The 243,793-nt window shown below is 39.0% G+C and overlaps 2 protein-coding genes across 3 annotated transcripts; both read left to right on the top strand.

Annotated features, from left to right (window-relative positions):
• The first annotated feature begins 67,009 nt into the window (after window positions 1-67,009).
• On the top strand, window positions 67,010-95,893 carry ATP12A (ATPase H+/K+ transporting non-gastric alpha2 subunit). The gene is made up of 23 exons (XM_042985700.1): window positions 67,010-67,043; window positions 67,711-67,869; window positions 71,441-71,500; window positions 73,932-74,135; window positions 74,896-75,009; window positions 75,976-76,110; window positions 76,241-76,358; window positions 76,613-76,881; window positions 77,542-77,740; window positions 77,889-77,998; window positions 79,556-79,690; window positions 83,218-83,410; window positions 85,606-85,781; window positions 86,692-86,828; window positions 88,980-89,130; window positions 90,415-90,583; window positions 90,670-90,824; window positions 92,833-92,956; window positions 93,146-93,291; window positions 93,772-93,905; window positions 94,045-94,146; window positions 94,772-94,863; window positions 94,948-95,893. Exons 1-23 carry the CDS (start codon window positions 67,035-67,037, stop codon window positions 94,974-94,976), a joined length of 3,120 nt encoding a protein of 1,039 aa, XP_042841634.1. The 5' UTR covers window positions 67,010-67,034; the 3' UTR covers window positions 94,977-95,893.
• Window positions 95,894-130,010: 34,117 nt separating this feature from the next.
• RNF17 (ring finger protein 17) lies at window positions 130,011-242,666 on the top strand. Of its 2 annotated transcripts, XM_007087862.2 has the most exons (37): window positions 130,011-130,157; window positions 132,292-132,386; window positions 140,309-140,400; window positions 150,761-150,872; window positions 151,784-151,867; window positions 153,060-153,160; window positions 158,022-158,193; window positions 159,675-159,751; window positions 160,479-160,553; window positions 165,164-165,471; window positions 166,472-166,561; window positions 167,788-167,946; window positions 170,596-170,782; window positions 171,652-171,820; window positions 173,916-174,106; window positions 175,029-175,170; window positions 186,484-186,637; window positions 186,851-186,966; window positions 187,925-188,045; window positions 191,105-191,225; window positions 193,270-193,497; window positions 194,155-194,305; window positions 194,460-194,578; window positions 200,227-200,317; window positions 201,481-201,596; window positions 203,457-203,743; window positions 205,058-205,221; window positions 220,289-220,408; window positions 221,573-221,653; window positions 223,855-223,980; window positions 225,455-225,511; window positions 229,030-229,146; window positions 230,386-230,554; window positions 233,110-233,245; window positions 237,865-238,054; window positions 241,952-242,051; window positions 242,515-242,666. In XM_007087862.2, the coding sequence occupies exons 1-36, from the start codon at window positions 130,028-130,030 to the stop codon at window positions 242,048-242,050; spliced, it is 4,947 nt and encodes a 1,648-aa protein (XP_007087924.2). In that variant the 5' UTR covers window positions 130,011-130,027; the 3' UTR covers window position 242,051; window positions 242,515-242,666. The 2 variants fall into 2 exon arrangements, with proteins under 2 accessions (XP_007087924.2, XP_042843088.1); XM_042987154.1 differs by lacking the exon at window positions 166,472-166,561.
• The last annotated feature ends 1,127 nt before the right edge of the window (window positions 242,667-243,793 follow it).

Genomic DNA, 243,793 nt, shown 5'->3' on the forward strand with positions numbered 1-243,793 from the left:
CTGAGGCAAGGGAAACAAAAGCAAAAATAAACTATTGGGACTATACCAAAATTTAAAAAATCCTGTACAACAAAAGGAACAACCAATAAAACAAAAAGACAACCTACTAAATTGGAGAGGATAGCAAATGACATATCTGATAAGGGGCAAGTATCCAAAATACATAAAGAATTTATAGACCAAAAGTAACAGAGACTAGAAAGGATCAGAGAACATCACCAGAAACACTAACTTGACAGGTAGCACAATGACACTAAATTCATATCTTTCAATAATTACTCCAAATGTAAATGTATTAAATGCTTCAATCAAAAGACATCAGGTATCAGAATGGATTAAAAAACAAGACCATCTATATGCTGCCTACAAGAGACTTATTTTAGACCTAAAGACACCTGCAGATTGAAAGTTAGGGAATGGAGAACCATCTATCATGCTAATGGAAGTCAAAAGAAAGCCAGAGTAGCCATACTTACATCAGACAAACTAGATTTTAAAACAAAGAGTATAACAAGAGAGGAAGCAGGGCACTATATCAAAATTAAGGGGTCTATCCATCAAAAAGTTCTAACAATTGTAAATATTTATGCTTCCAATGTGGAAGAACTCAAATATATAAATCAATTAATAACAAATATAAAGAAACAATAATACACAAAATAATAAAATAATAGTAAGGGACTTTAACACCCACTTACAACAATGGACATATCATCTAAGCAAAAAGTCAACAATGAAACAAAGGCTTTGAATGACACAACGGACCAGATGGACTTAACAGATATATTCAGAACATTTCCTCTTCAAGCAGCAGGATACATTCTTTTCAAGTACACATGGAACATTCTCCAGAATAGATCACAAACTGGGTCACAAATTAGCCCTCATCAAGAACAGAAAGATTGAGATCATAACATGCATATTTTCAGATCACAACACTATGAAACTTGAAATCAACCACAAGAAAAAATTTGGAAAGCCCTCAAATACATGTAAATTAAAGAACATCCAACTAAAGAATGAACATCTTAACCAGGAAATTAAATAACAAATAAAAAAACATGAAAGTAAATGAAAATGAAAACACGACAGTCCAAAACCTTTGGGATGCAGCAAAGGCATTTCAAAGAGAGAAGCATATTGCAATTCAGACTTATCTCAAGAAGCAAGAAAGATCCCAAAATATACAACCTAACTATACACCTAAAAGAGCTAGAAAAGGAACGAAAAAAAAAAAAAGCCTAAAGCCTGCAGAAGAAGGGAAATAATAAAGATAAGAGCAGAATAGAAACAAACAAAAATATTAGAACAGATCAACAAAACTAAGAGCTGGTGCTTTGAAATAATTAACAAAATTAATAAACCCTTAGCCAGATTTATTAAAAAGAAAAGAGAAAGGACCCAAATAGATAAAATCACAAATGAAAGAGGAGAGATCACAACGAACACCACAGATATACAAACAATTATAAAAGAATACTAGAAAAAATCATATGCCAGCAAACTGGGCAATCTGGAAGAAATGAACAAATACCTAGTAACTCACAAACTACCAAAATTTAAACAGGAAGAAATAGATAATTTGAACAGACCCATAACCAGCAAAGAAATTAAATCAGTAATCAAAAATCTCCAAACAAACAAAAGTCCTGGGTCACATGGCTTCCCAGGAGAATTCTACCAGACATTTAAAGAGTTAATACCTATTCTTCTCAAACTGTTCTAAAAAACAGAAGTGGAAGTAAAACTTCCAAACTTATTCTACAAAGCCAGTGTTACCTTGATTCCAAAACAGGACAAAAACCCCACTAAAAAGGAGAATTGCAGGCCAATATCCCTGATGAGCATGGATACAAAAATTCTCAACAAGATATTAGCAAATCGAATTCAGGAGTACATTAAAAGAATTATTCACCAGGATAAAATGGAATTGATTCCTGGGTGGCAGAGCTGGTTCAATATTCACAAATCAATCAACATGATACTCCACATTGATAAAAGAAGGGATAAAGACCACATGATCCTCTCAATAGATGCAGAAAAGGCAAGGCATTTGACAAAATACAACATCTGTTCTTGATAAAACCCTTAACAAAGTAGGGATAGATGGAACATACCTCAACATCATAAAGGCCATCTATGAAAGACCCACAGGTGATATTATCCTCAAGGAAGACAAACCGAGAGCCTTTCCCCTACAGTCAGGAATAAGACAAGGATGACCACTCTCACCATTACTATTTAACATAGTACTGAAAGTTTTGCCTCAGTAATCAGACAACAAAAAATAAATAAAAATAATCCAAAACTTCACTATTTGCAGATGACATAATACTCTATATAGAAAACCTGAAAGACTCCACCAAAAAATTACTAGGACTAATACATGAATTCAGCAAAGTCGCAGGATATAAAATCAACACACAGAAATCTGTTGTATTTCTATACACCAATAATGGAGCCGCAGAAATAGAAATCAAGGAATCAATCCCATCTGCAAGTGCACCAAAAACAATAAGATAACTAGGAATAAACCTAACTAAAGAGGTAAAAGATCTATACTCTGAAAATTATAGAACACTTGTGAAAGAAATGGAAGAGGACATAAGTAAATGGAAAAACATTCTATGCTCATGGATCGAAAGAACACACATTGTTAAAATGTATTACCTAAAGTAATCTACACATTTAATGCAATCACTGTCAAAATACCACCAGCATTTTTCACAGAACTAGACTAAACAATCCTAAAATTTGCATGGAACCACAAAAGACCCTGAATAGGCAAAGCAATCCTGAAAAAGAAAAACAAAACTGGAGGCATCACAATTCCAGATTTCAGGCTATATTACAAAGTTGTAGTCATCAAGACAGTATGGTACTGGCACAAAAACAGACACATAGATCAATGGAACAGAATAGAAAACCCAGGAATGAACCCACAACTGTATGGTCAACTCATCTTTGTCAAAACTGGAAAGAATATCCAATGGAAAAAAGACAGTTTCTTCAACAAGTGGTGTTGGGGAGACTGGATGGCAACATACAGAAGAATTAAACTGGACGACTTTCTTACAACATACACAAAAATAAATTCAAAATGGATGAAAGACCTAAATGTGAGACAGGAAACCATCAAAATCCTAGAGAACACAGATAGAAACCTCTTTGACCTTGGCCAGAACAACTTCTTATTAGACACATCACTGAAGGCAAGGGAAACAAATGTATACATGAACTATTGGGACTTCATCAATATAAAAAACTTCTGCATGGGGGCACCTGGGTGGCTCAGTCAGTTAAGTGTCTTACTTTGTCTCAGGCCATGATCTCATGGTCTGTGAGTTCAAGCCCCACATCAGACTCTGTGATGACAGTTCAGAGCCTGGAGCCTGCTCTGGATTTTGTGTTTCCCTCTCTCTCTCCCCCTCCCCCACTCATGCTCTGTCTCTTTGTCTCAAAAATAAATAAACATTAAAAATTTTTTAAAAAATCTTCTGCATGGCGAAGGAAACAACAAAACTAAAAGGCAGCCTATGGAATGAGAGAAGATATTTGTAAATGACATATCTGATAAAGGGTTAGTATTCAAAATCTATAAAGAACTTATCAAACTCAATACACAAAAAAAATAATCCAGTGAGGAAATGGACAGAAGACAAGAATAGACACTTTTCCAAAGAAGACATCCAGATGACTAACAGACACATGTAAAGAAGATGCTCAACATCAGTCATCGTCAGAGAAATACAAATAAAAACCACAATGAGATACCACCTCACGCCTGTCAGAATGGTTTAAATTAACAACACAAGAAACATCAGGTATTGGCGAGAATGTGGAGAAAAAGGAACCCTCTTACACTGTTGGTGGGAATGCGAACTGGGTGCAGCCACTCTGGAAAACAGTATGGAAGTTCCTAAAAAAGTTAAAAATAGACCTACCCTATAACCCAGCAATTACACTAGTAGGTATTTACCCAAATGATACAAAAATACAAATTTGAAGTGTACATGGACCCTGATGTTTATAGCAGCCTTACCGACAATAGCCAAAGTATGGAGAGAGCCCAAATATCCATCAACTGATGAATGGATAAAGAAGGTGTGGTATATATAGACAACCAAATATTACTCAGCCATCAAAAAGGATGAAATCTTGCCATTTGCAATGATGTGAATGGAGCTAGAATGTATTATGCTAAGTGAAATAAATCAGAGAAAAACAAATACCATATGATTTCACACATATGGAATTAAAAAAACAAAACAAATGACCATATGAGAAGGAAGGGGGAAAGAGAAGAGAGAGGAAACAAACTGCAAGAGATTCTTAATGATAGAGAACAAACTGTGGGTGGATGGAGGGAGGTGGTTGGGAGATGGACTAGATGGGTGATGAACATTAAGGAGGCCACTTGTTGTGATAAGCATTGGGTGTTGTACGTAAGTGATGAATCATCGAATTCTACTCCTGAAACCAATGTTGCACAGTATGTTAACTAAAATTTAAATTAAATTTAAATTAAAAAAAATATATCTATATATCTAGATCTAGGTCTAGATATATACATATATATCGAGAGAGAGAGAATTTATACAACTTAACCCCCAAAAACCAAATAATCCAATTAACAAACTGGCAGATGTGAACAAACATTTCTCCAAAGAAGACATCCAGGTAGTCAACATACACATAAAAAAATGCTCAAAATCACTAATCATCAGAGAAATCCAAAATCTCACCTCACACCTAGAAGAATGGCTAAAATCAACAATACAAGAAACAGCAAGTAATGGTGAGGATGTGGAGAAAAAGGAACCCTATTGCACTGTTGATGGGAATGCAAACTGGTGTAGCCACTCTGGAAAACAGTATGGATGTTCCTTAAAAAATTATAGAATTACTATACAATGCAGTAATTCTACTAATGGGCATTTACCCAAAGAATCCGAAAACACTAATTCAAAAAGATACATGCACCGCTGTGGTCATTGCAGCATTATTTACAGTAGCCAAGACATGGAAGCAACCTAAGTGTCCACCAACTGACAAATGGATAAGGAAAATGTGGTATATACACAATAGAATATTACACAGTCTTGAAAAGGATGAGATCCTACCATTTGCAACAACATGGATGGATCTAGAGGGTATAATGCTAAGTGAAATAAGTCAGTCAGAGAAAGGCATACCATATGATTTAACTCATATGTGTAATTTAAGAAACAAAACAAACCAAAGAAAAAAAAGAAACAAACAAAAATATAGATTCAAATATAGAGAATACCTCATACTGGTCAAAGTGGCTAAAATTAACAAATCAGGAAACTACAGATGCTGGCAAAGATGCGGAGAAATGGGAACCCACTTGCACTGTTGGTGGGAATGCAAACTGGTGCAGCTGCTCTGGAAAACAGTGTGGAGGTTCCTCAAAAAATTAAAAATAGATCTTCCCTATGACCCAGCAATAGCACTGTTAGGAATCTACCCAAGGGTAGTGCTGACTCATAAGGGCACATGTACCCCAATGTTTATAGCAGCACTTTCCACAATAGCCAAATTATGGAAAGACTAAATGTGCATCAACTGATGAATGGATAAAGAAGATGTGGTTTATATATACAATGGAATACTACTTGGCAATGAGAAAGAATGAAATCATGCCATTTGCAGTAACATGGATAGAACTGGAAGGTATTATGCTGAGTGAAATAAGTCAGTCAGAGAAAGATATCATATGTTTTCACTCATATGTGGATCTTGAGAAACTTAACAGAAGACCATGGGGAAAGGGAAGGGGAAAAAAATAGTTACAAACAGAGAGGAAGGGAGACAAGCCGTAAGAGACTCTTAAATGCAGAGAACAAACTGAGGGTTGATGGGGGGTTGGGGGAGAGGGGAAAATGGGTGATGGGCATTGAGGAGGGCACTTATTGGGATGAGCACTAGGTTTTGCATGTAAGCGATGGGGAATCTACCCCTAAAACCAAGAGCACACTGTACGCACTGTATGTTAGCCAATTTGACAATAAATTATATTTTAAAAAAATAATAAAAATATATATAGAGAGAGAATAAACTAATGGTTACCATATGGGAGGTGGGTAGAATAGGTAACGGGGATTAAGAGTACACTTATCATAATGAGCACTGAGAAATGTATAGAATTGTGAATCACTATATTGTACACCTGAAACTAATATATTGTATGTTAATTATACTGCAATTTTAAGAAGAAATAAAAAGAAATTTAAAAAAAGAAAATTCCCAGACAGCAGTGGTCAAACTTCAGAGATAGAGATCAAAAATTCTCAATAGATATCTTGTTTTTAACATCAAAACTATTTTAGAAGACAGAGCATAAGGGCTCTGTTGAGGGATGAGACCTTGGAGACAGGAAAGAAGACAAAGGTCTGCCCCAGGTGTCCCAGGCTTCCTGGCTATGGAACAGACACACTGGGTCATGTCCCAGGCACAGCAGACCACACTGGAGCCACTCAGAGAAAGGGACAAGCAGTCCTGGAAACAGACTTCCCTACCAGCAGCATCCCAACTACAGGGGGCAAAGCACCAGTGTTTGAATTTTAGGAATTTTTCTTTTGTATTTGGAGGAATTAACACTCACCAGAAAGAAAATTTTGATCACCCTGGAGGTGCCCAGGAGGGTAGATGAGTGAAGGGATAAATAATCCTTCCAGGGCCACACAAGGGCAGTGCTGCCCCAACATGCAGTTGGCTCCTGACTTTCAAGATGCTCTCCTGGCTTTGTGCTTCTCCTGCTCTGGTCCTTTAAAAAATTAAGGCAAGGAAGGGAGCCCCTGGTTGCCATCAAAGGCAAGAAGATGTGTGGGGGAGTAACAGAAGAAAGTAGGAGCTTTCTCTTCCCTTGCTTTCATACTGATAGCTCAAGAGAGCTCTATTTCCAGAGTCATTCTGGGCCAAGGACCAGGCTGAGCACCAGCTTCCCACAGATTTCTGCCCATCTCTGGCCAAAAGCAAGACAAGCAAAGGCAGAAGTTGACTTTGCCCCAATTCAGCTTCCATCTGGAGCCAAGGTTTCTTTCTTGTAGAAGGAAATGAACATACAACTCTTAGAATCCAGGGACTTGGCCCTGACTTACAAGGAAAGTAGTTCAAAGCAAGCTCTACCCCTTACTAGCTAGGTAACTCCAGACAAGTTACTTATCCTCCTTGACTTTAGTTTTCTCATCTGTAAGATGTGGACAGTGACAGGACCCACCGCACAGTTTGGTGGTGAGGACTGTGTAGATGAACAAAGCTTTCAGAACAGCACTTGGCATATGGGAAATGTTAACAAATGTTGACTACTACTATTTTATTTCCATATAGGAATTCAATTAGATAAGCATTTTTATTACAGTAAATGACAAACCTGATGTTTATTGAGAATCTAAATACACTGGGCCTGCCTTGTATAGACTATGAGACTGACATGAATGTAGTAAGTAGAACACTCAGCAGATTATAATGAATGTTATATATATTTTTAAGTACAGGAAAGAGCTATGGAAACACAATGGAGGAAAAGTCCAGGAGGAATCTGGAAAACCGTTGTGGACAACTTGACACGTAAGCTGGGCCTCAAAGTTGGGATTCTGCAGTAAGAAATACTGGAAGCAGATGGAATTTTCCAGACAGTACATACCAGAGCCTGGAGGATGGGGAGGGAGTGTGTTCAAGGAAGCATGCTTTAGTGCAGGGTACAAGCCCTGAGCAGATTCAGTGGGACACATGGAGGTGTACTGAACAAGGCAGGACCTGCATCCAAGGGAGCTGGTTTGAGAATCGGTTTTGCTACTTGCCTTAGGTGAATTATTTAACACCTGATCTTCTGACTCCTCAAATGTAAAATGAATGATATAACACTCTCATTTTACCAAGTGATTGAGAAAACCAAATGCTAAGCTGTGTTTAATAGGAAGCACTGAATAGGGGTGCCTGGGTGGCTCAGTTGGTTAAGTGTCTGACTTCAGTTCAGGTCATGATCTCACAGTTCATGAGTTTGAGCCCCATGTCAGGCTCTGTACTGACAGCTCAGAGCCTGGAATCTGCTTTGGATTCTGTGTCTCCCTCTCTCTCTCTGCCCCTCCCCTGCATATGCTGTCTCTTTCTCTCTCTCTCTCTCTCTCTCTCTCTCTCTCTCTCTCTCTCTCTCTCTCTCTCCCTCTCCCTCTCTCTCTCTCTCAAAAATTAATAAACATTAAAAAAAATTTTTTTAAAGAAACACTGTAGAAACTGTAGAGCATTATACAATCATTTGTAATCTCTCTGTTGTGGGCCCTCCCAGGAGTCTGAGGAAGGCAGGGCCAGGTGGCCTTCTGAGAGTCCATTGCAACACTGAGGAGAGGAGAGAAACCACCTGGGCCGACTCAGGCTGTGAGCATTTCCAGCTGCTGCTGGGACGCTCCCATTCACTGTCATCACTCCAAACTCTGGTGCTAGCGCATGAGGCAGGGCTATGAGCAGACTATGTTATAACCTGAATTTCCACATTGGCTTAGAGTCCTCAGTAGGTAGGACACATATGGAAGTGTGCACACATATGGAAGACAGCAAAATGCTGGAAGAAATTCAGGTCAAGTGCTTTGTTTACAAATGGATTTTAAGTTTGTTTCCTCTTTTCCTTGGAACATATTTTTTAATAGAACTTTTTTTTAAGTTTATTTATTTTGAGAGAGGGAGAGAGAGAGACAGAATGGGGTAGGGGCAGAAAGAGGGAGAAGACAAACCCAAGCAGGCTTCCCACTCAGTGTGGAACCTGACAGAGGGCTCAATCCCACAAACTATAAGATCATGACCTGAGCCAAAATCAAGAGTCTGACACTTAACTGACTGAGCCAACCAAGATGCCCCTAGAACAAATTTATGTCTTAATGCTTCTAGCAAAAGATATTACTTCAGAAGAGCAAAAGTCTTTTTTTTTTTACAACTCTTCTGCATATTTAATTTGATTTGCACCAGTGGGGGTTGGGACAAGGGAAGACTGACACTCCAGAAGATTCGTGGCTTCAGTGAAGTCAATTACAGATTCAGAATTGAAACCTGGGTCTATCAAATAACTTTCTTTCCCAGTCCTTTAGCCCCTACTTGCAAGGTTTCCAGTATTGAAATATCAGTGATCTTTCTAGAAAATCAAGTAAATTGAATAATAGAAAAAAGCATAGGATTTGAAGCCAGAAGAATTGAAATCAGAGCCCTGGTTCTCCCACTCACTGGTCTGTAATTTTGATCTCCCAATTGCTAAGAAGCCCTAGTTTTCTCCTTTAAAAATGGGGATGAAAATACCTAAGGCACTGAGCTGTTGAAAATTTAATTGAGGTAACATACATGAACACACAATTGATAAAATGCCTGGTCAATGATGGATACTAAGAAAACTTCAACAGCAGCAGATTTTAATTTTAAATAAGTAACCATCAAGTCTATATCCATTGCTCTCAGGGGACGCAAAGGAGAAGTAACCTGTCCCCAGCTCTGGCTGAAATGGATTCTTGGCATTCCATCAGAAAAGTCACCAACAAGGGAAAGAATTAGCCATCATTAGCCCCTCCTGATTCTTTTAGTCAGGAAACTTCTGCTCTAAGCCTGCAGTTACTTGTCTATAGGCAGATGGCATTAGCCCCTGAATAGGATGCTGCATGATTACATTCAGATTTTCTGAAGTCAGAAAGTAGCAAAGTATAGTTTAAAACGCAAATTTGGAAAATACAACAACAGAACACTGAGCAGTGAGAAGCAGGAGCCACCTCTATCAGTCTTGTTCTTTATGCTTAAGGAACATATAACCTAACAAAGGACACATAAACAGCCACAAAACAGTGAGAGGGAAATGTGTTCAACTGCAAGATTACTGCTAACCAAGCAGAAGTTTAAATCAGTTAAAGTCTCTACCGATTAGAAGGCTTCATACTGTGAGTGGAGCTTGGATGGGCCTTCAAGAATATTGAGAACAGAGGCAAAGCAAGATAGTGAATAAACACCTCACAATGGGCAGGATTTATTCCCCTGTTAAGGAACAAAGGGACATGTGAGATAAGCTTAGACAAGGGAGTAGGGGCCATATTACAATGAGTCTAATAGAAAGGCAAAGGAGTATATCCTTGGTACAGCAGCAGGGAATCCTCTCAAGTTCTTGGCAAGGCAGTGACTGATGAAAACTACATCTTGGGAAAACAGTGCAAGGCCTGAACCAATATCCTTTAGGCTTCCAGCCTGGTTTGGAAGAGGGGAGTGTAGATTTATTGATCTCCTTTCAGCCTATACTTTCAAACTTGTATATGAAAGATCCCTGTAGCGCAGATTTTCCACTCAAGAGCAGAAGGAAAGCGGTAGGGGTGTGTGTGTATGGGTATGTCGGAGGTGAGAAAGGATGGACGACAATGGTGAGATGAGGGAAAAGGTACACAGGGAATGGGGAAGGGGTTAGGGTGGGAGGGAAGGGAACATCCTCACGGCCTACATTATCAGCCCTCTGGGGACACAATGACAGCTAGAGGCAGTCACCAAAGAGCCATGCTCCCCTTCAGAATGAAGAGCTATTGTCCAGCCAGGAACTTCATTTCCCAGTCCCCTTGAAGCTAGCTGGAAGCATGTGAGGGAGTCTGGGCCACCAAGAGTAGGCTGACATGAGTAGCTCATGGCACCCTCCTAAGAAATTTTCCTGGTATCTCTTCCTCCTTCCCCCATTTGGTTGTTGACACACAGGGTGAGGCCACAAGGCAGAGCCTCCCTCACCCTGGTTCCAGAACAACTGTGAGGAAATCCCCTCCCTCCCACCCTACCTCTTGCCTCCCACCTTGGACCTCACATGGGAAATCAACTTCAAGAGTGCTAAGCCATGGGAGCTTGGGGATTTAGCAAACACAGAAGCAAGGTTTTGATAAATCTGCTGAATTTAAATGTGAATTTAATCAAATTCTTTGTGTCTGGGAGTTTTATGTTATTAGGTGTAGCATCAAGCCTCCTGAGAGCTCCTCAGCCTGTGCATTACAATAAAATGTGAACTTGGAGGGCTCCAGGGTCCCAAGCACCACTGTGGGGATTGCCCAGAGTAGGCTTCCTTAAAAAAAAATTTTATAATTTTCTTAAAGTCTTGTCTCTAAGACTTTTTACAAGACGGTAATCAGAGAAATTACGTGGGGCAAGATTCTGAATTGCCAACCATACTTTAACGCATTTACAGGCAAGGGAAGTCTCCTTGGATCCCTCTCTATCCAGCATTCTTCCAGAGAGAACAAATCATCCATGAATTCAAACCCTAAATTAAGTATTAAAGGTGATTATTGAGCAAGACACTCCCACATAGCAAAAAGTTTTCTGGGAAGTGATATGAAGAAGCAGAAAAGATCTTTTTTACCCCTTTCCACAAAAATGAATCAAGGGTTCAGATTAGTGAGAAGTCAGAAAACCATCTCCAGTCCTTTATAAAGTCATTCATGTTCATTCTCTTGTGCCAACCTTCCTACCCAGCCTTTTTCTCTCTAGCTCTTTACCAAAAATCAACATAGTAGGACATTCTTGTGGGGTGCCATCCAAAGCAAATTATTTTTGCTTGAGTTCTCTGGCAGGGAAGGAACAGGAAGAAAGCATTCTAGACATAGAGGAGTAGAATGACAGTAAATCATAGAAATGATGGAGTGTTTATAAATACTAGAAATTAATCTAAAGGAAATTAGTGTCAGTCCTAATAAGTATCAAGAATTTTGGTTAACAGCAGCCAGCACAACACTGGTGCAAAATCAGTGTTAGTCCTATGCATCACCTTCCTATCTTGCTTGGTTTTATGAGACTTTCAGGTGAGGGCTTATGAGGTGAAGAGACACAGGTGATGGTCTGTCAGAAATCTGTTCTCCTAAAACTTGGGTCAGGAGGATCATAGAAGCTGGACCTGGAAGATACCCTAGAGTGACTTCCCTGAGTTCATACATTTTATTAGAGGAGGAAGAGAGCCTGGACCACAGGTCTCTTGATTGGGCTTTCCAAGATGGCAAGGAACAGGACACAGTGAAAGGGGAGAAGCCACATGAGACAATGGATAAAGACGTCTTTGGAACCAAGTACTCCTATATGCTGTGTCTCCTGCTCCTTAAACACAGTCCTTAGTTTCTCTTTCGGCTTCCCATCTGTAAAAATGGGCATGCTAATACATATGGTGTGGAAAGGCTGAGAGGATGGGTGGGAACACAGAGAACCTGGCACACCTTGTGTATGGTGGCTGCTACCAGGAAGGGGAGGAAACATTGAGGAGGTGGCAGACAGATGCAGAGACTGCAAAGCTGGGGACCCTGAGCAGCCGATTTGATGTTCCAAACTAATTTCAGAGCTCCAAATCGATGTCCAGGTGAGTTTGTCCTGGTTTTATGTAAAAGGTTCCATCTACCATTCAAGTGAAACTCTTGAGCCATCAGAGAAGGAAGAATTGCTTTATCCTTCACACTTCTCCCATATTTCCCCCTCCTATTGAAATGAAAACGGCAGGTTCAAGATTCTTATGCAAAGTAGGAAGAGAATCAAGTCAGGCTCCACACCCTCTGCCAGCTTCTCAGGCAGAAGCAGAGTCCTGACCTTCCCCATTATCAGCCCAAAGTGACTCAACTTTCCTCAGTTCCTCTCCACCCACTGCAGGGCAGGCCTTGAGTCAGGGTTTCAGCACAGCTGCCAATGTGCCTTATAAAGGACCTGTTATGGGCACCACAGAAAGATGGAAAAGATGGAGACAATGTTCCCATTCCCAGATACACACACACACCAAAACTGCTACCACTAAAATGTAAATAAACACTTGGGCCCTGACTTCCTGTGGCCACACAAGGAGTCACTTCCGGCAGGCCCTGCCACTGTTTCCGACCCTGCTATATCGGTGTCTCATTTCTCCCTCTTGGTTTCATCCATTCGGTTCAGTGCAGCCTTCCCTGACCAGGTGTTGCGGTGAGCCCCAGAATGACGGAAGGAATGCATGGGCCCTGCCTGAAGAGGGCTCACAGTCTTTGTAGAAAGCTTCATAGCCCCTGCGTACCACTCTGTGTGGGCATTTCCACATTCGTCCTGCACAACCACCCCTAAGTAAGTTGTCCATATCCCCACTTTACAGCAAAGGAAAATGAATCTTGGAGAGGCTGTCACATATCCGTGGCCAGCAAGCAGCAGAGCCACATTTAGACCTAAGGTTCTGAACCTGAAGCCTGTGGCCTCCTCATTCTTCAATACTTACTCACCTCAGATGACTCAGAAGACAGATAAAAAAGGGGAGAGTCAGAAAGTTGGACTCTAAAATTGAGGTGTTGGTCAACTTAGAAACAGCTTTATCACTGTTGTCCATCTCAAGGGTGAACAGGGGATAATATACTTACCGTGTATTGGTGGCAGTTACTATGTGCCAGGCACTGTATCTTCTAAGTGCTCTCTATATGGTATCTCAGTTAATCCTTGCATGATCAGGTAAGGCAGGTATTATTGTCCCAATTTTACTTCTGGGAAGACTAAAGTTCAGAAAACAATCAGCCTATGATCTCACAGCAAATTAGTGACAGAGGGGACTGAAACCCACATGTAGAGAATGCCGAAGCTAGTGGCCAGAACTGCTGCAGTGCATTGCTCCCTCTATGGGCTTGGCGGAAGCCGAGGGGAGGGCACCACACTTCCAGAAAGTGTGCTTATGCATTGACACCTACACCTGACTGTATGGATGCAGATAAGCAGTATACATAGCATATGACGCTGCAAAACATAATTTTAAAACAGCAGCAGCCAGACCTGCCAATCCAGTCACCACTGATAAGCAGAAACAATCATACATACTGATAGTTTATCTGAATTTATTGGGGATGTTTCCTATTGCTGGCAATATGGCTGATTTAAATTGCCTAAACTCCTTAAGATTACTAAAACAGAATAACTTTTTAATGCAAGGCTGATCTTTAAACAGAAAGAAGCAGGGGACAGTGTAGGAAAGGGTAATTTCCAGGTGCCATACATTAACAGGGAACTGGGGGCACCTGGGTGGGCCCAGCCGGTTAAACATCCGACTCTTTGTTTCGGCCCAGGTCATGATCTCACAGCTCATGAGTTCGAGCCCTGCATTGGGCTCCCCACTGACAGTGTGGAGCCTGCTTGGGATCTCTCCCTCTGTCTCTGCCCCTCCCCCACTCGCTCTCTCTGTCTCTCTCAAAATAAATAAATAAACTTAAATTAAAAAAAAAAAACTAAGAGGGAACTGAAAACTGGCACAGTAAGTGCCTCAGCTGATGCTGTGGTTGCCCTCAGAGAAGGTCGTCCCAGGCCCCTCGGAGCTTGAACAGAAGACAAGACTGAATCCTCACAAGGAGAATAATAGGATGAGAACACAGCATAAACATAATATCTAGTTCCAAAATCCCTCCTCACATCAGGGGCGCGTTAGGAGAAACTCACCCACAGGCACAGGCTATTGAAAGGAAGCTTCTATATTCTAGGCACTGGATGAAAAGAAGTTTCCCTGAGAATTCACAACTCCAGCCTTCTCTTCGAGTAGAGGTGGAGCTTGAACTTGTATTACCCCAGTAGCCCCAAGCCACAATATTATAATAAAATTCGTTGCAAAACTGGTCTGGAAGGACTTTTACAATGAAGCCAGAAGAGATTCTCATGGAGGAAATGAGCCCCACTATTAAACAGAAGCTCATAAGCAAAACTAGCAAAACACACAAGGAAACAAAGTCAGCAAACAGAAAGAACAGCAAAAGTAGCACTGTAAGTACTTGAGATGATAGAATGGCAATATGAAAGAGAACATAAAAAGTATGTTGAACTATTTAAAAATGTAAAAGAATGAGTCAAATTTCTGAAAAAGAAGAAGATCCTATTTAAAAATTAATGTGGGAGTGGGGGCAGCAGATATGAAAAAGTACCAAATAGGGGCGCCTGGGTGGCGCAGTCGGTTAAGCGTCCGACTTCAGCCAGGTCACGATCTCGCGGTCTGTGAGTTCGAGCCCCGCGTCAGGCTCTGGGCTGATGGCTCGGAGCCTGGAGCCTGTTTCCGATTCTGTGTCTCCCTCTCTCTCTGCCCCTCCCCCGTTCATGCTCTGTCTCTCTCTGTCCCAAAAATAAATAAAAAACGTTGAAAAAAAATTTAAAAAAAAAAAAAAAAAAAAGAAAAAGTACCAAATAGAACTCTCAGAAATAAAAAACAAATAGAATTTATTTATTTATTTATTTATTTATTTATTTATTTATTTGGAGAAAGAGTGAGAGTGTGAGTGGGGGAGGGGACAAGAGGAGAGAGAGAATCCTGAGTAGGATCATTGAGTAGGGATCAATGCTAAAATCCTGGGATCATGACCTGAGCCAAAATCAAAACTTGGACACTCAACTGACTGAGTCACCCAGGCACCCCAAAAAACATATAGTATTTTAATTAGAAGTTTAATGAACAGGTTAAATAAAAGAACAGACACAGCTAAAGAGAGATTTAGTAGAATTGAAAAACATCTGAGGAAACTACATAGAATGCTACAACAGAGAGAAAAAGATCAAAAACTTGCCAATAAAGTTAGAGATATAGAAACTAAAACGAGAAAGTCCATTACATTAACAAGCATTGCAGAAGGAGAAAATAGGCAAAGGACCATATTCAAAGACATACTGGCAGAGAAATTCAAGTAGTTCAAGTCTCAAGGAGTACAAATAGTTATAAATACACACACACACACACACACACACACACACACACACACACACACTGGAAAATTATGCGACAACACAGATGGACCTAGAAGGCATTATGCTAAGTGAAGTAAGTCAGACTGAGAAAAACAAATACCATACAATTTCACTTATATATGGAATCTAAAAAAAAAAAAACAACAACAAATGAATAGCCAAACAAAAAGTGGAATCAGACCTATAAATACAGAGAAGACAGAGGGCTGGCAGAGGGGAGGGGTGGGGGGTAGAAGAAGGGGATTAAGGGGAGTGAGAGAAACAGGGTTCCAGTTCTGGAATGAATAAGCCACAGGGATGGAAGGTGCAGCACAGGAAGTGTGTCAATGGCATCAAAATAGCGTTGTGTGGTGACAGATGGCAGCTGCACTTGTGGTGAACACAGCATAACATACAGAATTGTCTAATCACTGTGTTATACACCTAAAGTTAATATAACATTGTGTGTCAACTATACTTCAACTTAAAAAAAAAAAACTTTTAAAAACAGAATAAATCGGAGCACCTGGGTGGTTCAGTTGGTTAAGTGTCTGACTTTGGGTCAGGTCACATCCTCAAGGTTCTTGAGTTCAAGCCCGGCATTGGGCTCTGTGTTGACAGCTCAGAGCCTGGAGCCTGCTTCATGTTCTGTATCTTCCTTTCTCTGCCCCTCCCCCAGTCACTCTCTGTCTGTCTCTCTCTCAAAAATAACTAACATTAATAAATAAATAAATAAATAAATAAATAAATAAATAAATAAATAAAACCAGTATAAATCAATAGAAATCCAAAGGTTTTTAATGGACTATAAAGTGAAGAAAAGAGAAAGCACATTTTAAACTGTACTGGGCAGGGGCACCTGGGTGGCTCAGTTGGTTAAGCATCCAACTTCAGCTTGGGTCCTAATCTCACAGTTCATGGGTTTGAGCCCCATGTCAGGTTCTATGCTGACAGCTAAGAGCCTGGTGCCTGCTAAGGATTCTGGGTCTCCCTCTCTGCCCCTCCCCTCCTCATGCACTGTCTCTCTCTATCTCAAAAATAAGTAAACGCTAAAATTTTTTTTTAATTGCAATGAGCACTCTTCAAAATTGCAATCAATTGCTTTACTGATCAAATATATATTTGTTACCACACAATAAAGATGAATTTCCTTTTTTGTTATCAACAGGTCATACTTTAAGTGGAGTAAAACTGGCAAGGAGTAAGGAACTTGAGTAGAGTGAAGCTCTATAAAGAAAGACAGGGATGGTGAAAAGAAGGTAGAAAAGGACGGTGGGGGAAGGTGAGGTCTCTGAGGGGCAAGTATTAGAAGAAGGAAGTCTAAGGCATTTCTGAGCAGAGGGAGGGGCTTTCTGTGAAGGTCTTTCTGGATGTAAGGTGAGAATAAAGCAATGTGTAGGGCGAGGGAACAGAGCATGGTTTAACAAAAATAAATTACACATTTTCATTAGCATTTACCAAATCTTTATTACCGGGAAAGCGGCTTTCCTCCTTGCCAAACTTACTGTGTTCCCATTCTGATTATTAATGGTCTTTATTGCTACATGTCCATAGGGAGGGACTGGAGATATGGCTGCTGACAGTTTCTAAGACAATTGCTCCACCATCATCTTGCACCCCCATTTCACACTGCAGAGAGTATACCTGTTTTCACTCAAGCTTTGTTATCAGCAAAATGAACCACTGTAGTTTCCCATAGAAAGGGCATGTGGGCACAACTATTTTTCATCATAATGTCATTTCCCCTGTTTGGTCCATGAACACACAAGGGCCATGAACACACTCACATTCAAAACTATCCACACATTCCTTCCCCCCAAGTTTTTTTCACCTTTTTTCCCCCAAAAATGTTTTCCAATTTTAAAACAACTACTTGGTTAAAAAGTGCTTTGCACTGAAAATTAATATAGTATTTCTGGAATAAGCTGTTTAAAAATTATACTCTAACTCACTCTCACTATTACCTCATAGGAACATAGGCATAGATGACATTTTGGAGTTGTTACACAATCACCCGACCAGTGCAGAGATCCTGGTTTTACCCTTTTCCAAAATCCCTAGGCAGGTCATCTATTAGAATGGCTTTAATAGCCTTTTTTGACATTTTCAAATATCAAAAATGCCCACATTTTATGACAATGGAAATACTGTACTTAAAATCAGGAGTTCAATAAAATGAATCAAAGAAATTTTCTCATTACTCAGGCTTTGATTTTATATGTTCTATTCTAATATTGACTTTTGCTCACTTAACAAAAATAATAAGCATATATTTCAAAGCATCTAGCATTTGTCCTATCATAAAAACAAGACTATAAATGTAATCATCCTTGTCCCCAAAATGGCCTCTATAGGGTTATTTAATCATGTTTAAATGACTACACATAAATGTATTCCTAATATATCACAAGGATTTCAGTAAAAGAAAGCATTTCCTTCTGAAAGCAATTCACAAGTTGATAACTCCTGTCATTTTTTTTTAACGTTTATTTATTTTTGGGACAGAGAGAGACAGAGCATGAATGGGGGAGGGTCAGAGAGAGAGGGAGACACAGAATCGGAAGCAGGCTCCAGGCTCTGAGCCATCAGCCCAGAGCCCGACGCGGGGCTCGAACTCACGAACCGCGAGATCGTGACCTGAGCTGAAGTCGGATGCTCAACCGACTGAGCCACCCAGGCGCCCCTAACTCCTGTCATTTTGACACACAAGTCTTTTGAGACTACACGTTACCAATCATGCCTCTTTTGCATCATATATTAAGGGATGTTTAGTAGAGGCTTCTATTCTAATAGCTACACTGACAAGTGCTTCCAACTTCCCAGCCCCTGTGCTGATGTATCCCTTGGAGGTAGGAATGTTGGCCCCATTCTACAGGTGAGGAAATTAAGGTTGTGAAAGGGTCCCCTCTGCAGGCGACTCTGAGGCCCCATTGAATACCACCTCTTCATAAAGCATGGCAAATACAGTTCCAATTTCTGTATGTCAATCTTCTAGGGGTAGAAAGAATTTATGTACAGCAAAACACAAAGAATCCAGAGAAGTACTTGAGGCTCTTTCCCGTCTCACTGCACACTAGAGTATTTAACTGAGATGTGTATCTTTGCATAACATATCTCACTATTTCTGTGTAATAAGTAGAGTCCCAGTGCACAGCCCAAGTGACTCTTGGGCATTTCCCTCATACACCTGAGTTCCGCATTAGTCTAGAGGATTGAACTGAGAGCGGTGATGTGGTACCCAGCAGAACTGTCTGCATCAGAGCCTGCAGGAAGAAAATACTGAAAACAGGGGGTCGCTATTGCTTAAGTGAAGCCTATGACAGGTGAGCCAGGAAGTGCTGCAGCCCCTATAGGAAAACCCACTGGTTCCCTTCTGTCCACTCAACAAAGGATTATAACACACCTCTTAAACTGTCTTCAACTGCAGCCCAGGACATTATTTCTACGATATCCTCCCCTGCAGGAGCATTGCATAGCAATCTGGATCAACTCAGATATCAGGATAGGCTGAACCACAAATTAGTTTTCTATTCACTGGCCGTTCCTTGGGTTTGAAGCTATTTTCGTAAAAGTTGAGATTAGAGCAATGCACAGAAGATGAGTCTCTGTTGTGGATTTAAGAGGGTAAGAATTGGAAAGGAAAGCCACTGTTGGTACATAATAAACATTATGCAAATGTTTTATCTTCCGAGCCCTCAAGAGGGGTGGAACAGGGAAGCAAAGTGTGAATGTCATCTAGAGGTGAGGTGCTGCAAGAAGCCTGACAGCAGGAAGAGGAAGGAGGGACACCTGATAAATGCCTCTGTGGTTTATGCTTACGTGTGCACCCGGGGGTGGCTGCGGGCGTGCCCAAGAGTAGGTTCCAGAAGTCATATCTCTGTGAGTTGTTTGTTGATGTGGACTCTCCCTATGCCTAAACCAGTGAGTTCTTAACTCTTAGGGTCACCACTTAACAGTTTGGAACTACACAGATAGTTAGAGCACACTACAGTCAGTCTGTTTACAAACACTCGCCTTTGGCCACCAGAAGGCTAGGGAGGGGTGAGCAGAAGGCAGAATCCCCCAGGGCTGTCACTCTGTGGCACTTACTCCTGGCATGGCACATTGGTCCTGCCCCATGTGGTTGGTTGACAACCCTTCTGTTCTGCTACATGGCTTGTTTGGTTTTTTTAATGTTTATTTATTTATTTATTTTGAGAAAGAGAAAACGTGAGCAGAAGAGGAAAGAGAGAGACACAGAGAATCTGAAGCAGGCTCCTGTCTCTGAGCTGTCAGCCCAGAGCCCGATGTGGGGCTCAAACCCACGAACTGCAAGATCATGACCTGAGCCGAAGTCAGACGCTTAACTGACCGAGCCACCCAGGTGCCCCTACAAGGTTTTAATTCTAACTCTGACCCACTGTCCCTACAGAGGGGAAGGTGGGTCCACACCAGCGCTATTCCTCTGATGTTCAGGGAGTGTCGTGAGGCTCTGCTGTCTCTCTGACTCTTGGCGGTGCATCCCCACCTGTCCTGCTCAACCCCTCCATCCTGCATCTTATTCCTGAGAACCTTCTGCCTCCACCATATTGACGATTATTGTTCCTCCCAGGAAATCCATCCTGCCTTTGACAGCAAGTCCTGGACTCTCCTCAGCCTGACCTGATGCACTTATGTTCCTTGCACTTCAGGTGGACAAGCAGAGCTGACTGCCTTCTAAACACTTATGGCAGCCACAAACAATCATAAGAGTTTCAGATCCACTGAGGCTATCATTATGCACATTTTGCTATCTCTTCCTGCTAGCGTATAATGGGACACTACATCTAGGTATGCTCCAGATTCTCAAACTCAATCAGGGAGAGCCAAAGGCTTATTCTGATTTAACTTTCCACCAATTCTTGCTCTTTTCCTTATTAACCTGTTTTGTATGTTCTCAAAACAGAATTTAAGGGTAGCTATTTACTGGGGCACCTGGGTGGCTCAGTCGTTAAGCTACCGACGCTTGGTTTTAGCTTGGGTCATGATCTCGCACGTCATGAGCTCCAGCCCCACATTGGGCTCTGCGCTGACAGCACGGATCCTGCTTGGAATTTCTCTCTCCCTCTCTCTGCCCCTCCCCAGCTCCCCAGCTCACTAGCGTGCTCTCTCTCTCTCTCTCTCAAGAGATAAATTAAAAAAAAAAAAACATTTTAAAAAATTAAAAAGGATAGCTCTTTACTAACGTGTCCTAGACTTTTTCAGAGAATGAGCATCTCCCAGAATCTAGCCTTTCCTCCCTTCTAAACTTGGACATTTGCTCCTCTTTCCCCTCTCCCGTGGAATCTTCTTCCCGCATGAAAGGCCCACTGCCCTCTCTGAGGCGGCAGCTTGCTCCAGGCTCAAGGGAGACCCTCTGTGCCTTCCATGTCAGAATAGCAGCCTATGCCCTCTGACTAACCCAGCCTCAAACTGTCCACTATCAAAACACAGTACCATGCCTATTCATTCTGAAAAAATTGCATCGCACAAATACAGGGTTTAAGATGCTCTGCTAAGAACTGAGGAGGATATAAAAAATCCTGACCCTCAAATAACTGATAGACTAGTTTCTTGGGCCTTGAAGGTGACAGGTTAACTATTTCTGACACACTTGGGACTAAAGACTGAATATGTTACCCTCCCAGAGACATTTGCTTTTTAAAAGACTTATTATGACATAGTTGACAAATGGCTTAACATTTTTTCCAGTGAGCATACTGAATTGTAGGTAATGCTAGTAAGGTAAACAGAAGCCAACAAAAGGAAAATGGTTAAGCTGACAATTTATTTCAAGTGCAAGCTTTCTATGAGTTGCATTATGAAATAAAAACAATGAGCCCCATGTTGACTGTAGAATTTACTTAAAAAAGAAAGAAAGGGGGTTACCTGGTTAGCTCAGTTGGCAGAGCTCATGACTCTTGATCTCGGGGTTGTGAGTTTCAAGCTGCACATAGATCTTACCTAAGAAAAATAATAATAATTTAAAAATAAATAAATACAAATAACCTTGAAAAAAACCCACAAGGATGATTCTAATGAGGGTAGCCAAGAAGTCAATAACGAAAAATGTGAATCATCTAAGAAAACCTTTTCAAATCTGGCTTTATATATACTGCACTTAATGATGAACTGCACACTATGTGTTGCCTTGATATATTAGCTAATAAATACATGAAGCTATCATTACTGATATTATTTAAAATTAAAAGTTACTTTATATTTATCTGTAATTTTAATTCATGTGTTTACAGCATACTTCATGTATTAACACTATAGTACCTGCACGTCATTAATTAATATACATACATTGCAGTCTGTGCACAAAACTTTTTTTATTTATAATGGTGTGAGGTCACAAGATATTAAGAGAACACAAGTTTAGACCATGGGGAGTCTATTTGGTTCATAAACTCTTGAAGATGACAACTGTCCCTTCACCCTGACATTGCCCTATACCTACACTTAGGAGGCCTTCAAAATTTGTACCAGAATGCTTCTGCCAGCATCAAAATAATTAAAATAGCTTCTGAAGGATCAAAGTCCAGTTCTAAACAGTGGAAAGCAAACTGTGTGCTCACCTCTCTTCTTTTTAACTTACATTTAAATAACCTGTTTATTCTAATGTCTACAATTTGGAATCTAAAGCATGTGAATATTAACAACTAGGATAATAGGATTTCAAACACTTAGCTTATCAAAAGTTTAAGAGAAGTTAAGAAACTTTTACTTTTATACCCAACCTTAGTAGTCAAAGAAACTTCCCTCCCATCATTTCATAATTTTTCCTACTATTGCATAATGAACTATAATAGAAACAGCACTGGAGTTCACAGAACACATTCTGATAAATGCTGATCCATACCAAATTCCTAACTGCTTTTACCTGAACCGTCTAACCTGATTATGTTTTCCTTTTGTTTTGACTTCCAGATTCTTAAAGCTCTTTGTTTTAAACTTCTCAAGAAGTCATTTATTTGAGGCGACTAATACATATGTCTCTTTATTCTTTCTGATGTTTTAAAGATTTTTTCTGTTTGTGAAATTAATGCATGTATATTGTAGAAAAGATGGTTTAAAAATACAAAAAACAAAATATAAATCTTCTACAATTTTAGCACTAACAGAAAATCACTTAAAATTCTGTTATATTTGTTTCCAATCTTGTTTTTATCATATACATATAGTTTTTGTTTTAAAAATTAGAAATAAATTTTACGTAAACTTACAGGCAGCTTTTTCCACTGACCATTAATATTGAATATTTCCCTCATGACAACTAAATATATCTTCAAAACATGATCTCCACTAGCTACGTAATAGTCTACAATATAAATATACTTTCACTGATTTAATTTTTAGATGCTTCATTTTTTATTTCTGACTATTATAAATTTTAATATAATAGGCATAAAATTTTTAAAAGTCATTGCCAAATCACTTTCCAAAAATGTTTGCCAATCTACACCTTTACCAGCAATGGATGAGAATACCTATTTCAGCACACCCTCACCCACATTGAATAATACAGGTTTGTTTGTTTGTTTGTTTGTTTGTTTGTTTGTTTTAACTTCACCAATTTAGTAGGTAAAAAATAGCATCTTATTTTAATTTACATACGTTTGATTGCTAATTAAATAATACATTTCTTCGTTTGTTAATATCCAATTTGTATTACTGCTGTCCTCATTATCTTTTTCCTATATTGAATGCTTATGTTCATTTCATTGATTTTAAAAGAATTATTTAGATATTTGGGTGCCTGGGTGTCTCAGTCGGTTGAGCGTCCGACTTCCACTCAGGTCATGATCTCACAGTTCGCGAGTTCGAGCCCTGCATCAGGCTCTGTGCTGACAGCTCAGAGCCTGGAGCCTGCTTCAGATTCTGTGTCTCCCTCTCTCTCTGCTCCTCCCCTGCTCACACACTGTCTCTCTATCAAAAATAAATAAAGATTTTTAAAAAAATTTTAAGAATTATTTAGATATGAATAATTTTAATATTTCTCTTTAAATATTGTACATATATTTTCATTTGTTGGCATTGGAAGTTTGTAAAGTTTTATAGACAAATATATTGATGTTTCCTTTCGGGGTTTCTTCCATTGTTTAGACCATCCTTCCCTGTCCCAGATTAGCTATATTTCCTGGGTTTTTGTTCCTTTGTTTGTATATGGTATGAGTTAGGAATCAAATTTAATTTTCTACATATAATATCAATTCTCCACTAAATTATAATACCTCTGCTACCTTACATGTATTTGTTTTCTATTCCATTGATTTATTTTTTATCTCTTCTATTTTTATTTGTCTTTTTTGATTCAGTATGACCCTATAATGAGTACTATAGGTTTATGACAATTTCTTACACCCAACAGGCCAAGTCGTTTTTCTTAAATTTTTTTTTCAGAAATATTTTAGCTATTCTTGCATCTTTTACTCTTTCATATGAATTTTAACAACAATTTGTGACATTCTACCAAAGATTCTCTTAGAATTTTTATTTGAATTGCATTATATCTAGAGAGAAGTTTGTGTAGAATTTATATTGTTTTGGTATTGACCTCTATATTTATAAAACTTGGTCTATTTCTCTATTTTTTTTGGATTTTCCTCCTTTTTCAAGATTTATAATTGATTCCATAAAGTTCTTGCACATTTTTGTTCATTTTAATTTGAAGTAGCTTGTAGTTTGTTGCTATTGTCTTTTTATACTGCATTTTCTAGTTGGTTGTTGCATAAAAACGTTATTCATTTTTTTAAAACCTATTTCAGCTGAGCTCACCGCGTCCTGCCGATCACTTAGATTCCACCCACACCTGCCTAAATAACCCAGAAAATCGCCAGAAGACTAGCAGAACGGATTCTCTGGAGGCAAGCGGAGACGAGAGGTCCACGGAAGAGGGTAGGAAGGGTGGAGAGGCAGTGCACGCTACACGGACTGATGGGAGGGAGCAGGGGCGGAGGGGCAGCCCGCTGGTAAAACCCATTTCATTAAAATATAACTTACATAAAATAACACGTACACATTTTAAGTATACATTTAGATGAGTTTTCAGAAACATATACAGTCATGCAGCCAATACCTCAGTCATGATACAAAATGTTTCCATTACTCCATATGGTTCCCATTCTCTACCCACCACCTCAAGAACCACAGATAAACTGATCAGCTTTGTAGCACTATGGATCACATTTTTATTTCCTAGAATTTGTACAAATGGAATGATACAACATATACTCTTTTGTGTCTGGCTCCCTTTGTTTAACATAATGTTTTAAAAAGCCTTTCAGATTGTGTGTATCAGTAGTTAATTTCTTTACATTGCTTCCACTGTATAGATATACCATAAATTGTATATCCATTCACCTCTTGACATTTGGATTGTTTTCAGTTAGGAGATATTTTAAATAAAGCTGCCATGAACATTCACGTACAAGTCTGTGAACATGCATTTTCTTTCATTTCTCTTGACTGAATAATAAGTGTATGCTTAACTTTCACAAAAAGCTGCCAAACTGTTTTCCAAAACAGTAATGCTATGTTACATCTCCATCTGTAATGTATTCAGTTGCCCCACATCACTGCTAACAGTTGGTGATTTGAATCTTAGTGATTTAGTAATTTGGATCTTTCAGCAAATTCATCTGTTGCATTTAAGTTTTCAAAATTATTGAGTTTTAATATGTATTATCTTTTAATGTCTCTAGGATCATACCAATATCCTTTCTTTTATTTTTTTTCCTTGACCAAGCTAGCTAGATTTATTTGCTTTCCTGATTAAAAAAAAAAAAAAAAGTTTCCTGTTTTATTTTTTATAGTGCTTATTTCATTGATTTCTATTCCTGTCTTGATTACTTCATCCCTACTTTGTGTTTAACTTATTTTTTTAGCACTTTACATTGGCAGCTTAGTTGGTTTTAGAACTTTTTTTTCCTAATACAAACATTAAAAGCTACAGATTTGTCTCTCAGTACTACTTTTATGCTGCATCCCACAAATGATGTTATGTTTTTAAATTTTTATTCGGTTCAAAATATTTTCTAATCTCTTTTGTGACTTCTTTTACCCATAGGCTATTTAGAAATATTGTTTCTAGCAGTGCCTGGCTGGCTCAGTCGGTGGAGCATCTGACTCTTGATCCCAGGATTGTGAGTCCAAGCCCCATGTTGGGCATGGGGACTACTGTAAAAAAAAAAAAAAAAAAAAAAAAAAAAAAGGAAGGAACTATTGTTGCTTAATTTCAAAATATTTGAGGATTTTCCAAATATCGTTCTGTTGCTGAATTTATAAATGATTTTATCCAATAAGTTGTTCAACTTACTTATCAGTGGTTTATAGCTCACAATCAAATTTGTTTTAGGTTTTCCCTATTAGGCAATTATTTCTTATGACAGTACAAATTTTACACTGGCTAGCACATTCAGTGTAATATCAAATTGTAGAGGTGGTAACAGGAACATCACATGTCTTATTTTAGTGAGACCCTTCTAGCATTTCACCCTTCAGTATGATATTTGCTATAGATTTTGAGGCAGCACACTTTAACAGATGAAAGAGTATTTATGTGAGCAAAACTTGGACATTGGAGTACATTTTCTACATCTACTGATATAACAATAGCATGATTTTTTTCCTCTTTTAATTTGTCAAAGTGATGAATTACATTGAAGATTTTTATTGCATCATCTTTGCAATCCTGGAATAAATCTTATTGCTCATTTTTTAAAAATACAATTTCAGATTCATTGGTTGCTTTGTTGTTGTTGTATTTGTTAGTGATTTTATTATTTTTTTAAATATATGAAATTTATTGTCAAATTGGTTTCCATACAACACCCAGTGCTCATCCCAAAAGGTGCCCTCCTCAATACCCATCACCCACCCTCCCCTCCCTCCCACCCCCCATCAACCCTCAGTTTGTTCTCAGTTTTTAACAGTCTCTTATGCTTTGGCTCTCTCCCACTCTAACCTCTTTTTTTTTTTTTTCCTTCCCCTCCCCCATGGTCTTCTGTTAAGTTTCTCAGGATCCACATAAGAGTGAAACCATATGGTATCTGTATTTCTCTGTATGGCTTATTTCACTTAGCATCACACTCTCCAGTTCCATCCACATTGCTACAAAAGGCCATATTTCATTTTTTCTCATTGCCACGTAGTATTCCATTGTGTATATAAACCACAATTTCTTTATCCATTCATCAGTTGATGGACATTTAGGCTCTTTCCATAATTTGGCTATTGTTGAGAGTGCTGCTATAAACATTGGGGTACAAGTGCCCCTATGCATCAGTACTCCTGTATCCCTTGGATAAATTCCTAGCAGTGCTATTGCTGGGTCATAGGGTAGGTCTATTTTTAATTTTCTGAGGAACCTCCACACTGCTTTCCAGAGCGGCTGCACCAATTTGCATTCCCACCAACAGTGCAAGAGGGTTCCCGTTTCTCCACATCCTCTCCAGCATCTATAGTCTCCTGATTTGTTCATTTTGGCCACTCTGACTGGCGTGAGATGATATCTGAGTGTGGTTTTGATTTGTATTTCCATGATAAGGAGCGACGTTGAACATCTTTTCATGTGCCTGTTGGCCATCCGGATGTCTTCTTTAGAGAAGTGTCTATTCATGTTTTTTGCCCATTTCTTCACTGGGTTATTTGTTTTTCAGGTGTGGAGTTTGGTGAGTTCTTTATAGATTTTGGATACTAGCCTTTGTCCGATATGTCATTTGCAAATATCTTTTCCCATTCCGTTGGTTGCCTTTTAGTTTTGTTGGTTGTTTCCTTTGCTGCGCAGAAGCTTTTTATCTTCATAAGGTCCCAGTAATTCACTTTTACTTTTAATTCCCTTGCCTTTGGGGATGCGTCGAGTAAGAGATTGCTATGGCTGAGGTCAGAGAGGTCTTTTCCTGCTTTCTCCTCTAAGGTTTTGATGGTTTCCTGTCTCACATTCAGGTCCTTTATCCATTTTGAGTTTATTTTTGTGAATGGTGTGAGAAAGTGGTCTAGTTTCAACCTTCTGCATGTTTCTGTCCAGTTCTCCCAGCACCATTTGTTAAAGAGACTGTCTTTTTTCCATTGGATGTTCTTTCCTGCTTTGTCAAAGATGAGTTGGCCATACGTTTGTGGGTCTATTTCTGGGGTTTCTATTCTATTCCATTGGTCTATGTGTCTGTTTTTGTGCCAATACCATGCTGTCTTGATGATGACAGCTTTGTAGTAGAGGCTAAAGTCTGGGATTGTGATGCCTCCTGCTTTGGTCTTCTTCTTCAAAATTACTTTGGCTATTCGGGGCCTTTTGTGGTTCCATATGAATTTTAGGATTGCTTGTTCTAGTTTCGAGAAGAATGCTGGTGCAATTTTGATTGGGATTGCATTGAATGTGTAGATAGCTTTGGGTAGTATTGACATTTTGACAATATTTATTCTTCCAATCCATGAGCAGGGAATGTCTTTCCATTTCTTTAAATCTTTTTCAATTACCTTCATACGCTTTCTATAGTTTTCAGCATACAGATCTTTTACATCTTTGGTTAGATTTATTCCTAGGTATTTTATGCTTCTTGCTGCAATTGTGAATGGGATCAGTTTCTTTATTTGTCTTTCTGTTGCTTCATTGTTAGTGTATAAGAATGCAACTGATTTCTCCACGTTGATTTTGTATCCTGCAACTTTGCTGAATTCATGTATCAGTTCTAGCAGACTTTTGGTGGAGTCTATCGGATTTTCCATGTATAATATCATGTCATCTGCAAAAAGCGAAAGCTTGACTTCATCTTTGCCAATTTTGATGCCTTTGATTTCCTTTTGTTGTCTGATTGCTGATGCTAGCACTTCCAGCACTGTGTTAAACAACAGCGGTGAGAGTGGACATCCCTGTCGTGTTCCTGATCTCAGGGAAAAAGCTCTCAGTTTTTCCCCGTTGAGGATGATGTTAGCTGTGGGCTTTTCATAAATGGCTTTTATGATCTTTAAGTATGTTCCTTCTATCCAGACTTTCTCAAGGGTTTTTATTAAGAAAGGGTGCTAGATTTTGTCAAAGGCCTTTTCTGCATCGATTGACAGGATCATATGGTTCTTCTCTTTTTTTTTTTTTTTGTTAATGTGATGTATCACGTTGATTGATTTGCGAATGTTGAACCAGCCCTGCATCCCAGGAATGAATCCCACTTGATCATGGTGAATAATTCTTTTTATATGCCGTTGAATTCGATTTGCTAGTATCTTATTGAGAATTTTTGCATCCATATTCATCAGGGATATTGGCCTGTAGTTCTCTTTTTTTACTGGGTCTCTGTCTGGTTTAGGAATCAAAGTAATACTGGCTTCATAGAATGAGTCTGGAAGTTTTCCTTCCCTTTCTATTTCTTGGAATAGCTTGAAAAGGATAGGTATTATCTCTGCTTTAAACGTTTGGTAGAACTCCCCTGGGAAGCCATCTGGTCCTGGACTCTTATTTGTTGGGAGATTTTTTGATAACCGATTCAATTTCTTCGCTGGTTATGGGTCTGTTCAAGCTTTCTATTTCTTCCTGATTGAGTTTTGGAAAAGTGTGGGTGTTTAGGAATTTGTCCATTTCTTCTAGGTTGTCCAATTTGTTGGCATATAATTTTTCATAGTATTCCCTGATAATTGTTTGTATCTCTGAGGGATTGGTTGTAATAATTCCATTTTCATTCATGATTTTATCTATTTGGGTCATCTCCCTTTTCTTTTTGAGAAGGCTGGCTAGAGGTTTGTCAATTTTGTTTATTTTTTCAAAAAACCAACTCTTGGTTTCGTTGATCTGCTCTACCGTTTTTTTAGATTCTATATTGTTTATTTCTCTTTATTCTCTTCATTATTTCTCTTCTTCTGCTGGGTTTAGGCTGCCTTTGCTGTTCTGCTTCTATTTCCTTTAGGTGTGCTGTTAGATTTTGTATTTGGGATTTTTCTTGTTTCTTGAGATAGGCCTGAATTGCAATGTATTTTCCTCTCAGGACTGCCTTCACTGCGTCCCAAAGCGTTTGGATTGTTGTATTTTCATTTTCGTTTGTTTCCATATATTTTTAAATTTCTTCTCTAATTGCCTGGTTGACCCATTCATTCGTTAGTAGGGTGTTCTTTAACCTCCATGCTTTTGGAGGTTTTCCAGACTTTTTCCTGTGGTTGATTTCAAGCTTCATAGCATTGTGGTCTGAAAGTATGCATGGTATAATTTCAATTCTTGTAAACTTATGAAGGGCTGTTTTGTGACCCAGTATATGATCTATCTTGGAGAATGTTCCATGTGCACTCGAGAAGAAAGTATATTCTGTTGCTTTGGGATGCAGAGTTCTAAATACATCTGTCAAGTCCATCTGATCCAATGTATCATTCAGGGCCCTTGTTTCTTTATTGACCGTGTGTCTAGATGATCTATCCATTTCTGTAAGTGGGGTGTTAAAGTCCCCTGCAATGACCACATTCTTATCCATAAGGTTGCTTATGTTTATGAGTAATTGTTTTATATATTTGGGGGCTCCGGTATTCGGCGCATAGACATTTATAATTGTTAGCTCTTCCTGATGGATAGACCCTGTGATTATTATATAATGCCCTTCTTCATCTCTTGTTACAGCCTCTAATTTAAAGTCTAGTTTGTCTGATATAAGTATGGCTACTCCAGCTTTCTTTTGGCTTCCAGGAGCATGATAAATAGTTCTCCATCCCCTCACTCTCAATCTAAAGGTGTCCTCAGATCTAAAATGAGTCTCAAGTAGACAGCAAATAGATGGGTCTTGTTTTTTTATCCATTCTGATACCCTATGTCTTTTGGTTGGCGCATTTAATCCATTTACATTCAGTGTTATTATAGAAAGATACGGGTTTAGAGTCATTGTGATATCTGTATGTTTTATGCTTGTAGTGATGTCTCTGGTACTTTGTCTCACAGGATCCCCCTTAGGATCTCTCTTGTAGGGCTGGTTTAGTGGTGACAAATTCCTTCAGTTTTTGTTTGTTTGGGAAGACCTTTATCTCTCCTTCTATTCTAAATGACAGACTTGCTGGATAAAGGATTCTCGGCTGCATATTTTTTCTGTTTAGCACACTGAAGATATCGTGCCAAGCCTTTCTGGCCTGCCAAGTTTCAAAAGAGAGATCAGTCACAAGTCTTATAGGTCTCCCTTTATATGTGAGGGCACGTTTATCCCTTGCTGCTTTCAGAATTTTCTCTTTATCCTTGTATTTTGCCAGTTTCACTATGATATGTCGTGCAGAAGATCGATTCAAGTTACGTCTGAAGGGAGTTCTCTGTGCCTCTTGGATTTCAATGCCTTTTTCCTTCCCCAGTTCAGGGAAGTTCTCAGCTATAATTTCTTCAAGTACCCCTTCAGCACCTTTCCCTCTCTCTTCCTCCTCTGGGATACCAATTATGCGTATATTATTTCTTTTTAGTGTATCACTTAGTTCTCTAATTTTCCCCTCATACTCCTGGATTTTTTTATCTCTCTCTCAGCTTCCTCTTTTTCCATAACTTTATCTTCTAGTTCACCTATTCTCTCCTCTGCCTCTTCAATCCGAGCTGTCGTTGTTTCCATTTTGTTTTGCATTTCGTTTAAAGCGCTTTTCAGCTCCTCGTGACTGTTCCTTAGTCCCTTGATCTCTGTAGCAAGAGATTCTCTGCTGTCCTCTATACTGTTTTCAAGCCCAGCAATTAATTTTATGACTATTATTCTAAATTCACTTTCTGTTATATTATTTAAATCCTTTTTGATCAGTTCATTAGCTGTTGTTATTTCCTGGAGATTCTTCTGAGGGGAAGTCTTCCGTTTGGTCATTTTGGATAGTCCCTGGAGTGGTGAGGACCTGCCGGGCACTTCCCCTGTGCTGTGGTGTATAACTGGAGTTGGTGGGCGGGACCGCAGTCAGACCTGATGTCTGCCCCCAGCCCACCGCTGGGGCCACAGTCAGACTGGTGTGTGCCTTCTCTTCCCCTCTCCTAGGGGCGGGATTCACTGTGGGGTGGCATGGCCCGTCTGGGCTACTTGCACACTGCCAGGCTTGTGGTGCTGGGGATCTGGCGTATTAGCTGGGGTGGGTAGGCAAGGTGCACGGGGGCAGGAGGGGCAGGCTTAGCTCGCTTCTCCTTAGGTGATCCACTTCAGGAGGGGCCCTGTGGCAGCGAGGGAGTCAGATCCGCTGCCGGAGGTTTGGCTCCGCAGGAGCACAGAGTTGGGTGTTTGCGCAGAGCGAGCAAGTTCCCTGGCAGGAACTGGTTCCCTTTGGGATTTTGGCTGGGGGATGGGCGGGGGAGATGGCGCTGGCGAGCGCCTTTGTTCCCCACCAAACTGAGCTCTGTCGTCAGGGGGCTCAGCAGCTCTCCCTCCCTTTGTCCTCCAGCCTTCCTGCTTTCCGAGCAGAGCTGTTAACTTCTGACCTCCCAGACGCTAAGTCGCGCTTGCTGTCGGAACACAGTCCGTCCGGCCCCTCCGCTTTTGCAGCCAGACTCGGGGGCTCCGCTTGGCCGGCGAGCCGCCCCTCCGCCCCGGCTCCCTCCCGCCAGTCCGTGGAGCGCGCACCGCCTCGCCGCCCTTCCTACCCTCTTCCGTGGGCCTCTCGTCTGCGCTTGGCTCCGGAGACTCCGTTCTGCTAATCCTCTGGTGGTTTTCTGGGTTATTTAGGCAGGTGTAGGTGGAATCTAAGTGATCAGCAGGACGCGCAGTGAGCCCAGCGTCCTCCTACGCTGCCATCTTCCCTCTCTCTCTATTCTGTTGGTGATTTTAATGTACCTGAAATTTATTTGGGGACATGATATGAGGTAAGAACAAAAATATAGTTTATTCTGTAGGCAACTTTTCCTTTATCATTTGTTTGAATGATTTATATATTTCCTGTTAGTGTATAAGCTAAATAATTTTTGGCATTTCTTTTTAAATATTTCAATTGTTCTGTGGTTTTTATTAATGTATTTTAATGCCATTGGCCATTTCAGATTTTTCTTGAAAGTAATCAGGGTATAAGCAATTGTTTTGCTCTATTTTCTTTTGTTTTACTCCAATGAAGTATTTTCTCATATAAGAAAACTTAAAAATATCACTCTCAAAAGGGTGTCTATGTCTTGGCCAGAAATATTTTTAATCAGTGAAAAATAATTTTAGGTAAAAGAATGCTCTGCTTATCTTTGCAAGGGGATTTACTGCCTTCTATTACCATAAATGCATTTCAATTGATGAGAAAGCAAGCAAACCCAGTCTGGTCCATGTAGATGTTAACCAAAGTTGGAACCCAGTGTGAGCTAGGCCTGAGGAAAGAATCAGGCTCAGGTGACAGAAATAATCTGGTTAAGCTCCATTCTCTTCAAAAGCCTTGTCCAAGGCCTTGGAGAGCTCCAGTCCCAGACCCTTTCCCCAGATAGCCAATGTTGTTAGTTTGTGTGTATCCTTTCTTTCTAGGATGCATTCAAATACATCCGTGTGTGTTTATACACATGTACATTCAGGAATGTGGAGTTCACAGATATGGAGGTGTGCTGCTTTACACAAGTGCTATTACTTATCCTTGATGTTTTTACTTAACAATGTCTTGGAGATCTTTCCATGTTAAGTAACTGATGAATGGTGTGCCATAGACTGACAGCATCATAACTTATTTAACTCTTCTCTCATTGATGGGCTTCGAGGTGGTTGGCAAATTTTCACCATTTTTCACCAAAATTCACCAAATTTTCACCATTACATTGTAACAGCAGTCTTTCAAGATAAAGTTTAAAGGTATTCAATGGCATTTGAGGTTCTCTACAATGTGTCCTCCGTCTCTGAAGTCTCACCTCCTACTTATGTACCCTCCCCAAATAGTATGCTCCAGTCAAACTAGACTAACAGGATTTTCTGGGCTCAAAACCTTTATGCACATCAGTCCTTCCACCCAAATGGCCCTCTCCTCCCATCTTTCTAAATTTGGCTTTGTGTTAGAAGGCCATCTCATATCCCCATTCTTCTGTGAAGACTTTCCTCTTCCCTGATCTTCCAGTCTATCATAATCTCTTTTTCCAATAATTTATTTTATTCTGCACCACTCATTCAATATTTGTATACTCTTTTGTATTCTATTTCATGAGATTACTAATCCTGATGTCTCCAGCCAGAAGCTAAGTACTCAAAGTCAGAGAAATTCTCTTGCCTTTTAACTGAACTTCTGGCTCTATTTTCTTTCTTCTTGAGGAATCCTTTCCTCCACATTCAAACTTGTCCATGTCGTTCCTCTTTTCACAAACAGAGGGTGATGGTGATGTCATCCTTAACAGCTCCCTCATGAGTGACACCAACAGTTTCCTCATTAAGTAGTCACAACAAGGGGTGTCTTATAAGGTGATTCCTGACTGAGGCCTACAAACCCCTCCCTTCTCCATTCCTCCACTCCCCATCCCCCCCACCCCCCACCGCCCGTCCCCATTGCCTGTGGGCCCATATTAGTATTAGTATTATTCTCAACACACCACATTTGGCCGTGGGTCAGAGTAGTATCCTTGGTTCCTCCTTTAGCACTTCTGCCATCCCATCACCTTCACATGAAACCACTCAGGTGAAAGAAAGAGTGTATGCTGATGCTGAAGACACACTGGCCTACTCAGAAGTGCTCCACATCTCTTCCACTCATAGCCCAGTAGACACTATTTGTCACAGGGCCCAACACAACTGAAAAAGAGACTACAAAGTGTAGAGGACCCACAAAGAATATTTGGAGAGTACAACTGTCTTTGTTGTGAAACTTAGGACTTTAAGAAATGGAGACGGGCGCCTGGGTGGCTCAGTCGGTTCAGCGTCCGTCTTCGGCTCAGGTCATGATCTCACGGTCTGTGGGTTTGAGCCCCACGTCGGGCTCTGTGCTGACAGCTCAGAGCCTGGAGCCTGGTTCAGATTCTGTGTCTCCCTCTTTCTCTGACCCTCCCCTGTTCATGCTCTCTCTGTCTCAAAAATAAATAAATGTTAAAAAAAAAAAAAAAGAAAAGAAAAGAAATGGAGACAGCAAGACGCCATAAAAGGCAAAAAGAGCCTTGAGAAACTGTTCAGGAGAAAAGCCTCCACATAAGCCTGAATGGAGTCTCTTTCCAAAAATATCCACCAAAATATTTGAGAATCTTGACTAAGTTACTCTGCCTATAATTCTACCAATGATAGAGGCATTTGGCTGAACCACTTTTCTTCTTGAAAACTGCAGATACTCTGAGAAATCTTAGTGGTTGTGTTTTCTCTCTTTCTCTCTCTCTCTGAATTAATTCAAATAAGGTTTCCCCACATCCCCTAAGTGGGGCCAGTGAGAGAAGAGGCACTTTATTAGGGGAAAATAAAGAGGTAATTTTGAAGCAGGGATTACTTTAGATAGTGGGCATGCCTGGGCAAGGTGCCAGCTACCATGAGGAGTTTAGGGTAACAGGAGAGAGGAAGAACAGCAAAATGGAGGGTAGAGGAAGCCCCTATCTCCAATTTTTACTTCAACCACCTCTGGAAAGGGGGCAGATACTCATCCTATTTGTCTTTCTTACCACTTCCCCTGTCCTACCTTATCCTCCTTCTTCTAGAGTGCAGATCTCAGGCCGGCTTCATAGTGAGGCGTAAATCTCTTTGAGAAGCATAGCAGGGTTAATAATTTTCAACTACTTTGTTGGTTATATAGGATTTTATAATCTCACCTAGGGATCTGAACAGCCATTTTAACTGTTTATATAGAAAAAAAATTATAATGTTCTAAGTTCCAAACACCTGGATTACATTTTTAAAAATAAGATGTACTGTTTTTTTCTGATTATAAAAATAACACATGTAATAACAAACTTTGAAAAATATAGGAGGCAAATATAAAGAAGCTAATTTAAATCATCCATAGTTTCACATTAGAAACACAACCCATTTTTTTGACTGGGGCAGGACACAGTGCCACCACTAGCCAAAATATATGTTTTTGCCTCCCTGGGTACATTTCCTCTATTGCTGTTAGATGTGGCCGTGTGACCAAATCCTAGCCAATGAATGTAAATAGAAGGTACGCTTCTGGGCCTAGCCCATAATAAGATCCCACACCTGAAGTTCAGGTCTCCTTTCCTTTCCAGCTGGCTAGAATAAAAATGGTCTCCAAGGCAACCTTGGAAACCATGCATTCAAGATAGAAGTATTCCTATCAGTCTCTTGGGTTGTGTGGGTGGCTTAGTCCGTTAAGCCTCTGACTTTGGCTCAGATCATGATCTCACAGTTTATGGGTTCGAGCCCTGTGTTGGGCTCTGTGTTGACAGCTCAGAGCCTGAAGTCTCCTTCAGAATCTGTGTCTCCCTCTCTCCCTGCCCCTCCCCTGCTCATACTCTGTCTCACACTCTCTCAAAAATAAACATAAAAAAAAGAGAGAAGTATTCCTGTCAGCCTCTGTCCTACAATAGTTTTACAGAGGAGGGACCTATACCAATCTGTACATCTACCCAGTAGTGCTAAGTGAGAAAAAGCAAACTTCTCCTGTATGAGACTTTTGCGTCTTCCACACACACACACACTGCACCTTCCCACAGTTAACCTGCCCTACTAATATAGCTAAGGATTGCCTAGATTTTCCTAGTAACCTGTAAACTATCTACCATGGGCCTGGCACATGGAATAGGCCCTCAGGAAATATTTCTTGTTTGTTTATTGATCAGTTGGTTGACTGAACACATATATTCTCAGTGAAATGATTCCTACAGGATCCCTTCCTTTCTACAGCTGCAATCCTTGCTATCCAAGAGTGAATGCCTTTCGTGTGTTATGGAATTTCCCACTTTCTCATTTCCTCCACTGGGAAACAAGGTCATAAATCCCTCAAAACACAGTGATGTCTAACAAAGAAAGAATTTAATATCTATTTTACAAATCCAGAGTGTGCAAGGGTAGACTTTTTTTTTTTTTTTTTTTTGCTCCACACCCAGCATGGAGCACAACATGGGGCTTGAACTCACAACCCCGAGATCATGACCTGAGCTGAGATCAAGAGTTGGGTGTTTAACTGACTGGGCCACCCAGGCACCCTCAGAGTGTGCAGGGGAATGTCCTATCACCACATCGAAATTCTAACTGTTATCTTTTGACAGGAGTTTCAGCACAATAAGTGTGCATTAATAGATCAATCTAAATACAATTTTCCCTCCCTAAAGCACATGTTGGTTCCAAGCATGTACACAGGTGACTTTTAGAACATCCACAATAAGCAAATGTCCCCCACAAATAAAGAAAAAGAACAAGGGGTAAGTGAAATTAGAGGATTGAAAATGAAGAGGAAGAAAATAAAGAACATCCTTAAACTAAAAAGATTTGAAACGGAAAAATGTATATGAAAGAAAAATGAAAACATGAGACAAAAAATGGCAAAAAGAAAGCTGGAGATCCAGGTAAGAGTCCTGAGATTTTTCTCCGGACTTCTCCGTTGCCACTGGTTTGGTGAGCTGAACAGAGTCTGATTCAGATTAGCAGTGGGCCAGCCTTCCCTAAGTTGCTGGATTTAATGGGTGTCCCCAAGACCTTTCACCCAGTTTCCCCTCAATGAACACACCTCAGTGTGGAATTATGCTAACTATTCTGGAATTGCCTCTTCAAACCAGTTTAACAGCTTGCTTGTGCCAGAGTGATGCAGGGCCAAGATTAATGGAAACCAGAAGTGGTGCCAGGATCATCCCTCCTGTGTGTTATACCTCTACAACTGAACAGACATAAAGGATATCTTCTGAGGGTTCTTGTTGCCCACAACCCACCCCTCCACCCTGCAAGTCAGATCCTGACACAGGCCACTGTTGGGCCAGGTGGGACACTAATGACCGTGTCAATGAAAAGGTGTGAGCTGGTTGTATTGAGCTGGTCTTATCAGTCACCATCGGACACCATCTTCTTGAAACACTAAAAGGACATATGACATTATCTCAATATGTATCTAAGTAATATGCATCTAAGTAAACAGTCCTTCCAGATAGAAATCTTGAGAAAGAACAAAGCTGAACATATCATAATCCCAGATTTCAAGATATACTACAAAGCTATACTAAACCAAACAATAAGGTATTGGCACAAAAAAAGACACATAGATCAATGGAACAAGACAGAGAGCTCAAAACTAACCCTACACCTATAATCAATTAATCTATGACAAAAGAGGAAAGAATATACAATAGTAGGGCATCTGGGTGGGTCAGTCACTTAAGCATCTGACTTCAGCTCAGGTCATGATCTTGCAGTCCATGAGTTCAAGCCCCATGTCAGGCTCTGTGCTGACAGCTCACAGCCTGGAGTCTGCTTCAGATTCTGTGTCTCCCTCTCTCTCTGCCCCTCCCCTAACTCTCTCTTTCTCTCTCTCTCTCTGTCAAAAATAAATAAACATTTTTTTTAAAAGAATATACAATAGCAAAAAGACAGTCTTTTCAATAAATGGTGCTGGGAAACCTGGACAGCTACTTGCAAAAGAATGAAATTAGACCACTTTATTACACTAACACAAAAACAAACTCAAAATGGATTAAAGACCTAAATGTGAGACCTGAAACCATAAAACCCCCTAGAAGAAGACATAATCAGTGATATCTTGGTCATTGCCATTAGCATCATATTTATAGACATGTCCTCTCACACAAGGGAAACAAAGCAAAAATAAACTATTAGGACTACATCAAAATTAAAAGCTTTTGCACAGCAAAGGAAACCATCACTAAAACATAAAGGCAACATAGTGAATGGGAGAAGACATTTGCAAATGACATATCCAATAAGGGGTTAATCTCCAAAATATATAAAGAACATATACAGCTCAACACAAAGAAAACAAACAATCCAATTAAAAAATTGGCAGACAATATGAATAGACATTTTTCCAAAGAAGACTTACAGATAATCAACAGACATATGAAAAAATGCTAAACATCTCTCACCATCAGGAAAATGCAAATCAAAACCACAATGAGATAACACCTCACACCAGTCAGAATGGCTACTATCAAAAAGATAAGACAAGATAACAAGTGTTGGGGAGGATGCAGAGAGAAGCAAACCCTCATACCCTGTTGATGAGAATGTAAATTGGTATAACCACTATGGAAAACAGTATGGAGATTCCTCAAAAGTAAAAATATGACCGAGTAATTCTACTACTAGATATGATTCAATAATTCCACTACTGGGTATTTACCCAAAGAAAATAAAAACACTAGATATATATTACAAAAGAGTCTCAGGGGACCTGAGTGGCTCAGTCAGTTAAGTGTCTGACTTCAGCTCAGGTCATGATCTCACGGTTTGTGGGTTTGAGCCCCGCATTGGGCTCTGTGCTGACAGCTCAGAGCCTGGAGCCTGCTTTGGATCCTGCGTCTCATTCTCTCTCTGGCCCTCCCCCACTTGTGCTCTGTCTCTGTCTCTCAAAAATAAATAAAGGTTAAAAATTTTTTTCAAAAAGATATATTCACCACTCTGTTTATTATAGCATAATTTACAATAGTAAAGATATGGAAGTAACCCAAAGTGCCCATACATAATAAATGGATAAGGAAGATGTAGTCTATATATAATGGAATATTACTCAGCCTAAAAAAGAATGATATCTTGCCATTTGCAACAATATAGATGAACCTAGAAGGTATTATTCTAAGTGAAATAAGTCAGTCAGAGAAAGACAAATACCATATGATTTCACTTATATGTGGAATCTAAAAATCAAATGAGAAAACAAAAAACAGACTCTTAAATACAGAGAACAGACCAGCGGTTGCCAGAGGGAAGGTGGATGGGGGGATGGGTGAAATAGATAAAAGGTAATATTGAGAGATTCAAATTTTCAGTTATAAAATAAAAAAGTCACAGGGTGTCTGGGTGGCTCATTTCATGACCAACTCTTGATTTCGGCTCAGGTCACGATCTCACAGTTGTGAAATCGAGCCCTGCATCAGGTTTTGCACTGGGCACGGAGTCTGCTTGGGATTCTCTCTCTCCCTCTTTCTCTGCCCCTCCCCTGCTCATGCTCTGTCTCTCAGAATAAATAAAAAAAATTTTTAATAAAAATAAAATAAAATAAATAAGTTACGGAAATAAAAAGTGTAGTATAGGAAATATACTAATAATATTGTAGTAACACTGTATGGTGACAGATAGTGACTACACTTATCATGGTGAGCAGTGAGTAATGTATAGTAACGTATTACTGAATCAATATGTTGTATACCTGAAACTAATATACACTGTATGTTAATTATACTTCAATTTTTTTAAAAGGCAAAAAACCCTGACACTCCATAAACCATGATGTCTAATTATAATATCTTAAAATTAGAAATCAATAATAAATATGGTTTTTAAAAACACATATATATATGTTTAAAAGCACACTTCTAAATATCATTGGCCCAACAGAAAGACATAATGAAAGCTTTGAAATATTTCTAACTTGACAGAAAGAACTGCATTTTAAAAACTTGTGGAAAACCCTCAACACAGGATGTAAAGGAAATTTATACATTATATGCATTTATGTAAAAACATAAAAGATTCAAAATAAACACAATAAACTAGGAAAAGGACAAGAGATCAAATGGCAAAGACAGTAGTAGGAAAAAAGTAATATAGATAAGAATAAAAAGTAATGAAATAAAGGATGTAAAATTGATATACAATCAATCCAAGAAAAGTTGGTTCTTCACAAGGACCTATTAAAATAGACAAACTCCTTGCACGATTGATCAAAGAAAAAGAAAAAAGAAGTTACAAATAAGCAAATTTAGAATGAAAAGTGTGACGTACCTACATATTCAGTAGAGTTTTAAAAATCGTAAGAGAACACTATAATTGTTATATCAATAAATCTGGAAACTTCAGTGAAATAGAATACTATTGACTATTGACTATATACTAGTCAAGTATAACTTACCAAAATTGACCAAAGAATAAATAGAAAGAATAGAAGAAAAATGGAAAAAAAATTGATTCAGTACTTAAAAATATCACACTTAAAAATGGTATCAGGGAATAAATGAATAAATGGGGAAAATAGATAAATCTTCCATACAGAAGACTTCCAAACAATTTATGTAGCTACTTCATCCTCAGGAAAATGAAGCATAACTCCTCACTCCTTAAGAGGGGTCTGAATATAGTGATTTTCTTTCAAAGAATACAGAATGGCTTGCAAGAATGGGAGTGGCGAGAGTAGACTTACAGTGGAGAAATCTAACAAGCACTACTGCAGCCAGGTGACAAAGGTCAATATCATTAGTGATAAGTCATACTTAAAGTATGTATCTTTGATTTGATATGATGAGAAGGGCAATTCACCTTTATGGTCTTCTTCCCCAGAACCCAAATATAATAAGAAAAACATCAAAGGGAACCTTCAGGCACTGTTGGTGGTAATGTAGACTGGTGCAGCCACTGTGGAAAACAGTATGGAGGTACCTCAAAAAATTAAAAATAGAACTACCATATGATCCAGAAATTCCATTCATGGATATTTATTCAAAATAGATGAAAACACTAACTTGAAAAGGTACCTGCACCCCTATTCATAGCAGCATTATTTATAATAGCCATGATCTGGAAACAACCGAAGTGTCCATCAATGGATGAATGAATAAAGAAAATGTAATATGCATGTGTGTATACATACGCATACACACATATATAATGGAAAATTGTTTAACCACAAAAAAGAATAAAATCCCATTTATGACAACATTGGATGGACCTTGGGGTCACTATGCTAAGTGAAATAAGTGAGAGAAAGACACTTATACGTGGAATCATAAATTGAGTGATAAAGGTCAAAAGGTACAAACTTTCAGTTAAAAAATAAGTAAGTCCTGGGAATACACGGTACAGAATGGTGAGTATAATAATTAATATGGTATTATATGTTTGAAAGCCTCTCTCTGTGAGAGTAGATCTTAAATTGCTTGTCACAAGAAAAATATTTTTTGTAACTCTGTGTGGTGATGAAAGTTAACTACATATTGTGATGATCGTTTCACAATATATACACATAAAAACCACTGCTGTACACCTAAAATTAATATAAGGCTAAATGTCAATTATATCTCAATTTTTAAAATAAATAAGTAAATAAATAAGTAGATTTTTTTTAAAGAAAAATACCAGATAAATCCCAACTGAAGGACATTTTACAAAATACCTAACCAGTATGCTTTGAAACTGCCAAGGTCATTAAAAACAAGAAAAGTCTGAGCAACTGTCACAGCCAAAAGGAGACAAAAGATACCTGATAATTCAATGTAGTGTGGATTCCTGGGAAGGGACCCTGGAACAGTAAAAGAACATTAGGGAAAAACTAAGGAAATTCAAATAAAGTATGGACTTTAGTAAATAATAATGTATTAATATTGGTTCATTAAATCTAACAAACTTACCGTACTAATATAAGACATTAATAATAATGCAAAGCATATGTGTGGGGTGGTGGGTTATATGGGAACTCTCTGTACTACATTATATGCTAAATTTCCCTGTAAATCTAAAGTATCTAAAAAAAATTGTCTACTAACAAAGCCACACGATTGCATCATATAGATGCAGAAAAATAGGTAAAATTCAGTAATTGTTCATTATTTGTTACTTTCTGTTCATTGAATTATTGAATGAATGAATGAATAAATAAAATAAATAAACAATTTTAACAGCTTGTGGCAAATGTGGAATGAATAAGAATTTCCTTAATTTGATAAAGGGCATCTACTAAAAACATCAAACTTCATTGTGAAACATAAAAGTAGTCCATTTAAAGCCAGAGGCAAAAATCTCACCAACCAATTCAACATTATACTGGAGGCTAACTCAATATAGTAAGAAAAGAAGAAAAAGATATTAGGATTGGAAGTGAGTGGGGAAAAATAATTATTTGTAAATAATAAGTTTTATCAAATAAATGGAAGTGAATCTACAGAGCAGCTCTTAGAGCCTCACACCATCACCTGCCTCTGAGAGGTGCCTCTCTGACAAAGGACCTCAAAGGAAATGGAAGCTGTTGTTCAGGTTCTTCTGTCCACTTTATGCATTTCTCAAACCGTCTCCTTCTACTGTTCTCCTCAACAGGATCTTCTGTGCATTTGTCCACTGTGAGATGAGAAGAGAATTTAACAGATCCGTTCCACAGCTCCCCTGAAGCTGGCGTGGGCAAGTTGGAGGCAAGTCAAATGTCACGGTGCACAGCACTAGGTAAGCAAGTAGTTCCACCTTGTACTTCTGAGACACCTCCCCACCAAGCCCCTAACACTTACCACTTCAGAGTTAGGGGTGCCTGTCTTCTGTATCAAACCAACAGCAGTTTTGTCTCTCTAGGACGACAGAAAACTCCAGTAACAGAAGGGTCTCTCCCCAAACACCTTGAATTACACAAGCCCTTCTGTATCACACAGACCCAACACTAAGGACAGTTGAAGTGACCCTTTTATAACAATACTGACTTTCTCCCACCCAGCAAATGGATTTTGAAGTAGAAATTAATCTTAGTTATAGAAAAATAAAGTTCTATTTTTCACACTCCCAAGTTTGTGATCTGAGTCTCAGTCCCACTACATGTACATCATCGATGCTCAAAAAATTTTAGGGGTCATGACTCTTAACCTAAGTCACGTACACCACAGCTTGGGTGATCTCCATAAATGACAGAAAATATCTTCCCCAGAAAGCTGTTAAGGTAATGATTTCTGAGAACGAGAATGGAAGAAAGGAAGCACAGAGGCCTTTATGTTTACTTTATACAATGATACATCATTTTGTAATTAAAAAAAGAGCTTCTTATCAATTATATCTCAACTTTGAGAAAAGAAAAAATAAAATAATGTTTATAGTACACCTAGCACATAGTAAGTTCTCAATAAATGAAGCTCCCAATGAGAAGATCAATGCAAAACGATTCTTGGAAAACAACTGCTCCTAAGCCATGAAATGATGTCCTTCCACATGAGGATTTATCCTTATTACTGTTGCTTATTCTGCCCAATCTTTAAATAGAATATTTTGACTCACAGATCAAGCATTTAACCAAATAAATTACTGTAAATATTTTAAAAATTCTAAACAACAGAACATAGTACACAAATTCAAATAAAATTTGATTCTTAAATGGGTGTTTCCAAAGATTACACATGTATGTCTTATTTTGTGAAAAATTAATTTTTCATACTGTGATTTCTAAAATTACTCCCTTACTAATTTCCAACTGTTTTCTATTATAAAGGGAGAGGGTATGTGAAATAATATGCCCTGAAAATTTTTGTCTGGGGGCGCCTGGGTGGCTCAGTCGGTTAAGCGTCCAACTTCTGCTCAGGTCATGATCTCACAGTTCGTGAGTTCGAGCCCCGCGTCGGGCTTTGTGCTGACAGCTCAGAGCCTGGAGCCTGCTTCACATTCTGTGTCTCCCTCTCTCTCTGCCCCTTCCCTGCTCATTCTCTGTCTCTCTCTGTCTCAAAAATAAATAAACATTAAAAAAAATTTTTTTTAATTTTTTGTCTGAAATTTTTTGTCTAAGGCTATTAGAATGCTGATAGTCATTGAAATCAAACAACTGAACACTACCTGATGATGCTAGTCACCTTTTAGTTCACATTTCCTGTGCAGCAGCAACTGAGCCTCTTTGTCTTCTATTGGTTTCCTGCTTCCTTCTGAACCACAGAATTGCCCGTAATCCCCAGCTTTATACCCACTGCTTCTATTGTCATGGCTCTGCCTTCCTTTGTTGCCTTGTAAGGCTGGACAATACTTCCACTTCTCACAGTCTGACACATGGCACTTTAGTTTTAAGGATGGAGGGTATGTAAATTAATTATTTCCCTATTTTACTAGGCCTAGCATTTTGTATGTTATGTTTACTATAAAAAGGATTACTCATACTATATATAACATCCGAAGACGTTGTATAAAGACCTTTCTTGGATTTCAAATCTTTCCGTATACAGTCAGTCTCATCATAAGATGTATTTGTGAAGTGTGGATGGGAGAACATTTCTTATATCTAGTCAGTACTGTTCTCAATCTCTGCCAGGCTTTAAAAAAAACTGCGTTAAACACACACACATACACACACGAATCAATATTCCTCATTAGCAAATAGTTATTTGTTCAGCACTACCAAAATGACTAGGTACGAGCCAGGGATTTTTTTTCAGCTTTTACATTTTAGCAAATGCATCAGATAACTTAAAAGGTTATCCCACTAATTACCTGAGTCCCCAAAAGTTGAAAAAAAAAATAATAGTGCAGATTCAATCACCTTCATATATTTGGCAAAATACCGAAAACTAAATTCATCATAAAACTAAATTCTTTTTTTTAAGGGAGGATGATAATGTTAATCACCAAGTTATAAAGGTAACTAAAGAATTTTGAAATTCTAAATAAGTCCTCCAAGACCATTTGGAAAAGGAACACTACTTAAACTGTGGCTTAGTTGTGTTTCACTTTAAAAGTTATACCACAGGCTCCATATATATTGGCTTGCACAAGGTTCCTTTCTATTCTCAATAACACAGAATCTTCTGCTGCTGCTGCTGCTGCTGCTGTAACTGGCACTTCAAAAATAAAGAAAAGAATGTCTGCCCTTCCATCCTTCCTGGTTCCTTGCTCCCCAAATGAGAGGATTCTTGAGGAATCCTTTGCCGAATCACACATCTGGCCTTGAAGATGGAATTTCCAACCTACATTATGATCTGTATTTGCACAGACTTTATGAGAACAGGGATGAGAATTCTATTTTGAGATACAATGGTCTCATAAGGAAAGTACAAAGTTTATTCCAAGTAAATATATTTGGGGAGTGTTCCGGCTATGCTTAAGCACAGGAGACTTATTAGTTTGGGAGGAGCTATTCTCCTCTGACCTGAGGATGAATTTTGTACCTCATTCCATACAAATTCACTTCTCCTGGAAGGAATTTTTAGACTTCCCCTTGTATCTCCCTGTCTCCCAAGTAAATGAATGTTCCAGATTTCCAAGAAAAAAAATGCTACATATTTCCCAAGAGGCAGTGTTCTTACACTCCTCCTTCCCCTTGTCCTTGCATCTGCTGGCTGCTGTCTTCAATCCATCAAGTATTTAGACTGTGGGCACCGAAATTCCTGTGTGCCCATGAGACGGGAAGTGCAATTGTCAGGTCACCTTGGAATCCCTTTTTGCCACCTCTTCTTGGAACACTGCCTGTCAAATCCCCATGACCCCTCAGTGAGCCTCAGTGAGGCTACCTGCCTGCCTCCAGCTCACAGGTACCACCACTTTGAAGGTGAGCAGCAGGAAAATGGATCCATCTCCCAGGAAGTTCTGGAGAAGCCTGTGCCATTCTTGGGCTGTGAAGAAGGGAAAGGGTTGGGCAAATAGTTTCTCAAATTTCAAAGGAAGACTTCCTGTTTAAAAAAAAAAGAAAAGAAAAAAGAAAGTTTATTTATTTATTTTGAGAGAGAGAGAAAAAGTGCAAGCAGGGGTGGGGCGGGGGGGGGGGGTGGGCAGAGAGAGAGAGAAAGAGAAAATCCCAAGCAGGCTCCATGCTATCAGCACAGAACCTGATGAGGAGCTTGATCTTATGAACCATGAAAAATACCCAAGCCGAAATCGAGAGTTAGATGCCCAACTGACTGAGCTATCCAGGCACCCCAGGCTACCTGCTCCCATAAGTTCTCATAAAATTTTCCATGGCACTTTACAGAGAATGTTCAATAAATTCCCCCTTCCCTTTTGCCCAGAGTCAGAAAAATGAAGAGGCTACATAGCAGAAATAACTCCAGGTTGCAGGCCTACATCTGGTCCTCTGCAGTATTGTGAAAGCTACTTATCCCCACTGAATTTCCACCTTCTCACCTTGTAGCAACTCTATCAGTCTGAGTTCAACCAAAGAAACAAAACCAGTAGGAGATAGATAGTGAAAGACTGATTACAGAGAATTGGCTTACAGAATTCTGGGGACTGGTGAGGTAGGTCTGAAGGCCCTCAGGAAGTGGGGATGGACCTCTGAACATGAGCTGAGCCTTCTGGAATTTCATCTTCAGGGAAGCTTCAGCTCTGCTCTTCAGGCCTTCACCTTTTTGATTGTGTCCATCCAGATTCCAGTACAATCTCCCTTGCCTAAAGTCATCCAATTATAGACTCGAGTCGCATTTTCAACGTTTTTTATTTTTTTATTTTTTTATTTTTTTTTATTTTTTTTTATTTTTGGGACAGAGAGAGACAGAGCATGAACGGGGGAGGGGCAGAGAGAGAGGGAGACACAGAATCGGAAACAGGCTCCAGGCTCCGAGCCATCAGCCCAGAGCCTGACGCGGGGCTCGAACTCACGGACCGCGAGATCGTGACCTGGCTGAAGTCGGACGCCCAACCGACTGCGCCACCCAGGCGCCCCTCGAGTCGCATTTTCAAAATACTGCACAGTATCTAGGTGAGTGTTTGATCGACTAACTGGGGACTGTAGCCTCACCAAGTGGACACATCAAACTGACCTTCACATGAACGTTTGTCCTTGCCAACCCCCAGCACCAGGGTTAGTAGAAAGAAAAAATGGAATATGAAAGCAGCAAATTAAATTGTTAACAAGTAAAACCACCTTGGCTGCTGAAGTATTGTCCCAGGCTTTAATATATTCGGATGATCATCCAGTAGGGTCTGTTGCCCCATGTGCTAGATTGAGGATCCCTGCTGAAGCACCCAATACCATAAAGGTACAGAAGTTGTGGGAACCAGCCATTTCCCTGACTCTCACTGTAGATCAACATGATATCCAGCTCAGAACACCAAACCCCATCACACCTGAAAAAGGAATTATCTTCAGGAATTTGCAGTGGGACCTCCTGCTGGGATAGATGAGTTACTTTGTATCCCTTGGTGAGGGGTATCCCATTATCCTGCTCCAAGCTGGACCTGCTAAAAGGTACTATACCTGGAATTAAACATGCACCATCAAAACAGGAGAGGATAGGGGTCCTGCTCCAGAATGTCCCACCCCTAGTCCATCTCTTTATGCCTAAAAGTGTTGCCTCTCCTTGCCAACACACATGGTATATACAACCAGGTCAAGTTTCCAAAGTTGCCAACCTCTCTCTCCTCAAGACCAGGTGGGCACATTTTTCCCCACTGGTTTGATCATTTGGCCGCTATCTTTGTTCCCTCCATTGGCCTTGAGGGTGTTATAGAACACATAGAAGTCATTACTAAATTCACCCAGCAAGACTTAAATGATAGCCAACAAAGTCTATCTTTACCGAACACAGAAATGTCTTTGATAAGAAAAGCTGTCCTCCAAAATAGGATGGCCTTACACATTATTACTGCCTTACAAGGAGGCACCTGTGCCATTATCCAAACAGAATGTTGTGTGTTCATAGTTTAATGAATCTACTAATGTATCATGTTTGTTAAATCATATGAAGACACAGTGAACTCCCTGAGTGATCTGACCCCCAGCTTAGGGGACTCGAGAAATCGATGGTTTGGATCACAGGCTTTTATGGGAAAAAGTTATCACTGATTTTGGAATTCTTGTCTTAATCTGTATTTTCTCGTACATGTGCCCATGTTGCTGTGGCATCTGCCTCCAGTGCAGCCAGATAGCCACCAAAGGAGGCACCTCCATGTTAGTGAAACCCCTTGCTGACTTCTCAGGGCCCATTGTGGAAGAGGGGTGTGTGTGAGATTGTAAAGAGCCAGTCACAAGAAATGGAATGTTGGGGGAGATCAGTGAAAAGACATAACTACCGGTTGACCTATGAGCTGAACCTGGGCACTCAGAGGTTCTTCACCACTGTTCTCCTTGGAATGTAGGTTGCATTTCCTTTCCTACTCCCAGAGGCCGCTCCAAGGACCTCCCTTGAGATCATGATGTGATATTGAGAGCATCTGCATGGTATATACATTGGCTAAACTTAATTAGGTCCACTTTATAACCTTTTAAGATTTGACAGGCAGAAGTGGGGACCCACTCATCTGGCTGCCATCCAAGACAAGCCTCATATGTAAGTTCCCTTTGTTTGTTAAAACCGCCACCTACCAACCTGGAGTAGTCTCCTCTTTATTTGGTCTCTCCCTGCTCTCTACATACAAGGGGCCAGTTTCAGATTTTACCTGGGAAACTGCTTAAAAGGGTGGCAGGTTTTTGTTTTCCGTTTGTTTTTTGTTTGTTTGTTTGTTTGTTTGTTTTCCTTTCCAGAGCTACTTCAATGAACAAATCAAAGCACACCTGGTGGAGGGTTCAAAACATCACTATGAGTAGGGAGATAAAGTAACCAAAGTCACAACAACAGAGAGAAAGTAGCATTCCAAAAAACCCCTCTTGAAGGGCCAGGCCCTGGACAGTGTATGACCCCTCTTTAATATAGTATAGTGCATGCCGGTGCAGAGCACATAACAAGCTTCTAAAACACTATGGGACAGAAAACTAGCTAAAATGATGAAATGGGAGAATTCTCCTCGAAAGAAATTCCAGGAAGAAATGACAGCTAAAGAAATGCTCAAAATAGATATAAACAATATAACTGAACAAGATTCAGAATAATAGTCATAAGATTAATTGCTGGGCTTGAACAAAGCATAGAAGACAGCAGAGAATCTATTGCTGCAGAGATCAAGGAACTAAAAAATAGTCAAGATGAATTTTAAAATGCTGTAAATGAGGTGCAAAATAAACTAGAGTCAGTGACAGTGAGAATTGAAGAGACAGAGGGTAGAATAGGTGAAATAGAAGATAAAATTATGGAGAAAAAGGAAGCTGAGAAAAAGAAAGATAAAAACAATTCTGGACCATAAGCAGAGAATTAGAGAACTAAGTGATTCAATGAAACAGAAAAATATCTATATCATAGGAGTTCCAGAAGAAGCAGAGAGAGAGAGAGAAAAGGGCTGAAGGTGTGCTTGAACAAATCATAGCTTCGCCAATCTGGGGAAGGAAACAGACATTGAAATCCAGGAGGCACAGAGAACTCCCTTCAGATGTACCTTGAATCAATCTTCTATACAACATGTCATAGTGAAACTGGCAAAATACAAAGATAAAGAGAGAATTCTGAAAGCAACCAGGGATACACGGGCCTTAACCTACAAGGGTAGACACATAAGGGTAGTAGCAGACCTATCTACTGAAATTTGGCAGGCCAGAAAGGAGTGGCGGGAAATTTTCAATGTGATGAATAGGAAAAATATGCAGCCAAGAAGCCTTTATCCAGCAAGTCTGTCATTCAGAATAGAAGGAGAGATAAAGGTTTTCCCAAACAAACAAAAACTGAAGGAATTCATCACCACTAAATCAGCCCTACAGGAGATCCTAAGGAGGACTCTGAGTGTTGCAAAGACCACAAAGTACCAGAGACATCACTACAAGCATGAAACCTACAGACATCACAATGACTCTAAACCCATATCTTTCCATAATAACACTGAATGTAAAACGGACTAAATACTCCAACCAAAAGACATAGGGTGTCAGAATGGGTTAAAAAACAAGACCCATCTATTTGCTGTCGACAAGGGACCCATTTTAGACCTGAGGACACATTCAGATTGAAAGTGAGGGGATGGAGAACCATCTATCATGCTACTAGAAGTTAGAAGAAAGCTAGAGTAGCCATACTTATATCAGACAAACTAGATTTTAAACTAAAGGCCATAACAAGAGATGAAGAAGGGCATTATATAATAATTACAGGGTCTATCCATCAAGAAGAGCTAACAATTATAAACGTTTATGCACCGAATTCAGAAGCACCCAAATATAGAAAACAACTAATCACAAACATAAGCAATCTATTGGTAAGAATGTAGTAATTGCAGGGGACTTTAATACTCCACTTACAACAATGGACAGATCATCAAGACAGAAAATCAATAAAGAAATAATGGCCCCGAATGATATACTGGACCAGATGGACTTGACAGATATATTTAAAACTTTTCACCCTAAAGCAGCAGAATATACATTCTTCTCGAGTGCATATGGAACATTCTCCAAGATAGATCATACTGGGTCACAAAACAGCCCTCAATAAGTACAAAAGAAATGAGATCATACCATGCACACTTTTAAGATCACAATGCTATGAAACTTGAAATCAACTATAGGAAATAAATGGACGTTAAAGAACACCCTACTAAAGAACAAATGGGTCAACCAGGCGATTAAACAAGAAATTTAAAAAATATATGGAAAAAAATGAAAAGGAAAACACAACAACCCAAACCCTTTGAGATGCAGCAAAGGTAGTTCTAAAAGGAAAATACACTGCAATCCAGGCCCATCTCAATAAACAAGAATAATCCCAAATACAAAATCTAACAGTACACCTAAAGGAACTAGAACCAGAAAAACAAAGCAATCCCAAGCCCAGCAGAAGAAGAGAAATAATAAAGAACAGAGCAGAAATAAACAATATAAAATAAAAAAAAAAACAGTAGAACAGATCAATGAAACTAAGAGTTGGTTTTGTGAAAAAATAAACAAAATTGTTAAACCCCTAGCCACACTTCTCAAAAAGAAAAGAGAGGGAACCCAAATAGATAACATCATGAGTGAAAAAGGATTTATCACAACCAATCCCTCAGAAATACAAGCAACTATCAGAGAATACTATGAAAAATTATATGCCAACAAATTTGACAGCCTGGAAGGAATGGACAAATTCCTAGACACCCACATACTACCAAAACTCAAACAGGAAGAAATAGAAAATTTTAACAGACCCATAACTAGTGAAGAAATTAAGTCAGTTATCAAAAATCTCCCAACAAATAAGAGTCCTGGACCAGATGGCTTCCCTGGGGAATTCTACCAGACATTTAAAGCAGAGTTAATACCTATCCTTCTCAAGCTGTTCCAAAAAATAGAAATGGAAGGAACACTTCCAGACTCATCTTACAAAGCCAGCATAACCTTGATTCCTAAGCCAGACAGAGACCCTACAGAAAAAGAGAACTACAGGCCAATATCCCTGATGAACATGGATGCAAAAATTCTCAACAAGCAAACCAAATTCAACAGCATATAAAAAGAATTATTCATCATGATCAAGTGGGATTCATTCCTGGGCTGCAGGGCTGGTGCAATATTTGCAAATTAATCAATGTGATACATCACATTAATAAAAGAAAGGATAAGAACCATATGATCCTGTCAATCGATGCAGAAAAAGCATTTGACAAAATACAACATCCTTTCTTAATAAAAAATCTCAAGAAAGTCGGGATAGAAGGAACATACTAAAACATCATAAAAGCCATATATGAAAAGCCCACAGCTAATTATCATCCTCAATGGGGAAAAACTGAGAGCTTTCCCCCTGAGACAGGAACACGACAGGGATGTCCACTCTCACCGCTGTTGTTTAACATAGTGTTGGAAGTCCTAGCATCAGCAATCAGACAACAAAATGAAATAAAACCATCAAAAATTGGCAAAAAAGTCTAACTTTTCACAGACAATATGATACTCTACATGGAAAACCTGAAAGGCTTCACCAAAAGACTCCTAGAACTGACACATGAATTCAATGATGTCACAGGGTATAAAATCAATGTACAGAAATAGGTTGGAATTTTATACACCAATAGTGAAGCAACAGAAAGAGAAATAAAGAAACTGATCCCATTTACAGTTGCAGTAAGAATCATAAAATACCTGGGAGTAAACCTAACCAAAGATGCAAAAGACCTGTATGCTGAAAACCATAGAAAGCTTATGAAGGAAATTGAAGAAGGCACAAAGAAATGGAAAAATATTCCATGCTCATGGTTGGAAGGATAAATATTATCAAAATGTCAATACTATCCAAAGCAATCTACACATGCAATGCAATCCCAATCAAAATTGCACCACCATTCTTCTCAAAGCTAGAACAAACAATCCTAAAATTTGTATGAAACCACAAAAGACCCCATATAGCCAAAGTAATATTGAAAACCAAAGCAGGAGGCACCACAGTCCCAGACTTTAGTCTCTACTACAAAGCTGTAGTCATCAAGACAGTATGGTGTTAGCACAAAAAAACAGACACACAGACCGATGGAATAGAAAAAAGAACCCAGAGCTGGACTCACAAATGCATGACCAACTAATCTTTGACAAAGCAGGAAAGAGCATCCAATAGAAAAAAGACAGTCTCTTTAGCAAATGATGCTGGGAGAACTGGACAGCAACATGTGTAAGAATGAAACTAGACCACTTTCTTACACCATACACAAAAATAAATTCAATATGGATGAAGACCTAAATGTGAGACAGGAAACCATCAAAACCCTAGAGGAGAAAGCAGGCAACAACCTCTTTGACCTCAGCCACAGAAATTTCTTACTCAACATATCTCCAAAGTCAAGGGAATTAAAAGCAAAAAATGAACTATTGGGACCTCATCAAGATAAAAAGCTTCTGCACTACAAATGAAACAATCAACAAAACTAAAAGGCAACTGATGGAATGGGAAAAGATATTTGCAAATGACATATCGGATAAAGGGCTAGTATCCAAAATCTATAAAGAACTTACCCAACTCAACACCCGAAAAACAAATAATCTAGTGAGGCAATGGGCAAAAGACATGAATAGACACTTTTCCAAAGAAGACATCCAGATGGCCAACAGAAACATTAAAAGATGTTCATTGTCACTCCTCATCAGGGAAATACAAATCAAAGCCACACTGAGATACCACCTCACACCAGTCAGAGTGGCTAAAATTAACAAATCAGTAAACAACAGATGCTGGCGAGGATATGGAGAAACGGGAACCCTCTTGCACTGTTGGTGGGAATGCAAACTGGTGCAGCCACTCTGGAAAACAGTGTGGAGGTTCCTCAAAAAATTAAAAATAGAACTACCCTATGACCCAGCAATAGGACTGGTAGGAATCTACCCAAGGGATACAGGAGTGCTGATGCATAGGGGCACATGTACCCCAATGTTTATAACAGCGCTATCAACAATAGCCAAATTATGGAAAGAACCTAAATGTCCATCAACTGATGAATGGCTACAGAAGATGTGGTTTGTGTATACAATGGAATACTACTTGGCAATGAGAAAGAATGAAATCATGCCATTTGCAGCAACGTGGATGGAACCTGAAGATATTATGCTGAGTGAAATAAGCCAGTCAGAGAAAGACAAATATATGTTTTCACTCATATGTGGATCTTGAGAAACTTAACAGAAGACCATGGGGGAAGTATAGGGGGAAAAATAGTTACAAACAGAGAGGGAGGGAGGCAAACTGTAAGAGATTCTTAAATACAGAGAACAAACTGAGGGTGGATGGGGGGAGTGGGGGAGAGGGGAAAAATGGGTGATGGGCATTGAGGAGGGCATTTGTTGGGATGAGCACTGGGTGTTATTTGCAAGCCAATCTGACAATAAATTATATTCTTAAAAAAAATTTTTAAATAAACGTCCCCCCCCCAAAAAAAAAATTCCCATGGTTAAAAATCTGATGAGAAGTGGGGCATCTGAGTGGCTCAGTCAGTTAAGTGTCCAACTCTTGATTTCGGCTCAGGTCACGTTCTCATGATTCATGAGTTGGAGCTCCACATAGGGCTCTGCACTGACAGTGTGTAGCTTGCTTAGGATTCTCACTCTTCTCTGCCCCTCCCTTGCTCTTGCTCTCCTCTCTCAAATAAACTTAAAAAAAAAATCTGATGAGAAGTTATTATGACAGTTGACAAAGGAACTACATCAGCAGTCTATATTTAAAAAGCCTTCCTCCTTGCAGTTTTCTTCAGTGTCCCTGGGCAATGTTTTGGTTATCTCCTGGAGCATTTACATTTCAAAGACACGATGATAAGATTTACAACATCAAGAAACAGAGAAGGAATGCAAGTTTTCTCCTAGGAGTTTTGGGGTAACTGCCATTTAAATTTTTCTTCTTAATAGGGGCCAGAAGACCTGGGGTATTTTATCTGTTTTCTCATCAAGTACCATAACATCCTCCTCTTCATTTTTATCACTTTCTCAGAGATTCCATCTCTTAGCGTCCTAACCAGGCTTTGTCGCATGTACCCAGATCTTCATCTGAGGAATCCTAGGCCCTCCTAGCTTTGTAGAACACATGCCCATGCCTCTAACTTCTTATCCTGCTCTCCCACCTGTCTGTAGCCCTGAAGTTCTAAGAGTATTGGACACTCACGCATCCTTCTCTAATCTCATCTGTTCTAATTTTCTATTTTGAGCTCCAGCCTCTAGTTGGGCATCAATGGCCACCAAACTGTCCATAGTAGAGACCAGCCCACAGCAGCAACTATGAGCTGCCTTTCTCTTCTGCATTTTCCAGGTGTCCCCATACTCACACAGCGGTCCACAAGCATCTGACATCCGGCCACCCCTCCCTGCACAGAGACCCATGTTCAACTTGGGATTTCCCCACAGATGCCTCATTCCTAAGGCTCATTTCTTCAGGCTCTGGCTGGTTGACCAATTGTTGGGTTGCAACATTTCAGAGTTTCCTGAGTATAATCTGAAACTGGTCCCTATATGCAGAGGACAAGGAGAGACCAAAGAAAGAGGAAGCCACTCCAGGTTGATAAGTGGCAGTTTTAATAAGTAAAGGGAACTTGTATGTGAGGTTTATCTTGGGTGGAAGCAAGATGAGTGGATCCCCACCCCCACCTGCCAAATCCTAAAAGTTTATAAAGAGGCCTAACTGGGTTCAGTCACGTATTACAGTTCAGGTCTTTTTGGCAATACATCACATCTCAATGCTATGTCCTTGGAACAGCCTCTGGGATCAGGAAAGACAAGTGGAACCCACATTCCAAGGACAGGGGTGGGGTGGGTTAGGAGCCTCTGAGTGTCCAGATTCAGCTCACAGGTGAACCAGCAGTCATGTCTTTTGGATGACCTACCCCACCACCCTCTGAGAGAGGTTAATGGGGTCCTAGGACCTTCCAGATGCTAATAGCGTGGCAACTCTCCAACAATGAAAAGATCAGAGTATAAAGTTTTTTTGAATGTATTTGTCCTTATGACCATGTTGCAGAACTAAGTCTCCATGGCACACATTTGGGAACAACTAATAAGATAAATAGAATCCTCAAGAAATCACCTTTCTGTGTTTCCCCTTCTCATGCATTACTAATCATAGCTGAATAATCTAATTCTATGTAGCTAAGACAAAAGAAGCCAAGAAAACAAGGGTATTTGGGCGGCTATTTGGATCTTTTCAGTTCCAAATCTAGGTTATCCTGTGAACTGCACACTTGATGTCTAATGCTGTTCAAACCCACCAATAAGTTGCTTGGATGCTCCATTTCTTTTTATTTTGTAGAAACAGTTTATATGCTGCATTTGAAAACAGAACTTATAACCAATATGAGATTTAGCAGAAATAGCTTGACTTCTCTGAGTTCTTAGGAAAACTAAGAATTCAGATCACTTCATTGCAGCCTCTCAAATATTTCACAGCCAGAGCCTCTGCTCCATGCTTCTCTCATATTGTTCATTGTCTGCCTCCCCACTGCTAACCAGACACCCCAAGGTTAATAAAATGTCTTCAGGGGCGCCTGGGTGGCTCAGTCGGTTGAGCGTCCGACTTCGGCTCAGGTCATGATCTCACAGTCCGTGGGTTCGAGCCCCGCATCGGGCTCTGTGCTGACCGCTCAGAGCCTGGAGCCTGTTTCGGATTCTGTGTCTCCCTCTCTCTCTGCCCCTCCCCCACTTGCACTCTGTCTCTCTCTGTCTCAAAAATAAATAAACATTTAAAAAAAAAATGTCTTCAGAACTAATCACAAGGAAATCTGGTTCTAAAATAGTGCTTATGAAAATGGAGCATTTGATGCTAATATCCAGTTATGAGAATATCAATAGATTTTTTTAAATATAAACCACATCCTAAAAGGTGGTCAATCATATAGGTCTCCTTTAGGTTGCTGACGAATGACAGAAAACTGCCTTTGGCATCTGATTTCCTTTTTAGATGTTAGAAGCTCTCTGTATGGTTTGCTGGGCTGATGAGCTTAGAGAGCTTGCATTAGTTTCTATTAGCTCAGGATTCTCCAGAGACACAGAACCCATAGAATATTTAAATATAGAGAGATTTATTTTTCAAGAATTAGCTCACAAAGTTGTTGGGGCTGGCAAGGCCAAGGTCTACAAAGCAGGCCAGCAGGCTGGAGTCCCAGGGAAGACTTGATACTGCAGCTTGAGTCGAAAGAGGTCTAGAGACAGAATTCCCTCTTCCTTGGGGGACCTCAGTCTGTTTTCTCTTAAGTCCTTCAACTGATGGGATGAGGCTCACCCACATTATGGAAGGTAATCTACTTTATTCAAAGTCTACTGATTTAACTGTTAATCATGTTGAAAAACAATGCTTTCACAGCAACATCTAGACTAGCATTTGACCAAAAACTGGATGGTACGGCCTAGCCAAGTTGACACAGAAAGTTAACCATCATAGACCTTTAGTCAAAATTTTCTTTTTTAAAGTTTACTTATTTATTTCGAGAGAGAGAAGAGTGTGCATGAGCAGAGGAGGGTCAGAGAGAGAGGGAGAGAGAGAATCCCAAGCAGGATCCACACTGCCAGTGCAGAGCCCGACATGGGGCTTGAACTCACTCATGTGAGATCATGACCTAAGTTGAAGTCAAGAGCCAGATGCTTAACTGACTGAGCCACCCACCAGCCTTACTCAGAATTCTCTAAGAGCTGAAAGGTTGCATCAGAAGCAAGATGAAATTATTGAACTGAGACCAGCTTTTTTTTGCTTCTGTGTGGCATGTCTTTCATTGATTGCTGAAGTGGAGTTGAGGAGGGGTGCCCCTGGCAAAAGATCGGGTTCACAACCAGTGTCAGCCCAGACCCTTGGGAAGGTGGAGGGTCCAGGACAGCCCAAGGCCTGGCTTCTCCAGTCTAAAGCCAACTCAGCTCATATTTCCTGGCCATGTAGGGAGGGAAAGAAGTAAAAGAAAGGTGTCGTTAAGTTGCCACACAGGTGCTGATAAGCTTCCATAGGCATTCCGAGAAGAGGTGGTTAGTATATGAGATTCAAACAGCCTGTAATCACCTAGACTAGTAGGATTTCCATTCACTTGCTCACCATGGGAACAATATGATTCTTACTGCAGATGAACCATCTCTCACACACTCGTGATGGCATCAAAACCAAATGACCCATCACACAGGAGTGGAGAACAACCGACAAAGCCTAGCATTTGCTGAACTGAACTGGAAAATCTCCCAAGGAGATCACAGTTGTTCGTGTCCTAGACTGTGTCTCTGGGAATTAGAAATTGGCATTATGAGGGGCACCCGGGTGGCTCAGTTGGTTGAGCATACAACTTTGGCTCAGGTCATGATCTCACAGTTCACGGGTTTGAGCCCTGCATTGGGCTCTGTGCTGACAGCTCAGAGCCTGGAGCCTATTTCAGATTCTGTATATCCCTCTCTCTCTGCCTGTCTCTGTCTCTATCTCTCTCTCTCTCTCTCTCTTTCTCACTCTATCAAAAGCAAACATTAAAAAAATTAAAATAAAAAAAGAAATTGGCATTATTCTGTAAACGGTGTTCTGTCAGCCTTCAATCCTCTCTGCTGATTCAGAACCCCAGCATCTACAAAGGTTCTCCAGCAACCCTGGCATGCCGGGAGAGGTCTCCATTCCTTCCTCCCTCTGCTCCAGCCCTGTCACACTCCACTGCTAACTCCCTGTCCACCAGACACCAAGGATCATCACCACTTCCTGCAAATTCCTGCTGAACCTCAGTTTTCATGAGGCATGGCCACTGTCAATGCACAGAACTTATAGGTGCCAAACCCAAGCTTTGGAGGTGTGGGGGACAGACTTCTGAGCTTTTATTCTCAGTCCTCTCTCTTCCTTGAGCCAGAGGTACATCCATAAACTGGGCCAAAGACAAACTGGAATGACAACACATTGCACGGCTCTTCCAATGACTAGCGTTTTTGTACTGGACCAACCTATGCATACCTCATTCTTTCTTCCCTGCAAGGAGATGTCTCCACCCAACCTCCTTACTTTTGGTCTGCCCCACAAGTTAACCAGACATGCCCAGGCAGGTCCTACTGTTGGACACAATTTAGGCTCAAGCTGGATTGCGATGTGTTCTCTTCCCCTTGTGTAAACACATGCACATATCAGTTACCTATAAAAATATAGAAATAATTAGAAATGTTGTTGCTTTGAGGTCATGACATTCAATAAGTTGTTTGTAGAATGAATCTAAAACCTTTTCATGAAAAGCTGTATTTGGATGTCAATATTTACAGGTTACTTGAAGCCAGCACATGGCTGAGACACTCAACTTGCTGTTGGTGAATGTGTACTTCAGGCTGTCTGCTTTGGAGTATAACTGGCCTGTGCTTACTCACACACACTCCCACATCCCCTTCTTCCTGGGAACAAGAGCGGCCTTTTTCCAGGGAGTTGCTACGAGACATTTGCCCTTTAGTCTACAGATCTGAGCCACAAGAGCAAAGCACCCATTTAATTACATGCAATAAAACTACCACATAAGTATGTACAAAGGCAAGATAAAGGTTCTTAGACCATAAAGTGTTAGAGTCAGAAGGGATCTTAAAGAGCATCTAGTCCAGGGCCCTTGACCTTGGCTACACATTAGAACCACCTGGGGATGCAGCTCACACCAGGCAACTAGAGTCACTCTCTGCAGGTCCAGGCACAGGTATGCACAGGCTGAGGGCCAATGACCTGGTCCAATGGTTCTCAAGCCCACTCATTCATAAGAATTACCTGGGGAGCCTTATAAAAATAAACTTCTGGGACCTATCCCATACTTATTTCGGTGTGGGGTTTTTAAAGCTTCCAAGAGATTCTGTGATCAGTCAGGTTTGGGAACCATTGATCTACCCAGCTCTAACACTGTCCTGAGGCCACAGATATGTTAAGTGTCTTGCCGTAGCAAATATGGTCAGCAGATAAGAAAGCCAGGACTAGAATACCGTTGTACAGGTTCTCAATTCAGCATCATTTATGAAGTAATTATTGAGTCTTTCTGTCTCTCAAGCTGGAAAGAAATATCTACTTTTACATTTTAGGTTTCACAAAAAAATTTGAACAATGTTTTGTCTTTTTCTATTTCATCAAAAGCTCCTCACATCTAGAAAATCCAACTGCAAAATGAGTTTTTTTCAGTAGTTTATAAGATACTTTCCTAATTGCAAAAGTCAATCATTAAAATCAAAGGTTATGAAGGGAGATTGTGAAATCTCCTTTTAAAATGATATTTTAAAAATATTCTTTCATTTCTCCAAGAGAATTTAGATGTGGAGGCAACTAGTACATGCCAATCACCATGGCTGTGTCCCTGAGAGACTTAAGCAGCAAAGAGCATAGTCCTTTGATGGGGAGACAAGCAAATGAAAAGAAGCAATCAGGGACTATGAATGCATTAGTCCTCTGGAGCAGGTAGAGTGTGAGGTGAGCTGTTACTCAGAGAATGACTCACGGAAGAAGCAAATCTTGAGAAGTAAAACATGATGTTTCCAAATCCAATCCAGCCCTAGGAGTCGGGAAACATTCACCATTTGTTTTTTCTCATAATCTCGTGGTTTGTTGTTTCTTTGTGCTAATTACCATTGGAGTTTTTTTGTTGTTGCTTCTTTTCTTTCACTGGCAGGTTTTGTTTTGTTTTGGTTTGGTTTGGTTTGGTTTTCTGGTTTGTTTGGGATTTGTCTTTTGTCTTTTACTAAAGTCGTCCTTTGCTCAGTCAGAAATGAACTGGCACACAACTGCAAAGCCTGCGGGTGTTCTATAAATTCTTGGTGCCTGAGTGATGCCAGGTGGCCTTGATAGAGATGGTCTCACACAGGTATCAGGAGCCCAGTGTGTCTTTTTGGAATGTGCTCCCCCTGCTGGTCACCACCAAAAGTGAAAATTGGTTTTGAGAAGGTGCTGAATTCCTACAGGGTCCTTTCAGACCCAAGAATGGGACCTCTGCAGAGTGGTAAGAATTTTCTGGCTGAAAAGATATCTGATTAAAGAAAAAAACCATCTTACCTCCACACTCATGCAGGTTGACTGTCTTAAAGCGAATCTGGTTCATCTAGGCACTTGGGAGGGACTGGCAAAAAGAGAAAATCTGAATCTGTTTTTATTTTCACGTTTGCCCTAGCAATAAGACAAGTAGAACTTAGGCCAATGTCCCCAAATGTGCCCACTGACAAGCAATAAAGGATTGACCCCCAATCCATCTAGAGGGTATAGTGTTGCCAGCAAATAGCAAATAACGATATCCAGGAATAGGGTTGCCAGAAAATAACAAATAACAATATCAAGTTAAATTTTCATTTCAGCTAAATAACGTGTGTGTGTGTGTGTGTGTGTGTGTGTGTGTGTGTGTATAATATTTAGTGGGTGTGTCCTATGCAACATTTAAGACATACGAAAACATTATTCATTGTTTATCTGAAATGCAACACTAATGGCAGCCTTGTGCTTTATCTGGCAACTCTAAGCAGGAAGAAAAAGTAAGAGGAGAAACATCAGTCTGTTAGATAATACTGCCCAGATGTAGTAGTGACTGGAAGCTGGGGACTGTTGAGCCATTAGACAGGACATGATAACCAGCCCCACCAAGACCCATCTAACTTAATTTTCTCTCCCTATAGCTGGAGACAGTTAGACCCTGCACTATTGTAACTGTCAATTAACTAAATGTAGTTTGTCCTGTTTTTCTGACTCTGCCTGTTTCCTAGAGTGTAATCATGCTGGTCTCGTGTTAATTAACACATATTGCATTTCGGCAGCCAGTGGCTTTATTTCCTAAGGGGACACTTTGACAGCCACAATAAGATTGCCTATAAATGTACTAAGTGTTTTCTTTTGCCTTTCCTACCTCTGGCCTCCCCCAGCATCCAGATGCACTTTACAGAGCAGGTCTGACCCTTTGCTGTCTCCCCTGTGTGATGGCAGATAGAATTTCAGAATCTCCACTGCCAACTTACCTCTTAAGGGGACTTCCTGGCAGAATTTGCAGGCAAGCATCTGCCAGTTTTCTCCTGATTGTCCCTTGAAAGCAGTTTCTCATTTCCTCTACTCATTTTTTTATTTCCTTGGATGTCTATGCAGAATGCCTAAAGTATCTAGGCATGCTTTGAACTCTTCACTGGGTTGTGGCATTGGCCACTCTTGTGCACCTTTCTGGATCAGCAAGAGCTAAGTTGGTCCTGCTGTGAATGAGACCAGGAATTCAGGCCGTGTTCCTTTTCTTTTCTTCTCCATTTGCTTCTTCAGTGAATTTTTGTTATTTTGAAGTGCTGAATCCCAGAACAGATTTGTTCTGAGAGTTAGACATGCTGACTTAAGATGCTGGCTTATCATAGACAATTTATATAAAGTATATGAGAGAGAAAGAGAGAGACAACCAAGTAAGGAAGTGTTTGTAATCTGTGCCCGGTTTACATCAAACACTGACCCCATAAGGACAAGGTCATCTCATGCACCCAAACACCAAAACTGGCATCTGACAAGGGACAGATCAAACATGGAAGTTGGAGGAGATCAACACAGTTGTATTAACTTTATGGAAAAAAGGTCAAACTCTACATTTTACTTTTTTTTATGAACGTAGATCTTCATAAATAATGGAGCACCTCATCACTATTAGTAAATTAAAACTGATCTTTGTGGATGAGACAGACTGTGTCTCCTATGATGCCCCTTAATCCCATAGATCCCCTTTTCCAGCCCTTAGAACAGCTCAGTTAACCATGGAAGCACAGGATAAATATAAATTTGTTGAGGCATGGAAAGGGGAGAGTCCCATAAGCTTCCCTAACTGGGATTGCGTAACTACCATTTGCTCTCTCCCTGGTTTCATTCCAAAGACTCTCGACAGAACAAATAAATTTTGCCTAAAATAACAGTTGCTTGGAGACTTGACATGCTCAGGGCATCTGAGTGCTAAAGCACATTTGACAAAAGCCGCAAGACACCTTGTTTAGGACCTGTTCACTGATAGGAAACTCGAATAAAGAGAACTGGGTTCAAGACTCATGTTGGGACAGTTGCAAGCCCAGTAACTTCAGAGTTAGGAGGGCTCTCCGTGTTTGTTCTAGAACCACTCATCTTTCTCAAAATGTGGTTTCCATTAGGCTACTCTCATCCTCGAGCATTCCCTAAGGCATAATGATAAAGCCCAGCCCCTGCACAGTCCCATCTTAACAGCCAGACCTCCTGCTACTCCCTGAGAGAACCTGTCTGCTCTGGCTACCATTCTCTCACTGGAATGCTACCATTTTCATTCCCACCCCTTCGGTCATTGCAGGAGTGATTACCTTCCTCTTTCTTCCTCTCCCACAGCACTCATCACCCTCCTCCCTAGTTGTCTCAGATTACACGGCCTTCAAAATCCACTTGCCCCCCCCCTTCAAGAGCACCCATCATTCCACTGCCTAGAGCTCACTGCTTCCTTGGTTCCCCTCTGGAATTCTGCTGTCTGCCCACTGACTCAGTACTGGACCACTGCTGCCTTTGACATGTCTTTATATTAATATTCTAACCTGGAGTGATGTATCTTACCTCCTCAACCAGGTCAAAATCTCTTTCAAAAGAAGGACCTGTCATGGCACTACACACACATGACTGGCCTCCAGTAAATATTTCAGGAATAAACAATTATTGGAGTATCTGCTTTTGGCTCCCTAACTCTGAAGAGTATGGAAGCTGGTAACAAAGAGAGTATCACCCCAGTCACAGAAGAGGCGAATTCCTGCAAAATTAACCAAGCGCCTTTCTATGAATAATATCCTTCACGTCATATGTGCTATGTGTCTTATATGTTACACACATATATATGGTTAAATTCCATGAGAAAGGTGAAGATGATTCAAATGGGAAAAATGTTTCACCCTAAGATTCAAAAACAAATTTAAGAACTTCAGAAGGCAGTCAATTTTTTTCAATCACCTATTAAAAGGAAAATGGTGATTTTTTTGAAAAAGGATCTTAGTACCCAAAATAAGTCACAGACAATAAACCCAAGTAACCTAATATTTTAGGGAGCTATATTCACAAGGGGGAAAAAACATGCCCTGTGGCATGCCCCCATGGCCCCACCTAAGGCCCCTGCAAGCCTTTTACCTACTTCTAAAATCACCCCATCCACTCCAGTCATGGTCTTTAATAGCCTCAGGCAGGGCCATTATCATGGTATTGGTGCTTATTTCCGAAAGCAGGTTTCCTTTCTGCAGGTTGTTCAGATGCCAACCTCAGAGTTTCTTATACATGAAGAAATGAGGAAGCAGTGTAGCGGTGTGCTTGCCTCCGGTTTTGTTTTGGTTTTGGTTTTTCATTTTGACTCTAATCCAGACACCCTCATCCGTGCAGAAATGCAGCCTAGTCATAGCCTGGCACGATGAGTGGACACAGGTGTGTGGGGACTGCCTGTGTGCGTGGGACTGGAATCCAGGGAGAGGAAGAAAACAGTGGGCAGCAGTGGCACTGGCTGGTCCTGATGTGAGGCAGGAAGTGAACCTTCCTCTTCCCATTAGCACCTGGATCCCCTTTTCTTCTGTTGAATCTTCACACTCACACTGCCTGGAGCCAGCTGGCAGATGTCCCTTTACCCAGGATTCTGCAGCAGGAGGGGGGGCCTTCAGGGTAACAAACGTGATCCAGTAACACAAGGTCCAAACTCTGCCACTCTTTCAGCCTCCCTCCTACCTTTCACAGAGAGTGAAAAGGGACAGAAAAAAAAAAACTGAATAATTAATTCTAAGAAATAAAAATCTTGGGGTACCTGGGTGGCTCAGTTGGTTAAGTGTCCGACTCCAGCTCAGGTCATGATCTTACAGTTTGTGGATTCGAGCCCCGCATCGGGCTCTGTGCTGACAGCTCAGAGCCTGAAGCCTGCTTGGGATTCTGTGTCTCCCTCACTCTCTCTCTCTGTCCCTCTCCCACTCAGGTTCTCTCTCTCTCTCTCTCTCTCTCAAAATAAATAAACATTGAAAATTTTTAATTAAAAAAATTTAAAAATCTTGCCATCTCCTTCATCTTACCTTTAAGCTCTTAAAGTGCTTAGAATCAATGCAATTCACTGCTAAATTATTTTCTGCTTGGGTCTTTTACTATTGTCTGTTCATTAATTTTGCCTCTCCAACTCAAGTGTAACTTTCCTGAGGGCAGAGAATGACACATTTTAGTACCATTTCTCACCACTCCCCCCCACCGCATGTCTGTTATAGTTTCACATAAATTAAGTGCATTAATTGATTAAAATGAGCTAGGAGTAACTGCATATATTATGACAGCCTATCCCAAATATGTAATATTTATCAATGAGGACAGTCCTAAAAGAGCTTCTTGGCATGGATAGGCTTCCTTTGACAGACAGGAAAACCCAGCCTCAAGCAGAAGTTGCGACCGTAATATTTAGGCTGAGAAGGTGTCTTAAGTTGAACCCTGGCCTTTAGGGCCAACTCAAGAGAGGTCATTAGAATTGGGTGGAGTTCAGGGTACGTTGCCCAGAATAGGATGCGTGATAGTCCCCGGGGCCAGAAAGAGGGGAGTCTGTGTTTCTGAGGGGAAATCCAGACTACGGTTCTATCAGGTGAGGACTACTCCAGGTGCCTGCCTCCCAGACGGACATTCTCCTCAAGAAATAATGGGATGTGTGGACTCTGGGGAGCAGCAGAGCAGCAACAAGGCAGGGTGTGTGTGTGGAGTAGCCCTATTTGTCCTTTTTGGTAGAAGTCACACTCTAGGATACCTGATGGCATCAGAGTGTCACATGGGTCACAGCAGCAGTGGCTGAGACTGGCAGAAGCCAGGAACTCTGCAGGACCAGAGAGGTGCCAGAGAATCTGACAACGTTCTTTTTTGTCCAGTTTAGTAGTAACTAACACTCTCCCAAAATTGACACCAACAAGAGTAAACAGCAACCTTCTCTAGGAGGAATTGTCACAATTTGCTGATTTCTAAATCGATGCCATCACCTCTCTCTTAGCCTATTCCTCTCCTTACATCCCTCTCTCTATCCCCCTAATCAAGTCAGAGTGAATCTGCATTTGCTTTGGAAGCTTGGATCACACTTGAGTTCAGGGGCATTTCTCCAGGCATCCTGCTTCTCTATTCTGTATCTGTCCAAGAAGGTAGAGCAGGGGCTGGAAGAGGTGACGGTGAGCCAGCAGCCACTTGGCCCGCAAAGTCCCTTTTCTTGCATTCCCAGCAAACAGTGGGAATGTCAGCTGCACGAAAATTTTGCTTCGCCTTAGCCCTGTCTTCTAATTTTTCCTTTGAAGAACATTCTCCATGAGAGAAGGAAAGAGGGACACCGTACAGACCTACTGCAGGGGGCCACTGTTGCTTGAGTTTGGACTAGAATTTAATATCCCCTCCAACTTGAAAGAACCCGAAATGTGTATGTGCGAACCAGGTGTCACCCGGGATTTTCCTGTCCCTTACCATTTAGTTAAGGAGTGACTCATTGGTGTTGCCCAGCTCCACAGGGGTGTGTTGGGGGAGGGCGTCGGACTTCAAAGTCTGCCATTTTGGAAAGAAAATAAGAAAGGAAGGGGGGTGGGGAGGAAGGCAGGCAGCAAGGAAGGGACTTGCGTGTGTAGCTTTGGCGGCAGGGGGAGACGTCTGTGCCAGTAAGGGGGTGGGGGTGTCTGTCCGGCCTCAGCCCGCAGCTTCAGTTCTGCCCACGGGGCACAGCCAAGTCCCGGAGTCTCCCGGCTGCGCGGCTTCCTCCCATCTGTCCTCTCCACTTCCTGCCTCCACATTGTTTCAGAACTCCAACTTCTTCCCCGGATCCCCGAAGTCATTCAGCTACGCCTCACAGCTCTCTCGGTTATTCCCAAATTCACCCTGACAGCCACATTCGCCTGTGGAAATCCATTCTCCGGTAATAAGTCGCCTCGTGTGGCCAGACCTTCGAGAGCAGTTGCCGCCAGGAACTGCAATTCCCCCGTCTGCTTACATACTTTTACCAATTCCTTTGTTGGCAAGCAAATTTTAGAAGCAGAGCGGGCGAGGGTTTCCACCCCAGCTTGGACGAGGCCTCGTGAGCGTCCGGAGCTCGCTCGGCGGCGGGCCGACGGCGCTGCCCTTCAGGACCCCGCGCACCGGGCCGGGGCCCGCACCGCGCCCGGCTCCCGGGATAGAGGTCCCGTCGTGGTTTTCCGCGCCGGGGCCCGCGCCTGCGGCTTTCCCGCCTCCCGGGGCGTCCCGGGGCTGGCGCGTGGGCGGGGCGGGCGGCATTTAAGGCGGGCACCGCCTCCCGGCGGCAGCGGCTGGCGCTCGGCCGCGGGAGGTGCGCCTCGGGACCGCGCCGCCGCCGCCAGAGCCCGACGGGACCCCCGCCCTGCGCGCGCCGCCCGACGGGACCCCCCGCGCTGCGCGCGCCGCCGCCGCCGCCAGAGCCCAGACCCCGCGCCCGCCCGCAGGCGGCGCCACTAGCGGCGCCATGGTCAAGGTGCGTGCGGCCCCCGGCGTCCGCCCGAGACCAGTGCGGACGGGTGGAAGGCGAGGAGAAAGAGGGAGGGCGGGTCGTCTTTATTCTGCCTTCCTTCTGGCCTCTGCGCGGCCCCTCTCCCCTCCTGCGGCTAGCCGGGGTGAAGACCCAAATCCAAACCTCGGGGGAAGGGGCCCCAGGGGCCCCCGGGCCGGCTCCGATTCGGAAGGTGGAGCGGGGCGGGGGGTTAAGACCGCCCTGCCCGCGACTGAGGTTCACGAGCTCAGTGGGCACGCCGCACCCGAGAAGCGGGACTGACGGCCGGTGTGTCCTGTGGGGAGCAAGATACTAGGGCGCCCCTGGGGCTTCTTGGAGGGGTCATGTCTCCAGCTGGGGGAAGTAACTTCCCACCTTCCCCACCCCCAAGAGGGGTACCCTGAGGAGATGCTGGCAGGGCTGTGTGGCCTAGCCTTCCCTCTACACTGGAGGAGAGGAAAAGAAGGGGGTCCAGGAGTTGCTATTTGAAGGTGGGGGAGAGAGAACCTCTCCACAGTCTCGCCAGAGGAGAGAGTGAAAGGTGCGAGGGAGGCTCCCTTCCCTGCCGGTCCCTGACCCACAGGGAGAAGAGCTTGACGCCTCTTCAGAAAACCCATCTCGGACCAATATGGCACCTCTGCTTTCCTTTCAGAAAACACTAGAAATTTACTCTGTGGAGCTCAGTGGAACGAAAGACATTGACCAAACAGACAAAGGGGATGATGGCAAGGAGAAGTACAGAGGCCTGAAGAACTGCTTTGAACCCAAAAAGAATCACCAGAAAGAGGAGCTTAAGAAAGAACTGGATCTGGTCAGTTGATTTGGTCCTTAAGCCAAATGGGTCCACTGAGTACTGCCCTTCCCCCAGAGAACTTGCCCCTATAACCTGCCTCTTACAAAAGAAAGATCAGTCTCGACGATTTGAAAATCTCCCTCCCCGCTCCGCCATGAGATTTGTTTCCTTGTTTAAAATAAATGGCGTGATAATATCTACCCAGGGGTAGGTCCTGTGCAGGATTCCTGTATTCTGGTTGTAGGCACTCTGAGGGAAGAGCCTCTGATTCCAGTCCCCACAGGCACAGCCCAGACCTCTTTCCTTCCCGGCTGTTTCATTGAGACATAGGTGACCGATTGCCAGTTTTCAGCTGGTAAGGTAAAACTGTTGGAGCTGGAACCATGCAGGAGAAAAACCAAAACCACGAAACCTTGCTAGGTTTCTGGCTGTGTATGCCCCATGAGAAAGAATAATTTCACTGGTAAGAATATTGGGCTTGGATTCAGAGAACCTTAGGCTCAATTTAGTTCCACTTCACTGATTGATAACTGGGAGCAAACCACCTAGCTTCAGTGAAGCTCCATTTTCTTTGTGGAAAGTGGGAAATAAGCAGTTTGCAGGGGTGAGGGGGAAAAGTGAGAAAAAAGTAAGAATATTGTGTAACTGATGCAATTTGTAGTTTAAAGTGTAATTTATAATTAGCCATTTTGTGATTTATGGAAGCCTGGTATTCCTGTTAAGGAGGAACTTTGGAATTATCAAAGCTGGCCACCATGGGAAAGACCTGCCTCAGAACTGAAATGTGACAGGTTACATCTTAGGAACGTCAAGGCGGAAACTTCCACACCAAGCCCGAAGTTTGCTAGATTGCCCCTGCAGTTCACTGCAGACTTTAAAATTCTGTTATTGTTGGAGCAGATAGTAGTGGTGCAAGTTCATGTGGGCTAGCGAGCCAATTGTTAAATATTCAGGAATTTGGCAAGTCGGTTGACATTGGGTTAGCAGCTTGAAATTTGGCTATGGTGAGAAATCAGGGAATGCTACAAATCAGAGCTTTCAGTTTATTTTTCCTGGCAGGCTCTTAAACATTTAGCAGCACACCACTAGGTATTTACCCATGTATGTTCTGACAGTTAAGAACACAGCCCTGAAACTGGACTGACCCAAATTCAGATCCCAGTTTGATTGACATTCATTTCCTATTTTGAAAAACAGGAATTAAAAATGGTGCCTACCTGTTGAAGTCATTAAGAGGGTTAAATGAAGTAAAGGGGGAGAAAGGCTTAGCACAGCACCAGACGATAGATAGCCATTCTTATTTCCTATGTATCTCTAGGATTTGGGATTGAAGGCAAATCTAGTCTTCCTTGAAATTGCTACTTACAACATGAACGTATGTCCATTATGCCTGTTTACTATGAAGATAATCTCCCTTTTTTTGAGCATTTTGTGAAGATGTATAATATAGGAAAATAATTTTTATGGTGTTAGCCGGTGTTCCCCTGCTTCCCTGCTGAGAGAGGAACATCTTTCTTTCCCAACATTCTCACAAGAATCCTATAATTTCATTTGTGACAGCACACTTGGATGCCCTCTGGCACATTGGTACTTTGACAAGAACTAAAGTATCCCTGGCTTCTGAATAAACAGGCTGATTAATGACCCAAGCCTGAGCCACAGGATGATGCCCTGAGCTATTCTAGTGCCGGCCAGCAGGGTGCACCAGAGGCACCCACCCCTCCTCCTCCTCCTCCCCCGTGCTCTCATCCACAAAGTCAGGGGTAAAGGAAGAGGAAAGGTATTCTGCCTCACACTATATATAGGCTCCTTAAAGTCTGAGTTCCATCCATGTGAACAATGGCTGTAATCACCTGTTACCTCTGTCTGCCCAGAACTTAGCACACTGTGCACAGAACTGTGTCTTAATCCTTTGAATCCCCAGCAATATCTTTCAATTATTAATATGAGTACAACGACTGAATGAGTAAAGCAGAATCTGGCTGAGGAAAGGGCAAAAAAATGTTGTAATTGGAAAATCTAATCTCTTACACAACATGTCACTTTTTTGCATGTACTTAAGAAAAGAGATGGTTCTTTTACCCATCACAGTATAAATCTTTGTTTCAGATGATCAGAGCTTAAAGAATCCTGAGTGCTGCTGCTAAGAATTTACCCAAGGGATACAGGAGTGCTGATGCATAGGGGCACATGTACTCCAATGTTTATAGCAGCACTTTCATCAATAGCCAAATTATGGAAAGAGCCTAAATGTCCATCAACTGACGAATAGATAAAGAACTTGTGGCTTATACATACAATGGAATATTACTTGGCAATGAGAAAGAATGAAATCTGGGCTTTTGTAGCAACGTAGATGGAACTGGGCACTGTTATGCTAAGTGAAATAAGTCAGTCAGAGAAAGAAAGATACCATATGTTTTCACTCATATGCGGATCATGAGAAACTCAACAGAAGACCAGGTTGGGGGAGAAGGGGGAAAGAAAAGTTACAGAGAGGGAAGGAGGCAAACTATAAGAGACTCTTAAATACTGAGAATGAAGTGGATAATGGGCATTGACGAGGGCACCTATTGGGATGAGCACTGGGTGTTGTATGGAAACCAATTTGACAATAAATTTCATATTAAAAAAAAAAAGAATCCTGAGTGCTAGATTTTGTAGGTAGGGTGCAGGAGAGTTACTTAACCCTGGGTTTTCCAAGACAGGAAGAGGCTTCTAATCCTGTAGCCCAGTGGGTCTCAAGGGAAGGGAGAGGAGGAATTTGCTCCCCAGGGGACATTTAGTAAGGTCTGGAGACATTTTTGGTAATCACAACTCCACGGAGGTTGCTAATAGGTGGCATATAGCAGGTGGAAGCCCCCCCACCCCCCCGCAACAAAGAGTTATTGGCCCAAATGTCTGTAACGCCAAGGTTGAGAAACTCTGCTTTAGTCTGATGATTCTATAACAAAATTAGCAAGTGTGGACCATACTGATATTTATTTGCCAGATTGTAAGTCTCAGGACTTCTCTAACAAGTGAACTCCGTGAGTCTCAAGTATTTGATTAAGGAAAGTCTTGCCTCTTCCTACCAGAGACTACCTGCCCAAAGAGGGCTGCACGGGTAATAAGTTGTGAGAATATATCAGATGGGTCAGGTTAGGTATAGCTCATCACCCTCAACTAATCCCAGAACTCAGGTCTGAACTAAGTATCCAGATCACTAGTATCTGGACAACAGAGAGGTATGCTAGAATTTGCATGTGCTGGAGAACAGATTGAGGTGAAATGCATTGCTTTGTTCATAAAAACTAAAGACAGTTATTATGTGGTAAATGGCAAATTAAGCCTGAACTCGAGGGATGGCCAGAAAATCCCCTGGCCAGTGAATCAGAAGAGCAAACCTTTCTTGCAGCGAGACTCTCTTCCCTCACTGCAATAACCACCTGGCACAGAGGGTTTTTTCCTTTTCTCCCTCACTCCTGCCCCCCCCCCCTTCTATCCTCAGTACTACTCTCAGTTTTCAGGGGCTGGTCTAAACTTAGTTTAGCATTTGTGTCTTTTGGAATTATCTAATGCACTCTCTTCTTCTTTTCACGGACTTCAGGATGACCACAAACTCAGCATTAAGGAGTTGGAAAAGAAATATGGTACAAACATCATTACAGTAAGTCATCAGGGGACTGGGGATCAGGAAGACTGGGACGGAACTATACAAAGGACTGTACAAAGCTGTGTGCTTAGGGTGTGTGGAAAAGTGGATGGCATCTTTAGGATGAAGCAGCAACTTTGAGAATGCCATTCACCTACATACCCAGCATGTGAGAGGGGGCTGGTTAACCTGAAGAGCTGGCGGGGCTGAACCACGCCCCAAGTCAAGCCCCTCAGCTGAGCTGGATGCCTGGCTGTAAACAATCTTTTGATTATAACTGCAGGAAAGCTGTGGTATCCCCAGGAAGACTCAGACACGTCTTTATGGTCGTGGTCAGAGGCAGAGATTACTTTTAACCTCCGTGTCCAGGAAGTATAATGGTCTTATCAAAGAGTGGGGAAAACCAGTGTTAAAAAGCAAGCATCCAGAGTGACAGTCTTAGAGCCCTGCTTGTCTGCCTCTTCCTCTGACAAGAGCACACACTGGTGTGCTCCAAGGCATCTAGCAAATTCCCCCATCACAGAAGGACTGCTTCAAATTCAAATTAAATTTCAAAAGTTTTGGTGTCTTGACATCAGGAGATTTGGAAACATCTGTTGAAGGCAACAAAAAGAGCTATGTGCACCGCACAGGACAAGCAGTGAGAGGGGCAGAGGGACAGGTGATCCCTGGTCTCAAGGAGTTAGCAGTCCAGCAAGGGATGCAGATATATAGGGGAGTATCATAACATCCAGTCTGTTCCACTTAGATGGCAAAGATAGGTTTAAACAGTGTGCTGAGTGACCCATTATGACCAGAGGAACCAGGCTCCCGGGATGGAGCAGTGCGTGAATCAGGATATAGGAGGATTCAGGTTTAAGTTAGCAGAGTACCCAGGAGGCTGGAGAGGACAGGGTATGTTTGGAAATCAGTCTGGGGTTTCTGGGAGCTAATGTGTGTGGAAAGGGGAGAAGAGGGATAAAAAATAAGGCTGGGGAGTGGTAATTTGGGTGAAACTATCAAACACTTCCATATTAAACTAAGGAATAAGGACTATATTAGTTGTACTTACACACAATTTCTAAACAGGGAAGTGATTTGAATAAGATTGGTTTTCAAAAAGCAATTCTGGTAGTAGATAGTAAGTGGAAGATATATATAGATATAGATAGGTAGATTCTGGTAGAAGAGAGAGAGAAACAGACAAGCAATTCTGGTGGGAGATATATATAGGTATCGGTAGGTAGGTAGATAGATATTTTTTTTAAGTGGAAGATGGAAAGGTCTAGTAGAATGAGACAATCACTCAGGAATACAAAATGAGGAACCAAAACAGGGCGGTAGCAGTAAGATGGGAAAGGAAGGGGGCAGATTCAAGAGACATTTCAAAGAAATAACTGGTAGAACTTTGCTTTGCTGGAGTTTTTGAACAGATCCCTGATCCCAGTTACCAAGGTAGAGAAGCAGGAGGAGGAGGAGATTTGGTCAAGTGGTGGACAGGGCCATGGCACGGAGCTGGGGGCCGAGAGATTAGAGAAGGCCATAAGAAGGAGAAGGTGGTAAATTTTATTTGAATTATACTACAAGTTGGTGGCTCCAAATCTAGTTATTCAGCAAATACATGAGCCTCTATTACAGAAGAAGCAGTACACCCTATAAAAGACACAAAATGAATAAGGGTAGTCTTTATCCTTTAGGTAGCTTACAACGTATTAGGGAGAAAAAGTAATGACAAGACTTTCTCCACAAAGGATAGTTTGTGGGGGGGAAAAAAAGCCTTATGAATCACAATACACAATTTCAAGGTGGTGGAGGGGCCTGTGTGCACCTGTGGATGGCACGCTTACCAGGAAAGGCTTCTGGCAAGAAGTGACTGCCGATGTGGGCCTCAGGGGTTGGTAGGATTTATAACACTTAAGATGAGCAAGAACTTAGAACTTGGGGTGGATATATAGAAAAGCAGAAAGACACCAGACTTAAGGATGAAAAATTAGCCCAATAGAGAACATTTTCTGGATAATTACTACATTGCCCTTAACCCTGGTGATTAGCTTTTATATTTCAAATCCTCCTTAGCCAAGTTACTCCTATCTAGAGTGTAGTATAATGGCTCTGAAGCCAGGTTGCCTGGTTCAATCTGGTAGTACCATGTACTAGCTGGATGATTTAACCTCCATATGCCTCAAATTCTACATCTGTAAAATGAGGATAATAATGGTACCTTCTTCAGAGGGTTATTTGGAAGAGTATATGAGCAAATATATGGAGTACATCGCCTGGCTGATAGCACTAATATTAAATATTCTTTTTAAAAAGGTGAGGGTTGGGGGAGAGGAGGCATCATCTACTTTTCCCGGGTCCTCCTTGCGCATGGTTAACTCCTACCTACAACTTGCAGAAAAAATGATGTCCAACCTCAGAGAAGAGAAATGTCTAATTCCTATTTGTTTTTGCTTGGCTTTCTCAGGGTCTTTCTAGCACCCAAGCCACTGAGCTCCTGGCTCAGAATGGTCCCAATGCCCTCACTCCTCCCAAGGAAACACCGGAGATCATCAAGTTTCTCAAGCAGATGGTGGGAGGGTTCTCCATCCTTCTGTGGATAGGAGCCATCCTGTGCTGGATTGCATATGGGATCCAGTACTCCATGAATAAGTCCTCATCCCTAGACAACGTAAGGGGGCCTCTTTCTAGGGTTTGCTAAACTAGTAATGGGAAAACAATCATAAAGTAAGGCCTTTGGTGGGCAGAGCTGGAATCAGGAGTCTACACTGATCACTCACTGTGTGGGTTTGGGAAAATCAAGAATTTTACCAGCTATAAAACAGAAATTGTAGCTAACTTTCTGATGTCTCAGGGGCAGCATGAGGCGTGAATTTTAAAGAGAGAAAGAGGGGCACTCTAAGTTCCTAAGGGAAAAAATATCTGTATCCATATGAAATATTTTGGGGTTCTCTCACCTCAGAGCTAATTGTCTCCCTTTAACATGGGGAGCATCTATGCCTGCTGATAACTGAGTACCAAAGCCAAAAAACTGAATTGGCCAACATGATGCTAAGAGAAAGAAGCCAGATGCAAAAGGCCACACACTGTATGATTCTGTTGATATGAAATGTCTAGAATGGGTGCATCCTAGAGACAGAAAGCAGATCAGTGGTTGCCAGGGTCGGGGGGTGGGAGTGGGAACTGGGTACTAGGGATCTTATTGGGGCGATGAAAATGTTCTAAAACTGTATTGTGGTGATTGTTGCAAAACTGTAAATTCATTAACAATCGCTGAATTATGCACATTAAATGGATAAATTTTGTGGCCTATAAATGACACCAGAATACCACTGCCATGTCTCTTGCCTTCCCATGGAGAGCTCTATCCCTAGGACCTGACTCACTCCTGATGCCTGTTCTTCTGATCGATGCTTCTCCTCCTTACCCAGGCATACTTGGGCTGCGTGCTTGCCTTGGTTGTTATTTTAACGGGGATCTTCGCTTACTACCAAGAAGCAAAAAGCACCAACATCATGGCCACCTTCAATAAGATGATCCCACAGGTGGGTAGCAGCCATCCCTCTCTGGTCTCCACATGACTTCAGATGAGGAAGCACCAGATGAGGAGGAGAGTGGGGCCTCTGAGGCAGAGAGTCTGTGCTCCACCATTTGCTGTCTAAGTCTTAGGCAGTCCCTCTGAAGCCCCACTTCTGCACAGAGTTTTGAGATGATCAGGGAAGTAGGACACAGGAAAATGCTTAGTCGAGAACAAAGCACAGAAACATCAATCATCACACAACATCTTCTATTACTGCTCATGAGCTTTGGTGGACTGTTCAAACAAAAGTAATTCAGGGGCTTCCAAGAGTGAGCTGTAGAAGTTCAGGAGTATTCCCTGGTAGCCAAGGAGGTCAACCTGCAATTCTTCATCTGTGACCATTTTTGCACCCATTTTGGAGCCTCTCTGCACATTGTCCCAAACTGCTCTTGGTGAGGGAGGCCTGCTGCTGCTGTCTTCCCACAGGGTCCCGTGTTAGGTGTCCTCTAGGGAGACCACACACCACTGGCAGCACAGTAGGAAAACCGTGCTGCCCCTGGCCCACGGAGCTGCCAGCTGGAGAGGGTTCTGGATGGGATCGTCTGTGCTAAGAAGTGGGAGATCTGCTTCCCACTCCATTAAAGTTTTCCTGATCTGAGCAAGATTACTAAACCCTTTGGCTCAGGCTTCAGGGCTCTCCCTGCACATCCCATCTAAGATCACTCAACGTTAATTGTCCCTCTTACTGTCATACCCAGGGCTGTCAGTTTGTTATATCTGCCCACAACAGCATATTCTGGTTCCAAGAACTCTCTAAGAGTTCCTCCTCAAGAAACAAGAGATCTTAGTACGTTCAGTCCCTAGGTACAAGTCTTTGGCTCCCGAGAGCTGTGGCTTCCATGGCCTGCATTCCCGAGACGTGGGAAGGTGCAGATGGAGCAGCACTGGCATCATTCCAGGATGAGTTGCCTGCCACTGTTTTCCTTTGCAGCAAGCTCTTGTCATTCGAGATTCCGAGAAGAAGACCATCCCTGCAGAGCAACTAGTGGTGGGAGACATAGTGGAGATTAAAGGAGGAGACCGGATCCCTGCAGACATCAGGTTGTTGTCTGTTCAGGGCTGTAAGGTAAGCACCACAGGGCACCCCAAAGATCACGCTCGTAACTAGTTGCCGTTATGTTGTCTTTCCAGGTCTCAGTGTGACTGTGACAGGAACGAGATGCCTAGTCTTCAACTTTTTTCAAAATTTCTTCTAGGTAGATAACTCATCTCTCACTGGGGAATCGGAGCCCCAAGCCCGCTCCTCTGAGTGTACCCACGACAATGCCCTGGAAACAAAGAACATCGGCTTCTATTCTACAACTTGTCTGGAAGGTAAGTCCAGCTGTCTCTCAGGACCACATGCCCCACCCATCCCCCTTCTCCCCCTTAGGTTTTATGTTCTTATCTCTTTACCACCTCTTGCTACAAAGCCTTTCCAAGAGAACACCTGGAACTGAAAAGCCTAGAGAACTTTGTAGTGTCATGTGCTGATTGATCGTGTAAGCCAGCAAAGAGAGGACTGTAAACGGGCTGTGGTCCCCTTGTAGCTGAGGACTCCTGGAATAAAATGTCTACTTCACCTGTAGGCACAGCGACTGGCATGGTCATCAACACAGGCGACCGCACCATCATTGGTCAGATTGCCTCTCTGGCTTCAGGAGTTGGAAATGAGAAGACACCCATTGCCATTGAGATTGAGCACTTTGTTCATATTGTGGGAGGAGTGGCCATCTCCATCGGCATCCTTTTCTTCATCATCGCAGTGTCCCTGAAGTATCATGTCCTGGACTCCATCATCTTCCTCATTGGCATCATTGTGGCCAATGTGCCTGAGGGTCTCCTGGCCACTGTCACTGTGAGTCCATGCTGCTAGGTGGCCTGTACCCTGACCCTGGTAACCCTTAGCATTCTGCTGTGCTGGGTGAGCACGCACCATACACTGTGAGTCTCCTCCATCTTCAGAGCCACGCTCCCTCCCTGTCAGGGATACCGTGGGACATTCTGAATAGACTGTTTCGTAGACAAAAGGAACTGTGATATTGTTAATATTCAAACGCACTGTCCTAGAAAACGTTATGTTTTCATTTTCAGGAGATCTTTCTGCAAATTGCATATATTATCTTCCTCCTTAAGATCTAGATAAGACAAACTCAAACTACCACCTACAGATTTTCAGGAAGCCTGATGCCTTCTCTACGTTTTCACATTTCTTAAAAAGAAAAAAAAATATCCTTGGCAATTTCTGCAACTGAGGAACTCAGGCATATTATTTACCTCCTAAGTTTAATAAAAAGATTGTGGCATATAGGTCTTTATGTGGTTTATCAGGCACTGGGTCAGCTTTGCTGCATCTGTAACTGTACCTCTGTTCTGCAATCAGTTCAGCTCCAGCTGCTTCTACGTTCTGGAGCCCAAGTTCAAAATGATAATTTTTCTCAAAGCTTCTCTCTCTCTTTCTCTCTGTCTCTTTCTATCGGTCTCTCTCCCTCTGTCTCTCTCTCTCTCCCCGGTCTAGGTGACTCTGTCGCTGACAGCTAAACGGATGGCCAAGAAGAACTGCCTGGTGAAGAACCTGGAGGCAGTGGAGACCCTTGGCTCCACCTCCATCATTTGCTCAGACAAGACTGGGACTCTGACCCAGAACAGGATGACCGTGGCCCATCTGTGGTTCGACAATCAGATCTTCATAGCTGACACCAGTGAAGACCATTCAAGTAAGTCTTCGGGAACATTCAGTGGGGCCTGAAGTTGTGGACTTGAGCAGAGGAGGCCGAGCGGAATGTGGTTGCAGTCTCAGAGAATTGTTTGAATAGTGTGGGTATTAGGCCTACCACCCCCAGGATCCACGGTTCTGTTTTCCAGACCAAGTCTTTGATCAAAGCTCTGGAACTTGGGCCTCCTTATCAAAGATAATGACATTGTGCAACAGAGCTGAGTTCAGACCGGGACAGGAAAGTGTCCCCATCATGAAGGTAAAGTTTCAGCATCACTCAGTCTTAAATCACAGCCAGTTTGAAGTCACTTTCTCCATTCTGATTTGGTGCTTGATTTAAATCTCTCCAACTATGTAAAGTTTGTACCAGTAAGAACAAGTCTGACTCACAAGATCCACAGAAAATTTTCTTCACTCTAAGTAGCTTTCAGAAATCACAGAGATGTCTAAAAGTCCTCAGAACATTGATTTGGTCTTTTGAAAATTCTGTCTCATTCCTGAAAATGGATGTGCCTTTAAGGTACTTTCCTTAAAGTAGATATAATTAAAGTTTCTTTATTACATAAATGCCATCCACTTTATTACTTAAATCCATTCGCTGAAGTTTAAAATATAATTGGATGAAAATAGAAGGATTGACCTTAGAACGTATTCCTCTTGGCAGAAGATGGGGTTCCAAGGGGCCCTGGAATGTTGGAATATACAAAAACAAACTTCTCCCTCCCCCTCCTTCCTTCCCTTCCTCCTCTCTCCTCTCCCCTTCTGCTTCTCCCTCTCAGTGAGTTCTCCTGGCTTTTCTGTTCGCCATCTGTTTCCTTCATTGACTCTTGCTCTTTCTTATACGTTTTATTTGATTGGCTTTCTTTCTCTATCAGACAGCTCATCAATTCTCTTCTGGGCCAATCATTTCTCTGCCCATATCTTTCAAATCCTCATCTCCAATTCTGATTTCTCACCCAAACTCCATGGATCTTCAGTTAGTTTTGTGTTTCCACTCAGAAGTTTTGCCATGTTAGACTCTCAACAAATTATACTTGTCACCTTCCACGTGTGCCCAACCTGGCTCTAAATCACTCTCTTGTCCAAAATTTCCTACTTTTTCTATGACATAACCATTTTACTTGTCATTCAAGACAAACCTTTTGGAAGTCGTCTTTAATTTTCTTCATTCCTAATATCTAGTGAATCACCAAGTCCTATTATTCTTGCTTCAAAAATATCTATAATTTTATATTTATATTATCATTAGTACCTTATATCTAATTAATTATACCAACCTCTTAATTAGCTTCCATGATTCCAGTTTGTCCCTTCCCCAAGTCTTTCTTCCGTGCCACTAATTTTCCTTAAAGACTTCATTAGATGAACTGCTTCACCTAACTTTGCTCAAAAACTTTCTGTGCATCTCTGTTTTTGGCTTCTCAAGTTTTAGACCTTGCCTGCCATATCCACCTGTATGTCCAGAATATATACCGAACTCTTCCATTTCATGCCTTCTTTCATGACATTCTGGTTTCCAGAAGGCTTTCTTTTGCACCTTTATCTCTTGGTAATCCATCCGTCTTTCAAAACTAGTTCATATCTGCTTTTTTCATGAGACCCTCCAGCTCTCTCAGAGCTCTGTTTTGAACTTCCCTAATGCCAGTAGGCAGCACCATTCAGTTTAACACTTTTACCATGCTTCAGTCATTGGCTAATTGTGGTGTAATCATTTGTTAGATGGTAAGCTTAACTAGGCTCTATGCTGGCTCATTAAATATGATCACAAAAGAACCAGATTATGTGCTGCAAATATTTGTTATCTCTTGATTCTCAGAGAGTTGTCGTCGGAGATGCCTCAGAAACTGCTCTTTTGAAGTTCTCAGAGGTCATTTTGGGTGATGTGATGGAAATTAGAAAAAGAAACCACAAAGTAGCTGAAATCCCTTTTAATTCAACCAATAAATTTCAGGTGAGTTTTTCCTCACAACCGAATCTTTGCCATCACTAGACAGCATTTCTAGCTGTAAGTATCCTTTGGTTAGTGTATATTTTGAATGATATTTGACTTCAGAAATAGTCCTCAGGGATGCAGGGCCTGGGCATCTAATAAGCCCAGAATAGGTTTCCCTTGCTGGCCTCTTTCCTTTGCTGGAAGTAGATAGAGAAGAAAGAAAAGTGGAGATCTTATCAGGTGCCGGCTGTTCCTGTGAATGATCTATGTTACACACACACACACACACACACACACACACAACCACTTCACTCCCACCCCTACCCCCACCCCCTCCGGGTAACATTTGCACAAGTGAGGGGCAAAAGCCATATCCCAAAGGATAAATGAAAGGTGAGGGAGTGGGGAGAAGTAAAATTTACTGTGCCCCTCATTTATGTCCAGCACTTTACATACATTCTCTCAGTTAATCCTCACAATAAACCTGAGGTAGGGCTAATTAATCTCAATTTCTAGGTGAGGAAACAGGCCCTTAGAAAATATTGATGAAGGAAAGAAAGAAAGAAAGAAAGAAAGAAAGAAAGAAAGAAAGAAAGAAAGAAAGAAAGAGAAATGGAAAAGGAAAGAAAAGAAAAAAGAAAAAAAAATGTCAATCCTAGCAGAGTTACCCAAACATTTGAGTGGCACAACCACTTTTCACACATCTCTTCAACTCCCAAGGCCATGTTTTTTCTACCACAACACAAAGGCAGAACAGTTTAGTTCAGGCCATGTGAATAAGCCTTGCCTTTGTGAAAACCAATGAACAGTCTTCTCAGATGACTATTACCAGCCACGTTGCTTTCTAGTTCTGCCCCATATGCAGTTGACAGGGATCTCCTTTCTACCCATTGCTCAGGAAGAAAATGGCCATCCTTTGCTAGCTGTCTTCCCTCATTCCAGGCTAGCTAAGAACCCACTAGCTCTATCCTTCTCATGGGGGGACAAATGGCAATTTGTAACCCAGTTACTGCTGCAAGTGGGACTTCCCATAGACTCCAAAGCTGAGAGCAGGGCGTCATGACTTGGTCTTTGCATAACAGGAAAGTATATAAATAAGATAACCATGTCTGTGTAAACGTTTCTGGTATTTACCCACACATTTTGTTTGGATGGCATTTAGGATTGGGAAATAACTGTGTTGCAAACGTCTTTGTGAATAACAAGCCAATGAAGAATTGTAGTTAGCCAAATAGACAACTAAAAACTGTATGAAGTAAAATACTAAGGCCAGGAAGTTAGATCTCTTATTCAAAACATAAGTGAAAATAGAATGAGTAACAATCCTAAAATAACAATAGTAATGATAGGTATTATATGCTAATTTCTACATACATTGAATCACACACTCTATAAGGTAGGGAATGAGGAAACTGAGGTACAGAGCATTATCACACAGCTAGTAAGGGCCAGAGTCAGGATTCAAACAGACCCAGGGAGTTCATGCTCTTAAGGCGTAGATTGAATACCTTCTAATCAGGAACAAGACTCAGAATCTGACTGGGGTTCCATCTACTCCAGTAAAGCCTTTCCTAATGATGTGAGAAATGAGAAAAAGTAGGTTCTGTGAAGCCTCATGTACTAAATGTTGAGGAAGAAAGTGGGCTACCCAGAGTTGGAAGTAGAAAGGAGGTCCTATGTGGGCTCCTGCAGAAGAGGTCAAAGAACCTCTTTGGGTGCTGTTAGTGCTACGTTATATCTACACATGAGCAACACTCAACCCTAATCAAAGAGTCTTAGATGTCATCACCTTGGTCTCTGGGGTATCATTCAACCAAAGGAAATAAAGTGGAAGGTCTATGTCTTATTGATTTAAAAAAGCAATTACCCAAACTGAGACTGGTCCATAAAAATATTTCCAATGGTTTGTGGCAAACTGGTGAAAATGATGACAATATTTTATAAAGTTTTATATAAAGATGAATGTATTTCATTTAAAATATTATCCTTTATATGCTGCCTGATTAAGGCAGGGACTCTAGTAGCCTGAATTCAAATCCCAGCTCAGCCACCTATTAGGGTATGACCTTGCACATGCCAGTTAATCTCTCCGCACCTCAGTTTCCTCCCTTGTAAAAGGTGGTAATTATAGTACCCACAGCCTTAGGGTGGTTTTGAGAATTAAATGAGTCAATTTGTGAAGCACTTAGAACAGTACACACTACAAAATTGTTTATTATTCCTACTTTTTTTTTCAAAGTTTATTGATTTTGAGAGAGCATGTGTGAGTGGGGATGGGGGAGGGAAAGAGAGAGAGAGAGAGAGAGAATGAGAATCCCAAGCAGGTTCCACGCTGTCAGCACAGAGCCTACTCAGGGCTTCATCTCACAAACCATGAGATCATGACCTGAGCTGAAATCAAGAGTCAGTGCTTAACCGGATGAGCCACTCTTGTACCCCTATTATTCCTACTTTTTAAATGTTAAAATACCATATCTTTGAGAAAATGATAGTGGTAATAGATGTGAGGTTTTAGTTTGGCTTTGTGTTTGGTTTTGGTTAGTTGCTTTTTTTAATATGTTTACTTGCCCATTTAAAAAATACCATATTTGCCCTCTACTTTTTTTTTTTTATTGTGCTCCTCTCTGATATGCAGAAGGCTAAGAACTACTGGTTTAGAATTAATGGATAGACCCAAAATGGCAGATTTTTTTTTTTTTTTTTTTTTTTTTTTTAGTAACTTACTCATTCTCTAGCAAACACTCCAGCTTCCGGGATTTACTTTCAGAGGCTTAGAAGAGTACCTGCTTTACAATAACAGCTTATATAAGACTTCACCATTTTATGATCATTTATAAGTTTTTTCAGATTTTTTCTGATTATCTTATTAGGATGAATCTGGAAGTAGAATTAGTAGGTGAGAGGATGTTGATGTTAAAATTGTGGAACCTACTTAACTCTTCTCCTGAAAGCCTGTGAGAATGCCCACTTCTTCCACCCCTACCATTTTCCTTCATGTCCAGGCTGTGAAACTGGATTGATTTGGAGACGAAGAGGCACAGGAATTCCTGCTGCCCTCACCCCTGCCTGAGCTCAGAATAGCGTTGGTCTGAAAGGCTGCTGCTCACAATAGGGAGGTAGCAACAGGAGGTGAGATAAGGTGGCCAAGGTCCTCTGACCCCCACAGGCTTCCCAGGAGATCTGGTTCAAGACAGAGACTTCATGGGCTAACAGCCACATCTGGTCTCCCTAAAGCAACCAGTTTCTTTTTGAAAGACCAGCTCCACTTAGTGTGGATTCAAACTCAGGGTAGCCCTCTGAGTTGGGACCAAGTCTAGATCTCTGTGTATTATTTGACCACAAAATTAAAAAAGGATAGAACATGCCTATAGCGAACACCCTTTTTCACGTCAAGGATGAGTAGCCCAGTGAGAGAGAGGATATCTTTAATCTTCTTGTCATGTTGCTAATTAAGAGATCTGTCCAGTTCAGGCCGTTATTAGTAAAGATAGTGTCATTATTCAATGGCAGGCTGTACCTAACGTGCTCAGTTCCTTCCCTCCCAGCTCTCCATACACAAGACGGATGACCCCAATGACAAGCGCTTCCTCCTGGTGATGAAAGGAGCCCCCGAGCGGATCTTAGAGAAGTGCAGCACCATTATGGTCAATGGCCAGGAGCAGCCTCTGGACAAGAGCACAGCTGAGGCCTTCCACACCGCGTACATGGAGCTGGGAGGCCTGGGGGAGCGTGTACTGGGTGAGCTCTTTGTAGCAGTACCCTTATCCATCACCTGTTCAGTGTGAGGCTCTATGCCAGGTCAGGGCACAAGAGGAGACAGGCTTATTATCTAGCAGAGTAGCTGTGGCACCCACATGAATCACAGAAAGCATGGCAAACAAACATGTATGAGAATACTGTATGATAGTACTGAGGAGGGTGGGGTTGCTTCCAGATGAGGAAAATCTGGGAAGATTTTATGGAAGGAGTTACATTTTTTTTTTTTTTAATTTTTTTTTTCAACGTTTTTTATTTATTTTTGGGACAGAGAGAGACAGAGCATGAACGGGGGAGGGGCAGAGAGAGAGGGAGACACAGAATCGGAAACAGGCTCCAGGCTCCGAGCCATCAGCCCAGAGCCTGACGCGGGGCTCGAACTCACGGACCGCGAGATCGTGACCTGGCTGAAGTCGGACGCTTAACCGACTGCGCCACCCAGGCGCCCCAAGAAGGAGTTACATTTTAAACTCAGCCTTGCATGACCATATTTGAAGGGAGGTGGAAAAAAAGTATTCACAGTAGAAGGAACAACATAAGCCAAAGCACAGAATTAAAAATGGACGGGGTCTGTGCACACATTGTGAGTGAGCCAGTCTGTGTTTAGCATTGCAGGAGAATGAGACGACATAGTCCTAGGAAATGAGCTGGAAAGATAGACTGCAGGGCATGATATGGAGTGCTTTATGTGGGTGAAGAACTGGGCTTTCATTCCACAGTCAGGAGAGCCACTAAACGCTTTGCAGCAAGTGGACTGATCAGAATGACAGTGTTTTCTAAAGAATAGTTCTTGGCAGCAGCAGGGAGAGGAGAGGCATGGCTCTCAGGAGGAGGTTGCTCCCTCATTCAGGTGAAAGAGGGTGGGAATTTGATCCAAGGCAATAGGAATGTGAAAGAGGGGTCAGACACAAGAGACTTCATGGAGGCAGAACTGGTAAGTCTGAGCAACTAGTTAGAGGAGAAAATTAAGTTTAGAATAATGTTGAAGTTGCTCACTTGCTTATTAGGGAGAAAATAGTGCCAGTTGCAGAGACTAGGGATGTTAGAGGTGGAAGGAACCATGGAAATCCAGCCACTGTGGCAGAAGCCTAACTGTGGTAACTTAAGTGATATCAAAGGGTATGTTCTTAATGAGAATCCTGGGTTGACAGAATGGAACCTGTAAACTACCGAATATGAATTTAAGGTAACAGAAGTTCACGGTTGATGATAAGGCTCATTAAACATCGTAAAAGTTCTTGCCAGTCGAGATGGAATCTGTGGAATGTGTGTTTCTAAAAGATATTTGAGCTTGTTAAGCAAATGAAATAATTAAATGAGATAATAATGCTTTAAGCATGCCTTAAATAACCCACAGCACCAGGTTATGTTTTCAGTGCAGGTTTGATACCTATCTGACCAGAATCACTCTAGGAACCTTGTGTTTGACCTCTCAAACTCTGTGCTTTACTAAAACGTGTAAAGCAGTGGGGCATGCTGAAAACAAATTTGATGTGAAAGCTGATGAGAAAGTTATACGACCTGGGAAGTCCCACCAGACACAGGAATCTTTTCTGCTTCAACCCATGAGAGGCAGATGCCTTCTGAGTAATGAAAGGGTCTCCATTCCTAATGGCCTTTCTCTCACACTCACCTTGATTAAACATGGAGCTTCATACCATTCTCCTGACGCCTCAGATTCTTTCCCCAGTTTGTGCACTGGCACGTTCCGTTTTCTCTGCCTAAAATGGCCTTCTCATCCCACATCTCCCTTCTCTCCCTGGAAAATGTCTAACTCCTCTTTCAAGAATCATCTCACTTGTGACCTCCTTGGGGAAGTCTTTCCTGATTCCCCGGGTGACTCTACTCTGTAACACTCACTGTACTTTTTTATGCTTTATCTCTTATGTCTCTGTCTCCACACTAGACTAAGATATCTCCAGAAGCAAAGGCTGACCCCTCTTGGTTTCTATATCCTTAGAACATAACAGAGAATCCAGTGGGCACCCAGTAAATTACTTTTGAATGAAATACGTCCTTCCTAATTACAGCATGCATTATAGAATTGAAATAATGAAACAATTCTGGTATCCACTCAAGTATTAGTAAAATAGTAAAAGTGTATGAAAATGTTCCTCCTTTTCTTTTGTTATTTCTTATCCTAATTTCATTGACTCCCCAATTCATGCACATTCCAGGTTTCTGTCATCTCTACCTGCCAGCAGACGAGTTTCCAGAATCTTATTCATTTGATGTAGACACCATGAACTTTCCCACGTCTAACCTGTGTTTTGTGGGGCTCTTATCAATGATTGATCCCCCCCGGTCCACTGTACCTGATGCGGTCACCAAATGCCGGAGTGCAGGGATCAAGGTGGGAGTTATTGTCCTGACTTAAGAAGTCCTCCATTTATGTTGTACACTTCTCTAAGAATGGTTGTCATAGGAGGTAGTCAGTGTTCAAGTCTCAGGTAAATATCATAATCCCCCACCCCCTTTTTATCTCTACTTTCACTATACTAAGATTCTAGTAACCGTCCAATAAAGGCAAAATGATTGTGTCTGGGTGGAACAAACCACAATAGTAACTGCAGTGAGAATGCCATGAATTGACTCTATCTTTCTTGCCCTAAACTATGATAGAGAATAAAAGGTTCTATTGCTGGGGCGCCTGGGTGGCTCAGTCGGTTGAGCGCTGACTTCGGCTCAGGTCACGATCTCGCGGTCCGTGAGTTCGAGCCCTGCATCGGGCCCCTGTGCTGACAGCTCGGAGCCCAGAGCCTGTTTCAGATTCTGTGTCTCCCTCTCTCTGACCCTCCCCCATTCATGCTCTGTCTCTCTCTGTCTCAAAAATAAACGTTAAAAAAAAAAAAAAAAAGGTTCTATTGCTTAATCTTGAGGTTCAGCCTCAAAATCCATTTGCCTTCATGATATCAGAACCAAAATATTAATTCCATTACCATGTTAATAACAAGACTGTTGAAGCAACATGAGGCTCTCTCAGGTAGATATCCACCAGCCCTTTCACAAATAAAGTAACATGCAAGGGAAAGGTCTTCCTCTAATGTCAGAGGAGGAAATGTAAGAAGCTTGGAAGCAAGGATAGATCCAAGGAGATCAGTGTGTCCTTCAGAGACAGTTTTGTCTTTGATCTAAAGATCAAAACCTAGCCATAAGGGCAAACCACAATAATCACTCATCACATTCTGGGCTGATATTGAACTATCCCTACTCTGGCCATCTGAGATTCTCATTGTTCACATGCCTCTCTCATTGTGTTCTAGGTTATTATGGTTACAGGTGATCATCCAATCACAGCCAAAGCTATTGCCAAAAGTGTGGGTATTATTTCAGCCAACAGTGAGACAGTGGAAGACATTGCAAAACGCCTCCACATTGCTGTGGAGCAAGTTAACAAACGGTAAGCACAGAACCAATGTAGCAGAAACATTCTTATCCAAGTTCGTATCCTTGTTGGCTCTAAAGAGCTGTGCTATTTGGAGCAAATCCCTTTTTTTGCCAGACATTATCTCAGGGTAATGCTAGGCTGTATTGGTACCATGAAAATTACCCATTATGTACTCCTTGTATGAAATTTTAAAAACCTAGTGGAGTAGACCGGAAAACTTCAGTGCCATATTTAGAGTGAGAAAAACTGAAACAAAATTTATATGAAATTACTTGCTGTCGATCCAGTTGTATAATCAGGAATATTAAGAACCCTCTGTGTTTGGTGCACTCCCCTAGGGCTCATTTTGAGTATTTATTCAGTTGCTTCCTGAGGAAAGATTCGGTTTTCCATAGTGTCTACTAATTCTTGTAATCATGTCTATCCTTTAGTCCACTCATCCATCCATTCAGTCATGTATTAGCTTTCAACAGTTAATTGTTGAGTGCCAACAAGGTACCCGGCACGGTGCTAGACACTGGAACTATAGCAGCAAAGACACCAGACACTATCCCTGCCCTTGGGAAGCTTTCCATCTAGGTTGAGGGACAGAAAAATAAAAACTATTTGTGATGTCATAAGTACAGTGAAGGAGACACACAGGGGACAAGGGTTCTAGCAGTGGGAGGAGAGTCACCTTGACTGTTGATAATTCAGATGACCAAAGACTCCAAAGTCTTAGTGTAAAAATAAATATTGGCTTTATTATAACTTCACACATGTTGGGGGGAAAGGGAGAGACCAATGAACCCCCTCTAGTTAACCCAAGCATTTATGCCTTTTAGAATACCAAGCTGTCAGGTAATAAATTATTACCCGAGCAACAAATTACCACTTAAGACAACCCAACAGAATTATAGCCTCTGGGCACAGCAACAATATCTGAAGTCCGAGTATTCCAATGCTCCTTTGTATAAACAACATTCATCTACAAAAGCTTTTTGGAGCTTTTGTTTATTTTCTTTGTTTTTAAAAATAATAGGATTACGCATTTTCATGCAACTCACCACACTGAATAGGGGTTGGGATGGATACTTTGGTGAATGTTTTCAGTTATTCACTGTGTCAACTGTAGCTTCATGATCATGTAATACTTGTACTTTTGCAGCTGTGGGGAGAAAGGACACACCCTTTTCTTATCTTACTTTCATATATATATATATTTTTATTTTTTTTACCAGAACATAGAAATACCTGTATTTTGAGTCAAGTGCTAGAATTCTAGAATTTAGCACCAACAGGAAAACACAGACCTAAAAATGTTCAAAACAAACAAGTGTAAAGAAAAAGGCATGCAGTGTTTTGTACGTAGAGTGTAGAAGCTGAGATTTGAAGGCTAAAATGTGGAGTGTTAGTCAAGGGAAGAGGAGGTGAGAGAAGCCCATTCCTGGCAAAGGCAGAAAGACCTGTGAAGGCCTGAGGGCAGTGGAGGGTATGGAGGTATGGAGGGCTCGGAGCTGGGAGGTCCAGTGGGCTGCAGGAGAGAGCCAGCCAAAGGGGAAGTGACGCTCAACAGCACAGGCTGCACCCGGCCTTGCAGACCAGGTTAGGGACTCAGGGGTCTGCTCTAAGTGCAGTGGAAAGCCTCTGAAATGTTTTAGCATGGAACAATACAATCAGATCTGTGTAATTGATTACACTTTCTAGAACCTTACTTTTATCGGCAGCAGATAATAGTTTTCCTCAAAGAGGACCTCAATAAATTGTTCTCCCTACACAGCTCATTACACAGTAGACACTATAAGTCTGAAATAAACAACAAAGAATTGTTACCTGCGTGTTTTGGCAAAAACTGAATTCTAGGACCCAAAACATATGAACAGGAAGTTACATTGCCCCAGGAATGTTCCCACCCGTTCCTACAAAGCAAAAGATTTATTCCTATTGTTGTATGATACCAGGAAATGGCTTTATTTTTTTAACCTCAGTTTACTGTCTTGAAATGGAGACCAGCGTGTCCCCAGAACTCATAACCCCTATCATCCCACTAGATAGAGTATTAGGGTCAAGGACATTGGATTCCAGGTAAAATTCAAAGAGACTTCGGCCCATTTCCTGCCCAGAACAGCATTTTAGTATAAGATCCAACCTTTGGCCTCACTCAGTTCCTTCTGGCCCTTCTAGGGACGCTAAAGCTGCAGTGGTGACTGGCACAGAGCTGAAGGACATGAGCCCAGAACAGCTGGATGAGCTCTTAACCAACTACTCAGAGATTGTCTTTGCTCGAACATCCCCCCAGCAGAAGCTGATCATTGTAGAGGGCTGTCAAAGGCAGGTGGGTGGACAGCAGTTCCCAAAGAACCTTCCAGGTCTGTCACTGTCCTGTGGGGAAATTTGGGGCTGAGATCTGGATCCCAGATCAGGGCTATGGCACTTTTTAAACCCCTCAAGAAACAATTCTTTGCCCGTTTTCATCACCGTACATTTCTACCCTCTCAGGGGGCTGACCCTCCACCCTTCTTTGAGACCCTCCTGCATGCACAGCTTTCTGACAGTGAAGCATTTGGTGCTGTGGTAGGTGTGATTATAGAGAGATTTTATTTTTTTTTTTTTTTAATTTTTTTTTTCAACGTTTTTTATTTATTTTTGGGACAGAGAGAGAGCATGAACGGGGGAGGGGCAGAGAGAGAGGGAGACACAGAATCAGAAACAGGCTCCAGGCTCCGAGCCATCAGCCCAGAGCCCGACGCGGGGCTCGAACTCACGGACCGTGAGATCGTGACCTGGCTGAAGTCAGACGCTTAACCGACTGCGCCACCCAGGCGCCCCGAGAGATTTTAAAGTGTAAGATATACACATGCACCCCAATGTTTCTAGCAGCACTATCAACAACAGCCAAAGTATGGAAAGAGCCCAAATGTCCATCGCTGGATGAATGGATAAAGAAGATGTGGTATTTATATACAATGGAGTATTACTCAGCAATCAAAAAGAATGGAATTTTGCCATTTGCAACTACGTGGCTGGAACTAGAGGGTATTATGCTAAGTGAAATTAGTCAGAGAAAGACAAATATCATAGACTTCACTCATATGAGGACTTTAAGACACAGAACAGATGAACACAAGGGAAGGGAAGCAAAAATAATATAAAAACAGGGAGGGGGACAAAACATAAGAGACTCTTAAATATGGAGAACAAACAGAAGGTTACTGGAGGGTTTGTGGGAGGGGGATGGGCTAAATGGGTGAGGGGCATTAAGGAATCTACTCCTGAAATCATTGTTGCACTATATGCTAACTAAGTTGGATGTAAATTTAAAAAATAAAATTAAAATTAAAAAAAAATAAATAAAATAAAAGTGTAAGATATAGAGCAAAAACTGTAAAGACACAAGATATGAAATATCCACTTTAGCCTGCCACACACATGGTTTTAATTATCGAGCATGTTGTTCTTGCTCCAGGATTTCCCGGCTTTATCTTTTCCCAAAAACAAGCCCTTCATTTCAGCTCTAGTCATGCTTACATCCTCCAGAGGAAGGGGAGACTGTGTTGATCTTGTCCTACCCGTGACCCCTTAGGCCTGCTGTCTCCTGTTTTCTCATGTGTCCCCACAGAATGCGGTTGTTGCTGTGACAGGGGATGGAGTTAATGACTCTCCGGCTCTAAAGAAGGCAGATATTGGGATTGCCATGGGGATAGCAGGTTCCGATGCGGCCAAAAATGCAGCTGACATGGTCTTGTTGGATGACAACTTTGCATCCATAGTCACAGGAGTGGAGGAAGGTGAGTGAGGTCTCAGGTGATCTTACTGAGACAGGGGTCACCTGGGGGTCCAAGAGCAAATCCTATAGAAGAACATCTTTGCCTAGGTCGCCTGATCTTCGACAACCTAAAGAAGACTATCGCCTATACCCTGACCAAGAACATTGCTGAGCTGTGCCCCTTTCTGATCTACATCATTGTTGGGCTCCCTCTGCCCATTGGCACCATTACGATCTTGTTCATCGACTTGGGCACAGACATAGTAAGTAGCACTAAAGGGAACAGGATCTGATAACTAATGTAAACTTCAGGGTCATTACCTTCAAGGGCAAGGAGATGGACGAAATCAGTTCTCCTCAAACTTCGATGTAACAGGGCCTGAATTTCTGCATTTCTAGTATTTCTTAAGTGATACCGATTCTGCTGGTCCACCAGCCACATCTTAAAGCAAAGTACTAGAGGGGCACCTGGGTGGCTCAGTCGGTTAAGCGTCCGACTTCAGCTCAGTTCACAATCTCGCAGTCCGTGAGTTCGAGCCCCACGTCGGGCTCTGGGCTGATGGCTCAGAGCCTGGAGCCTGCTTCCGATTCTGTGTCTCCCTCTCTCTCTGCCCCTCCCCCATTCATGCTCTGTCTCTCTCTGTCTCAAAAATAAATAAGCGTTAAAAAAAAATTAAAAAAAAAAAAAGCAAAGTACTAGAGAGATCTGTCAAATGTTTGGAAGTTAAAACCACTTCACCTCGTGTAAGAGCTTTTCAAGACATGAGTTCTTCACCCTCCCCCCAAGATATGCGATTCATTGGTTTCAGCTCATGTGCCTCCCTCCCCTTTGGAGAAGAAAGCACTATCACTAAATAGCCCCTGTAACACTGCGGGCCCAATGGCCACCGTGATAACCCACACCTGCCCCTTGTTAAGTAAAAGAATCTGTGGTCTGGAAGCCCCGCACCTAAACACAGTAAGAACTCGCAGTTATTAACGCTTTATCAGGCCTCATATTGACCTACAATAACATCACCTAAACCCTCCCTTCTAGTATGTATCCATTTAAGAAAGCATCATGACAGTTATCCACATGGCTCCAGTTTACACAGGCAAAGGGAGGAAAAGGCAATAGGGAGCGAACAGAATTCGCAGTGAGAATGGCCCTGCAAATGGCCGGCTTCTACCCTCTTGTTTTATGTAATACCCAGGCAATCTCCACATTGCAGAGACACTAAAGCCATCTTTACCTTAGAGGGGAATTGGGGTCCTTCATGGTTTACACTCAGATCACTTTGCAGGCTCTTTCAGTTTGCTTCGTTTTCTCCACTGCAGTGCCTCTTGCAGTGTGGTCAGGGCATCACCTGGGAACTTGTTAGAAATGCAGATTCTCTGGCCTTGGGAAAGTCTGGGGGTGGGGGGTGGGGCCCAGCGATCTGTCCTTAAAAGTCCTTCCAGGTGGGAGGGCCTGTGAGAGAACCAGTGTGACCTAGTGGCATGCCAAAGGGGGAGAGGATGGCAGGAAAAATCTGCCCCAGAGGGGAAAAGTGTTTTATAATTAGCATCTTTAGAACTGCCAGCACATGTTGATAATAAAAAGTAGATTGATTTTTAAAGCCAACTATTTTTTTAATGTTTATTTATTTTTGAGAGAGAGTGAGAGAGCCAAAGTATGAGCTGGGGAGGGGCAGAGAAAGAGGGAGACACAGAATCCGAAGCAGGCTCCAGGCTCCGAGCTGTCAGCACAGAGCCCAACATGGGGCTCAAACCCACAAACAGTGAGATCATGACTTGAGTTGAAGTCAGAAGCTTAACTGACTGAGCCACCCAGGCGCCCCCCCTTAACTCTTTTCAATTTCTTCTTCTTTTTTTTTAATGTTTATTTATTTCTGAGAGAGAGGGACAGAGCGTGAGCAGGGGAGGGGCAGAGAGAGAGGGAGACACAGAATCTGAAGCAGGCTCCAGGCTCCGAGCTGTCATCACAGAGCCCGACGCGGGGCTTGAACTCATGAACCACGAGATCATGACCTGAGCCAAAGTTGGACACTTAACCGACTGAGCCACTTAGGTGCCCCTAAAGCCAACTGTTTTTAAATTCTCTAGAGACAATCCACCCCCATTGTCTACACCCTGGATAGACCAGTTCCATAACCCCGTAACCCCACCACCATTATCATCCACCACCCCACCATCTACCCTGAGGCCCCTGGCTATGCCACTGCCACTATCACTCTGTTGGTACAGCACAGTGTTTCAGGGCTAGGCCTCACAGACTCTCTCCCCGTCTAGATTCCCTCCATTGCCTTGGCTTATGAGAAAGCTGAAAGTGACATTATGAACAGGAAGCCTCGCCATAAGAAGAAGGACAGACTGGTGAACCAGCAACTTGCCGTATACTCTTACCTGCACATTGGTACGATGAGAGCACCTCTCACCTGTCATACGAGGGACCTCCCAGAGAATGCATTCCAGTCACAGGCAGAAACTGTTTTTCCTTCTGGGGTGGGGTTGGGATGAGAGGAGAAACCAAGAGGAGAATGAGTGCACACGCAATTCTGAAGTCATTCTAGAACCTCTACCCTTACCTCTTTTGTGCTTTTAGGCCTCATGCAAGCTGTGGGAGCTTTTGTTGTGTATTTTACCGTGTATGCGCAGGAGGGCTTTAAACCCAGCATTCTCGCTGACCTCCGGGTAGAATGGGAAAACGGCAATGTGAATGACTTAGAAGACACCTACGGACAGCAATGGGTAAGGGAAGGAGACTCTCCCTTCAACGTCCTCCTGTTTCCCCCCTCCTCTCACGGCCTTGTCCAGACTCATGCAGAACTTTCAATTCCCTGGACAGCCTTAATGAGACAGAGAAAGTAAAAGTTTTCTCAGTTAATAGGGCTTGTGGGCCCCTTGGTTACATTGGTTTGGCCTTTGCCAGGACTCAGCCTTCTCTTTTGAATCACATGCCTTGAGGTCACTTTTCTTACTTTGGCTTTGCAATTGTTTTGGAGGAGTAACTAGTCCAACAACACCCACAGTTGGGCCATATCAATTAAGTTAGCATCTTTCCCTACTCAACTGGTTAAAGAAAATAAAGTTTCTTCCCAAGCACAAGGAGATGATCCTCTGTCAATCGTGGTGAGGTGGGGAGAAAGTAAAGCTTTATAGAACTGCATGGAAATCTCCTTCCAAGTTTTCCATCTGGGGTCTCACGGTCTCCTCTTTGTCTATTGACAGACATGGTACCAGAGGAAATACTTAGAATGGACGGGCTACACAGCTTTCTTTGTTGGCATCATGGTCCAGCAGATAGCGGATGTGCTCATCAGGAAAACCAGAAGGAACTCCATCTTCCAGCAGGGCCTCTTTAGGTACTGCCCACATCCAGCCTCATAGTTCAGCCCTGGGCCTTCGACACAGGAATGATGAGGGTCATGCCTGTGACTCCACCGGTGTGTGGCCCTGTGGCCACGCGAATTCAGAATCTGTTTGCTTTTATGTTTCTTGTAGAAATAAAGTCATCTGGCTGGGGATTGCCTCACAGATTATCATTGCTTTAATCCTCTCCTACGGGCTTGGAAGTGTCACAGCCCTGAATTTCACGATGCTCCGGTGAGTTCCTCTTCAACAGTGGGCAGGAAAGAGCCAGCCCTGTTATTATTTTTTTTAATGTTTATGTATTTTTGAAAGAGAGAAAGAGTGAGTGTGGAGGGGCAGAGAGAGAGGGAGAAGGGGATCTGAAGCGGGCTCCTGCTGATGGCAGAAAGCCCAATGTGGGGCTTGAACTCACGAACCGTGAGATCATGACCTGAGCCGAAATCGGACGCTTAACTGACTGAGCCAGCCAGGCGCTCCAGAGATAGCCATATTCTGAGCTGTCACAGCCTAAGTGAACATTAGGATTCCAGGGAACTCTTTCCTCTCCAGCCTTTCAAAAGAGATAAGACTGAATCTGTGCTATATTAGAGACTTAGACCTGCTAGTTTTCCCAGAAGAGGAAATGGGTTTCACCATCCCAGCTCTACCCTCATCTAATAGGACACTTCATAGGCAGATGTTGCTTCTACCAGTCACAGTCTGGTAAAATAAGAAGCTTCCCAGTTTTACACTATATGACCCAATATTGTTATGTCCAGTAAGGCAGAGAAAATGAACAAGAGGCCCTCTGCCCATGGGCAGGAAGCTGGGCCTTTTCTTTGGATGCACTCAGACTGACTTTCCTCCCTCCTGCTTCCAGGCCTCAGTACTGGTTTGTGGCTGTGCCATATGCCATTCTGATTTGGGTGTATGATGAGGTCCGAAAACTTTTCATCAGACTCTACCCTGGAAGTAAGTAGTAACATAATTTTTGAGACTCTGTTTATCCACTTCAACAGACTCCCCATTTCTCATTAACTTTTTCTACCTCCACAGGCTGGTGGGACAAGAACATGTATTACTAAGACCACCTCACTTCCCCAGATTCCCAGTTGCACATTGATCAAGCCTGTTCTTTATCTTCTGGCTGCTGTCTGGGAGACCACTGCAATAAGGACTTATCCAAATGCAGAAAGAGAAGGCAGAAAGCAGTATGAAAGATACTCACTGAGGTTTTGTACTTTCAAGCAGAAATTCAACTGTTTATATACGATTTGCATCTCTATTTCCGTCTCCTTGTTTAGAAATATGTGAATTTCAAGGGAATGGAGTAGGGAAGAATGACATGTAAGTGTATATAAAGTCCACTCATGTTAAATTGCCTTAGGTGATGCAGCCAGCTGCTCAGATTTCCCTGCTAGATAGGATTGGTCAAACCTCCATTCCATACCCTATTAAAAGCCCAATGACCTTCCTAGATTTCTCTGAATTCCCAGAGAGCTTATAATTTCATGGTCACCCTGCTCAAAAGTTAATTCAGCTGAAGAGTTGCAAAAGGTGGAAGTAATGGCAGGTTTACATCACAGTAACATGGACAACCTCAGTTTTGACCCTGAGACCTCTTTCTTAACAGTCCACCACCCATCTGCAGCCCTCATCATCTGGCCAGTCCTGTCGGTGCCCTTCCTCCCTCGCTCCCTCGTTGCCTTCCACTCCCGAGACTGAGCCACCAACTCCTCCCAAACTGAGCTCCGTGTCCGTTTTGCATATCCCAGTCCAAGTGCTCTCTCGACTCAAAGGAGTTTTCAGTTATCAGGATTCAACCTCAGTAGAGAACTGGGGTTTAAAACAGTAATATTTATTTCTCATAAAATGGTTGCAAAGCACTCTCTGGCACTAATTTTATGTTATGATTTAACTTCGCTTTATTCGTGTGTAACACATACATCCATGTTGACAGCCCCTAAGAGGCTTCATTTTAAGTAAAAGATGTTTTATAAAACCCGGTCTCATTGTGGTATTTTAATTAATTTGGGTTTTTCTAGAATGCAGAGCATAGGACACCAAAAAATGAGATGTGAGGGGCATCTGGGTGGCTCAGTCGGTTGAGTGTCCGACTTCAGCTCAGGTCATGATCTCGTGGTCTGTGACTTCGAGCCCCACATCGGGCTCTGTGCTGACAGCTCGGAGCCTGGAGCCTGCTTCGGATTCTGTGTCTCCCTCTCTCTCTGCCCCTCCCCTGCTCATGCTCTATCTCTCTCTTTCTGTCATAAATAAATAAAAACATTTTAAAAAATGAGATGTAATTTCAATTTTTTTTTCTTCTTTCAGTCATTTTACTTTTCTATGGCAGGTCTAAAATATAGGGTTTACCTTCTGAACTCCCCTCTCCAATATCCCCGTTCTATATCCCAAGTCAGGATTTCTGGGGGAGGATACACCTTTCATCACTGGCCCTAGGGAAAGCAATTTTCGTAGCACTGACTTGACAGAACCTGAAAATTGCATGTGGTTAAACTTTCCCATTCCCAGCCTACCCCATCACCTCTCCTCCATTGCTCATTTAAACAAGGATATTCTGCTGCTGATGGCTCTAGGCTGGTGTCTCTGGAACAGGAAGAGGGGGACACAGAGCCATAGTACTCTGTCATTTTCTCAGGGGTCACATTGAGAAGCATAAAAGAGGTCAGGGGCCATCATTGTAGCTTTATGTAAATAGCTTATAATATACAATGTATATTATGTGTGTATATGTAAGTGAAAATCGTATTGCTGTCCTCAAGATCTTTCATCTGTATTTTTAGCCCCAATTATCACCGGGTTAATCTCACATCAGTAGTAGCAGTGAACTGGAAACCCTTCCAGGCAGCGACATCATGACCTTCTCATTCCAGTCTTGACAAGGCAGCTAATGCTTTCTAAACTTCAACTAAGAATAATTTGTCCTCACTCTGTTTCCTGCCAGGCTGTCTGAGTGCTCCTGGCTGTGACGGTTGGTAGCTCTTGGTCCCGCCAGAGCCAGCCAGGGAAGCTATAAATACAACACAACGCTCTAAGGGGCTTCACTTGACTTTGAAGTAAGTTTGAAAGGAGTAACATATGAAGTAGATGTCTCTTCACAGCGGGAGTCGTATCTAGAATTACTTTCATATTGTACGTACACTACTCTTGCAAAAAGTTGACACTCAAATATTTGTAAAATGAACACATAACTAATTTAAGGAATTCCAGAAATGAGAGTCATAGATCAAGTAGTTTTCTTGAGTGGTAGACAGAATAAGGCAATAAAATCCCATATCAGAGGTTATTTTTGTTTGTTTGTTGGAGGAACTATTTCATTGACCCACTAAGGTAGGCCTAGATACGTTTCAGAAAAAACAGCAGAGTTAACTTTAATTGGTGTGGCACATTCACAGCAACTCAGACAGATAAAAATGAGGCCAGATTTATTGAGTCTTTATTTTTTTAATCTATGTTTTATTCGGATTATAAAATTGCAGCTCATTTTAGAAAACTCTAATATCCAAGAGTAAAAAGAAAATTAAAATCATCCTGAATCTAACTGCCTAGTAACATATAACATAGTAGTTATTTCTTTAGGGTTTTTCTATACATATATATTTTCAGGCAAAATTGAAATACAAAGTTTTCCATTCTGCCTTTTTACTCACCATTGAAGATGTGGGGGTTTTTTGGTCTTTTTTTTTTTTATGTTTACTTTTGAGGGAAAGAGAGACAGAGAGGAGGGGCCGAGAGAGGGGGCGGACAGAGGATCTGAAGTGGGCTTTGTACCTACAGCAGACAGCCTGATGTGGGGCAAGAACTCATGAACCACGAGATCATGATCTGAGCTGAAGTTGGACACTTAACCAACTGAGTCACCCAGGCGCCCCTGAAGACATGTTTTTTAATAGTGTGCAATATTCCATACTGAGAGTACTTTAATCACATCCCCATTGTTGGTTGATTTATTTCAAACTATTCATCTTTAACAACAACAAAAAAAGGCTGTATCTTGTCATTAAATCTTGTACTACATCTCTGATTATTTTATATTTTTAATTTTTTTTAATGTTTATTTATTTTTGAAAGAGAGAGACCCAGAGCACAAGCAGGGGTGGGGCAGGGAGAGAGGGAGACACAGAATCTGAAGCAGGCTCCAGGCTCTGAGCCGTCAGCACAGAGCCCGACGCAGGGCTTGAACCCACTAGCCATGAGATCATGACCTGAACCAAAGTCAGACACTTAACTGACTGAGCCAGCCAAGCGCCCCTCTCTGATTATTTTATAATTGATTTCTATGGAGTGGAGTGGAGACAAAATGGAGCATTTTAAAGGCCCTTGATACACATTACCAAGTTTCTTTTCAGATAAGCTGTCTCAATTTACATTCCTGCCAGCAATAATAAAGTGAATATTTATTTCGCCTGTCATTAGACATGAAAGATTTATCAACTCTAAGAGATTTTGATTCATTCACCAAAGATGTAGATTGCCCACTGTGCAGTCTGAGCATACAGCAGGGAACAAGACAGAATCATGGAGCTGGTACTCCAATGGAGTGGCAGAAAAAATATAATTGCAAAAGGGTTTGAAAAGACGTAATGAGGCTTAGATAGTAAACTATAGGATGGGGAGGTGTGGTAAGCCTACTTTAAATGGGGTGGTCAAGAAAGTCCTTTTTTTTTAAATTTTTTAAATGTTTTATTTTTGAGAGAGAGACAGAGTGCAAGCTGGGGAGGGGCAGAGAGAGAGGAGGACACAGAATCCGAAGCAGGCTCCAGGCTCCGAGCCGTCAGCACAGAGCCCGACGCGGGGCTCGAACCCACAAACCGTGAGATTATGACCTGAGCTGAAGTCGGACACTCAACCTACTGAGCCACCCAGGTGCCCCAGGAAAGTCCTTTTTGAGGAGGTAAGGGACAAGGAGCAGCCACTGTCAAGAACAGAGAGAAGAGAATTCCAGAAGAGGGGACACAGTGAGGTGTGGACAGCAGGGACATGAACAGCGGGTGGCAGGAATATGGACAGCAACAGGAATTAACAGGATTAACAGCCTGGTTAATCAGGCAGTTGGAGAAATAGGCAAGAATCTTCACATAGGGTCTCATAGTCCCTACGAAGGAGGTTGGGTTTCATTACAAATACAATGTCACACTATTAAAGTTTATTAATAAAGGCAGTGATTTGCTCCAGTTTACATGTTACAATCACATGGGCTTCTGCATAGAGGACAGGAGGGGGGCCAGGAAAGAATGGATGTAAGGAGGTGAGTTAGGCAAGTAAAGCTATGATTTAGACTATGCAGGTGGTAACAGGTATGAGAACAGTGTGTGAAATGCACTTGGCTCTTGTGTGTGTGTGTGCCTTTAACTATATAAACACTTCCATGGAAGAATTTTGTAAGGGAAGTTACCTGTAGATGATCCAAATCAGGCCACTAGAAAAGTCACCAACTTCCCTGACTCCATGATCATCAAGATGAGAGAAAGAAAAAATATTGAGGCAAGAATCTTCCTCCTAGGAGACTTCTTAAATAGATAGAACTAGATATACATCTAAATGTACATATGCTAGTTGCTCCTGACTCTACATTTATAAAGAGCATAAGGTCTCCACATTCATTCATTCTGCCATCATCACTCCACCTGTGGAGTTTAATGTCTCCCAAACAGAACAGTAAAAATAGCTAATATTTATTAAATACCCTATTACATCCTGGGCACTGTGACACCTTCCTAAAAGCATTGTCTCATTAATGCTTACAACAACTGGACCAGTTAGTAGTGTCAACCTCGCATTACAAATAAGGAAATGGAGACTCAGGTGAAGTAACTTGCCCAGCGCTGTGGATTTCTTCTGCTCCACTAAGCACTCAATTTTAGAATCTGAAATGATGTAGGGAGAATTTGTGCTTCCATGGAAAACTACCTGCTTGTCTAGATCACACCCTTCAGGTGTTATTTAAAGTTATCAAGAACTGACAGCAATTCAAAATATTCCTTGTCTATAGATATGCAAAAGACTCCCATCTCCTGAGGGACAATCCTCCTTCCTCTGGAAAAGCCAGGTTCATTCCATTTGCACAATCTTCTGACATTCCTTGACTACAAAGAAACACATGCTTTCTGTCCTTTCAACCGGTTCTAACAACTGGTTCCTACATCTAAATAATAAGCCAATAAAATCTTTAAGACTTGTTCATTCCATTGCTTCTAGAGCCATGATTTTATCTTTTCTTTGAAAAATATCCTTTCACAATGAAAAGAGAGGAAGAAAACTGCCATTCACTCCTTTCAGGGGCTCCTAGCCTTGGTGCAGTTGGATATCTACCAACTCCAGGGGGGCTAATCTTCCCCAGCCAGCTGCCCAAACAAGCCCCAGGGCCTGCCTTCCATTTTCCACTTTTGCTTCATTGATGCTGTTTTTTCCACCTCAGACCAGCTCTCTGGCCAGACTCCTTCCTCCCCAGACCCCATTCTTTGTTCTCGACCCTCTCCTCTTACATACCAGAACACAGCTCACCAGATTTTATCTTCTCCGTCCAGAGGCTCTAAGATAAAATGTAATGGAAATTTAAGACAAAAACCTGCTTTACTTTAAAGAGACAGAAGCTCCCCTCTACAGAGTTATTGTAAAGATAAACAGATGTTGTGGAGAAAAGCACTTTGTAAGCCTGAAAGTACAAGAATTTATTAGTTTTGTTTTCTTTTTGCATTTTATAGTCATAACATGGAATTTCTCCCTCTTGCTTTCATTTTTCAACAAAATCAAGCACGTGCTAGGTATACAGCACCAGGCTAAAAGATGTGAGGAAACTAGGATTGATTAGTGTGGTCCTAGCCTCGTAGGAGAAAATGATACAACAGGAAAGGCACATTTGTAAATGAGCTGTGGATCGAGGTCAGGGTTTGACACGGGCAGCAGAGGCAGTGTTGTAGGTATTCAGACCACCCTCTGCAGGTCTACTCAGCCATTAGGAGGTGGGATTTCAATGGCAGAGATGAGCCAGAGCATCACAGCTAGGGAAAGGAGCAGGCAGGGGCCACAGGTGTGTTCCAGTAGGTCACAGTGTGTCCCAGAAGCCAGTGCCCTTCAAGGTAGGTTTCAAGATACCCGGGTGAAGTAACTGGAGGACAGAGAGACATATCTTCTGACCCCTGTGTGCCTGGGTCCAGTATTCTTCCTGGTTGCCCCTTGGGGGCTGCAGTATCTGTGAACAAACCCCCAAGAGACAGAAATAAAGTTGCCTGTGGGAGTAAAAATCAAATGAACTCATCCAGGGCCAAAGCAGAGATGGCAGAGTTATCTTAAATAAGACCCATGCTAAAGACTGTCAGTCAGAAAGCAGCTGTTCACAACAGAGACAAAGAAAAGGAACGCTGAGGCCTGGTTGATAAACCCACTCATGCCTGTCAAAAGGAAGGAGCCTGGTCTCACCGACCCATGTGATGGCTCCCCTGGTAGGTCTAGACCTAAGGTGAGGACAGGTATTGGCAGGCCCACATCAGGTCACAAACCACATCTGCTCTCCCTAATTCCAAATTCATGTATCTACTTTCTGACTTCTGACGCAACCAGGGGAGGAAAGCCTGGCTGGGGAACGTAAAGACCTCATGCCCATGGCAGTTATTTCATAATGTTAATTTATTACACAAGCATCTCGTTGACATACTTGAGCTTCTATGACATCAGTCATGGTGGAATAATTTGACCCTCTGAAGCCATAAATTCCCTGGAGAAGACTAAGGGGCCACTGCCCCTGACAGGTCTGTGATCATTCCTTTTAATGTCTAGGGTGGGAAACCATGGGCTGGTCCTAGGGGACAATGGGAGGTAAGCCAGGATAGCAGACAGTGGAGCCCTTGAATGACTGGCTCAGGAGTCAGGACTTTGTTCAACAGGCAAACAAGCCCATAGGTGTAAAACACCTAGAAGAGTTCCTAACACCTAGTAGCAGCTCAATAGGTGTTTGCTATCCTTATTAGAACTTCACAAGTCCTTATTGGCCTGCAAGGCCCTGTGCAATGTGCCTTTGACCTCTATTCTGTGATCTGTTCACACAGGCCTTGACCTGGCTCCTTCAGGATACCAAGTGGTCACCCAGCTTGGGACCTTTGTGCAGGCTGCTCGCTCTACTAGAAATGCTTTCTCCCAAATCCCTCCAGGCTTCTTTCCATCCCACCCTTCCCAGATCTGTCTGATGACTACCAACACCCCAACACTACCTTCCCCTTTCCATGCTTCATTTTTCTCCTTAGCAATTCTCAGTACCTGACATGCTCCGTGTTTTACATGATGATCTGTTTGGTTGCCTATCTCCCCATGGACAAGCCCTGAGATGTAAGCTCCTAGAGGCCAAGAACTTTGGTCTCGTTGGTTCATTGATAAGGCCTAGAAAAGTACCTGGCACATAGTACATGCTCAATAATTATATGATGAATGGATGATTGGAGGAGCTTGGAACAGACTGTCAACAAGGGGATGAGTTAAGAAAACAGACCTAGAAACAGAAGCATGAAAAGACCTATATTCAGAAGACAGAAGGAAAGGAGAGGGATTCAGAAATGAAGGAGAAAGGATTATTCGTAGTGGAAAAGCATCTGGGCCTTGGAGTCAGATAGATAGAGCTAGGTTAAATACTGCTTTCCATTTATTACATTACTATGGCATTCTCTCAGTATTCATCTGTCGTCTCTAGAATAGGGATAATGATACCTGCCCCACGGGGCAGCTGAGGGCATGAACTTATGAGGCCCTCATGTCTTTCAGTTGCTGCTCCTTCTTTTTTCACTTTATAGTCAAAAAAATAGTAGATCACTTTATAGTCAAAAAAATAGTAGATCTATTTTTTCATTAACACTGACATACATATGTAATTTTAATTAATGGGGTCCTATTATACTATGCATATTATACTTTATTTTTTTTTAATTTTTTTTAACGTTTATTCATCTTTGAGGGGCAGAGAGAGACAGAGCATGAGCAGGGTTGGGGCAGAGAGAGGGAGACACAGAATCCGAAGCAGGCTCCAGGCTCCAAGCTGTCAGCACAGAGCCCGACGCGGGGCTTTCAATTCACAGACAGAGAGATCATGACCTGAGTCGAAGTTGGATGCTCAACTGACCGAGCCACCCAGGCGCCCCTACTTTAAAATTTTTTTTTAATGTTCATTTATTTTGACAGAGAGAAGGGGAGGGCATGCACAGGGGGAGGGACAGAGAGAGAGGGAGAGAGAGAATTCCAAGCAGACTCTGCTCTGTCAGCACGTAGCCTGACTTGGGGCTCAATCTCACAAACCATGAGGTGGTGACCTGAGCTGAAATCAAGAGTCAGATGCTCAACCAACTGAGCCACCCATACACCCATATATTATACTTTTTATATGCAATCTTTTTTCTTTTTTTTACCTTAACCATTTTTTTTTTAAGTACAGCTGTCACACGGTGTTGCATTAGTTTCAGGTATATGACTTAGTGATCTGACAAGTTCACACAAATAGCTACCGTCTGCCCCCATTATATGATTATTACAATATCATTGATTGTATTCCTTATGCTCAGCTTTTTATTCCTGTGACTTACTTATTCCATAAGTATTCCAGTTATTCCATAACTGAAGGGCGGTATCTTCCTCTTCCCTTCACTCATTTTGCCCTACCATCCCCCTGATCTCAGCAATCATCTGTCTGTTCTCTGTATTTATAGGCCTGATTCTGCTTTTGGTTTGTTTATTCATTTTTTTTTAGGTTCCACTTATGAGTGGTATTTGTCTTTCTCAGTCTGACTTATTTCACTTAGCATCATACCCTCTAGGTCCATCCATGTTGTTGCAAATGGCAAGATCTCATACTTTTTAAGCCTGTGTAGTAATATTCCATTGTGTATATACTACATTTTCCTTATCCATTTGTCTGTTGATAGGCACTTACGTTGCTTCTATGTCTTGGCTATTGTAAATAATGCTGCAATAAACATAGGAGTGCATTTATCTTTCTGAATTAGTGTTTTCATTTTCCCTTGTTACCCAGTAGTAGAATACCCCTTAGTAGAATTATTGGATCATTATTTTAATGTTTTCAGTACCTCCACACTGTTTTCCAGAATGTCTGTGCCAATTCCTATTCCCACCAAGAGTGCATAAAGGTTTGTTTTTCTCTACATCCTTGCCAACACTTGTGTCATGTTTTTTATTTCAGCCATTCTAACAAGCATGAGGTGATATCTCATTGTGATTTTTGATTTGCATTTCTCTGATAATTAATGATGTTAAACATCCTTTCATGTGTCTATTGGCCAACTGTATGTCTTCTTTGGAAAAACATCTACTTGTGTCCTCTGCCCATTTTTTAATCAGATTGTTTGGCTTTTTTGTTGAGTTGTATCCGTTCTTTACATATTTTAGATATTAACCCCTTATCAGATATATCATTTGTAAATATATTCTCGCGTTCAGATTTTCTTTTTGTTTTGTTGATAACTCTAAACAACATATCCTTTATTGCATAAAAGCCTTTTATTTTTATGTCAACAAGTTTATTTTTGCTTTATTTCCCTTGCCTTAGGAGACATGTCTAGGAAAATGTTGGTGCAGCTCATAGAGAAATTACTGCTTGTGCTCTCTTTTAGGATTTTTATGGCTTTAGGTTTCACATTTAGGTCTTTAATCCATTTTGAGTCTATTTTTGTATATGGTGTGCAAGATTTTTCTTTTTTGCTTCCTTCTCCCTGCCACCCACTCCAGAGAATCTGTGTTACCAAGTTGGTATGCAATCTTCCTCATTTTTCTCCATGCTCATATAACAATAAAGAAATAAAAGGTAGTAATAATACAGCATTAACTTGAAATCACTAAGAATGGAGTAAAAGTTAACTTTGCAAATATGTAGAAAGTAGCAAATATATATGCTAAGCAAAATAAGTCATTCAGAGAAAGGCAAATATCATATGATTTCACTCCTATGTGGAATTTAAAAAACAAAGCAAATGAAGATAGGAGAAGGGGAGGAAAAATAAAATAAAACAAAAACAGAGAGGGAGGCAAGCCATAGGAGACTCTTAAATATAGAGACTAACAGACGGTTGCTGGAAGGGAGGTGGGTGGGGGGGATGGGCTAAATGGGTGATGGGCATTAAGGAGGGCACTTATTGGGATGAGCACTGAGTGTTATATGTAAGTGATGAATCACTAATTTCTACTCCTGAAATCAATACTATGCTATATTAACATATAGTGAACTATATGTTAAATTCAGTTCACTAAATTTAAATTTAGAACTTAAATTTTATTTTTTTATTTTTTATCTTTGTTTTTTTTAATATGAAATTTATTGTCAAATTGGTTTCCATACAACACCCAGTGCTCATCCCAACAGGTGCCCTCCTCAATACCCATCTCCCACCCTCCCCTCCCTCCTACGCCCCATCAACCCTCGGATTGTTCTCAGTTTGTAAGAGTCTCTTATGGTTTGGCTCCCTCCCTCTCTAACGTTTTTTCCCCCACCACTCCCCCATAGTCTTCTGTTAAGTTTCTCAGGATCCACATAAGAGTGAAAACATATGGTATCTGTCTTTCTCTGTAGGACTTTGTTCACTTAGCATAACACTCTCCAGTTCCATACACGTTGCTACAAAAGGCCATATTTCATTCCTTCTCATTGCCAAGCAGTATTCCATTGTATATATAAACCTAACTTCTTTATCCATTCATCGGATGATGGACATTTAGGCTCTTTCCAGAATTTGGCTATTGTTGAAAGTGCTGCTATAAACATTGGGGTACAAGTGCCCCTATGCATCAGCACTCCTGTATCCCTAGGGAAAATTCCTAGCAGTGCTATTGCTGGGTCATATGGTAAATCTATTTTTAATCTTTTGAGGAACCTCCACACTGTTTTCCAGAGCGGCTGCACCAGTTTGCATTCCCACCAACAGTGCAAGAGGGTTCCCTTTTCTCCACATCCTCGCCAGCATCTGTAGTCTCCTGATTTGTTCATTTTAGCCACTCTGACTGGCGTGAGGTGGTATCTCAGTGTGGTTTTGATTTGTATTTCCCTGATGAGGAGTGACGTTGAGCATCTTTTCATGTGCCTGTTGGCCATCTGGATGTCTTCTTTAGAGAAGTGGCTATTCATGTTTTCTGCCCATTTCTTCACTGGATTATTTGTTTTTCGGGTGTGGAGTTTGGTGAGCTCTTCATAGATTTTAGATACTAGCCCTTTGTCCGATATGTCATTTGCAAATGTCTTTTCCCATTCCGTTGGTTGCCTTTTAGTTTTGTTGATTGTTTCCTTTGCAGTGCAGAAGCTTTTTATCTTTGTGAGGTCCCAATAGTTCATTTTTGCTTTTAATTCCCTTGCCTTTGGAGATGTGTCAAGTAAGAAATTGCTGCGGCTACAGTCAGAGAGGTTTGTTCCCGCTTTCTCCTCTAGGGTTCTGATGGTTTCCTGTCTCACATTCAGGTCCCTTTATGCATTTTGAGTTTATTTTTGTGAATGGTGTAAGAAAGTGGTCTAGTTTCATTCTTCTGCGTGTTGCTGTCCAGTTCTCCCAGCACCATTTGTTAAAAAGACACTCTTTTTTCCATCGGATATTCTTTCCTGCTTTGTCAAAGATAACTTGGCCATACTTTTGTAGGTCCAATTCTGGAGTCTCTATTCTATCCCATTGGTCTATGTGTCTGTTTTTGTGCCAATATGATGCTGTCTCGATGATTACAACTTTGTAGTAGAGACTACAGTCTGGGATTGTGATGCCTCCCGCTTTGGTCTTCTTCCTCAATATTACTTTGGCTATTCGGGGTCTTTTGTGGTTCCATACAAATGTTAGGATTGCTTGTTCTAGCTTCGAGAAGAATGCTGGTGCAATTTTGATTGGGATTGCATTGAATGTGTAGATAGCTTTGGGTAGTATTGACATTTTAACAATATTTATTCTTCCAATCTGTGAACACGGAACGTTTTTCCATTTCTTTATACCTTCTTCAATTTCCTGCATAAACTTTCTATAGTTTTCAGCATACAGATCTTTCACATCTTTGGTTAGGTTTATTCCTAGGTATTTTATGCTTCTTGGTGCAATCGTGAATGGGATCAGTTTCTTTATTTGTCTTTCTGTTGCTTCATTATTAGTGTATAAGAATGCAACTGATTTCTGTACATTGATTTTGTATCCTGCGACTTTGCTGAATTCACGTATCCGTTCTAGCAGATTTTGGGTGGAGTCTATCGGGTTTTCCATGTTTAATATCATGTCATCTGCAAAAAGTGAAAGTTCGACTTCATCTTTGCCAATTTTGATGCCTTTGATTTCCTTTTGTGTTCTGATTGCTGATGCTAGGACTTCCAACACTATGTTAAACAACAGTGGTGAGAGTGGACATCCCTGTCGTGTTCCTTATCTCAGGAGGAAACCTCTCAGTTTTTCCCCATTGAGGATGATGTCAGCTGTGGGCTTTTCATAAATGGCTTTTATGATGTTTACGTATGTTCCTTCTATCCCGACTTTCTCAAGGGGTTTTATTAAGAAAGGAATCTGAATTTTGTCAGATGCTTTTTCTGCACCGATTGGCAGGATCATATGATTCTTTTCTTTTCTTTTATTAATGTGATGTATCACATTGATTGATTTGCAAATGTTGAACCAGCCCTGCAGCCCACGAATGAGTCCCACTTGATCATGGTGAATAATTCTTTTTATATGCTGTTGAATTCGAGTTGCTAGTATCTTGTTGAGAATGTTTGCATCCATATTCATCAGGGGTATTGGCCTGTAGTTCTCTTTTTTTGCTGGGTCTCTGTCTGGTTTAGGAATCAAAGTAATGCTGGCTTCATAGAAGGAGTCTGGAAGTTTTCCTTCCCTGTCTATGTTTTGGAACAGTTTGAGAAGGATAGGTATTATTTCTGCTTTAAATGTCTGGTAGAATGCCCCAGGGAAGCCATCTGGTCCTGGACTCTTATTTGTTGGTAGGTTTTTGATAACTGATTCAATTTCTTCACTGGCTATGGGTCTGTTCAAGTTTTCTGTTTCTTCCTGTTTGAGTTTTGGAAGTGGGTGGGTGCTTAGGAATTTGTCCACTTCTTCCAGGTTGTCCAGTTTGTTGGCATGTAATTTTTCATAGTGTTCCCTGATAATTGCTTGTATCTCTGAGGGATTGGTTGTAATAATTCCCTTTTCATTCATGATTTTATCTGTTTGGGTCATCTCCCTTTTCTTTTTGAGAAGCCTGGCTAGAGGTCTATCAATTTTGTTTATTGTTTCAAAAAACCAACTCTTGGTTTCATTGATCTGCTCTATAGTTTTGTTTATTTCTGCTCTGATCTTTATTATTGCTCTTATTCTGCTGGATTTGGGGTGTCTTTGCTGTTCTGCTTCTAGTTCCTTTAGGTGTGCTGTTAGATTTTGTACTTGGGATTTTGCTTGTGTCTTGAGATAGGCCTGGATTGCAATGTATTTTCCTCTCAGGACTGCCTTTGCTGCATCCCAAAGCGTATGGATTGTTGTATTTTCATTTTCATTTGTTTCCATATATTTTTAAATTTCTTCTCTGATTGCCTGGTTGACCCATTCATTCTTTAGCAGGGTGTTCTTTAACCTCCATGCTTTTGGAGGTTTTCCAGACTTTTTCCTGTAATTGATTTCAAGCTTCATAGCATTGTGGTCTGAAAGTGTTCCTGGTGTGATCTCAATTCTTTTATACTTATGAAGGGCTGTTTTGTGACCCAGTATGTGATCTGTCCTGGAGAATGTTCCATGTGCACTCGAGAAGAAAGTATATTCTGTTGCTTTGGGATGCAGAGTTCTAAATATATCTGTCAAGTCCATCTGATCCAATGTATCATTCAGGGCCCTTGTTTCTTTACTGATCCTGTGTCTAGATGATCTATCCATTGTTGTAAGTGGGATGTTAAAGTCCCCTGCAATTACCACATTCTTATCCATAAGGTTGCTTATGTTTGTGAGTAGTTGTTTTATATATTTGGGGGCTTCCGTATTCGCCACATAGACATTTATAATTGTTAGCTCTTCCTGATGGATACTCCCTGTAATTATTTTATAGTGCCCTTCTTCATCTCTTGTTACAGCCTTTAATTTAAAGTCTAGTTTGTCTGATACAAGTATGGCTACTCCAGCCATACTACTCTTTTGACCTCCAGTAGCATGACAGATGGTTCTCCCTCCCCTCACTTTCAATCTGAAGGCGTCCTCAGATCTAAAACGAGTCTCTTGTAGACAGCAAATAGATGGGTCTTGTTTTTTAATCCATTCTGATACCCTATGTCTTTTGGTTGGAGCATTTAGTCCATTTACATTCAGTGTTATTAGTCAAAGATGTGGTTCAGAGTCGTTGTGATGTCTGTAGGTTTCATGCTTGTAGTGATGTCTCTGGCACTTTGTGGTCCTTGCAACATTTCACTCACAGAATCCCCCTTAGGATCTCTTGTAGGACTGGCTTAGTGGTGATGAATTCCTTCAGCTTTTGTTTGTTTGGGAAGACCTTTATCTCTCCTTCTATTCTGAATGACAGACTTGCTGGAGAAAGGATTCTCGGCTGCATATTTTCTCTGTTCATCACATTGAAGATTTCCTGCCATTCCTTTCTGGCCTGCCAAGTTTCAGTAGATAGGGCTGCTACTATTCTTATGAGTCTACCTTTGTAACTTAGAGCCTGTGTATCCCTAGCTGCTTTCTGAATTTTCCCTTTATCCTTGTATTTCACCAGTTTCACTATGATGTGTTGTAGAGAAGACCGATTCAAGTGTACGTCTGAAGGGGGTTCTCTGTGCCTCTTGGATTTCAGTGCCTTTTTCCCTTCTCAGATCAGGGAAGTCCTCAGCTATGATGTTCAAGTAAGCCCTTAGCCCCTTTCTCTCTCTTCTTCTTCCTCTTCTGGATTCCTTTGATACGGATATTGTTCTGTTTGATTGCATCACTTAGTTCTCTAAATCTCCCCTCATACTCCTGGATTTTTTTTATCTCTCTTTTTCTCAGCTTTCTGCTTTCCCATAATTTTATCTTCTAATTCACCTATTCCCTCCTCTGCCTCCTCAATCCGTGCTATGGCTGCCTCCATTTTATTTTGCACCTCATTTATAGCGTTTTTTAGCTCCTCACGACTATTTCTCAGTCCCTTGATCTCTGTAGCAATAGATTCTCTGCTGTCCTCTATGCTTTTTTCAAGTCCAGCGATTAATTTTATGACTATTATTCTAAATTCTTGTTCTATTATGCTGCTTGAGTCGGTTTTGATCAATTTGTTAGCTGTTGCTACTTCCTGGAGTTTCTTTTGAGGAGAATTCTTCCGTTTCATCATTTTGCATGGTCCCTGGGGTAGCTCCAAACTGCAGGGCACTTCCCCTGTGCTGTCCAGAGTAACTTGTGTTGGTGGATGGGCCACAGTCAGACCCGATGTCTGCCCCCAGCCCACCACTGGGGCCACAGTCAGACTGGTGTGTACCTTATCTTCCCCTGTCCCAGGGGCAGGACTCACTGTGGAGTGGTGTGGCCCCTGTCAGTGCTACTTGTACACTGCCGGGCTTGTGGTGCTGCTTTGGTAGGATCTGGCCAGGGGTATATTAGCCAGGGTGGATCTGCAAGGTGCACTGGGGCAGGAGGGGCAGGCTTAGCTCACTTTGCCATGGTGGTCCCCTGCGGGAGGTAGCACCAGAAGGGAGGCAGACCCGTCAGAGGGATGGATCCACAGAAGTACAGTGTTGGGCATTTGCATGGTGCAAGCAAGTCTTGACATTTTTTCCTAGACTCTCTGAAAGTATCAGGTTGTCATTAAAATAATTTATTATACAACATTCACAGAGCCTCATACATAGTATATACTCAGTAGAAATGTAGTAAATGCTCACATGGCATCAGAACACCAGATGGCAGTAAGGAGATCTCACAAACATACCACTTACCAGCTTGACATAGCCGCAAAATGCACTAGATGGCACCCAGCCCATAACAAACAGCATTTGCAATTTGATTCCTACTTTATGCTCTGGAGGTAGTTTTCAGGTCTTCTGCCATGTTACTTCTGCCTTTTCTATCCTAAAGCATTACTATCAGAGGTGTGCAGTGAAAAGGTATACATTGTCTTCTATGTGCGTCTGGAGGTGGCAGAATACCCACCTCTTCCAGAAAGTGACTCTAGATTTTTTTCTTAGAAATTTCAGGGTAGTGGAGCAGGAAGGACCTTTAAAGATTCCTACATACCCTTCCTCATTTGGGATGAGGAGGCCATGGCTCAGAACCACTCTGACTTCCTTGGGTAGAGTTAGAGTTCTGGTGTTCTGGTGTCTGGACCGTGCTCCTATATTTTACTACACCAATTTTGATGCCCACTTCCAGAAGACTTTACTCTGGGGACTTGTAACAGAGATGAACTGGATCAATATGAAATTTTAGATGAAAGGAGAGATGACAGTTGCTGCTCCAGGCTAGGTTTGGGGACCTTTTGTAGGGATCAGCAAATTTCAACCTGGCTATGACGAGTTAGTAGACAAGATGGGACTACGGTGTCCTTTCTTGAGAAATAGCTCCAAGAAGAGCTCTGGAGTCCTAGAAATTGGGAGAAACCTGCAGGGCCTGTGGAAATGTACACCTGTGAGCCTTCTTATAGGGCAGCAGGGTGCAAGCATCTGCCACTGTTCCTCCTATGCTCTGTTCAGGACTCCACTCATTAATTGGGAGAATTCTCCATATGCATTTGTCAGAGCAAGTGACTGCTTTCCTGACAGTTGGGTGAGGTTACATACCTCTAGCCTGAACTTAGCCAGCAGAAGTTAACTAGTGATTCCCAGACTTTGGTGTATTAAGAATCCCTTGGAGAGGTTATGGGAATGCAGAGGCCCAAGCTCTAGAGGTTCCGATTTAAGAGGTTGAGGTGAAGCTCACTGAGAGACAGATTGCCTTATATAGCTGAAGTTTCTTCTGACTACTCGGTGGTTTATGTACATTTCCCTAGTTCCATCCATTCTAAGACCTACATTCCCTGCTATCTACATCTTTTTTAATTCTTTTAGAAACATAAAGGTATAGACACTGAGGGAGAAGCAACACCCATGTTTAGAGTGACTTTATTTGTTTATATTTGAGGCAAGTTGTTATTTTTAAGTACGCTGCACGCCCAGCAAGGAGCCCAATGTGGGGCTTGAACTCAGGACTTTGAGACCAAGACCTGAGCTGAGATCAAGAGTCAGGTGCTTAACCAACTGAGCCACCGAGGCACCCTGAGGCAAGTTGTTATGATTAGAAAATCTCCAAGGGACAGTGAGCCCAAGCTTGGCTTTGCATCTACTCTGTGGTGAGGCAGATGAAGGGGACTGCATTTGCAGGTAACTTTCAATAGAAAAATACATGACCTGTTGTGACCGACTGTAATAGTCACTGACTGTGTATGCTATGCTGTTACCTGAAAGGCGGTCCTGCCCCTGGAGCCTTTCCTCAGAAGCCCTGGCCAGAGCGGTGGGTAGGCACACACTTGCAGCTTCCGTTCTCTACCTTTCCAAACCCTCACCTGCCCATTTCTTATGGACAGTAGGCTCCCTGTCCCTCCTCTCAGATGTTATAAAAGAATGAAAACGTTTCATGCAAAGCTTGAGAAGCAGTCACTTCTCCAGTCTCGTGTTGTCTTGCTGGGTATTATATGGCTGCCATTTCCTGTTGTCAATGCCATCCTCACTCTCCATACTTGAGTCAGATATGTCTTTAATGCAGTTCACAACACTGGGTATGATTCTAACACATGGTATCAGTTTTGACAGTAGCTTCAGGGAGGAAAGGAAGACACAAATGAAGGGGTATTTAAGCTCGTTGTGGTAAAGGAGGATTTGAGAACTATGGAAAAATTGCAGTGGGGGGTGTGGTGATGTAGCTTGAGTCACAATAGGGTCATGCTTACCACCCTTTTCTCACCAGGATATTTAATTCTCAGCCTCTTGTTTCCTCTCTGTGTTCCTCCTCTTATCTCCTCTAACCCCCTCACTTTTCATCTTAAAGGCAAATAAAACTCACATCAGAATTGACAGAAGTTCTTGGAAACCAATAACTCATTCCTATGTTCACTGGCCTATGTCATTTTAGGACAAACAGTATATTAAATGTCGTAATTCATCCTTGTGTTTTTACATAAAACTGCTCTCAGATCCCCAACGCCTCCTTCAAATGGTCCCCACCGGGGCTGAACACAGGTGGTGGATTCCCACCAGCATTAAGATCTCTGTGGTTTGTGTGTACCATCCATTTTAGCTGTCAATTATGCTCTCTTTCATTTTATTTGCTGTTATTTTAATTCCAGTATAGCTGACACAGTGTTATATTAGTTCCAAGTGTATAATATAGTGATTCAGTATTTCCGTACATCTCCTGGTGTTCATCATAAGTGCACTCCTTAACTCCCATCACCTATTTCACCCATCCCCCCACCCACCTTCCCTCTGGTAACCATCCGTTTGTTCTCTACAATTAAGAGTCTGTCTCTTGCCTTGTCTCTGTCTGTTTTTCTTTTGCTCGTTTGTTTTGTTTCTTAAATTCTACATGTGAGTGAAATTATTTGGTTTTTGTCTTTCCCTGACTTATTTTGCTTAGCATTATCTCTCTAGCTCCATCCATGTTGTTGCAAATGACAAGATTTCATTCTTTTTATGGCTGAGTAATATTCCATTATATATACATATCACATCTTCTTTATTCATTCATCAGTCTATGGACACTTGGGCTGCTTCCATAATTTGGCTATTGTAAATAATGCCACTATAAACATCGGGCTGCATGTGTCTCTTTGAATTTGTACTTTTGTATCCTTTGGGTAGTGCAATTACTGGATTGCAGGATAGTTCTATTTTTAACTTTTTGAGGAACCTCCATACTCTTTTCCACAGTGACTGCACCAGTTTGCATTCCCACCAACAGTGCAAGATGGTTCTCCTTTCTCTGCATCCTTGCCAACCCTTTTTGTTTCTTGTGTTGTTGATTTTAGCCTTTCTGACACGTGTGAGGTGATATTTCATTGTAGTTTTGATTTTCATTTCCTTGATGATCAGTGATGTTGAGGTCTGTTGGCCATCTGAATGTCTTTGGAGAAATGTCTGTTTATGTTCTCTTTTCTTATTAGTCTTTAATTGTTTCACGTGGATTAATTGTTTCACGAGGCAGATTGCATTTTCCTAAAGATGGCTCCCATATTATCCCCTGCAGGGTGCTGTTGACACCCTTCCTGTTAGTGGTGGTGGGTGAGAAAGATGGTACAAAATGAAGCTGGAGAGGTGGACAAAGGCAGATTATACGGAGCATTGTAGGCTATGCTAAAACTTTGGATTTTATTAAGCAGGGGAAGGATATGATTCAAGTGTTTTCTCTCTCTTTTAGGTTGTGGGGAGCAGTTGGTAGCGATAGGTAGAAGAGCTTCAGTTGTCGTTTTTAGCTCCAGAATAAGGAGCTGTTCTCCTCATAGGCTGGAGATTCTCCTACCCAGGATGTTGCTTACCAAGGAAATGAAGAAGGAAATGGGCCTGTACACCACCGAAGCAGAGCAGTATAGTAGGAAGGCTTAGGTTGGCCAAAGGTCTCTAAGAACACTTATTACTTATGGACCTCAGCCCTCATCTGCAAAATGGGCATGATAATAGTCACTGCCTTGTAGAGCTGCTTACAGGGTTCACTGAGATAATGCTTGCAGAGGGCTCCCACAGTGTCTGACACACAGTGAGCGCATGAACTAGAATGGACTCTTGTTGACTCCCAACCTGCTCAGGGTTTCTGCTTAGTCCCTTCTATCTTTCAAGAATTTTGAATGAAGAATTCACTGGGGCCATGAAAAATACTCCATACCAGGAGACAGATAAATTCAGTTTTGTCATTGATTATCTGTGTGACATTAGGCAAGTGAATCTCTTTGAGATTCATTCTTCTTACCTGTAAAATACCCAGATCATTCCTCAGATTTATTATGAGAATTAAGTATGAAATGGCTTTGAAACAGTCCACTGTTAACAAGTGTCAGGTATTAATGCTGTTCTTAAATAACACTTGTCCTCCCATGTTCCTGGAGATGTTAATGAGTGGAAAGAATTTGGGGCTGTGGCCAGGGGCAGCATACACTTGAAAAAGATGAATGTGTGGTGGAAACTACAGCAGCCTTCTCATTACACTTTGTGCCCTAAAATCCGGTGGCCAGACTGCTTTAGCATTCATATCGCATGAGTGAGACATGAGACATGGCAAGCGAGCTCTCCATCGGCAGGTTTTCCAGGTCTACTCTTTGGATGAACCTGAAATTACCTTTCAGAGGTTGGCCCAGGTGAAGCATGAGGGGTCCTGAAGAGGTCTGGCTACAGTGGTCTGTAGTCCAAACCTAACTTCTTAGAGCTGTGGTTTTTCTTCCCATAAAATATAAATAGTAGTAAACCTACTTCCGCCTTTTAATTCCCACAATACTACAAAACTAAATGGAATTTTAAAAATTGTGTAAGACTATTCACATATTTTTCAGGTTTTCTTTTTTATGTTAATATATAAAAATCACTATGGAAAGTATTCTTGGAGAGTGCATTCTCTTCAAGTAGAAGAAACTGAAATAACTTTGGGTTTCACAGGCATTGACTGATCCCTCTTTTATGAGAGACAGTATCACACAGTGGCTAAGAGCACAGACTGGAGTCAGACTGGTTAGGTCTGATTCCTGACTCTGCTGCTTAAAGCTAATCATGTGTACCTGGACAATGTACTCACTCTCTCTGTGCCCCAGTTTTCCCATTTGCAAAATGGGATAACTATATACCTGCCTCTCAAGGTTGTTGGGAGGATTAACTGAGTTAACATATATAAAAGTGCTTAGAACAGTGTCTGGCAAATGATAAGCACTAAATAAAACCCTGTCTGTAGTCAGTGCCTGGCACAGTTTTTAGCACCATGTAGGGCTTCTAGAACTGTGTTGTTTGCGATGTTGTTTGTTTTCTTTTTGAAAGTAGTTTTAGGTTTGTAATAAAATTAAGAGAAATATAGAAAGATTCCCCATGTACCACCTCGTCCCACACACCCATAGCTTCCTCCATTATCAACATCATTCACCAGAATGGTGCATTTGTAATCACGAACAGACCTACACTGACACATTATAATCTCCCAAAGTCATAGTTAAACATAGAGTTTGCTCTTGGTGTTATATATTCAATGGATTTAGACAAATCATTATATCATAAAATATTTTCAATGTCCTGAAAAATCCTTTGCCTATTCATCTCTTCCCCCTCCCCAACCACTAGCAACCATTGATCTTTTTGCTGTATCTATAGTTTTGCCTCTTCCAGAATGTCATATAGTTGGAATCATATGGTATGTAATCTCAGATTAGCTTCTTTCACTTAGTAATATACAGTTAAGTTTCTTCTACATCTTTTCATGGCTTGATAGCTCATTTCTTGCTAGCACTGAATAATATTCAATTGTCTGGAGGTACCACAGTTTATTTATTCATTCATCCACTGAAGAACATCTTGGTTGCTTCCAAGTTTTGGGAATTATGGATAAAGCTCCTATAAACAGCTATGTGCAGGTTTTTGTGTGGACTTAAGTTTTCAACTCCTTTGGGTGAATACCAAAGAGCATGATCACTGAGTCATATAGTAAGAGTATGTTTAATTTTTGAGAAACTGCCAGACTGTCCTCCAAAGTGGCTATGCCATTTTGCATTCCCATCAGCAGCGGATGAGTTACTGTTGCTCATATCCTCACCAGCAATTGGTGTTGTCAGTGTTTTGGATTTTAGCCATTCTAATAGGTGTGTAGTGGTATCTTCTCATTGTTCTAATTTGCATTTCCCTGATGACATGTTATATGGAGCATCTTTTCATGTGTTTATTTGCTATCTGTGTATCTTCTTTGGTGAAGTGTCTGTTAAGGTCTTTGGCCCATATTTTAATTGGATTGTTTCTTACTTGCTGTGTTTTAAGAGTTCTTTCTTTATGTGGATAAGAGTCCTTGATCAGATGTGTCCCTGTTTTTTCTTTATGCTTGCCTTCCTTGTCCCACTGAGCTAACTTGACTCAGACATACCCCCTGTATTAAGGAGTCAGACTCCTTCTTTTTGATGTTTGCTGACAGCTTTTAAACTCATCTTTTCTTTCGGTCCCACATCTGGAAAAGATAATAAAAGCCTGGGTATTTTCTCTTTTGGAACCCTCAACTCATCCGCACCCCTACTTTCCTTTTTCTGTTCTCACAAGCCATTTTTGGACCTACTTGGAAGCAGAAAGTCTCATTATGTGAGTAATAAATCTTTCCATACCCTCTTGGTGTATGGTTTTGACATCACCAAATTTTGGGTGGGGTCCATTCTGTTTAATCAGAGTGGCTACAACACCCTCTCTCCAATAACGCACTATGTGAAATGGCTAATTACTGTTTATGAAAGAGCTAGCTGAATAATATATAAATAGAATGGCTGCTACTTTCTGGAGAATTCAGATGAATCAGAAGGCCAAGACAGTACAAATTTGCCATGTTGTCCCTAATCTGTCACTTTTAGGTGGTAAACAACTACTGCATTTTGGATACAAACAGGACACATATTGAGGAGCTAACCATTTTGGAGATAGTCTAAGTATTTGGTTTTAGTCTCTGAAGATTGGACCATCTTTCTGGAATGGCCCCATGGAAGCTGATTGAACAGTTGGTGGTTAAAGGAGGTATCTTTCTCCTGAGAAAGCCCCACATTCTGTTGTTATTTGGCCCCAACTGCTAAGTAGGGCAAGGTTGCTGGTTTTGAGCATAAGTCCTTATTTCAGTAATTTATTAAGAGTCCAGATTCTCAGATCCCCTATGGAAAATGTTGAATAACATTAGGAATATGTTGCCACACACTTGATAAAATGTGGTTTAAACAAGTACTAACATCTCTTTCCTCATGTCTTCCTCCTGAGATGGATAGAGGCCATCATTATTGTTCTCTTACATTTGAGGGGATCACAGTGTAGAGTGGCTAAATGAGTGGTCCATGAATATGTTTGGATGGAGAGTCCTGGCCCACAGACCTGTGCTTTTTCTTCCAGGTCTCACCAAATGCACAGGGTGACCATGCATCCTGGTTAGCCAAGGACACCCTTGTTTGGGCCTCTTATCTCAACACAATTATTAATAGGGCCTCATTTTATTTTCATAAGTGTCCCAGTTTGAGTGATAAATTATATGGTTGCCCTCCTAGTACAGAAGATCCTAGGGTATTTTTAGGTGACTAACAGTCTGCAGTGATTTGTATTTGTGCTTATTATTATTCTTATTGGACTCAGATCATATTAATTTGGGGAAACGGGTACTTTGCAAAGATCGTTGGAGGATTTCATAGCCAAGAAAGGCCTCCCTGGCCTTCTTCCCCTTGTTTCAGCTGCACTTTGAGTGTAATGTAACTCTCATCACGGTTGTTGAAGGACTTTCTTATTTAGCATATCTAAACCAACACTGCCTTTTTAACAGCTTCTTGAGAGAACAGAATTGGAAAAATCCTGCCTCTGGAAATGTGTGTGTGTGTGTGTGTGTACATAAGCGATCATGCCAGCTTGGAAGCATTTTACTTCAGAGAAGTCATCTCTAAGCTAATGGAAAGCTGTGATAATGATCATCATGAGAATGACATTGATAATAGGAGCTACCAATTATTGAGTGCTTACTATGTGTGACACACAATACTTACCATTTTATGTGTATTAAGTCTTCTGATCTTTACAACAGTTATATTAGGTGAGATAATATTACTATCACTATCTTACAAATGAGCAAACTGAAGTACAGAGAGAGAAAGTTATTTGTACAAGGCTTTACCAGCTAAATAAATTCAAATTGTGTAGGTAAGGAAACAGCCCTGGAAGCTGACAGGTCACAGTATTCCCAACTGAGCATGAATAATTTTCAAAGACTCTAAACATGACTCAGATACATCCACTCTGTGGCCAAGGTGGAAAGGGGGTGGAAATACAACTACTTGGTTCATGTCTGAACCTAGAAAGAGATTAGAAATAAATATTGCTCTTCTCCAGCTAATGTGAGTTTCTTTATACATGACAGCTTTCACCCCCTTTAATCCCCCCACCTCCTGGATAAAAATTACCAAGATACCCAACCACCAATTTGCCCTGGTTTCTTGATGGCATGCAATCAAAACTAACTCTTGCTCTCCTGGAGCTTCCTTAGACTCTCCCAGGACAAACCAGGTCCTATAGCAAGACTCTTCAAGTTCTACTGCACTGAGAGCCCCATGATTTTCTTGGTGTCCTCTTTCCTTTGAAGCAGCAAGTGAACTCAACCTCACTTTGTTTGACTGCAGGTGTGTTTCTGGTGCTCTTCGGTTGCTGGGCTTTGACGATGCCCAAGTAGGCTGATTCCAGGGCCCGTATCTATTAGCATCGTTACAGACTGCCTTTCTTTATGCTTTTCTGACTCCCAATCATATGTCACTGTTTTTCAGTGATATCACCACATGTCAGCTTTCTGCCCCGCTCAGGGTAGGCACAGAGCTAGGGAAGTTTTAGAAAAAGGAATTTCTAGAATATGATATGCTGCAGGAGGCTCAGCACAGTGAGGACTGAGAAGGGGCTCACCAGACTTGGTGAGAGCTGCCCCAGTGGAGAAAAAAGTCAGACTTCAAGGAAATTAGGGCAGGGGAAGCAGAAACAGTAAGAAATTTTTTTAAAAAAATCACTGTTGATTTCTTTTATTCTTGAGTATTTCCCTCTTTTTAGAAAACCTAAATATGTAAATAAATAAAAATAAATAAATAAATAAATAAATAAATAAATAAAAACAATATACAGAATCAAACAACCTAAACAAGAGATGCTATTTTCTGCTACACTTTATAGATCCATTGGCAAAACAAGATAAAACATACAGATGCCCATTTTCCAGTAGTAGAAGCATAATGAAATGCAAGGGAGCCCACTTTTTTTTTTTTTAATTTTTTTTTCAACGTTTTTTATTTATTTTTGGGACAGAGAGAGACAGAGCATGAAGTGGGGAGGGGCAGAGAGAGAGGGAGACACAGAATCGGAAACAGGCTCCAGGCTCCGAGCCATCAGCCCAGAGCCTGACGCGGGGCTCGAACTCACGGACCGCGAGATCGTGACCGGGCTGAAGTCGGACGCTTAACCGACTGCGCCACCCAGGCGCCCCAAGGGAGCCCACTTTTAACAAATGCAAGGGAACCCACTGAAACAGAGTGAAAATCTAAGCAGATCATATGCAAATAATTAAAATGCATAGGTATTCCATGAAGATGGATCCCAGACTGCCTCCTCTCTCTTTTATTGGAATCTCTGAAACCATTTCATTGGAAGAGAAAGTGGATTTTAGCAGAGTAGGAAAAATACCAAACATTCATAGTAACTTAGAATTTTTCTACTTTCTTTACATGTTCAATGGAAACCTTCATAAAATTATAAATGAAAGGACACATTATGAACATTTTCTTTGAAGAGAAAAAAAGCGGTCTTAACTGGAAGGAAAATTTTGGAGTCTACATCCTTCTAAGAGAGACTACTTTTTATGTGAAGTTTGGGAATGAAGAGGAGAGAGATTATTTCTCTGTGTGCTCAAATTACAAATTATAGTGGCCGTTAATGACTACTTGCTACTCTATCAATCAGTTAGCACACCCCTACCCTGTGCTTAGTCTGATTTGTTCACTATTTTGTGAGTATTGAGAGCCTGTTATTTGCCTAAAAGTATACTAAGCTCCATGAAGAATATAAAAGAACTAGAAGACAATACACCTGAAACTGACACAGCACTGTATGTTAATTGCCCTGGAATTAAAATACTACCCTTCCCCAAGAACCAGAGGACACTATCACTACCGGTTCAGTAGTTGAATAAATCTGTTTTCTGTTCTCTTAAAGGAAGGCATGGGCAGAATGCCACCCCTGGGATAGCCTATAGGAGGATTTTCTTGAGGGCCAAGAAGTTGAGTAAATGCAGAAATTAGAGCATTACCTGTACCTTTTTTTAAAATTTAAATTTGGGACTGGGTGCCTGGGTGGCTCAGTTGGTTGAGCATCCAACTTTGGCTCAGATCATGATCTCACGGGTCTGTGAGTTCGAGCCCCATGTCGGACTCTGTGCTGACAGCTCAGAGCCTGGAGCCTGCTTTGGATTCTGTGTCTCCCTCTCTCTCTGCTCCTCCCCCACTAATGCCCTGTCTCTCTCTGTCAAACATAAATAAACATTAAAAATAAATTTTTTTAGGGGCGCCTGGGTGGCTCAGTCAGTTAAGTGTCTGACTTCGGCTCAGGTCATGATCTCGCAGTTCGTGAATTCAAGCCCTCAAGCCCCGCATTGGGCTCTGTGCTGACAGCTCAGAGCCTGGAGCCTGTTTCAGATTATGTCTCCCTCTCTCTCTGACCCTCCCCCGTTCATGCTCTGTCTCTCTCTGTCTCAAAAATAAATAAACATTAAAAAAAATTAAAAAAAATTTTTTTTAATTTAAATTTGGGAGGAGGGAAGATGGTGGCGTAGGAGGACTCTGGGCTCACCGCATCCTGCTGATCACTTAGATTCCACCACATCTGCCTAAATAACCCAGAAAAATGCCAGAAGACTAACAGAACAGACTCTCCGGAGCCAAGCATAGACGAGAGGCCCAATGGAAGAGGGTAGGAAGGGTGGAGAAGTGGTGCGTGCTACACAGACTGGTGGGAGGGAGCCGGTGCAGTGTAGGGGCAGCCCGCCGGGGAAGGCAGAACCCCCAAAATCTGGCTTGCAAAAGTGGAGGGGCTGGACTCTGTGAGTTCTGACAGCCAGCAGGACTTAACATCTGGAATGGTAAAAGTGAACAGCTCTGCTGTTAGTGGGGAGGGTGAGAGGACACCAGGAGAGAGAGTTGTTGAGCCCTGGAAGACAGAGCTCAGCTTGGCATAGGGGGAACAAAGGTGCTGGCAATCGCCATCTCCCTCTCCAATCCCCCAACCGAAATTCCAAAGGGAACCAGTTCCCATCACCGAACTTACTTGCACCATGGAAATGCCCAATGCTATGCTTCTATGGATCCATCCCTCCAACGGGTCTGCCTCCCTTCTGGTGCTGCAGGGCCCCTCCCTCAGGGGACCACTGTCAGCAAAGCGAGCTAAGCCTGCCCCTCCCGCCCCTGTGCACCTTGTGGTTCCACCCCCGGCTAATATGCCCGATCCCATCAAAGCAGGACCATAAGCCTGGCAGTGTGCAAGTAGCCCAGACAGGGGCCACACCACTCCACAGTGAGTCCTGCCCCTGAGACAGGGGAAGATAAGGTACACACCAGTCTGACTGTGGCCCCAGTGGTGGGCTGGGGGCAGACATCAGATCTGACTGCGGCCCTGCCCACCAACACAAGTTACTCTGGACAGCACAGGGGAAGTGCCCTGCAGTTTGGAGCTACCCCAGGGACCATGCAAAATGATGAAACGGAAGAATTCTCCTCAAAAGAAACTCCAGGAAGTAGCAACAGCTAACAAATTGATCAAAACCGACTCAAGCAGCATAATAGAACAAGAATTTAGAATAATAGTCATAAAATTAATCGCTGGACTTGAAAAAAGCATAGAGGACAGCAGAGAATCTATTGCTACAGAGATCAAGGGACTGAGAAATAGTCGTGAGGAGCTAAAAAACGCTATAAATGAGGTGCAAAATAAAATGGAGGCAGCCATAGCACGGATTGAGGAGGCAGAGGAGGGAATAGGTGAATTAGAAGATAAAATTATGGGAAAGCAGAAAGCTGAGAAAAAGAGAGATAAAAAAAATCCAGGAGTATGAGGGGAGATTTAGAGAACTAAGTGATGCAATCAAACAGAACAATATCCGTATCAAAGGAATCCAGAAGAGGAAGAAGAAGAGAGAGAAAGGGGCTAAGGGCTTACTTGAACATCATAGCTGAGGACTTCCCTGATCTGAGAAGGGAAAAAGGCACTGAAATCCAAGAGGCACAGAGAACCCCCTTCAGACGTACACTTGAATCGGTCTTCTCTACAACACATCATAGTGAAACTGGTGAAATACAAGGATAAAGGGAAAATTCAGAAAGCAGCTAGGGATACACAGGCTCTAAGTTACAAAGGTAGACTCATAAGAATAGTAGCAGCCCTATCTACTGAAACTTGGCAGGCCAGAAAGGAATGGCAGGAAATCTTCAATGTGATGAACAGAGAAAATATGCAGCCGAGAATCCTTTCTCCAGCAAGTCTGTCATTCAGAATAGAAGGAGAGATAAAGGTCTTCCCAAACAAACAAAAGCTGAAGGAATTCATCACCACTAAGCCAGTCCTACAAGAGATCCTAAGGGGGATTCTGTGAGTGAAATGTTGCAAGGACCACAAAGTGCCAGAGACATCACTACAAGCATGAAACCTACAGACATCACAACGACTCTGAACCACATCTTTGACTAATAACACTGAATGTAAATGGACTAAATGCTCCAACCAAAAGACATAGGGTATCAGAATGGATTAAAAAACAAGACCCATCTATTTGCTGTCTACAAGAGACTCGTTTTAGATCTGAGGACGCCTTCAGATTGAAAGTGAGGGGAGGGAGAACCATCTGTCATGCTACTGGAGGTCAAAAGAGTAGTATGGCTGGAGTAGCCATACTTGTATCAGACAAACTAGACTTTAAATTAAAGGCTGTAACAAGAGATGAAGAAGGGCACTATAAAATAATTACAGGGAGTATCCATCAGGAAGAGCTAACAATTATAAATGTCTATGTGGCGAATACGGAAGCCCCCAAATATATAAAACAACTACTCACAAACATAAGCAACCTTATGGATAAGAATGTGGTAATTGCAGGGGACTTTAACATCCCACTTACAACAATGGATAGATCATCTAGACACAGGATCAGTAAAGAAACAAGGGCCCTGAATGATACATTGGATCAGATGGACTTGACAGATATATTTAGAACTCTGCATCCCAAAGCAACAGAATATACTTTCTTCTCGAGTGCACATGGAACATTCTCCAGGACAGATCACATACTGGGTCACAAAACAGCCCTTCATAAGTATAAAAGAATTGAGATCACACCAGGAACACTTTCAGACCACAATGCTATGAAGCTTGAAATCAATTACAGGAAAAAGTCTGGAAAACCTCCAAAAGCATGGAGGTTAAAGAACACCCTGCTAAAGAATGAATGGGTCAACCAGGCAATCAGAGAAGAAATTTAAAAATATATGGAAACAAATGAAAATGAAAATACAACAATCCATACGCTTTGGGATGCAGCAAAGGCAGTCCTGAGAGGAAAATACATTGCAATCCAGGCCTATCTCAAGACACAAGCAAAATCCCAAGTACAAAATCTAACAGCACACCTAAAGGAACTAGAAGCAGAACAGCAAAGACACCCCAAATCCAGCAGAATAAGAGCAATAATAAAGATCAGAGCAGAAATAAACAAAACTATAGAGCAGATCAATGAAACCAAGAGTTGGTTTTTTGAAACAATAAACAAAATTGATAGACCTCTAGCCAGGCTTCTCAAAAAGAAAAGGGAGATGACCCAAACAGATAAAATCATGAATGAAAAGGGAATTATTACAACCAATCCCTCAGAGATACAAGCAATTATCAGGGAACACTATGAAAAATTACATGCCAACAAACTGGACAACCTGGAAGAAGTGGACAAATTCCTAAGCACCCACCCACTTCCAAAACTCAAACAGGAAGAAACAGAAAACTTGAACAGACCCATAGCCAGTGAAGAAATTGAATCAGTTATCAAAAACCTACCAACAAATAAGAGTCCAGGACCAGATGGCTTCCCTGGGGCATTCTACCAGACATTTAAAGCAGAAATAATACCTATCCTTCTCAAACTGTTCCAAAACATAGACAGGGAAGGAAAACTTCCAGACTCCTTCTATGAAGCCAGCATTACTTTGATTCCTAAACCAGACAGAGACCCAGCAAAAAAAGAGAACTACAGGCCAATACCCCTGATGAATATGGATGCAAACATTCTCAACAAGATACTAGCAACTCGAATTCAACAGCATATAAAAAGAATTATTCACCATGATCAAGTGGGACTCATTCGTGGGCTGCAGGGCTGGTTCAACATTTGCAAATCAATCAATGTGATACATCACATTAATAAAAGAAAAGAAAAGAATCATATGATCCTGCCAATCGGTGCAGAAAAAGCATCTGACAAAATTCAGATTCCTTTCTTAATAAAACCCCTTGAGAAAGTCGGGATAGAAGGAACATACGTAAACATCATAAAAGCCATTTATGAAAAGCCCACAGCTGACATCATCCTCAATGGGGAAAAACTGAGAGGTTTCCTCCTGAGATAAGGAACACGACAGGGATGTCCACTCTCACCACTGTTGTTTAACATAGTGTTGGAAGTCCTAGCATCAGCAATCAGAACACAAAAGGAAATCAAAGGCATCAAAATTGGCAAAGATGAAGTCGAACTTTCACTTTTTGCAGATGACATGATATTAAACATGGAAAACCCGATAGACTCCACCCAAAATCTGCTAGAACGGATACGTGAATTCAGCAAAGTCGCAGGATACAAAATCAATGTACAGAAATCAGTTGCATTCTTATACACTAATAATGAAGCAACAGAAAGACAAATAAAGAAACTGATCCCATTCACGATTGCACCAAGAAGCATAAAATACCTAGGAATAAACCTAACCAAAGATGTGAAAGATCTGTATGCTGAAAACTATAGAAAGTTTATGCAGGAAATTGAAGAAGGTATAAAGAAATGGAAAAACGTTCCGTGTTCACAGATTGGAAGAATAAATATTGTTAAAATGTCAATACTACCCAAAGCTATCTACACATTCAATGCAATCCCAATCAAAATTGCACCAGCATTCTTCTCGAAGCTAGAACAAGCAATCCTAACATTTGTATGGAACCACAAAAGACCCCGAATAGCCAAAGTAATATTGAGGAAGAAGACCAAAGCGGGAGGCATCACAATCCCAGACTGTAGTCTCTACTACAAAGTTGTAATCATCGAGACAGCATCATATTGGCACAAAAACAGACACATAGACCAATGGGATAGAATAGAGACTCCAGAATTGGACCTACAAAAGTATGGCCAAGTTATCTTTGACAAAGCAGGAAAGAATATCCGATGGAAAAAAGAGTGTCTTTTTAACAAATGGTGCTGGGAGAACTGGACAGCAACACGCAGAAGAATGAAACTAGACCACTTTCTTACACCATTCACAAAAATAAACTCAAAATGCATAAAGGGACCTGAATGTGAGACAGGAAACCATCAGAACCCTAGAGGAGAAAGCGGGAACAAACCTCTCTGACTGTAGCCGCAGCAATTTCTTACTTGACACATCTCCAAAGGCAAGGGAATTAAAAGCAAAAATGAACTATTGGGACCTCACAAAGATAAAAAGCTTCTGCACTGCAAAGGAAACAATCAACAAAACTAAAAGGCAACCAACGGAATGGGAAAAGACATTTGCAAATGACATATCGGACAAAGGGCTAGTATCTAAAATCTATGAAGAGCTCACCAAACTCCACACCCGAAAAACAAATAATCCAGTGAAGAAATGGGCAGAAAACATGAATAGCCACTTCTCTAAAGAAGACATCCAGATGGCCAACAGGCACATGAAAAGATGCTCAACGTCACTCCTCATCAGGGAAATACAAATCAAAACCACACTGAGATACCACCTCACGCCAGTCAGAGTGGCTAAAATGAACAAATCAGGAGACTACAGATGCTGGCGAGGATGTGGAGAAAAGGGAACCCTCTTGCACTGTTGGTGGGAATGCAAACTGGTGCAGCCGCTCTGGAAAACAGTGTGGAGGTTCCTCAAAAGATTAAAAATAGATTTACCATATGACCCAGCAATAGCACTGCTAGGAATTTTCCCTAGGGATACAGGAGTGCTGATGCATAGGGGCACTTGTACCCCAATGTTTATAGCAGCACTTTCAACAATAGCCAAATTCTGGAAAGAGCCTAAATGTCCATCATCCGATGAATGGATAAAGAAGTTAGGTTTATATATACAATGGAATACTGCTTGGCAATGAGAAGGAATGAAATATGGCCTTTTGTAGCAACGTGTATGGAACTGGAGAGTGTTATGCTAAGTGAACAAAGTCCTACAGAGAAAGACAGATACCATATGTTTTCACTCTTATGTGGATCCTGAGAAACTTAACAGAAGACCATGGGGGAGGGGAGGGGAAAAAAATTTAGAGAGGGAGGGAGCCAAACCATAAGAGACTCTTACAAACTGAGAATAAACTGAGTGTTGATGGGGGTTAGGAGGGAGGGGAAAGTGGGTGATGGGCATTGAGGAGGGCACCTGTTGGGATGAGCACTGGATGTTGTATGGAAACCAATTTTACAATAAATATCATTCTAAAAATAATAATAAAATTTTTATAAATGTTAAATCCACTGTTTTATTGAAACGAAAGTAGAACCAAGGTTAAAATATACTTGATACTTTTAAAAGTCATAATAAAATGTGGAATATCTATCTCTGTATCTGTGTTCTGAGATGGCACTACACCAATGGTGTATACATAGAGACACATATGTAATGAGTAAATCAAGGTTCAAGACCCTGCCCAACCAAATTACTGGGTTCTGATATTTCCTTTGCACCTCACTTTCTCCCACTCCTATGCAAATACCAATGACAACAAAGCTGAATTTTAAAATAGAAGAGAAGGTAATAAAGCTTCTAGAAGATAATAAATACAATGAATATTTAGCTTGGGGAAAGATATTAAAACAATATTCACAAATTGCAAATCTTAAAGAAAATTCCATAGTAAAATACAACACTTTTGGACAATAAGAGATATCATAAAGTAAAACACACACACACACACCCCAAAACAAATCATAGCCTAGGAAAGGATATTTGCAATGGAATCTAGAATAAAGAATTGCTATAAATCAGTCAAGAGACAAACAACCCAAAAGGCAAAAAAAGAATATGAAAGTCTAAATGAATAATAAACATGAAAACTCATTAGTCATTAGAGAAAGGTAAGTAAGGCCACAAGGAGATATCGTGGCACAGGCATTGAATTGGCAAAAAATAAATAAATAAAACAGCTGCTAATCCAAGCTGTTGCATGGTAGGTTAGGTTCACACACTGATGGCAGGAGTGAACAGGTAGGCTAAAAGGTAAAGAATTCTGTTTATCTTGTATACCTTTAGGTGGGGAAAATATCTCCCCCGTTACCTAGAATATATATATATGCTTTCAGGTAGGCTTGGGATTTGAAATATGCTATCAGGGTAGCCTATCAAAACACAAGCCAAGACATTAAATTAAAGTGCTCCTAGATTCATCATGCATTGAGGTGCCTAAAGGAAGCAAAAATGAAATCTGGGGAAATGTATCCTTAATACAGGCCTTACAAGATTCCCACAGATAAACATTTTCAAACCTGAGCTTAAAATCCAAAATTACAAAACATATGAGGAAACAAATCACCACGAATGAGGATTGGTAAAAATAAGAAATTGCATATTTATACCTCTGAAGAATATCAGAAAAAGGAATGTTGGGGTTATATAACAAAATAAGTGTGCTTAAAATATTAAAGTAATAAAAGATGGAATAAAAAACATGAGAAAGGAACATAATTCTCTCCAAAAAAGATCAGGCAAAATTTGAAATTAAAAAAAAAAGAGAATATCCAGAATTGAATAAAATAGTCACTGAAAATTTAAAACTCAGTGGTCATGTTAAATAGCAGATTATGTACGGCTGAAGACAGAATTGATTAACAGGGATAGATATCTGAAAAAAATTCCCAGAATGCAGCGCAGAGAGATAAAGAAATGGAAAATATGAAAGCGAAGTTAAGAAAGGTATAGAATGAAAAGGCCCTATTTACTGTCTAACAGGAGCGCCAGAAAAAATAACAAGGGAGAAATAATATTCAAAGAGATAAATGTCTGAACATAATATTTGTTTCTATTTTTTTAATAGAGGAGAAAAAAAGGAATATATGCAGGCAGTTATTCTTACCCTCTGAAGGCACTCTGCCATCTCTAGATGTTTCCTCCACAATATACCTGGCCCATTGCTACCAAATTACTTTAGCCCTTGCTCTTACAACTTCACTAGCACTCTACCGCTTGAAAGGTAAAGTCCAAACTCCTTAGTCCAATATTGAAGACTCCCCAAAATTCTACCCCGATATACCTTCCCCAAAAAGCTCACTTTAAGGAAATTAATGCTCTGACTTAATGGCCTACAAATTAAATTCCAGAGAGGCCACTGCATCTCCCACTTTCCTTTGCTTAAGCCATTCTTTGTCTCTGGAATGCCTGATGTCCTGTTTACTCCTTAAAGTCACACCCAGGTTTTAAGGTCTAATGTAAACCCCTATATCCTCTAGGAAGGCTAGACATCATCTCTTCAGAATGCGGTAATTCTTATTGTCTCTAATCTCCTCTGGCACTTAACACAAGCCACCCCAGCAGAAGTTACCGTTTTAGAGGTAGAGGGCTACATACCTCCCAAGCAGGAACCTGTTAGTTTACAAATGCTTAGCATCCCCAACTGCTCCCAGCAGTGCCTTGTATACCATTAACAACTATTAACGATGACCAGACTTTAGTTTGAAATTGTTAACGGAATCTCCCCACCGGTAGATACTGATAGGTTCTCCACTAAGGCTACTATTAGTCAAGCCCCCACATTTCCAGCACACAGGTTTAGGGCCTCTAGCCCTAATATATTGAGGGAAGAAGGATGACTTCAATACAAAAGATTGTTTTCTACCTGCAAAGTCGACAACAATGTAAGTAATAATACGCGAAATCTGAATTTGAATGCAGTAACAGTGCTACGGGAGCGTGCTTTAGGTAAAAAGCTGAAAGTAAGTGGTCCTTCCCTGACCGACGGTGGCCTCCTTCCTCAGACTGGACCTGCCCAAGTCCAAGCCGAAAACAGCCACCCCCGCACCTGGAATTCCGGACGCCCCAGCGTGGCAAGCTGAGAAGGCGGGCTAAACTCTTTGATTGGCTATCAGGAGCCGCCTGCCCTGAGGATTGGTCGCTGCCGCAAGGGACGCCGGGACTGGCACGTGGTACCCGTCCTGGGATCCCGAAGGAGGCCGCCATGGCGGCAGTACCTTCGACGGCTTGTTTCAGCCTGTCTGCCTATCGGCAGATGGGGAGGAAGAGTCGGCCGTGGGGCGCTGCCGAGATTCAGTGCACTCAGTGTGGAAGAAGGGAGTCCCGAGTTTCTGGTGAGGAGACGCCCATGGGGCCCAGCCCCGCCGTGGCCATCTGTCCTCCATAGGCTCTGTGCCAGTCAGGCTGCTGGGCCTGGAGACGGAGAGCAAGGCCTGTCCCGAGGGCTGGGAGCCGAGTGGGCTGGCAGCGTGGGGCGCTGCTCAGTTACAGCAAGGTGGACCTGGAGAACTGTGGCACAGGCCTCCCTGCGTGTCTGCAGCCCACCCTCGGGGCAGCAGAGACGTCCCCTGTGGTCAGGGTGGCTCCGTACCTCTCCGAAGCTTTCTCCACTTGGCACCTGCTTCTCTCCCTTTTTCACTGATTCTATTAGGGAATGGTGTGTGAGCTCTCTTGAGCGTTAGTTCAAAAACTCCCCCGGGTTCACAGATTCATGAAAGGGTAGATGTAAAAATTTAGCCCATTGTCTTGTGATCAAGAAGTAACCAAATTTGATTTGCTTGTGTAGATTTTGTTGCAGGAGGAGTAACGAGTAGACCACTTTAAAATGTTCCAGGATTAGAAAACAGATATTTGTCATTGGGAGGGAAGCGTTATCGCTCAGTTTGGCTTAAGGCATTGTTTGGGAAACAGTTCACTCTTTTGGTGCATCTTGTGTTTTTCCTTTGTTCATCAAGGGGGGAAATCCACTGCACTCCTATGGATTTAGAATCTGCTCCAGTGAAAACACTTTCAGGTTACTTTAATGTAATTTAAAATGCCTCAGAGTGCTGTCTCTGGCAGGAGTTGTTGAATTTCAAACTGCAGTTGCTGAAAAGTCTTATTACCACTCCAGTGACTCCTTAACATTTATACTTTCATAGTGAAAATCGTTCATTTTCTCAGTCCCTCCGAGATGGACTCCATTTGAGAGATGTGAGTGAACCTTTGTAGAAAAAGTTGGTTAGTTGTGTTTTAAGGTGGGGAGCCAAGTTTCTCCTACTCTTTTTATCACAGCTGTCGCATAGAAAATCTCCATTGTTTGAATCAAATAAGCATCACCAGATGAAGTTTACGAACATGACCTTTTAAAATCACTCATGCTTCCATATGTTTGTATTACAATGCTCAGAAATACTAGGTGGTATTTAGGCATATAAAATTGTGGAAGTGCTTTGTAAGCTATGATGTATCACAGATTAGACTGGTACAATATCAGAAATTGTATAAGGATAGAACAGTTAAACAGTTTTGATTTATTTGGCAATATTATCTCTGAAATTTAAATAGAGCTGTAAAATTTAGCTTGGTCATAAACAAGTTTCAGATATTTCACTTGGCTTGCAAACTAAAGCTTTTTTATCAAAAGGATGTAATTCTTATAAATCAGCAAGAACACTGTCTTTTGGCAATAAAATATAACTGATTTTATCTAGTGCTTTTCCTTTTTTTCTTACAAAGTGTTTTAAAATGACAACTTTTTGAAGTTACATAGCTAAAACAAATATGTTTACTATGATAAGCTTTAAATTCTATTGACAGCATTAAAATCTTGATATTAGGCTTTCACTCAGGATTATGGTATTTCCCCTCATAAATGCTAGGTTTGTGAAATTATGTGGATCATGTATGTGTGACAGTAGTAGCATCTGGCTTCTGTCAAGTATCTTAGGTCATTGTAAGAGAGAGGTCTTGCCAATGTCTCATATCTGCCCTCCCTGTTCCCTTCACATGATTGGAAATATAAATTAGAGGCAATGGGAACAAATAGAGTATTGGACTTGGATACAGAACTAGGCTGGAGTCTGGATTATACCATTTAGCCACATCACCAAAAGGTTTATCCATTTCTAAGTTGAATGTAACCTTCCTAAGCCTACTTGGCTGTGATATGTACAAGGATCAAATGAAGTATGTCAGAACATTTTGTATGATTATATACGGCAAATTCGAAGTAGTATCGGTACCAGAAACTAAATTAATGCAAACAATATTACATAGCCCTGCTTGGCTTTCAATTTGACTTTTTCCCTCCTTCAGACTTAATAGCTTCTACTGAATTTTGTTTAACAGGTCCTGCATTTCTAATGAAACTTGATATCTCTTCCCATGTAAGAGTCCCTCTTTTAACTTTTCCCTCTGATTAATGCTGCACATTCAATGCTAACAAACTATAGACAGTTTAATTCACAGCAGAATTTCATTTCATAGGTCACCACCATGAACTTCAATGTGGACATGCTTTTTGTGAACTGTGCTTGTTAATAACTGAAGAATACAACACAATTATATGTCCTGATTGTGAGGTAAGTTTTATCATCTTTCATAGTCAGTATATTATAACCTACTGTTGAAGGTAAAAACGTTAGAGAAAACATACTTCTAGTTGGAACCTGAAATTTTGAATTTTTGCTGCTGAGTCTTAAAGCAGCTTAACAAAAGATAAAGCTTTTTTGATTCGTTTTATAATTGCTAAGAACATTCAAGAAAATACAAAGTTAAAGTTCTATATTCATCAGCCTATATATTTTGACTCTTTTTAAAAATAAGTTTTTAAATTTTAGAGAGAGCAAGTGTGCAAGCAGGGGAGAGGGACAGAGGGAGGGAGAGGGAGAGAGAGAGAATATCTTAAGTAGACTTCACACACAGCATGGAGCCCAATACAGGCTCAGTCCCATGATCCTGGGATCATGACCTGACCTGAAATCAAGGGTCAGATGCTTAACTGACTGAGCTACCCAGGCACCCCTTTGGAGACTTCTGTGGAAAATTGCCTCTTTTTAATTATTTTCATTTATTTTTTTACATTATTTTTAATGTCTATTCATTTTTGAGACAGAGAGAGAGAGCATGATTGGAGGAGGGGCAGAGAGAGAGGGAGACACAGAATCCAAAGCAGGCTCCAGGCTCCGAGCTCAGAGATATTAGCACAGAGCTCAATGTGGGGGCTTGAACCCACGAACTGTGAGATCATGACCTGAGCCGAAGTTGGACGCTTAACCGACTAAGCCACTCAGGCACCTGTATTTTTATTTATTTTTTACGTTTATCCTAATTTTTACTGTTTCCAATTATCATTTTTGTTTATTTTTTCAAATTTTTATTTAACTTTTAGTTAACATACAGTTAATATTGGTTTCAGGAGTAGAATCCAGTGATTCATCAATTACATACAACACCCAGTGCTCATAACAAGTGCCCTCCCTAATACCCACCCCTCATCTGGCCCTTCCCCCACCCACCTCCCTCCATCAACCATCAGTTCTCTAAGAGTCTCTCATGGTTTGTTTCTCTCTCTCTTTTCCCCCATCCCATATGTTCACCTGTTCTGTTTCTTAAGTTCCACATATGAGTGAAATCATGTGGTATTTATCTTCTCTGATTAACTTATTTCACTTAGCATCATGCATGTAGCTCAGTCTGTGTCATTGCATATGGCAAGATTTCATTCTTTTTGATGACTGAGTGATATTCCATAAGAATATCTTTTAACACACACCACATCATCTTTATCCATTCATCAGTTAACGGACATTTGGGCTCTCTCCATAGCTTGGCTATTGTTAATCATGATGCTGTAAACATAGGGGTGCGTGTCCCCCTTCAAATCTGTATTTTTGTGTCCTTTGGGTAAATACCTAGTACTACAATTTTTGGATCTTAGGGTAGTTCTCTTTTTAACTTTTTGAGGAACCTCTATACTGTTCTCCAGAGCGACTGTACCCGTTTGCAGTCACACCAACAGTCCAAGAGTGTTCCCCTTTCTCTGCATCCTCGCCAACACCTGTTGTTTCTTGTGTTGTTAATTTTACCCATTCTGACAGGTGTGTGGTGGTATCTCATTATGGTTTTGATATATTTCCCTGATGATGAGTGATGTTGAGCATCTCTCCATGTGTCTGTTAGCCATCTGGATGTCTTTTTTGGAAATGTCTATTCATGTCTTCTGCCCATTTCTTAGCTGGATTGTTTGTTTTTTGGATGTTGAATTTGGTAAGTTCTTTACCAATTTTGGATACTAACCCTTTATCAGATATGTCATTTGCAAATATCTTCTCCTATTCTGTAGGCTGCCTTTTAGTTTTGTAGATTGTTGCCTTCACTGTGCAAAAGCTTTTTATTTTGATGAAGTCCCAATAGTTTATTTTTGCTTTTGTTTCCCTCGCCTCTGGCGATGTATCTGGTAAAAAGTTGCTGTGGCCAAGGTCAAAGAGGTTACTGCCTGTGTTGTCCTCTAGGATTTTGATGGTTTCCTGTCTCACATTTAGGTCTTTCATCCATCTTGAATTTATTTTTGTATATGGTCTTTTTACTTATTTTTAGTGACATATATTCCTTTCAAGTCTCCACCTTTCTTTACCACGCCAATAGCATGCAAGGAAATTTTGAACTCTCCCTGACCCTGAAACTTTGTGTGTCATCGAATTTATATTTGTAGAGATGCCATAGTTTAAAAAGAGAAACAAAACAGTAGCCTGAAGTTAACTTCACAGGCACTAAAAAAGTACAGTTGCACTAGGATTAAAATCTATAGACCCATAATAAAGTAAAATTTAATGAACATCCTTTGCATTTGCTACAAATACAAATGTAGTTCAATTTATATAGTATGTCCCTGGAAAATTGTCTTTTAATCTGTAAATTCTTTTTCTTTTTTTTAGGTTTACTTATTTTGAGAAGGAAAGCATGGGAGTGGGGTGCAGAGAGAGAGAGGGAGAGAGAGAATCTCAAGCAGGTTCTACAAGGTCAGAGTGGTCATGATGCAGGGCTTGAACTCATGAATCTTGAAATCATGACCTGAGCCAAAGTCAGACACTTAATCAACTGAGCCACCCAGGCACCCTTTAATCTCTAAATTCTTAATGTTCCACTTGAGATATCAGATGATGAGGATTTGTAGCCATTGTTTTCTGTCAGTGAGACAAACAAGATAGAAGCTGAAGATCTGGAATGCAGTCATAGTTCTGTCACACAAAGCCTGAGTTTCCTCATTCATGAGATGGAAATAATACCTACTTTTCTTATAGGATTGTAAGTGAAATTTGAGTTATGTAAAAGTTCTCTACAAGCTTGAAGACCATTGAAATAAGTGTTATAATCAACCCATGATCATTTAGGTGTGGATTAATTGGTTTGTAGGTTAAACATGGTAAAAAAAAAAAACAACATACATATATGTAAATTTGTGAAGGTTTGAATTATAATGGAAACATTTACATATTAAAAGATGTCTATTTTGGAATTACATACTTTACAAATTATGGCCTTTATTGTGGGAAATTCCTTTCTCCTGTCCTTTTTTTGACGTTGGGTTCCTCAGATGTGGCTCCACTACATAGTTAAAGGGGAGCCTAGTTCCTGTGGTTGTAATGGAAGATCCCTGACAGATTCAGTCTTGTGGTGGGAAAGGGAATAAACAGGCAACTGGAACTGTCTCTGCTTATATCCATCCTGTTATAATACTCAAAAAAACAGAGACATTTATTAGAACAGTAACCTTTCCCTTTTTTGGCAAATGATTTCATGCTTAGTGTCTTAAATCATTATACTTGTATTATTTTGAATAACATTTACATGAATGTTTATGGTACATTTACAAATGCTAGTTTTGATTTTATGGTTATGATAAATCTATTTTGTATCATTTTAACTAGTTCTGACTCTTACTTCAGGAGATCTGTTTCATCCTTCCCCTTTCTCCTCTTGTGCTTTTAGCCCAGGGAATTGACAAGGGACTATAATCAGATTCTTCACATGCGCTAAAGCTGATCCTTATTTAAGGGAGTCCCTTCAAGAAACCTTCCTGAAATTGTTACCACTCTTTTTTAATTTTTGAGAGAGAGAGAGAAAAAATGAGCAGAGGAGGGTAGAAAGAGAGGGAGACACAGAATCCAAAGCAGGCTCCAGGCTCCAAGCTGTCAGCACAGAGCTGGACACAGGGCTCAAACTCACAAACTGTGAGATCATGACCTGAGCCAAAGTCGGACGCTTAACTGACTGAGCCATCCAGGTGCCCTGTTACCACTCTTTTATTAGTTTTTAAAATTTAGATTTTTGCTTATATCTAATATTTATTTTGAATAGGAGAATGAACTAGTTTAAATTAGTAAAAAGACTGAATTTATAGACTGTTTGAGTAGTCTATAATGTAGTTTATTATTTTTATATTACATGCTCTTTTCTAAAAAGTAAGATTTAAATACTTATGTTCACATTAAGTTTATATTTATGATTTATCTTTAATGTTGAAGGCCTAGGTGTTTAGGCCTAAAATGATTCTATTCCGGATTAATAGATATACTTGTGTTCTTATTTCTGAGTTTGGGTAAACATGAATTTATCTACTGGTATTTTTTTTTTTAAGAGAGAGAGAAGGAGTGGGGGAGAGGGGCAGAGGGAGAAAGAATCTTAAGCAAACTCCACACTCAGCCCCAATGTGGGGCTCAGTCCCATGACCCTGGGATCATGACCTGAGCCAAAATCAAGAGTTGGACACTCAGCTGACTGAGCCACCCAGGCACCCCTATCTACCAGTCTTTATCTTTCATAGTTGTATGGTTTTTGATAACATTGGTTCTTTGCTTTTGATTGATATTAATGGTTACTTCATAAGCATTCTACATTTTGCACAGCAAGAAGGCAGATTTTGTTCATAAGATCATACTTAGGTATCATTCCAGAAATACTGACATTGTATTGATCTATTGGACCGGAGTCTAAAAATATACCGTGTGAGAAGGGAAGGATAAGTTTTCTAATCAATAGATAATTACTATCTATTACCAGTCCCATGTGGATTAGAAATGTTAACATGCAAATTAAACATTTAAACTAAAAGAAAGTACAGATAATTGCATAATCTTGGATTGGGAAGCCTTGTTAAAACCTATCACTGAAAGCAGAAACCATAAAAGAAATACTGGCTAAATTTGACTGCATTGTTTCATTTACAGGCAGCAAAAACAAGCAAAAAACTCACCACAAATAGCAAACTGAGGGTTGCTGGAGGGGAGGTGGGTAGGGGGATGGTTTAAATGGGTGATGGGTACTGAGTATAATATGTAAGTGATAAATCACTAAATTCTACACCTGAGGCCAATATTAACACTGTTTTAACTAACTGGAATCTAAAAACTTGAAACTAAAAAAAAAAACCAGTGATAATTACATAATTTTTATTTTATTTTATTTTTTTTAACGTTTATTTATTTTTGACACAGAGAGAGACAGAGCATGAACGGGGGAGGGTCAGAGACAGAGAGGGAGACACAGAATCTGAAACAGGCTCCAGGTTCTGAGCTGTCAGCAGAGAGCCTGATGCGGGGCTTGAACTCACGAACCGGGAGATCATGACCTGAGCCGAAGTCGGACGCTTAACCCACTGAGCCACCCAGGCGCCCCTCTAATTACATAATTTTTTTAAAAATGACAAGCTGTGAGGGTCGGGGAGAGAACCTGTTTTATATAACGAGTTAAGAATCTGTATACAATTTTAAAATCTTTTAGGTCAGTTGTATTTAATATTTTCTTAAATTTTCTGGAAGAGGTGTCCTCTCAAATCTGTTGATAGTAACATTAATCTCTTAACTGTGAAATGCTAAACCAAAGGGGGATAAGTGAATAGGCATATAGAAATTAAGGTTTTAGCTGCCAGTTTGGGGGTGGGATATTCTCAAAAAATAACTTTCAGTCCAATGTGTTGTGTTAATAGTAACACTTTTTCAGGATGCCTGGGTGGCTCAGTTGGTTCAGTGTTCAATTCTTGATTTTGGCTTAGGTCATGATTTCACGGTTCATGAGATGGAGCCCCAAGCTGATAGCAAAGAGCCTGCTTAGAATATTTCTCTCTCTTTCTCTCTCTTTCTCTCTCTTTCTCTCTCTTTCTCTCTCTTTCTCTCTCTTTCTCTCGAGCTGACGTTCGAGCCCCGCGTCAGGCTTTGTGCTGACAGCTCAGAGCCTGGAATTGCTTCAGATTCTGTGTCTCCCTCTCTCTCTGCCCCTCCCCTGCTCATGCTCTGTCTCTCTCTGTCTCAAAAATAAACAAAACATTAAAAAAAAAATTGAGTTCCCCTTTAATAGCAAACAGTTGGGGCCGCCTGGGTGGCTCAGTCGTTTTAAGTGTCTGACTTAGGCTGAGGTCTGATCTCACAGCTCCTGAGTTCAAGCCCTGTGTAGGGCTCTGTGCTGACAGCCCAGAGCCTGGAACCTGCTTAGGATTCTGTGTCTCCCTCTCTCTCTGCCCCTCACTTGCTTGCTCAGTCACTCTTTCTCTCTCTCAAAAATAAATAAAACATTAAAAAAATTTTAATAGCAAACAATGAGTATAGCTAATTTATAGACCTTAGCTGGCTTTTGAACATTGGCCGATATCCTGCAATTACTTTTAATGGCTATGTAACAAACCATTGTACATAAGTTCTGTAATTATTTACTAATACCTTTATTATAAACATTTAAGTGGTTTTGAAAAATTTTCACTATACCTCTAAAATTTTTTTAATATTTATTTGTTTTTGAGAGAGAGACAGAGTGTGAGCAGGGGGAGGGGGCAGAGAGAGAGACAGAGAATCTGAAGCAGGCTCCAGGCTCTGAACTGTCAGTGCAGAGCCCCACGCAGGGCTTGAACCCATGAACTGCGAGATCATGACCTGAGCTGAAGTCAGATGCTTAACCAACTGAGTTACCCAGGCACCCCAATTTTTCACTATATCTGTATATAATTCTTCAAAACCACCCCTCCCCAAAAAATTCTGAGCCAGTTCTGTTAATTTCTAACTCCAAAACAAATTAATGTTTGAATTTGTCATATTTACTTTAATGTTTGGCATTTTGATGGGCGAGAAGTAGTTATTTTCTTACTTTAAACTGTAATTCCCTGACTACTAGTGAAATAGAGCACCCTCATATGTTGACTTCAAGCTTCCCTTTTGGGAGAATCTTTAATAGATCCTGAAATATACTTTGGATATTTCCCTTTTGAATTGTTTTTTTTCCCTAACTTGTAAGAAGAGTTCATGTGATAGGGATATTAATATCTTATTCTGTATATCTTAACTATTTTCTACCAGTCTTTCACTTTTTATTACATTTAGCCTTTCAGAAATGTTTCTTTTACTTGTTTTCCTCCTCTTTAATGGTCTGGGTTTTAATTAGACCTTTCTATTTCAGAGTTATATATGTATTATGTATGCTCATTTAATTTTATGATACATATCTAAATATTTTATAATAGGTGATGTTAGGTGGGTGTATAACATCATTCTTCAAAATGATTAACTGACTTTCTCACACTACTTGTTGAATAATCCTTCCTCTTTTTATTTATTTTTTAGTTTTTAATGTTTATTTTTGAGACAGAGACAGAGCATGAATGGGGGAGGGTCAGAGAGAGGGAGACACAGAATCTGAAGCAAGCTCTAGGTTCCGAGCTGTCAGCACAGAGCCTGATGTGGGCTTGAACTCACAGACTGAGATCATGACCTGAGCCGAAGTTGGATGCTCAACCGACTGAGCCACTCAGGCACCCCTCCTTCCTCTTTTTAATTGAAATGCCCCTTGTATTCTGTATTAAGTTTCCATATATATATGGATCTGTTTCAAGGCTCTGTTCTACTCATTTATTGTGCCAGTACCTTAGCATTTTAATTACATTAGCTTTATTATCTGGTGGGATAAATAAATCTCTGCTGAATGATATGTTGAAATGTTTGTAATTCTCACATAATATATTTTCCATATGAACTGTAGAATTGTATTAATTTTATATTAGATGTATTTAAGGTTATTAAATCTTTGTCTCCAGGAGCTGGACATTATTCATTTATTCTGTTCTTGTTTTACGATCCCCAATAAATTCATTTTCTTTTCTTAGAACTTACTTTTTTCTTACTAAATTTATTCTTAAATATAATTGTAGAGTTTGAACATAACTTGAGATGTCATTGTGAATATTTTAGAGTAGATTTTAAAAGTATCATTACAGCTATTTCCTTTAGAATTGTGGTAGAATTAAGCATTTTAATTAATGTTCTGTTTAATTAATAGTTGCCAAAATTAGATTTCTTCAAATATTAAAATAGGGTAAAAGCATCATACATGAACAGTTTTTTTCTTTGATTTAAAGAGAATCTTTAAGATTATCAACTTTATCTATGAATGGCACACTAGTTGTTTGAATTCCAGATAAACAGAATTTGTTGAATGACTTTGTTTTTATTCTTGTCCTAAGGTTGCTACAACTATAAATATGAGACAAGGATACTACCCAGCAGATGGATGTATTAAAGAAGATTCTTTTATAGAAAAACTGAAGCCTAAAAAGTATGTTCTATATGCACTTATTTTAGTATTTAAATTTCATGTATTTCTGAAAGGATAATTTTAGCATCATTTGTAAAATGTCATTCTTACATCAGTGTTTCTACCCCATTGTTTATAGAGTGTTCTTTATCTGTTTTACATTTTTTTGAGTATAGTTGACATACAACATTACATCATTTTCAAAACAGTGATTCAACTTCTCTATATGTTATGCTATGCTCACCACACGTGTAGCTACCATCTGTCAGCATACAGCACTATTACAGTATCATTGATTATATTCCCTGTGCTGTTCCTTTATTCCAGTGACTTACTAATTCCATAACTGGAAGCCTGTATCTCCCGTGTAGAGTGCTGTTTTATAATTTGTCTTAGCTGTTAATGGAATGGACAAACTCCTACAGAAGCAACATTAATTTGTCCTTATTTAAAGTGGCGGGGAAAAAGAATGCAAGATAAAGCTGAGAGTATCATTCTAGCAAAAGTTATTGTGGTACTGGCTGATAGTAAGATGTGGTTAAATAACCTATTTCTGTATTGATTCTTAAGTATCACGAGTATGATAGAGTGGAGGACTTTGGAAAGAGATGGTTTGAGAGGTGATTGATAAAATGAAAAGTGATAACTTGGAGATTCTTTTATTTTTCCTTTCTTCCATAAGACTGTGTGTGTGTGTGTGTGTGTGTGTGTGTGTGTGTGTGTGTGTGTGTTAGTAACGTAGAGATTTTTTTCTCAATTGGTAATGCAGAGATTTTTTAAAAACATATCTCACCCAGCTGGAAACCAGCACCTGAGTTATTATTTATTGCACTTATTTATTTATATATGTCTTCTGTTAGTCTATAAGCCCCTATAAGGGCATGGACCACATTTTATTGCTTTCTACATCCCTGGTGCCAAACACAGTAAACATGTAATAAATGTTGTGTTAGATGAAATACCGTGATATTTTGACACTTGTTAGATTTTTCCATGTTTCAGTCCTCTAAGTTTACTTTTATGGTTGACTATGGAATGGATCAATGTGAAAAAATAATAAAGTTTTACTTTGCAACTTTATGAGAGTTAAAGATACTTATTAATTCACTGAGACCCTACTCAGATGGTAATTATATTTTTGTATAAGTTTAACTTTTTAAAGCATATTTAATGTGGTCATAAATTATGTGGGAAATAAGAGAAATACAGGAAACCCTTAAGGAATGATTTCATTTGAAACCTGTCTTTTTTTTTTTTTTTATTAAGTTAGCTAACATACGGTGTAGTCTTGGCTTCAGGAGTAGAGTCTTGTGATTCATCACTTACACACAACACCCAGTGCTCATCCCAACAAGTGCCCTCCTCAATGCCCATCACCCATTTTTCCCACCCACCCAACCTGTGCCCCCATCAACCCTTAGTTCTCTGTATTTAACAGTCTCTTATGGTTTGTGTCCCTCCCTGCTTGTATCTTATTTTTCCTTCCCTTCCCCTATGGTCATCTGTTAAGTTTCTCAAATTCCACTTATGAATGAAAACATATGATACCCGTCTTTCTACGACTGGTTTACTTCACTTAGCATAATACCCTCCAGTTCCATCCATGTAGTTGGAAATAGCAAAAATTCATCTCCGAATAGTACTCCATTGTGTATATATACCACATCTTCTTTATCCCTTCATCAGTTGATGGGCATTGGGCTCTTTCCTTAATTTGGTTATTGTTGATAGCGCTACTATAAACACTGGGGTGCTTGTGCCGTTTTGAATCAGCGCTCCTGTATCCTCTGGATAAATTCCTAGTGGTGCAATTTCTTCATCGTGGGGTAATTCTATTTTTTGTTTTTTGAGGAACCTCCACACTGTTTCCCAGTTTGCATTCCCACCAGCAGTGCAAGAGGGTTCCCCTTTCTCCACATCCTCACCAACATCTGTTGTTTCTGGAGTTGTTAATTTTAGCCACTCTGGCGTGAGGGGGTATTTAAATGTGGTTTTGATTTGTATTTCCCTGGTGATGAGCAATGTTGACCATCTTTTCATGTGTCTTTCTGCAATCTGGATGTCTTCTTCAGAAAAATGTCTATTCATGTCTTCTGCCCATTTCTTCACTGGATGGTGTTTCAGGTGTTGAGTTTGGTAAGTTCTTTATAGGTTTTTGATACTAATCCTGTATCTGATGTGTCATTTGCAGATATCTTCTCCCATTCCATGGGTTGTCTTTTAGTTTTGCTGATTTTTTCCTTTGCTGTGCAGAAGCTTTTTATCTTGATGAGGTCCCAATACTTCATTTTTGCTTTTGTTTCCCTTGCCTCCAGAGACATGTCAAGTAAGAAGTTGGTGTAGCTGAGGTCAAAGAGGTTGCTGCCTGTTTTCTCCTCTAGGATTTTGATGGTTTCCTGTCTCACATTTAGGTCTTTCATCTATTTTGAATTTATTTTTGTGTATGGTGTAAGAAAGTAGTCTAGTTTCGTTCTTCTGCATCTTACTGTCTAGTTCTCTCAGCACCATTTGTTAAAGAGACTGTCTTTTTTCCATTGGATATATTTTCCTGCTTTGTTGAAAATTAGTTGACCATATATTAGTGGGTCCGTGTCTGGGTTCTGTATTCTATTCCACTGGTCTATGTGTCTGTTTTTATGCCAATACCATATTTCCTTGATAATTACAGTTTGTAATACAGGCTAAAGCCTGGGATTGTGATGCCTCCAGCTTTGGTTTTCTGTTTCAATATTACTTTGGCTACTCGGGGTCCTTTGTGGTTCCATCCAAATTTTAGGATTGTTTGTTCTAGTTCTGTGAAGAATGCTGATGTTATTTTGATAGGGACTGCATTGAATATATAGATTGATTTGGATAGTATTGACATTTTAACAATATTTGTTCTTCCAATCCATTTACATGGAATGTTTTTCCATTTCTTTGTGTCTCCTTCATTTTCCTTCATAAGCTTTCTATAGTTTTCAGTATACATATCTTTTGCATCTTTGGTTAGGTTTATTCCTAGGTATTTTATGGTTCTTGGTGCAATTGTAAATGGAATCAATTCCTTGAATCTCTTTCTGTTGCTTCATTATTGGTGTATAGAAATGCAGTCAATTTCTGTATATTTTATATCCTGCAATTCTGCTGAATTCATGTATCAGTTCTAGCAATTTTGGGGTGGAATCTTTCGGGTTTTCCATGTAGAGTATCATGTCATCTGGAGAGAATGAAAGTGTGATCTCTTTGCCAGTTTTGGAGGCCTTTTATTTCTTTGGGTTGTCTGATTGCTGAGGCTAGGACTACCAACACCATGTTAAACAAACACTGATGCAAGTGGACATCCCTGTCGTGATCCTGATCTCAGGGGAAAAGCTCTCAGTTTTTTCCCATTGAGGATGATATAGCTGTGGGCCTTTCGTATATGGCTTTTATGACATTAAGGTATGTTCCTTCTATCCCTACTTTCTTGAGGGTTTTTATTAAGAAAGGGATGCTGTATTTTGTCAAATGCTTTTTCTGCATTTGTTGACAGGATCCTATGGTTCTCACCCTTTCTTCTATTAATGTGGTGTATCATGTTGATTGATTTGCAAATATTGAACCAGCTCTGCAGCCCAGGAATGAATCCCACTTGATCATGGTGAATAATTCTTTTAATATACTGTTGAATTTGATTTGCTGGTATCTTGTTGAGAAATTTTGCATCCATCTTTATCAGGGATTTTAGACTATAATTCTCCTTTTTAGTGAAGTCTTTATCTGGTTTGGGAATCAAGGTAATGCTGGCTTCATAGAATGAGTCTGGAAGCATTCCTTCTGTTTCTATTTTCGGAACAGCTTAAAAAGTGTAGGTATTAACTCTTCTTTTTTTTTTTTTTTAATTTTTTTTTTTTCAACGTTTTTTATTTATTTTTGGGACAGAGAGAGACAGAGCATGAACGGGGGAGGGGCAGAGAGAGAGGGAGACACAGAATCGGAAACAGGCTCCAGGCTCTGAGCCATCAGCCCAGAGCCCGACGCGGGGCTCGAACTCACGGACCGCGAGATCGTGACCTGGCTGAAGTCGGACGCTTAACCGACTGCGCCACCCAGGCGCCCCAACTCTTCTTTAATGCCTGGTAGAATTCCTCTGGGAAGCCATCTGGTCCTGGACTCTTATTTGTTGGGAGATTTTTGATAACCCATTCAATTTCTCTGCTGGTTATGGGTCTGTTCAAATTTTTTGTTTCTTCCCATTTGCATTTTGGTAATCTGTGAGTGTTTAGTAATTTTTCCATTTCTTCCAGTTTGTCTAGTTTGTTGGCATATAATTTTTCATAGTATTCTCTAATAATTCTTTGTATTTCTGTGGTATTGGTTGTGATCTCTCCTTTCATTTGTGATTTTATCTATTTGGATCCTCTCTATTTTCTTTTTGAGACGTCCGACTAGGGATTTATCAATTTTGTTTATTCTTTCAAAAAACCAGCTCTTAGATTCATTGATCTATTCTACTGTTTTCTTGGATTTTATATTGTTTATTTCTGCTTCAATCTCTATTTCTCTTCTTCTGCTGTCTTTTTAAATTTTTTTTTCAACGTTTTTTATTTATTTTTGGGACAGAGAGAGACAGAGCATGAACGGGGGAGGGGCAGAGAGAGAGGGAGACACAGAATCGGAAACAGGCTCCAGGCTCCGAGCCCTCAGCCCAGAGCCTGACGCAGGGCTTGAACTCACGGACCGTGAGATCGTGACCTGGCTGAAGTTGGACGCTTAACCGACTGCGCCACCCAGGCGCCCCATCTTCTTCTGCTGTCTTTGAGCTTTCTTTGCTGCTGTCTTTCTAGTTCCTTTAGGTGTGAGGCTAGGTTGTGTATTTGGGACTTTTCTTGCCTCTTGAGATAGGCCTGGATTGCAATGTATTTTCCTCTTAGGACTGCCTTTGCTCCATCCTAAAGGGTTTGGACTGTCATGTTTTCATTTTCATTTGTTTCCATATATTTTTTTCATTTCTTCTTTAATTGGTTAACCCATTCATTCTTTAGTAGGGTGTTCTTTAATCTCCATGTATTTGGAGGCTTTCCAAATTTTTTCTTGCGGTTGATTTCAAGTTTTTTAACGTTTGTGATCTGAAAATATGCATGGTGTGATCTCAATCCTTTTATATTGGTTGGGGGCTGTTTTGTGACCCAGTATATGATCTGTTTTAGATAATGTTTCATGTACATTCAAGAAGAATGTGTATTCTGCTGCTTTTGGATGAAAGTTCTGAATACATCTGTTAAGTACATTTGGTCTAATGTGTCATTCAGAGCCTTACAGTTTCCTTACTGGTTTTCTGTCTGGATAATCTACCCATTGTTGTAAGTGGAGTATTGAAGTCCCCTACAATCACAGTATTACTATCTATACATTTATTTATATTTGTGATTAATTGATATATATATTTGGATGCTTCCACGTTGGAGCTACAAGCATTTACATTTGTTAGCTTTTCTTGATAGATAGACCCCTTAATTATGATGTAATGCCCTTCTTCATTTCTTGTTACAGTCTTTGTTTTAAAATCTAGTTTGTCTGATATAAATATAGCTACTTTGGCTTTCTTTTGCCGTCCAGAGCATGATAGATGGTTCTCCATGCCCTCACTTTCAATCTGCAGGTGTCCTCAGGTCTAAAATGAGTCTCTTGTAGGCAGCATGTAGATGGATCTTCTTTTTTTCCTTTTTTTTTTTTTAAATCCATTCTGATACCCTGTGTCTTTTGATTGAGGCATTTAGTCCATTTACATTCTGAGTTATTATTGAAAGATATGAACTTAGTGCCACTGTGTTATCCCTAGATTTCGTACTTGTGGTGATGTCTCTGGTCCTTCATAGTCTTTGCTGCTTTCCACTCATATAGTCCCCCTTAGGATCTCCTGCAGGGCTGGTTTAACGGTCATGAACTCCTTCAGTTTTTGTTTGTCTGGGAAAGCCTTTATCTTTCCTTCTATTCTGAATGACAGGCTTGCTGGATAAAGGATTCTTGGCTGCATATTTTTCCTGTTCACGTTGAAAATTTCGTGCCACTCCCTTCTGGCCTGCCAAGGTTCAGTGGACAGGTCTGCTACTACCCTTATGTGTCTACCCTTGTAGGTTGAGGCCCATTTGTCCCTAGCTGCTTTCAGAATTCTCTCTTTATCTTTGTATTTTGCCAGTTTCACTATATGTCATGGTGTTGACCTGTTTTTGTTGATTTTGAAGGGAGTTCTTTGTGCTTCTTGGACTTGGATGTCTGCTTCCTTCCCCAGATTAGGGAAGTTCTCAGCTATAATTTGTTCAAATAAATCTGCCCCTTTCTCTCTCTAATCTTCTTCTGGAACTCCTATGATACAGATATTATTTTGTTTCATTGAATCACTTAGGTCTCTAATTCTCCCTCATTGTCTAGTAATTTTCTTTCCCTCTTTTTTTGAGATTTATCATTTTACATAATTTTATGTATTTTGCCTACTCTCCCCTCTTCTTTTTCCATCTTCCCTGTCACTGCATCTATTTTATTTTGGATCTCATTTATAGCATTTATTAATTCATCATGACTGTTTCTTAGGTCTTTGATCTCTGTAGCAGTAGATTCTCTGCTGTCTTCTATGCTTTTTTTCCAAGCCCAGCTATTAGTCTTGTGACTGTTATTCTAAATTCCTGTTCATATATATTGTTTATATCTGTTTTGAGCAATTCTGGCTGTCATTTCTTCCTGGTATTTCTTTTGAGGAGAATTCTTCCATTTCATCATTTTGGCTAGGTTTGTGTCTTTTACATGTTTTAATAGCTTGTTATGTGTCCTGTAACTGTGAGAACTGCTATATTAAAAAGGGGTGGGTGATGGGTATTGAGGAGGGCACCTTTTGGGATGAGCACTGGGTGTTGTATGGAAACCAATTTGACAATACATTTCATATATTGGAAAAAAAAAAAGGGTCATACACTATCCAGGGCCTGGCCTTCAGGAGGTGTTTTTAGAGTGTGTTGGTGCACTCTGTTGTTGTGTATTTGGCTGCTCTACTCCACTGATCAGTCTTCTACAAAGCTCCTCCTTACTCATCGTGGTGGATTGTTTAGACCTTCTGACAGGTGTGCTTTGATTTTTCGCTGAAGTAACCCTGAAAGAAAGGAAAGGGAAGGGGACCTGATCCCATAGAAAGAGAAAAATGAAAGGGGAAAAAGAAAAAAAAAAAACAAGCAGAGAATCAGAGAAACTATAAGTATTAATCCAGAGAAAGAGAAAGGAAAATAAAGAAGGAGATCTAGAAAAGGTGTAAAAAGAATAAAAATGCCTGATTACACAAAGAAACAAAGCAGAGAAAGAACAAGAAGAAAATTTATATATATACATTAAGAATTGACCAAAAATCAAATCTGAAAGTATGAACCTGATTCCAAAGGAAAAAAAGAAGAGAATATAAAGAAAAAGAAGAGAGAAGAGAAGGAAAGGAAGAGAAGAGGGGGAAAAAAAGAGCAACAGACTAACATACAAAATCACAGGACAGGGGCATCTGGGTGTCTCAGTGAGTTAAGCGTCCAACTTTGGCTCAGGTCATGATCTCATGGCTCCTGAGTTCGAGCCCTGCATCAGGCTCTGTGCTAACAGCTTGGAGCCTGCTTCAGATTCTGTGTCTCCCTCTCTCTCTGCCTCTCTCTCAAAAATAAGACAGTTGTCTGTTGGTATCTGGGACCAGTGACTGTGCTTGTCTGGAGGAGAGGTCAGCTACCTGCTTTGGGTCAGTCTCGCTCCAGTAGATAAGCAGTTGCCAGGCACGGAGGGGTGGGGTTTAGTGTAAGCGGGTCCTGCTCCATGGGGGCCACTGTCCTGTTCCCTGAAGCCCCACTGTGTTGATGATGGGGAGAAAAATGGTGACACCCCAGTCTCTCCTCCCCAGACCAGGAGTCTCAAACTATGATGTTAAGGCAGCCCTTACAGGGTAGCATGGGCAGTGGGCTTGTCCGCTCCACAGTTGTCCCACGCCTCCTAGGTGGTTGGCTTGGATTCAAAACCTGATGTCTTAAAGGATCCCACACCATGAAGACCTAGTTCTGGGGTAGTGCTGCTCTGCCCTGCCAATATGGCTAGCACCTTCAGGATCTTTTGTCCTTGGAAGGGCAACATACCCTCTTTCCACAGCACTCAAGGGAGGGGACTGTTCTCTCCCAATGCACCCCTGAGATTGCTACCAGGCCCGGGGACCGGCTTCTCTCCCCACTAGCACATGCACATGCACATGGTCTGGAGAGTCATGCACTTTTGAAATCTCCATTCTTCAGCTCCTAAGGCTGTTTGCAGAGTAGAGACTGGTACTCTCCGAGTTTCTCGTTCCCCAGTCCGTGGTCCGGAGAGGTTTTTTTCTTGTCCTAACACAAAACCACAATCCATAGCTTCTCTTTCTCTCCCTTTCGTCTCTGTACATAAAGGGATCCCTCCCCTCCATGCCCATGCTATTTTATGTCCCCCAATTTGCATACACACACCTCTGTCCCACCAAACTATCTCCTTCCACCTGTGGAGATTTTTCTGTCATTCCTCAGATGGATTTCCTGTGTGTTCCAAGTGTTCTGACCTCAACACAGCTGTGTTTGAGGGAGGAGGGAAATCCTGGTCCCCCTACTTCTCCACCATCTTAACTTCTTAAAACCTTTCCGTTTTGTTAATGGCACTGAGCATCTGTAAATCACTCTAGTTCCTCATATTCCATCCAGTTTGTCTCCTGTAAACTCTAACTTCCACAGTATCTTCCATATTCATAATTTATCTTTCATTTCTACTTAGTCTTTTTTGACTACCTTCTTAGTACATCCATACTCTTCCCTGCTCCATGCTTCTTCATTACCTATCTAAATAAAATCCAAAATTTTTTAGACTTAGCATTCATAGTCTTTCACATGACTGCTGCAGCTTCTCTGTCTGGACTTCAACGGGTACTTCAACAGAAACCAAAAGAATAGTTATCTCTGTAGGTAGTAAACCACTTAGCTAAAGTCTGGCAACTGGGTATTGAGAGAACCAGTGGAACTCTGGCTTACTGAGTACCAACGCCTATATTTGTATTCCTCCAGGCATTTCCTCCAAATGCTCTGTGTGAAATGATTAGAATCAATCTTTAGGAATCTTTTTGGTTCCTTGTGACTCAATGGCCTCAACAAATTTGAGTCCCTGCAGAAGTCCAGCAGATGACTTACTAGGTGAGGTAGACAGAGTTTAAACAATGAGTGGTATGAATTGTGGCAGAGAAAAGAAGGCCCCTCCAAAGGAGGTGGCCCATTCTCAGCTCCAGTCAATTATTTCTGTGTGTTAAGACAAATCCAGTGTTGCCAAATCTTCCTTTTTATTCCCCCAAGAGAAGATAGACATCTAGATTTCTGTGTGAAATTTTCTGACTTTTTAAAACTTATAGAAGTTAAATATGATTATGTGTTTGTCTAGATATATATCATGTAGTATGGTTATAAAGTGAAATTTCACTTTCAGAAGTAGATAAATCCATTTTAAGTACCCAAATTTTTTCCAAATTACTGGTTTTTTTTAAGTTCTCCATACCAAGTATACTTATGTTAGAACCTCCTATTCCCTAAATTCAGTAGAGTGTGGTTTAAAATAATTGTTTATTTTTAAATAAACATCCCTTGATACATAATGTATTTCCTTCCTGATTTATCTTTAATATCTTGAAACAGGAATTGAAAAATGGACTTCTTGGGGCTAATGTATTCACATGTTTTCAAGAACATGAATACTCACTTTTCAAAGTAATTGAATGTTTAAAATTTGTCTATTTTTTCTGTAAAGGTAACATATTTAAACAACATAATTTCTTCCGTAAACTATCTTAGGCTTATGACTAAGTAAATGCCTAAGAGTTTACTATATGTGAGCCAATATAGGGAGATACAAAAATAAAATAGGCAAAAAGTCTAGCATGTGTAGATAAGAAACTGAACTTTTTCTTTTCACATTAACTTACCTGGTAAATTCATTACCTTTTTGTAAATTATCCAGGCCTGTGAGTACATTCTGTTAATAGCTGGCATTTGTATATAAGTAATTGAGCTTAAAGGCAGTTCAGTGGTTATCAACACCTCTACCAAAAAATAATCAGGTAAGGAGAGGTAACTAGGAGATTAAAGCACAATTTATACTGTAAGCTCTTATTTTTAGGGATTTGCTAAGAAGTTGAATTCTTGGTTAAAATTAAGTTTTATATGAAAGCCTGTTTAGCCATCGCTTCTCTCTTTGCTTATTATAAATGACTGAGAATGAACAGTACATGTTAGTATTATGTAATACATCATATGAATTATTTTTGATGGACAGTAAAAATGAGAATAGAAGGTTAAAACTGTTATATTAATGTGGTATCTGAAATAATGTACTTGACATTTTTCAGGATAAGGAATTGTTCTCAGGACTTTAAAAAGACTACTGATCAGCTAACTATTGGTTTGGAACATTCAACATCCACATACAAGACTATTTTGAACTCCTCAACTGTAATGGCGGTATGAAAAAATGTTGCTTATGAAGTAAGATGAAACCAAACATTTTTACTTTGTGTCTGGTAGCTTAATTCTTGTCTCTTCTCAAGGTTCCTATAATTATAGATTTTTTGGAAGCATGAAGGTAAGCGGTAAACCTATACTCCTTACTTGAATCTCTTGTTTTATTATAATTATGCTTGAACAATTCTTATTTCTTCCTAAGGCAGCCCATTCTCCTTTGACCAACTCTGTAGTGTTCTTGACACTTAACCATATGTAGGTTCCCTTTGAACCTAGTTATTGAATCCTATTACATGAAACTTGTATAAAGTACAGGTTTTAAATTCTAAAGGTGATTTTTCAAATCATTTTAATGGCAGCTAAAAGGTCTAACATTTGCTATGATGATGATGGTGATGTTATTGTTGGAAGATTGAATCTTACCTGTTACTGTAAAATAATGTATTGTTTTAGTTTAAGATTAGAAATAGAATAAATTCCAAAATACTATTATTAAAGAGAACTTTGGTGATCTGGGGAATGGAGAAAGCACTTAATTTTGCTATCTTTTACTTCAAGTTTAAATTTTAACATAGCCAAATTATAATCTTCTTTGAAAACTTAATTTTTACATGTGTGTGCATTTATTGCCATGATAATTTTTTCAAAATAGTTTTAAGTTGCAGAATATTCCATTTTTTTAAAAAAGGTGTCTAAAAAAATCTGGAATACCATAATCAAAACTCTAAAATGTTAATGGTTTTGAATTTCTGGGTAAGTAGGATTGAAAGTGTTGTTTTTATTATGTTCAGACTTCTATGGTGGTCTGTTGCTTTTGTAACCAAAATTGTAGCTTGATGTTTTTGCAACTAATACAGTGTATCTAAGCATCTATTTTTATATTTGTATGTGGTCCCCCTTCCCCTTCTTAGGAAAGTAAAACTGCAGAAGAAGAAATTGAGGAAGCGTTGAAGATAGCGGGCTATAATTTTGAACAATTAAGTGTTGCTGTAAAAGTAAGCATTTTGAATGATTAAAGCCTATTGTGAATTAAGGCATGTTCTTTAAATGTGTTCATCTGGATTTTTTTTTTTTTTTTACTGAAGTTGGAGCTTAGCACTGAGTTATTGAACAGGATAATCTAATGGTAGAGAAACATACAAAAGAATGGAAAACTCCCATGGCCTGCTGAGATTGGTCTCTTAGCATTGTTGTGCTAGCAGCCTACTGAAACTGGAGCACTATTAAGGAACCATGATTCTTTCTTGCTGTGAGCTGAAGTTTGTCTTGAAAGTATCGTAGATCATCTTTCTAACATTGCGTATTACTCAGCTGAATACCCTAACACAGAGCCTTGTTCTCTTTCCTTCCTTACTCCATCCCCCAAAAGAGAGACTCACTTGGTGACAAAAGCAAACTCCTAAGCACCTAATAACAACAAATTAACAACCAAGGCAATCAAAAGAGTATAGCAGATGTGGGAGTTAAGACCTCAACATATGAATTTGGGAGGGGGGCAGACAAAATTCACCCTATAACAGCCTGCCCTCTGAAACCCACCTCCAGATTCATGTCCTTTTCACATGCAAAATACATTCACCCCATCCCTTCAGCATCAAGTCTAAGACCAGAATCTAATCTAAATATCTTCTAAATCAGGTATGGCTGGGGTTCAGGGTATGATTCAGTTTTTCCAACATTGGTTGTACAGGTATGGGATTGCTGTTCCTATTCTAAAAGGGAGAAATTGGAAGGAAAAAAAAATGGGTCATACATCTTAAGCAACAATTCTTTGTCAAAAAGTTTAAAGATGTGGAATAGTTAACATTTTAACTCAAGTATGTTTTTTTAATATTATATATTAAGGTTCTTTCATTTAAGGAATCCTTCCAGAGACAAACTCAGCTATCCAGAGTGGCTCTTCCTGTAATGATAAAAAGGAATAAGAAATTTAGAAAACGTAGTGGATTTTCTAGGCCTTTTTGCCAGTTTATTGGGACTCAGTGTCAACAGAGGTGTGATCTTGATGACAAGTAACAGGATTTAAAGTTGGAACCTTATAATTTATTCCATTTTTATCACCTAATCTCCTTTGTGTTGTTATTTTGAAAAGTCTAATAAGTACCTGTTACTTTTAAAATTATTTAAACAGTACAATTTCTATAAAATAAAAATACCAAATTAGGTCTTTGTATTATGTTCTTCCAGATGCTTGAACACATACACAGTGAAACAAAAGCAGAAACAGTCAGTCTTATAGAGGTTCTGGAGAAACAGTTTGATCAACTTTTTACTTCTCTTGATTCCAGGTAATAACTTAAAAATATAGATTCAGGGTGCCTGGGTGGCTCAAGTGTCCATCTCTTGATTTCAGCTGAGATCATGATCTCACAGTTCCTAGATTTGAGCCCTGTATCAGGCTCTGTGCTGACAGTGCAGGGCCTGCTTGGGATTCCCTCTCTGCCCCTCCCTTGAGCACACTAGGTCTCTGTCTCTCTCAAAATAAATAACTAAAACTTAAAAAAAAATAGAAACTCAATGAAACTGAAGTTTTTAACATTAGCTTGTCACTTTATTTCTTTGTATAAATTGAAGTAATGAGTAACTTTTGAATGAGTTTGGAAGGTAATGGGTGATTCCTACAGGTTGATGTCTACAACTTGAAAACAAAGAACAATTTGTACATTTTAAAAACTTTTTGGCTATTTGCCATCTGGTTCTAAAGCTAACTTAAATAAGCTTCTTTCTTAAAGCAGCATGGAAAATTATTTTAAAAATCTGAATCCATGTTGCAGAATTTTGCTTACTTGAAAAATGCAAACATGCTTTTTCTTCTACATCATTCTATCATTTTTCATTGTTTATTTGCATCAGAGAAAGTAATACTAACACTCATTTCTAGACATACCACACAGTTACATATCCATCACTTTAAAAACTCTGATATACATGATCTTTAATTTTTTTCTTTCAAAATTTTATTTAAATTCAACTTAGTTATCATATAATGTAGTTTTGGTTTCAGAAGTGGAATTTAGTGATTCTTCACCCAGTGCTCATCCCAAGTGCTCTCCTTAATGCCTATTACCCATTTAGCCCATACCCCCTACCTCCAGCAACCTTCAGTTTGTTCTCTATAGTTAAGTCTTATTTGCCTCCATCTATTTTTATCTTATTTTTCCTTCCCTTCCCCTATGTTCATCTGTTTCTTAGCAAAATCATATGGTGAAATCATATATTATTTGTCTTTCTGTGACTTATTTCACTTAGCATAATACACTCTAGCTCCATCCATGTTGTTGCAAATGGCAAGATTTCATTCTTTTTGATGCCTAATATTCCGTGTATGTGTACACATACACACACACACACACATACACACACACACACACATATATATATAGGGTGGTGTGTATATATATATATATACATACATATATATATATATATATATATGGTGGTATTGTGTATATATATATGCACCCATGTGTATGTATACATGTGTGTATATATATATATATATAGTATATGTATACACACGTATACATAATACATTTTCTTTATTCATTAGTTGATGGACATTTGGGCTCTTTCTGTAATTTGGCTATTGTTGAAGTGCTGCTATAAATATTGGAGTTCATGTGCCCCTTCAAATTGGAAAGATAAAGACAGAACTACCCTATGGCTCAGCAATTGCACTCCTAAGTATTTATCCAAAGGATACAAAAATACTGATCTTTAATAATTTTTAATCACATTTTTCTTTTTTTTTTAATTTTTTAAAATGTTCATTTATTCATTTTGAGAGAGAAAGCATGAACAGGGGAGAGGCAGAGAGAGAGAGAGAGAGAGAGAGAGAGAGAGAGAGAGAGAGAATCCCAAGCAGGCTTCACCCTGTGAGAGCAGAGCCCAACATGGGGCTTGATCCCACAAACAGAGATCACCACCTGAGCCGAGATCATGACCTGAACCAAAACCAAGAGTCAGATGCTTAAACAACTGAGCCACCTAGGTGCCTCCAATTTTTAATCACATTTTTCAATTCAAGAAATAGGATCATAAAAGTTTCAACATGCCAAAAGTAATATAATTAGTAACAGTATTTGTCCATGGACTCTTAGTGCTTTTTTCTTTTTTTTTAATCCCATTAGGATGCCTCAGACATAGTCTTCAATATACTATGAATGAAATAGGTTGATTTCTTTAGTCTGCCATATTGGTATTATCGATATCGCATGTGGTCGTTAATTATAACATTTAAGTTACAAGTCATGTGCATGCATTTTACACTTTTTTATGGTGGAAAATATACATAACAAAGATTACCTTGTTAGTCATTTTTTAATGTCCAGTTTAGTGCCATATGATAATTTTATGTTTAACTTTTTGAGGAAACACCAAAGTTTTCCACTGTAGCTATACATTTTACATTCCCACCAGTAGTACATGGGGTTCCAGTTTCCTCACCAACAATGTTGTTTTCTGGGTTTTTTTAATAATCATATCCTAATGAATATGAAACACTAATCTTGTGGGTTTTTTGCATTTTCCTCATGACTGGTTGGTTATGTTGAGTATTTTTTCATGTGCGTATTTATTCCTCATTTATATATCTTTTTTGAAGAAAAGTCTATTCAGGTCCTTTTTTTGGACTGGATTATTTATTTTGTTGTTGGGTTGTTGGGTTGTAGGAGTTCTTTATACATTAATGATATTAATCCTGTATCAGATTTCCTCTGAAATCTGTCGTTTTCAGAGACTTTTTTCCCATTCTGTGGATTGCCTTTTCACTCTTTGCCTTTTCATGAAAGTTATTGATAAAGTTCTATTTATTTTTTTCTTTTGTTGCCTGTGCTTTTGGTGTCCTATCTAAGAAATCATCACTGAATCTAATGTTACGAAGCTTTTGCCCTATGTTTTCTTCTAAGAATTTTACAGTTTTAGCTGTTACACTTAGTCTTTGATTGATTTTGAGTGAACTTTTGTGTATGGTATGAGAGAAGGGTCCAATTTCATTCTTTTCCATGTGGATGTCTTTTCTCAGCACCATTTGTTGAAAAGACGGTTTTTTCTCTGTTGAATGTCTTGGCATGCTTGTCAGTACTCAGTTAACTGTATCTTGTGAGGGTTTATTTCTGGGATCTCTGTTCCATCAGTCTGTCTGTTATTATGCCAGTAGCACACTTTTTTGATTACCATAGCTTTGTAGCAAGTTTTGAAATCCGGTTGTGTGAGTTCTCCAACTTTGTTCTTTTTCAAAACTATTTTGGCAATTTGTGGTCCCTTGAGATTCCGTATGACTTTTTTAGGGTGGGTTTTTCTGTTCTGCCTGAAACATCACTGAGATTTTGATAGAGACTGCATTGCATTGTAGATTGCTTTGGGTGGTATTGTCAACAATATTAGGTCTTCCAGTCCATGAATGTGGGATGTCTTTCCTCTTATTTTTGTCTTCTTTCATTTCTTTCAGTAATCTGGCATAGTGTATAAGTGTACAGACTGTTCCCTCCTTGTCTGTTTATTCCTAACTATATTCTTTTGTGTTTTGTGTTAAAGGAATTGTTTTCTTAATTTCCTTTTCAGACTGTTAATGTATAGAAGTGTGTCTAGTTTTTGTGTGTTGATTTTGTAGCCTACATCTTTGCTAAATTCATTTATCAGCCCTGCTAGTATATGTATGGCCTCTTTAGGGTTTTGTACATACAAAATCATGTCATGTGCAAAAATAGATAATTTAAACTTCTTTTCAATTTGGGTGTCTTTTATTTATTTTTTGCCTAACTACTCTGGCTAGAACGTAACAATAATATGTTAAATAGCATTGGCCAAAACACATCCTGATCTTGTTTCTGATCTTAGTGAAGAACTGACAGCTTTTTCTCTAACTAGTGTAATGTTAGCTGTGGGTTTTTCATATATAGCCTTTACGTTGATGTAATCTCCCTCAATTCCTGTTTCTTTTAGTGTTTTTATAATGAAAGGGTGTTGAAATATGTCATCCTTTTTCTAAATTTTTTTAACGCTTATTTATTATCAAGAGACAGAGAGAGACAGAGCATGAGCATGGGAGGGACAGAGAGAGGGGGAGACACAGAATCCGAAGCAGGCTCCAGGCTCTGAGCTGTCAGCACAGAGCCTGACGCAGGTCTCGAACTCACAAACCGCAAGATCATGGCCTGAGCTGAAGTTGGACGTTTAACCAACTGAGCCCCCCAGGTGTCCCTATGTCATCCTTTTTCTGCATCAATTGAGGGGATCATGTAGGGATTTTCACTTCTTTCTGCTGTGGTATTAATGTTGTGGTATTAACGTTAGTTGATTTTCATGTGTTGAATCATCTGTGCAATGTAGGAATAAATCCCACTTGGTCATGATGTATTCTCCTTTTAATATGCTGCTGAATTCAATTTGCTAATATTTTGTTGAGGATTTTGCATATAATAATCAAAATCATATTTGTAGTTTTCTTGTAGTGTCTGCATATGGCTTTGATAATGCTGGCCTCTTAGAATAAGTTAGAAAGTGTTCCCACCCCTTCAATTTTTTGGAAGGGTTTGAGGAGGATTGTTGTTAATTCTTTAAATTTTTCGTAGAATTCACCAGTGCAGCCATCTGGCCCAGCGCTTTTCTTTGATAGCTCGTGGGTTGGAGCCCTGTGTCAGGTTCTGTGCTGACAGCTCAGAGCCTGGAGCCTGCTTCCGATTTCTGTGTCTTCCTCTGTCTCTGTTCTTCCTCCCACTCATGCTCTCTCTCTTTCAAAAATAAATAAACATTTAAAAAAATAAAAAAATAAAATCTTATTGTATATTTATGTGTTATGTGTGTGTTGATGGAAATTTTAAAATGTGAAGGCACATCACTTTTGAGAAATGAATACAAATGGGTCTTTGAAATGGCACAAGTGATTACAAGATAGGATTTCTCTTTTAGGTAGAATCATCTCGGGTCTGTCTTCTGTAATTCTGTGACATGATAATTATATCCTGCTTTTTCTGTAGTTATCCATACATAGTTTTCAATTGTAATACATTTCAGTTGAATTGAATGCCTCATTTACCATGTTCATAAACTAGTGAAATTACCCTTTTGTTACTACTCACGTACTATAGACTTACTTTCATATGCATATTTATAAAATGCTGTAAAATAATTTTGGGATCTTATATGAAGGAAAAAGAACCTGTGTGAAGAAGTAGTAAGAAATACAGATGATTATCTGTCAAATGTAATAATGGCTAAAAGCTACATTGAAGAGAAAAAAAATGATTTGGCTGCAGCTATGAAGATAGCAAGAGAGTTAAAATCAGCACCTTCTTTAAGGACTTATTGTGACCTGAATCAGGTAATTTTAATAGATCATAATATAAATTATTTCTGAAGTGTATTATTTTACATGCTTTGGAATATACTATTTAAGACTTAAGAAGAATATATTTTTAGATTATCCTAATTTATTTGGCCTCAATTCTTAGTTTGAATTCTAAGACAAACATTAATTTATTTAGCCTTTTGTTATTTACCAGTTAGGGAAATGGTTCAGTAAGGTCTTTATAACACACAATCCGAAAGCAAGTAGGGTGACATTGAGTTGAAAATTGATGTTCCTAAGACATTTGAATAAAAAATGAGGATATATAAGGGCAGCAAACTTAATGGGACTCGTTTTTCTTTTCATGATACGAATTTAGATATGTCTGTCAGCTCGTAAAAACTTAATTCAAAAGACGCCTGGTGGCAGTTGAGCGTCTGACTCTTGATTTGGGCTCAGGTCATGATCCCAGGGTCACAGTCTCAAGCCCTGCATTGGGCTCTGTGCTGAGCATGGAGCCTGCTTAAGAGTGTCTGTCTCTCTGTCTCTCAAAAAAAAAAAAAAAAAAAGTCTCCCTCCCTCCCTCCCTCCCTCCCTCCCTCCCTCCCTCCCTCTCTCCCTCTCTCCCTCCCTCCCTCCCTCCCTCCCTCCCTCTCTCCCCTTCTCCCTCACTCATGCTCTGCTTGCTTTCTCTCTCTCTAAGATAAAATTTAACTTAAAGATCTCATTCAGGGTTTTTCCCCCTTCTTCCTGCCTCTCCAAATATGCAGGTCAAGAGACAGGGTGCGTCCAGTATGTCCTGTCATCTATCCAGGTGCCTAGGGAGCATAGTTGGGCAAAAATAAAAACGTGTTTCTGATGAGATTGTTTGACAAGACAGGGTTAACCATTGATCTTTTTTTCTGAGTTCTACCTTGCTCTCTTTGGACATAGATCCTACTCTATTGTCTTTGAATCCTCATGGCCTCATTTCCCACAGATAAGCATGTGTTTGGGAAGAACTGAGGTATAAAATAGAAGCCATTGGTTTATCTGCCTTCAAAGTCTATAAGTGAAGGGTGAAGAGTTTGCCACCATCTTACTTGGTCAGGCCTCTCTCCAGTTGTATTACACATGAGGCATTAGGAGGTGTAAAAAAGTGATAAGATTTGGTCTTCTCCCTAGTTAGATTCATTAAGAAGATGAGGCAAAAAAGACATTTGAGGATAGCAGTGCAGGTGCAGAGTGAATCTGATCAGAATTTTCTGTGATTACATAACTATATTCTATTTGTTAACTACTGTCTTTTGTTGTTATCTGTTATTTATATCTAAAAGATTTTAAATTTCGTTAGGGAAAAAATTCATAAACACTTGATTTGCTCTCATTAGATACCTAAAATCAAACCTTGAACACATTAATTAGTAAAACACTTATTAAAGGATATAGTTTTAATTCTAAAATCTTAATTTGTTTTAACGATAATTATTTTTTAAAAATTTCACATCTGAGTAACACTTCTCTTCTGATTCTAGATTATCCGTACTTTGAAATTAACATTTGAGAGTGAATTGTTAAAAGTTAGCACTCTAAAACTAAGGAATTCTCCCAGGTAAGAAGTTATAACTCAGGAGAACATAACAATTAAGTATAAAATGTATTAGAGCCTAGATTTATTAAATAGCAAGCAATTATAAATTGAAATTTGGGTCACAAATGTTTCCCAAATTAACAACCATATAATGTAATAGTAACTTATACATTAGAAAAAAATTGTTATATGATATTTGTCTTTCTCTGACTAATTTCACTTAGCATAATACTCATATGAGGACTTTAAGACACAGAACAGATGAACACAAGGGAAAGGAAGCAAAAATAATATAAAAACAGGGAGGGGAACAAAACAGACTCTTAAATATGGAGAACAAACAGAGGGTTACTGGAGGGCTTGTGGGAGGGGAGATGGGCTAAATGGGTAAGGGACATTAAGGAATCTACTCCTGAAATCATTGTTGCACTATATGCTAACTAACTTAGATGTAAATTTTAAAAATTAAATATAAAAAAAGGAAAAAGAAAAAAATTGTTGTCTTTTAGGGTTTTTAATGTCAGCAACTGACTTTTAAAGAAAGTAACAAATTTGTATTAGAGCATTTAAAAATGTTCTGTCTTTTAGAGTTTAATGTCAGCAACTGACTTTTATAGAAAGTAATAGTAAAAGTATAGGAAGTAATAGTTTACTTTTATAGAAAGTAATAGTTCAGTTCAGCTGACTTTTAGAGAAAGTAATAAACTTGGATTAGAACATTTACTTACATGCTAGTGTTTTATTTCAGGTTGAATATGAATTGTAGTGAGATCATCTGTATGTTCAACAATATGGGAAAGATTGAATTTGAGAGCTTAACAAAGTAAGTATAAGAATGGCAACATGCCATTAATATCTGATAGAGTCTAAGAGACAGAAAAATTACCTAAGAGACAGGAAAATTGATGTGTTGTACGTATGATTCAAAAGCTGTAAAATAATATAAAGGCCAACGGTTTCTATCCATTAAATTCTGTGTGAGATATTTAAGAATGAAACGACCTGGAATCAGTATTAAATGATATGTATGTGAAAGTTATCTTTGAGATTCATTCGTTCAGACAGGATTGAACACTGATTTTGTTCTAAGCACTAACATGCTAAACATTATATATGTCAGAGAAGTTACAATAAGTAGAGGATGACATATGTAAACAATAAAGTGAATAATTGCTATGATAGTAATATATACAGAATTTAATGGAGATGCAAAGGAAAGGAATGGTCCATTTTTGGTGGTAACAATCGATTTGGGAAAAGGAAAATTTTATCTATGAAAAATTACTAACAATTGGAAAGGCAATCGAAAAGGAGGGATGCATCATAACAGAAAGAAAGGTATGGTCAGTGAGATAACATACTACATTCAGGGAACTGCATATATAATTTCACTTGGTAGACGATACATATAAGCTAAATCCTGAAGACTTTGTATGCTGTGCAGCAGTTTGGACTTTTTTTTTCTACATCCATGTTATCCAATATGGTATCCATTAACCACATGTGCCCATTTAAATTTAAGCACAAATTAATTAAAACAAAGTTAAAAGAAAAAATTGGAGGGGTGCCTGGCTGGCTCAGTCAGTAGAGCATGTGACTCTTGATCTTGGGGTCATGAGTTTGAGCCTCACGTTGATCGTAGAGATTACTTAAAAAAAAATTGAAAAATTGGATTCCTTAATTGTACTAGCACATTTCAGGTGCTCGGTAGTAGCCACTTGTGGTTAGTAGCTACCATGTTGGACAGTCCCACACTTGCATTATCATGGAAAGTTCTATTGGACAGCACAGCTATAGACAGTTGAAAACCACTAAAAGATGATTTCAACATGAAAATAAAATAATTAGTTTGAGTTTTAAAAAGATAACTTTGGTGGCTATTTAGAGGATTATTTGGAAAGGAGTATGAGGCTAGAGGCTGAAGGATCAGTGGGGCTATTGTATCAATAGTCTCAGCAAATGATGAGAAACCAAACATAGGTAGTATCACTAGAGAGCAATAGATATGACAAATGCTAAGTAGGGAAAATTGATAAAACTTATTGTTTGAGTGTGATAAATGAGGGAAAGAGAAGCATCCTTTACAGGCCTGGCTTTGGTGATTAAGTTGATGGATTGGTATTCACCAAGATTGGGACTACAAGAAGAAAATTTGGGAGTTGGGGATAGTAGACATATTGAGTTACTGTTGTTGATGAGATGTATGGGGGAAAATGTCCAGAGAGCAGTTAGCTACATGTGCTAAAACTTAAGAAGAGGTCTTGAACTTGATTCTAGGTTTAGGATTAGTCAGAATACAGATGGTTTAGAAACCCACTGAAAGAAAATAAGTTCATTCAATTTTAAGTGTTATGTGTCCAGGGGAAATCATCCTTCAGGAAGCATCACATTCATTACCTTCTAGAGTTTAGCCCACAGTGTTAAAAGGTCAGGAACAGACATGAGCAGATCTGCTTTAAGCCAGGTAAACTCCTGTAAGCCAAATTCACAAAACTGATGCCAGTTCAGCCAGAATGCTAGTTTATTAACTTAATGGACAAATACAATTGCCACAGGGACTAGGATACTTGTGTTGGGATCCTTTTCTAGTCCAGACAGGCATAAGAAGTGAAATTATCAAAAATTTCTTTGTTTGCAGTCTTGTTTGAAATAAAGGGGAAAAGATTAATCAAGTAGCTTAGTAGCATTAGGCTTAGATAGCACATTTCTTACCTCAGAGGAAAGACCCTGCCAGAGGTCTAGAGTGCCAGTCCTTGGGCTCAGGGCATCTTTCCCCAGGTGTGGAGCCCTGTACCATATTTGTCTGTGACCTTACTTTTGTGCTTCCATGGATAATCATCAGTCTTTGCAATGAATACATTCTTCTAGATATTTCCATAACTTGAATATTGTCACTGTTGAACATTTTTAGTATCAAAAGCTATTCTGTCTCTTTAAGAGTCTGCATATATCTTGTTTTGATTTTAAATTTAATTCAGAGTAGTCTTAAATTTTTTCCTTGTTTTAAGAGAAAGTACACTGTAATCTGCTTCTACTTATTACAGGTGGTAATTAAACAATGGGTTTGCCCAGTAAGAGTAGGTACTGACATAAGTCAAGGACAGTACCTTGGAAAAATATTAAATTTTAAAACTGAAAAAGGGCAACCTGCAAAAACAAAACAAAACAAGATTGAGAAGGAGTAGGCAGAGGTTGAAGAACCAATGGGAGCAAGTGGTGCTCTAGAAGTCAAAGGAGGAGTTTGAGACTGGACTTGGTGGACAGTGTTAAATATCCCAGGTCAAATGAGAGTTGTTATAAAAAGGAATGTGTGGTTTGCAAAGTTGTGTACATATACATATCCTCAGATATACATATCTTTTGAATTCAACGTGTATTCAAAGCATACCTTTTGTTGGAAGAAACAGGTAATGTGTCATTGCTGAATCTAATTGGCCTTGTTAGTTCTTGTTTCTAAAATGCTTTTTATTTTTTTATTTAAAAAAATTACTTTTAAGTTTATTTATTTTGAGAGACAGAGCAGAGGAGGGGCAGAGAGAGAGGGAGAGAGAGAATCTCAGGCAGCTTTTGTGCTGTCAGCCCAGAGCCCAGCGCAGGGCTCATACTCATGAACCATGAGATCATGACCTGAGCTGAAACCAGAGTCCAGCGCTTAACCGACTGAGCCACCCAGGCACCCCTAAAATGCCATTTATTTATTTGTTTATTTACCCATCCCAGCTGAGGATTTATTGGCATAAATGCAACCATATCAAAACATAAGTTACGAAAAACACAGTCACGATGTGCCCCCTCCTCCCAGCCCAGGCCCCTAAAACCGCCTTCTGAGAGAGGGAAGGAAAGGAAGAGGGAGCCCCCAAACTGCCTAAGAATGCCGCAGCCCCTGGGCCCGTGCAGGGCCAGCCCGGCCAGGGTGGCAGAAGCCGGATGCCACCCCAGCGCATCCGGTAGTCAGTGGAGCAGGACAGCTCGCACAGCTGGCCCTTGAAGTCCAGATTGATGGTGAAGTCCAGGTCGCGATTATTCTTGGCATTGGGCCACATGCCAATGGTGCCAAAGATCTCCTTGCCCATCTTCACAGTCAGGTAGTCTTCCATGTAGAACACAATCTGCTTCCAGCCCTAAAATGTTTTCTCAGTGATGATCTGTGATGAAGCTAAATTCGTAATGGGTTAACTAAAAGACAAGCTTTTTGAGACTCCATCTCATTTCTTTGATAGAATTTCTATACTTGTAGATTTGATAGCCGAAATCTATGTGGATATGTGAAGAAGATAGAAAAACATGGAGTCAACCATATAAACGATTAGCTGTAGGTTAGTGGCTACCAAATAATACCTCCCTAAGGGTTCAGACTAAAGGTGGTTTTTAGGCTAGGTGGAGATTTCTAATGATCTGTTCAGGATTGTACCCTTCACTGTTTCCTATACTTTATTTTTAAGCTAGGGAATTAGAAGAAATAACCATAATTTAAAATCAAACAGCTAAGCCAAATCAAAATGATTTTTTTAAGCCTATATTCACTGTTTTTTAGGACTAAAAGATTATGACATGACTGTATCAACTTTTTCCTTCAGCTTCTCATTGATTATACCTCTTGTTGACCTTTTAAAACCCGTAGGTTTCTTTTAAAAACTGAGAATAAGCTGAGGGTTGATGGGGGGTGGGAGGGAATTGAGGGTGGGTGCTGGGCATTGAGGAGGGCACCTGTTGGGATGAGTACTGGGTGTTGTATGGAACCAAATTTGACAATAAATTTCATATTAAAAAAAAAAAAAACCTTAGGTTTGCTTAGGGCTGGGAATGGGCAAAAGTTCCTTCTGGGTTCTAAAATTAGATTAAAATGTTCTAAAATTAGATTATGGTGATGGTTGCGCAACTGTAAATTTAGTAAAGATGATTGAGTTTCATGTTATGCAAATTATACATCAGTAAGGCTATGTAAAAGATCCTTCTGAGGCACCTATACAGCTTTACCTTTTTATATGTGTCATGGTATTTTTTTAAGTTTATTTATTTTGAGAGAGAGAGCATGAGCAGGGGAGGGAGACAGAAAGAATCCCAAGTAGGCTCCACACAGCCAGCACAGAGCCTGATGTGGGGCTCAAACTCATGAACCACAAGATAATGACCTGAGCCAAACCAGGAGTTGGATGCTCAACTGACTGAGCCACCCAGACACTCCTATATGTGTCACCTTATTAACTGTCATGTGAATAGGAAATGACTTGAATGTAGATATAAAAAATTTATGAAACAATTTAAAGTAGCTATATGCCTATGTATTTTTTTCCTCCAAACTTTTATTTATTCCAGTTAGTTAACATGCAATGTAATACTGGTTTCTGGTACAGAATTTAGTGATCTATCACATACTTACAACACTCAGTGCTCATCACAAGTGTGCTTAATACTTATCTATTTTTTAAACAGACGTAATCCCCAAGAAAATGAAATGGAACAGAATATTCAAAAGCAATATAATCATAAAAAGGAATTTTCTTGTCATGATACATACCCATCACAAGGAAAGAAAAAGATTGATGTGTCTTTCCTAACTAATGAAGCCCCACCATGTTCTTTGCAATGGGAAACCAATGATGTGCATTTAGAAGCAGAAGATTTCCAGCCACAGAAAGAGGTTGTTGCAACACCATCCCCTAAAACCATTACTATTCTGCCTCAGATGGGATCTAGCCCTGATGTGATAATTGAAGAAATTATTGAAGAAAACCTGGAAAGTGAGTGAAAATACAAAAGCAAGGAAACAATGTGTCTGTAATTAGAAACAAAATTTGTCCCTATACTTAATAGAAACATAGTGCTGTTATCTTATACCTCCTTCATTATGAGTTAACATCCATTGATTCCTTGTCCCTGCTTTCACATTTTCCAGAGTTAGGATAATTTTTATTTTTAATGCAATAATCTAAACTCTAAGATGTTAATTTAATGTTTGGTTTAATTGAAGTATTTGACTTTTTGGTGTTCTACACATAAACCTTATATAAAAAATGAAGATATTTGTAGAAACGATCTCATGTCTTTGTCCTTAAAGAATAGCTTCTCCTAAATCTTTGTTCTGAGATATAATGTTATAAAAAAATTTTTAAAGATATAACTTGTTACATAATCTGAAATAAAATCTGTCATGAATATAATAGCATCTATTTTGTAACATTTCAATGTATCATAATACTTTGATTAGATTTACACTGTTGTATTCTCCCCATTAACTACTACTACTGTGTAGTTATATTACTGGTCTTCTTAAGGACCATTTTCAAGTTCCATTTTAGTTCTCTTCCACCCACCACTTCCCAGTCTGTTTCATTGGTTGATTCTACAGAATGACATTTTGAATGAAAAAGCAGGGGGTGGGGGGGTTGGGGGGGAACATGTTTTCAGTTGTTTCCATTGTATTTTTATCACTGAAATCTCAGTGAGTTAAGAGATCTGTTATCCATCACTTCTCAGTCTGTTTCATTGGTTGATTCTGCAGAATGACATTTTGAATGAAAAAAAAAAAAAGGAGGAGCATGTTTTCAGTTGTTTCCATTGTATTATTATCACTGAAATCTCAGTGATTTAAGAAATCTATTATGACTTTACCTACTGATAACAAGGAGTCTTAACCATTCCAGTATTTTGCCAATTCAAGTACAGCTTTTTAAACAGTAGTATACCATTGTCAACTTAATAAAACTAGTACAATTGCCTTTATTTCCCATTTTGATGAAGCACGCTTGACAGATTGTCTTGTGGAAACACCTAGAGATCCAAAAAAGCCTTTTCAGAAAAAATCATCTTCCGCTTTTGGATTAAAAGCAGGTACTTTAACAACTCTGAACTTGATGTTGTGGAGTTTGCTGTACGTAAAGTAACTCTTACATAGTATGAAGGCAGTGAGTAAAATGAATATTACTATCAACTAAAACTTCTTCCTTTTGAATATTAAAGGTTTTGGCTGTTATTGGCAAAAATGTTTCTGAAATTTATAACACTTCTGTCAACTGTCTCCCCAGTTACACATATTTATCTCTTTACCCCATATTCAATATGGATATTATTCTTTGTGATCTGTATTGGATAGTTAAAGTGATCCATTTGTTCAGTTTTTATCATCTGTCTATACTTGACTGTCTCCAATTCCACTCCTCCTAGTTTTTGAGTTTTAAACATTTTTACTAAATGAAACATCTACATTGTTCAAAAATTATATATTAAAATACTGTGAAATTTTTACCTAACTGTTCCCATTTCATTCGGTCCTTCTTTCCCTTCCACAGTTTCTTTATGCATATACAAATACACATATATTGTTTTTCTAACTTGTTTTTATACAAAAACATAGCACACCGTGCACACTGTTCTGTTCTTTTAATTCCTTTTTTTTTTTTTTGTAACATTATATTCTGAACATCTTTTCAGTAGCTACACTTGGCTTCATTACTGCTGTATACAGAATATTTTTTTCTTTTATTCTACCCTCACTACCACCCCCAGCTTCCACCAAAACATATATCTCTTCCCCTAAATGGTGCTTAGTATTTGGTTTTGCCCAGATGTTTTTTCACCCCTTTCTAGCCAGGTAAGATTTGTGATTCAGAGTATCTATGAGCTAATTATTAGTTCTTTGGATATAGTATAAACAGGATTTTTTGGGATATGCAAGAAGTCTATTTAATATCAATGGAGTTCTGAGTTCCAAAATATCCATAAATAAACTGATGTTTTGTTGTAATATGATAGAGTTATAGCATATCTTGACTTCAGCATCTAACCATCACGTGAACTACAATTCCAGTTAACATACCTGGCATGTAAAATAAAATAGTTGCAGTTCAGGTTATGCTAAAGGATTTAATGTTGATAGTGGGAACTTTATCAGTCTAGTTACTATTTTGGGTTTGGACTTCTTTTTGTGGGGCTTAAGTATTCTAGAGTTTTCAATGCCGCAAGACACTTAATTTTCTTTTAGAGGATATTGCATTCAGTTTTTGTGAATTCATTCCTAACTTATGATTTGTTAATATGGGTTAAATATTCTTATCTAGGTTCTCCAGAGCTAGTTTTTGTAAGCCATGTAATACATCCTTGCCACTTTTATGTCCGGAAGTATTCACAAATTAAAGATGCAACAGTACTGGAAAAGAAGGTCGATCAGTTTTGCAATAAGAGTTTACACCTTGATCCTTCAGACCTTTTGGAGCTAGGTAATGAAATATTACTCCAAGCTAAAATATCAAGTTTATGTAAATATTATATAGTATTTGGCCAACCCTTATAGGCTAACCCTTATAGACCTTTTATAATACAGATTTGTTCCAGAAGCATGAAAGTTTTATAAGAGGGGTGCCTGGATGGCTTAGTCAGTTGAGTGTCTGACTCTTGATTTCGGCTCAGGTCAGGATCTCACAGTCTGTGTGATCGAGCCCTGTGTCAGGCTCTGCGTTGACAGTGCAGAGCCTGCTTGGGTTTCTCTCTCTCCCTCTCTTTCTGCCCTTCTGCTATTTGTGCTCTCTTTGGCTCTCTCTCAAAATAAACTTAAAAGTTTTGTAGTGATATAATTTTATTTAGGTAAGTTAGCTAAATATTGACTGCTGAGTGAAGTATATCTAAAACCTCAATTACAGAGTGAAAGGAGTTATTTTTTTAAATTACAAAGCCCGTCGCAGGTTATGTAGTTTGCTTCCCTGTCTCCAGGGAAAATTGGCCTCTAACACGATTCCTTGTACTGTGGCTATTAGTCCCTTGCTGTCCACATGTGAATATTGAGGATGTCATTAAGCACTTAAATGAGATGCAGGAGAACACTGGTATCTGTTTCCTAGGACCCACAGAGGGTAGTATATTTTGAGGGTACCCACACTGAGGGTTTGTGTAATTTACCATAATTTAGGGTCTTACTGCAGATGTTTTCCTTATAATACATTGACTGAATTTGATTATAAGACGAAGCTATTATTTGTTTGATTTACTAACAGAGTGAGAAAACCATCTATTAATAGCAATCAATGCCTATGTATAATACTAAAAAGTATTACCTGTTTAGTTATATAGTACTTTAAAAGTGTGACTAACTCTCAGCTTATCTGTGTAGCTTCTCAGAATATTCAAAAATTAGGATTATCGTATACTTCTGACAAAAATTAATAGTAATTTTTAACTTTAGATAACTTTTAACTGTTAAGTATCTAAGAAGAAAGAAATGTTGTATTAAACTTAACTTTTATGGCTACAAGTAATTCTCTAAAATTTAATACATGTCCGAAAGAGTTCAGCTTAGATTCAGAAAATTTTCTAAAAAAGCCAAAAACTCATTCATTGTTTTCAATTAAGGACAATTATTATTTCAAGGCAAATAAATTTGCATGACTTAAGTACCTATATTTTGAGTAATGAGTGATAAGGGAAGAAATGTGAAATGATACTTCAGGAGGATATCCTTTTGTTCCTTTTTCCTACATATGCTCTTCACTGCAAAGGACAACAAATGTCTTCAATAGTCTTTTAACTTACCTATCAAAAAAGAATGGTTTGGGGCTCCTGGATGGCTCAGTCAGTTAAGTGTCTAACTCCTGATTTCAGCTCAGGTCATGATCTCGTGGTTCGGGAGTTCGAGCCCCACATCAGGCTCTGCACTAGTGCAGGGATTTTCTCTCTCTCTCTCCCTCTCTCCCTCTCTCCCTCTCTCCCTCTCTCCCTCTCTCCCTCTCTCCCTCTCATGCATGTGCCTTATCTTTCTCTCTCTGAAAGTAAATGAATAAATAAACTTAAAAGAATGGTTTAATAGTGTATAGTTTAAAACTAAGAATAATTGGTTATGTAGTATATCGACATAAGAGAAACGTTGATGATAATCTTTAAGCCAAAATAATTGGTTACGTGGTACATCGACATAAGAGAAAGGTTGATGATAATCTTTAGGCCAAATAAACATTTTGGTTAGAACTAAAATTAAAAGGTTGCCCTAATGTGCCTCTCAACTATCCTATTTTTATTAGCATGTCCAGAGGGGATTATACAGGATCCCTCTGTATATAATCAGTGGTCAGATCTACCAGTTTATCTCCGATAGGTAACTTAGTTGTTAAGAGGATGGACTCTAAGACTACCTGGATTCTCCTCCTACCTCTTTGCCACCATCTCCGTAGGGTTGTTGTGTGGAGTAAGTAAATCCAAACGTAATGTACTGAGAACATCACTGAGATCATAGTGAGCATTCAGATTCAGGCCTCCTTCTTTCTTGACCTTTTTTCCTGGTTATTAATTTGTAATTCATCTGATCTCTCCCTAAGGTCTTCCTCTGCTGCTATGTCCTTGGTTCATCTTCCCCTTCTCTGAACTCCCAGTGTGTATTTAATTTTGGCATGTCACATACTACCTTTCATTGTTTCTTTACTTTCATTCCTCTTTATCAAGAGAAGGTAATTGTTTCTTCCTTTATGCTCCCAAAGTATTTTACAGATTTCAGCATTTATATATCTGTACATCTATGTGTGCACACGCATGGATAGAAAATTTTTATTGTTGTAAGTACAGTCATTTGCCCATCTTTTTTTCTTTCTTGAGCTTCTTGATGGCAGGATGGTCTCATTCATCTTTGGTATAGTTCATAAAACATAGGTCTTCAATAAGAGACTGCTAACCTTGTTTTTAGCTCCCTATTTAGCTATATAACAGAAACTGTCACAGTATACTACCTTTATTTTTTTCATAGCACCTGACATGTATATGTCCTCAGTAAATAAATCAATTAAGATTTCTTCGTGATGAAACTGATATATGTGTTCGTAAGTTAGAGCTTATTAGGTATTTTTCTCCATAAATACTGATAATGATTTGTCTTCCTCATTATTTAGGTGCAAGAATATTTGTCAACAGTATTGAAAATGGAATGTGGTGTCGAGGAACTATCACTGAATTAATTCCAATAGAAAGTGAAAATAGAAAATTTTGTAGTCCAACCAAATTCTCAGTCCGTGAAGTTGCACTAATACAAATATTCATGGTAGATTTTGGAAATTCTGAAGTCCTAATTGTTACGGGGTATGATGTTTTATAGTTGTTACATGTTTCTGGCCTGTTGATCATGGGGGTGGGATACTAAAGAATAAAGGAAATTGAAAATGGGGATAGAGAGGAGTAATTTATCATTCTTCACTTCTAAGGCATATAATTTGGCTCTATAATTTGTTTTACTAATTACTAAATTAGTGAAGTATTATCATTTATCAATATTACTAGGTGAGGAGCCAGTAAAAGGAGATTTTTGGTGTAACCCAGACTTAAGTACTTTTCTGTGTTGCTTCAAAACAGGGAATGATGCACACAAGTATTTCCTTTAAATAAAGTATTACAATTAGCTGCAGGATGACTCAGTAAAATTTTAAATCAGACTTCTATAATTTTATCAGTGCATATTGAAGTGGCATAGTGTCTAACCGTAGGTATTCAAAAATATTTCTCTCAGTCTTCTAGGAAAATAAAACAAAAATGATAAAATAAAAATAAAACTGAAAATGTTAGTAAGGACCACTATTAACTATAAAATGGTCACTATCTAATGGTCATAGCTTTATAAATAAATAGATTTCTGTTTGAGGACATCATTATCCCCTTTAAATTTAAGCCAAATAGAAATATGAAAGACAATTCAGATTAAGTCAATTGAGATTTAATTCTATAGAGAAAAATCAATGTCTGTACTTATAAAAACTAGGTTAAAGCTATGCAGTAAGTATGAATCAGAATATAACTTTCTGGAAGATTCAGCTTAAGGAGACTATCCTTAGAAATGCATACCTGTTTTGACAGTAAATTATATTTTTAAAAAAAGAAATGCATACCTTTTATGGAGGAAAGCAAATTTGTGTTTCAAGTATTATTTTCAATAAATACCACTTGAATTCTTCTAGAGTTGGTGATATCCACGCAAGATCAGAACACACTGCTGAGCAGCATATAGTAATAAATGACTTATGCCTAGTTCTTAGGAAGTCTGAACCGTATATTGAAGAGCTGCTGAAAGACATCCAGCCGTTAGCACTGCCATGCTCATTGAAAGACATTGTTCCACAGAATTCGGTAAGTGAGACTTAAATTATTTCTTCTTTGGGGGCTAAATATTCCAATTTTAGCTATGTATTACCAGTCAGATTGCAAAGTGTAAGTTCGAGGCACCAATTGTCTTGTAAGTACATTTTGCATAATAAACTATCAGTGCCAGTAAAAAAGGAAATGAACTTCAGGTTCCATAATTAGAAATATTCTTAGTGGGAAATTGAGTTGAATAAGCATATATGCATGGAATGATAGATGAAATATCCAAATAAACCACTAAATTTGAGTCAGATGTGGAGAGAAAAATTTTTAAATATAGTGTAGTGTGAGTTTCCATTTCTTTACTATTTTTGTGGCACTTTTTTCCTTAGTTGTAGCCCATATTGCATATTACTTTGCAGTATTTAGGAAAAATTTCATAAATATTTAAGCATAAGTACTTGCATATTTACTTGCATTGTCTATTCCCCAGCAAGACTCAACAACTCACACAGGAATTGTGTGTAAGAATATATGTTAAACTGTTACATTATTATGAAATCTATGAAAGCAGGAGTCTGTGTCTTTGCCCATCATTGTATTCCCAGCACATAGCAGATTACCTAGCACATAGTAGGCATTCAACATATATTTGGAAGAATGAATAAATAAAAAGTAAAAGGAAATATATCACACGCAGTGTTTTCCTCAAAATGGTAAAATTGGTTTAAATTTTGTCTTTTGTAATTTTTGGCACTTTCTGAGTTGGCTTTAATTTTATAACCTTTAGAAAGAGGTTTTATTTTTTAAGAAACATGTAGCTTTTTCAAAATTTGAGCACAGTTGGCACACACAGTTACATTAGTTTCAGGTATACAACAGAGCGATTCAACAGCTCTGCTGGAGGTATCACAATTCCAGATTTCAAAATATACTACAAAGCTATACTAATCAAAATAATAATGGAACAGAATAGAGAACCCAGAAATAAGCCCATGCTTATAAGATCAATTAATCTATGACCAATGAGGCAAGGATATACAATGGGGAAAAGACCGTCTCTTCAATAAATGGTGCTGGGAAACTGGACCATTTTCTCATACCATGCACAAAAAGAAACACAAAATGAATTAAATTCCTAAATATGAGACCTGAAGCCATAAAAGTCCTAAATAAAACATAGTAATTTCTTTGACATTGGCCAGAGTACCATTTTTCTAGATACGTCTCCTCAGGCAAAGGAAACAAAAGCAAAAATAACATATTTGGAACTACACCAAAATAAAAAACTTTTGCACAATAAAGGAAGCCATGAACAAAACGAAAAGGCAGCCTGTTGAATGGGAGAAGATATTTGCAAATAATGTATCTGATAAGGGATTAATATTTAAAATCTATAAAGAACTTAACACCAGAAATGTATAGTTTTAACTCTTAAAATTTACTTTAGGTATGGTGGGGGGGACTTAAAGATTCAAAGATCAACTTAAAATTTTTTTAAATGAGTGAATACTTATCCTTACTGTTTAAGTAGCATGTACCTCCTATATTCCTAGTTAACGGAAACTCAGTTAACTGATGATTACAGATATCTTGATTGCATTACATGGCTCCCATTATACTTTCAAAATTACCTTTTGAATTTGTCATTTAAGAGAAAAAAAACTATGCAATACTTGTTTTATTTTAGAATATTTATAATCTTCGTATTAATATTCAGAGGTGAAACTAAATTCTAAAGTACAATAGCTTATGGACACCTTGAGACTGTTCATAAAATCAAAGGTCTAGGGGCACCTGGCTGGCTCAGAACATGTGACTCTTGATCTTGGGGTCGTGAGTTCAAGCCCCATATTGGGCATAGAGCTCATACACACACACACACACACACACACACACACACACACACACACACACACACACACAAATCCATATATTGTGCATACATAAGCACCGACCTTGGGTTTGTGACCATAGCTGTTGTTTAGTGTCTATGGTTGAGTCCCTTTGCTCAAGTTTGCAGTCTTTGGTTGTATAAAGCCAAATCCAAACAAAACAAAACCAAAGATAAATCCAGAGTATTGTACCATTAGCACTAATTATAATTACTAAGTACATCAGAATTTTACTTTTTCCACAGAATGAAGGCTGGGGAGAAGAAGCTAAAGTAGAATTTTTGAAAATGGTAAATAACAAGGCTGTTTTAATGAAAGTTTTTAGAGAAGAAGATGGTGTGCTTATTGTAGACCTGCAGAAACCACCAACAAATCAAATAAGCAGTGATATGCCTGTGTCTCTTAGAGATGCATTAGTTTTTATGGAATTAGCAAGGTAGGTAACTTATTAAAACAAATACTTTTGAGATTATAGTTATAAATTGGAATAGCAGAATTTACCTTTAAAAACTATGGACTGACTCCAAAGTGAACATTAAGAGATTAAAAAAAACGCTATTAGTTTTCTTAGTTGTCAGAAAATGACATTCAGATAATTTAATAAAGAAATTAAAACTCAATTACAACTCAAAATAGAAATTGTAGAAACTGAAACAAATTTTAGACTCCTGATAACTTCACAGACAGCTCCCCTAGGGTTTTAAGAATTACAGTTTAACAGTGCCTGACTTAAATTTTCTACCCTTTAGAGTAAGTTCATGATCACCCACTCTGTATTTAATGTCTGAATCTAAAATAGATACTTCAAGTTTCTTCCCCCACCCCCATCACTGATGAACAAAGTAGGACGACTGAGAGAGATAGTGGAAGATACTAACTTTTTGTCCGAGTGGGGAGATGACTCTGGAAGTGACCCAAGTAGGTTTCATTGTAGAGAAATAAGAGTAGTATTAGAGCTGGAGGGGGCCCACGGAGACCCTCAGCTGGCCTGGGTGCTACTATGAACTGTGGTTATCAATGTAACTGAAAGATGAGAAACTGTTTTTTTGTTTTGTTTTGTTTTTGTTCAAAAGAGGAGAATCCTTGAATCTGAGTAGAAGAAACAGGCCTGGCTCAAAAATGTTCCAACACAAAACTGAAGGTCAATTGTTGACTTTGGAGACTTGACATCTTATTTAACCTAGTTTGATAATTGGAGACAATACCAAGAAATGTATTAGAAGAGAAATTGGAAAGGGAATACTCTTGGTAGATAAATAAGTATATGCACAAGTCTTTTCTTCAGACCAAGTTGCTAAGAGAAGAGATTCTTTGAAGAAAATGGTTCTTGCTTATGCTTTGATTGTGCTTTCGATTAGGTTTAGGTCACAATCACCAAGAAGCCACTCTGAAAAAAATATGACTTTACATTATCACCCACCTGTTTTGCCTAAAGAAATGACAGATGTTTCAGTTATGGTTTGTCATATAAATAGTCCTACTGATTTCTATCTTCAGTTGGTAAGTATTTAGTATTCCTTAGAGACCAAGTATTTTTTTCAAATTTTAAGTAGCAATGTATAAGGGAAATGAGTACCTAGTATGACTTTTAGAACAATCCAATACCAACATTCTGTAAATTTAAGTTTCTTAGCTGCAGCTTTAAACAAGAAATTCTCATGATTCGTAGTAATTTAAGAAACTCTTAATCATGCAAATTAGTGAAATATAGAAGGAAAGGACAGTGAAGGATACCTAATATATGTGTTTCTTGCTACCTTATGAAATCTGGGCAATAGGAAAGCACGTAGAACTGTCATCAAAATACTATGATAAAACCTGTTTCTGACTGTGAACATCTGAGAATTTACTAATTATTACTAGGTAATTTTCTGAATTTGAACACCAAAATAAATTCATATCAAAGCCATTCATATTTAATTTTGAATGTGGATTGATGGGTTTGTTTAGCTAGCTACTAACAATGAGTCATCATTATTAATCTCTTTGTGTCAGTGCTTCATATGAATTAACTCATTCTAAGGGCAGTAATAAGTGAATAACTCATTAATCTTTATAACAATCCTGTGAGAAAGACACTAGTATTTTCGTCTAGATTGGAGATTCTGACCAAAAGGATGAAGCAACTTGCCTGAGGTCACACAGCTACAGAAAGGTGGAGCCAGGATTAGACTGGGTAGTGTAGCTTCATTCAGAACCTGTCCTCTTAAACCCTGTACCATGTTCTGCGGGGTCCCCAGATAAGTTGTGGAAGTCGCCTTATTTGGCCCTAAGTTAGGACTTGCATACATTTCTTTTATTGAATTTTTTTTAGTGTCTTATATTTAAATTGAGGTAAAACATATATAAAATTAACTATTTTAACCATTAATGTATGGTTCAGTACCATTAAGTACTCCAAGTGTCGTGCAACTGTTGCCATTATTCATCTCCAAAACTGTTTCACCATCCCAAATAGCTCAGTAACCCTTAAACAATAACTCCCCATTTTTCTTCCCCACCCCCAGCCTCTGATAACTTGTCCTACTTTCTTTATGAATTTATCTGTTCCACTTAGCATAATGTTTACATGTTATAACGTATCAGAATTTCATTCCTTTTCATGACTGAATAATATTTCAATGTATGTATATACTACATTTTGTTTATACATTCATATGTTGATGGACACTTGGATTGTTTCAACCTTTTGGCTATTGTGAATAATGCCGCTATAAACATGGGTGTTCTAGTGTTTGAGTCTCTGCTTTCAATTTTTTTGGGTTTATACCTAGGTCTGGAATTGCTAAATTATATTATAATTCGGTTTGTCTTTCTGAAGAACTGCCAAACTGTTTTCCACAATGCTGCACCATTTTATATTTCCATTAGCAATGCATAAGAGTTCCAATTTTTCCATATCCTCACCAACACTTTTTTTTTTTTAAGTAATAGCTGTTTAGGATATAGATTGTATCTCATTATGGATTTGATTTGCATTTTCCACATGGCTCAGATTGTTGAATACATTTTTTCATGTGTGTATTGGCCATTTGTATATTTTCTCTGGAGAAAGACCTATTCCAGTCCTTTGACCGTTTTTGAATTGGATTATTTTGTTGTTGGGGTGTAGGAGTTCTTTATACATCATGGATTTTAATCCTTTGTCAGATACATCATTTTCAGATTTTTCTCCCCATTCTGTGGGCTGCCATTTTACTCTCTTGGTAGCATTCTTTGATCCACAAAAAATTTTAATTTGGTAATCCAGTTTTTCTGTTTTTTTCTTTTGTTGCCTGTGCTTTTAGTGTCATAGTCAAGAAATTTTTGCTGAATCTAACATTACGAAGCTTTTCCCTTATGGTTTCTTCTAAGAGTTTTATACTTTTAGCTGTTAGACTTAGGTCTTTGATTTTGAGTGAACTTTTGTGTATGATATGAGAGAAGAGTCCAATTTCATTATTTTCCATGTGGATGTCCAGTTTTCCCAGCATTGTTTGTTGAAAAGATGGTCTTTTCTCCATTGAATGGTCTTGGCATACTTGTCAATATGCAGTTAGCCATAATATATGTGAAGGTTTATTTCTGGGATCTCTATTTACTCCATCAGTCTATCTGTTCTTATGCCAGTAGCACACTTTTTTGATTACCATAGCTTTATAGCAAGTTTTGAAATCGGGCTGTGTGAGTTCTCCAACTTTGTTCTTTTTCAAAACTGTTTTGGCAATTTGTGGTCCCTTGAGATTCTGTATGACTTTTTTAGGGTGGGTTTTTCTGTTCTGCCTGAAACATCACTGAGATTTTGATAGAGACTGCATTGCATTGTAGATTGCTTTGGGTGGTATTGTCAACAATATTAGGTCTTTCAATCCATGAACGTGGGATGTCTTTCCTCTTATTTTTGTCTTCTTTCATTTCTTTTATCACTGTTGTGTAATATACAGCAAGTGTCTTGTCTAAGTTTATTCTTAAGTGTATCATCTTTTTGGATGGTACTGTAGAAGGAATTATTACTTTCATTTTCAGATTTTTTATTACTGCTAAATAGAAACATAACTAATTTTTATGTCTTGGTTTTATATTTTGTAAGTTTGCTGAGTTTTTTTCTAACAGGTTTTCTTTGTGGATTCTTTAGAGTTTTGTACATATAAAATTATATCAGCTACAAAAAAGATTATTTTACTTCTGACAGTTAGGATGCCTTTTGTTTCTCTTTCTTATTTAATGGCTCTGGTAGAAGTTCTGATATCATGTTGAATACAAGTAGAAAAGGCAGGCATCTTTTTCTTCTGTCTGAGGGGGAAAGCTTTTGTCTTTCACCATTGACAATGGTATCTGTGGGTTTTTCTCATATGGCCTTTATGATGTTGAAGAAATTTCCTTCAATTCCTGTTAGAGGAGAGGGAGAGAAGGGTTGGAGGATGGGCTAGATGGGTGATGGGCATTAAGGAGGACACTTGTTGGAATGAGCACTGGGTGTTAAATGTAAGTGATGAATCACTAAATTCTACTCCTGAAACCAATACTAATACTACACCATATGTTAACTAACTTGAATTTAAATTTAAAAAAAAGTAATAATACTATTTTTGGGGCACCTGGGTAGCTCAGTCGGTTAAGGATCTGACTTCTGCTTAGGTCATGATCTGGTGGTTTGTGGATTCGAGCCCTTCATCAGGCTCTCTGCTGACAGCTTGGAGCCTGGAGCCTGTTTTGGATTCTGTGTCTCCCTGTTTCTCTCTGCTCCTCCCCAGCGCACGCTCTGTCTGTCTGTCTGTCTCTCAAAAATAAATAAACATTAAAAAAAATTTTTTAATACAATTTTTGCATCAACTGAGATGATCATGGTCTTTCTTTTTCCTTCATTCTGTTAATGTCTTTTGCATTGTTTTAGTTTGTTTTGTATTTTAAACCATCATTGCATTCCAGGAATCCATCTCCCCTAGATCATGATATATAATCCTTCTAATATGCCATTGAATTTGTTTTGTAAGTATTTTGTTGAGGGTTTTTACATCAGTGGTTATAAATGGTATTGGTCTATAGTTTTCTTATCATGTCTTTGTATGGCTTTAGTTTCTGGTAATGTTGGCCTCTTAAAATGAGTTAGGATGAGTTTATTCCGCCCCCCCCCCCCAGTTTTTTGGAAGAGTCCAAGAAGGGATGGTATTAATTTTTTTAAGTGTTTATTTAATTCCGCTTACAGTGTAATATTATTTTCAGGTGTACAATATAGTGATGCATTATTTCCTTATATATCACCTGGTGCTCCTCACAAGTGCTCTCCTTAATCCCCCATCACCTATTTAACCCATCCCCCCCAACCACCTCCTTTTAGGTAACTATCAGTTTGATAGAATTCATCATAGAAGCCATATGATCCAGGGCATTTCTTTATTTGGAAGTTTTTGATTACTGATTCAGTCTCCTTGCTAGATACAAGTCTGCTCAGCTTTTTTTATTTATTCATGATTCAGTTTTGGTAGGTGTTTCTAATTATAGTAGATTCTTATAATGCTTTTTATTTATTAAAATCGGTAGCAATTCACCCATTTTCTTTTTTTTTAGTTTTTTTAATGTTTTTATTTACTTTTGACAGAAAGAGACAGAGGTGTGAGTGGGGGAGGGGCAGAGAGGGGAGACACAGAATCTGAAGCAGGCTCCAGGCTCCCTGTTGTCAGCACAGAGCCGGATGTGGGGCTGAAACTCACAGACCTGCTCCAAAGTCAGACGCTTAACCAGCTGAGCCACCCAAGTGCCCCAAATTGACACATTTTGTTTCTGACTTTAGTAATTTGCATTTTTCCTTTTTTTCTTAGTCAGTGGTTTGTGAATTTTGTTAATTTTTCAAAAGCCAACTTTTGATTTTGTTTTTTTTTAGCCATTGTTTCTCTATTTTCTATTTTATTTATATATAGGCTCTAATCTTTATTATTTTCTTCCTTCTGCTAGTTTTGGGTTTATTTTACCTTTTTTTTCCCTTAAGGTTTATCATTAGGTTATTTATGATCTTTCTTTTCTTTACTGTATATATTTTACAGCTATAAAGTTCCCTTTTAGCACGACTTTTGCTACATGCCATAAGTTTGTTGTGAATTTTTCAGTTTTTCTCTGTTAATTTCTAGTCTTCTTCCATTGTGATTAGGAGAGATACTGTGTATGTTTTCAGTATTTTAAAATTTATTAGGGCTTGTTTTGTTGCCTAACGTATTGTCTATCCTGAGAATGTTTCATGTGCACTTGAGAAAAATTCTGTTGGCTTGAATGTTCTGTATATGTCTTTCATGTGTAAGGGGTTTATACTGTTGTTCAAGTAATCTATTTTCATCTTGATAATCTTTGTAGTTCTTGAAAATGAAGCACTTAAGTCTCCTTTTATTGAAAAACTGTCTCCCTTCAATTCTGTCAATATTTGTATCATATATTTGAGGGCTCTGATGTTTGGTGCATATATATTTGTAATTGTTACGTCTTATTGGTTAATTGACCCTTTTATCAATGTATAATGTCATTCTTTGTTTCTTGTAATATTATCTGACTTAGAGTCTATTTTGTCTGGTAATAGCGTAGCCACCCCGGCTCTCTTTTGGTTACTGTTTGCATGGAATACCATTTTCTAATTTTTCACTTTCAACCAATGTATGTTTTTGGATCTAAAGTGATTATCTTATAGATAGCATATAGTTGGACCATTTTTTAAAAACCCATTCTGTAAGGGCACCTGGGTGGCTCAGTCAGTTAAGCATCCAACTTTGGCTCGGATCACCATCTCCTGGTTCATAATTTCAAGCCCCGCATCAAGCCTGATGCTATCAGCACAGGCTATCAGCACAGAGTCTGTTTTGGAATCTCTGTCCCTCCCCTAATCGCACTCTCCTTCTCTCTCAAAAATAAATAAACATTAAAAAAAAAAAAAGATTTAAAATCCATTCTGCAAATCTACCTTTTAATTGGAGAGTTTAATCCATTTAAAGTACCTACTGTTGGAAAGGCTTCTGCCATTTTGCTATTTGTTTTTTGTATATCTTCTAGCTTTTTTGTCTCATTTCTTGTATTACTTATCTCTATTGTGTTTAGTTGTGTGGGTTTTTTTTGTAATGTCATTTTTTATATTTTTAAAAAAACATTGTCATAAAAAAATAACAAAATTTACTATCTCACCATTTTTAAATGTACAGTTCAGTAGTGTTAACCATACCCACATTGTTGTGCAACAGATCTATAGAACTTTCATTTTGCAGAACTAAAACTCTCTCCATAATCCATTCATCCATTGATGGACATTTGGTTTGCTTCCACCTCTTGGCTATTGTGAATAATGCTACAGGGAACATGGCTTTGCAAATGTTGTAGTTTCATGTTTTGATTATCTTCTTATTTCCTTTTGTATATATCTATAGTTGTTTTTATAATTACCATGGGGATTACATATAATATTCTAAAGTTATAACAATCTAATATGAACTTATACCAACTTTAATTGCACAAAACCCTACTCCTGTGCAGCTCCAAATTCCCCATTTATATTATTGATGTCAAAAAATAATCGTTAAGACACCTGGGTAGTTCAGTCGACTAAGCATCTGACTTTGGCTCAGGTCATGATCTCATGGTTCACGAGTTCGAGCCCTCTGTCAGGTTCTCTGCTGATAGCTCAGAGCCTGGAGCCTGCTTTGGATTCTGTGTCTCCCTCTCTTTCTGCCCCTTCTCTGCTTGTGTGCTAATAGATTTCTTTATACATTGTGTGCTAATAGATTTCTGGTTTTATTTGTTTTTTAAATCCTATAGAAATAGATATTATCCTATAGAAATAAATAGAAATAAAAGTGGAGTTACAAACCAAAATTAATATTTCTTTCATGTGTGTCCTTGTATTTACCTGAACCACAGATCTTTATATCTTCCTGTGGCTCTGAGTTACATGCTAGAGCTACACTCTATCATCCTTCTAGCTCTACCTAAAGGACTCCCTTTAGTGGTAGTGCGTTTCCTCACCACTTGTTTCTCTGTGAATGGCTGAACTTCTCCCTTATTTTTGAAGGACAGTTTTGCTGATCTGTAATTCTCAGTTGACAGGGTTTTTTTTCCAGCACTTTAAATTTATCTCCCTATTGTCTTCTTTCCTCAAAGGTTTCTTAGAAGAAATCAGCAAGTAAGCTCACTGGTGATCCCTTGTACATGACAAGTTGCTTCTCTCTCACTGTTTTCAAGATTCTGCCTTTGTCTCTGGTTATTGATAATTTGATTATAATGCGTATGAGTGTGTCTCTTTGGGTTTATTCTACTTGGGGTTTGTTGAGTGTATTAGCTTCCTAGGGCCATTGTAACACAATACCATAAAGTGAATAGCTTAAATGACAAAATTTTGTGGTCTGAAGTGATGGAGTCTAGAAGTCTAAAATCAGGGTGTTGGCAGGGTTCATTCCTTCTGAGGTCTTAAAGGGAAAATCCATTCCATGTCTTTCCCCTAGATTTTGGTGGTATGCTGGCAATCTTTACCACTTGTTGGCTTCTGCATTATCCCAGTCTCTTCTGCTGCCTTCACATGGCATTTTCTCTGAACTTGTCTGTCTCAATTTTTTAATAAGGACACCAGTCATATTGAATTAGGTCCCACCTAAGACTTTATTTTAACTTGATAACCTCTGTAAAACCCTATCTTCAATAAGGTTACATTCTGAGGTACTGAGGGGTTAGAACTCCAACATATTTTTTGAGGAGGACACAGTTCCCAAAGCAGTCTACTCTCTGCTCCATCAGAAATTCATGTCCTTCTCACATCCAAAATGCATTCATCCCATCCCAATCATTCCAGCATCAATTCTAAGTCCAAAATCTTATACATAAGTATCATCAGCCAAAAGTCCCAAATCTCATCGTCTAATTCAAGTACAGGTGAAGAATTAGTAGCATACAAGCTGGGGCAAAATTCTTGTCTATATCTGAATATGTGAAACCAGAGGAATCTAAAACCTAGCGGGGCAAATTCTATTAGATTCTTATGACTTGAGAATAATCTTCACTGGCTAGATGCTTCACCTTTCAGTCCCACTAGGATTATTCAGCCTATTTTGGCTTTACCTACTCAGCTCTAGAAGCAGCCTCAATTATTGGAATTGAGTATTTGTCTTCATGCTCTGGAACCCAGGAGGCTGCACCTCTTGGAACAGAGGACAAGTCAATCCTGCCTCTCAGACTTGTGCCCTCTGGGCTCCTGGTGGCAGTAGCAGACACGCCAGCCTCTAAACTACCTTCAGGGTCATTATACCTTTTTCTTCAAAGATAAAACATGTGCAGGGCTGAATAGCTCCATCAGCTCACTTCCTGCCTATAGAATCCCACAAGTTCAACAGCCTTCCTTCTTTCTTCCCATCTCTATTCCCTCCATTTTAAGCTGGCAGAGTTTCTGCTGAGATGATTGATTGGATCCACAAGCCACCTGCCCATAATCTCTTCAGCCACACTGTCCTCTCTAAGCATACTTTCTCATTGTTTACAATATGGATAGGCTAAAAATTTTCTAAATTCAAGTTCTGTTTCCTTTATGTTTAGCAATTCTTTCTTTATCTCTGTCTTCTCGTGTTTTATTTTAAACAGCAAGGAGAAACCAAGCTGCACGTTCAACAATTTGCTTAGAGATTTCCTCAGCTAAATATTAAAGTTCTACTTTCTATCTGACAGAATACAATTCAACCAAGTTCTCTACCACTTTATATCAAGGATTGCCTTTCCTCTAGTTTCCAATAACATGCTCCTAATTTCTGTCTGAGATCTCACCAGAAGAAACTTTGACATTCATATTTCTACCAAAATTCTTTTCAAAGCAATCTGGACTTTTCATTCAAACACTTCAAAACTTCTTCTCTATCCATTACCTAATTCCAAAGACACACCCACATTTTAGGTATTTTTTACAGCAACACCCTACTTCTCAAAATCAAAATCTGTATTCATTTCCAAGGGTTGCAATAACAAAGTTACACAAATTAAGTGACTTAAAGACCATAAATTTATTGCCCCATAGTTCTGGAGTCTAGAAGTGTGAGATTCAGGTATAAATAGGGTTGGTTCCTTCTTAGAGCTGTGAGTGAGAATATTCCATTCTTTTCTCCTAGTTTCTGGTGGTTAGCTGGAAATTTTGGGTGGTCTGTGACTTGCATTACCATAATCTCTGCTTTCATCTTCACATGCATTCTTCTGTGTTTGTCTCTGTACCTAAATCTTCCCCTTTTAATGACACCACTCATATTGGATTAAGACCTACCATAATCATTTTCACTTGATTATCTCTGTTAAGATTCTTTCTCCAAATAATGTCACATTCTCAGGTTCCAACTCCAACACATCTTGCTTGGAGATATAATTTAACCCGTAACATTGAGCTTCTTGGATTTATAGATTCATGTCTGTCACTAAATTTGGGAGGTTTTCAGAAATTATTTCTTCAAATAATTGTTTTGCTCCTTTCTTTCTCTTCTCCTTCAGAGACTCCCATAATGTGTATATTAATATATCTAATGGTACTCTTAGTCTCTGTCCAAGTCCTGAGTCTCTGTTCCCTTTGCTCTTTTTTCTTTTCCCCACTTAATAATTTCAGTTACCCTATCTTCTGGTTCACTGATCCTTTCTCATGCTTGCTCAAACATGCTGTTGAACCCTCTGGTGTTTTTTTCACTTCACTTATTGTATTTTTCAGCTCCAGAATTTGTTTGATTCCTTTTTATAATCTCTATCTCTTTGTTGGTATTTTAATTTTGGTCCTTTATTGTTTTTCTGGTTTCCTCTAGTTCTTTATCCATGTGTTCCTTTAGTTCTTTGAACATATTTAAGACAGTTCTAAAGTCTTTGTCTAGTAAGTCCAATATCTGGGCTTCCTCAGAGGTGGTTACTATTTATTTTGTTCCTATGAGTGAGCCATGTTTTCCTTTTTCTTTGTATTTCACCTGATTTTTTTGTTGTTGTTGAAAACTGGGCATTTGAATATTAGAATGTTGTAACTCTGAAAATCAGATCCCCACCTCCCTGGGATTTGCTGGGTTTTCTTAATTGTTGAAGACTATAGTGGTCGGTTTGTTTGAGACTTTCCCATTCTATTTTTGTAAAGACTGTTCCTTTTTGTGATCACTAAAGTCTCTGTTCCTTTAGCTTGTGTTCAGCAAATGTTTTGACAGAGATTTCTTTGAATGCCAGGAACTTGATTGGGTTTTGCTTGGTTGCAGTAAACCCTTGACTTTTCCAGAGTTCTGAAAAATTTCATATGGCTTCTCATTTTTTTTCAATGTTTCTGTGTGGGAACGAGAACTTGGAACCCCCAGTCTGCTATTTTGCTGATGTTACTCCTCTGTTGAATTTTTCACTGTTCCATTTGGATAACCTATTAATGGAAGAATATGAATAATATCTACTTAGAAATAAAAGTTTACAAAATTTTAAAATTTTAAGTAATTTAAATGGAATAACAAGAAAAGCTAGATTCACAAAATTTCCACTCGCATTATAATGCTCAAAAAAGAGAAAAACCTAAATTTTTGCCATTTGAAATGGATTTTAAAGTATTTTTAAACTTAAGAATTGAATTGGTATTTGGGAAGATAATCAAACGTTTATCTATGATGTTTTGGGATTGTTTTTTTAAGAACTGTGTTTCAGATGCTTTAAGAACTACAGTAACCAAATACTCTTATTTAGTACAAGAAATTTCAAATTTGCTCAATGCAGTCATTTCACAAACCCTACTGAAATTACTGAGTTAAAGAATTAGCAATTCACTTTAAAACCACGAGATAGATGGTTGATAGGAAACTGGACATTCATATAATGCCAGAATAGTACTACATGAATTATTTGGTGGGTACAGGATAAAAACATAACTGTACAACAGAGGGATCAAAATCATCACCCCAATCTATATGTGAATCTTAGCATGTTAATGTTGAGTTAGTGATTATTATGTCTTTTGATGTATTGCAACCTAAGTATATTTACAACTTAAGTATAATTACTTGTATTCTGGCCAAAAAATGTTTGAATCCATCACACCTATAGATACCAACTTTTAGCTTTTGGGAAATTTCAGGAGCTAGATACTACTTAATGGAGGAACAAGCTAAATAATAGCATGAGGATGTAACTACATAATAGATGCTCTTCAGCAAGACCAAGTCATTAAAATAAAAGTACCATGGTAGATTCTAAAAGATTTATTGAAATAACCAGATATAATGTGTAGTCTTGAATTGAGTACTGGTTTAGGTCAGCATGGGGTATCTAAATGTGGTCTGGAGCATTAATAGGAATCCTTACTGAAATAGAAAAGTGAGAACTGATAGAAAATGCAAATTATCAAACTGTAATCAAATTGCATAAATGATATAATTTCATTTTTGTTTTAAAAAATATGGAAAGTTTGTGTATAAGAAAAGGATCTGGAAGGATACATTTAAGGTATCTGGATATGTTTTTAATGTTCTTATTCATTTTTGAGAGAGAGCATGAGCAGGGAAGGAACAGAGAGAGGAGGGGACAGAAGATCTGAAGCAGGGTCTGTGCCAACCTCAGCAAGCCTGATATAGTGCTCAAACTCATGAAGCATGAGATCATGACCTGAGCTGAAGTTGGGACGCTCAGCCAACTGAGCAACCCAGGTGCTCCTGGAGAAATGTGATTTTTAAAACTTTTTGTTATGTCCACATTTGCTAATTTTATTTATTGCTTCTGTAATAAGATACTTCAAATATAAATTATGTGACATGATTTATCTGATTCTAACATTTGGTAATTTTATGAATAGTGCTTATAATACATACCATGTGTTTTAATCCCTTTATCTCTTAGATAGAGAGCCTGGATTTTTTATTTCTATTAAAGACAATTGAGGAATTCTATAAAAGTGAAGATGGAGAAAATCTGGAAATCCTCTGTCCAGTTCAAGATCAAGCCTGTGTAGCTAAATTTGAAGATGGAGTTTGGTACCGAGCAAAAGTCGTTGGTAGGAGATTGCACACTATTTCTACAGGGAAATATTATGCTTAAAAACTGATCCCATTTGAGTTGGTACAGATTAATCGTGGAAGTGATGTTACTTGATCTTAACATTTTGCTCAGTTATCTATCTTTAGTAAGCTAGGGGTAATGTTGGAAGGTAAATCTCTGGGTCTCTTTTTTTCCAAGTTTGCAATTTCTAATTTCATAACTTTTGAAGGATTGCCTGGACATCGTGAAGTTGAAGTTCAATATGTGGACTTTGGCAATACTGCAAAAATAACACTTAAAGAAATGCGTAAAATAAAGGATGAGTTTCTGAATCCCCCAGAGAAGGTAATCTATTTATCATGAATCATAGGGTTAGAATATTAGCACAAATATGAAAGTAATTTTAGAAATAATTTTTACCATAGAAATATTCTGTTAACATTTTTGTCTGTAAGTAATTTCTAACACATAGACTATAGAAAAGAGTTGCTGTGGTTCCTATAATTTTCTATATAGCAACTATAAGTTATTAAGATGTATGTATATCTTAGCAAATAAGCATTAATTATAAATGTATATGTGTATGTATGTTTGTGTCTATGTATTACTGTTCTGCAGCTCTTAATGTTATACCAGTATAATGAGGTAAGAGGATGATGTATTTTGTGAAAACAAAACTCATCATAGGAGTATTTTTACTGCAATCTCATTTATGTGTAAGTATATATAACGTGTGCAAGAGAGAGAAAAGTCTGGAAGAAAAAGTGAAAAATTACCCTTCTCTTGGAATCCTACTCCCCAGAGATATGGTTAAGGCTGATTTTCTATGTCATGTTGCACCTAAGCGTTTGAATTTGGTTAAACAATATTTTTCATTTTAAAAATGGGTAAAAATTATAGGAAAAACTTGAAAATACAGAGAAAAAGAGGAATTACTCAGAATTGTTGAGTATTTTTGATATATATAAATCTAAGACGTGTCTTCTCTGTTTTTAGCGATTATAGGATTAGACAAATAGTCCTATAACCTGATTTTCTCATTTAACAGCATATCATACTTTCAGTGGATGCTTGTTATATCAATGTCTAAATGTGCAGTAATTCCTTCAACCAAATACTCTGTTGATTCCAATTATTTGTATTTATAAAATATTTTGTAGATACCTTTGTACATTTATTTATTTTCTAAATATGCATTAAATTCAAACACAAAGTTTTTTGTACACATAAAATTTTGTTGTAATTTTAAAATAATTGAAAATTAAGTTTACTTTTCTTAATGGCGCAATTCTGTTTGACACAGGCAATCAAATGTAAGCTGGCCTATATTGAACCACGTATGAGAGCAGTGCAGTGGTCCAAAAAAGCTAAGGACAAATTTGAAGAAAAGACTCAAGATAAATTTATGACATGTTCAGTCGTTAGTAAGCTATTTCCATTTTCATTTGTTGCTGTATGGTCATATATAATTTTAAATAAGAGTAACATTGTAACATTTGCCAGAACTCAGAATAAATTCAATGTGTCATCAGTAAGAGTAGTGAGAACATGTATTGTGCATTGGGTATAGTAGGTATAGTTGCCAGCTCTAGAATCTAAAATCAGCAAGAGGCAGAATTTACCATCAGAGACCAAGTCATCCCAAGAGTGCCTGGTTGGCTCAGTTGATGGAGGGTGTGACTTGATCTCAGGGTTGTAGGTTCCAGCTCCACATTGGGCATAAAGATTACTTAAAAATAAAATCTTAACGGGCACCTGTCTGACTTCGGCTCAGGTCATGATCTCATGGTTCGTGAGTTCGAGCCCCATGTCGGGCTCTATGCTGACAGCTCAGAGCCTGGAGCCTGCTTCCAATTCTGTGTCTGCCTCTCTCTCTCTGCTCCTCCCCGCTTGTGTTCTTTCTCTCTCTCTCTCTCTCTCTCTCTCTCTCAAAAGTAAATACACATTTAAAAATTTTTTAAAACATAAATAATAAATTCTTAAAAAAATTAAAAGATGAAGTCATCCTGGACATGGCCTCTTGAAAGCTCTAAAGCCAGAAATTAGCTTCTCTTATTTCTGTTTGCATTTGTGCAAGGACTCTATCCTGATTTTGGCATGATGGATGCTAAAGTTTAATGTGCAGGGAAGTGAGGGGAAGTAGGACATAACTGGTAAATAGTTTTCATATGTTCTTTTTTTTTTTTTTTCATATGACTTAAGTGAATTCAACTGTAGGCTCTCCCCATATTTAGAAAAAATGTTGTTTCTTTTTTGGAGGAGTTTGGGTCCAAGAGACAGGCTGACTATTACCTTACAATTTTATAACCCAACATGTTCTGAAAATGAAAAGTTGAGTAGCAAAATCTGATCTGAATTGACATGAAGGTACATACAGTCTTTATCTCCTTTATAGTAAATATCATATATTCCGTTTCAGGATAGTAATGTATGTTTGTAGGCTGCTGCCTCAGTCTGCTGGAGCTATTACAAAATATTCAGTGTATATTTTACGTAGTCTTTCTCAATTTGAAGAGTTCTGAAACATGTCTGGCCCCAAAGGGTTTGAATTCGGGTATGGGGAGGTGTAGGATTCTGTTGTTTATCTGACTGTGTTGGTCTTAATAAGTACTAGTGCAGAATATACAAGATCATGTTTACTTAGGGTTGATTTATGGGAATTTCCAGGGTAATTTTTACAGCACCTATTTGTTCACATTTATCATACTACGTTAAATGAACCCAACTACTGTAAGAGCGTTAGCCTGTTTTACAGTGAGGAGACTGAAGCTTACTGGTCAGCTGCTCAAGGTTACTTAACGTAGAACTGATGCCTATCAGTGATAATTTATATACATTGTTGATACAAGAAATTGTTCTGAAGAAATAGTTTCTTTAGGGAGGAATGTGATTATAGATATTGCATTGTCAGTCAATAACATTTTTATATCTGTCTTCTCTGATATGAACAGTAAATTAAGGGCTTCTTAGTCCTTGAGTTATCTCCACTGATTTTGTGCAGAATTTAACCTAGATAATTCTGCTTACCAACTTTCCTTTTGGTATTTTATTCTGTTGGTTTTAGCTCCCCCTCCCTGCAGTGGACCTGACTTGGTTCCTTTCTTTACTCTTTCTTTTGCTTACTCACTTAATTACTTGTTACACCATTAATATCCAAACACTAGTCACAATATAGTTATTATCCTAGGTAATTTGAGCAGGGCCTTCTGGCACTCCTTAAATCTAAAATACCTCATCAACCTATGCAATGATGAAATTAAGAGTTTTAAGACATTAATATTAAAATGAACTACCACAGACCAGAAGGGGAGCTTTCCATTAATATGCATTGTTACCTTATAAAGCAACGGATATTTAAATTTTAATTAGCAGAGCAAGGAAGGTGGTGACAGTACAGAACATACAGGAATAAAGAACTTTGTGTATGGGAAATATAGTCAAAGAACTAAAGGGAACGCGAGAGCACAAGAGATGGAAAAGTACGGAGATGAAAATTTATTGAGGCTCATCATCGTTTAGCCTTTTATTTCTAGATGACGTATCTGATCCATTAAAAAGGAGTCCACAATCATTTTTAGGCCCTTGGAAAAAGTTTTATAATATGTGTTTTTATGATATAGGATGCTGGTAACTCTTCATCTTTTTATTTAGAATCATCATTCTGGCCTGCAGCTCTAGCTGCTGTTGTGTAGAAATTGTAGTAGGCATAAACTGCAGTTTAAGTATGCATTCACTGCATATGTTAAGGCATTGAAGTGTGTGTTTTCTAAAGAAATTCCTCTGTTGTTTATGCAGATACATATTAGGCAGGTTCTCTGTGCTGTGTACCATAAGCAAGTAAACAGGCACATGAGATGTAAATTTTGCCCATAAACTCCCAGTTTAAGAAATCTAAATAGATCTACTTGTTGAAGTAGCCAATTTGTTTTCTAAAAGAAATTAAAAGTTGGATAGTTTGTTCTAAAAACAGAGGAATGGGAAAAAATTCCAGGTTCCAATCTTTAATTAAGGGTGTTTTTGGAGTTTTTGTTGTTTTGAACTTTGTGCCATTTTTCTAAAAGCTGTAAATCTTAGCAGATAATCACTGGACTGAATTAACTTTCATTCTTTTGTCCTCTGGAACTAGTTTGAATTTAATAAAACAGTTTAAAGACACATCAGAACACTTATTCAATGAATATAGGTCAAGTTATATTTTTCTGAGTTTAAAAGCTTTAAACTGCTTTTGATGTGTTATAGAACAGCACACAATAATCTAAAATAAAAATTGTATTAATTTGCATATGTTACAGACAACATGGACAATTGCTTTATGTTTGCAAAGTGCTACTTTTACCCCTGCAGAGAGACTTTGATATTACTTAGCAAGAAACCACATGTATGCAAAACGAAATTAAGTTTCCTGTTATTTAAAATTGCCTCATTTAGTATATTTTATGACATATTTCTTTCTTTCCCCAAACTCATCTTAATGGTTTTACAGAAATTCTGGAAGATAATGTGCTCTTAGTTGAGCTTTTTGATTCTCTTGGTGCTCCTGGAATGACTCCTACTAGTATAAATGACCAGCTAGTCAAAGAGGGCCTAGCATCTTATGAAGTAGGGTAAGTAGACCTACAAACTTTAAAAAATTCAGTTTATTCACAGGAAGGTGGTAGGGCGCCTGGGTGGCTCAAGTTAAGCATCAAGAGTTAAGCATCCGACTCTTGATTTTGGCTCAGGTCATGATTTCGCGGTTTGTGAGTTTGAGCCCTGTGTTGGGCTCCACGCACTGACAGTGCGGACCCTGCTTGGGGTTCTCTCTCTCCCTCTCTCTCTGCCCCCCCACCCCCCGCTGCTTGCTCCTTCTCTCCCTCTCTCTCTCCCTCAAAATAAATAAATAAAACTTAAAAAAAAAAGTGGCATATCATTTCCTTTTGGATATCTGCTTTGGAGTTTCCCCGTTTTTGAATCAGGAAAAATAGACGGAAAAATAATTGGAGTCATTAGTTTAATGGGGAGTAGAGTGGCTTTTCCCTCCATCCCTAAGTGACCCTGAAACCAAGAGAATGGCTCCTCAGGATTGAAAGTACTTCTAAAAAGAGAATAGCATCTTATTTCTAGGTAGAACATCTGCTTTAGTAGCCATTTGTACCTATTTGAGAAGAGAATTAGTAAGAGAAATGTCAGTATAGAGTAGTTAGTGGTACAATTAGCCCACATTCCCATTTGAAGAAATGTGAATTTTTTCTGGGTTCAAGTGGATACGTTGAACGAGAGCCAGATTTGAGCCATTGTGCTAATAATACCCAAGACAGACCAGTGGTTGAGGTGACCGCAATACAGAAGGGCAGAGGGGTGGGAGTGTTTGCAGTAAACATTAATTAAATGGAGGAAATGAATATATGGATCTCTGAAGAGAGACATGGTTAAGTGATTCACCTGGGAGTTAGCAGCATATAAATGAGTCCATCAGAATAAATGAAAATCACTTTCATTATTCATCTCAATTTCCCTTGATGAAGATGCAACTATGAGGATTATAATCTATGAGAAAGAAAGTCCAAAACTGGTAGATCATGAACCTGAGACTGAAGAAAAACCAGGAACCAGAGAGAGAACGTTTCAAGAAGGAAAGAGTAGCTAGTGCTGAGAATTCAAGTCAAGTAAGGGCTGAAAATTATCCATTAGATATAGCAACAAAAATTAAGTCACCTTGGTTAGCTAAATCTCAAGCTTATTGTGAAAGAAATTAAGTTTTTCTTTAATAAAAATAAAGGACATCTAATTATCTGTGTTTTCAGTCTGAACTAACCTGACTTATTAAACATTCTAAACACTTCAATAATTTCTCTTTTTAATACATCTTAATAGCAATTGGCTTCCACTTGTATTCTCACTGGCAAGTGGATTGATACTTTTTAGTCATCAAAACAAATTATCAATAATTCTTCTCTTTTTGAGTACAAGATATCAATGGCAGATGATGAAATTATGAACAAACTTGGTATTTAAAACGCTTCTAAAATAGAAAGTTTGGGGGCACCTGGGTGGCTCCGTTGGTTAAGCATCCAGCTCTTGATTTCAGCTCAGGTCATGATCACAGGGTTGTGGGATCAAGTCCCATGCTGGACTCAATACTGAGTGTGGAGCCTGCTTGGGATTCTCTCTCCCTCTCTCTCCGCCCCTCCCCCCACTCATGCTCTTGCTCACTCAAAAAAAAAAAAAAAAGAGAGAGAAAGTTTGGCTTTTAAGGGTGGTTTTTGTACTTACTTTGGTAATAGTTAGCCCTTTTTAAAAAAAGAAACTAAAATTGCTGTTAATATGAAAACTGGGAAGCAGCGAATCATAGCTAAAACTTGTTCATCTCTAGGGGTACCTGAGTGGCTCAGTTGGTTAAGCTCCCGACTTTGGCTCAGGTCATGATCTTGCGGTTCGTGGGTCCGAGCCCCACATTGGGCTCTGTGCTGACAGCTCAGAACCTGGAGCCTGCCTCAGATTCTGTGTCTCCCTCTCTCTCTCTCTGCCCCTCCCCTGCTCATGCTCTATATCTCTGTCTCTCAAAAATAAACGTTTAAAAAAAAAAACTTGTTCATCTCTAGATCTAAGCAAATACAAACATGAATATTTTGCAAACTATTTTTGCTAATGGGTTTTGTTATTTTCCAGGTATACCCTCAAGGATAATTCCAAAAAACATAGTGAAGTATGGGATCCTTCTCCAGAAGAAATTATTTCAAATGAAGTAAACAGCTTAAATCCTGTATCTATAAAATCTCTACCTAATGAGAATCTCCAGTCACTTTATAATAAGGAACTACCTGTACATATCTGTAATGTGATATCTCCTGAGAAGATTTATGTTCAGTGGTTATTGACAGAAAACTTACTTAACAGGTATAACATATAAGGAAAACATGGATTGCATATGGGCTTTTTTCTATATTTTGTTTCAAAAATATAGAAATCACAAATGTAGAATTTTAAAAGCAAAATTATTTCAGTTAAACAGTCACTTAAACACTGGTTAAAAGTATACAAATAGTGTATTTACTGGCTATTTTCACTATATTAGAATTAGTCATTCCCCAAATACTTATTGAACACCTATTTTTGACAACCAGTATTGTAGGTGTTGGGGATACAGTGGTAAAAACATTTACAAGTCTTTGGCGTCATGAAGCTTAAATTCTGGTAGAGAGACAATAGACAAAATATTTACTGTAGTAGATGGTGATAAAGACAGTAGAGTAAAAGCAGTTGAGGAGGAAGGCAATTTTGGATAATCAGGGAAGGCCTCAAAAAGACATTTGAAATGGATCCTAAAGGAAGAGAGGGAGTAAACCATGAGGGTATCTGGAGGAAGATCATCTCATGCAGAGGGAAGAACAAGTTCAAAGGCCCTGCAGTGGAAATGTGCTTGGGTATTCAAGGAAAAACAAGGTATCCAGTTTGGCTTGAGTAGAGTGAGAAAGGGGGGACAGTAGAAGACGTGGTTAGAGACTTAGGTGTTGTAAGGAAAGGTTTGAAAGTTAATTTTTTTTCTCTATACAGTTTAGAAGAAAAGATGGTAGCTGCTTATGAAGACTCGAAATGGGAACCCGTTAAATGGGAAAATGATATGCACTGTGCAGTTAGGATCCCAGATAAAAATCAGTGGCAAAGAGGCCAGATCATCAGAATGGTTACAGACACATTGGTAGAGGTAAATGCAGAGTTAAAAATATAATTGTGAAGGTGAATGGATTCAGTATTTTATCTTGAAATTTTTTAAATCTAATTTTTATTATGCTATTCAATTTGTGAAAAACATTTTGAAATACTGTCTTTCCACAGACTCAAAGTTACTATTTTCATAGGTTTTGCTGTATGACGTGGGTGTTGAACTAGTAGTGAACATTACCTGTTTACGAGAGCTTCAAGAAAACCTAAGGACAATGGGAAGATTATCTTTGGAATGCTCTCTTGTTGATATAAGGTAGTTTTTAGCTGAGTAAATTTTCTCACTATTGAATAATTACAAGTATTTTTCTTTTTTGTTGGGTTCTTGTCAGTTTTAATTTTACTAGAATTCTGAAATTTCATAAATCTAGTTAATTTGGGGGGCGCCTGGGTGGCTTAGTTGGTTAAGTGACTGACTTCAGCTCAGGTCATGATCTCACGGTTCATGAGTTCAAGCCCCACCTCGGGCTCTCTGCTGTCAGCACAGAGCCCACTTTGGATCCTCTGTCCCTCCTCTCTCTGCCCTTCCCCCACTCGTATTTTTTCCCCTCCCTCCCTCTTCCCCCCCCACACACAAATAAGCAGTTATTTAAAAATATAGTTAATTTTGAGGTTTTAAGAAGAGGGAAAGATAAAAATTTGGAGCACATAAACTTTAGAGGTACCAAGGAATATAGATAGGTGAGTATCACGGGTATCTAGGTAGATTCAAACTGCTAAATTATTAAAAACTTGAAGGACATAGGCAGATAGAAATAAAGTATATTTTATAAGCTTAGCATTGCATGGAAAGCTAAAAATACATAAATTACCAAAAAGTGAATTAGGATTCTGAAAGTGGCATGAAATACTTTTTGAATCTAGTAGAATTCTACCATAAACACAGAGCAGTTTGGATAGCAAAACTAAAGACAGCACAGTCGATCTCTAAAACCTAAGTAGACACCTAGGTTTCCCTCTGTAAGCCCCAAATACAAACAAGTACACCATGTGGTACACCATGCCCTTATGGACCCTTAGGGTTATCGGCATTTGTGTGGAAGGAAGGCTGACTGGGATTCTAACAGCTCTGAGAATAGTAATTGACAACAGGTTTTCACTGGAGCCAATGTAAGCCAATCTGAGAACAACAACCAAGACCAAGAAGGGAATAATGCAAGATGCTCTTCATAATTGGATGTGAGAGATCTATAATGTGCCGCATTTTTGTGGTGCTGGAACCTTAGCCATATAACCTTTGGAAGTAAACTGATGCTCTCTTCCATGACCTCACACTGAGCAGAAACTGTTGGGGATAGAGCCTAATTTGAGCAAGACAGACACTGGGGCAAAGGAGAGAAAAGATGCAGATAAAAGTAGGGGAGAGGAGCAAGATATCAAAGTATGAGGCCATATTTTCTGTCACTTTGGGAGAACAGCACCAGAGAGTTCTAAAGCCATGAAGCTAGGAAAGCAATAGTGATCTACCTCTTCCTTCTAAAAGCACAGGAAATTTTCTTTCATTTAAAACATGATGTATCATTTGCAAATATCTTCTCCCATTCAGTAAGTTGTCTTTTTGTTTTGATGGTTGTTTCCTTTGCCATACAAAAGCTTTTTATTTTGATGTAGTCCTCATAGTTTAATTTTGCTTTTGTTTCCCTTGCCTCAGGAGACATCTCTAGAAAAATGTTGCTATGGGCAATGTCAGAGGAATTACTGCCTGTGTTCTTTTCTAGAGTTTTTATGGTTTCAGGTCTTACACATAGATCATTTTTTCTAAAGGAGACTTACAGATGGTCAAACCACAATAGGATATCTCTTCACACGTGTTAGAATAGCTATTATCAAAATGACAAGAAATAACAAATGTTGGTGAGGATGTAGAGAAAAGGGAAACTGATGTACTATTGGTTGGAATATAAGTTGGTGCAGCCACTATGGAAAACACCAAAGAGGTTCCTCAGAAATTTAAGATAGAACTAGTATATGATCCTGCAATTCCACTTCTAGGTATTTATCAAAACACAACTGAAACACTGATTCAAAAAGACATACACACCCCTATGTTCATGTCAGCATTCTTTACAGTAGCCTCACCAAGATAGGAAAGCAACCTGTCAACCTGTAGATGAGTGGATGAAGAAGATGTGTGAAGTGATATCCCATTGTACCAGAGTAATGCTGGCCTTATAGAATGAGTTAGGAAGTATTCCTTCCTTTTTAACTTTTGAAATAGTTTGAGGGTAAATATTATTATCCCTTTCTTAAATGTTTGGAAGAATTCACCTGTATGGTCATCTGATCCTGGACTTTTGTTTGTTGAGAGGTTTGGGGTTTTTTTTGTTTTGTTTGTTTGTTTGTTTTTATTGCCTCACTTTCATTACCACCAGTCGGTCTGTTCGGATTATTTCTTCCTGACTATGTCTTGGAAGATTCTATGTCTCTAAGAATTTATCCATTTGTCCCAATTTTTTGTATATAACTGTTCATAGAAGATTCCTATGAGACTTAATATGGGTATGTATTGTCCTCAGATTTCTTTTTGAAAAATACAGAAGTGGCAGTTTTCTGTTTGTAGGGCACATTTATTCATTGATAAATCCATGGAAATAAATCTAATTCTTTGTAATAAGAATTATAGAATTTTATAAAGGGGGATTAGGAAGTATAAACTTCCCTTTATAAAATAAAGGGAAATGAAATTAAAAAAAAACTCCCTTCATAAAATTCATGGAGATGAAAAGTCAGCATAGGGAATATAGTCAATAATGTTATGATAATGTTGTATGGTGACAAACTTACCAGGGTGAGAACTGAGTAATGTATGGAATTATTGAATCAATATGTTGTACACTAGAAACTAACATAACTTTGTTAATTATACTTTAATAAAAATAAGAGATATATAGAATCTTAGAATTGGAACTCAGAGATCTTAGGGGCATCATGACAGTAATTCTTTTTATACCAGCCCTAATAAATGAACAGTCAAGACCAGCTGACTTCACTGCTGTGGAGCACATCTCTTTCAGTCACTAGTATTTCCCTACACTGTATTAAAATTGGTCTCCACAATAGGATACCTTGTTCTTAGTGACCCCTTTCTGTTCTAATTGCTGGTAGACCATTTATTTAATGTTCTTGAAGAGCTTATCAATAGTAGTTTCCATAATCTGCCTGTTTGCACAGAACATTTCTCTAATCTTACAGGTACCTTTTCCACTGTCTGCGATTACTAAGAGTGACTGTGGGGCCACATCAATAAATTTGTTCTATAAATTGAAAGAATTTAATGCCCTGGAATGGAAATTTCAGGCCAACCATCCTGAAAATTCTTATCCTGGGGACACCTGGGTGACTCAGTCGGTTAAGCGTCTGACTTTGGCTCAGGTCATGATGTCATGGCTCATGAGCTTGAGCCCTACATCGGGCACTCTTTCTCATCGCAGAGCCTGCTTCACATGCTGTGTCTCCCCCTCCCCCGCTCATCACTTTCTCTCAAAAACAAACTTTTTAAAAATTTAAAAAATATTTTATCCTAATTTTCAGTTCTACCTTGAACAGTTCAATCAGAGCAATTGAACAGAATTCATCAATCCTTTAATTGTATCCAATAATGTAGAGAATGTGTTCCTATACACACCTTGAATTATATCTTTTGGACTCAAATGGAATACCATGAGTCTAATACTGGCTAACCTTTAGCACTTCTGGACCCTGTGTTAATTGTCTTACAGGCATTACTCTAGTTAATCCTCACAATAAACCTTTAAGCTATAGATAAGGTATTATTTATAGATGAGAAAATTGAGTCTTCAAGAGGTTATTTTCCAGAGTAATACATCTATTAACTTTTGAGCTAGGATTATAAACAAGTCTGAATTTAGAATTGGAGCAAAGTGCCTGGGTGGCTTGGTTAAACGCCTGACTCTTGGTTTTGGCTCAGGTCATGATCTCACAATTTGTGAGATCAGGCCCCAAGTCAGGCTCTGTGGTGACAGTTCAGAGCCTGCTTGGGATTCTCTCTCTGCCTCTCTCTGTCCCTCCCCTGCTATAGACAAATAAATAGGTAGATATTTTAAAAGAAGAATTGGAGCTCTAATCACTATGATTTACTACCCTTCTGAAAAATCTTTTTCTTATAGTAAAATACACAAAACATATATATTTTGCCATTTTCAGTGTACATTTCAGTTGTATTAAACATATTCACAATGTTGTGCAACCTTTACCACTATCCATTTCCAGAGCCTTTTCATCTTTCCCAACTGAAACAGAGTTGTATGAATACAGACCAAAGAATTTTTTAATGTTGTAAATACTTTCATAATCTTAAAAGTTAATATTTACAAAACGTATATTCATAATAGAGCATAAGAAAATCTTAATGTTAACACTGATTATTTTTAAATATTTATTTGGGGGAGAGTGCATGTGGGGAATGGGCAGAGAGAAGGGGACTGAGGATCCGAAGTGAGCTCTCCACTGAGAGGCTAGTAGCAGCAAGCCCGATGTGGGTCTCAAACTCATGAGCCTCGAGATCATGACCTGAGCCAAAGTCGGACACTCAACCAACTGAGCCACCCAGGTGCCCCTGTTAACACTGATTTTTATCTGAATATCGTCATAATAAATTTTAAAAACCGCAACTAATTCTAAGAGTCACTGGTAATTTAAATTCTTAATTCTTAAGAACATCATTTGGGCTTCTTAGTAAATAGTGTAGCATATTTACTAAATCCTACTTGGTCAAACTACATGCACAGTTGGTTTTGTTCACTCATTAATGTGAAAAGATTGGCCAGGTTAGTTGTTTACCCGATGGGTCAACTCCATTGAAACTCCAGATCTAGAAATCATGTATAGAGAACCTTTAGAGCCTGCATTATGATACTTGTAATCTCTTTCATGGTACCAGTTCTTTATTCTTTGGAGGCAGATTTGATGGAAAGTCAGTTTCAATTCCACAAACTAAAATAGACGAGGAAATTGAATATTCTGCTTTTCATTGACCTGTCAATATTTATTGAACATTTTTTTAAACGTTTACTTATTTTGAGAGAGCGCACGCGTGAGCGGGAGGGGGCAGAGAGAGAGGGAGAGAAAGAATCCTGTGCAGGCTCCATGCTCAGTGCGGGGCCTGACACAGGATTTGATCTCATGATTGTGAGTGAGATCCTGGCCGAGCCGAAATCAAGAGCTGGATGCTATTCCTGAAATCATTATTACACTATGTTAACTAACTTGGATTCAAATAAGTAAATAAATAAATAAATAAAGTCAGATGCTTAACCAGCTGAGCCACACAGGTGCCCCTATTGAACATTTTTACCATGAATATTAAAAATAAATTGTCCATAAATTATTGAGGCTAATATTCATGGGTAGCAATTCATATTAGATTTAAATTCCAGAAAAAAGCTTTCAAAAATGTTTGGGCAGTGGAGTCATTCTTGCAAAGGGATTGTTCTTTTTAAATTTCCATTAAATAGTTTTAAAGTGCTTTCTGTGTGCCAGGCACTATCCTAGGCATTAGGGATATGATGATGGACATAACACATAATACGTTATCCCCACTCTCAAGAGTTTATAGTCTACTCAGCATGTATGAAATGTACATAATAGGTAAAAAAAAAAAAAATACGTAAAATGTTACCTTTTTAAGGGTTCTCAGTGTAGCTGCAGAACAGATATACATGTTAGCATATGATATGATCCCTAAGTAGAATAGAGAGGAATAAGCAAAAGTCTATGAAAACAGAAGAAAATTATGAAAATAACAGAAGCCATGCTTTAATTGATTTCTCACTACATATGAAGTTTGTTCATATATATATGAATATATACATATAGTGGTTCTTTTATATTTCTGTATCTTAGGCTATTTGTTATAAAACAAGTTGTCTGTTTTTGTTGTTTTAGACCAACTGGTGGGAGTGACAAGTGGACAGCTACAGCTTGTGACTGTCTTTCATTGTACCTGACTGGAGCTGTAGCAACCATAATCTTACAGGTGTGTAGTGGGCTAAACAGTTACAATGATGTTTTCTACAATTTATTGTTGAGAAAATAACAGCAAACTATTTGGATTTTTTGACAGCCTTTTTGGTCTTATTTCAAGTTATAACACCTGTTTGTTATAGATACCCCATAGATTATTATATGAATTAATCAAAACATTTCTAAAGTAATAATCTTGAGTTGATAATTTGCATGTCAAAAAACATGCTAGAGAGCATTTCTAAAGCCTTTTGCTATTCTTTACAAACTGAAGAGTTAGTCTTCTAGTGAAATCATATTGATTGTATGCGTAAAAATGGGTGTTTGTGTAAGTATAGGTTTGAGAAGAGGGATATATTTTTTCAGAACCCTTAAAAGTATTCTTTCTTTACTTTTATTCCAATGGGATACCTTTTATTGTGTTAATTTTATTGTGTTAATGATTAGAATTTTCTTAGGTAATTTTTCCGTGTTACTTTTTCTATGTGTACTTTCTCTATTTTCCTAATTCCATGTGAAGCAGAGTATATAGGCCTTGCAGCACTTTCCTTTCGTTACACACACACACACACACACACACACACAGCACACCTGGGAAAATACATTTCAGTTCTACAATTTGCAAACGGTTTAGGAAGATAGACAAATTTTTAACTTATGTTCCCCCAGCCTGTTCTGGGCTGAAAGAAAAGTTTGCAGTCTGCCTCCCCTGACAGATACACCCATGTTTCACCTTGACAGTGAAGTCTTCCTGGGGTGCCTGGGTGGCTCAGTTGAGCGTCCAACTTTGAGGTCATGATCTCGCAGTTCGTGGGTTTGAACCCTGCTTTGGGCTCTGCACTGATGTTGCAGAACCTGCTCTCTGTCTCTCCCTCTCTGCCTCCCCGACTCATGCACACCTGCTTACTCAGTGTCTTTCTCAAAGTAAATAAACTTTAAAACAAGATAAGACAGTGAGGTCTTCCTGACACGTTTCACAAACCAACTATCTGTCCCACTTGACTCTCTTCCATGTTATTTTCTCTCTGATAGAGTCAGGTACCAAAATAACTTTACTAGGTTGGAAATTTATTTTTCTGACTTGGATAAATGTGGAGGAAATGCCTGTGAGAAGTATGTTGTTTATAAGGTTTCATTTTAGTATTTCATATTTACTGTTTTCTTAAATCACTGCAGGAAAACAATACAACATGGCCATTACCTGTGAAAATTTTCTGCAGAGATGAGAAAGGAGAGCGTGTCGATGTTTCTAAATATTTGATTAAAAAGGGTTTGGCTTTGAGAGAAAGGAGGTATGGACTTTTTTTTTTAACACCAGTTTATAATGAAGGCTTCTTATTTGCCTGTGTAAATCCTTATATCTGTGTGCTTTCAAACCTGAATTTCATCTTGCTTGCTCCTAATGATTTATAAACTTAACCTTGAGAAGTCAGCTCAGAAATAAATTCATTCAGGATTGCTTATTTCTTTATTCAGGCTCATTAGCTCTTACATCTTTAAATCCCTACTGACATTTCTGCTTTTATGTTTTCTCTTTTGCTTTGGCATTTACACTCTAAACCAAAGGAAAAGAGAATTACGTACTGGGTACCATATCTGAGCCCTTTGCCATCATTTGCTTAGACAGAAATGTTGAAGCTTTATGTTGGAAATTGTGGTAGGTATATACCAAAATGTGTTTATGTGAAACACGAATGGATAGCAGAAAAGTAATTGAACAATATTTAAATTTAAAGACCTTTCAGGTACTAAGTTTGTGGTTTAAGGTACCATTGGTACAAGAGGCAAAGGATGAGGATATTGCTATAGCCCTAGCTGCTGCTTTTTATTTCTTGCCTACTAGATACAAGGCCTATTAGAACTGCAAACACATGTTCCAAGTAGCCACTTTGTACCATACGTGGCCAGATCTCTTTTTTTATCTTGCACTATTATAAATTAACTTATTTGGGCCAGGACCCCGGTCCTGATGTAATGGTAGGAGAATGAGAAATCAAAAATAAAATGGGGCATGAAGTAGTTAGGTAAGCATGGTAGCGTGTACTGGCATACAGCAAGGCTCTGCGTAAAGATATCCTGCATGTGTCTCTTTTCAGGTTCACTGGCTTTAGGCTAAAGCAATTCCTTGGTAAAAGAATGGTAAAGTGGAAAGTACTAGGCAAGTTAATACTGCTAACAAGTACCACCGTGATGTTCTTTACTGCTTTTACGACACTAAAACTATTAGCTGTCTTAAGGCTGAAGTCCAAGTGGGAACGATGTTAGTTGAAGAATTATGTAGCTGTCCCACAAGTGCTTATCTCCTTTTTTTTTTAAAGAAAATACAAGAAAGTAGAAGAAACAAAAACCTACAATGCTATGAAAATAAACAATATTTCCTATAGGTTTTTTTATAGTATGCGTACATTTTTTTAACTGGAAGGGAATGACAGGAAGTAAAAAAATTATGAGTTATAGCTTATTACCACTGACACTATCTCAGTAGTGCTGAATTTTTTTTTTTTTTAATTTTTTTTTTTCAACGTTTTTTATTTATTTTTGGGACAGAGAGAGACAGAGCATGAACGGGGGAGGGGCAGAGAGAGAGGGAGACACAGAATCGGAAACAGGCTCCAGGCTCCGAGCCATCAGCCCAGAGCCTGACGCGGGGCTCGAACTCACGGACCGCGAGATCGTGACCTGGCTGAAGTCGGACGCTTAACTGACTGCGCCACCCAGGCGCCCCTGAATTATTTTTAAGGGACTTATTATTTGTATTATTTTCATAGAATGTGTGTATGTTCTGTCTGTGGACTAAATTAGAATTAGCCTGAAGATGTTGTATTTCCCTTTAAGATCTAGTTAATTGTACAATACTTGTAACATACTTTGAGATTTTAAGACAGAATAACATGTAAATATGAGACAGTAATTTAAAACATTTAAGTGAAATTATATTACTTTTTTCTCAAGCTGATTTATAATTTAAAACAATTTTTATTATAACTTAAATTATGCTCTTTTTTATATAACAAATTAGACTAATGTATCCTAGACTAGAACAAATATTTTCTTTAAATTTCTAGTATATTTGAAGGACTCTCTTTATATCGTTTTCCAAAGAATGTTTTCATTTGCTCATGTTTAGATATATTATTTTTTGGATGTTACAGAATTAAAAAATTAAATAACAGCCATTCATCTGAGAAGTCTTTGGAAATCCCCCCAGAACAAGAAGATTCAATGGTTACAAAGTGTATTAAGACTAACTTTGACCCTGACAAAAAAGCTGCTGATGTTATCAGTGAACACAAGGTATCTGAATTTAAGCAGAAAATCCCAGAACCAAGAACCACTGGATGCTACAAACCACCAGCTATTCCTAACATGAAAGTATTTGAGGCAACAGTCAGCTGCATTGGCGATGATGGAACTATATTTGTAGTACCTAAGTTGTCAGGTAATATCTTTTATGTTATGTGGGATTGATTAATCACTAAAAGTAGTAGCTAGCAGCCCAGTTCTCTATGAAGTATACATAGATTGAAATACCTTGGGCAAGATTTAACCTCATTTTCACAGGTTTTTTGTGAAAATAACTCATGCAAAGTGCTTTTCACATAAAAATCATTTGTTGAGACATCAGGGATAGACACTGGGCGTAAGAAAAACATGGAGCTGGTTCCAGGTTTGTAAGACCTGGCACTTATGCAAGTTTGGGAGCTCTCCAAGAGAAAAGAATACAAAAGTTCATATTCTGTAGAATGAGGAAAGAAACCACAACGAATGACTGGAGATTGGGAGCCCTTTGAGAATATTCATCTCCTTCCTGCTATCTCTTTAAGCTTATGTACAAATGTCTCCTTACTACAACCTGGGTGCATCCAGCGTACTTTGTAACTGACAGCAGCTCTAGCACTCATGGGTATTTAAGTCCATTAGCTCCATAATAAGTATTCCAGCTATGGATAGGGGTATGATGGCTATGCATTTGTTGAAATTTTTGTCTCATTTGTTGACCTCCTAAACCCTGTTTTTCTGGTTCAAACACAAAACAAATCTGTGCAATTTGCTATTCTAGAAGTGAATAGTCATAGCTAAAGCTGGTTGACTGTTACGTTGTCAGGCAATGTGCTAGATGTTTTACATTTAATCCCCCGCAATACTGATAATGGAGACAGGTTCTGTCATACCAGGTTTACAGATTAAACTGAGGCTCATGGAGGTAAAGAAACAAGATCATACAACTAAAGTGGTAGAACTGATGTGGCAGTTGCCCCCATACTTTGCCTTCAGTGGTATCAGTTATGGGGATATGTATTTACTGTGGAAATGATGAGCCAATTAGCAGCAAATAGCAACATTAGAATTTTAATTTTATATCCCGGAATTATGTTGTGTCTATCTAAGCATCAAGTAACACCTGACTTGTGTTCTACTTTACTTAAGTATGCTGGTAAAATGACATTATCTTAACATGGTAGTTATTTTATATTAGGCTATCTGTTAATGTGTTTAGAGCTTTTAACCATGCTTTATTCCCAAAATAATGCTTACATTTATAACCAGAGATCAGAATAATTATTTACATGCTGTTAGTTCCATGTTTTGAAACGTATGGAAGCTACTGAAGGAGTTATATTTTTATTAAAGCTCTAGTAGTTCCTTATACTATTATCCCGGTGATGAGATTATTAAAGGTTATTGATGGTTTCATATTGAAAATGGGAGGAAATTCTTCCTAAATGCTTTCTATTTTTAATAATTTCTTCAGAATTTGAGCTAACAAAAATGATGAATGAAATTCAAAGTAATTTAAAATGCCTTGGTCTTTTGGAGCCTTATTTCTGGAAAAAGGGAGAAGCCTGTGCAGTAAGAGGATCAGATACTATGTGGTATCGAGGCAAGGTAATGGAAGTTGTTGGCGGCAGTATTAAGGTGAGTCTGGTATACTTTTGTGACTACTTTAAGGCTAAATGTTATAATGTTAAGTGATCTTTAGAGTATAAATACATGAAAGTTTGATTAAAACATGTATTAATGAGTTCAGTCTTGTAGGAAGACCAGATACATTATACATTCATTCATAATAAGAATTTTTATTTCCAGGGCACCTGGCTGAGTCAGAGTGTGTGACTCTTAATCTTGGGGTCATAAGTTTGAGCCCCATGTTGGGTGTAGAGAGAACTTAAATAGGGGCCTGGGTGGCTCAGCTGGTTAAGCATCGACTCTTGATTTCAGCTTGGGTCATGATTTTGTGAGATCCAGCCCCACATCAGGCTCTGTGCTGACAGCATGGAGCCTGCTTGGGATTCTCTCTTTGCCTTTCCCCGACTTGCACATGCACACATGTGTGTGCTTTCTCAAAAATGAATGAATGAATGAATGAATGAATGAATGAATAAGAATTTTTACTTTAAAGTATATTTATTAACTTGAATAATCAAAAAATATTTCCAGGTAGAGATTTGGCTTTTGGTGCCTTAATGGTGCCACTTACTTGTAATTGGCAGCCCTGTTCGTACACAAACAAGTAAGGCAGCTTGTTTTCCAATATGTTAGATATTTCCTTAGCAAATTTGTTTACAGCCCAGCTAATTTACCCTTTCACAGTAACAGTTTATCTTTCCAGAATACTGAGGTAGTACTTGAGTTTCATGCAAAATCTTCAGAGAGAGCTGCGTATTTTGAAAAACTGCATTTTTTGGGGGGGGGGGAGGAAAAATTAAAGAGAAAAGTCTTTTGTTTCTACTTGCACAAGACTTTTGTTACGTATTTGATGATGATACCTAACAATTACATAGCACTTCAGGTTTTTAAGCTTCTTTCACATGTGTGCATTCATATTTTATAATTCATTTCCAACTATCGAATAGATTATTCACATTTTACTAATAAGTAAATTGATATTTAGATCCAGTGACATGCCCAAGGTCACCATATCAGTGAGTAGTGATGCTGGCATTCATACCTATGCATCTGATTGCTAAATTTCCAATCTGAGTCGTGTGCTTTTTCTGCTGGACTATAAGCTTTAAATCGTTTTAATAAAAGTGAAATGGTTTCAAATTTTCAGTATTTGAGCATATGGATACTTAAAGATTCATGTGTTTAAATGCAAATGGGTCCACTTTCACATACATTTGAATTGTTTAGGTAACCCTTTTTCTTTTTTAATGTAAAAGTAAACTAAAAATCAGGGCACCTGGGTGGTTCATTTGGTTAAGCGTCCAACTTCAGCCCACATCATGATCTCACGGTTTGTGATTTTGAGCCACACGTCAGGCACTGTGCTGACAGCTCAGAGCCTGGAGCCTGCTTCGATTCTGTGTCAGCCTCTCTGCCTCTCATGCTCTGTCTCCGTCTCTCTCTCCCACAGAAATAAATAAATAAACAAATAAACTTGCATTGTCGTCATGACACATGAACTTTACGTGTATGGAATATAAATAAATAGGATGGTGGTGAACATTGATTTTTCTCACACTAAGATCTCTGTTTTAAATTTGTATTATACTTTGGTATTTTAATAATTACTTTTTATTTTTTCTTAAGGTCATTTTACATTTCAAGTATACACAATAAATTTTTCATTCCTTAACCTGATATCTTTAAAGTTTATCCTGTGGTCTGCTTTAAGAAATAATTACAGGGGGTTAGGGGAAGATGGCGGCATAGGAGGACGCTAGGCTCACCGCGTCCTGCTGATCACTCAGATTACCCCTACACCTGCCTAAATAACCCAGAAAACCACCAGAGGATTAGCAGAACAGATTCTCTGGAGCCAAGCACAGACGAGAGGCCCACGGAAGAGGGTAGGAAGGGCGGAGAGGTGGTGCACGCTACACAGACTGGCGGGAGGGAGCCGGGGCGGAGAGGCGGCCTGCCGGCCAAGCAGAGGCCCTGAGTCTGGCTTGCAAAAGGGGAGGGGCCAGATGGAGTGTGTTCCGACAGCAAGCGGGGCTTAACATCTGGAAGGTTATAAGTTAACAGCTCTGCTTGGAGAGCAGGAAGGCTGGAGGACAATGGGAGAGAGAGTTGTTGAGCCCTGGACGACAGAGCTCAGCTTGGTGGGGAACAAAGGCATTCGCCAGAGCCATCTCCCTCGCCCATCCCCCAGCCAAAATCCCAAAGGGAACCAGTTCCTGCCAGGGAACTTGCTTGCACCATGCAAACACCCAACACTATGCTTCTGCGGATCCATCCCTCTGGCGGTGGGCCTGACTCCTTCCCGGTGCCGCAGGGCCCCTCCTGAAGCGGATCTCTGAAGGATAAGTGAGCTAAGCCTGCCCCTCCCGCCCCTGTGGACCTTGCCAGTCCACCCCAGCTAATACGCCAGATCCCCAGCACCACAAGCCTGGCAGTGTGCAAGTAGCCCAGACGGGCCATGCCACCCCACAGTGAATCCCGCCCCTAGGAGAGGGGAAGAGAAGGCACACACCAGTCTGACTGTGGCCCTAGCAGTGAGCTGGGGACAGACATCAGGTCTGACTGCGGCCCCGCCCACCAACACAAGTTATTCAAGACAGCACAGGGGAAGTGCCCTGCAGTTCCGCACCACTGCAAGGACTATACAAAATGACAAAACGGAAGAATTCCCCCCAAAAGAATCTCCAGGAAGTAACAGCTAATGAACTGATCAAAATGGATTTAAACAATATAACAAAGTGAATTTAGAATAATAGTCATAAAATTAATCACTGGGCTTGAAAACAGTATAGAGGATAGCAGAGAATCTATTACTACAGAGATCAAGAGACTAAGGAACAGTCAGGAGGAGCTAAAAAATGCTATAAATGAACTGCAAAATAAAATGGAGACAACCATGGCTCAGATTGAAGAGGCAGAGGAGAGAATAGGTGAACTAGAAGATAAAATTATGGAAAAAGAGGAAGCTGAGAAAAAGATAAAAAAATTCAGGAGTATGAGGGGAAAATTAGAGAACTAAGTGATGCACTAAAGAGAAATAATCTACGCATAATTGGTCTTCCAGAGGAGGAAGAGAGAGGGAAAGGTGCTGAAGGTGTACTTGAAGAAATAATAGCTGAGAACTTCCCGCATCTGGGGAAGGAAAAAGGCATTGAAATCCAAGAGGCACAGAGAACTCCCTTCAGACATAACTTGAATCAATCTTCTGCATGACATATCATAGTCATACAGGCAAAATACAAGGATAAAGAGAAAATTCTGAAAGCAGCTAGGGATAAACGTGCTGTAATATATAAAGGGAGACCGATAAGACTCGTGACGGATCTCTCTACTGAAACCTGGCAGGCCAGAAAGGAATGGCAGGAAATCTTCAATGTGATGAACAGAAAAATATGCAACTGAGAATCCTTTATCCAGCAAGTCTGTCATTTAGAATAGAAGGAGAGATAAAGGTCTTCCCAAACAGACAAAAACTGAAGGAATTCTTCACCACTAAACCAGCCCTACAAGAGATCCTAAGGGGGATCCTGTGAGACAAAGTACTGGAGACATCGCTACAAGCATGAAACCTACAGACACCACAACAACTCTAAACCCATATCTTTCTATAATAACATTGAACGTAAATGGACTAAATGTGCCAACCAAAAGACATAGAGTATCAGAATGGATAAAAAAACAAGACCCGTCTATTTTCTGTTTACAAGAGACTCATTTTAGACCTGAGGACACCTTCAGATTGAAAGAGAGGGGATGGAGAACTATTTATCATGCCACTGGAAGTCAAAAGAAAGCTGGAGTAGCCATACTTGTATCAGACAAACTAGACTTTAAATTAAAGGCTGTAACAAGAGATGAAGAAGGGCACTATAAAATAATTACAGGGAGTATCCATCAGGAAGAGCTAACAATTATAAATGTCTATGTGGCGAATACGGAAGCCCCCAAATATATAAAACAACTACTCACAAACATAAGCAACCTTATGGATAAGAATGTGGTAATTGCAGGGGACTTTAACATCCCACTTACAACAATGGATAGATCATCTAGACACAGGATCAGTAAAGAAACAAGGGCCCTGAATGATACATTGGATCAGATGGACTTGACAGATATATTTAGAACTCTGCATCCCAAAGCAACAGAATATACTTTCTTCTCGAGTGCACATGGAACATTCTCCAAGATAGATCACATACTGGGTCATAAAACAGCCCTTCATAAGTATACAAGAATTGAGATCACACCAGGAACACTTTCAGACCACAATGCTATGAAACTTGAAATCAGTTACAGGAAAAAGTCTGGAAAACCTCCAAAAGCATGGAGGTTAAAGAACACCCTACTAAAGAATGAATGGGTCAACCAGGCAATCAGAGAAGAAATTTAAAAATATATGGAAACAAATGAAAATGAAAATACAACAATCCATACGCTTTGGGATGCAGCAAAGGCAGTCCTGAGAGGAAAATACATTGCAATCCAGGCCTATCTCAAGACACAAGCAAAATCCCAAGTACAAAATCTAACAGCACACCTAAAGGAACTAGAAGCAGAACAGCAAAGACACCCCAAATCCAGCAGAATAAGAGCAATAATAAAGATCAGAGCAGAAATAAACAAAACTATAGAGCAGATCAATGAAACCAAGAGTTGGTTTTTTGAAACAATAAACAAAATTGATAGACCTCTAGCCAGGCTTCTCAAAAAGAAAAGGGAGATGACCCAAACAGATAAAATCATGAATGAAAAGGGAATTATTACAACCAATCCCTCAGAGATACAAGCAATTATCAGGGAATGCCATGAAAAATTATATGCCAACAAATTTGACAACCTAGAAGAAATGGACAAATTCCTAAACACCCACACACTTCCAAAACTCAGGAGGAAATAGAAAGCTTGAACAGACCCATAACCAGCGAAGAAATTGAATCAGTTATCAAAAATCTTCCAACAAATAAGAGTCCAGAACCAGATGGCTTCCCAGGGGAGTTCTACCAGAAGTTTAAAGCAGAGATAATACCTATCCTTCTCAAGCTATTCCAAAAAATAGAAAGGGAGGGAAAACTTCCAGACTCATTCTATGAAGCCAGTATTACTTTGATTCCTAAACCAGACAGAGACCCAGTAAAAAAAGAGAACTACAGGCTAAATCCCTGGTGAATATGGATGCAAAAATTCTCAATAAGATACTAGCAAATCGAATTCAACAGCATATAAAAAGAATTATTCACCATGATCAAGTGGGATTCATTCCTGGGATGCAGGGCTGGTTCAACATTCACAAATCTATCAACGTGATACATCACATTAATAAAAGAAAAGATAAGAACCATATGATCCTGTTAATGCAGAAAAGGCCTTTGACAAAATTCAGCAACCTTTCTTAATAAAAACCCTCGAGAAAGTCGGGATAGAAGGAACATACTTAAAGATCATAAAAGCCATTTATGAAAAGCCCACAGCTAACATCATCCTCAATGGGGAAAAACTGAGAGCTTTTTCCCTGAGATCAGGAACATGACAGGGATGTCCACTCTCACCGCTGTTGTTTAACATAGTGTTGGAAGTGCTAGCATCAGCAATCAGACAACAAAAGGAAATCAAAGGCATCAAAATTGGCAAAGATAAAGTTAATCTTTCACTTTTTGCAGATGACATGATATTATACATGGAAAATCCGATAGACTCCACCAAAAGTCTGCTAGAACTGATACATGAATTCAGCAAAGTTGCAGGATACAAAATCAATGTACAGAAATCAGTTGCATTCTTATACACTAATAATGAAGCAACAGAAAGACAAATAAACTGATCCCATTCACAATTGCAGCAAGAAGCATAAAATACCTAGGGATAAATCTAACCAAAGATGTAAAAGATCTGTATGCTGAAAACTATAGAAAGCTTATGAAGGAAATTGAAGAAGATATAAAGCAATGGAAAAACATTCCCTGCTCATGGATTGGAAGAATAAATATTGTCAAAATGTCAATACTACCCAAAGCTATCTACACATTCAATGCAATCCCAATCAAAATTGCACCAGCATTCTTCTCGAAACTAGAACAAGCAATCCTAAAATTCATATGGAACCACAAAAGGCCCCGAATAGCCAAAGTAATTTTGAAGAAGACCAAAGCAGGAGGCATCACAATCCCAGACTTTAGCCTCGACTACAATGCTGTAATCATCAAGACAGCATGGTATTGGCACAAAAACAGACACATAGACCAATGGAATAGAATAGAAACCCCAGAACTAGACCCACAAACGTATGGCCAACTCATCTTTGACAAAGCAGGAAAGAACAGCCAATGGAAAAAAGACCGTCTGTTTAACAAATGGTGCTGGGAGAACTGGACAGCAACATGCAGAAGAATGAAACTAGACCACTTTCTCACACCATTCACAAAAATAAACTCAAAATGGATAAAGGACCTGGATGTGAGACAGGAAACCATCAAAACCTTAGAGGAGAAAGCAGGAGAAGACCTCTCTGACCTCAGTCATAGAAATTTCTTACTTGACACATCCCCAAAGGCAAGGGAATTAAAAGCAAAAATGAACTGCGACCTCATGAAGATAAAAAGCTTCTGCACAGCAAAGGAAACAACCAACAAAACTAAAAGGCAACCAATGGAATGGGAAAAGATATTTGCAAATGACATATCGGACAAAGGGCTAGTATCCAAAATCTATGAAGAGCTCACCAAACTCCACACCCAAAAAACAAATAACCCAGTGAACAATTGGGCAGAAAACATAAATAGACACTTCTCTAAAGAAGACATCCGGATGGCCGACAGGCACATGAAAAGATGCTCACCGTCACTCCTCATCAGGGAAATACAAAGCAATACCACCTCACGCCAGTCAGAGTGGCTAAAATGAACAAATCAGGAGTCTATAGATGCTGGCGAGGATGTGGAGAAATGGGAACCCTCTTGCACTGTTGGTGGGAATGCAAACTGGTGCAGCCTCTCTGGAAAACAGTGTGGAGGTTCCTCAAAAAATTAAAAATAGATCAACCCTATGACCCAGCAATAGCACTGCTAGGAATTTACCCAATGGATACAGGAGTGCTGATGCATAGGGGCACTTGTTCCCCGATGTTTATAGCAGCACTTTCAACAATAGCCAAATTATGGAAGGAGCCTAAATGTCCATTAACTGATGAATGGATAAAGAAATTGTGGTTTGTATATACAAAGGAATACTACTGGCAATGAGAAAGAATGAAATATGGCCCTTTGTAGCAACCTGGATGGAACTGGAGAATGTTATGCTAAGTGAGATAAGCCATATCTGAGAAAGACAGATACCATATGTTTTCACTCTTATGTGGATCCTGAGAAACTTAACAGAAACCCATGGGGGAGGGGAAGAAAAAACAAAAAAAAGAGGTTAGAGTGGGAGAGAGCCAAAGCATAAAAGACTCTTAAAAACTGAGAACAAACTGAGGGTTGAAGGGGGGGGGGGAGGGTGGGGAAGGTGGGTGATGGGTATTGAGGGAGGGCACCTTTTGGGATGAGCACTGGGTGTTGTATGGAAACCAATTTGACAATAAATTTCATATATTGGAAAAAAAATTACATTAGGGGTGCGTGGGTGGCTCAGTTGGTGAAGCATGTGACTCTGGATGTTGGGGTTGTGAGTTTGAGCCCCACATTGGGTGTAGAGATTACTTAAAAATAAAATCTTAAAAAAATATATTACATTAAACTGTACTCACCCTAACTACCTGTAATGTACTCAGATACCTTTTATTCAGTTCTATTTCATTTTTTTAAATGCTGATTGCTGAACCAACCCAATTAAATAGTGATATGTTAATTTCATTACATTTGGGCAAAATAAATCACTTATTGACATTCCTTATTAACTTTAAAAAGTACATCAAAACAGTACGGCACTGGCATAAAAACAGACACAGTGGAAGAGAATAGAAAGCCCAGAAATAAACGAATGCTTATGTAGTCAATTAATTTATGACAAAGGAACCAAGAATATACAATGGGGAAAAGACCTTCTCTTCAACAAAGGTGTTGGGAAAACTGGACGGCAACATGCAAAAGAATGAAACTGGATTATATCATATACTATACACAAAAATTAACTCAAAATGGATCAAATATTTGAAATAAGGACCTGACACCTTAAAACTCCTAGAAGAAAACACAGGCAATAACTCCTTGATGATGGGTCTTGGTGACCCATCAAAGGCCGCCAAAGCAAAAATAAACACCTAGGACTACATCAAACTAAAAAATTTCCCACAGCAAAGGAAACCATCAATAAAATGAATAGGCAACTTGTCAAATGGGAGAAAATATTTGCACATCATGTATCCCATAAGGTGCTAATATTCAAGATATATAAAGAACCCATATAACTCAATAGCAAAAAACAATCTGATTGGAAAATTTGGTAGAGGATCTGAATAGACATGTTTCCAAAGAAGACATACAGATGACCAGCATGTACATGAAAATGTGCTCAAAATCACTAATCTTTAGGGAAATGCACCTCAAAGGTACAATATCACTTCATACTTGTTAGAAGGACTGTTATTAAAAAGTCAAGAAATAACAAGTGTTGGTGAGAATGTGGACAAAAGAGAACCCTTGTGCACTGGGAATGTAAATTGGTACAACCACTACAGAAAACAGTATGGAGGTTCCTCAAAAAATTAAAATAGAACTATCATATCCAGAAAGTCCATTTCTGGGTATTTATCTGAAGGAAATGAAAACACTCAAAAAGCTGTATGCAAAAAAAAATACACACACACACACACACACACACACACACACATGTATATATGTATGTATATGCACCCCCATGTTCATTGCAGCATTATTTACAATAGCCAAGATATGGAAGCAACCTAAGTGTCTATTGATGCATGGATAAAGAATATATGTGTGTGTGTGTGTGTATATACACACACACATACACGCACACACATGCATGCAATGGAATATTCAGTCACAAAAAAAGAAGGAAAACTTGCCATTTGCAACAATACGAATGGATCTTGAGGGCATTCTGCTAAGTGAAATAAAGTTAGAGAAGGACAAATACCACATGATCTCACTTATTTGTGGAATATAAAAAATAAAACACCATCAGTATCAAAAAATACTAAGCTCATGGATACAGAGAACAGATTGGTGGTTCCAAGAGATGAAGGGGTGGGGGTGTACAAAGTGGGTGAAGGATCAACAAATACAAACATCCAGCTATAAAATAAATCATGGGGATGTACAGCATGGTGACTATAGTTAATAATACTATATTGTATATTTGAACATTGCTAAGAGTAAATCTTAAAGTTTTCCTCTCACACAAAAAAATTTATGTATGGTGATGGATGTTAACTAGATTTATTGTGGCAATCATTTCACATTATATAAAAATATCAAGTCATTATTTGTATACCTGAAACTAATGTTACATGTCAATTAAAATAAATTTTAACAGGGCGCCTGGGTGACTTGTCGGTTGGGCATCTCACTTCGGCTCGGGTCATGATCTCAGGGTTTGTGGGCTCGAACCCCATGCCAGGCTCTGTTTTGACAGCTCAGAGCCTGGAGCCTGCTTCGAATTGTGTGTCTCCCTCTCTCTCTCTCTCTGCCCTCTGCCCACTCGTGCTCTCTCTCTTTCTCTAAAAAGTAAACATTAAAAAAAATTTTAAGGGGCGCCGGGGTGGCTCAGTCGGTTAAGCGTCTGACTTCAGCTCAGGTCATGATCTCACGGTTCATGGGTTTGAGCCCCGTATCGGGCTCTGTGCTGACAGCTCAGAGCCTGGAGCCTGTTTCAGATTCTGTTTCTCCCTCTCTCTCTGCCCCTCCCCTACTTTCACTCTGTCTCTCTCTGTCTCAAAAATAAATAAACATTAAAAATTTTTTAAAATAAATTTTAACTTTTAAAAAGAAAAAAATTGGAATGCATATTAAAACAAAAAACACAACTGAAAGAGACAGAGACACATTAGAACAAGACATGACAGAGATGTTGGAATTACCTGAGAATTTAAAACAACTATGATTAATATGAAAAGGGTTCTTGTGGATAAAGTAGACTGTGCAAGAACACATGGACAGTGTAAGCAGAGAGAGAAAAATACTAAGAAAAGACAAAGTAGAGATAAATACATAAACAAAAATGAATGCATTTGATGGACTTATTAGTAGACTGGACACAGATTGTGTGTGTGTGTGTGTGTGTGTATACACACACACACACACACACACACACCACACATCTTGAGACCTCCCAACCTGAAAAGAGAACAAAGACTGAAAAAAAAAATTCAAATACCCAAGGACAACTACAAAAGGTATAACATATGGATAATGTGAATACCAGTAAAAGAAAGGATTGAAAAAGTATTTGAAATAATTACAACTGAGAATTTTCCCCAAATTAATGTCAGACACTCAACCACAGTTCCAGGAGCTAAGAGAACACTAACCAGGATAAATGCAAAAACAAAAATTTTTTAAACTACACCTGGGCATATCATTTGGAATTACAGAAAATTAAAGAAAAAATCCTGAAAAAAGCCAGAGGAAAAATGGACCTCACCTATAGAGAGACAAAGAATTAGATCCAGGGGCAGCTGGGTGGCTCAGCTGGTTAAGCGTCCAACTCTTGATTTCAGTTCAGGTCATGATTTCATGGTTCATGGGATTTAGCCCCACATTGGGCTCTGTGCTCACGTTGTGAGCCTCTTGGGGATTCTCTTTCCCTCTTTCTCTGCCCCTTCCCTGCTCACATGCGCATTCTCGCTCTCAAAATAACTAAACTTTAAAAATAATTAAGAATTACATCCAATTTCTCCTCAGAAGCCATACAAACAAGAAGAAGGTGGGTTTAAATGTTTAAAATCTTAAGAAAAACACCCCACCAAACTGTGAAATTAACCTTCAAAACTGAGTGATAAAGACTTTCACAGAGAAACAAAAATTGAACTTGTTGCTAGTAGACCTGCCTTGCAAGAAATAGTACAAAAAATTCTTTAAAGAGAAGGAAAATAATAAAGGTCAGAAATTCAGATCTAAGTAAAGAGAACTGAAGAAGGAATAAGTGGAGATAAGATAAAACTTGGAGTTTTCTTATTCTTAATTGATGTAGCATAATAGTTCAAAGTAATAATAGCAACAATGTGGTTAGTATATATGCTTATGTATGTATATACAAATATACCAAATGCATATGTATGCTTGCTTAAATATAAGTGAAATAGATAACCATAGTACAAGGAATGGAAGAAAGGAATTAGGATTGTTTTGTTATAAGGTATTCATGATACCTGCAAAGTGGTAAATGTTTTTTGAAAATAGACTTGGATTCAGTGTAAATGTTTAATAATGATAATAATTCAGTATTATAGTAAACTAAATGGAAACCACTAAAAATTGCTTTTTTTTTTAAGTAGGCTTCATGCCCAGTGTGGAGCCCAATGTGGGGCTTGAACTCACAACAAAGAGATCAAGACCTGAGCTGAGATGAATAGTCAGATGCTTAACTGACTGAGCCACCCAGTTGCCCCTAAAAATTGCTTTTTAAAAAGTATAATTGATATGCTAAGAAAAAGAAAATGCAATTATATAAAATGCTCATTTAAAACCACGAGGCAAATTAAAAACGTTGAAAAAAAAAAAAATAAAACCACGAGGCAGAAAAATAGTGGAAAACAAGAACAAAGAACAAAAGCAGTAAATGGAAAATAGTAACAAATAAATGTACCAATTAACTGTATGTTGTCTACAAGAAACCCACTTTGAGTATAAGACACATATAGATTTAAAATGAGTGGAAAAAAAATGAGTGGATAGAGAAAAATATTCTGTGCCAACACTCATTAGAAGAAGGCAGGGATATCTATAATTTCAGAGTAGACTTCAAAGCAGGAAAGTTATCAGGGATAAAGAAGGGCATTACATAATGACAGAGGAGTCAATTCTCTAAGAAGACATTACAGTTCCTAATATGTATGTGTATAACAACAAAAGAGTAAATCTGCATGAGGCAAAAACTAATAAAATTGCAAAGAGAAATACCCACTAACATAGTTGTGGACTTCAACACTCTATCAGAAATGACAGGTCTAGCAAGCAGAGAATCAGTAAGGACATAGTTGAACTCAAAAATACCATCAATCAACTGGATATAATTGGCATCTCTGGACTAATTCATTGAACAATAATACATTCTTCTCAAGCTCACATGGAATACTTATCAAGATATACCACATTCTTAGCCATAAGACACACTTTAAGTTTAAAGGGGTAGAAATCAATGTCGGCTCTCAGACCAGAATGGAATTAAACTAGAAACCAGTAACAGAACGATAATCCCAAAATACATAGAGGTTTAACAACAAACTTCTAAAAAACACATGGGTCAAGGAAGAAATCTCAAGAGAAATTTAAAAATATTTTGAGCTAAATGAAAATGAAAACACTTGTCAAAACTTATGCAATGAAAGCATTGCTTAGAGGAAATTCACAGCATTAAATGCATATATTAGAAAAGAACAAAGATTTAAAATCAATTTTCTAAGTTTCCACCTGAGGAAACTACAAAAAGAAAAAATTAAATCCAAAGTTAAGCTGAAAAAAATAAGAATTTGAGCTGAAATTAATGAAATTGAAAACAGAAAATCAAGAAAAAATCTATGAGATTAAAAGTTGTTTCATTGAAAAGAGTAAAATCATTAAGCTTGCAACCAGGCTAATCAAGAAAAAGAGGACACAAATTACTAATATCAGAAATGAAAGAGGGCACATGAAAAGATAATAAAGGAATATTATGAGTAGATCTATACTCACAAATTTGACAGCCTAGATGAACAAATTCCTTAAAATGACACAATTTGTCAAAACCCACACAGAGAAATAGAAAATCTGAATAGTCCTATATCTAATAAAGAAATTGAATTAGTAATTCATAACCTTCCAAAACAAAAAGCACCTGGCCCAGATGGTTTCATTGGTAAATTCTACCAAATATTTAAGGAAGATACTTTACTAAGATCTCTTTCAGAAGATAGAAGCAAAGGAAATACTTTCTAACTCATTCTATGAGGCCGACATTACTGTAATACCAAAAATAGACAACAACATTACAAGAAAATAAAGCTACAGACCAGTATCAGGAATATAGATACAAAAATCCTCAACCAAATAGTAGAAAATCAAATCCACAATGTATAAAAGTAATTATATACATCATGACCAAATGGTTATCCCAGGTGTTCAAGGCTGATTCAACATTTGAAAATTGGCTAATGTAATCTATCACATCAACAGGATGAAAAAGAAAAATCACATGATCATATCAGTAGATGCAGAGAAAGCTTTTGAGAGGATCTAATACCCATTCATACTAAAAAGTCTGTAATAGGTATAGAGAGAAACTTCCTACCCTGATTAAAAAAAAAAACTACAAAAAACTTACAGCTAACATCATACTTAATGGTGAAAACCCCATGACTTTCTCACTAAGAGCAGGAGCAAGGCAAAGTTATTCCCTCTTACCATTCCTTTTCAACATCATAATAGAAGTACTAGCTAATGCAATCAGATAAAAGGAAATAAAAGATAAATTAGAAAGGAAGAACTTTGCTTACAGATGACATGCAAAAGAATGAACAAGAAAATTCCTAGAACTCTAAGCAATTATAGCAAGGTTGCGGGATACAAGGTTAATATACAAAAGTCAGTCACTTTCCTATAGACCAGCAATGAACAAGTGGAATTTGAAACTGAGAATACAATACCATTTACATTAGCACCCAAAAAAACAAAATACTTAGGTATAACTCTAACTGAATATGTACAAGATCTATCTATACAAGGAAAACTACAAAACTCTGATGAACAAAATCAAAGAACAAAATGACTGGAGGGATATTCTAGTTCATGAATAGGAAGACTCAATATTTTCAAAATGTCAGTTCTTCCCAGATTTATCTATAGATGCAATGCAATGCCAATCAGAATCCCAGCAGGTTGTTTTGTGGATATCAACAAATTTATTTTAAAGTTTATAGGGAGAGGCAAAAGACCCAGAATAGCCAACACAAAGGAGAAGAACAAAATCAGAGAACTGATGCTACCTTACTTCAAAATTTAACTATAAGGTCACAGTAATTGAGATATTGTGGTATTAGCAGAAAAATAAAAATAAACAAATGGAACAATGGAACAAAATAGAGAGCCTAGAAATAGACCCACAAAAATATAGTCAACTAATCTTTGACAAAGGAGCAAAGGCAAAACAACTAAGCAAAGATGGTCTTTTCAGTAAATGCTGCAGAAACAAGTGATCATCCACACACACAAAAATGGACCTGGACCCAGACTTTTACACTCTTCAAAAAAATTAACTCAAAATGGATCATAGACCTAAATGTAAAACACAAACTATAAAACTCCTAGAAGATAGCAGAGAAAACCTCAATGACCTTGGGGATGGTAATGACTTTTTAGATATCGCACAGAAGACCCATAAAATAAGGGATAAACTGGACTTTATTTAAATGAAAAACTTCCCCTGTGAAAGCCAATGTCAAAAGAATGAGAACACAAGCCACACACTGGGAGAAAATATTTGCCAAAGACACATCTTATGAAGGACTATCATCCAAAATGTGTGAAGAACTCTTAAAATTCAACAAGAAAACAAACCAGTATACTTCTTTATTAAATGTAAACCATTTCTAAATACTTAGTATTTAGTAAACCACTTCTAAAATACTTAGGAAAAACAAAACAAAATTAAATTATCTTCAAAAGAAATTCTAAAGGAATTTGTAAATCTCAGAAGACTCTGTTAAAAAAAAAAGCTGGTTTATGTGTAAAAAAAAACCTTTTGACAATGAAATTTAATACACTATGGAATGAAGGAATACAATGTTTCTTTTTTTCTGGAAAATTTTCAAATCCATTTAGATCTCTTTCTAGGATGTCTGTTTTTTTAAATACCTAAGAGTCCCTACTGGCCCCTAGTTTTTAATAGTAAATTTAAATTATAAATTTTATTTGTTCTGTTTCAGGTACAATATTTAGATCATGGATTCACCGAGAAGATTCCACAATGTCACCTTTACCCTATTTTACTATATCCTGATACACCCCAGTTTTGTATTCCTTGCCAGCTCTATAATACCAAATCTGTGAGTAAATTGTAATTTGTAGGATGATTAATTTTAAATATTGTCTTTTTATTAACAATCCCTTTCAGTTGTAGCAAAAATAATAAAATACTTAGAAATAAGTTTCTTAAGACAGCTAAAGGGCCTTTATGAAGAAAACTACAAAATCAAACTGAAGGATAAAAAAAAAAAATCTGAGAGGCGCCTGGGTGGCTCAGTCAGTTAATCATCTGACTTCAGCTCAGGTCATGATTGTGCAATTCACAAGTTGTAACCCCACATTGGCCTCTGTGCTGATAGCTCAAAGCCTGGAGCCTGCTTGGGATTCTGTGTCTCCCTCTCTCTCTGCCCCTCCCCCACACATGCTCTGTCTCTGTCTCTCTGTCTCTCTCAAAAATAAACATTTAAAAAAATCTGAATAAGTAAAGAGACCTAATATCTTCATAGATGGGTAAGTGTAAGACTGTTAAAATTTAGTTATTTCTTCATCAAATAAAATCACAACAGATTTGAAGCTGGAAATCAGATAAAGAAGTGGTGTATTAATTATCTCTTGCTGCATGACAAATTAAGCTAAAACTTAGTAGTCTAAATCAACAAACTTTTTTTTCTTTCATATAGTTTCTGTGGTTCAGGGATTAGGAGCAGCTTAGCTGAGTGGTTTTGGCTCAGAGTCCCTAGTAAAACTGCATGAATATGTACAGTCATCTGAAGGGTTCACTGCGGTAGAGGATCTGCCTCCAAATCGCTTTCACGTGGCATTGGTGGAAAGTTGAGGCTCCTCAGTGGCTTTTGGCAGGAGGCCCCAATTCTTCGCCACATGAATGTCTTAACATTAAAAACACAACAATCACTGCTCCTTAATAATACCTATTTTAGGCATTATCCAAGCACCACATTGGTATATTGGTGTTTTAAAAAAAATTTTTGTGATGCTTTGTTTTTAATGTAGGTTTATATTTTTAAAGCCTAAAATGCTTTAAGAGAGAACTGTAGTGAGGGAAGGAAGCTCAGACAAATTATTAGTTTCATATGGCTATGATATTCTCTTAAAACTGCTCGTATAGTTTATACTACTGTCTCCTGTTACCTGTTTATGGCTACTTTTATATAACTTCATTTGCTTTCTGCTCTGTCATATTTTGTGAAAGTGTGAAAGAATCTGAGTTTATTAATCCCAAATAGGTTGGGAATGTCTGGCAACCAGATGCAATAGAACTCCTTCAGGAACTGCTTTCGAAGAGAGAGGTGGAAATTCACATTATGGTAATTTATATTCAAGGCATATATTGTTGATTTAAGTTATTGGCCATAAAGTGGTGTAGGTAACATAATTTGAGGGATATTTTAATGATGAAAAATGTTCCTATTTGAATATAACTTATTCAGTAACATAGAAAAGTTACCACTTTGGTTTCTAGGCTTGTTTTAAATCTAATTTTGAGCAAGTTCCTGAGAACTTTCATAAGCACTAAAGTCAGTAATCCGAAAGATTCTTTATTAACAACCTAATAAGGAGCAGTATCAAAGAATTGGAGATGTTTATAAATATACATAGTAGTTCTCAGGATGTGACCATGTACATAGCACTGTGGGAGGTGCAGGTGAGCCCCTGTGCTCAAAGACCTTATGTAGTTAGTGAAACAACTAGATGTAAGATATAAACCTAAAAACTTCACACTACAAAGTGACATGCCAAGAGCCAAGTGACTGGTAAAAAGAGTAAGTGTAATAGGAACTTAGAGATGGTAAGTGAGGTAGCCCTTAAAAGTTGGGAAAGTTCTCCTGACCAGGGGAATAGAATTCGTAAGTAAGCAGAAAGAAACAGAACCGGGCACGGTACAATTAGGAAATAGCATAACTGTTTGGCTAGAATAAAAGAGGTTTTGTGAGGGAAGTGGTGGTGAATAGGATTTAAGAGAGGTAGAGGTGAATAAGTGGAGCCCATTGGAGGTTTCTGAGCAGTGAGGTAATGAGATTGATCGGCAGCTATGTTTGAGGATTCCACTAGAAGGATACAAACACTGTAAGGAAAGTATTTCTGTATGAAAGGTGACTGACTACAGGATGATAAAGACTTAACAAGAGCCACAGACCTACTTATATAAACAGTACAGAAGCTTTAATGTTGCTGATGTTAGTACCAAGAGCCCCTCTCTGGTTATTCATAGCCCTTGTGGAAAATCATGGCAGTAAGATAGAGATCAAAATTCTTTGCCGTTTAGCTTAACACAGGAGAACAATTCATAGTATACCCAAGGCTGCTTAAATTGCCAGAAACCATGAATGTGCATGCCCTACAGCCCTTACTGCCATAACAGACCTTACCCAGACTTGCTCCTGTGACTTTATATACTAAGAAATACTGACTGACTCTAGTCTCAGCCTGGAGGTACAGCAATGGACTGAATAGTCAGATGTCTGCCTTCATGGAGTTTCCATTTCAGCAGTGGGAAACAAAATAAAAAACATAAAATACAAGGTGTATTAGGTTGTGGTAAGTGCTAGGAAGAAAACAAAGCAGGAAGGGCTGATGGGGAAAGTGGGGCAGGGGAGAAGTTAACATTTTAAACACAGTGGTCAAGGGAGGCCACCCTGCAAAAAATGAGATAGGAGTAAAGATTCTAAAATGGTGAGAGGACCAACCATGCGATGTCTGGAGAACAGTGCAGAGAGCTCCAAGGCTGGAGCATGCCTGGGGTGTTCAGGGACTGGCAGAGAAGCCACTGGGGCTGGAGCAGAAGGAGCACGACAGAAAAGAATTGGGGGTGGGGGAGAGGTTTGTGAAAGCTTCAGCTGTCAAGCTGACAAAGGCAGCCACTCAAGGGCTTGGGCAAAGGAGTGACATGATCTACCTTTAACGTTCTAGTATTTTCACTCTGCTGCACTGAGAAAAGCTAGAGAGTAGAGAAGATAGAAGCAGGGAGGTCTGCTGGAAAGCAATTATAGAAACTCAGTAGAGACAGGAGTTTGGACTAAGGTGGTACCAAGTATAAATGAAAAATGATCAGCCTATCAGCTACGTACATGTTCAGTACCTAATAATGCTAAGTGGACTTAAGAGTTTAAAGCCATTATCCTAACTCCTCCTTCTAGACAGTCATTGATGTCTTCTGATTCTGTCATTTTTGGATTTTTAACAAAACTTCATTTCTTTACCTCTGAACATACCTTTTCTTTCTCCTTCTACTTAGTGTAAATTATTAGTATTATTTAAAGATGATGTAATTTTCTAGTAAATAACTAGCAAACTATCTTACATGTAAATATATTTTACAGAAACTATAATAGTAGAATTACTGTTTTATATAACCTGCCAAAAGACCAGGAAGAAAATTTTATGAAATGAGCCACTAGTCAAACTGGTAAAACTGTGATTGTCAGAACTCTAATATCATATTTGCCTGCTATAAAATTTGAATCTTCAAACAGACTTTATAATAATAATCTTTATTGAAATTAAACAGGAATTACCTGAAAACCCATGGGGGAAATTATCGATTCATCTTTTTTTTGATGGAATGTCACTTTCTTATTTTATGGCATACCATAAATACTGTACTTTTGAGCATTCTGAAGAGATATTGAAAGAAGTAAGTGAGCTGTTTTTCTATAAGAACCTAAATTATTGAAAAACTGATTCTGGATAAAATGTCATATTTTGCCTTACACTTTAAGTCTTCAATATGGTTGTGTTTGATATGTTAAGAGAATATAGAGAATTTTTAAATTATCTGTTGAGGAAACAATACACTACGTCATGCTTTATGTCCTAAATGTCCTAAAAAAGACTTTAATTGCATTAAGATTCATTTAATGTTTCTGTATCTTCAAACCTAGTGAAAAGACCATCCATTATCTAATGTTGTTTTATATATATGCTGTTTGAACATATACATACAAATCTTAATAGAATTTGCTGCCAGAAAAGGATTCTCTCCCCAGATAAATTTTTTTTTCCTTTTATTTGACATTTTAACATTTTCCCCATTTTGCTTCTGGATTTTAAGCTTAGCTTCAAGAAATAGCTCCTTTCAGTTTTCCAGTGTTTCTGTTTTTTATTTTTTAAAAAACATAATTAGCCTGTCATAGATATGTTTTCACATTGCAAGATGCCATAAATACTTAGTAGCAATAGGGAATCCATCATAAATAATAACATTAACATTTTATATAGCAAGATATTTTTTATTTCTAGACTTACAGTTCACTTGTTACATTTTTAAATACTCATTTTCATGACAGGACACAACCAAATATTGAATGTTCAGTTCGATATAGAAAACTATTTCTCACACTTAGAAATGTGATATTACTTTGTACATGTAATTCTCACTGCCAGCTTTTTCTTTTGAGCAGAGGGGTGTGTGTGGTGTGTGTATGTGTGCTCATGTGTATTTGTACTCATGTGTTTGTATAAAAGGTGTTCCATCTGTTAAACTGGTTTTATAAAGATTACTAAGTCCTTCCCCTCCCGTTGCACTCTTCAGTGTGAACATTTAAAAGAAGAGGTAAGAACTCCTACTCTTTGCAGTTGGCCCTTGAACAACACAGGTTTGAACTGAGTGGGTCCACTTATGTGTGGACTTTTTTACAGTACTGTAAATGTATTTTCTCTTCCTTACGACTTTCTTAACATTTTCTCTAGCTTACTTTATAATAAGAATATAATATATAATACATATAACATACAAAATATGTGTTAATCAACTGTTTTTTTTTTTTATTGGTAAGCCTTCTGGTCAACAGTTACGTTTTTAGGGAGTAAAAAGTTATATGTGGATTTTCCACTGTGTGTGGTGGGGGGTCGATGCCCCTAACCCTAATGTTGTTCAAGGGTAGCTATAATTACCATTGACGTGTGTTTAACATGATTTTGAAGATTCTTCTTGTTGCACTATGAAGATTACTCAGAACATTAGATTTTTGTATAGTTAACCCAAAATAACTGCACGAATGCCAACAAGGACATGCACCCAGTTTTTGTGGGGACAAAATATGAAAGTGCCTTAAAAATATTATATAGTTGAATTTGGTTTATTAGTTAACAATACTTTATTATTTCAGAAACTAACAGATTATGATAAAAAGTATGAGGATGAAAGATGGGAAATAAGATTTGAGGTAAGTTACAATCCAAACATTTTGGAAACTTGGATACTTCATCAATACAGGGGATCTAATATAAGATCAGGAAGTAATAAGCATTTTCTTTTATAACAGCTTTATTGAGATATAATTTACATACTATAAAATTCACCATCTTAAAATGTACAATGCAGTGGGTGTTAAGTATATTCAGAGTTGTGCAATCATCACAACTACTTAATTCCACAACATTTCATCATTCCAGAAAGAAACCCCATACCAACAGGAGTCACTTTCCTTTCCCAGTTTCCTGGAGACCAGTAATCTGTCTCTCTGGATTTTCCTATTTTGGACATTTTATATAAAGAGAATCACATAATATGTAGCCCTTTATAACACAGTTTCTTTTACTAGAAAAACATTTTTAAGCTTCATTCACGTGGCAGTATGTATCCTTATTATTGATGAATAACTTTCCATTGCATGGATATACTACATTTTGTTTATCCATTCATCGGTTGATGGACAGTTGGGTTTCCACCTTTTTGCAATTGTGAATACAGCTGTGAACATTTGCATACAAGTTTTTATGTGGGCATCTGTTTTCACTTCTCTTGGATATGGACCTGATTCCTACCAGTGGAATTGCTGAGTCATATAGTGACTTTTTACCATTTTAAGGAACTTTGAGACTGTTTTCCAAAGGGGATGCACCATTTTACTCTTATACTAGGAGTCTCCAAGGTTCCATTTTTTTTTCCATACCCTTATCAACACTTGCTATCTGACTCCCACCACCTCCCCCCCCCCCCCACCCCGGCCATCCTAGGATAGGTGTGAAGTGGTATTTCATTGTAGTTTTGATTTGCTTTTCTCTGGTGACTGATGATGGTGAGCATCTTTTCATACGCTCTTTTTTTGGCCATTTGTGTATTTTCTTTGAAGAAATTTCTGTTCAAATACTCTTCCCAGGATTTGACACCAAAAGCAAAGCCAACAAACACAAAATTAAACAAGTGGGACTATATCAAACCAAGAAGCTCGGCACAGCAAAAGAAACCATCAACAAAATAAAAAGGCAGCCTACAGAATGGGAAGAAGTGTTCGAAAATCAAATATCTGATAAGTCATAATATCCAAAATATATAAAAACTTACACAAATCAATAGTAAATAATAAACAATCTGATTAAAAAGTAGACACAGGAACTAAACAGACATTTTTTCAAAGAAGATGTGCAAATAACCAACAGACACATGAAAAGGTGCTCAGCATCACTAATCATCAGGGAAATGCAAATCAAAACCACAATGAGGTGTCACCTCACACATGTTAGAATGGCCATCATCAAAAAGACAAAAAGAAATGCTGGTGAGGATGTAGAGAAAAGGAAACCCTTGTGCACCATAGTGGGTATGTACATTGGTACAACCACTATGGAAAATAGTATGAAGGTTCCTCAAAAAATAAAAATAGAACTGTCATTCTCAATTTCACTTCTAGGCATGTATTCAGAGGAAACAAAAGCACTGTCTTGAAGAACTGTGTGCTGTACCCCATGCCCATTGCAGAATTATTTACAATAGCCACAACCTGGAAACAGCCTAAGTGGCCATCAGCGGATGAGTGGATAAAGATGTGGGGTGTGTGGTGTGAGGCTGTATGTTTGTACACACTGGAATAGTATTCTATTTGGCCATAAAAAGGAACTCCTGCCATTTTTGACAACATAGATGGATCTTGAAGGCATTATGTTAAGTGAAATAAGTCAAAAATACGGTATGATCTAATACGTGGAATCTAAAAAAAAAAAAAAACTGAACTCAGATACAACAGATTGGTGGTTGCCAGGGGTAAGGGATGAGGAGAGGGGGAAATGCATGAAGGCATCAAAAGATACAAACTTCCAGATGTAAGTCCTGGGGATGTAATGTACAACATGGTGATTATAGTTAACAACACTGTATTGTATACTTGAAAGTTGCTAAGAGAGTTGATAGTAAATGTTTTTATCAGAAAAAAAAAATTTATAAATATTATGAGGTTATTGGTGTGAACCTTTTGTGGTAGTCATTTCAAAGTATATACATGTATTAAATAATTACGTTGTATACCTTGCACTAATACAATGTTATATGTCAATTATATTTCAATAAATCCAGAAAAAAATAGAAAATAAAGGTAAAAAAGAATGAAAAAATCTCCTGCCCATTTTTAGTTGGGTTGTTTTTGTTGAATTGTAAGAGTTCTTTATATTCTGTATATAAGTCCTTTATCAGAAATACGATTGGCAGGTATTTCCTCCCATTTTGTGGGTTATCTTTTCACTTTCTTAATGGTGTCCTTTAAAGCACCAAAATTTTTTATCTTGACGAAGTCTTTTTTTTTCTTTTGTCACTTGTGCTTTTTGATGCAGGAAGAGTTTTAATGAAAGTTTCATTATTAATAAGTAGAATTTTATTCCTATGATTATAAAAATAGCAAACTTACTGTCAAGTGCTTTGTAACAAATCAGTAAAATTTAGCAGTCATAGTCACTTTTTGCTGAACTCTACTAAGAGGTTCAGATAGATTTTGTTCTGTTTTGCCACCAGTTTGGAAATGTTAAATATTAATAAATTAATCTACAAATTTAAATGTGATTATTTTACTTTTTATGCTAATTACCACATTTAAGAATCTTTTAAAGCTTTCATTAAAAAAAAAAAAAAAAAACACCCAGGGGAACCTGGGTGGCTCAGTCAGTTGAGCATCCAACGTTGGAACAGGTCATGATCTCCTGGTTTGTGAGTTCAAGCCCCACATCAGACTCTGTGCTGACAGCTCAGAGCCTGGAGCCTGCTTCAGATTCTGTTTCCCTTTCTGTCTACCCCACCCCCGCTCGCATTCTGTCTCTCTCTTGTCTCTCTCTCTCTCAAAAATAAATAAACATTAAAAGAATTTTTTTTAAAACATCCAAATTTTTATAATACCTTTGCATTTAATAACTGCTGACTGCCAGGATCCTCTTGGGAATCACATAAGTTTTAGTTTTTGGTTATGCTTTTTTAGAGTTTAAAGACAGCACACTTTTTTTTTTTTTTTTTTTTTTTTTTTGACGATTTTAACTTGAATCTTCCTTTGGCATTTCATATATTATTTTAGTTTTTATTATAAGGTATATACTTATTCTAAAAATAAATACTGTAGAAATGCGAATAGAAAAAAAGTCCCCTTTCTACACATCAGATGCCCCAGTCCCACTAAGCAGTGACAATTACCATTAACTGTTAGCCAGTCTTCCAGAGTTTTGTGTGTATATGTAAATATGTATACATTAAAAAAAAAACAAACATTCATCTGAGTTTTTAAACACACACAAAAATTTTTTAACTGGAGGAACAAAAGAGTGCTGAAGATCTTTACTCACATTTTGGTCCTAAAACAAAATTATTTTGTGGTATTCATTAAGAGAGCTTGCTTTCTGCTAATTGAAAATTAATTGGCACTGTAATGAATGTATTGGATTTCTGTAATAGCTGTTCTGAAATCTGAATTTGTTTTTGGTGCTTTAGGAATTGCTTTTGTCTGAAACAGAAACTCCTATTTTACCACCATACTTGCCTTCATCTCTGCCTCCCCCAGAAGAACTCTATGCTGTTCAAGTTAAGCATGTTGTCTCACCTAATGAGGTATGTGGTCTAAATGATCGGTTGTTGGTTAAAAATATAACAGGCAGTCTTGATCTTAAACTCGAGGATCAACTCTTCACACTTCTGTCTTCCTGATCTTAAATAATTGAAAATCAGTGACCTCCAGTTTGCCCAATGTGTCATTTCCTCTTCAGACATTTGTTAATAAAGCAAGTTTTTCAGGCAGTTTCTGTGTTTCCAGTATTGTGTTGCTTTAGTCATGTTTATATCAATATTTAGGTTTTTAGGGCAGAACTGTTTCCATCTATGAAATCTTAAACATCTCATTTCCGTGGCTTCTTCCCACACTGAACTCTAGCTGCTCTTTACCCTCCTCTGTTTTCCATGCCACTTACCGTCTTCTAACACACGGTGTCCCTTTCTTACTATGATTGTCTGCTTCACCCTACTAGAATGTAGCTCCATGAAGACTAGGACTTTGGCCTGATTTGGTCACAGATGTGTTCCCAGAACTAGAATGCTGCCTGTTATATAATGGGCACTCAACAAATATTGACTGAATAAATAAGTTTACTAAAGAAAATTCGATTACATGACCTTGCCTAACAAGAAAGAAGTGACAAATTAAGTAGCTGAGGCCGTTCCTTCAGCTCTTTTCCATAGTAAACCGTTTTTCACAGGCGGAAGAAATGGCTATATAATTCTATCAGAGAAAATAGTATACAGCTGTTGTTGGTTTTTGTAATGATTTCTTTTCCTTTTAGTTATTTATTTCTGCATCACAAATTACCCCAAACTTAGCTTGGAACAAAACCCACATGAGAGTCAGAAATCCAGGAGCTACTTAATTAGGTACTGGCTCCGGATCTCTCGCTGACGGGCTGCGGAGATGTTGGTGGTAGAAATGGCACCCAGGACCCACTTCCAAAAAGACTGTGCTGGGTGTGGTCTGGAGGCTCAGTGCTTTGCCCTGTGGGCCTCCCCGCGGGCTTGCTGGGAACATGGCGCATGCTTCCCTGAGGAGAGTTGCAGGGAGAGCATACGACCAAGACAGGGGCCACGTGTCTTTGATGCTCTGATCTCAGCAGTAACATATCATCACTCCTGTCACACTCTCTTGTTCACAAAGATCAACTCTGGTCTGATGTGGGAGAGGAACTGTACAAGGGATCATCAAGGCCCTTGTTCAGACTGCCTGCTGCAATAATTTTGTCCGTATAAGTGAATACTAAAAATTACAAAATTCGAAAGTCTTTTCCTTTCCTTCTCCCCACTTAGGTGTATATTTGCCTTGATTCTGTAGAAAGTTGTAATCTGTTTAACCAGCATAGTGACACAGATGACAGTGGAGTTAGCTGGGAATCTGAGTCTGAAAGCCTTAACGAAGCACTGAGGAGGTTCAATAAGAATGTGGAAACATTTCCTCCGCTGACGGATTTTAGAACAGGTATGCTAAATTTTCTGAGTATAATAGGATCCTTAATAAAACCGTTGTTTTGTTTGAATGGACTTTTGAGGCTGGGCTATTTCTAATGTTAACTGATACTTGTACACTTGATGAGCACCATCTCTTTGAATCCACAAGACACTCTAGATGAAGTGTCGTTCTCATTTTCTAGATGAAGGGAAGTAACTGCCTTGGGGCATTTCCATGTTCCAGAACTCAGTCTGCATTGGAAAATTGACTGCATAAGATGATTTTTCTAAGCCTGAGGTTTTGCCATTAGCTCAAATTGTGAAAGTTGTCATTCAGACCTAAATGACATTAATTTTAATTACAAACCACCTAAGTTGGTAATTTTGAAGTAGGGTATGGGCACTCAGATGTGTCCTGTCTTGTCAGCATAGGTCAAACAGTACTGTATATTTTTCTTCTAATCCATTCCTACCCATCTTTATTGTATATGTGATTCTTTTAAGAAAAAAAAATGCATCTCATTACTGGTGTTGACAATTTCTGAAAACCAAGAGTGGTATCTATACATTTTTATCACTATGTGATACAGAGATGTATTTTTTCTTAGTATTTTGTGTATCAGAGGATAAGCTAAAGCAAAGGAAAACATGAGCCTAAAATCTTACCTGATTTTACTCAGTGAGATTTTAATTAGCTGTGACTCATGTTTGGCTGATAAACAGCACTCGCTTTCCCTCTGTTCTTCCCCCAAACTGTACATAGCAGTTTAGATGTCTGCTCAACGGTCCCCACACTGTAGGTGTTCCCTGCCCTCCCCATAGAAGGTAGCATTGCCCGCCACCCTCCCCTGCCCCATTTTTCCTCATGCGTACTGCTTCTTTTTCAAAAAGCACTGTGAGTTGGGACTCTCTGTACCTAATTGTGTCATCAGCAATTAGAAGGGCACCTTGTGCAAGCTAGGTGCTCATAAACATTTGTTGAAGGAGTGACAAATAAATTCATGATTTTTTCTTTTTATAAACTCAGATTTATAGCCTGGATGAGATAATTCCTTCCTCATTGTGTTCTTGTCTAAAGGGAAGTCACAGAAACCTACTGTGTGTAATGTGATTATTCATGGAGCTATACATATATTGTGCATTTTCTGTGGGTATTTTATCCTTCAGTAAAAGTTTTTTTTTTAATATGCATATGTACAAGTTGATTTGTAGGCAAATGCCTATTAAAAAGTTATTTTGTAGGTTAAAATAACATGACAACTAGGTTGGTTGGGTTGTTGTTGTTTTGTTTTGTTTTGTTTTTAATTCTATTTTGAGATGAAACTTCAGCCATGTTTTTAAGGCTGGAAATGGTAAAAGTTGAAAGGACTGTTAACAGTGATTCAGTCAATTGCTTACTATGCAGACCGCTCTATTAGAGGAGATTCTTTACTGTTTCATTGATAATCTTCTCTATAAACTCAAGAAATTGTTTACAACTCTTTCATAAAAATCTCTGTACATTAGAGTTGTGTAGTATTTAAATACCATTTGCCCACAACTACACTTTTGTGGAGATTATGTAGAAGAGAATAGGATAACATACAGAATGAGAGGGGTGGAAGTAGAAGAAGACAGGAGCCTGAAGTATGCTCTGTCTACCCTGAAATCTAAAAGTGTATGAAGAAAAGGGAAGTAGATACTATACTAATTTTTCCAGTTTTACTCAAGCGTAGCATTCATTCATTAGATTTTTTACCAAGCAATATGGTACCAGATACCGTATTAGGAATACAAATATAGTTCTGCACATAAGAACTAGTGGGCTTGCTGAGAGGGGCATGAAAACTAAGTTCAGTATGAAAATAACAGCTTGCATTAAAGGTGTGTTCACAGTGCCGTAGGATCACAGAGAAACCAACGATTAGTAGTAGTCAGGGCTTTGTAAAATTGGAGCTGATCTTTGAAAGAGAGGTTTATCATTAAAGGGGGCATAGAGGAACATTCTAGATATGGGGAACAGCCAGGAGCTAAAGTAGAAGCTCAAGTGATTCTAGTTAGGTAACACTTGAGGATATGTGGTAGGAGATGGTTGGAGAGTAGATTGTGAAGAACCCTATATATTGCAGTACTAAGGATTTGATATTGGAGATGTTTATAATGCCGTTGAAGAATTATAAACAAGGGCAATTGAATTTTTTAAATTTAATCCTGGTGGTTTTCTACAGAATGGATTGAAGGAGGACCAAATTGAAAGCAGGAATAGCAGAGAGCATCTTTTGCAGAAGGTTATGGCTCAAATGAAAAGACATTTGGGAAGTCTAAGATGCAACAAGGATGGTCTAAGCCATGGGCAGAGGAACTAGGAACTGTGAGAATGGGAGAAGTACCTTTCTTCAGAGTTTAGTGCTTGGGAATTAGGAGAAACAGGTGCATAGACTGTAAGCAGAAACATGCAGGATCCAATGTTTGACAAACTGTTGAGTGTTTAGTTCTGAATGATGGGTTTATGGTGTTTACGTTTTCTTTGTACTTTTCTGTATTAAAAACAATTTTTTAAAGAAAATACAAAGCAATGTGATTTTTTCCTTTTTTCTGTCTTTCTAGAAATGCCTTGCCTTGCTGAATATGATGATGGCTTATGGTATAGAGCAAAGATTGTGTCTGTTAAAGACTTTAATCCTCTAGCTGTCCTGGTGCAATTTGTTGATTACGGATCAACTGAAAAGCTGACAATAAACAGGTTTTTTTTTTCTTTTAAGTCAACTTAGTTGAATTAGAATTCTTAGAGCTTTTTAAAATAATTATTGGGAAAGTTTTGGTTCTCCTTATAAAATAAAAACTATTTTAAAGCTATTTATTTATTAGGATTTTTTAAATCTATAAGTCTCTTTATTGTAAAATATAACAAACTTTACCATTTTAGCCATTTTTTTCTTTTTTCCATTTCTTTTTTTTAATTTAATTTTTTATTTTTTTAAATTTACATCCAAATTAGTTAGCATAGAGTGCAACAATGATTTCAGGAGTAGATTCCTTACTGCCCCTTACCCATTTAGCCCATCCCCCTCCCACAACCCCTCCAGTAACCCTCAGTTTGTTCTCCATATTTATGAGTCTCTTCTGTTTTGTCCCCGTCCCCGTTTTTATATTGTTTTTATTTCCCTTCCTTATGTTCATCTGTTTTGTCTCTTAAAGTCCTCATATGAGTGAAGTTATATGATTTTTTCTTTCTCTGACTAATTTCACTTAGCATAATACCCTCCAGTTCCATCCACATCGTTGCAAATGGCAAGATTTCATTGTTTTTGATTGCCGAGTAATACTCCATTGTGTGTATGTATATATATATATATACATACCACATTTTCTTTATCCATTCATCCATTGATGGACAGTTGGGCTCTTTCCATACTTTGGCTATTGTTGATAGTGCTGCTATAAACATGGGGGTGCCTGTGTCCCTTTGAAACAGCACACCTGTACCCCACGGATAAATGCCTGTAGTGCAATTGCTGGGTAGTAGGATAGTTCTCTTTTTAGTTTTTTGAGGAACCTCCATACTGTTTTCCAGAGTGGCTGAACCAGCTTGCATTCCCACCAAAAATGCAAAGGCATTTTGGCTTTCTCCGCATCCTTGCCAACATCTGTTGTTGCCTGAGTTGTTAATGTTAGCCATTCTGACAGGTGTAAGATGGTACCATTTTAGCCATTTTTAAGTATACATTTAATTGGTGTTAAGTACATTCAGGATGTTGTGCAGCTAATGCCACTGTCCATTTTCAGGACTTTTTCCTGATCCCACACAGAAATTCTGTACACATTAAACAATAACATTCCATTCCTTTTCCTTAGCTACTGATCACCTTTATTCTACTTTCTGTCTTCGTGAATTTGCCCTATTTTTAGGTACCTTATATAAGTACTATCATAGAGTATTTGTCCTTCTGTGTCTGGTTTATTTTACTTAGGATAACATTTCCAGGGCATATTCAGTTATAGCATGTATCAGAATTTCATTATTTTTATGGCTAAATAACACTCCTTTGTATATACCACATTTGGTTTATTCGTATGTTGATGGACACGTGGGCGATTTCCATCCTTTGGCTATTGTGAATAATGCTGCTATGGACATTAATGTACAAGTAGCTGTTTGAGTCCCTCCTTTATGTTGTTTGGTGTGTATACCTAGAAGTGGAATTGCTGGATCATATAGTAATTTTGTTTAACTTTTTGGGGAACTGCCAAACTTTTCTGCAGTGTCTATACCATTTTACTTTCCTGCCAGCAATGCATAAGGCTTCCAGTTTCTCCACATCCTTGCCGACACCTGTTTTTTTTCTAATTTTTTTTTTGTTCGTAATATTTGATTGTGGTAAAATACATGTATCATAAAATTTACGATTTTAACCACTTTTAAATGTACAGTTAAGTAATGTTAACTATACTTACATTGCTATGTAGCCAACCTCCAGAAATCTTTTCATTTTGCAAAACAGAACCTTTGTACCCTTTAAACAGTATTCCCCCTCTTTCGCCCCTCATCCAGTCCCTGGCAGCCACCATTCTACTTCTTTCCCTATGAATTTAACTGTTGTAGGTATCCCATATAAGTAGAATCATTCAGCAGTTGTCTTTGTATAACTAGCTCATTTCATTTAGCATAATGTCCTCAAGGTTCATCCATGTGGTAGCATGTATCAGAATTTTCTTCCTTTTTAAGGCTGGATAATATCCCATCATTGTATATATTACCCTTTATTTATCCATTCATCCATTGATGGATATTTTTTTAATATAATTTACTGTCAAGTTGGCTAACATACAGTGTATGCAGTGTCCTCTTGGTTTTGGGGATAGATTCCCATGATTCATCGCTTACATACTAAACCCAGTGCTCATCCCAACAGGTGCCCTCCTCAATGCCCATCACCCATTTCCCCTCTCCCCTGCCGCCCTCATCAACCCTCAGTTTGTTCTCTGTATTTAAGAGTCTCCTATAGTTTGCCTCCCTCCCTCTCTGTTTGTAACTATTTTTTTTCTTCTTCCCTTCCCCCACCGTCTTCTGTTAAGTTTTTCAAGATCCACATATGAGTGAAAACATATGATATCTTTCTCTGACTGATGTATTTCGCTTAGCATAATACCCTCCAGTCCCATCCACGTTGCTGCAAATGGCATGATTTCATTCTTTCTCATTGCTAAGTAGTATTCCATTGTATCTATAAACCACATCTTCTTTATCCATTCGTCCGTCATTGGACATTTAGGCTCTTTCCATAATTTGGCTATTGTTGAAAGTGCTACTATAAACATTGGGGTACATGTGCCCCTATGAATCAGCACTCCTGTATCCTTTGGATAAATTCCTAGTAGTGCTATTGCTCCGTTGTAGGGTAATTCTATTTTTAATTTTTTGAGGACCCTCCACACTGTTTTCCAGAGCAGCTGCACCAGTTTGCATTCCCACCAGCAGTGCAAGAGGGTTCCCGTTTCTCCACATCCTCTCCAGCATATATAGTCTCCTGATTTGTTCATTTTAGCCACTCTGACTGGCATGAGGTGGTATCTGAGTGTGGTTTTCATTTGTATTTTGCTGATGATGAGTGACGTTGAGCATTTTTTCATGTCTGTTGGCCATCTGGATGTCTTCTTTGGAAAAGTGTCTATTCATGTCTTCTGACCACTTCCTCACTGGATTATTGGTTTTTTGGGTGTTGAGTTTGGTAAGTTCTTTATAGATTTTGGATACTAACCCTTTATACAGTATGTCTTTTGCAAATATCTTTTCCCATTCCATCGGTTGCCTTTGTTTTGTTGATTGTTTTTTTTTTTTTCAGTCCAGAAGACTTTTATCTCAGTGAGGTCCCAATAGTTCATTTTTTCTTTTAATTCCTTTGCCTTTGGAGATGTGTCAAGCAAGAAATTGCCACGGCTGAGGTCAAAGAGGTTGTTGCCTGCTTTCTCCTCTAGGGTTTTGATGGTTTCCTGTCTCACATTTAGGTCTTTCATACATTTTGAATTTATTTTTGTGTGTGGTGTAAGAAAGTGGCCCAGGTTCATTTTTCTGCATGTTGTGGTCCAGTTCTCCCAGCACCATTTGCTAAGGAGACTTTTTTCCATTGGATACTCTTTCCTGCTTTGTCAAAGATTAGTTGGGCATACATTTGTGGGTCCAATTCTGGGTTCTCTCTTCTGTTCCATTGGTCTATGTGTCTGTTTTTGTGCCAATACCATTCTGTCTTGATGATTACAGATTTGTAGTAAAGGCTAAAGTCTGGGATTGTGATGCCTCCCACTTTTGTTTTCTTTTCCAACATAACTTTGGCTATTCAGGGTTTTTGTGGTTCCATAAAAAGTTTAGGATTGTTTGTTCTAGCTTTGAGAAGAATGCCTGTGCAATTTTGATTGGGATTGCACTGAATGTGTAGATTGCTTTGGGTAGTATTGACATTTTAACAATATTTGTTCTTCCAATCCATGAGCATGGAATGTTTTTCTATTTCTTTGTGCCTTCTTCAATTTCCTTCATAAGTTTTCTGTAGTTTTCAGCATACAGATCTTTTACATCTTTGGTTAGGTTTATTCCTAGGTATTTTATGGTTCTTGGTACAATTGTAAATGGGAACGATTTCTTGGTTTCTCTTTCTGTTGCTTCATTATTGGTGTATAGAAATGCAACCAATTTCTGTACACTGATTTTGTATCCTGCACATTCATAGATATTTTGGTTGATTCCACATTTTAGCTATTGTGAATAATACTGATATGAATGTGAATGTATAAATATCTCTTCAAGACCCTGCCTTCAATTCTTTGGGGGTATATACTGAGAAGTGGAATTGCTGGATCACATACTCGTTCTATATTTAATATTTGGAGGAGCCAGCAAACTGTTTTCCATTTTATACCAGGTGTCCCAGGAGTTCCAGTTTCTCTCTACATCCTCACCAACACTCATTATTTTCTGGGGTTTTGATACTAGCCACCCTAATGGGTTTGAGGTTACATCTCATTGTGGCTTTGATTTGCATTTCCCTGATGATTAGTAATGTTGAGTATCTTTTCATGTGCTTGTTGGCCATTTATGTATCTTCTTTGGAGAAATGTCTACTTTTTAATGTATATTTTCTATCATTCTGTAGGTTTTTTCACTTCGTTGATTATGTCCTTTGCACAGTTTTTAATTTTGTTGTAGTCCAGTTTATTTTTTCTTCTCTTGTTTGTGCTTTTGGTGTCACAGCTAAGAATTCATTGCCAAATCCAATGTCCAAACCTTTATCCCTATGTTTTAGTTTTGGCTGTTAGAGAATTTTAATCATGACATTCTGAACATTTTAAGAATTTCTTTTGTGACAGACTGCGTCAGATTCCTCTTCATCTTATGCAGTATCCAGCCCGAGCCATAAAGGTTCTCTTGGCAGGGTTTAAACCTCCCTTAAGAGATCCGGGGAAGACCAGAATACCATATTGTCCCAAATGGAGCATGGAAGCACTGTGGGCTATGATAGACTGTCTTCAAGGGAAACAGCTTTATGCTTCTTCCATGGTAACTATCTATCTTAATTAAATCTTCTTGAAGCTATTTCTAGGGTCCCTATTAATTTTCTAAAGTACTTTTTTTTGTTGTTGTTGTTTATTTTTGAGACAGTTTGAGCAGGGGAGGGGCAGAGAGAGGGAGACAGAATCAGAAGCAGGTCCAGGCTCTGAGCTGTCAGCACAGAGCCCGACATGGGGCTGAAACTCAAGAACCGAGAGATCATAACCTGAGCTGAAGTCAGAGGCTTAACCGACTGAGCCACCCAGATGCCACCCCTAAAGTGCTTTCAATCTATGCAAATCTAGATGCAAAAAAATTGCTTTTAAGCATATAAAGCTATAAATATACAAGGTTAATTTTAAGGTTTGTTAAAATTATGTTTTAGTTTATATTTAGCAAACTTTTATTATAAAATATCATTGATGTAATCAATCAATAAGATGACAATGATCAAGATGAGTGTCCTGTAGTCAAAGAATTCATAAGTCAATGAAGGAAATGAAACATTTGTAAACCATTAATGAGGTAGAATGAAATACAGTCTATCATATCATAAAAGAAGTATAGGTAACTTGGGGAGATGGTGTATAAGGATTGATTATTTCCCGGGCACCTGGGTGGCACAGACATCTGACTCTTGATTTCTGCCCATGTCATGATCTCATGGTTAGTGAGTTCAAGCTCCACATGGGGCTCCACACTGTCAGCATGAAGCCTACTTGGGCTTCTCCCTCTCTTCTCTTTCTGCCCCTCCCCTGCTCATGGGCCCTCTCAAAATAAATAAATAAACTTTAAAAAAGGATTATTTCCATCTAAAGAGATTAGGATATATATAGTATTTGAACTCCTCCTTAGGCATTCAAATAATAAGTAACAATAATAACAAAAATAATAAAAAAGTAAAAACAATAATAAGGTAGGTCTGGGAAGTGAATTGAACTGTATCTGAAAAGTAGGAAAGACCAGAATAGGAATTCTGGTCGAAACCTTGAAAAGGATGGACGTGTACTAGTTTTGAATTTAATGCCATAGAACTGATCAAAAAGTCCAAATAAACACACACAGCACTCACGTTCCACACCAAGCACACAGAGAGAAACATACAACACACACTGTACTTATAACATCCAAAATAAATGGCAAAGACACCCATGCACCACATATCACACATAAAATATACACCATATACCGCATAAAAAACCATGTCATAGAACACACACTTACCAAAACCTTTTACACAAACTACACATAAACCACAAACTTCCCACACACATCATAAAAAACCACACTCAGAGCACACATATACCACGTACATAAAACACATTACAGACCCACTTGAAATACAACAAACAAGAATTACACAAAACACACAAGACACACAAATACCGCATATAGCATGCATACCACACACATCCCACACAACCACAAGAATACCATTCACACACACCACGTATTCACTGAGACACCAAACATAACACATGAACAACTCAAAAGCACACAACACTTAACACACACACACACACACACACACCACCAATAACCTACACCACATATATAGCACTCACACCCCACACATAATACAGAGAAACATACAACACACACTACACATACAGAACACACACAAAAACCAAATCACCCAAACACCATATACTCATTCAATACATACCAACCACACAAATACATCATTCAACATTCAAACATCACACACCACACCTACATCATACCTACAACACATTTATACTATAAACTGCACACAACCCATTCATCACATATATACCATTCACACTGCACATACACCACACATAAATACCATACACCATATACTTACCCAACATACAACACAAACACCACACCAAAAACACAAGATACCACACACATATGCCACACATACCTGTCACACAGTACACATGTACCATGTGCACACACATATCACACAAACATCAAATATACAACACACACCAAACATATAGCACACTGATACACCACAAAAACACCACACACAAATATACAATATGCACTACAGAAATATCAGTCACACACCACATAGGCACCACATATAACGAACCCAACACTGGAACACCCACACCGCTCACAACAGACACCAGCATAAACCACACACTAAGGCGGGTAGCACACACACAAAACACATAGGGAATATAAACACATACTGCATACCTGACACTAATACACTATTTACACACCACACATACCAAATATCTGCCACGCAAACACATCACACAACAAACACCATGCACACCACTCATACACCACACATACAACTCTTATACTACACACTTATACTACACACACTGCACACACGAGTATATGCCACATACACATACATGTTTGGTACACCATGCACATCTCACACATAATGCACACACATTACACACAACGCATACAACACACACACACCATGCCCCAGTCAAAACCACTCACACTGCTCATATTACCAGACACACACAACACACATACCACACAGTCCATACACACAGCACACAAGCATCACATACACCAAACATACAGCACATACGAACTACACATAACCCACATATAACACAAAAACCACACCAAAATATAGCACACTACAGAAATATTATTCATACACCACATATATACCACACACATACCAACATAACACATAAACCACACAAACACACACTAAAACACCACTCAGCACCACACATAACACACACAAAACGCACAACACATACAGAATACACATAACATACTGCACACACATTACCCACATATCACATACACACTACACGTACAACACACACACCACACCTATATCATGCATATAACACATTTATGGAAAAAAACAAAGGTTCAAATAAGAAAGTCCAGATCATGTTTAATATAAATATTCTTTCTTTAAAAAAAATTTTTTTAACGTTTTATTTATTTTTGAGACAGGAGAGACAGAGCATGAACAGGGGAGGGTCAGAGAGAGGGAGACACAGAATCCGAAACAGGCTCCAGGCTCTGAGCTGTCAGCACAGAGCCCGACGCGGGGCTCGAATTTACAGACCACGAGATCATGACCTGAGCCGAAGTCGGCCGCTTAACTGACTGAGCCACCGAGGCACCCCTAAATATTCTTTCTTCAGAAGATTAGCATGTCACAAAGGGGTGTCCCATAGGCAGAATCTAGCCTGAACCTGTTTTATTTAGTGCAGTGTTTAAAATTGGAAAAACTCACCCCCCAAAATTCTGTATTTCTAACTTCTGGTTAAATATTAAAAATTCCAGGAATCCTAGGTCTCCTGTCCAAACTGGCACTCAGCCAGAGTGGTATAGCAACAACCCCTTTGAATGGAAATACACTCTTTAATTCAGCCTGGTCCTCAACACTATTGTTTCGGCCCAACCTACCCAGGATTTGGGGATTCCTGACGTACTGGCTCTGACAAGAATGAGCTCTTAGTGAAACAACTAGAAAGTACATTTTGAAAACCTCTAGAGGTACATATCATGCTTCTGTGTGTGCAGAGTAAATAGCTTATGTATGGTTTCTCCCAGGAAGCCAGTGGAAACACAGAGTTGTAAGTATTTTTACAGATAAATGTATTTATTTACCACCATGAATAACATTCAAAATTTGGTCAGTTTATGCATAAAGGTACATGGGTAGAATATAAATGAATTTTAACAGGATGGTAGCGTTAAAGCCCATTGGCTCAATCTAGGTAAACTTTTGGGAAGACTTAAATTTTAAATAAAGTGTAAGAATGGAAAGAATGGGATTTAATAGGAAACCATCACAAAGACCTCTTTAAAGTATAAATTATTAATAAATTTGGAGAATGCCTTTTCCTTCCAGTGTGATACAGGCAAAATGTAGGAGAGAAAAGCCAGCAAAGACCTTACTGTATTTTCTTGACAACTGTCTTTTAATTTTAGGCTCAGGCACCAGAACAAATAGTGATGTTATATGAAGATGAACAGTATCCAGTTCATATGTCATTAGTAGAAATGGGGCTGGCAGACCGAGACGAATGATGTGAGTATCATGACTTCTTGTTCACCCTTATGATCAGCATAAAGCATGCAACTAATATAGTGGAGATTAATACTAAATTGCCCATAAAAGCATCTTTGGATTTTCCTTGATTTCTCAAAGAATGATAACAAAGCTCAACAAGACTCTTCTAGACTTCTTTGTAGGCCCTTTTCACCTATTGAATACCAGAACCAGAGAGGATCTGCATCTGTAAGAATGCTTGGAATGGCTATCATGACTATTCATAGTACCAGATAGTTGTTGGGGCACTAGAAGTAATTTAAGCACACAAGGATATGGTATGCACAGAACACTGTTGAACAATCCATGTCCTAATAAAGCTATTGAACTGCTTGGGTAACCAGCTGTTTATTCATCCACATAAATGTACCAGGTGATTCAGTAACTAGTTTGAACATTAAATTAAGCAAAGGTTTTAAATAACATGCATTTTGTTTTTCAGGTATACACTTCAGAGCATCTATAGCAGCCCAGAAGAAGGTTTTCTGTTACATGTAGGCCATTTCAGGCTTACTTTTCTTGTTCTGCAGTTGTGCTGGCGTTTTTTTTCTCTTACATGTTAAACTATTAGGAATTGTTTGAAAAAAAATAGTTAATAAATATTTGCTTTCAAGTATTTTCTGGTTTTATTTTACAATAATTTCAAAAGCAAGTATTTTAGGCATATGAAAAAATGTAGCTCATTTTATAACGAATATATATTCAGTTTAAGTAAGGCCTTCTTAGTACAGTTGGAGGCTCCTGGAGTGACCTTCCCCAATCATTCTCTTCCCTGAAGAGGTGAACACTGTTGTGATTCTGGTGTTTATTATTCTTACGTTCTTATTTTGCTGCATATGAATGCATCCATAAGCAAGATATAGTACTGCTGTGTATATTTTTTTAATGCGTGCACTATCACACCTTTAATTTTCTCACTATTGGCACTGTTTATCCATGTTGGTATGCAGAGCTCTACTTTATTCACTTTCACTCTTCTATCTGTGCACATAATTCTGTTGCTAGATATTTAGACTGTTGCCAGTTTTTTCTCAATTACAAATATGTGTACATGTTATGGGTTTTCTAGTATATGTACTTAGTAGTGGAATTTACTAGGTCACGAGGTGATTGTTCGTGATTGTTCTCCAAAAGGTGGTTTACTCCATTTACTACCATCAGTAGTCTGAGTCCCTTGGCAACATGTGGTGTGGCCAGTATATGATACTAGTATAAAAAGGTATCTTATTATTTCAATATGCATTCACTGGTTTAGTAGTCACTTGTTTGCTTTTCGTATCCTTTGTCCATTTTTGTGTTGAGTTGTTTGTAATTATGTTATCTGTAGGAATTCTTTACATATTCTGGATATTAATCCTTTGTCAAGTATGCGTGTGTGTGTGTGTGTATATACATATATATATATATATATATATATATATATATATATATCTCTTCTAGTCTGTGGCTTATCTTTTCTTTTTTGTGGTATCTTTAGACATACCATTCATCAAACTGTTAAGGTTTGCGCTGTGCCTCATTTAAAAATCCTTCTCTATCCTGAGATGATGTATATAACTCTTTATTTGAGAAGTTTGCAACTTTTTTCATATTCAGTTCTTAAATCATCTGGAATTGATATATTTAGCTTTTTTAAAGTTATTGTAGTGACTACAGCAACCTGTAATTATTATGTAGGTGCCTTGTCCTTCCTTCAGGGACATCTTGCTTCTGTCAGCCTA

The sequence above is a fragment of the Panthera tigris genome, chromosome A1 (assembly GCF_018350195.1).
Source record: "Panthera tigris isolate Pti1 chromosome A1, P.tigris_Pti1_mat1.1, whole genome shotgun sequence".
In the NCBI taxonomy this organism is placed as follows: domain Eukaryota; kingdom Metazoa; phylum Chordata; class Mammalia; order Carnivora; family Felidae; genus Panthera; species Panthera tigris.

Bases quoted from the DNA above. Each gene is read 5' to 3' on its own strand.
- ATP12A (XM_042985700.1), top strand. The intron at 86,829-88,979 runs GTAAGCACAGAA...TGGCCCTTCTAG, and splicing joins GTGGAGCAAGTTAACAAACG to GGACGCTAAAGCTGCAGTGG. The intron at 93,292-93,771 runs GTAAGGGAAGGA...GTCTATTGACAG, and splicing joins ACACCTACGGACAGCAATGG to ACATGGTACCAGAGGAAATA.
- RNF17 (XM_007087862.2), top strand. From the start codon at position 130,028: ATGGCGGCAGTACCTTCGACGGCTTGTTTCAGCCTGTCTGCCTATCGG. The intron at 151,868-153,059 runs GTAAGCATTTTG...ATGTTCTTCCAG, and splicing joins AATTAAGTGTTGCTGTAAAA to ATGCTTGAACACATACACAG. The intron at 238,055-241,951 runs GTAACTATCTAT...TTTTAATTTTAG, and splicing joins AGCTTTATGCTTCTTCCATG to GCTCAGGCACCAGAACAAAT.